Source organism: Mixophyes fleayi, chromosome 1 (assembly GCF_038048845.1).
Source record: "Mixophyes fleayi isolate aMixFle1 chromosome 1, aMixFle1.hap1, whole genome shotgun sequence".
NCBI lineage: Eukaryota > Metazoa > Chordata > Amphibia > Anura > Limnodynastidae > Mixophyes > Mixophyes fleayi.
Window position 1 is genome coordinate 132310017 of NC_134402.1, and position 276714 is coordinate 132586730.

General features: G+C 41.1%; 2 protein-coding genes and 1 pseudogene across 9 annotated transcripts; 1 reads left to right on the forward strand and 2 right to left on the reverse strand.

Moving 5' to 3' along the window:
- Positions 1-28744: 28744 nt before the first annotated feature.
- On the reverse strand, positions 28745-28862 carry LOC142136341 (5S ribosomal RNA; annotated as a pseudogene).
- Positions 28863-107025: 78163 nt separating this feature from the next.
- LARP7 (La ribonucleoprotein 7, transcriptional regulator) lies at positions 107026-135563 on the reverse strand. Of its 2 annotated transcripts, none has more exons than XM_075200471.1 (13): positions 135461-135563; positions 130540-130749; positions 127812-127912; positions 127646-127729; positions 126829-126993; positions 124206-124314; positions 121955-122332; positions 121460-121598; positions 116312-116460; positions 113865-113950; positions 110210-110369; positions 108603-108694; positions 107026-107409 (listed from the first exon to the last, which is right to left on the reverse strand). In XM_075200471.1, exons 2-13 carry the CDS (start codon positions 130739-130741, stop codon positions 107329-107331), a joined length of 1746 nt encoding a protein of 581 aa, XP_075056572.1. In that variant the 5' UTR covers positions 130742-130749; positions 135461-135563; the 3' UTR covers positions 107026-107328. The 2 variants fall into 2 exon arrangements, with proteins under 2 accessions (XP_075056572.1, XP_075056579.1); XM_075200478.1 differs by lacking the exon at positions 135461-135563 and adding an exon at positions 133630-133650.
- Positions 135549-241723, forward strand: ZGRF1 (zinc finger GRF-type containing 1). 7 transcript variants are annotated; one of them, XM_075200441.1, is made up of 28 exons: positions 135549-135812; positions 139235-139295; positions 139374-139454; positions 147418-147477; positions 149764-149940; positions 151364-153113; positions 153562-153710; positions 158599-158692; positions 164030-164130; positions 164500-164629; positions 169696-170309; positions 172954-173092; positions 184691-184875; positions 186676-186872; positions 187614-187753; positions 189448-189594; positions 190407-190521; positions 190839-191086; positions 192222-192381; positions 205456-205533; positions 206940-207087; positions 207265-207392; positions 208096-208219; positions 209417-209593; positions 210125-210259; positions 215617-215881; positions 217084-217217; positions 241657-241723. In XM_075200441.1, exons 2-28 carry the CDS (start codon positions 139275-139277, stop codon positions 241696-241698), a joined length of 5739 nt encoding a protein of 1912 aa, XP_075056542.1. In that variant the 5' UTR covers positions 135549-135812; positions 139235-139274; the 3' UTR covers positions 241699-241723. The 7 variants fall into 7 exon arrangements, with proteins under 7 accessions (XP_075056542.1, XP_075056549.1, XP_075056528.1 ...); XM_075200448.1 differs by lacking the exon at positions 241657-241723 and adding an exon at positions 233055-233156; XM_075200427.1 differs by lacking the exon at positions 241657-241723 and adding an exon at positions 228014-228427.
- Positions 241724-276714: the final 34991 nt, after the last annotated feature.

Here is a 276714-nt window from a genome sequence, read left to right on the forward strand (position 1 = left end):
GAGGATCCTATATGGTTAAGGTCCCTACCTCTACTGACTGTGGCTTTACAAATGCTACAAATGGCTAGACAACTGTTGTCAGGATTTGTGTAAAATTAATTGCACACATGAGAGGTGGATTTTTGGTATTTTGCCCAGGCATGATAATGGCCTTTTTCTTATCACTGGCAAGAACTGCCAGTGACCGTTTGAAAGTGTATGAAAATAATATTGTGACCTGTGAGGTGGTCAAAATTGATTGCAAATGACTTTAAATTAGTGTTAGTGAGGTTAATAATAATGTAGGATCAAAAAAGAGCAAAATTATGTGATTTTAGCATATTTTAGAAATTTTTCTAACAAAATACAGATCCAAAACCAAAACCAAAACACATAAGGGTGGTTTTGCCAAAACCAAAACACAAAGCTAATCCAGATCCAAAACCAAAACCACTTCACGGGGGTCAGTGAGCATCTCTACTTTAAATAACCATTTTGACGTCATTCAGCATGGGCATAAATGTTAGTATTTGTCACAAAACAATTATTTACCATCTATCCTTGAGGGTGTGTGCTGTAAATATTCACTGTTTATTTATTTGATTATGTTTGCTGGCTCTAACATCACAAAGTCTAAAAAAGGTTTTTATTTGTTATAATGCTATTTACTATTGAGTAGGTTAAGTTATACAAAATATGTGAAAGCGATGAAAATTATAATCAGTATTGCTCAATCGTTTATTTCCCATGTACTCCAAAATATAGCTTAGTACTACAATGTGAAAGTACCTACGTGTAATCATTTTTTTATTAAACCCACCTTGACATGCATGACATGCGGGTGTGAATAGCTTAATAAAAAACATCTGGGGGTAAATGTATCAAGCTGAGAGTTTTCCGGCGGGTTTGATAAACCAATCAAATTCTAGCTATCATTTATTTAGCACATCCTACAAAATGACAGCTAGAATCTGATTGGTTGCTATAGGCAACATCTCCACTTTTCAAACCCGCCGGAGAACTCTCAGCTTGATACATTTACCCCCTGGTCTGTGTAAAAATGTCTAAAATCCCACAAAATTATATCTCACACTCACTATTAAACAGCCATTTCTGCCACCACTAAGATTTAGATCAAGAGTTAGCTCCTAGGAAGTCTTCTGTTACTCTGACTAATCCCAGACTGGAATTACAACTTAATTTAATCAGAGTTACTGTAAATCCAACAATTCCCTGCATAAATCTAGCATTATAAAAAAAAACAAGTCTATCAGACAAATTCATTCTTTAAGAACGCAAAGACATAATATTATTAAATGAGATTAATATGACAAAATTCACAATGCTTACCGAATAAAATGATGATAACAAATTGACATTAAAAATATCTAAATGCAAAATAGTTTTATTAAAGGAAAACAGGGCTAAAAACAGAAACGGCCTTAACAATGTATTAGAAAGTATGGACAATTCATCAGTAGAAATATTGAGCCCAAAGAAGTGATATTTTCTAAAATAATTTAATTACTTTTTGTACATCCTTCCTTCCACCATCCCTTTATTTCATTTGTTATGTCACTAATGTTATGAACTGCCTCACTAATCGCTTCAGGTCACTCTAAAACTTTTCTGGTCTCGGTTATTGCCTAGTTTACCTTGTTTCTGAGCCGCTGCGCGGCTTGCGGTAGCTCACACTGATCCTGTCCCGGCTGTTGCCTAACAGTTCTGTGATTGCAGTCACATAACTGCAAACTCTGTGCGGGGGGCTCGGTCCTATGGAGCATTCTTATTGGCCCTTATCAGTTTAAATGGCAGGGAGACCTCTCTGCTGGTTATAGCGTCCTTGCCGCGCAATTTCATGAAGCCTGCTGTATTGCTGCAGTCTTTACCTGCTGATTGTCTACCTGTTGTCTGACCCTGCTTGTTCATGGCAGGGCTGCTGAGAGGGGGGGTGGGTACTAATTACCTGGGTCCGGGCATGTCAGGGGGCCCGGCCCGGGCCTGCACTGGCGACTTTTTTTTTTGTTTGTTTTTTTTTTTAAACCTTTTTTTTTTCGTTGGTGGGGGAGCAGGGTACTGAAAGAAAAAAAAAATACTCACGTGATCACGGCGCCAGAGTCACTCTTCCCTCCTCTCTGCTTCCTTTGCACTGAATGTCTGGTGTGACATCATCACGTCACATTCAGTGAGGAGCGGTGCAGAGAGGAGCAAGCAAGAAGACAGAAGACAAAAGACAGAAGAGAAGAGATGAAAGAAGCCAATACAAAGGTAAGTAAGGAAACGGAGGCAAGGGGAGGAAAACAAAGGCACCGAGTGATGAAGAAGAGGGGGGGTGCAGCATGGCACAGTGATGGAGAGGGGGGGCAGGATGGCACTGTGTGATGAAGGGGGGAGCAGTATAGCACAGAGTGATGAAGGGGGGCAGATTGGAACAGAGTGATGAAGGGGGGAGCAGCATGGCACAGTGTGATGAAGTGCATGGAGGGTGCAGTGTGATCATAAGGGGGCACAGCGTGGTGATAATGGTAATGTGTGTGTGATGGCACAGGGGGCTTGTGGTAATGTGTGTTTGTGATAGCACAGGGGGCTTGTGGTTATGTGTGTGTGTGATGGCACAGGGGAGCTTGTGGTAATGTGTGTGTGTGTGTGTGATGGCACAGGGGGCTTGTGGTAATGTGTGTTTGTGATAGCACAGGGGGCTTGTGGTAATGTGTGTGTGTGTGTGTGTGTGTGTGTGTGTGTGTGTGTGTGTGTGTGTGTGTGTGTGTGATGGCACAGGGGGCTTGTGGTAATGTGTGTGTGTGTGTGTGATGGCCAATTCAATTGGCATTTAATTTCCCATAGGCTCTCTAAATTAATACATACAGTAATATACCTGTGATTTACCGGGTATTACATTCTCACCCGCTGGAACAAAGCGTGTCCTCACGTTGGACGAGAATCACAAAAGTCTATAAAAGTCTTTTCAAAACAATTTTAACCTTATCTGTAAGGAAAGTAACCAAACAGGTTAACAAGACATACAAATTAGCTTTGCACTATTGCCTGTATCAGGCAGGTAGTGCTTCTCTTTGACCTTCTGAGGACCATTGGCTCAAGTACATTGTCAACATCAACATTAAAGTCAGTATTAGTATCAACATTGTCATTATCCTCACATGTTCATCACTCTGTACCTGGACTGTATCTTCCATGTCTGAATCTAGGGGTAAAGCAATTGGTGCCCCTGGGATTACAGGCCTGTACATAGACATGAGTAAGTCCGTGGGATTTGAAAAGGGGATTCCCAACCTCTCTGTCAGGGATGCGCCTTCTTCTTCCTCAAATTCCTTACTGGTGGTAGAACTGGCTATGCACAACTTGAGTTGGTCTCTGTGGACTACACTAGAACTTCTGCCGTCTTCTCTTTCAATTGTGTATACAGCAATACCATCAATTGGAATGTCAGTGACAACATACAGAATCAGTTCCCATCTACTATCTAGTTTACTATTGCAATAGTTCTTTTCTTCCACACACAATCACCAACAGTCAAAGCAACTGCCCTAGCATTTGCATTATAATTCTATTTCTGATGTTCGTGCACAGCTTCCATGCACTGCTGGACAATCTCTTGAGCATCTTGTATTCTGTACTGGTGTTCCTCCACCCAGTCTGTGTAGGGAGCCTCTACTTCTTGTTGAGGAGGGTCTAACAACAGGTCTACAGGCCAATTTACCTTGTCTTCCAAACAGAAGGTAGTAGGGTGTGAATCCTGTAGAGTAATGTTCAGTGTTACTGTATAGGAATGTCAATTCCTACAATACACTGGCCACTCTAGACGCTGTGGCAGAGGGATGGTTCTCAGCCTGCCAATCAAGGTTTGATTCATTTTCTCACAAAGGCCATTACATTGAGGATGATATTCTGTTGTCCTCATCTTCTTGCAACTGTACATATCACACAGTTCTTGGAACAGTTGCGATTCAAATTAGAGATGGGCGGGTCCGGTTCTCCGAGAACCGAACCCACCCGAACTTTGGGTATCCGAGTACCGAGCTGAGCAGCTCGGTACTCTCCCGCCAATTCCGAATCCAAATCGAGGCCGAACGTCATTGTGACGTCGTCGGATCTCGGGACTCGGTTCTCGCGATACTTCAACTTTATAAATACACGCCTCCACAGCAATCCATCGCCATTTGACAGAGGGAGAGAGCAGGGTGTAGTCATAGGCTAATTAGAGCAGGGACAGAGAAAGAATACAATATTGTTCTTGCAATTGCTCTAACCAAAATCGCTAGTGCAGAGAGGAGGATAGAGGTTTATTATTTTTTCTTCATATTTGGCACTCCCCAGCGCTTTTGGGTTGTCCCCCATAATTGTGCATTAATATTTCTGGCTGTCAAAAGTCATATCTGTCAGCAGTATCTACTCAATAAATGTTAGCACTCCTCAGTGTTTTTGGGGTGTCCTCTCTAATTGTGCATTAATATTTCTGGCTGTCAAAAGTCATATCTGTCAGCAGTATCTACTCAATAATTTTAAGCACTCCTCAGTGTTTTTGGGGTGTCCTCTCTAATTGTGCATTAATATTTCTGGCTGTCAAAAGTCATATCTGTCAGCAGTATCTACTCAATAATTTTAAGCACTCCTCAGTGTTTTTGGGGTGTCCTCTCTAATTGTGCATTAATATTTCTGGCTGTCAAAAGTCATATCTGTCAGCAGTATCTACTCAATAATTTGTAGCACTCCTCAGTGTTTTTGGGGTGTCCTCCCTAATTGTGCATTAATATTTCTGGCTGTCAAAAGTCATATCTGTCAGCAGTATCTACTCAATAATTTGTAGCACTCCTCAGTGTTTTTGGGGTGTCCTCCCTAATTGTGCATTAATATTTCTGGCTGTCAAAAGTCATATCTGTCAGCAGTATCTACTCAATAATTTTTAGCACTCCTCAGTGGTTTGCGCTCAGAATGGATTCAAAGCAGTCCACATATGATCTAAATGAGCAACCAGGTTCTGTCACCAGTCCTGATGTTAGTGTTCCCAGTACGTCATCTGGCCAAGGCGATGTCAAACAACAGAGTGTTTTCAAATTAGTGCAAAAAACAAAAACCAAAAAAAAATTTACTGTATTGAAGCGAAAAAGAAGTGTAACTGAGCAAAAGTTAAGTGACGATAAAAAAAAAATTGCAAGCATGCCATTCTACACACGCAGTGGCAAAGAGAGAATGAGGCCTTCACCTTTGGCTATTAGTGGCAGATCCCAAAAAGTTACCCAGGCTACAATTGGTGCACAACTACTGTTACGCGTCAAAGCTGAGCTGCAAGATACCAGTGAGGCATTACAGGAGAATATTTGCTCTGATTCACAAATGACAACAATCCCTGTGGAGAGTCCATCCAACAGTGGGATGTCTAATCGTGAGCATTCTGCTGATGTGTGCCTTAATAGCCCGAGTGTAGCCGGTGATACCCAAATTGAGGATGCCACTTTGGAATTAGAAGAGGATGAGGGGGAGATTTGTGTAGGCGACGAGGGCGCTAATGATGATGTTGATGATTATGATGCAGACAGATACCAAATTGCCTTTCTCAATTTCTATTTATATTCTAGATTATATAACGGCTGAATAGTTTTCTATTTTACTCCTAGTGGAGAGAGGATCTGATGCAGACAGATACCAAACTGCCTTTGTCCATTTCAATTTATATTGTACAGTCTATAATGGCTGAATTTTTTAGTATTTTATACAAGTGGAGGGGGGCCTAGAGAGACAGAAACCAAACTGTCTTTCTCCATGTCAATTAATATTGTACAGTCTATAATGGCTGAATTTTTTGGTATTTTATACAAGTGGAGGGGGGCCTAGAGAGACAGAGTGACCCCAAACTGTCTTTCTCCATGTCAATTAATATTGTACAGTCTATAATGGCTGAATTTTTTAGTATTTTATACAAGTGGAGGGGGGCCTTGAGAGACAGAAACCAAACTGGCTTTTTCCATTTCTTTACATATTTAACTATAAGTGTAGGGTGTAATATACATTCAAAGACGATGGCTGCATTGCCAATATGCATAGATGGAGAGGAAGACAATCTGTTTTGTGTGTAGAATAGGCCTACCAACGAAGAATTAAACTGTTTTTTTGGATGATTTATTACCTCAACAATTAGATTACTTGTCTCTAAAACAGTTGGAGCACTAAATTGGGTTAATTTAGGCCCAAAAACATGGATTTTCCCAAAAAATAGCAAAACAAAACCAAACAAAACCAAAACCAAAACCAAAACACGCAATGGCGGTTTTGCAAAACCAAAACCAAAACCAAAACACGACGGTAATCCAGATCCAAAACCGAATCCAAAACCAAAACACGGGGGTCAGTGACCATCTCTAATTCAAATACAGGTTCCCTGATCTGAGAGGATTTTCTCAGGGAACCATTATGGTTTGACAAACTCTTCCCAGAAGACAGCGCCTGTGGTTCTGGCTGTCGAGTCTTTCACAGGTGCTACCACTGTAAACTTGGTGTAATGGTCAATTATGGTTAATGCATATTTGTACCCTGTTCTACTGTTCTCTAGCTTCACTTCCTGCACCATTCTTCCACAACGTCACAGATCCCTACCCAGTACAATCATTTTCTCAGATTAGACTCCAAAATGCTCTGATTGGTCATGATATGCTTTCAATAGAACTTCAGCATAGCGTTTTGGTACTAATGTTTGAGTGATGCAGGAGTGAGTACCAGGATCAACACTGCACTGAATGATCAGTTCCTGCTTGACATTCAGACGCTCTCTCTCTGCCTCTGCAGTTTCAGCAGTTCTGGATTAGCCTGCTGTCTTTGGTTCAATTCAGCATGGCCTGTGAGATTAGTATTGACTTCAATTTTCGGAGGAGGGGACTTTTGGACTGTACCTGTTTCCAGTCAATCCCAGAGAAACTTTGTCCCGATTCACTGGAATCCACTTCCACGGATGGTGAGGTTCCCAACGTGATTTTATGCTGTCCAACTGGCACAGAATAGAAAGCAGTGGTCTCTACAGCTTCCCAACAATCCTTGTCCTCTTCCTTCTCTTCGGTAGTGGACAGTCGAGATAAGGCACCTGTATTACCATTGGATTTCCACTTCGGTATCTAATGGTGTACTGAAAGTTGGCGAGTCTAGAGGCCCACCTTTGTTCAAGAGCTCCCAATCTGGCTGATTGCAGATGTGCTAGCAGATTGTTGTTGGTGAAAACAATGAACAGGGTAGCTGCCAAGTAGTCTTTGAACTTTTCTGTCTCCCATACCAGGGCCAGGAATTCCAATTTGAAAGCACTATAGTTCTCATTGTTCCTTTCAGTCTTCCGCAAACCCCAGCTGGCGTAGGCAATGAACTGTTCTCTCCCAACCCAACTTTTTTGTAGTCAGGATAGGCCAACAAGGGGGCGTCAATTAATAGAGTATTCAGCTGGTCAAACGTCTCTTGCTGATATTCAGTCCATTCAACAGGAACATTCCTCCATTACCCCTTTCTGGGTTCTCCACGCATTAATTCATGCAAAGTTGCTGCTACCTTGGCAAAGTTTCTCAAAAGTCTCCTATAGTATCCTTTAAATAAGAGCCTTTGTACATCTTTCATGGTTCTGGGCACAGGCCAATCTCTCACTGCCCTTATCTTCTCTGGGTCTGGCATCACTCCTTCTGAGCTGACAATGAATCCTAAGTACTGGAATTTCGGCTTCAACAGGTGGCACGTGGACAGTTTCACCTTCAGACCATACCTAGCAAGCTGTTCGAAGACTTCGCTCAGATGCTTCAGATGTTCCTCATATGTTCTGGAGAAGATGATGATGTCATCCAGATACAGTAGCACCATTTTGAAATTCATGTGACCCATGCATGATTCCATGACTTGTTGGAATGTAGCGGGTGCGTTGCATCTGCCAGTACCCACTGGTCAGATCCAGTGTGGAGAAGTATGCTGCGGATTTCAATGCAGTCAATGATTCTTCAACCCTCGGCAGAGGATATGCGTCTTAATGGGTCGCCTGATTCAACGTCCAATAATCTACGTAGAAACATAGGCTACCATCCTTCTTTTTCACCAGTACCAGCAGTGCAGTCCAGGGACTGTGACTCTCCCTAATTAATCCAGTGGACTTCATTTCATTGATCATTTGCTTGACCGGTTGGTGCATAGCTGGAGCCAAAGGCTGATGCCTCTCTCTGATGGGAGCATGTGATCCTGTAGGTATGCAATGTTGTACACTTTCCACTTTCCAGAAGTCTGCGGGTGTTTGTTAAAGGTTTCTACATGCTCCTTGACCACTTGCAAGACTCCAGATTTCTCCCTTCCAGGGGTGTTATTATCCCTTTTTTGAATTTCTTCCCACTATGTGGGAAGAAATGTCCGATACCCATCTTCCTCAAGACGGGTGTCGGACATTTGATTCTGTTGCGTCACTGTAAACTTCACACCCTGAAATGTCACTTTGATTAACTTTGCCACAAGATGGTCTTGGTACAACCGCACAGGGTGGTCATGCGGGTTCAAAAGCCTTACAAGCAATCTGCCTCTGTTAATGTTCACCAGGGTACGGGCTATAGCAAAGTCACTTCGATCCTCTGCTTCGCAGGGTTCAAATTTTGCCTTGTATTTCCGAACACTAGGCCCAATCCTTGCCTTGCACCAGATCACAGTGTCTGAAGTCGGCTTTAGTACCACTGGCCTTTGGTCAGCAATTCTAGCGTTTCCCACTTCTCCATCTGCCTTTACAAATTTCTGATGCCCTTGTAAAAATCTAATTACTTAGAGAGCTTGCCGGTCTGGGGGTGCAATGGTCTGTAAGTCTGTCTTCAAAGTCATGACCAATTCTTCAGGACAGCTTTGCAGGACGTCCTTTCCAATTATCATTGGAGATATCCTGTCATCCCGGACGTCTGTAATAATACACCCTTGTTTTTGCAAAACAGTCTGTCCTATTTTCAAATCAGCTTCCCAAAAACCCTGGCAGGTGATGCTAAGACCGTTGCCGGCCAGTAAGTTCAGCCAGGCAAGAGGTGGCAGGGTCAGTTCTTCCTCCCTCCAATGTTGCTTGAATTTCTCCAACTGGATTGTCATGACCTGGTGTCACACTCCGCTCCCTGGGGGCCTCTGACTGAGCCTCTAAACACTGACTGACACTTTAATACCTATTCCTAGTGCAAACTATTGATCATGGTCTGCATCTGTGATTACTACACCTGTGTGTTGATCAGTTCTGCCATTGGTCAGCCTCCCTTTATAAGGCCCATGCTTTCATCCTTGCATTTTTAGTTCTTCAAGTCATACCTGTTTACTCTGATGCCTCTGCTGTTCCACTGTTCATGGTAAATGCTATGATCCACACCTGTGACCTACTCAGCCTGCATTGCTGTCTCCTGCTAACCTGTTCCACAATCTATGGTAGACTACTATTCATCGCTGCTGTGTGTTCATTGCTGCTGTATGTTGGACTTCCTTGATCTCTGCATAGTTGTTCCACTGCTCGTGGTAAACGCTATGATCCAAACCTGCTACCTACTTGGCCTGCATTGCTGACTACTGTTACCAGTTCCACAATCCGTGGTAAGCTGCTATTTCATCGCTGCTGTATGTTGGACTTCCTCAATCTCTGCATACCTGTTCTACTGCTCGTGGCAAACGCTATGATCCACACCTGCTACCTACTCGGCCTGCATTGCTGACTACTGTTACCAGTTCCACAATCCGTGGTAAGCTGCTATTTTATCGCTGCTGTGTGTTCATCGCTGCTGTATGTTGGACTTCCTCGATCTCTTCATACCTGTTCCACTGCTCGTAGTAAACGCTATGATCCACACGTGTTACCTACTCGGCCTGCATTGCTGACTACTGTTACCTGTTCCACAATCCGTGATAAGCTGCTATTACCTTTTTTAGGGTATATTGTGTCTGGAACTGGTCTGCGGATGGACCCTGAAAAAGTCTGGGTTATTCTGGAGTGCCCTTGTCCTAATACACTTAAGGCTATTCAACGCTTTTTGGGTTTTTCAAATTATTACAAACGTTTAATTTCTGCATATTCTACTATAGTGGCTCCGTTAGTGGCTCTTACTAAAAGAGGTGCTGATACTCAACAATGGCCTCCAGAAGCACTCAAACAATTTTCTTTTCTTAAAAAGACTTTTTCTGCTGCAACTGTTCTAAAGCAATCTGATCTCTCGTTGCCATTTTTTCTTGAAGTTGATGCATCTACAATGGGAGTTGCAGCTTTCACAGAGGTCTATTCAGGGGAAATTTCATGCTTGTGCTATCTTTTCCCGTAAATTTTTACCAGCAGAGATGAATTATTCCATTGGATATAAAGAATTTTTGGCTATTAAATTAGCGTTACGTGAATGGCGCTATTTGTTGGAAGGGGCTCAACATATTGTTACAGTGTTTACTGATCACAAAAATCTCCTTTATCTTCAATCGGTTCAATGCCTAAATCCTCGTCAGGCTCGGTGGTCGTTTTTTTTTTCACGCTTTAATTTACATGTTACATTTAAGCCTGGACTCAAGAATAAGAAAGCTGATGCATTGTCTCAAGCTTTTGGTCATATTGAACCTGAGAATTTTTGGGATCATCCCATCTTGGACCCAAAGTGTGTTAATGCCGTTAATTTTTCCAAAATCCTACTACCCTCAGGGGAAAATGTTTGTTCCTCTCAATTTACAGAAAAGATTATTGATTTGGTTTCATGCCTCACGTTTTGCTGGACATTTGGGAGCTCGAAAGACTTTTGAATTAATTTCTCGACAATATTGGTGGCCCAAATTCCAGTCTGAAGTTAAAGAGTTTGTAGCTACTTGTGCAGCTTGTGCCTAACATAAGTCTCCTCGTCAATCTCCATTGGGTCTTCTTCAACCTCTTCCTGTGCCTTCTAAACCATGGATTCATATTTCGATGGATTTTATTACTGATGTACATACTAGCAAGAATTGTAATACCATCTGGGTTATTGTTTACCGTTTTTCCAAAATGGCACATTTCGTTCCCTTGTTTGGTTTGCCTTCATCTGCTGTTTTGGCCCAACATTTTTTTAAAAGAGATTTTTCATCTTGATGGTTGCCCCCAGAGATTGTTTCGGATAGAGGGGTTTAATTTGGGTCTAAGTTTTGGAGATCTCAGTGTGATCTTCTGGGCATTCGGTTAAAGTTTTCTTCTTAATGCCATCCTCAGACCAATGGACAAACAGAAAGGGATAATCAAGATTTGGAGACTTTTCTTAGGATTTTTTCATCTACTAACCAAGAAAATTGGATCGATATGTTACCATGGGCTGAATTTGTGCATAATAATGCTTTTCATGAATAAACTTCTGCAACTCTGTTTTCCATCGTTTACGGCATACATCCTCGAATTCCTGAGTTTTCAGCCTTACCATCTACTCAGGTTCCAGCTGTTAATTTATTGAGGCAGGACTTTCTTTCTATATGGGCAAAAGTCCGAAGAGCATTGAAGAAATTGTCCTCTCTGTATAAATTATTTGCAGCTAAGAAACGCAGTGCTGTGCCTGTTTGAAAGTTGGTGATAAGGTCTTGTTGTCGACAAAGAATATTTGTCTTAGGGTTCCTTGTATGAAGTTTGTCCCTCGTTATATTGGTCTTTATAGGATCTCTCGAATTATTTCTCCAGTGTGTTTTAATCTTCAACTTCCTTCAGCCCTTCGGATTACTAATACTTTTCATATGTCTCTTTTAAAGCCTGTGGTCATAAATCGATTTTTTTCTCCTATTTCCACTCATGCTCATCCTGAGATTCAGCAAACCGAAGATTTTGAGATCAAGCAGTTATTGGATTCTAAGTACTCCAGAGGGGTGTTGAAATCTAGTTGACTGGAAAGGTTTTGGACCCGAGGAGAGATCTTGGGTACGAGCATTGGATGTCAATGCACCTCTTCTAGTGAAGAGATTTCATACCAAATTTCCTAGGAAGCCTGTCCCTAAGTGTTCGGTGACCACCTTTAAAGGGGAAGGGGGTACTGTCACATTGCTGTCTCCTGCTAACCTGTTCCACAATCTGTGATAAGCTGCTATTTTATCGCTGCTGTGTGTTCATCGCTGCTGTATGTCGGACTTCCTCGATCTCTGCATACTTGTTCCACTGATCGTGGTAAACACTATGATTCACACCTGCTACCTACTCGGCCTGCATTGCTGACTACTGTTACCAGTTCCACAATCTGTGGTAAGCTGCTATTCATCACTGCTGTGTGTTCATCGCTGCTGTATGTTGGAATTCCTCGATCTCTGCATACCTGTTCCACTGCTCGTGGTAAACACTATGATCCACAACCGTTACCTACTCGGCCTGCATTGCTGACTACTGTTACCGGTTCCACAATCTGTGGTAAGCTGCTATTCATCGCTGCTGTGGGTTCATCGTTGTTGTATAGCTGTACTTTGTTGATTTCTGCCTACCTGTTCCACTGCCGGTGGTAAACGCTATGATCTACTCCTGTATCTATTTTGCCTGCACTACTGACTATTGTCATCTGGTTCCATAATCCGTGACAAGCTGTGTTTCATTGTGGCTGCGCATGTCTGGACTTTGCTGAATCCTGTGCCTCAATTCTATTACTAGTAGAGTCTTTGATTATTACATGTGCAGCCTGTATTAATGAATGTTGCTGACAGTTTCTACTCTTGCATGTCTTTGTGATCAACGGTTGCAAATTACTCAAGTCTTCATTGAACTCTTGTATTAATGTTTTATAATAAATGGCAATCTTCGTTACCACCATTTGATGTCCGAATTGGATCATTCTTCTGCTGTGTAACTTGTTCTCTAGCTGTCACACTGGGAGCTTTCTTGGAGGGCCGCGACCTGCAAGCTGGAAGCTGCAGAAGCCCATATTCCCTTGCGGGAATCCCTGGTGAACACCTTCCATTTTGTTAGACTCCGCACCTCCAGGGAAGTTTAGTCTTTTTCCCTTTGAGAAAGCAGGATCTAACTCAATTATTTGTGAGCTAACCTGACACCTGGGAGCCTGTATCCAAGAGAGCAGGGATGTTGATCCCATTAATTTGAATAGTGATGGTGGGGCAGTAGCCGAAGTCTCTGGGTCACCACTCCCTTTGGGGTGGACCTACTGGTAATGTTCTTCCCAAGGGTCGGTCCTCTGTCTCGGAGTTTCGGAGTTTAAAGGCTTGTTTGATTATCAGTTTCATTCTAAGTGCCCACTCAAATTGCAGCACCGGCAAATGGGTCTTCCTTGTCCATCAAACTGGTCAGGTGACAGTCTTCCAGTATACCTGGGGTGATCCTGCTTATTTTCATAGTGTTGCCGTTTCTCCGGGCGCCACTCACTTTTTTCTTTACGTTGTGCCTGTTGAATCTTGACATGTTGCAGCTCCCTGTCTATTATGCCGACTTCACGAAGGTCAGCCATTTGTCCTGTTAGGGTGCTGACTGGATCAACTGGATATCTTCTCTTCATTACGTTCTACACTGACTTCATCCCACTGTGCAGGAAACAAGAGAGGCAGACAGAAGAGTCTGCCTCTCCAACACAGCGCTGCTGGAAAAAGATAAGTGTTAGTGGGTGAGGCAGAGGTTGTTACAGTAATGCGGATGGAGGCTGGGCTATTTATTTAATAGTGACGGTGGGTGCTAATCATAGTGGGTTGATTTTTAAAAAATTATTTATTAGTAGGGACAATTTATTTGATGGCAGGGCTATTTAATTTAATAGTGGGGTCATGGTAATGCCTATTCATTTAAGGGGGAGTGATGGGATTATTTATTTAAAGCTGGGGTGGTTTGAGCTATTAATTTGATGTGGGGCTGCATTTGGGAAAGAGTTCTATTTATTAAATCTGAATACCAATTATTTAATTCCAGGGCAGTATGTGGGGTTTTAATTATTAAACATGAATGACAATGGCATTCATGTAATATTGGGCTATTTGAAGGGGAGGGTTAATAATTGTAAAAAATAATTATTTAATGTGGGGCTATTTGGGAGGGAAATTTAGTAAATATGGATACTATTAATTTGGCAGTGCATGTTTGGGGGTAATAGGTCTATTTATTAAATGTGAATGCTATTAACTCTGTGTCTGTGCTGTATTGCAGTATAGGAAAAGACCTAACTTCCCACTGCCCATGAGATGTCAGCAGGACTCATAGGAAGACAGATACGTTTATTTTGCTTTGCTATGTTCAAGTTATTTAAGTAAGACTTAAAACTATGTTATTAAAACCTCTGACTGGAACTGTAATGTTGCAATTGAGAGGTGTTATAACACTGGCTAAAGGGAGAGTTTGTTCCAGCCAAAACTGCTGTATTTAAAGTTATCTGCAAGCTGACTGGGACATATAGAGAAATCATTTCCCACAAGATGGGTGTGGCTCACAAGCCATACCTGGGAGGTGAGTGCATCTGATTTTAACTGCATTCTAATGGTGTTTAAAGCATATAGGTCAGTGTAGGACCTGCATATAATGAGGTGCTTATAATTATAATTTACCTATATAATTATAGGTATAATTATTATATAATTCTGTATATCATAAAGTGAACTAGAAAGCATCTAACCTGAACAAGCCTCCTGCCCTTTGAGATTGCAAGATGACTCCCCCCTCCTTCGGGGAGCCATTTTGTCAGTGCCCAGCAGTGATGGCTGTCAATTCTGTCCCCATTCGGCGGTTGCATCCCCAGTGCTGACCGCTTGGCTGCTGTCCCCCCTCCTCCACTAACCCTGTTCTCTAACCTGCTCCAGGTAGCAGGAGCACGAGTCGGCTTGTCTGCTCGCTCAACTCGGCAGTTCACACTGAACCACCGGTGGCCATGCGCTTGCGCAGCATGCGCACCCGAAGTGGGCTAGTACAGAGCCCATCTCAGGCGCAACAGCCAGGCAAATGATTCTGCGAGTCTATTCCCTCACAGATCCAATGCACCCAACAGGGAGCGAATGACGGCAACATGGTGCGTTGTGCAAACATGCTGCTTATGTGGGGGATTAGGAATAGCTCCAGAGATAAAATCAGAAATTTTTTGTTTGTAGACATGTTCATGATAACGAACACGGCAAAAAATAGTTTGGCCACAGCTCGCAAGAGGAACAGAATAGGTGAGGAGATGTATAGATCTTTCCCAAACTGGCTGAGCAGATACTGTGTTTTTGCAGCCACGTACATTGAGATCAGGCCAGCAGAACACACAGACATGTGGCGGTACTTACACCTAATCATTGACATGTTTGTCAATGATGATGCCATGATTTGGCGATCATATGATGACCAATACTGGTGTAAGATGAGTGGGTATGCAAGTCATCCACTAGGTTTCAAAGATGTTGAAATCTGATTGGAATTAATGCAACATAGTTTTCATACAACGATAACAACCAGACACAAACGGTTTCTTAAGTCAGGAAGGGATTCTGCACCCCTCCCTAACAAAATGAGATGATATGCATACAATGTCGGATCTTGTGCATATGGAGAGGTGTGTAAATATCGACTCAATAGCTCCACATGCAGAGGTTCCCATCCTGCTACGGAATGCTCCAGGCCCGCTCCAAGCGCTGGCAGGGGACGAGGTGTTGGAGAATCAGCTACATACCAAAGCCCGTTCGCCAATTGATGTGCAAGCTCTATAGATGGTCTAGTCTTTTTCCCGAACAAGAGGCAGCCACATTCCTGAAATGAGGCTTTCAGGAAGGTTTCAGTATCCCCTTCCAGGGGGCATTAAGTCCTCCCCGAAAAACTTTGTCTGCATACATCTTCTCAGACATTTTGGCTAAGAAAGTGTGGAAAGAACCTGGCCTGGACCACATGTTAAGCCCCTTTTCTTTCCCTCCCCTGCCCAACTTAGTAGTCTGCCCCATGGGGTTTGTACTCAAAAAAACAACGGCCAAATTCCTCCTTATTCAACTCCTCTCATACCTGGTAGTTCGGTCAACGACTCAATTGACCCACATCATGGTACAGTAAACTATTAGTCGTTCTAGTCTACACTGGAACTTGTACAAGAGATCGGTCTTGGCTCTCTACTAGTCAAATTAGACGTTGAATCGGCATTCTGTTTATGGCCACTACATTCGAACTATTTGAGGGTCATGGGCTTTAAAGTACAGGACAACCATTCCCATGGATTGTTCGATATCCTGCTCATACTTAGAAATTTAGTTCATTCATCCACTGGTGCTTTCAAGCGGGGACCGGCCACCATGGGATATCCCATTACTTGGACGACTTTCTGATAATAGATTCAGCAGGCTCATCCCAATGCGCAGATAACTTAGCAGCAACGCAAACATTATTCGAAGTCTTAGACGGAAGGTCCAACATCCCACTTCTCCTTCCTGGGATTCGAGATCAACCCCGGTGCAGGTTGTTGTCATCTCCTCCCAGATAAAACACAAACAATGGTGGACTCCATCATATGCATCCAGGGTGCCCATTCGGTTCCCCTGCGCAAAGTCAAGTCCATGTTAGGCTTAATCAATTTTGCATGCCAGATAATCCTCATGAGTCAAGTTTTCTGTCAAAAACTATAATGGGCCTGTGAAGGAGCGATGATGTCATCCTGAATGCCCCACAAGTTATGATCTCATCGAGATGCAATTCTTATGTTCGTTTAGTCGCAATCAATGAAGATTGTCCGCTGCGATTTGGTGTGATTCCAATGCACAACGTGATATAATAGCAAGATGCAATATATAACAATTCAGTAGAATAAGTACAGCCGATACATACGCAAGAGCCCTGGATCCAGCATACAGTCATTCAATCCTGAAGTCTGTGGTCAAGTAGCCTGTATAGTGGACCCAGAGCCTGGTTTATACACAGTTTGTGATACATATAAAAACAGTAGTGATGTCTTGGCGTGTTTCCATAGGTTCAGGATTCAGGACAGTCCAGTATAATGCAGGTCATAGGTCGGTTCAAACAATGCCCTCCAAGGGTTGGGGTCAACTCTCCAACAGCTGTATACGTGTCTTCCCACCGAAAAGCTAGTTTAAACTGGTCTATTTGCATTACACACTCAATATCATTCTGATCATTATTCCTCTATTGTTCATAACTTGCATACGCAAGATGCAATCGCTTAGCCGATAGTAGCGGATGTCTGATGGGAAAAAGTAGATTAGAATGACACTAAACATGATATGTTTCCTAAATCCCAAACCTTAGATATCAACAAAGTGGTTTTAACATTAGTATAGTAAACTATTAAATCTATTACATTCGATTATAAATGACTGTGCGTTGGAACTTTATTAAGGTGAACCATTTACAAGTGAATGTATGAGTGTATGTATATGCAGATTTGTTCGCAAGTGCTATTGCTAAATACGCCATTCCACACTGTAGTGTGCTATTCGCATATTTTCACATAAAGTAATAATGAAATTGATGGTTATTAATTGAAACGACTCCATCCAATTTTTCGACTTCCACACAATGTGAATTGGAGCGTCTTTAAACGCAGACTGCACATGCGCCAATTGGCGCTTGCACAAAAGCTAATTACATTATGCCCGCTGTGTTTTCAGACACAGACTGTACCTGTTCAGTATTAAAGGCACTGCCATAGCGCACACATAGGTACAAGACATCACAGGTCTCCAGGGGAATAGCAAAGCTGCACATTCCCTCTCTTCAGAAACCTTGTTTTCTGTTGTAGAAATTGGGGGCTGCTTAGGTCAAGCCTCAGGTAATTAACATATCTAAAGGTATCCTATACTGAGTCTTCGCCCACTTTTGAGAGTCATCTGAGAGACAAATATGTTTATTTGACCCTTGCTAGATGGACTCAGAAGCAGACAGACACTCAGGATTTTTCTCCCTATTTGGACACAGGAAAAGCGTAAAGTATATGGGCCCATTCTGGGCTGTTTTAACATGTGATCATGAGAGAATATATACATATTATCTATGTTGAATAAGTACAGTGTTTAGACATATTGTTATGTGGAGTTTGAATGGAATTGTTGTGGTCACACTGTTTGTGAGCTGTTTGAGTTGATGGAAAAGGCTTTTGTAAGATTGCAAAAGTTAGACTGAGTAAGACAATGGCCTGAGGACCTACCTACTGTGTTACATTCTATCAAAACAACACCAAGAGGGCCTTTGAAGATCTTCCATTACAAAATATTATTTTGGAAGCTCCCTAATCTGTGTGTTAAGCCCAGCCGTGATTTAGCTACCGTCCAAGATGTGACAGTGAAATAAAATGACTATTCATTTGAAGGAGTTGCAAGCATGTGTGATAGGCACACAACCAAAGCTGTCTTTCATATGCCACTCCATGAAAGCAGAAGACATGGTAATGATAAGAATTTTCCTATGTTATGGCTCTTTAACAGATCGATGAGACTGATCATGCCATAATCTACTGACATCATCTACTGCCGTGAAATTTAAGAAGAAGCTGACATGGATACACACCTCTCACTGTAAGTAGGTAATGCCTCCTAAAAAAGGGGTTCAAGTGGATGAGATCATGTCACAACTGGTCTATTTCTGCTGTACTTGATTGAGAGAAACCACCTAGGCCCTTTTGGGGACATAATAACAGCCCAACGTTAAGACGGCAACAGGCTACTGGAGCATTGTCTTTTGTCTTCTGATCTTGAGACAAGCAAAAACTAAACAGGAGTATTATGGTGCCTTCTCTGGAGAGAACTCTGTATTACAAATACATGCAAAAATTGCTAAGAATATGAATCAAGGTGTTTGGTCTGTATACACCTGCCTTTAAATGCAAGGGATAGTATTCCTATGGTTGTAATTACGTTATGTTGGGGAGAAAATATAAAAATTGATTGGAGTTGTGTTGCTCATAATAAATGTATGATGTATTGCCAAACTAAAGAAGTATTTAAAGGAGTAAATGAGGAACTTGCTCAAACCAGAAAAATAAACTTACAAAATAGATTGGCCATGTACTGGCCTTATAGGGCAGCCCTGTGCTCTTATAGGACAGGAGTGTTGTACCTATATAGTAATATAAATGTCCATATAGATGAGATAGACAAGTTGCAGAAAGTAATGAGGTAGATAGATAGTGAAGGATGGGATCCCTTTGGATTTCTAGGTAAAGGATTGTCCAACTTATGTTCAGGAATTTTGAAATATATAATGATGGGACTGGTTATTATGCTAATCATTTATGTATGTGTAAAGTTTCTAATTGTGCTTTTAAAATGTTTGTGTTCAAAGGATGTAAAGGTTAAAATTTATCAAGGGTTAACCTATGATCCTCCTAATTATTCCAGGATTGTTAAATGTAATCAGACACCTGTGTCAGTCATAGTATTCGTGGCCCAATAGTAGTCTTAACAGAAACTATGCCTATACACTGGGGGGGGCCTATAGGAACGCCCTTGTCCGGTACATTGAGTACTGGTTATTTCACCATCCTTTCCACACACTCTTCTCCTTGTGTTATTTGTATTCCCTTAGTAGTAGGACCCCTAGTGTGTAAGAGCATGCAATTAAACCCAAATGTCACTTCTACTACGACTGGGTCTTATTTTGTGTGAGGATGGAATCCTCACAGGGAGAATTGTTATAAATTTAATAGAATTTTGATGAATTGGTCTGAGGGGAGATGTGCAGAGGTCTAAGTGGAGATGTTTAGAGGTCTGTGGGGAGATGTGTAGAGGTCTGTGGGGAGATGTGTAGAGGTCTGTGGGGAGATGTGCTGTTGTATGAAGGGAGATGTGAAGATGTCTCAGGGAAGATGTACAGAGGTCTCAGGGGAGATGTGCAGAGGTCTCAAGGGGGATGTGCAGAGGTCTCAGAGGAGATGTGCAGAAGTCTCAGGGGAGATGTGCAGAGGCGTGAGCGGAGATGTGTAGAGGTCTCAGTGGAGATGTGCAGAGACCTGTGAGGGAAGATGTGCGGAGGAATCACTGGAGATGTGCAGAGGTCCGTGAGGGTATTTGCAGAGGTCTCGGTGAAGATGTGCAGAGGTCTGTGGGAAGATGTGCAGAGGTCTGTGAGGGGAGATGTGCAGAGGTCTGCGAGGGGAGATGTGCAGAGGTCTGTGAGGGGAGATGTGCAGAGGTCTGTGAGGGGAGATGTGCAGAGGTCTGTGGGGAGATGTGCAGAGGTCTGTGGGGAGATGTGCAGAGGTCTGTGAGGGGAGATGTGCAGAGGTCTGCGAGGGGAGATGTGCAGAGGTCTGTGAGGGGAGATGTGCAGAGGTCTGTGGGAAGATGTGCAGAGGTCTCAGTGGAGATGTGCAGAGGTCTGTGGGGAGATGTGCAGAGGTCTGTGAGGGGAGATGTGCAGAGGTCTGCGAGGGGAGATGTGCAGAGGTCTTTGAGGGGAGATGTGCAGAGGTCTGTGAGGGGAGATGTGCAGAGGTCTGTGAGGGGAGATGTGCAGAGGTCTGTGGGGAGATGTGCAGAGGTCTGTGGGGAGATGTGCAGAGGTCTGTGAGGGGAGATGTGCAGAGGTCTGCGAGGGGAGATGTGCAGAGGTCTGTGAGGGGAGATGTGCAGAGGTCTGTGAGGGGAGATGTGCTGTGGTCTGTGGGAAGATGTGCAGAGGTCTCAGTGGAGATGTGCAGAGGTCTGTGGGGAGATGTGCAGAGGTCTGTGAGGGGAGATGTGCAGAGGTCTGCGAGGGGAGATGTGCAGAGGTCTTTGAGGGGAGATGTGCAGAGGTCTGTGAGGGGAGATCTGCAGTGGACTGTGGGATGATGTTTAGAGGTCTCAGTGGAGATGTGCAGAGGTCTGTAAGCCGATTTGCAGAGGTCTCAGTGGAGATGTGCAGAGGTGTCAGTGGAGATGTGCAGATGTCTCGGTGGAGATGTGCAGTGGTCTGTGAGGAGATGTGCAGAGGTCTCAATGGAGATGTGTAGAGGTCTCAGTGGAGATATGCAGATGTCTCAGTGGAGATGTGCAGACGTCTGTGAGGAGATGTGCAAAGGTGTGAGGGGAGATTTGAAGTACACCTCCTAAAAGTAAGGATGAGCGGGCTCGGATTACCGAAATCCGAGCCCACCCGAACAGTTCGGATCCGACAGGATCCGAGCACTGTTCGGGTACTTCCGGCCGCCAAATGAATCCAAAACGAGGCTATGACATCCAAGTCTCGCGTCGGATCTCGCGAGACTCGGATGTCATAAATGCCCCGCTCGCGGCCGCCATCTTCATTTTCCCACTGTCAAGGGAGGTTGATATCCTGTGCTCTGTTATACTAATTTACTATAGTCAAGTGGTCCTTTGTCCAGTGCTCTGTCCTGCTGAGTCCAGTAGTACTTTGTCCAGTGCTCTGTCCTGCTGATTCCAGTGGTGCTTTGGCCAGTGTCTGTCCTGCTGAGTCCAGTGTTGCTTTTCTCCTGAGTTTTTTTGGGCTAAGTCCATAGTAATTTTATAATTATAATAAAATCTTCTAAAAATGAAAAAAAAATAATAATAAAAAAATAATTAAAAAAATATATAATTTTTTTTTAAAAAGTATAAAAAATATTCTAGAGCAATATATTCCTGCAGTCCCAAAAAATAGGAACTGCAATCTATATTACTACGTTCACTGTTTCTGCATTTCCAAAAAATAGGAACTGCAATCTATATTACTACATTCACTGTTTCTGCAGTCCCAAAAAATAGGATCTGCAATCTATATTACTACGTTCACTGTTTCTGCAGTCCAAAAAATAGGAACTGCAATCTATATTAGTACATTCACTCTTTCTGCAGTCCCAAAAAATAGGAACTGCAATCAATATTACTACGTTCACTGTTTCTGCAGTCCAAAAAAATAGGAACTGCAATCTATATTACTAAGTTCACTGTTTCAGCAGTCCCAAAGTGTGTATGGTTTAGGGGTACGCTCTCTTGTGCTGCATATAATGGAGAACAAAAATTTGGAGGATAAGGTAGGGAAAGATCAAGACCCACTTCCTCCTAATGCTGAAGCTGCTGCCACTAGTCATGACATAGACGATGAAATGCCATCAACGTCGTCTGCCAAGGGCGATGCCCAATCTTCAACACCTGTGGCTGCGAGGTAAAAGCTCAGTTTTCCTAAAAGACCCGCTGGCGGGGATGCTGAGAGCATCTGGTCCGGACTGAAGGACCTGCCAACCATTGCAGACATGTCTACTGTTGCTGCATTGGATGCTGTCACAATTGAAAAAATGGTGGAGGATTACTTTGCTGACACCATCCAAGTAGACATGTCAGACAGTCCTTATTCTTACTGGCAGGAAAAAAAGCCAGTTTGGAAGCCCCTGTACAAACTGGCTCTATTTTACCTGAGTTGTCCCCCCTCCAGTGTGTACTCGGAAAGAGTTTTTAGTGCAGCGGTCAGTGAGCGGCGAAGGAGGTTGCTTCCGCAAAATGTTGAAAAAATGATGTTCATAAAAATGAATTATCAATTCCTCAATCAAGAACAGCACTGCCCTCCAGAGACTACAGAGGGACCTGTGGTTGTGGAGTCCAACGGGGACGAATTGATAATGTGTGAGGATGAGGAAGTACACACTGAAGGGGGCGAGGAATCAGAGGATGAGGATGAGGACGACATCTTGCCTCATTAGAGCCAGTTTAGTTTGTACAGGGAGAGATGAACAGATTTTTTTGTGTGGGGGCCCAAACAAACCAATCATTTCAGCCACAGTAGTTTGGTAGGCCCTGTCGCTCAAATTATTGGTTTGTTAAAGTGCGCATGTCCTATTTCAACAACATCAGGGTGGGTGGGAGGGCCCAAGGACAATTCCATCTTGCACCTCTTTTTTTTCTTTGCCAGCTCGTTTTGTGGGGGTCCAAACAAACCAATCATTTCAGCCACAGTTTTGTAGGCCCTGTCGCTGAAATGATTGGTTTGTTAAAGTGCGCATGTCCTATTTCAACAACATAAGGGTGGGTGGGAGGGCCCAAGGACAATTCCATCTTGCTACTCTTTTTTTGGCATTATGTGACCGTCCAACAGTCGTTTGCCATGAGCACGAGGTACGACAGTAGTCATCCTATGGCAAAGCGGATAACTGCGGCCTTAACAGCTATGTTGGTGTTAGACGTGCATCCGGTGTCCGCCATCTGTGCAGTGGAATTTAGACAGTTGAAGGAGGTATTGTGGCCCCGGTACCAAATTGGGTACCGGGGCCACTCCACTATGCAGTCCAGAAATCTTAGTTTTAGATTTTAAACTACGTTCACTGTTCCTGCTACATCAAAAAATCATGAACATGCCCTGCCATCAACAAAAACAAGAGGTAGTGACGCGCTTGAACTCCACCCTCTATATGCTGCAGAGGATGGAGGAGCAGAAAAAGGCCATTCAAGCCTACACAGCCACCTACGATGGGCCACGTGTTTGTGCCGCCCACTTGTGTCGCTTTGCTTAGACATCCAGCTACCTCGGTGCAACCTTTTGGACTAAAAACAATATTGTGAGGTGTGAAGTGTTCACAATAGACTGGAAATTAGTGGAAATGAATGTTATTGATGTTAATAATAGTGTAGGAGTGAAAAAAAAAAACGAAATATGGATTTTAGCACTTTTTACGCTTTTTTAAAAAAAAAATCAGAACCCAAAACCCAAAATCAGAACCAAAACCTTTCATGGGGTGTTTTGGCAAAACAAATCAGAACCCAAAACCCAAAACACCAAAAGTGCCCGGTGCACACCCTTACCTAAAAGGCATCTTATTTTAAATGAGCTCCTAAATGTTTTACAGTAAAAACAAGGGTATAATCAGTGCACAGCAAATTGTGATCACTGAGAAATAGACTCTGGTTTGATCCACAGTCGCAATCATAATAGTCAAATAAAAGTAATAACATTAATACCTGTTGCATGTTTGTTAATTATGTCAATAGCAACCAGTCAGTAAAATCCACATAACCATCAGTACTCTGTACTTCCTATAATAGTGTGAAAGCGGCCTCTTGCCTCTTGCTGATATGAGTAAATTACAATGTTACCCAATCTTCAGGAACTGATGAAACATATAAAATTTTCCAATTAGGAAAGTAATGAAATGTCATTGTCACTAATGATGAAATAACATGTTGAATGTAATTTAGGTTAAGGATTAAAAGTATGTTATGCAGTGGTTTGTGTAGTAGAAGAGGATCAGGATAGTTGCGTTTATAAAGGTTGTTGCTCTGTGAGTTAGCATTAGCAAATGTTGTGGAGATAAAGACTGGAAAGTGTGGGATCAACTTTTGCACTTATTCAGAACCGGTTTACATTATTGGAGACTGTAGGTACATAGGCCGCTATTTATTAATGTCCGCGTTTTTAACATGATTCCTTTAAATCCTTATTGCAATGATAAGGATTGAAAGATTGTGTGTATTTATTAAAAAGCTTCAACAGAAACAGCAGTCACAAAAAACTGCTGTTCCTGTGAAGACCCCTCTCCAATCTTTCCTATGGTCACTTTCGCAAAGTGACCACCATTTTTTTTGCTGATGAGGGAAAATAAGGTTGACTTCTGTTATCCTTCATTGATTGTTTGTTTTTGTAAAATAACATGTAACATTTATTTGGATTTTTGTTTTTAAAAAACAAAAACAAAACAACTTTAACCTCATTGTAACACTTTCAATGTTGTCAGTGTTACCTAATTATAATACTAACAGGTGCCCTGTATGCTCTGTCCAGTTAAGAAAAGCAAAATAGAGTACATCTAGCATATCAGTAAATTAGAAATGATTCCTCCATCAAATTGTTCAAATAAATTATTTTTATTCAAGTCTGTGTAGAGAGGGGAGTTAAATTAGTCTATATTATTTGGTACGCTGTGAGAGTTGGTTTTATTGCATTTCAATTCCAGGCCTGTGTTTTGGGACGGCAAGGAAGGCAATTGCCTACGGCCCTCTCATGGAGGTCTAAAAACCCTCTTTTCTTATTTATTTAAACTGCTTATTCTGACTGCTGTTTTTTCTATGGGAAGTACTGTTATTTACAGCTGTAGATATCACAGCACTCTGTAATTAGTATAGTGCTGGTCTGCTTGTACAGTGGAGTCCAGCAGCTAATCAGAGTTTGCTCTATAGCGCTATGGAATTTGCTGACACCATATAAATAAATGTTGATGATGTTGATGTATGAGCAAAGCAATATTAGCAAATTAGATATGTACAAGTATTGCTATGAACAATTAGTATACACACAATGTATTGCGCTCAATTGCCTAAGGATCACTGGATGCTAACCAGATGCTAACCAGTTGCTCAATAAGTGATTATTGAGCCTAATATTTTTAATATATATGTCAGTTATTTGATTACCCATTGTCTTTATTATTTATTAAATCTCTGGTTATTTATTGATTGCTCTTTCATTTCAGATCACATCCCTACTTGCAATTCTTGTCACCTTAGTGGTTATTGAGCCTAATATTTTTAATATACATGTCATTTTATCTGATTACCCATTGTCTTTATTATTTATTATTATTATTATTTTTGCTTTACACTGTTTATGTAACATCCCATTTATATTTATGACCATTTAGCAACTGGTTAGCATCCAGTGATCCTTAGGCAATTGAGCGCAATACATTGTGTGTATATTGATTGTTTTATAGGAAGGGATTCCTGAGTATTGCTGCTCTTGCCGAATCTGGGGTTGAGCGCAGTACCTTTCTTTTTTTTTTATTTATGAACAGTTAGTAAACTGCACCTGATGATATAATTGGATAGCTGTGCCATATAAATGATTGTATAATGAATTCTGACCCTTAGTTGGGATGGCAGTTACCCTCTGTGGGATTCAACTCACTCGGGTAGACCAGAATACATCCAAAATAAGGTTTTATTACGACAGCACAACACCACAAGACGTTCACAAGTTTCAGGGTAAATGGTAGCATGTATTCTCCAGCAGCCTCTTGCAGTCAGCACTGCAAGAGGCTGCTGGAGGAGCCATATCCTCTCGCAATATTACCACTACCGATTAGCAAAACAGTTACTGGCTCACACAGACCCTGTCCTGGTAAGGTTTCCTCCAGCGGCACCACGATGCCTGGTCCAGAGTCCTTTCCGCTGATCTGTTGTACACCAGGATTCTCCAAGCTAGAATAGCTCCCTTGGCATTCTGCTCTCCCTATATTCTTCACTATGTATATAGAGAATGGAGTGCTCCAAGATAATGATCCAAAAGTATATACAAGATGGCGGACTTCGTTATAAAAAGTTTATTGCATTAAATAATCTTAACAATAAAAATAAAGACCTTCTACATGCAGGTAGATTGGTCAGTTTCACTGAGTGTTACCATATCATCTGGAGTCTGCAGATTCAGACCCAGTTGTGCATCTACACAGGATCGTTATCCTTAACAGTTTGTGAACACTACCTCTCAAGAACGCCAGTGCCGAAGTCGGAGACACATAGTGTCATTATCCTATTTTCTTTCCCTTTGGGAAATGACTATCTAAATCAGGGGTAGGCAACCCCCGGCACGCGTGCCAGGCATGGCACTTGGACCACTTCTTTCTGGCACTCTGGAGCTCTGCAGCTGCCTTACTAAAGCAGCCAAAGATAGTCGAAACGCAACAGTTCCATTTTGATAATCTTCAGCTGTATTAATGAAGCAGCTCCATGGTTCCCATGTGGAACGAATGATGTGTGGATGTGCGTGCTGAGTCTCCAGAGAGTAAGTATGAGGCATAATATAAACTTGAGGCACAACTTTGTGGCACAATATAAACTGGGGGCACATCTATGCTGCATAATATGAATGTTTATTTGTTGGTCTCTCTACTATTAGCATTACCATGATATTAGCATGATAAAATAAGAAATATATATATATATATATATATATATATGAAAACAGGGATACTCTGCACTCTCCAAACACATAATTAATGCTATATCAAGTACTGTTCTATATTAAAAGCAGGGAATGTTAGTTCCACATATTGCAATATATGTTTAAGCTGACCAACTGACGCCAAAGTCTTCCCATTCTATATTCTATATATACACATACACACACACCCACCCACACACACACACACACACAAACGTATATATACATACACACACACACACATACAACTGGCACTCCTGGGCTTGAAAATATTTTTTATGGCACACTGATAGAAAAAGGTTGCCAAGCCCTGATCTAGATCATCATAAGATCCATTATACAAATGTATTTTTAATCTGTTTATTTTAATATATTCTTGTGTTTATTTTTATTGTTAAGATTATTTAATGCAATATACCTTTTATAACAAAGTCCACCATCTTGTATATATTTTTGGATCATTATCTTGGCGCACTCCATTGTTTAAAATTTTATAATGCTGGGCGCTCATCAATTGATTATCAAGAAGTGCAGATCTAATATTCTATTGATGTCATAAAGCCAATGATTATTTGCTAACATTTATTAAAATACAATAAAATTACAATAGAAGTATGATCATGTGTTGCCATACATAAATGGATAAAATAACGATATGAGTATTACCAATACTAACAATTGATTAATGACAATATTGATGCGGTCTACACATTAATACACATATAGGTTAACAACCTACTGTATATTAGCAGGTATAACTTTATATAATAAAACAGTCGATGACAATGAATGACAGTGATAATCTCTTTCAAAACCGTCCATAAAGCACAGTCCTAATTTCTTTGGTTAATGACACATGTTGCTGGAGATAAAACCTTGTATGATATCAAGATATAATTAACAGTCCCCATGAAGGTTGGAAACTTCCGAAACAAAAGGAGTATCCGTCACGCTTGGCATCAATACATCAGCTATGAGGAATGGATTAGGCTCTTAAAATGTGTTAGTCCATGCGATATGAAATGATACTTGCGGTTTGTAGTTGGAATGAGTGTAGGTCCAGAATGCGCGGTGAATCCAATAATATGTCCCGATGTCCCGTAGTTAAAATACTAATAACAACTTGTCCCAACCGAAAAAAGAATAATGAAAAAGAGAAAAAGGAGAAAAAAAAGGGGGGGGAGATGGATCAGCAGCGGGTGATCACGCCGCTGCTGTTAGCGGCTGTCGATGCGTTTCACTGTGGAGCGCAAACACACTTCCGGTATTGACGTCACTTCCGGATATTGCTTTGTGCCAATAGAGTGATAGTGGGTGGAGTCCCAACGCGTTTCGTCCTGCTCCGGACTTTCTCAAGGGCTATTGTGAACGTCTATGGTCCTGTGATTTAAATATGCTGGGGTTGAACCTGATAGGTTCCCAGATCTTTAGTGCCCCAGTCTTTGTTTTCGTATAATACAACTCATTATGCACACAATGAATGCGGTATAATTATGCTTTTAATAGTCACTTCTGTCAGCATGATATTATACTGTCTTATATGTATCCTCAAAATACATGCAGCATTAAACAGTGTGCATTGTCATATTGTAATTGTCACAAGTTACCTCATTTCAATGATATTAATACATGAGTTAAATGAAAACATATATAGAAATAAATATATAGACATATAAACATTGAATGTACAACAGAGATTCTTTTGTAAACAGATTCTGTTTGCAATAGCATAAGGAAACCATTTTTTATATATAGATGACAAGATATGGGAATAACCGTGATCCTTAAGGGCTTAATGGTATATATATTTTGCACATGCTAATTATGATAGCTCATAATAAAGATTAGGGGAACAAATATGAAAATTGAGGGAACAAGTATAATAATTGACAGTGATAAGATGACATTTAGGAGGATCCCATGTTCTATAATCTGATTCCTCTTTGGAATCCACTTTTGTTTTTGGTCTGGGTGTAGTGCAGATAGCACTGGAAAGCGTGAGGGATGGGGAGGAACCTACAGCACCGGGTATTCATAGGTAGTCTCCTATCCCATTACTTACCTGGCCCTCTCTGCTTGGCTTCCAAGGTCGACTGGGATTGGGCATAACCAGAGAGGTATGGCTGTAAATTTAAATTCCCATTACCCACTTGTACCATGCTCACTGTACACTTACCCATCTATCCAAGTGGAATATGGCAGGAATCTATAGATTCATCACAGAGAAAGGTCAAATTCAATATTGAGACCTTTAGGTGCCAATGTCTTCAGATAATAAATAGCCTTTGTTTCCTCTTTATTTAGATATTTCGTCAGGTTCCCTCCTCTCCAATTTTTATTAATTTTCTTAATTCCAATAAATGACATCCCTTCATATTCACAGTTGTGTGTGTCTTTGAAATGCTTGGACACATGATGGTTTACAAACCCAATAGTTATGTTCCTCAGATGTTCTCTAATCCTTTCTTTTAAGAGTCTAATGGTTCTACCTACGTATTGTTTGCCACAACTACATTGTAGTAGATAGACAACATGCCTACTATTGCAGGTAATGAATTCCTTAATCTGATATGTTTTACCACTGACCTCAGAGTGATACTCTGTGATTGGCCTAGTGCTCCTGCACCTTAATCTTGTGCAGTTCGAGCATTGTCCGCAGTAGTAAAATCCTTTTTTGGTGTTATGTAGCCAGTTACCAATCTTATTTTGTTCTTCTTTAGGGATATAGCTGGAAGTTAGTTTTTGTTCTCCATTGTTTATATACATATTGTAATCTCCTTTCTTTTGAGGCTGGCATCCTCAATTTGGGATGCGACTGAAAAATTATATATTTAAATTTTGTATTTCTCTCTATGCTTAGGGTTGGAGCACAGAAGGTTTTTGTTTGCTGTTATATTCTTCACTGTATACACAGGAAGTAGGGTCAAATGTCTCAAACCTCTCCCTTACACCAGGGGTTTCTCAGTGGACACTTTAGCTGCTAGACATACAGTCCCTGTTACCTTGATTATACAATTGAATGGCTTGACTCACTTAGCTATTTTGGCTGGATACACTAAACAAGGGGTTACATTATTACAGCAGGGAATGACACTGCATGCTTAAATGAAACAATAAGACTTTTGACACATTGTATCAGCAGTGTTACGCTATCTGAATCTGTGATACATTTTGATATAATAACATTTATATTAATACATATTGATACATTTCCCAATGCTATTTCAGCCAATATATTACTGTGGAGGCACATTGCATATCATTTAGAAGTTCTAACCTCATTACCTCTCAGATTACCTGTTGACCTAGCTAAGCAACATGGGCTGCCAGCTAGTTAACTCAGACATTGTTCTGATTACAAACCAAATATAAGATGCACCCAGAGCCGGATTTAGACCTCATAGGGCCCTAGGCAGGATACTGTTTTTGGGCCCCCTCCCTGAAACAATCCATAGCATTATATTTTTGCAGCCTACCATATACCCCTATAGTTACGTAGAAGTGAAAGCATGTGCCGCCGCATGCCTACCATATACCCCTATAGTTAAGTAGATATGAAAGCATGCGGCGGCATGCCGCCAAAGGAGGTGAGGGCGTGGCTTGCATCTTTGGGGGCGTACCTAACATGTGAAAAGAGCAAGGCCACCCTGCTGCAGAAAAAGGCACCCCTAAATAATTACCAAGCAGTCCCGTTTTTTTAAGTAGTTGGGTCAAAACAACTTAATAAATATTGAAGTCAGGGCAGAAATACTTAAGTTGTTTGCAAAAATAATAGCATAAATCCAAGTATGTGCTCTTGTCACTTTTGTCCCTCTATCATCACACTGTGCCCCTTCATTGTCACTTTTGCCCCTTCACAATATCACATGTGCCCTTTCACCATCACCTCTGTGCCCATCACCACCTCTGTGCCAATCACCATCACCACCTCTGTGCCAATCACCATCACCACCTCTGTGCCCATCACCACCTCTGTGCCCTTCACCATCACCACCTCTGTGCCCTTCACCATCACCACTTCTGTGCCAATCACCATCACCACCTCTGTGCCTCTTCACCATCACCACCTCTGTGCCCTTCACCATCACCACCTCTGTGCCCATCACTACCTCTGTGCCCATTACCACCTCTGTGCCAATCACCATCACCAATTCTGTGCCCCTTCACCATCACCACCTCTGTGCCCTTCACCATCACCACCTATGTGCCAATCACCATCACCAATTCTGTGCCCCTTCACCATCACCACCTCTGTGCCAATCACCATCACCAATTCTGTGCCCCTTCACCATCACCACCTCTGTGCCCTTCACCATCACCACCTCTGTGCCAATCACTATCACCAATTCTGTGCCCCTTCACCATCACCACTTCTGTGCCAATCACCATCACCACTTCTGTGCCAATCACCATCACCACCTCTGTGCCCTTCACCATCACCACCTCTGTGCCCATCACCCCCTCTGTGCCCATCACCATCACCACTTCTGTGCCCCTTCACCATCACCACCTCTGTCCCTCCATTGTTTTACTTACCTTTCTATTGCCTTTCTTCTCCGGCGCGCTGCTCCTCCTCGGTCAGTCCAAACAGATTTTAAAAAAAAAGAGTCACGTGATCGCTCGTCTGGTCCTGGCAGCCTCTCCTCCTCTCTCTCTATCACTGAGACACTGAGAGAAGAGGCTCCCGGGACCCGATTCGCGGCACCCGACCCCCCCTCCCCCCATTTCGGCCCCTCCCCCGACTCGCGGCACCCCCCCCCTGCGACTCGTGCGGGGGGTGGGGGGGTTGCCGCGAGTCGAGGGAGGGGCCGAAATTTTTTTTTTTTTATTTTTTTTAATTGCTCCTGTCCCCCCCAGCTGTGCCCCCCCGAGAGCCGCTAGGCCCTTGGCAGGTGCCTAGGTTGCCTAGCGGTAAATCCGGCCCTGGATGCACCTCATAACAATAGACATTTGAGACAAATGGTAATTACATTAGCTACCACAAGCAAAATGACTGCTGCTGTCCTGTTATTTTCACACAGTATGGCAATATTCTTTATATTTATACTACAAACAATATTGCAGGTAATAGCAAGGGCAAAATGTACCTAATAACAGGAAATAATAATACACATAATATATCGGTGCTCTGGTGTATATACTTAGACTGGGCCAAGGATTAAAAAATACATTAAACCGTGATGAATAAGTTCTCAGTCCAGTAGCACCCCGTTTCCTCACACATCTATTAATTAGGGATGTGCACCGGCGACTTTTGGTGTCTCGTGTTTTGTGTTTTGGATTCGGATTTTCGCGATGTTTTGGGTTCGGATTTGTTTCGCAAAACACCTGCCGAAATGTTTTGGTTCAGATTTAAGGTTTTGGATTCGGATTTTTTTTGAAAAAAAGCATAAAAAGTTCAAAAATCAAGTTTTTGGGCTTATTTTCACTCCTACGCTATTATTAACCTCAATAACATTCATTAACAAGCATTTCCACTAATTTACAATGTATTCTGAACACCTCACAATATAGTTATTAGTCCAAAACGTTGCAACGAGGTATCTTTCTGGACTGCGTAGTGGAGTGGTCCCCACAATATAATAAGAAGACCATCAACTGGTCTTAATCGCACCAAAAAATGTACCTGGACTGCGTAGAGGAGTGGGTTACCACAATATAATTTAAAAACCCTGAACTTGTATGATTCGCACCAATAAATGTATCTGGACTGTGTAGAGGAGTGGTCACCACAATATAATAAGAAAACCATCAACTGGTCTTAATCGCACCAAAAAATGTACCTGGACTGCGTAGAGGAGTGGGTCACCACAATATAATTTAAAAATCCTGAATTTGTATGATTCGCACCAATAAATGTATCTGGACTGCGTAGAGGAGTGGGTCACCACAATATAATAAGAAAACCATCAACTGGTCTTAATCGCACCAAAAAATGTACCTGGACTGCGTAGAGGAGTGGGTCACCACAATATAATTTAAAAACCCTGAACTTGTATGATTCGCACCAATAAATGTATCTGGACTGCGTAGAGGAGTGGTCACTACAATATAATTAATAAAAAACCCTCCACGGCTCTGAATTTCCCAAAAAAAAAATCTGGACTGTGTAGTGGGGTGGCCCCGGTACTAAAAAATTTTTTAATTAGTTTTTTGTATATTTTTTTTATTAACTTTTTTTACATTTTTTAAACACTTGGGAATATTGGGGAAATAACTATGCCCTTAGAAGCACAGAGCACGGGACACAGGACCACTGGACTAAACAGGACACAGCACACAGGACCCAGCAGCACCACTGAACTCAAAATTGACAGAGCACAGCACAGAGCACCACTGGACTGATACTGCAGAATGTGTGAACTTTGTAATATTGCAGCAGTACCACTGGACTTTTACTGCTGAATGTGTGAACTTGGTAATATTGCAGCACCAATGGGCTTATACTGCAGGATTGGTTTTGCACATTTTGTTGTAATTAAAAAATTTTTAAATAATTTTTTTTTTTTTTTTATAACTTTTTTAAAACATTTTAAACACTTGGGAATATTGGGGAAATAACTATGCCCTTAGAAGCACAGAGCACAGGACACAGGACCACTGGACTGAACAGGACACAGCACACAGGACCCAGCAGCACCACTGAACTCAAAATTGACAGAGCACAGCACACAGCACCACTAGACTGATACTGCAGAATGTGTGAACTTTGTAATATTGCAGCAGTACCACTGGACTTTTACTGCTGAATGTGTGAACTTGGTAATATTGCAGTACCAATGGGCTTATACTGCAGGATTGGTTTGGCAAATTTTGTTGTAATTAAAAAAAAAATTAATTTGTTTTTTGTATATTTTTTTTATTAACTTTTTTTTTTATTTTTTAAACACTTGGGAATATTGGGGAAATAACTATGCCCTTAGAAGCACAGAGCACAGGACACAGGACCACTGGACTGAACAGGACACAGCACACAGGACCCAGCAGCACCACTGAACTCAAAATTGACAGAGCACAGCACACAGCACCACTGGACTGATACTGCAGAACACAGCACAGCACAGCACAGCACAGCACAGAACTAAACAGCACAGCACGAGATCTACCAGAACAGAGGACCACCTAACACACCCTCCCTCTACCCTGATCAATGCCCGAGTGAAGATGGCGGCGACTAGCGGGGAATTTATAGGATCCGAGTATCGCGAGATCCGACAGCGGGATTATGACTCGGAGCCTCGCTTTCAAGTTTTCATTTGGCGCCAATACTCGGATCTGTCTCGGATCCGACTCGGATCGGCAACGTTCGGGTGGGCTCGGATTCAGGAAATCCGAGTGCGCTCATCTCTACTTACGATTGTCTTGATGTTAGGTTTTAGGCCTTTCCTTCACTTTTATATTCTGTCACTTTTAATCATAACTTGTTTATCTGCTAGATGCTGCCATTCAATAAAATCTTTACTGTAGAATATCTTATAACATGTGTGTGTGGACCGCACGCCCTAGTGGGTTCTTTGAAATCCCCTATGCAGATTGTTGCAAACAAAACGCAGTTTATTCCATAGATGTTAATACAGGCAGGTGGATATGCAATCACCAGACATAAGCGATTCCTTGTGGGCACAGCATACTCATGTGACACATGCGCAGTTCCTAATCCCTAATCCACAAACACCCAATACAGTCAAAAGACACAAGTTATGGAGCTAATGGTGGGCAGATTAGGGCGGTAACCAGATTGTGATAGGTGGGAGATTGATAATGCTGACCCCTGAGTGTCTTTCCCCATAGTGGCTGTGGACCATTGGTTCCCTGGGTAGAAGGTACCTAGGAGTCTGATCCAGGGTAGTAGTATACAAAGACTTTGTTGGCCAGATGGCAAGGTTGATAGTATAATAGTTGCATACACTAATTAATTAACCCAGACATCTTGTTCTGTCTTATTCCTCATTAAACTCTCCACCGGGTGACATTTAAGAATGACTGGTCTAACTTATATAAAAAGCGGCATTAATAAGTGTAACCCCCTGTCACTGTGTGTAGTGTGGGGTGCAAAGGGTACACAGTGCACCTCCTTCTCAAGCCCTGGCTAGCTGATGGGCATGGGTGTAAATGATCAGGGGGTCCCTGCACATGCAGGTGTTTCTCTGTAGTTAGTGGGACACAGGTAATGTCACTTTGTAATGCAGTGTAAAAGTCACAATAATTTGGGCGCCAGACCATCTCTATAACAAACTGAACTTTTATTTACACTCTTCCTCCAGCACGATAATCATAATGGTTGCAGAATATATACATCTCCTTACTCTCTCCAGCACAGTTCTTAATGAGCAATACGAATATGGTTGCAAATATCTTATCACTCCTCCTGCACAGTTCTTAATGTTATCCAGATGTTAAATAACATAATTTACATGTCTCTTGCACTCCATACTCACTGCAGATCACCCTTTCTGCAGGGGCACATGCATGGATGCTAATAGGCAGGCAGCCTCTCCTCCATGCAGCTCTGACACACTCTGTGTACCTCTCAACTGCAGCTCATCCCTCCTCTGCGGGGATAATGTCTCCTGTGCTCTGACACGTCACTCTGTGTACTCTCAGCCTCAGGATCTGACACTACAGCTACCATGCCTCTTGTAGCAGCCCTCACTCCAGGGCCTCTTCCATGCGAAGTGTCCCCCTCTCTCTTGGGTTCTCTATAGTGGCATGGAGTTCTCCCCCTCATCCAGGGCACACATTCCTTGCCCTGGCTCAGTCACCACGCTCAGACTTCCAGGGAATGCTGGGGGAGCCTGGGAGCTTCCACCCCACTCTCTCCCAGGTCCCCAGCTACAACTCTCCTCTTCTCTGTTTCCCCCTTAATCACAGCCCCTCCTTCCTCTCACTCAGTCTCACAGGCTGGGCTGGGTTATCACCATGGTAACCTGTTTATGTAACTTTTCATAAACTATTAGCTTACCCTCTAGGTGACCCCTCCTGAATTCACTGAGCTGCAGGGTTTCACTAACACGCCACTAGGGGGCGTTACATTCTCCCCCGATTAGCTGGGCACCCTAAACTACACCTAGTGGGGCTGCCTAGCTAATCTCACTCACACCTAACTCACATATGAACACACACATGTAAAACAATTTCTACATCACTATTGCATGCAAAATCACAATGTAAAGTGAACACAGCATAGCAATACAATGGCAGTATGAATATAAAACACATTTCACATTGCATACCCCACAACACCCCCAATGGATGTAAACATGTGAGTCACAGGTGTCCTGGTTTCTTTCAATGTACATTTAAATATGGCTTTATGCCAAAGCAATGTAGCACCTGCCCATGCCTGCCCATGTCTCCCCCCTCCTGGGTCAAAAAGAGACAGGTGGCTCTCGTGGGCCCCTCCCAACAAATACATCTCCCCCAAGTCACATATCAGCAATATATGCAGGGGTGGCATTTGACCAGCGGGGTTGCCTTCCCCCCTTTCTCTCCAACGTGGACGATCTGCCTTTCTTTGCTCCCCCTAATCCTCCGGAAGGGCAATATACAGACGTCACATTGCACAATCTGCCTCTCTTTGCTTCCCCAAATCCTCAGGAAAGGCAATATACAGACTGCATTATAATTACACCTCACACGTTGAACCTTTTCTTCTTTTGCTTCCCACTCAGCTGGGTTAAGTGGCACTACAAGTCTCAGCAACAAGCACACTGCTGCTCCATATACTGTCCCGGACAGAACTACTCAGCAAACAGCTTGCTTCACCTTCCCCTTATTACCCTTGGTCTCCTGGGCACCTAGAGACGGTCAGACATGGTGTCCCAAGGGTGTTACTCCGGCTGGGCACACTGCACTCAGTCCCTGTGTCCTGCAAGCACTTTCTCCATCTGTTGTGCTTGAGCCCCACGTTGGGCGCCATTATGTAACCCCCTGTCACTGTGTGTAGTGTGGGGTGCAAAGGGTACACAGTGCACCTCCTTCTCAAGCCCTGGCTAGCTGATGGGCATGGGTGTAAATGATCAGGGGGTCCCTGCACATGCAGGTGTTTCTCTGTAGTTAGTGGGACACAGGTAATGTCACTTTGTAATGCAGTGTAAAAGTCACAATAATTTGGGCGCCAGACCATCTCTATAACAAACTGAACTTTTATTTACACTCTTCCTCCAGCACGATAATCATAATGGTTGCAGAATATATACATCTCCTTACTCTCTCCAGCACAGTTCTTAATGAGCAATACGAATATGGTTGCAAATATCTTATCACTCCTCCTGCACAGTTCTTAATGTTATCCAGATGTTAAATAACATAATTTACATGTCTCTTGCACTCCATACTCACTGCAGATCACCCTTTCTGCAGGGGCACATGCATGGATGCTAATAGGCAGGCAGCCTCTCCTCCATGCAGCTCTGACACACTCTGTGTACCTCTCAACTGCAGCTCATCCCTCCTCTGCGGGGATAATGTCTCCTGTGCTCTGACACGTCACTCTGTGTACTCTCAGCCTCAGGATCTGACACTACAGCTACCATGCCTCTTGTAGCAGCCCTCACTCCAGGGCCTCTTCCATGCGAAGTGTCCCCCTCTCTCTTGGGTTCTCTATAGTGGCATGGAGTTCTCCCCCTCATCCAGGGCACACATTCCTTGCCCTGGCTCAGTCACCACGCTCAGACTTCCAGGGAATGCTGGGGGAGCCTGGGAGCTTCCACCCCACTCTCTCCCAGGTCCCCAGCTACAACTCTCCTCTTCTCTGTTTCCCCCTTAATCACAGCCCCTCCTTCCTCTCACTCAGTCTCACAGGCTGGGCTGGGTTATCACCATGGTAACCTGTTTATGTAACTTTTCATAAACTATTAGCTTACCCTCTAGGTGACCCCTCCTGAATTCACTGAGCTGCAGGGTTTCACTAACACGCCACTAGGGGGCGTTACATAAGCATGGCATACAATAACATATGAAAGTATTGCAGGATACAAATATTAATATTAAGGATACAATTAAGGATGTAGCTTTGGAGTGAAAAATATAATAAAAAAAACATACATTTAAATGGTTTTGTATAAACAAATTGCTCCTGGAGATATAGACACATTATCATTGTCATTTTGGCCCTGCCCACTGGGGCGGGTCCAAAATCACAGATAAGGACTATAAAATGACAAATAAGTACTATTTATACTCATACTTGCCAACTTCGAGATCATCCCTATGTGGCATGGCAAAGACATCCGTGAAAAGTCCTGCTTTCCCTGGGGTCTGGAAGAACTACCATAAATTTGGAAGTCTCCCGGGTGCTATGGGATAGTTATCTAGTATCTATATACTGCACTTGTTTTATGCTACATTGTTTTAATACATTTAAAATACTTTAACACATTAGTGAATTTGGTGGAAAAATAAGTGATGTTTCATTAGTGTGGTGTTTTGTACCTATTTATGAGATGCATGTTTTAATGGATGCACATACTGATTTGCATGATGCCATCGAATTTTGCTCCAAATGATGGGAGGACAATGGGAGGTCTGTATGAGATGTGGTTTATGTGCACAAACAGTGTTTGAAGTGGGCTGGTATATGGTGGCATGTCATGCCACCACTTCTACTGTTTTGATTATTAAACTATCAAATTCCATTCATTTGTATTTTTTCATATTGCCACGTCTAAATTTCCACTGTGAATAATGCAAAAAATGTATTCTGTTTTGAGGGAATGGCTTGATAATAAACTGCAATGATTGGGTGCACATATTAGTATGTGTGCCTGATTTTATACTAAGAGCTATATTTATTAAACAGAGAAAAGCCCTGTCTCCATCTATCATAGAGTCAGGTGATAGCAGATGTACCCCTGATGACGATGAGATTCGCAGGGTCTCGCAATGCATTGGGAAGCCTATTTAACAAGGATCTTGGTGCCATCCTTTTTCTGCTATCACCAACTCAAGATAGCGATAGCAGAAGATAATGCATTCTTACCATGTGTTTTTCCTCCTCTCTGGGGATTCCAGAGGAGAGGTGAAGTGCAGGTGCTGAGGACGACAGGCGTGCAACAAACTGCTTCATTTTGGCCCTACCCCCACAACACAATGCTGTGGTCGAGTTATTTCACCATGGTGGGCAGGGCCAAAATAACATGATTCATAATGAATTGTGTCATGAAGTACCCCATCCTTCACTAGGAAGTTGGCAGGATGCAGAGAATGGCCCACTCTACCGTGAGTCATGAATTCTGGGTAGTTCTCCCGGATATACCTGGAGAGTAAGCCCTTACCAACACTTCTCCCCCTTACATCTCTGAACCTGTTTCAAGGTACATACCTACCCGCCTACTTCGCTCTGTCTCTGACCTCCGCCTCAATTTGCCTCTCATTGCCTCCTCCCATGCTCGCCTCCAAGACTTCTGCTATGCTGCTTCCAATCTTTAGAACCCCCTACCCTGTCTCCCTCCACCAACCTTCAGCTCACTCGAAGCTCACCTTTTCAAGCTTGCCTATCCTGCCACCTCCTAACCATTCTATCCATCGCCTCCTCTTCCTCACCTGCCATCCCCATTTTCTCCCAGTTGGTCCTACAGTCTCTCACCACCGCTCCCTCTAGAATGTAAGCTCTCACGGGCAGGGTTCTCTCTACCTATTGTCCCATGTCTGTCTACTGTCTGACTCCCTCGTATGTTCTGTCCCATCTTTGGCTGCACTCTGTGTGAGACCCATCACATTGCTCACACTCATCTATGCTACTTATGTGTATTAATTCATTTATTTGTGACTTGCTTCTGTATCCGGCGCGGAATGTGTGACACCTTATAAATAAATAAATAATACTAATAACTAGACTTGACTGACATATGAGTACAATGTGCCATTATTTTGTGTCTTCATGACATGAGAAAAGTCAGAATGTGCAACTATTTTTAGGTCAACTATTTCATTCTTTGAAATATAAATAATTGAGTGAAGTAGCAGACTCCAAAACAGCAGCAGATACATATTTATGAGTGTTTCTACCATAAAAAGATTGCAGTTATGAGTTGTGAGAAATACAAAATGTAATTTTAAGCCTTAAAAGATTCAGTTGACGGGAAGTCTTATATATTTTCTTAATTAACTTGGTTCTGCTTTCCAAAAGCAATTTCTTAGACATAGGTTTAATCTTGGAGAGAAAACAGATATAGAATAAATATATGTGAGGACACCAAGGTTAGAACCAAAGCTCACTAGATACCCAATCCTCTAGGTTGACAGGTCAGAGCAGTAATAATAATACCTTTTATTAAACAAAGTGCACACATTTAGTAAAATACAACAGTGTTCCCCAAGGAGAAACATGTTCCTCCCACCAAAATTAACAAGTGTCAGACAATCACCTGTGCAAGTAAATTCCCCGACAAAGTCCCCAGCAGATTACTTTCCTTGCACAGAGTCCTAGTAGGTACATAGTTCCGGCAATAACAGTCCACAAAAAATAATCCAAGTGGGCTAGGTGTTCTGGTCTGTAGACAGGTTCGTGTATAACAAGGATCTCGGCTGCTCGGCCAACTCTCCACCAGCTTGGTCGGACCATGGGTATTAGTCTCCCTGCCAATGCAGGTTCAGTAATTCCTCAGTATCTACGAGTGTCTCCCGATAGAGTGGTGACAGAATCAGTCCTAGAGGTGCACTACATTTTGTCTGAATGAAGCTCTTGCTATAGCAATACTTTTTGTCCCTTCTCAAATGACACCTGATCCTGGCCCCCTCCCTGGGTCAACTTCCCATTCATTGTCCCCTTGTGATTAGTGGTGTCAAGAGTTTGGGTGGTAACAAGGTTGGAGGTAGAGCAAGACATCAGTGGTCTTCCACCTGCTGTGATTGTGCCATGCAGTCTGAGCTGAAGAGTTGCTGGAACAATAGTTAGCAAACAGGCAGAGTCCACCTCCTGATTTTAGTACTGACCATCCTGTTTTTAACCCGTTCCACTTTCCTTTGATGTCACAGGGTCCACAGTTGTTTCACACTTCCTGTGAGCTGCCTTCTCCCTCCCTCTCTGGACACCACAGCAATAACAGATCTGCCCACCGGCGGCATTTAATAATAGGGTGGGCCGTGGTTGTTTCAATTGGCCCACTTATGACAGACAAGGTTGGCACGATATTCCCAATGTAAGGACTGGGTCTGTCACAATATATATTGTGGCAAAAAGGACAGTTTGCCACAGTCCGTTCAAGGAGAGACTATTAATTTCTATGGCAGTCTGTAGGCTCATGCTGTAGCCAGGGTTACATTATCAGACTTATTCAGACACAGAGCACAGAATCACAGGTGGAGCCAATGGGTGTAATTAATTATAATTTATCTAGTTGGTGTTTGGGAGGAAGCTTAAATAGCTTGGATTGGGTTGTGGTCGGGGTAACCGATGCTAATCAGTGATAAGTGACTAGTAAGAGGAATATGTGTCTGGCTAGCAGCAGGGTCGCATGTTATTGTAAATAATGTGGTTTGAAAAATGAGTTCCTTATTCTGATCATGTGGATATTTCTGCCTGGGTCTAAAAAGTGCCCAGATGTAGGTAGAGCGCTGTGGAGACTTAATGCCAGTCTGTTAGATGATCCTGTTTTACAGGGTCAAGTGAAATTCCTCTTAGAGCGACATAGGAAGGGCTGCATTTTTATGATAGTAGTGCTGATTGGTGGGAGGATGTCAAGAAGGATATTGTTTCTCTATTTAAGAGGCTGTCAGTTAGTAGGAGAAAGAGTAAGTATAGCTGGTATCTAAGACTACGTAAAGAATTGGAGTCACTTTTTTTGGAGGTAAGTGGTGAAATCGTTCTATGCTGACGTATTTCAGAAAACGGTATTGGGCAATGAAAGGATGGCACAATTTTTTAAGGCAACTCTTAAGCCTGATACTGATAAGTTGGATTTCTCCTCCCCGACAGCAGAATTAGCAATGGAAGAGGTTAAGGAGGCTATTGACAACTTGGGACAAAAGAAGGCACCAGCATCAGACGGTATAATAGCCGAGTTCTGATGGATGTGTATAAAAGCTGTTTTGAAAAGTGCTCAGTCCATGAGAGTGTCACTGTTGATTCTTTTGTCCAAGGGTAAAGGACCTGTTGACATCAAGAATTGGAGGCCAATAACCGCTCTTTAATGTCAATAGGAAGATTGTTGCAAACATCTTGTTTTCTAAATTAGTGTGCCTGTTCCTAGCATTATTATCAGGTTGTCAGTTTGGCACAGTAAAAGGGAGGAACATCTCTGAAGCGGTTATCTCAATAAAAGAGATGTTTGAGAGATGCAAAACCCTTGGATGTGGGAAATATGTTGTTGGTCTAAACCAGTTTAAAGCCTTTGAGTAGATCATGATTATCTGTGGGCAAATTTGTCAAAGTATGATATCCCAGGACAATTTGTTGATTAGTTAAAAACTTTGTATAACGAGGCAGAGAGCTTCTCTCTGATTGATGACAGGCAGGTTGACACTTTCAGAGCTGAGGCGCGGGTGAGACAGGGTTGGTCTTTGAGTCCACTCTCTTGTATGTCCTTGAAATTGGCCCATTTTTGAGGCCATTACAATTTTGTGGTTTTCAAGGGGTACCAATACCCCACTGCTTGCCTCTGACTGTAGTTGCATATGTGAATGATGTGATTGTAGTGATTCTCGTGAGGGCCAGAGGTTATCTCTGACTATCAGAAGAAATTCAGAAGCCTCGGGGTCTCTAGTCAATCTTGAAAAGAGTGAAACTTTCTGGACACTACAAAGTGATTCTGATTTTGAGCTGCCTGAATTTGCAATATCCTCCTCCCATATTAAGAACTTAAGGGTGAAATTTGGTAAGAAAGATCATTCTAAGTTAAATTGGGAGGAGAAGTTGGAAACCGGAAATGCAAAGGTTCAGCGGTGGAAACACTGGAGGCTGACCTACAGCGAAAGGATTACAGACTTTCATGGTTCTTCTTTTTTTTTTTGATGCTGCTGTCATTTCTCCTTTGCCAGAATCTTTTTCAGCCAGGGTCTCCAGTCAATTCTTCCAGCTTTAAAATCCACACTGCACAAGAAAACCTAAGTACTCTTAACCCAATTCACTTTTTATTTTCACTAAAACAACTATTTTCTCCAATGACTGCATTATCCTGTCCTAATCAGGCTGCCTCTTTCTATAACAAAACATTCACATTAGCCCTAGACAATGCAGCTCTAGCTACTACATATAGTCTCCGACGATCCAAACGCCAACTATGGCACACCAAACAGATCCGCTACCTGCAAAAATGCTCCCGCACTGCAGGGCACCACTGGAGGAAATTTCGTTCCTATTCTGATTTCCTCCATTATAAATTCATCCTTTAATCTTACAGCACTGCCCTTTCAATTGCCAAACAAACATTCTTCAAATTTCTAATATCCACCCAGTCTTCTAACCACGTCACCTCATTGCCACACCCAACTCTCTTCTCTGCCCACCTGCACCTCCTCCCCTTTCCTCCCTCACAGCCCATGATTTTGACAACTATTTTAAAAACAAAATCAACACCATTCGACAAGATATTTCCGCATGCCAAATTCTACTCACTCCACCCACACTACCCACCTTTACCTACACTCCCCAATCCACCCTTAATTCTTTCTAGTAACTGAATATGAAGTCTCTGCACTCATCTCATCATCTCACCGCACAACCTGTCCCCTCGATCCAATTCCCTTCCAACTTCTCCACTCCCTATCCTCAACTGCATGCCCATCTCTATCTCACCTCTTCAACCTGTCTCTCTTCACTGGCATATTTACATCCTCCTTTAAACATGCCCTCATCTCATCATCTCTATCCTACCTCTCTTTCCAACTACAGCCCTATTTCTCTCCTCCCCTTTGCCTCCAAACTACTTGAGCGATTAGTGTACAAACACCTGTCCCACTTTCTCTCCTCTCATTCCATTCTCAACTCTCTGTAATCAGGCTTCTGCTCCCAACATTTCACTGAAACTGCTCTGACAAAATTGATCAATGATCTACTTACTGCAAAGTCTAAGGGTCATTTCTCCATACTCATTCTTCTGGACCTCTCTGCTGCTTTTGACATTATTGATCACTCTTTTTTCCTACACACTCTTCACTCCATTGTCCTTCATGACAAAGTTCTTTCCTGGTTTACTCCCTAACTATCAAATGGCTCCTAGTGTTTCTACCTCTGGCACATCCTCCCCTCCACTCCCACTATATGTTGGGGTCCCACAATGCTCTGTTCTTGGCCCTTTACTTTTTTCTTTATATACCTCTTCTCTTGGGGCACTAATTTGCTCATTCGATTGCCCATACCACCTGTATGCTTATGACACCCAAATATATATCTCTTCCCCTGACCTATCTCCTTCTGTACTATCTCCTGAATACAACTGTCTTTCTGCTATCTCCACAGGGATGTCCCAACGCTACCTTAAGCTCAACATATCCAATACAGAGCTTATTATCTTCTGTTTTATTCTTCACATCCAGACTCTCTCCCAGTCCTGTTGACTACACCTTAAAAACATTGCCAGAATACGCCCTTTTCTTACTCAACATGCTAACAAAATTCTTATCCATTCTCTCATCATCTTCCATCTTGACTATTGCAATCTCCTGCTATCTGGCACTCCTGACACCAATAAAGCCACACTTCGATCCATCCTAAAATAGCTGCTGCAAGACTGATCTTCCTCTCTCACCAATCCTCATCTGTTGCACCACTTTGCAATACCCTACACTAGCTCGCTGTGTACTCCAGAATCAAATTCAAATTACTCACCCTTATCTACAAAGCTCTCGACAACTCTACTCCTGCATACATCTCAAATCTCATATTCAAAAACTCTCCCTCTCACCCTCTTAGATCTACCTCTGACCTGCGCCTTGTCTCGTCTCTGGTTACCACTTCTCACTCCCACCTACAAGATTTCTCCTGTGCTGCTCCCCATTTATGGAATTCTCTACCACGCTCAATCAGACTTTCCCACAGCCTTCAAATCTTTAGACACTCTTTGAAAACTCATCTCTTTTTTTAAAGGTGGCGTTATACCTGATAACACTATTCACAGTAATGCACCTTCACAACTGTCCCAAACTCCTCTCTGAACCACATTTGCTCCTCTTGTTTCAGCTGTACCCTTTACCACTTAGAATATAAGCTGTCAAATGAGCAGGGTCCCCCATACCCTTTGTTTTCATGCCTGCATTTATTTTGTCTACCTTGTATGTCTGTTTTATGTATGTACAGTTTTCCGTACTGTACGGCGCTGCGGAGCACTGTGGCGCCTTACAAATCTAAGATAACAATTATGATCTTGGAATCCTACTTTCCCTCAAGGATAACAACACAGACTTCATGATCAGTTTTAGTGACAATGGGTGAGAAGGGAACCGAGTACCATATTGGTATAACTATCTCATTTTTTTGCAGATGTGAGAGGTATAGGGCACTTAAGTAGATCTTTGGAAGGTCAGGGAGGGACGGTAGCTCCTCTTAAAATGAGTTTTGATCTTCATCTATCTCAGGTATATGCGCAATGATATAAATGTTATTTTGCCAGTGAGTTTGTATGTGGGGCTTTTTTATAAAGAGATAGATAAAAGATCTAAATATTTAGATTGTTTCCCTAGGAAGTTATAGGGTGGAAGGAGAAGAGGACTGGGGCAAGGGGGCAATAGTCAAAGTCCCTAGACTATCATAGACTGAAAATTTGCTTGAGCCTACAAAAGAATAAATAATACATTATATTTATAATAGAGTTATATATCAGGGCTCAGAGGTGGAAATTTTGTAATTGAAGCAAAAAGATAAGATAGTGTACATGTGTAATTGGTCACTAGTCTCATTAATCTCACTTGAGGGGGTTGAGGTTTGGCCAAGCCTACATGGTGTCTACTCACCCAAAACAAAGTAGAAGTACAATATCAAGATAACAGTAATTTAGCATTTTCAACTATTGACAAATATTTAACTGTAAAAACAAGTATACGAGCTATACCAACCAATCCTTCTTAATACTATTAAATATTATCAACACAGAACGTTAAGTAATAAAAAAGCATTATTATTGCATATATGGAAATAACTGTAGACAAACAAATATAGTGTCGGATGTCGCGGGTTTTGGATTTCATAAGTACCTCCCTCCCCAGGAGATACAGCACCATTGCTCACACAGAAACAGGGGTACCAGTGTTCTTGAAACTCTCCATTCTCCAGTGACATAGCTCAGTGCCATTGCTCACAAAGAAACAGGGGTAGCAGTGTTCTTGTCACTCTCCATGCCCCAGTGTCATTGCTTATACAGAAACAGAAGGGGTAGCAGTGTTCTTGTCACTTGACAAAAACTGTTTGGAAATGATTGGAAATCAATATTATTGAGGTTAATATTAAATAGAGATGGGTGGGCTCGGTTCCCTTGAAACCGAACCCACCCGAACTTCAGGGATCCGAGTACCGAGCCGAGTCGGCTCAGTACTCTCGCACCTATTCGTTGTCCAAAACAAGGCAAAATGTCATTGTGACGTCGTCGGATCTCGGGAGTTTTGGAATCAATAAAAACCCGCCTCCATAGCGATCTAGCACCATTTGAGAGAGGGACAGAGAGGGATAAGGTCACAGTATAGAGCAGGCAAAGTGATAGAGTAGAAACAGGAGGGTGGGTATTTTTCTGAATTTGCACTACAAAGTGTTTGGGGTCTCACATACCCCCTTCTAAAAAAGCTGTATTTTCTGAATGCTGAAATCCTAATATAGCACTGTATTTTTCTGAATTTGCACTACAAAGTGTTTGGGGTCTCATATACCCTTTTCTAAAAAAGCTGTATTTCCTGAGAGCTGAAATCCTAATATAGCACTGTATTTGGAAACCCATGTACAAACTTGCTTTGCAATACCTAAGCTGCCCTCTAGTGTGGACTCAGAAAGAGTTTTCATCAAAATGAACTACATCTCCACACGGAAGGCCTTTACCGGCAAATACATCCAAGTACTGACACTTCTCTAATGGCGGATTCCAGCGGAGATGAATTAATAGTCTGTGATGATGATGTACACACTGATGAGGGTGAGGATGATGCTGAAGATGATGACGACAACATCTTGACAGTGTAGAATTCATTTCACAGCACTGTTGGTCTAACATGCCATTCGGGCATTGATAGCTGGTTTAGTGGGGGCCCAAACAAACCAAGCACTTCAGCCACAAAAGTGGCAGCCCTTGTTGCTGAAGTGCTTGGTTTGTTAAAGTGTGTATTTCCTTTGTAAGATCCAACATATGGGTGGGTGGGAGGGCCCAAGGACAATTCCATCTTGCACCATTAATCTTTTCTGGCACTGATGTGTGTTTCTGCCATTATTCTAACAAGCCCATTGTTAGCTTGTTTAGGGAGGGCCTAGTAGTGATTAAACTGTATTTTTCTTCATTTGCACTAATAAGTGTAGGGTCTAATACATACACCCTTATAGAAGAGCTGCTTTGGTCATTTTTATTAATCTACAAGTCTTTGCAGGCTTTTTTTTCTTCATTTGCACTAATAAGTGTAGGGTCTAATATACATCCAAAGACGAGTGCTCCATTGCTAACAGTCAATGATGAAGAGGAAGTCAAGCAGGCTTGTCTGTAGAATTTGTACGCAAATTCAACAGTGTTACATTGAATAAACAGACACATAGGGGAAGAAGGAGAAGAGGGAGACAGAAAATTAATCATCTTCCTCTTACTCGGGACTGTCAATGGTGGTATAGTCTCTTAGTAGGCTGTGGATCAGCCTGCAACAGTCCTGGATGGTCATCTTCTCCCTTTTCAAAATGAGGCGATTCCTGGCAAGCCAAATAGCGTCCTTAAAGCAGTTCATTAGGCTCCAGGCCTCCTGGATTGCCCCAATGATGTGGGTCCCAGGAAATAATCCATAAAATACCGAATGGTATGAAAGGCAAGTTCTAGGCACACTGTACTTATGTTCATGTTCCAAGGAATCCAATAGTGCCTGTGCAGTGGGGCAGTCCCAAAAAAAAACTGTGCTGTTTCCCTTCTGGTGATGCAGAAGGGGCAGTGGACATATCGGCACAGGTTCCGGGAGCGCATGAATGTCCTGAGAGGCAGACATCCCTGGATAGCCATCCATGTAATGTCTTTGTGTCTAGTAGTCAGCCTCTTAGAGGCCACATTCTCCCACACGTGTTTTGTTGTGTTTGTAATCAGCACTTCACATGAAAGGTACCTAACTAGATTATAATTTTGTGGGAATTGGGGCTGATTCGAAGCTCACTAATGAACTGGCTTTTTGCTATGAATTTTAATGGCTCTTTTTAGTGCATTGTCTGGCACCCTGGATTGGTGTGTGTCTGATAAAAGCAGGCATTCCGGGGGGTCAGCGCTTGTTGCCATGTATTAGCTGTAAAATTACCTCAGTTATCCAAGAAACAGGTGGAGCGATCGTTGCCATGTATTAGCTGTAGAATTACCTCACTTATCCAAGAAACAGGTGGAGCAATCGTTGCCATGTATTAGCTGTAGAATTACCTCACTTATCCAGGAAACAGGTGGAGCAATCGTTGCCATGTATTAGCTGTTGAATTACCTCACTTATCCAGGAAACAGGTGGTGCGATCAAATGAACCATAACTGGTTTCATGATCCAAGGACAATTCCATCTTGACGCACTTTTCTTTTCTGCCACTGCTGTGTGCCAATGTTTCCTAGATGTGGTAGGAACTGCCGTGTGTTTGAGTCATTGCTCTGTCGCTTACCTTCCAGCCAGATTGCTGCAGTATTTGGCTGAAAGTGTATGAAAAGCATATTGTGACCTGTGAGATGGTAAAAATTGAATGGACATCACTGGAATTTACTGTTAGTGAGGTTAATAATAATGTAGGTACAAAAGAATACCTAAATTATGTGATTTTATCCCAAAAAATGGAATTTTGTAAAAAAATGGCTAAACAAAATTAAAACCAAAACACGCAAGGGCGGTTCTGGCAAAACCAAAGCCAAAACCAAAACCCAAAACCCTTTGCGGTGGGTTTTGTGGTAATATGTGTTGTAAAATAGATACAATCATTTTTTGTTGGTACATACAAGCTCTGCCGAAACTGTTTAGGTCTACTGATGCTTGTAGAAATACAAGTACCAGCATATCCAGGGCTGCCAGAGCATGCTGTTAGTTGGTGAACTGGGACCTGTCATGTCCCTGTAAAAAAAGTACTGTAAAATAAATGTGCACCCACTGCGAAAAAATACTTCCTTCAAATAAACACTCCCCGCACACACCCTTGTTCTCCACTTTATTACGCTGATCCTCTTCTTGCTTCCTACTTGTAACCCATTGGGAAAAAAATTAATAACCACGTTTAACCAAAATAGCGTGTAGTGGTCAATATTTTAATTCTATTTCTGCATATTATTTCCATATAAACCATTGTCTTTTTCTACTTTCCCTGAAGTTTGATGGTAATATGGACAGCAAAATTTCTATTAGCTTCTTAAAGCATTACATCATGTATTATTAGTCTGGCAAAATACATACCCTTATCTAAATTACCCACTGCTGTGATAGTTTAATCTGTTAGAAGGAGAGAGAAAAAATAGAAGCTTTTATTACACATTTACAATCATATTAACATGCATCTCCTTACAGTTAGTGGCGCATTCACAATAAGTGTAAGGTGTGCAGTGAACATGGCCCATAAGTCCAGTGTGTAGATATGCAGCAATACTATCTACAGATGACAGGTGGCAGTGCACCATCAACGTTGACACCTGTAATATGCGAGTATATGCTGCAATACCAGCTACAGACAACAGGTGACAGTACACCATCAACACTGACAATTGCACATACTTTTTCACTTGCTGCAATCAGCACTAAAGGTCAAGTGAATTAGGACTAAAATACCTAACAAATATGCAGACTTTATAATGATTTAACTCAGAGTCAGTTTAAAGGGGGAGGGGTGACACTTGCTTTACACAACCATCTCTCAGGGTGGCCCCTGTGTCTACAACCCAAGTAGGCTAGTCTGTCTGCACAGACTCCTCAGAGTGCTGTCTAAACGTTCATGGACCGGTCACATCTAAAGGTAAGAGGGGTCAGTAAATACAGAGAAATAGAAGGTGGCAATGTGAGAGATCTGAGATTTGGCAATATGTGTATTAGACCATAGGTGACCTGTGTCTAAAGTGCTCTGGGCCACCTAAAGCCTTAATCCATCTCTTGTTTTACCATGAATAAAACATAAGATAATATGAATCTGTTGCAAATGTTTGTATCCCTTTAAAAGCACAGCAAAGAAAATGCAGCAAAGGGCTTTTTTGTAAATCATCATTTGTTTTAATGGCCCTAAATTCTCCAGCAAATGCACTTGCTTGTTGTCAGGATGTAATTAGATAGATCTTTTTAAAAGGCATTTAAACATGTTGCACAATGCAATTTGTATCTGAATTCCACTTGTTCATTACAGGACATAATGGTAAAATGTTCCTTGCTGTTGTTGGATTGAAGAGCGGATGTGATAAATAATGCACTCTGTTTATATTTTTGTATTGTATAGTGATGGGGAATAGATGTTCTCTAACAGAGACACACAAAATTATATTAAAGTGTATCTGCCTCTTGCACACAGTGGATATTATTTACTAAGTGCGCTTGATGTGCACCACAAAACAACTTTCTGCTGCATCAGTATGACTTGATAATACATCCAGCACATGTCTACTCTCTGCACTCTGGAACAGCCTGTGCAAAATAAAAGAATATAGTGAAAGGTGTGCCATAGGACTAGAAAATTGACATTAAGGAATACATACTAGCATAAATGGTGCAGAATCTGCATTACTATAAGCTAATTCTATTTATTAAAACAATTGACAAACATGCAGACATTAAGTTACAGATAGAAATATATATTTATTTTTTTATGATCAGTGTTTCCCCAAACTCAGTCCTCGGGTACCTTTAACAGTGCATACTTTCCATATCTCCTTTCTGGAGCAAAGGTGCATTCAATACTGACTGACACATTATAACTATACCACCTGTGGATCTGTTACAATGTGTCAGTCAGTAATGAATGAACCTGTGCGCCAGCAAGGAGATATGGAAAACATGTACTGTTAGGGGTCCTGAGGATTGGGTTTGGGAAAGAATGTCTCAGATGATTATAATTACAACATTGTTCATGTCATGATTATTCTAATGTTGCAGGTCTCCCAAAAAGAGCAGGTGGATTGTGTATTAGATACTATAAAGATTCAGTACTTCAGACAAACAATATCAAATAATCAGGATCAGATCTCTTGTATAGCGCTGTCATAAAATCTGGGAATACTCCAAGGTAAATGGTCAATTCACCATTTGGATACAATCTGTATAGAACATCTTTATGTGCTTCCTATTGTAATGATGACGTTGTGTGGGACTTGATCAGAAGCATAAATTAAAAGTCATTTTTAAACTTTAGGGTGAGTAATCTCACCTGATCAGATGTGGTAGCTGTTAGGGAAGGACTCCCATCAGGGAAGGGCTGACAAATTTTGGCCTGGGGGGCAAGACTCAACTCAGCAGCCTATTTTAAAGTAAAAAAAAAATGCAGGTGACCTAGGTAGCCATTATGGGACCACCCTGGGGGGCAGATGCCTCTCTGCCTCCCAGCCCAGCCTGCCTCTGACTCCCATTCATATTATCCACACAGCCAGAGATAGTTCAGGGTCTCTGCACAGTAATCCACATGCTGACTCTGCACAGCTCTTATTATTATAACACAGTCCCTTTCTCACATATGCAGTAATTTAATGTGCTCAAATAAAGAATAACGAATGCCTGCTTCTTGGACCCGCCCACGGGTACAGGATATACAGTTCCCGGATGCATTTTATCAATAAAAATTACTTTCTCATCTGTTATTTATTGTCTGCATTTTTGTGTATAGATGTTTTAATAAATAGAATTTACTTATAGTAATACGAATACCCTCTATTTATGCTGGCTAGTTTTCCTCAATATCAATTTTCTAGTCATATGGTGCACCTTTCACGATATTCTTGATATTGGTTCATTTTTTAGGAATTGGCACCCCTAAGATAGGATGTGACACAGGACTGCTTTCATGAGAAATCAGATGTTGTAATTTACCCTTGGAGTATGAGCGCATGAGTTACCTCTATGCAAAATAAAATAACCTTATATACGCCTTCAGGGCCTGATTAAGGGTTTTGGTCGCCCTAGGCTAATACTCCCTTAGCCCTCCCCCCTCCCCTCAAATCAATAAAGGAAAAGTCAGGTGTATTTTCCAGCAAACAAATTTAGACAGATTCTCTTACCTGTTCTTGCTGTTCTTTCTTGCTTTGTTGTCATTTAGCTGTCTTCTGGAAAGTTAGGATCCTGTGTTGAAAATGTGCAAACATTACAAACCCTAAATGATTAGGCTCTTTAGAGAGCATCCTCATGAACTCCACACAATACAGAGATTATCACACCGCAACGGACACACACACACACACAGACAGACACGCGCACCCATGCCCTGTCCTGCCCGCACAGGCAGGCGCGCATGCCCTGTCCCGCCTGCACAGGCAGGCGCGTGCAGGACTTGAACTTTGCAGGACTTTTTTAATGGAAATATATTTTTAAGCATTCCAAATGTACAGTTTTGAATCATGTAGTTCTTTAAGGGCTGTTAGATTGAGTTTGGAACGAACATATAGCAATTTATGAGGTTTGTCAGATGAAGTCTTTGTCTCTGTTAAGCTTTTTGTGGGTGTTTTAGAATTTGGGGAGAAACAAAAGCACCAGCTCCAACTTCAGAGGCATCAACCGCCACAATGAAAGGTTGGAGAATTTTAGAGTAACACAACACTGTGATAAACATTTGTCTTTATTGAAATCTGCATCTGAAGGCCAATTTCCTGGATTATTGCCCTTCTTTGCCAAAGAATAATGGGTAAAACTAGAAAATAGAAATTCTTAATGTGTCACCTGCACTAATTGGCAAATCCCAAAATCTCTGAATAAGTGTTAATTTCTTAGATTTAGCCTAGTCTAATATAAGTTTAACGTTTCCTTAATCCATGTGTAGATCTGAGCTGATAATATATCAAAATACGTTTCTCAGGCATAGCCATCTATTTTTAGTTCTCTGACCTTGGCCAAAACTAAAGTAATGTGGTTAGGATGTAGAAATATATGATCAGGATAAATAGCTACAACAATCTGAAATGTCAATGATAAAAGTTTCAAAATATTGGAATGTAAAATGGCAATTTTTGCTGATGACTTGTTACTTTTATATAACTAAACCTCTCGCCTCATCAAATGTAATGACACTTTTTTTACCAAACTAGGAAATTTTAATATTATCCTTAACAATTCCAATGCTTTCAATGTCAGTTTGCAACAACTACTAGTGGAAAATTTGGTGTCTTCTTCCTATTTAAATGGCAGAAATTCACTGTCAATTATAAAAATCCCCAGTGAATCCGATAAGCTCTTTTTTTTCCCTCCTATGGAAAACTTTTGATGCACTTTGCCTGGAAGGACATGGTGAGCTTGATACAAAGTAATATGTTTCCACGCATCCTATACCTACTTCAAACCATTCCATTCTCTATTCCTCCCTCATACTTCCTGTTATGAGCGTTTTGTCGCTATCCAATAATGATTGTCGAATCTCAATTTGTGTTTCCAACGCACAATTATTTATTCTCAAAAAGTAGCAGAATAATTCAAGCGAAATAATAGTAAATACAGCCGTTACTTATCGCAGGCGCTCTGGATCCAGTGAACAGTCATTCACTCCTGAAGTCTGTGGTCAATGTGACTGAACACTACATGAGAGCTACTGCTTATATGCAAACAGAGATACAGTGAAGCAATGCAGGTAATATAGCTTGCTTCTATTGGTCCAGGCATCAGGAGGGTCCAGGGGGTTACACATCATAGGCTGAATCAATCTAAGGAATCCAAAGGTGGGGGGGTCTCCAGGGGATGAGCTCTGTTCTTCCCGCCACCAGAGCCGGATTTAGACCTCATGGGGCCCTAGGCAGGATACTGTTTTTGGGCCCCCTCCCTGAAACAATCCATAGCACTATATTTTTGCAGCCTACCATATACCCCTATAGTTACGTAGAAGTGAAAGCATGTGCCGCCGCATGCCTACCATATACCCCTATAGTTAAGTAGATATGAAATCATGTGCCGCCGCATGCCTACCATGTACCCCTATAGTTAAGTAGATATGAAAGCATGTGCCGCCGCTGAGCGGCGGCACGCCGCCAAAGGAGGTGAGGGTGTGGCTTGCATCTTTCGGGGCGTACCTAACATGTGAAAAGAGCAAGGCCACCCTGCTGCAGAAAAAGGCACCCCTAAATAATTACCAAACAGTCCCGTTTTTTTAAGTAGTTGGGTCAAAACAACATAATAAATATTGAAGTCAGGGCAGAAATACTTACTTAAGTTGTTTGCAAAAATAATACGCATAAATCCAAGTATGTGCTCTTGTCACTTTTGTCCCTCTATCATCACACTGTGCCCCTTCATTGTCACTTTTGCCCCTTCACAATATCACATGTGCCCTTTCCCCATCACCTCTGTGCCCATCACCATCCCCACCAATGTGCCCTTCACCATCACCACCAATGTGCCCTTCACCATCACCACCTCTGTGCCCATCACCACCTCTGTGCCTCTTCACCATCGCCACCTCTGTGCCTCTTCACCATCGCCACCTCTGTGCCTCTTCAACATCACCACCTCTGTGCCTCTTCAACATCACCACCTCTGTGCCCTTCACCATCACCACCTCTGTGCCCATCACCACCTCTGTGCCTCTTCACCATCGCCACCTCTGTGCCTCTTCACCATCGCCACCTCTGTGCCAATCACCATCACCACCTCTGTGCCCCTTCACCATCACCACCTCTGTGCCCCTTCACCATCACCACCTCTGTGCCAATCACCACCTCTGTGCCAATCACCACCTCTGTGCCCATCACCACCTCTGTGCCAATCACCATCACCACCTCTGTGCCTCTTCACCATCACCACCTCTGTGCCCATCACCACCTCTGTGCCCCTTCACCATCACCAATTCTGTGCCCCTTCACCATCACCACCTCTGTGCCCATCACCACCTCTGTGCCCATCACCACCTCTGTGCCCATCACCACCTCTGTGCCTCTTCACCATCATCACCTCTGTGCCCATCACCACCTCTGTGCCCCTTCACCATCACCAATTCTGTGCCCCTTCACCATCACCACCTCTGTGCCCATCACCACTTCTGTGCCAATCACCATCACCACTTCTGTGGCAATCACCATCTCTGTGCCGTTCACCATCACCACCTCTGTGCCCTTCACCACCACCACTTCTGTGCCAATCACCATCTCTGTGCCAATCACCACCTCTGTGCCCCTTCACCATCACCACTTCTGTGCCCCTTCACCATCACCACTTCTGTCCCTTGTTTAACTTACCTTTCTATTGCGCGCTGCTCCTCCTCCATCAGTCCAGATGTAAAAAAAAAAAAGAAAGAGTCACGTGATCGCTCGTCGGGTCCCGGCAGCCTCTCCTCCTCTCTCTATCACTGAGACACTGAGAGGAGAAGAGGCTGCTGGGACCCGATTCGCGGCACCCGACCCCCCCCCCCCCTCCCCCGATTCGCGGCGGGGGGTGCCACGAGTCGGGGGAGGGGCCGAATATTTTTTTTTCATTTTTTAAAAAATTACTCCTGCCCCCCCCCAGCTGTGCCCCCCCGAGAGCCGCTAGGCCCTAGGCAGGTGCCTAGGTTGCCTAGCGGTAAATCCGGCCCTGCCCGCCACACTCCAATTACAATCAGTCTATTAGCAATTGACAGTTAATATCATATTAAAGGTTTATTCCCTGACATCAATAACTAGAGTATGCAATGTGCGATCTCTTCACCGAATGTACCGAACAGCTGCTGATGTAAAGGGGATTACTATGATATTAAACATTACACATTTCTTTTAACCTGAACCATATGTATCACTAATATGCATATAACTTATAATATTACACATAAACACTACTATATTTCGACATAAATAACCATGTGTTGCAACTACGAAATATGTGTACTATTTACAAATGTGTGTGTTGGTGCGAATGTTTACTAAAGTGTAAACTGTTATTGCCACGTGTTGCGGCTGGATACGCCCTTCCACGCCGTAGCGTGCTCTACGCATAATTTCAGACAAGGACGATCGAGTTTGCTCGATATCAATTGAAATTACTTTATCCAATTTGCTGACTTCGACATTCTAGACGCTGTTCTGGGCTAATGAGTACCCAAGGTCTTGGAATTCCTGCTCCCTTATGTCTCCTTACTGAAAGAAGCTCACTCAGATTTGTGCAGTAATTGTGGAAATACAATTATGTGTTGATACTTTTTTGATGCTGTTACTTCTTAACCCAGCCTCAATATTCAATTATAAAAACAGAGTACTTCCCAAACTCCTCAAGGCAACAAAAGCCACAATTCAGAGACGCTGGCACTGTGATGTTATCCCTAGTGTAAATGGGTGGTTTTAACTGTTTAATAAATTAGGTTAATGGAAGGCATAACTCATAAAATTACTGACAGGGAACAGAGATTTAATATGGAATGGTTAAACTGGGACACATATGTAAATTTACCAGGATTCTATCCCATGAGTAAATGATTGGTACAATTGGTAACCAGAAGATTATTATACAACCCTCTGTTGATGTTTTGCTGTACCTAGGTGTTGGCACATTATGTAACTTTCTTGTATCATGTAACCCAGATATGTTATGTAACTTTATGTGATTACTTATTTTGTACTACAACATCCCTGCATTTATGTCTGTGTATACTCTAAAAAGTGATCTCCTAGATTACCAACCTCCTCTCTTCCTTTCTGTTTTTGTCTTAATTCTGATAAACAATCTGTTATCAAAAATATACAGATACTTGTTATAAGAACCCAGACTTTTAGAATGTTACAATGGTCCATCCCTTAATGACTTGGGAAACAGGAGGCTTTAAATCGGTGGGCCTATTATTGGATAAAACCTCTTCGATGATTCCACATTGATCTACATCCTCCCTTAGACTTTTGCGACAATGTTGTTGTTATATTCCTATGCAATGTTCCCTCAAGTTCTTTTTTCAACATACGTCACTTGTTAATATGCTATATTGTGTTTGATTGTTTGACCTTGAATAAAATAAAAACTTAAATACCAAAACAAAAAAAACTTTGATGGCCGAAGTGTTTTTCAGGGCCGAACCCTTTCAAGTCCACCAAATATTTGATGTCTCCCCTGGAACTTATGGAGTAAAGGATCTGGTTGATTTCAAATTCCTCCATGTTGAATCTTGATAGAAGCCGGAGATGGAGCTGAAGAGAAAAATCTGTTGATAACCAAGGGTTTTAATAAGGAAACATTGGAAATGTGGAGAGAAGTCGGAAGTTTCAATTTGAAGCAGACAGGATTAATGGCCTGCAAGATAAAACTTCATGCAAGGGACTTTGAGTTGAATGTTCCTGGTAGAGAATCATACTCCTACTCAATGTACAAACTGCCCAGTGCTTCTTGTATGCGAAAAGCTTACGATGATCAGAAGACTACCTAAGGTGTCTCCACACTTGAGACCAGATAGAAGCAAAGTCTTGTTGTAGTGCCTCAGTAGCAGGGACCTGGGTGGGAGAATATGGGAAGAGAAAGATGAAGACTGTAGACCACTGAGAAGGGAGTAGCATAAGTAGATCAAACCAGTTGTCTTGGTTAGAGGAGGAGAAGACTCTGAGGAAGGTCTCGAGGTCCTGTTTGACCCTCTCGTTTTAGAAACTAGGAGGAACAATGGTCTTGCGCGGAGGTGGAGCAGTGAATGGAAGCTCAGAGGAAGAGAGAAGATACTTGGAATCCAGGATGAGACGATTCTTCAGAATCTTGGGCCTGATTCATTAAGGATCTTAACTTGAGAAAAGTTAAATACTGACTGTTTTTTCATGTAGCACACATATCAACTTTAAATTTCAGTGTACAAATAAGCTATCAAGTATTTGTGTGCTACATGAAAAAACAGTCAGTATTTAACTTATGTGCAAAACAGAATACTAATTTGCACCCCTTGCATTGTAAGATGGTTTTGTCGAGGCGACTGAAAGAAGTTTCTCAAGTTAAGATCCTTAATGAATCGGGCCCCTTGGATGGAATCAAAAGCTTGAGAAAGGGCATAAACTTTTTGTTTTTATGACCGTTTTTTAAGTAATATGGAGATGGAGCCACACAGAACAAAAAATAGCCAACCTAGCGGGGCTTTAGACATTGGACGGTCTGAATGTACAGGATAATTTTGTGATCCGTGAAGCAGGTAACCAGATATAGAATGCCTTCCAGAAAATCTCTCCACTCTGAGAGGACCAACTTCATGGCCAGCAATTCCTTATCCCCAGTGGTGTAATTCTTCTCTGCTGGAAGAAATTTGTGCGAGCAGAAGGTGCAAGTGTGAAATTTGTTCAAATGAGATTTTTGGGAAAGAACTCCCCACCCCTACTGCAGCAGTGTTGCAGAGGTAATGGGTTGTTTAGGAATGGGCTTGAGACCAGATGTGAGTGGTCACTCCAGTATAGCATGGACCTTCTCAAGATCCATTTAAAAATCCGAGCTGAAAACAATGTAGCCGTGGAAGGACATTCGGCAGGCGTCAAAAGAACACTTCTCCTGGTTACAGAAGAGCCGATTCTTACGAAGCCTGGAAAGCACCTCAGACACATGGAGACGGAGGGAGGAGATGTCTCAGAAGAAGCGGCGTATGTCCTCTAGATAAATGATCACACAGTTATAAAGAAGGTCTCTGTATATCTCGTTAACAAAAGTCTGAAAGACTGCAGGGGCGTTGCAAGAATTGCATCATGAGATATCCATAATGACAATCATGCGTATTAAATGCAGTCTTCCACTCGTCGCCGGCACGGATTCTAATTAGGTTATTGGCTCCCAGGAGATCCAGATTTGTGAAGATTTTGGCTCCTTTGATGGGGTCGAACAGATCCGTTTTCAATGGATTGGGATAGCTGTTCTTAATAGTGTTGGAGTTTAGACTGCAATAGACTATGCAGGGGCATAATAACACATCCTTCTTCATAACAAAAAAGAACCCTGCCCCGGCAGGAGAAGTGGATGTTCTAATAAACACACAATGGAGGTTCTCCTTGATATAACTGCAGACCCGAAAGCAAGATGGCGGCCACCAGGAGGGGATCACAGCACTCGGTGCTGTAGAGGACGGGCAGGGGAACTGTGGGTCCAGCATGTACGTTATATCCTACTGGATACCCAAATTCACGATTACAAATTCACTCTGCTAAATATTTATACTCCTAACACGTCAAACTTTTTTTTTAAACAATTCTCACGAGTACTGATGTAAAGAGACTCCAAATCTCAAAATAATAGATTGTATCAGTGTAGATGACCCCAGAGTAGATAAATCACCAGCCCCACCCAAACCTAGACATCAAGAACAATTTCAAAATTAAAAGTGAATAATGGGTTAGTTGACAGTTGCAAACTCTTCAACCCCACAGAAAAGTCATTCACCCTCCACTTAGGAGTCCAGAGATCCTTCTCAGAAATCCTTTTCAAAATCAGACCAAGCTTTGAACTCTGTTACAATACAGATCCCCTTGCCAGAGAAAGAGCCCATATTTGGGATAAGAAAGCAAAAATTATAATTGGTCAGAATTTCAAGACGACGATAAAAAAAACATTGGAAGAACCCGATCTTCTTTTGGAAGGAATTAAAGGTGGTAAAGTGAGGTCATATTATTATGTATGTTTGAACCCATAACAACACAAATTGGGAGAAAAACAAATATCTGTAGCAATCTGTCGGCCTGCTACAAAGCTCATGTTTCTGATCTGAGTGGCAAAGACAAATCTAAGCAATATTATAGTAATTTTATCGCTTACAAATAAAATATTTGTCCAATGTGATTGTAGTGGTTCCAAAGCAGAAAGATATTTAATTGCAAAATATAGCAGGATTTACTGTAAGCCATTATTATGCATTCAATATGTTACAATAAAGCAGGAAAGTATAAAAACACTGAATACACTGCATTTTCCTTAGTGCTTCACCCAGGCCCCGGGATACAGTCATGGTGTAACGCTTCGGTCCCGCAAGTAGTACCTGTCCCATTACCCGCATTTAATTTATCTGGAAACTGCCATGTTCCAGCATCAGACTAACTTGATTCATTCATTGAGCTATATTCAAATCTATGCAGGTGCACGCCTATTGCACTTCAGGACCTCCTCCCTCTTTTTCATTGGCTAAGCACTTCTGGAGCACTATTTAAACCTCCTGGATTCACCTGTCTGATGCCTGTTCTTCAAGCTCACTTCCTGTAACCTGTGGTTCTGGTTCCTGTTCTCCTCGTGGTTTGCCTGTGTTCCAGTCTGCTCTCAGTATCCTGCTGTGTTGAACTATTGCTGCTCCAGTACTGATATTACCATCTCAACTGTAGTTCATCGCGACAGCTCCAGTTCTCTCACCGCCACCACTCAGAGCCGCTACTACTACTACTGTGACTCGTCGGCTGTTACTACGAGTTACCTTGACCACGTCAGTTTACTCTGTCTTCCGCTGTACTGAACTATTGCTACTCTAGTACTTCTATATTATCTCTGATGTACTTCATCGTGACAGCTCCAGTTCTCTAGCCGCTTTCACTGTGAGCCGCAACTGCCTTGGTGACTCATTGGCTGTTCTCCCTCAGCTACCTCTGCTTTCCCGTGTGTGCTCAGCATACTCCAGTGCTGTGCTTAGCATACTCCAGTGCTGTACTCCCTCTGTTCTAGTATCGCTATCATTCACCATTGGATATACCATTGTGACAGCCTCTGCTTTTCCTCGTTGTACCACAGGACATCTATTCTCCTTGTGCCTCATTTGTCTCTACCCGTGTTACCTGGCTTCTCCACACTGTTCTGCTGTTCACCCACTCACAGGACCGCGACCTGCAGGTTTGGTGCCGCTAAATCCATACCTTCTTGCAGGGGTTCCTGGTGAAAACCACCTGCCTGTTAGACTCCGTGCCTGTGGGTGGGCTAAGCCATGTCCAGCAGAGCATGGGGATCAATTTCCCATAAGCTAACCGTGACAGTAAGAACAGGCCAAATGTCTGATCCCCCCGGTGGAGCCTTCTGCTAGAGACCTTTTACAACATCTGGTTTCACACATAGAGCAACAGGATAGTATCCAACACAAACTCTTACAGTGTTTCCAGAATCTGACCAGTTGTCTGGATATCCTACTCACCCAAAGGTGGCTAGTGCTCCTCAGGATCAGCGCTCCGCTCCTCTGACTGTAGCATCTTCATTGAGACTGCCTAAACCGGCAAAATTTGATGGGGATCCCGAACTTTGTCGTGGTTTTATTAACCAATGTTCCATACAGTTCGAAATACAGCTCCAAAATTTTGCTTCTGACAGGTCCAAAATAGCTTACATTATTTCTCTATTGTCTGGCCAAGCCCTGGCTTGGGTCTCTCCCCTATGGGAGCGAGAGGATCCGTTGCTCAATAATGACTTTGTGTTCCTGGCCACCCTCCGGAGGATCTTTGAAGAGCCTGGACGTGTGTCCTCAGCATCTGCCAGCATTCCCAGACTTCGCCAAGGTACCAACACCGTTGCTCAGTACGTTATAGAATTTCGTACCCTCTCCTCAGAACTGTCCTGGAATAATGAATTTTTGGTAGCCGCATTTTGGCAAGGCCTATCGGACAAAATCAAGGATGTACTGGCATCTCAAGAACTTCTTACCACATTGGTTGCTATAATCTCACTTTGTAATAAAGTGGATTTTCGTTTCCGCGAAAGGTCGGCTGAGAAGGAACATCCTAACCGCTCATCTGTCAAAACTGCTCTTCGTCCCCACTCAACCTTCCCTACTCTTGAAGAGCCTATGCAAATTGGGAGAACTCGGTTAACACCTAAATAAAGAGAAAGGAGATGTTTAAACACCTTATGTATTTATTGTGGCGAGTTTGGTCACTTCTTGAATTCCTGTCCTAGGAGGTCCGGAAATGCCAGGCCCTAGTCTGCTCTGGGGAGGTCAGACTGGGGACATTTGAAGCCTCCTCATCATCTGCTTGTCTTCTCACAGTCTCCATACTATGGGATTCCTCTGAAAAATTCTCCCAAGCACTGGTGGACTCAGGTGCTGCAGAACATTTTATTTCCTGGTCTCTTGTATCCCAATGCTGTATTCCAGTTGCTCCCTTGGAGACTCCTGTAACCATCACTGCCATTGACGGCTCTCAACTCCCGGGAAGTATGGTTCGCTATCAAACCAAGCCTCTCACTCTCCGTGTTTGGGTTCTGCATTGTGAAATCATCTCATTCTTCGTTTTACCACACTCGACTACTCCCATTATCCTAGGTCTACCCTGGCTTCGTGTACATTCTTCCAGTCTGGATTGAAATACCTCTGAAGTTTTGGCCTGGGGATCTCAATGTCGGTCCAATTGTCTAACTAAAGTCAAGCCGATTTAAGATTCTTTCTTCTTCCAGGACTTCCTCCTCAATTTCAAGACTTCGCGGATGTGTTTGTCAAGGTTCAAGCTGAACTTTTGCCCCCCCCCCCCACCGCCCTTGGGATTGTCCAATAGAATTGCTCCCGGGGAAAACTCCTCCCACAGGAAGAGTTTTTCCACTTTCCCAGCCGGAAACCTCGGCCATGTCTGTATACGTCAAAGAAAATCTTCAGAGGAGATTCATCAGGCCATCTGTCTCTCCTGCCGGAGCGGGTTCCTTTTTTGTTAAGAAGGACGGATCTCTCCGCCCCTGTATTGATTATCAGGGTCTCAATGCTGTTACGGTAAAAAAAATCGGTATCCTATCCCTCTCATTACCGAATTGTTTGACCGTATCAAAGGGGCCAAAATCTTCTCTAAACTAGACCTGCGAGCGGCCTACAACCTGATCCGCATACGCTCCGGAGACTAATGGAAGCCAGCTTTTAATACTCGTGATGGTCATTACGAATACTTAGTGATGCCCTTTGGACTTTGTAATGCCCCAGCTGTCTTCCAAAGCTTCATTAATGAGATCTTCAGAGACCTGCTCTATTCATATGTAGTTGTTTACCTGGATGATATCCTCATATTTTCCCAGGATATTCATTCTCCTCACCAACATGTCATTGAGGTTTTGTCTAGGCTTCGGAAGAACCAACTATACTGTAAGTTGGAGAAGTGCTCATTTGAAGCTTTAAACATGCCATTCCTAGGGTACATCATCTCCGGATCTGGGCTACAGATGGACCCTGAGAAGGTTCAGGCAATCTTGGAATGGCCACGTCCGGCCACCCTTAAAGCAGTAAAACGCTTCTTTGGGTTCTCGAACTATTACAGACAATTTATCCAGGGGTATTCCACCATTGTTGCCCCCATCACGGCTCTCACGAAGAAAGGGGCTAATACCAAGGACTGGACGGAGGAGGCCTTGGAGGCATTTGCATTCCTGAAACGAGCCTTCTCTTCTACACTCATCCTCAGACAACCCAATCTTTTGCAACCCTTTTTTCTAGAGGTCAATGCTTCTGCCATTGGAGTAGGAGCGGTACTCGCCCAGAAGTATCCTCCTAACAGACCTCTCCCTTGTGCCTTTTTCTCCCGCAAGTTTCTACCCGCAGAACGGAATTATACAATTGGAGACAGGGAGCTGTTGGCCATGAAGTTGGCTCTGTCAGAATGGCATTACCTTTTGGAGGGGGCTCAGCATGTGGTCACTATTTTTACTGACCATAAGAATTTGTTTTATCTACAGTCTGCTCAGTGCCTCAACCTTCGCCAGGCTCGTTGGTCCCTGTTCTTCTCCCATTTCAACCTCCACGTAACCTTCAAACCAGGCCATCTTAATAAAAAAGCAGATGCACTTTCCAGGGCCTTCAGTTCTGATCTGAACTCTGACCTTCCTCTTAGTCGTCCCATCCTGGATCCTAAATATTTAATAGGACTCCCTATGGCCAACTCTCCTCCTCTTGGAAAAACACTTCTTCATGGTCTCTTCGGAAAAAACTGCTCCGCTGGTGTCATGCCTCCAGATTCTCCAGACACATGGGGTTTCTCAAGACCTACAAATTAGTTTCTCGCTCTTACTGGTGGCCCTCTATTCGACCAGATGTCAAAGATTTTGTAGCAGCTTGTAATGTATGTGCCCAACACAAAAGTCCTTGTGCAAGTCCTATGGGTCCATTACAACCATTGTCCATACCCACCAAGCCCTGGACTCACATCAGTATGGACTTCGTTACTGAACTTCCATACAGTAAAGGATGTAGTACTATTTAGGTTATTGTGGATCGCTTCTCCAAGATGGCTCATTTTGTTCCTCTCACTGGTCTGCCGTCTTCATCAGTTCTTGCTCAACACTTCATAAAATAAATTTTTCGTCTGCACGGTTGTCCCATGGAAATTGTATCTGACAGAGGGGTTCAATTTACCTCGAAATTCTGGCGCGCCCTCTGTAAATCCCTTGGTATACAACTCAATTTTTCCTCAGCTTATCACCCACAGTCAAATGGCTAAACTGAAAGGGTAAATCAGGATCTGGAGACATTCATCAGATTATTTTGTTCTGCCTCTATAGACAATTGGGTTGACCTCCTGCCATAGACCGAATTTGCACATAACAACCTCTTCCATGAGTCTACTGCTGCTACTCCATTTTTTATTGTTACTGGACTTCATCCGGTGCTTCCCAGGTTTTCTACTCTCCCATCCACCCATGTCCCGGCTGTTGAAGATGCTGTTCGCAGCTTTTCCTCCATATGGACCAAAGTAGCTGCTAATCTTAAAAGGACCTCCTCACGCTATAAAACCTTTGCGGAAAAGAGGCGCCGAGCAGTTCCAGCACTCAAGGTGGAAGACCAGGTCTGGCTATCGACACAAAATATTCGTCTCAAAGCACCATTCATGAAGTTTGCTCCTCGTTTCATTGGACCCTATAAAATACTTTGGGTCATCAAGCCAGTATCCTATAAACTTCAGCTGCCCGCTTCCCTTCATATCTCTGACTCATTCCATGTTTCTCTTCTCAAATCACTAATCGTCAACAGGTTCTCCATTCCAGTTTCCACTTCTGCTGTTCCCAAATTTTCTCAGCAACAAGAATTTGAGATCACACAGATCCTGGATTCCAAGGTTTCCAGAGATACCACCAAATACTTGGTAGGTTGGAAGGGCTTTGGCCCTGAAAAACGCTCTTGGATCATCTCTTCCGACATCCATGCTCCAGCTCTGCTCCGAAGATTCCATGCTCAGTTTCCACGGAAGACTTCGTCTAAGCATCCAGTGGCCACTTTTAAAGGGGGGGGGGGGGGGTACTGTAACGCTTCGGTCCCGCAAGTAGTACCTGTCCCGTTACCCGCATTTAATTTATCTGGAAACTGCCATGTTCCAGCATCAGACTAACTTCATTCATTCATTGAGCTATATTCAAATCTATGCAGGTGCAAGCCTATTGCACTTCAGGACCTCCTCCCTCTTTTTCATTGGCTAAGCACTTTTGGAGCACTATTTAAACCTCCTGGATTCACCTGTCTGATGCCTGTTCTTCAAGCTCACTTCCTGTAGCCTGTGGTTCTGGTTCCTGTTCTCCTCGTGGTTTGCCTGTGTTCCAGTCTGCTCTCAGTATCCTGCTGTGTTGAACTATTGCTGCTCCAGCACTGCTACTACCATCTCCAGTGTACTTCATTGTGACAGCTTCAGTTCTCTAACCGCTATCACTGTGAGCCGCAACTGCCTTGGTGACTCATTGGCTGTTCTCCCTCAGCTACCTCTGCTTTCCCGTGTGTGCTCAGCATACTCCAGTGCTGTACTCCCACTGTTCTAGTATCTCTATCAATCACCATTGGATACACCATTGTGACAGTCTCTGCTTTTCCTCGTTGTACCACAGGACATCTATTCTCCTTGTGCCTCATTTGTCTCTACCCGTGTTACCTGGCTTCTCCACACCGTTCTGCTGTTCACCCACTCACAGGACCGAGACCTGCAGGTTTGGTGCCACTAAATCCATACCTCCTTGCGGGGGTTCCTGGTGAAAACCACCTGCCTGTTAGACTCCGTGCCTGTGAGTGGGCTAAACCATGTCCAGCAGAGCATAGGGATCAATTTCCCATAAGCCAACTGTGACACATGGTCACATGTAGTCAGGATCAGAGAGACCGAACAATGGCCAGCATGCTTATATGTAGCTTCAGTAAAAAAAAAACAAAAAAAACACTGATGATGTCACCATGTATACAGATAACACTTAGTGAGGTCTTCATTGATCCAGGGTTAATGATATTCCAGTTTCCTGCTGGTCATAGGTCAGTTCATTTGATCCTTTCAAAGGGTGAGGGGCAACTTCCCCCAACTGTTGTCTACATTTTCTCTCTGAATAACCAGTTCAAACTGACCCACACACAAAGTACTTTTGAGTATTAATCTCATATTGCTTATATCTTGCGATCGCTAGATGTGATCACTACTCTGTCTAAACTGGGTTAATGCTGGTGAAATAAGCTTTAATATGAGACCAAACTCTTTACCTTTTAAAACACCTGAACCATAAATACCTTTACTATAGTATTATCTATGCATAAACAATCTAATACATTTTACTAATAAATAAATGTGGATTGGAACCTTAATAAATGTTTATTATAGGTGTGAAACAGGACAGACACAAATTATTTGCTAATATGGCAAAACCAAGAAAAAGTAAAGACTATACTATAACCATCAAAAAAGAACAGATAAACACACTGATTACAAAACCAAAGGAAAAATCGGGAAAATTATCATAAATACTATACCAACTTAAACTGAAGATAAGCCACAAATTGTCAAAGGTTAGTAAAGCTACTAGATGAAGCCAAACTCCCCAAACTGACAGTTGAGCAACAATAATTACTTAAAGCTCCTATAATGTCCCAAGATATAGTAACAGCAATTACAAATATGCACCCACATAAATTCCTGGGACTGGATGGTCTCACTGCAGAATACTATCAAAGCTTATAGTTCGAGATTGAACCCACACTTCTGGAACTATTCCATACTATCCATAAGACTCAGCCATCCAATCCAAACTTTAAAGAAGCTTATACTGCACTAAGACTCAATGTAACCATACCCACCCCTATTACCCTCCAAAGAAGTGGGTGGGGTCCTCGCCGTCTATACTACCTGGGAAAAGCAAATCTAGTAAAATTATATAATTCCCCAAACTGTTATAACCCTTCAAACACACTCCCAGAATTATTAACATACAGAGATATTTCAGCCGTTGATTTAATATTTTGAATATTTTAAAAGTTTATCTGGGGCAATAAGAAATCTAAAGTAGGTCTCATAAGGCTCCAGCAAACTAAATCTTATGATGGAATAAACATGCCTAATTTAGCATTATGCAGCCAGTCAGCACATCTGAGATATCTCAGATATTGGATTCAGAGCACTGATATCCATACGAACACTTCCTGGGAACAGGAGTTTTTCCAAATATAGACTTAATAGCTTTTCTTTATTTACATGACCAGGAAATACCAAAAACAGACTCTTGACAATCCCCTACTGCCACAAGATGGTTGTTGCCTATGTTGAGACATTGATACAACCTTAACTCTTACATCTCTATACATCTCCCTTTGTTAGGGAACCCAAAATTGCAGGGCGGCATGGCGGCCTATCCATTCACCGTGTGAGGTAATGCAGTAATCAAAACAATTGGGCATTTTTTAAACAAGGTCAGAAAAAAGACCCTGACACTTGCTAAAGTATATGAAAAATATGAAGCAATTCTACCATTTAACCTAGCCTTTATACAGGTTCAGCACTACATTAGTGAAGTAGCAAAGAAACTTTGCACCATGATTGAACCTCTTGATGTGTTACTGTCTAGATCTACTATAACTGTATTCCTAAATGCAAGGCAATCTCCAGCTATTATGCCCTCCTAAAGGAACCATAGAACCAGGAACGGTACAGAGGTTGGAACACTTCCCAAAGCTTTCAATTTACACTTTACTCCACTCTTCAGTGGAATCAATATAAATAACTCTATCTGTGATATATACAGGATTGTTACCTTAATATCTACCACAGGGCATATCTATCTCACTATAGCCAATATTAAACAGAACTGACAGCTGACCACTCATGCTCGAAATGTGGCTTTCCTAGAGCAGATCTCACACACCGCCTATAGGATTACCCACCTATTAAACAATTCTGGAGATTAACTATAATCTAGTCAACCATTTTCCTCTCTCCCCAGAACAGGCATTCTGGGACTATTATCACAGGTGAAAGGAAAAAAAAAAAAAAAAAACTCCTTTTGGCAATATTGGCAGCTGCTAAGGCAGCTTCAAAGCAAAATGAAAAAAACCCACACAGAGCTATTTTGAGACTTGAAAGAATCTCAATAAAACTCTCCCAACACCAGTCAAGACACAGAGCAGGAAATATTTCTGACGTACCACTTGGTATGAAACCCATCTATGTATACAAGACTCGTCCATCCATCTTAGAACTATATGGGGAGACTCTTGAGACTTTTGGGAGGTCTACTGAGCATGTCTCACCATAATTGCATAAATATCTGTCTTTTTATTTAAAACGGGAGTTCTCACATATTTTAGTAATTAATTTTGATACTATTTCTCTAATGCAACATATATATATATATATATATATATATATATATATATATATATATATATATATATATTACTGTTAATGATATGTACTGCAAGCACGGACTTATCTAGTCATTATATTTGTATTCTGTATTAAAGGCTGTATTTGTATAACTTATGTGACATACTTCAATAATATAGAAAGTGATTTTAAAAAAAAATAAGAAATGTCAGGCACAAAATGACTATGTTAATGCAGAGGTTATAAATGGTTACTAAACACTTCTGTTGCTTCTGCAATGATAAACTTGACCATTGTTAAACAAAATTATTGATGTTCCTTTCACATGTACAGTAATGTATGTGTGAACAACTTCAACAAAAGAGAAAAATCAAGTACAAAGTATACTTTTATATGTGGTTTAGTCCTTGTATTGCTCGATTTCTGAATTTCAAATCTTTTGATTTTGAACAGCTTCCCCTTTTTTTTTTTTTTTTTTAACTAGACGATCAGGGTTTGCGTATCTACTAGGATGGAAACTTATTATACAGCTCTATCTAGTGGTAGGCTGTGCAAAGGCACACATGGCTTTGTCAATACATATTTAAATGGACACTATCCTCAGAACTGTGGATTATTTAAAGGATAATACCTCAATTACTCTCCACACCTAGGCTAATAGGAATTGAAATTTAAGTTCCAGTTACCGACTACTGACAGACCATCTGCATTCAATCAGAGCTACTGTATTTTGACAGAATGTAGATTGGTGCGCTATCAAAATAGCAGTCATATTGCATTTATCAAGCTGTGATTGTAACCGAGCTTTCTCTGCCTGCCTCTGGTTCCAGTGCTGAGCCCCCAACCTGTTTAGTTTTGTTCTCTGGCACCAGAATGTTAAAACACTGCACTCAATATGAGCATTGTGTTTTTTACATTCCTCCTTGAAGTAATGGTCCAATTAGGCAGAAGAGACTCAATTCATGTATCGCCTGCACAGGGTCGTAATACACCAGTTAATAGGAAATAGTGCTGGCATGCACCGCTAATGCACTAGCATTAGAGCACTATTAGAAGTGCACTCTTGTAACCACAACTACAAGAAATGTTTAAAGTGAAGAGTGAGATAAAAAAAAAAAAATGGTAGCAAATATAAATTTAAATGTTTTCTAGGTTTTCAATTTTACGATCTCCTGCTGTTACAATACTAGTATGCCAACTCTAAGACCTGCAGGACCTGCTTAATAAGGTGTTTGCCCAGGTCTCACACTCTAGTTAGTGCAGGCTTAGATTGACAAATATTGTGGAGATTAGCAAGTGACAGGGGAAGGCCCAAGGGTATCATGCACCAGTGTCCAGCAAGCATATAGAAAGAAAGGTGTACAACAGAAGTCAAATCTAAAATCAAAGTCAGGGCAGGCTGAGTTCTAGCACAGTCCACAATATAGTCCAAAGGTCGAGGTAGGCAGAGTTTTTGAGCAAGTTCTAAATGCAATACAGAGGTCGGGGCAGGCAAAGTAACAAAAACCTATTATACCTGATGATAAATGCTTTCACATTTTTGTAAAAAAAAAATGCCAGATTGTTGACTGGGGTTAACAATGTCAACCCTGTCTCTCGGCTTGCTGTACAGGCCAAGAGAAAATATCCTGCACTATGACTGGAGAATTGTTCCAGCCATTCACCTATCAGTGTGGAGCCCTCCAACCATTCTGATTAAATGGCCAGTGCCATCCATCAATCAGTGTGCACACTCCATGGCTGAGAAGCAGAATATACTATCCAGCCTCTCCAATTTTGTTTAAAACACATTTAGAGCAGCTGGGCAGGATCTTCTGCATGCCTATTGGCCACCAGGCACATCTACCTAAACAGTGTGGGGCCACAGACAGCTAGCCAGCTCAAAAAACATTAAAATTGATCCGGACCCTGGGTCTTGGGCACTATCTCTCCCCTCTGGAACAGCTCATTTTCCCCCTCATGTGCTGTCTAGTGGCTGCTGCAGAGTACAAACATACAGATGATTGTGCACGGGAAAGGCTCAGCATCAGTCAATGCAATTGTCTTCTTAACTATCTATATTTGTCTTTATATCATCTTTCTCTCCTTTTCTGTACCTTAGTCTTCATCCTTCTCCTGTCTTTGTCTTCTCTCTCCCATATATTTCTCCAGCTTTCAGCTCTCCTCTTTTTTTTTCCTTTTTCTGTCTGCTGTCCATACCCCTGTGGGACATGTCAGCAAGGGTTATATATCTATCTAATCCAATTTTCCTATGTGTTGCTCTGCATTTTCATTATCCCTGGCATCTCATTTTCCCCCTACAACAATGGCTGACAAGTTTATGTTTTTTGTTTTCTTTTTGCAGTGGCCTATATAGAAGCCGGGAACCACGGCGCGCTAGGATATGTTTCATTATCTCCATATGAGAAGCGACATTTTTATAAATGAGGAGGAATTAGTATGGCGTCTATATGACGTCTGCTTTCAGGTTAAGCCTCAGTGGCCTTACCGCTGGGTTTTACGGATGTAGAAATCTGGTTGGCCTTGATGGAAACAAACGGAATAACCATCATTGCTAACAGTGGGATGACTTTTCCTATACAGGGGAGGCCTGACACTCCATGTGCAAAATGAGTTTTTGCCTTTAATACATCTATATATAACGAAATGCCTTTATGACATTATCACCAAAGGGGTTGCTTTTGTAGTTAAATAGTTCAAAGACACTTGAGTATTCATTAGTTATTTTCTATTGCCAATTAATTTGTACTTTCCTTTATGTATGTTTTATAGCTAATACTTATAATTATATGGCTATATCCAGAAAACATAGGTACATTTAAACCTCATTCAATTAAAGGAATGCCGATTAGAGGAAAGATTTGATACCAGAGGCAAGTGCCCTTTAGTCAGGGCATGATTACCAAGTTACCTGATTGGTTGATACAAGTTTATTTGTCCGACTCTATTAGATTTTGGTTTGCCTTGACAAAGCATATAGCATGACATGCGAGTCGCTGCTTCTGCTGGGGATCTAGGGTTCTGCATTTATGCGTAAATGTAAGTAGAACACTAATTTATGTGTCACACTTGAATAAATTGTGTGTTACCAATTTGGGTTTACAATACGGATGCGGCCTGCAAGGGTCGGTAAAGATCTACCCTTGTATCACTTGGGCATTCAGTCATCCATAGTACCTATTCGGTATATCTATCACTGTTTGTGGATGCACTGATGGGAGTTTCATAATGTTAAGGTAGTGTTGGTAAGTGGCACAATATGCGAAGGAGAGCTGGTTTATCATACCTACCCGCAGCTCGGTGGCTTGCTAATTACAGAGCATACCTAGTCTATGAGGATGAGACTATTATGGGTGCTATTATAAGTAGACTTCGATTTTGCATCAACTCCAAATGTCAGTGAGTGTAATCTATAGCTTCCTTACTGGGCCCTACAAATCGTGTTCCCTGTTGGCCCAGTCTAACTTCACCTAATTTGTCTAGTTTTAAATTTGTGTCGCCCAATATACTGTAAGTACTCATGGTTCCAATAATTTTGTGATTCCGGAGCATGTCCAACAGCTCTTTATTGAACAAATATTGAGGGTCATATCTCAGTTGTAAGTATCCCACGCTGATTTCTATTTTAAGAGTATAATATGCCATACTATTTAGATGACGCCATAACAATGTGATCATTCTCTTTCACGTTTGTACACCACAATGTATCACTTGTTACCTACACTAATTTCTACTCAGAGGACATATTATAACACACTTTTAGACAGTAATATAACAATGAGATCATCGCAGAGTATAATCTTTTTACCCACTACATTTTACCAAATCTTAACACTTTACTGAAACAGTCTTAAGTGCACCACAATGCAACACTTTTCTTCTCTTCTCTGTTCCAGGTGGTAGTACCTCCCTATGACTATATATAATGATAAAATAAACTGAAAATAATAATAAACCCTAATAGATGAATGACTGATCTCAATAGTCCAAAGATCCCTTGTTGGAAAACCGCTATCCTAAAAGGTTTCATGATATACTTGTTCGTAGATGCTCCGAGGGAACAGACCGATCTGTTGAAGATGAATTGCCGGCTGCTTCTCACAGGATCGTCGGCGTGCGTTCCACAGTGGAACACACTTCACTGTTTCCTGTATCAACTGAAGAGTATCGCAGTGTGTGGACATGCCCGACCGGTTTCATCACAAGGTGGCTTTCTCAAGGGTTAAGAAGCCTATATATAAAAATCCTCTCCAGCTGCTGTTCTGCCTCATTCATCTGCACAAAATCCCTCCCTCCCACCCTTGTGGTCATGCATTGTAGTTTGATTGGTTTCTGGTTTTACGTGTTGGTAATATTCTCTCGCTCTCTCGCTCTCTCGCTCTCTCGCTCTCTCGCTCTCTCGCTCTCTCGCTCTCTCGCTCTCTCGCTCTCTCGCTCTCTCGCAGAGCAGGCACAATTGGCAGGAAAGCACTGCGATCAACAACTGATACAAACAGGTCACTACCCCCTTCAAAGGAAAAGTGGCTCTTGGTCCTTCTATGTGGAGGACCCCTTGACATGCTTTGTGTGGGCACGTCATTGTGAGACTACAGATTTAGAGCTGTCCATTCAGTAAGCTGGGTACACACTACAGAAATGTCGACCAACTTTTTATTTATGCCAAGCGATTTTACATGCGATCGATGGTCCGATCGCTCGGTCCATGGACTGCATACACACTAGCCTTGTTTAGAACGATAAAGGGAAGAGCGGACGTTCCTTTAGCGACTTTTTACAGCCATGTTGTCGTGAGCAATGATTTTAATTTCGCACACACTGCAGCAACATTTGCGGGGAAATGTACGAGATACCGAAGACATTAGCATAAAGAGGCGGACTCTGCACTATAGTGAACTCCCAGAACAGCTTAAAAACAGAAGGCTACACTGTCCCTTCATTCATTCCCATTTGTAAATGTACAATGGCTACAAAACAAGAACAAGCAGCTGCACTTCTCATGCTTACTGTGGCAAGAAGACTGCTGGAACGGAACAGAAGAGAAAGAAGGAAAGATAATAGATCTTGTTGGAGCAAAGAGTGGTTCAAGAGGAGAGACACGTTCTGCCATATGCCCCTGCTACAGGAGATACGGGACAACAACCCCGATGATTTCAAGAATTTTCTTCGTATGAATGATTCAACTTTTCAGGAACTGCTCCAACTTGTAACCCCTCTCATCCAGAGGGAGAACACCCATTTAAGGAGACCCATACCGCCAGAGCAAAGACTGGTGGCAACCCTACGTTTTTTTGGCAACAGGTAGAACACTGGCAGATCTGAAATACAGCATGGCTATTTCACCTCAAGCTCTTTGCATGATAATACCTGACACCTGTGACGCTATCATTGAAGTTCTCAGTGACCAGTATATGAAGATTTGTGAAAAGCAACAGTATTTATTGTAAAAATATTGTTTTACATATTTAACGTTGTAAAAATACATTTAACTTGGAATGTGCAAATCATAAATTGTTAGGACCAGCGCAACAGTTTATAAATGTTGGTAGTGCAAAATTTTGCTTGTGTCCATACCAGGTGTGTCCCCAACGTAATGTGGCATCCTTACTGATGGTAAGGGCGTGGATGTCATACAAGGTTGAGACATGCCGCTTTGTCCACCCTAGGCCTGAAATGTGTATGCTTGTTTGTGTCTATGGTTAGTTGAGGAAAGACATATGTCCGGCCACAAATCTTCAGTGGAAGCCCTACACATGCCGTCGCACAGCAGCTGCTCCATTTCAGTTTGTATGCGCTTGCTATTACTTCTCATTTTGCTAGCTAATGTTGATGTGAGTAACTCAAATGTGTCCTGTTCCTTTCTTGGTGTTGGCAGACTGTTAGCGCAATCAAGCATCCTTTCTGCTAGTGCATCACTTTCTGCTATTTCAAATATTCTGCGTCTCTTTCGCTTCTGATTTATTTTTGCTGGTGTCACCTTGGGTCGCATCTTGCCTGTCTGCAGTTAGCTGGCTTTCACGTGGAGTGGGATAAATTGTTGTAGCATCCGGGTCTTCAACTTCCAGCAGGAGCCCATCAGACAGTAGTGCAGGCTGAAAAAGAGCAAACAAATGAGGGGATGCAATTGCATGCATGTTCAAATGTAAACTATGTACACATCTTTATGTTTCAGTTCCCATCGAGCGAAGCAGACTGGAAAGTGATGGCGGAAGACTTTGAGAGACTATGGAATTTCCCAAATTGCGGTGGTGCTATTGATGGCAAACATGTCTGAATCATGCCACCATCAAACAGTGGATCTTTCTACTACAACTACAAAGGGTTTTTCAGCATTATTTTAATGGCCATTGTGGATGCGAACGATCAATTCCTATTTGTGAACATTGGGAAAAATGGAAGATGGTGGTGCATTGGAGCATACTGCCTTCCATAGCAAACTAAAAACAATGCCCTAAACCTTCCATTGCGGAGCAGCACTAAATATGGATTAAACTTTGTGTTTGTGGCAGATGACGCCTTTGCATTGCATGGGAATGTATTAAAACCGTACCCGCAAAGAAATATGAAAGGCGTATACAGACTGTCACGTGCTCGGCGTGTTGTTGAAAATGCCTTTGAAAAACTCTGAACCTGTTGCTTAGAATCCCAGTCGACCATCAACCTGCGTTTGGACAAAATCGACAAAGTTGTGATGGCCTGTTGTGTTCTGCATAACTTTCTGCGGCGTAAAAGCAATAGTGGCGTTACCACTCAGGTCAATGTGGAAAGTAATGGCGAGGACATGGAGGTAGTGCACTTAACACCATTAGAGTGTGGCCACTCTAAAAACGGTTGTTCAGTGGCAAAATTAAATCGTGAGGCCTACCTTTCGTATTTCAACAGTGATTGTGTCGTGCCATGGCAAAATGATTATATATGACTATTTATAAACATGTTATGCATTGTTATTGTGTTGATTGTTTGAACATTAATAAATCTGTTACATTACAACATCATAATGTACTGTACTTACTGTGCCGCTTGCAGGTATATCATATGCTTGCTCTACCTCTGGAGATGAACTGCTGTCTGTGGGCATGCTGCTAATGGGCGTATGTGGTGTTTCTTGGTCCTTCACAAAGTGTAACATATCAAAGTACCATAGCTTTGGCACATACACGTCTTCAGCTGCAGCTCCTGATTTTTTTGGATGCTTCTACTTTTATTTAATTATTTTTTTATACACAGTCCTAAGGTTCTGGATCTTGCTTTATGCCCATTCAACAGTTGCTCCAGGGTGCTATGGCAGACATTCTTTTACAAGCTCTTGCATCGCAATGTTTCGCATCATTCTGTTAGAATACTCCTTGGATTTGGCTTTCCACAAACATGGGTGAGCCCTGTAGGTCTCAATAAAATCCTTCGTTAGGTCAGCATTTCTTTCATATGTCATTATGATTATCTGTTTGGGTATGATAAAAAGAAACCTAAATCCCATCCGTGCTGTAAATTTCACCAATGCAAGTACACATGTATGTATCAATCAGAACTTACCGTATATGTGAACGAATGTACAGCTCTGAAGAATCGTAAAATCCCTTCGTATGTAATGGTCATGAACGGGTTACAGTTATAGAAAAAAACACTGATACACAAGGTTATTATATACGAATAGTCTTCACCCACAATGCTCCATTCTCTAAAACGCCCATGTCAGAGTGTATAAAAATTATTAGAGATGAGCGGGCTCGGATATCTGAAATCCGAGCCCACCCAAACGTTGCCGATCCGAGACAGATCCGGGTATTCCCGCCAATTGTAAAACTGAAACCGAGGCTCTGAGTCACAATCCCGCTGTCGGATTTCGCGATACTCAGATCCTATACATTCCCCGCTAGTCGCCGCCATCTTCACTCGGGTATTGATCAGGGTAGAGGGAGGTTGTGTTAGGTGGTCCTCTGTCCTGCTATATCTCGTGCTGTGCTGTGCTGTGCTGTTCAGTTCTGTCCTGTGCTGTCCTTCTAAGGGCATTATTATTTCCCCATTATTCCCAAATTATAAAAAATTAATTAAAAAAATTAATTAATTGGAAAAAAATATTACAAAATTTTAAAAAATCTAGCTTGTACTGCTATTTAAAAGTCTAACTACGATCATTCACTGTTGCTGTACCCAAAAATAATAGGTACTGCTATTAACGTACAGTCCAGTGGTACTCTCCTGTGCCGCAGATAATTTGTAAAAGCTTTGCCGAGTGTGTGCAGTTATGTATCACAGGTTTTAAGAAGAGGCATGTGACAAAACGAGTGTGATATGTGATTATAGCAAATACTTTTTATAGCCTTCTTTTGTTTCCCCAGCTCACCAGACTATAACTGCATTGTCCAATAACATGTGGTTAAGGGGACATTGTAATTCAATTTAAATATGTATATTGTGTATTATATATTGATGACTTGAAGTAATGTTATTCATTGTCCTTAAACTGAAGCCAGGAGGGTTATGGGTTAAGATCAGGTGGTGTCTAGGATACAGGTGAGAGGGCTTGAGCTGCATTCATTCTCCCCCCCCCCCCCCCCCCCCCCCTTTTACTACAGGAAGCATGGAACAGCTGGGGACCCTGTGACATCACAAAGTAGTGTAAAGGGTTAATTTTAGGAGGGGCTCACTGCTACCTTATCCTTGGAAGTAGGGGAAGCCAATTAAGCATCAATTGTTCTCCTTAGGACTAGTCCAGACGTTCTGTCTGCATCCCAGCAGGGGGCTTCTGTGAAAGGATATCTCATCTCCACTGCCCTGTCCAAACCCCCTAGTCCTGCACTGGCCAATGGGGAAGTAGAATAGACGCAGGGGTTTGCCCAGGGAGGGGAAAGACTGTGGAAATTAGACCTGTGATATATAAGGAACAACTCCAGGGGGGAGGGGTGTTCATGCTTGGATTTCATTCAGGAAGGTGCAAGATGGAGTTTTGAATTGTCGTTTTCTAACTCGAGTATATATATGCAGCTGAGAGGGATCCATGGGTCATGAAGTCTGGACAGCAGGTGACTATATCTCCTTAAGTTATTGGGGTAAGGGACAGATGATGTGGTAAATCTGACTGGCATTTATTTACTGTGTGTATATAATATTCTAGTGTTGTTTGTATAACAATAAATATACTGTTGTATTTTTATAACTGCATTTTGCCTGAGTGACCATACGAATCCTAGAAGGTACTGGGTAGCACTGGGCCAGATAAACCCGGTATCTTCACAAGGCACAACACTGACAACCTGTTAGAGAAACTGAGGGAAATAATCTCTCTGTGGCTCACCCCACTTAGACTCTCCTGGGTATTCGAATAATTGCCATTTCTAGTACTACCTTCTTTCTTTCTCTATTTAAAACAAAAAAAACCTGTCATTTCTATCACTACGTTAATTGTTTGTGCAGTCACAAAAAAGAGGAACTGCGCCCTTAACTGCTATGTTGGTTTTAGACGTCCATCCGGTGTCCGCCATCTGTTCCCTGGAATTCAGACCAGTTCAGGTTTTTTTTTTATTATATTGTGGGGACCACTCCACTACGCAGTCCAGATACTTGTTTGGTGGAATTGAGACCAGTTGAGGGTGATATATTGTGGCCCCCGATACCAAATTGTGTACCGGGACCACTGCACTATGCAGTCCAGAAAGCTACCTCGGTGAAACGTTTTGGCCTAAAAACAATATTGTGAGGTATTCAGAATAGACTGGGAATTAGTGGAAATGATTGCTAATGAATGTTATTGAGGTTAATAATAGCGTAGGAGTGAAAATAAACAAAAAAAACTTGATTTTAACACTTTTTATGTTTTTTTCAAAATAAATCCAAAGCCTTAAATCCGAACCAAAACCTTTCGTGAGAAGATGGAGAATAAAGAGAAGGTGTTAGTGGGAGTGGAAGCAATGGAGACGGAGACGCAGGCACAAATGGTGCCGGAAGGGCCAACAAATGTAGGAAAAGTTACAGAGGGGGGGTGGAGATGCTCAAGAAGAATATACTGCAGGTAAAAGAGCAAAGTCAATGAGCCCTAGTGAGATGGAGATGATGGTAAAAGTACTGGACCAGTACAACTACGACTGTCAAAAGCGAAGTACAGAAAAGTGAATACTAGAAAGGAATTGATAATGCAAAAACTACTGCGATTACTGAAGGAAAAACTTGGAAAAAAAAGAAATAAATTCCAAGTCCAGAAGAGGTGGTCGGACCTTAAAAATAAAGGAGACTGGAGCGAATCTGTAAAAACGTAAAAAAAAAAGTGAGTAGTCGTGTAATGTACCTGTTTGAAGGACTTTATGTATTTCATTCTACTGTCACATGAACCAATGCAAACATATGATTATTGTTTTGTCAGAAGCAAGAATTAATGGAGACAAGGCCACTGTAGATACCATTGATGTAATTACACCTGTGATAAAACGAGAAAAAATAAATGTGCCCGAGGGACCACAACACAAAGTTATCTCGAGCAGTGTGCAAGGTGAGCACATGTCAGGTGTTGGAATAAAACTTGTATTAACTTTAGTACAGAGAGAAGCGAAATGGTAAAACCTCTCTATTTTCTTGCTTCATAGATACCGTCGTCATATCAGACGAAAGTTCGGAAGAGGGGAAAAAAATGTCGCCGAGCTCTACGATCATTTGAAAAAAAAATGAAAGACAATATTGCGAACATTAAGAGAAAAATCAAAATCCTTCATAATACTTTCAATGATATGTATATGCTGTTTGCAACTCTTGTGCCACAAACCAGTACCATCATTTCACTATAATACTACTTTTTTTTCACTTTTCATATTGTACTAGAGAAGTTGAACATTGCTATTGTTTTTACCAGCAATAAAAGTTTTGCGTTAACACTGTGTGGTTTATTTAGAGTATTTCAGATATATTGGGGAATATTCATTATGTAATAAAGGTTATTATGGCGTTATAACTTTCATAGTTTTGAAACTTTATAAAGGTTAAATGAGAAATGATTGCCAACATACATCCAAAGGGTAATAACCCACGTGCTTTCTACACGTGTAACGGTCTACAGCCAGACAGGTGCAATACACATCGATACAAAACACAGTGATGTGCGGATTACACACCACGTGGGACTCTGATTGACATAAAAATTTACATATACACACCCCCCAGGTCGAGGAAGTATCGGAGGATTGTCATGGATCTGTCAGAAGTCTATACACACTACACAGCGGAAACGAGATTGGAACGAAAATATTAAACGGTACGACCAACTAAATGAGGCGACAATCGTCCATTTGGGCAGACTTTCGACCATCGTGTAACTGTACACACTGACCCGACTTTTGAATGAGCGGTCGTATGTCGGCTGTTTCAGCCGATTATTGGACGAAAACAGTGTAGTGTGTACCCAGCTTAAGGGAGGTGCTCCTTGGTTTAGTGACTTCAGGACTATTTGGCCATCCACTTGTTTGGTTCAGAATTCGTTTGTTTAGCTGTCTTGCATTGTGCTTTCTCAGTCACTAAGTTATATTAAAACTGTGACCTAATTTTGCCAAACTTACAACTGTCAGACTTTATTTGCAATTTCGCAGTACTAAGTTAAGAAATGTGGGAAGCTTATTGTGCAGTGACATCAACAATATGCAGTTTAAAAAGGAGTTGTACAGCCCCCAGGGGACAGTGAAGGGAGGAGTCAGATACAGAGAGAAGAGAGCAGAGTGTGGAGCTAGGAAAGTAATGAGACAGAGGAATATTGAAAAAGAGACAGACAGTGGAGAGTCTAAATATACAGGAGCAGGATAAGAGTTGGTATATCCAGTGATCCCCTGGTGGAATTTGTGGATGTGCAGTGAAGCCCCCTTGAGGCTAGTGTGACAGCCTATCTTTTGGGGACAGAGTTTCAAGCAGTAGATAAGGAAAGCTGGTTATACTTAAAACTCACGCTGATGGACTGAGAAATTGTCAATAGAGTGAATTGAGGGGATTAGGTCTGAAGGACTGCTTAATTGATGCACATTTCCAGAAATATGTCCTCTCTAGTTATCTGATTATTGTTAAATAAGTTTGTGGAACTACAAGTGCCAGACCACTATTAAACAGAGAGACAGTTTTTTGGTGCCTATTTTGTGTCTTACCTGCCACCTATGAGTAGCAGCCACCTTGTGTTTCATAAGTATTCTATATTGTTCAAATGGGGGATTTAAATTAGCTGTGAGGTATCTCCGAAATGTCCGCAAGACATCGCGCTGCGGAGATTTGACAAAAATTTCAGCTCATTTTTCCTCACACTCCATAGAGGTCCGAGGGGAAAATTAGCGGAATCTCTACTGTAATTGCTGTCAATGTGTGTGATACAAAGTCCGTGCAGCCCATCGCCAGCAAATGACTCTCTCCCAAAGTGTACTACTTCTATATTTCATAAAGGGGTGAGTGAAATTTGATAACCAGGGACAAGTAGAAATCTTACTGTCATCTTAGACGTTAAAATCAGTAATGATAAAGTTTGTTTGTGCAGTCTAGATATAAAATAAAAGACCAAGCCAGGTCTACTAATTATTTTGTTTAGGGAGATTGAGTTGTGGAGTGTTATATCTGTAGCAGATAGTTTGTGAGGATACATTAATAAAAGTGATACCGGTTCATAATTTAGTGAATGGTATTGCTGCAGGTAGAAAAAACATATTTCAATTCATTCGAAATGGACCCTGAAAGAGAAGGTCGATACAAAAAAGGGTAGACGACACCCCGGACCTACTGCCATGTGCAAGATGTCTGCATAAAAGACGCGACAGGGACAATCGGGAGCCACCAATATCATCGGAAGGCCTTTCAGCTTGACCTGCCAAAGAACTCGAGCAAGCCCTGGAATGGGAGGAAACAGGTATCCCAGTTGAAACTTCCACTGCATAGTCATGACATCCTCCGCAGTCGCCAAGTGATCCCTGGTCCTGGAACAGAATCTGGGCACCTGGCAATTATGCCGGGTGCCCAGAAGCCATGAGGTCTATGTCTGATAGACCCCACTTCTGGACCAGCATCTAGAAGATCTGGCGAGACAACTCCCCCGGCTGCACTGCATGCCTGCTGAGGTAGTCTGTCCCAACAATTTCTGCAGCTTTCATTCCTGGCATTGACAAATGGGAGGCAAACTTTTCCACCCATGTCAAAATCTGAGCAGCTACCTGAATTGCTCTGGCACTTCTGGTCCCGGCCTGGCAGCTTACATATGCCACGTCTGTGCCATTGTAGGAGTGGAGGCGGACCGGAGACCCCAGAAGTGACTGAGCTCCCTGAAGGGTTGGCAACATACCTTTTTAAATGCCAATACATTTATCAGCAGGATGGACTCTTGAACCCGACCAAAGGCCCTGAAAGTGGTGGTGAAGGATCACTGCCCCCCCCAGCCCTGGATGATGGCATCCGTAGTCACTATGGTCCAGGACCACGGGGCAAAGGACCTGCCCATCATTGTTCCAGCCACCAATGCAGAGAGACAGTTGCTGCAGGCAACAACTGAATCATCTGGGATCCCAAGTAGAGAAGGGAACCTGACTATTTGGTTAAGAGATCCCACTGGAAGGTGCAGGAGCGGAACCTTCTATAAGGGAGTGTCTCAAATGTGGAGATCATTTGTCCTAGAAGTCATATGCAGTGATGCATGGAAGGACGATTGGCGCTCAGAACCCTTCTTATCGTGATTTGCAGAGAGTGCACTTTGATTATCGGAAGAAAAATCTTCTGGACTATGGTATCCAGAATAAGAGCCAGAAAGATTTGTGCCAAAATCCCAGCTCGTTCCTTGTCAGCATTGATAAACCACCCATGTTGTTCCAGTAACCTGATGGTTGGGGTAAGATGCCGCCTTAGAAGTTGATCTGTACTCACCTTGATGAATAAGTCGTCCAGGTAGGGGACTGTCACAGGCACTAGGAGTTTTACCCAGAATTCACCAGGTGTAGCTTTACTCACCAGAGGCGCGGAGTCTAACACAGTGGCCGGTCTTCTCCAGGAACTCCCGCAAGGAAGTATGGTTTTAGCGGCTGCCACTGTGCAGGTGGCGGCCCTCTGGGGAATGTGGTGAATATACGGAACTATACAAACTGGATGGAAGAAGGAATGTCAATGATATATATGCATAGTCTCTGAGCAGTGGAAACAATGGTAGCACGGCAGAAAGATGAGTAGTGATAAAAGGAGAAGAGAGTTCCAAAGTGCTTAGCACGCAGGTAGCATACAGCAGACAAATACTTGACAACTGGAGAAAGTCTATGCAAACAGTCAATCAACAATGTAATAGGAGAGTCAGCGACTCGCAGCTATACTCCCGAGAAACCATAGACTTTAGTCCCAAAAATAGGTAACATGCAAAGTAGTAGAGTAAGCTGCTCCTGACAGGTGTTACCACTGGCATGAAGTAAAGACTTGTCCAGAGATAGGTAGAGTACAAGGTAGCCTGAAGCGGTCTGCGGCTGGCAGGTATTATCACTGATGTGGAGATAAGACTTGTCCAGGTGCAGGTACGATACAATGTAGCATGGAGCGGTCTGCGGCTGGCAGGTATTACCACTGATGTGGAGAGAAGACTTGTCCAGGCGCAGATAAGATACAATATAGCATGGAGCGGTCTGCGGCTGGCAGGTATTACCACTGATGTGGAGAGAAGACTTGTCCAGGCGCAGGTAAGATACAATGTAGCATGGAGCGGTCTGTGGCTGGCAGGTATTACCACTGATGTGGAGAGAAGACTTGTCCAGGTGCAGATACGATACAAGGTAGCATGGAGCGGTCTGCGGCTGGCAGGTATTACCACTGATGTGGAGAGAAGAACTTGTCCAGGTGCAGGTAGCGTCCACAGCAAACAGATAGCACAAGCAGGAACAGGAAACTCCCTGGTGTCTCAATGGAATGAGGACCAAGTACAGGCAAAGGTAATAGGGCAACAGGTGCCTTAAATAGTGAGAGGTGATTAATTAACCAATGAGATTAGGAACAAAGTTTTAACCGTCCGTGGGTCTTGCACATGTGCAATCCTTTGGTCAAGATGGCGGACGGCCACGGCGCAAGACAGGCGCCGGCAAGAGAGAGAGAGACCCATGTCTAAAACTAGAGGCACTCGTAGTCCGGTGAGTGACAGTACCCCCCCTTTTAAAGGTGGGCACAGAACACTTGGAACCGGGTTTGCCCGGATATTTAGTATAAAACTTTTTCAGAAGTGCTGGAGCATTGAGATCATCCGCACGGATCCAAGAACGCTCCTCCGGACCAAAGCCTTTCCAATGCACCAAAAAACGAAGAACTCCTCTAGAAATTTTAGAATCAAGTATATGAGTAATCTCAAACTCCTCCTCTTGTTGAATTTGGACTGGAGGAGGTGCTGAAGAAGGAACAGAAAATCGGTTGATGATGAGAGGCTTGAGTAATGAAGCGTGGAAAGAGTTGGAGATACGAAGGTTCTTAGGCAATAACAGTTTGAAACAAACAGGATTTATCACCTGAGTGATTTTATATGGACCAATAAAACGTGGAGCAAACTTCATAGAAGGAACCTTCAGGCGAATATTCTTGGTAGAGAGCCATACACGATCTCCAACTTTGAGTGCTGGAATTGCTCGCCTCTTTTTATCAGCAAAGAATTTATATCTTGAGGATGCCTTCTTCAGAGAGGATTTAACCTGAGCCCAAATGGAATTAAACTTTTGACATAATACATTAACAGCAGGAACTTGGGTGGGAGGGAGGGCAGGAAATTCTGGGAGTGACGGATGGTGACCGTATACCACAAAGAATGGTGTTTTAGAAGATGACTCATGATACATGTTATTATGGGCAAATTCAGCCCATGGGAGTAAGTCTACCCAATTGTCCTGATTGGCTGAAGAAAAAATTCTTATGAAAGTCTCTAGGTCCTGGTTGACTCTCTCGGTCTGTCCATTCGATTGAGGATGGTATGAGGATGATAATGACAATCGAATACCCAAGGTCTTGCAAAGGGCTCGCCAAAATCTGGAGACAAACTGTACTCCTCTATCCGAAACAATTTCAGACGGACATCCATGAATTCGAAATATTTCTTTGATAAAATGATCAGCCAATGTAGAGGAAGAAGGTAACCCTATTAAAGGGACGAAATGAGCCATCTTAGAGAACCTATCAACAATCGCCCAAATGGTATTACATTTCTTGCTGAGAGGAAGATCAGTAACGGAATCCATACTTATATGGGTCCATGGTTTGGAAGGAATAGGTAGTGGTTGAAGTAACCCCGCTGGTGTTCTACGGGAAGACTTGAATTGGGAACAAACATCACAAGCGGCCACAAATTCCTTGACATCTCTCCTAATAGAGGGCCACCAGGAACTCGGAGAGAGAATCTCTAATGTTTTCTGTACTCCAGAATGCCCGGCAAAATGAGAGGAATGATACCATGACAGAATCTTCTTTCGAAGAAGCGGTGGCACAAAGGTTTTCCCAAACGGTAGAACATTGGTGGAAGAAACAGCTAGACTCTCACATATTTAGGATCAAGTATAGGACGATCAAAACAATCTTCAAAATCAGAGGAAGGGGCAACCGCCCGGGACAATGCATCCGCTTTTTTATTCTTGGAAGCTGGTTTGAAGGTGATAATTAAATCAAAAAGAGAGAAGAAAATTGACCATCTTGCTTGTCGGGGGTTCATATATTGAGCTGACTGAAGATAGAGAAGATTTTTGTGGTCAGTAAATATAGTCAAGGGATGATGAGCACCCTCCAGCAGGTATCTCCATTCTTCCAAAGCTACTTTGATGGCCAATAGCTCCTTGTCTCCGATAGTATAATTTTTTTCTGCAGGTAATAGACTTCGAGAATAAAAAGCACAAGGATGGAATTTCTTTTGTACCGATCACTGGGATAGAATGGCCCCTAGTCCAACATTAGAGGCATCAACTTCGAGGAAGAATGGAAGAGTCACATCAGGTTGTCGAAGAACAGGGGCAGTTGAGAACGCCTTCTTGAGGAACTGAAATGCTTGGAGGGCCTCAGGAGGCCATTGCTTGGTATTAGCACCCTTACGGGTAAGAGCCACTATAGAAGAGACAATGGAAGAAAATCCTTGAATAAAACGTCGATAATAGTTAGCAAACCCTAAAAAGCGTTGAATAGCTCTGAGTGTCGTTAGCAGGGGCCAATGTAAAACTGCATTTACTTTCTCCGGATCCATCTCTAGGCCTACTCCAGACATAATATATCCTAGGAAAGGAATCTGGGATAATTCAAAGGAACATTTCTCCAGCTTACAAAATAGTAAATTTTCCCGGAGTCTAGAAAGAACCTCTGCCACGTGTTGTCGATGAGACGAAAGATTTTGAGAAAATATCAATATGTCGTCTAGATAGACAACGACACAAACATATAACAAGTCCCGGAAAATCTCATTCACAAATCCCTGGAAGACAGCTGGGGCATTACACAACCCAAATGGCATGGCAAGGTATTCATAGTGTCCATCCCTGGTGTTAAAAGCTGTCTTCCATTCATCTCCAGCCTTGATCCGAATTAAATTGTAAGCACCATGAAGGTCCAGCTTGGTGAATACCTGAGCTCCCTTGATGCGGTCAAAAAGATCAGTAATTAGTGGAAAAGGGTAACGATTTTTGATGGTTATGGCGTTAAGACCTCGATAATCTATACAAGGTCTTAATGAACCGTCTTTCTTCTTAACGAAAAAGAAACCCGCTCCAGCGTGGGAAATGGACGGCCGAATAAACCCACGATGGAGATTTTCCTTGATATAGTCAGACATTGCCTGGGTCTCTGGTAACGAGAGAGGGTATACACGACCCCTTGGAGGATTCTTGCCAGGTTGTAAATCTATTGGACAATCCCAAGACCGATGAGGCGGAAGGCGTTCTGACTGGGCTTTATCAAATACATCAGCAAAGGAAACATACTGTGGTGGAAGACCAGGCAAACAAGATGCTATAGAGGATTTATTTATTTTCACGAGAAGAGCTTGAGTCAGACATCTATGATGACAAGCCGGACCCCAGGATACAACTTGCATAACATTCCAATCAATTTGTGGAGAATGTAGTTGAAGCCATGGAAGACCAAGTACGAAAGGACTAGTGGTAACAGGAAGGACCAATAAAGAAGTTTGCTCTTGGTGTAAGGCCCCGATTTGAAGGGTTAAAGGAATGGTACGTTGAGTAATAGTTCCATTAGTAATTCGTGAGCCATCAATGGCTGTGACGGCAATAGCTGTTTTTAAAGGAATCACTGGTAGGGACCACTGACACACTAAGGAACTTGAGATAAAACTTCCAGCTGCTCCAGAGTCCAGAAGTGCTTGAGATGTAAAAGACTTAGTGGAAGTTGAAACAGTAACAGCAAACGAACAAGTTTTAGAATCCATATGACATGGAGAGGATTCCAGGGATCCCAACCTTACCTCTCCAGAACAGGTTAGGGCCTTGCGTTTCCAGACTTTTTAGGGCATGAGTTCAGCATATGATTAGGATCAGCACAATAAATACAAAGTTTATTCTTTAACCGTTGTTCCCTCTCCTCTGGAGTCAATCTAGAACATCCCACCTCCATGGGTTCTATAGGTGGTGAGGGATGACGAAATCGGGATGCCAAGCGGACAGGTATTTTAGACGAAGATTCCCTTTCAGAGTTTCTTTCTCAGTATCTCATGTCCACTCGTTTGCACAAAGATATCAAAGCATCCAAGGAAGAAGGTAACTCTTGTGAGGCCAATACGTCTTTAATTTTATCAGCAAGACCCTGCCAGAAGGCAGCTATCAACGCCTCATTGTTCCATTGGAGTTCAGAGGCAAGTGTGTGAAATTGCATTACATACTGTGCTACTGAACGGGATCCTTGGCATAATTGAAGGATGCTAGAGGCAGCAGAAATAACACGACCAGGTTCATCAAAAATTCTTCGGAAAGTTGAAATAAACATGGCACTATCTTCCAACAGAGGGGAGGCCCATGCCAGAGCCTGTCCAGAAAACAAGGAAATTATATAGGCCACTTTAGAGCGATGAGTAGGGAAATTTTGAGGTTGGAGTTCAAAATGAATGGAGCAGTGATTGAGAAAGCCCCTACAAGCTTTAGGGTCTCCATCAAATTTTGAAGGAGTAGGCAGGTGTAGAGCAGAAGCAGTAGACACCAGAGATGGCACTGGGAGAGAAGAAGACACCGGAGGATTTACAGCAGAAGATACATTCTGCACAGGGTCTCCCCGAGAGACTAGGGACTGAAAACATTGAAGTAATTGTTGCTGGCGAACATCTTGTTGTTCTACCCGAGTAACCAGGTACTGCAGCAACTCCTTAGCTCAGTGGTTCCCAAACTTTTGCAGTTCGCGGCACCCTTAGAGTCTCCAAATTTTTTCAAGGCACCCCTCCAAAATAATTATTGAGCAGTCCTGTTTTAGAAGTAGTTGGGTCAAAAAAATGTAATAAGTATTTAGGTCAGGACAATATTTATACTTATTTAGTTGTATGCAAAAATGCCCCCTCTGCATCCAGAAACTCTGCCCCCTCTGCATCCAGACACACTGCCCTCTCTCACACTGCCCCCTCTGCCACGCTGTGCCCCCTCCTCTGCTCTCTGTCACGCTGTCCCCCCTCCTCTGCCCTCTCTCACGATGTCCCCCCTCCACTGCACTGTCACGCTGTCCCCTCCTCTGCCCTCTGTCATGCTGTCCCCCCCCTCTGCCTTCTGTCACGCTGTCGCCCTCCTCTGCCCCTCTCACGCTGTGTTCCCCTCCACTGCCCCTCTCACGCTGTGTCCCCCTCCACTGCCCCTCTCACGCTGTCCTCCTCCTCTGCCCCTTTCACGCTGTCCTCCTCCTCTTCTGCCCCTGTCACGCTGTGTCCCCCTCCACTGCCCCTCTCACGATGTCCCCCTCCACTGCCCCTCTCACGCTGTGTCCCCCTCCACTGCCCCTCTCACGCTGTGTCCCCCTCCACTGCCCCTCTCACGCTGTGTCCCCCTCCACTGCCCCTTTCACGCTGTCCTCCTCCTCTGCCCCTGTCACGTTGTGTCCCTCTCCACTGCCCCTGTCACGTTGTGTCCCCCTCCACTGCCCCTCTCACGCTGTGTCCCCCTCCACTGCCCCTCTCACGATGTTCCCCCTCCACTGCCCCTCTCACGCTGTGTCCCCCTCCACTGTCCCTCTCACGCTGTGTCCCCCTCCACTGCCCCTCTCACGATGTCCCCCCTCCACTGCCCCTCTCACGATGTCCCCCCTCCACTGCCCCTCTCACGATGTCCCCCTCCTCTGCCCCGCTGTCACCCTCCTCTGCCCCTCTGTCTGCCTCTCTGTCACACTTCTCTGCCCCGCTGTCTGCCTGTCACACTCCTCTGCCCCTCTGCCACACTTTTCTGCCCCTCTGTCTGCCCCTCTGTCACACTTCTCTGCCCCTCTGTATGCTTCTCTGTCACACTTCTCTGCCCCGCTGTCTGCCCCTCTGTCACACTCCTCTGCCCCACTGTCTGCCCCGCTGTCTGCCCCACTGTCACACTTCTCTGCCCGGCTGTCTGCCCCGCTGTCTGCCCCTCTGTCATTCTCCTCTGTCCCTCTGTCTGCCCCGCTGTCACACTTCTCTGCCCCGCTGTCTGCCCCGCTGTCACACTTCTCTGCCCCGCTGTCTGCCCCGCTGTGCCCTTCTGTTTGCCCCGCTGTGCCCTTCTGTCTGCCCGCTGTCTGCCCCGCTGTCACCCTCCTCTGACCCTCTGTCACACTCCTCTGCCCCTCTGTCTTCCCCGCTGTCACACTTCTCTGCCCCGCTGTTTGCCCCGCTGTCACACTTCTCTGCCCCGCTGTCACACTCCCTCTCACTCCTCTGCCGCGAGCCAGCCATAGGAAAAAACAAAGAGCACATAAACATACCAATCCGCGCGGCGCCGGGACCCAGCAGACTCCTCTCTCCCGCAGCTGTCACTGAAAATCGACGTCAGTGACAGCTGCGGGAGAGAGGAGTCTGCTGGGTTCCGGTGCCGCGCGGATTGGTAAGTTTATGTGCTCTTTGTTTTTTCCTATGGCTGTCTCGCGGCACCCCAGTGACAGCGCCGCGGCACCCCTGGGAACCGCCGCCTTAGCTGTTGGTTCCGAACCTGGGTTTGTCATGGCCTGTTCTTACTGTCACGGGCACTAGGAGTTTTACCCAGAATTCACCAGGTGTAGCTTTACTCACCAGAGGCGCGGAGTCTAACACAGTGGCCGGTCTTCTCCAGGAACTCCCGCAAGGAAGTATGGTTTTAGCGGCTGCCACTGTAAAGGTCGCGGCCCTCTGGGGAGTGTGGTGAATATACGGAACTATACAAACTGGATGGAAGAAGGAATGTCAATGATATATATGCATAGTCTCTGAGCAGTGGAAACAATGGTAGCACGGCAGAGAGATGAGTAGTGATAAAAGGAGAATAGAGTTCCAAAGTGCTTAGCATGCAGGTAGCATACAGCAGGCAAATACTTGACAACTGGAGAAAGTCTATGCAAACAGTCAATCAACAATGTAATAGGAGAGTCAGCGACTCGCAGCTATACTCCCGAGAAACCATAGACTTTAGTCCCAAAAATAGGTAACATGCAAAGTAGTAGAGTAAGCTGCTCCTGACAGGTATTACCGCTGGCATGAAGTAAAGACTTGTCCAGAGATAGGTAGAGTACAAGGTAGCCTGAAGCGGTCTGCGGCTGGCAGGTATTACCACTGATGTGGAGAGAAGACTTGTGCAGGTAAGATACAATGTAGCAAGGAGCGGTCTGCGGTTGGCAGGTATTACCACTGATGTGGAGAGAAGACTTGTCCAGGTGCAGGTACGATACAATGTAGCATGGAGCGGTCTGCGGCTGACAGGTATTACCACTGATGTGGAGAGAAGACTTGTCCAGGTGCAGATAAGATACAATGTAGCATGGAACGGTCTGCGGCTGGCAGGTATTACCACTGATGTGGAGAGAAGACTTGTCCAGGTGCAGATACGATACAAGGTAGCATGGAGCGGTCTGCGGCTGGCAGGTACTACCACTGATGTGGAGAGAAGAACATGTCCAGGTGCAGGTAGCGTCCACAGCAAACAGATAGCACAAGCAGGAACAGGAAACTCCTCGGTGTCTCAATGGAATGAGGACCAAGAACAGGCAAATGTAATAGGGCAACAGGTGCCTTAAATAGTGAGAGGCGATTAATTATCCAATGAGACTAGGAACAAGGTTTTAACCGTCCGTGGGTCTTGCACATGCGCAATCCTTTGGTCAAGATGGCGGATGCCGGCAAAAGAGAGAGAGACCCATGTCTAAAACTAGAGGCACTCATAGTCCGGTGAGTGACAGGGACAATGCGCAACACGGGTGGCCATGATCTCACTAAAGACCCTTGACACCGTGGACAAATCAAAAGGAAGAGCACAGAACTGAAAATGTAAAGTCACCACTGTAAACCTGAGTAGGGGCTGATGGCCCTCCTATATGGGAGTCTGGATGTAGGCATCCCAAATATCGATGGAGGTCAGGAACTCTCGTGGCTACAACCAGTTGATCATCAACCAGAGTGATTCCATGCAGAATTTGTCAACTCGAAGTTGTAGGTTGAGAGCCTTGAGATTGTGGAGAGGAAGGAATGAGTTGTCTGGCTTGGGGACCAGAAAGAGGGTGGAGTAGAATGCCTGACCCTTCTGCCCCTCTAGAACTCTGCAGGCGTCAACTGCAGAAAGAAGTAAAGTGACACAATGAAGCATCTCTTGCCATCTTACCTGATTGCAAGTCGTGGCAAAGACCTGACCCAAGGGATCAATTATGTAACTCTTGTCATAATCCCCAAGATCCATCGATTCTGGAAGGTCCCTGAACAACCGCAGGCATCCCCTATCCCCCGCACCAACAAAGTTATCCACACTGTTTCCTCCACCTGGGGTGGACATTGCCGTTTACAGCAAAAGTGATTATCAATATAATAATACTCAATTAAAAAAAGCAGGAAAGGGCCTGCCACACAACAAGGTGTTAGAAAGAAAAAAAATGTATAAAAGATACTGAATTTGTTCACAGGTATCAGTCATAAGCGGTCTCGGCCAATATTGGATATATACATGTCAAAGTGTTCTCTTAAGTTTGCAATAACCCCTGTGTACAAACGTTTTACATCTATATTCAACAAATATGCTTGTGAAATAAATATATTCAATATAAATACAATTGTATAAAACAGGTAATGGTACTTAGCCCTCCTGGACATCTACTAGTACACTGTACAATCTAAGAGGAGCCTGTCACCAGTGATGAGCAGTGTGCATTCTCCAGTAATCTTCACAGGATGTTAACTGCAAGTTTTCTGTATAGTTCCCGCTCTGGAACTGTACCTAAATACTAAAATAAGCAGGGGAGACAGTAGTTATTGGTGAACTCCATATCCTCCTCTGAAAATGTTTGCTGTTTGCTCTGGCTTCTATGCGTTAAGCCCGCAAACACAGTGTAGTGACACCCAATTGGCGATTATCCTCTTGTTTGGCTGGGTAATTCTGGAACCAAGTCCCCCCTTGCCTCAGCAAGTCAGCAGGGACTTAGTATGCTCCTTTTGGTGATTTTTCTGAATACTCTGGAAGCCATGGCGGCCAAATTGGAGCACCATGAACTGATAGTTCTCCAGGTTGCAACCCATTTATAACTGACCAAAGAGACTCCATCCGAAATCTGTCCACCTTTATGTACAGATTTAGAGTCTTTAGGATCAAAATGAGTCAGAAGGAGCCATCCGGTTTAGGAACCAAGAACAGGTTGGAGTAGAACTCCTGGTGTGTCTGGCTTACAGGGACTGAACAGATGACCCCCGCCAAAAGAAAGGAATCGATGCAGTATAGTATTGTCTGTCTTTTTTGGTCGAGGGGCAAGGATGTCGTGAAAACTACAAGGGGCCCGACTGGAGAGGTCTATAATATATCCCTTGAACCAGGGATCCAGAGAGGACTCTATCCACTGTTCTGTGAACAGCCACAAATATCCCCCCTTTCCCCACCCCTGCACAGGAGGATGTGAGTCAATCTCAGGCTGCCATTTTTTCCGGGAGCTTGGTGGGACGCATGTGGGGAAAAAGACCTTCCTCTCAGGGAATGTCCTATGGATCCAAAAGGTCTGCATCTGCTCGCCTGACCTCTGACGGAGGAGCCCCTCCAAAAGGGCAGGAGAAAAGAGCTGAATGTTGGTACCCGAGGTTTAGGCACATTGCAGGAATGTACTTTTACCAACCATAGCCTGAAAAATTATATTATCTAATTCTGGGTCAAAAGGTACAGAATAAGGAGGAGCCTCCAGGGGATCTTTTAGATTAAGTATCGGCTTCCCAGGACTTAAGCCAAAGAGTGTTTCTAGCTGCCACCGCAGAAGTAGACGCCGAAGATGACCTTGAGCTGCCTTCTGAGCAGCCTCATACAGGAAACCTAAAGCTTTTTTTTAGGTGCACAGCAAGGGGAAGAAGGTCTGAGTCCTGTAACTCTGTTGCCAATTTGTCAGCCCAGGATTCCATGGCCCTGATATCCACGCTGATGACAGCAAGGGTCTAAAGGATGCTCCGGCCAACTAGTAGATGGATTTTAAGAATCCTTCCACTTTGCGGTCCGTACCATCCTGAAGGGTGGCTATTCCCACTACTGGAAGTACTGGTGCCACCGGTGTATCCACTCTTTTTGTATTTGTTCCCACCGGGCGAGGTCTTCTGGCTGCAGTGGGTACAGGGTGATGAATCTCCATGTTACCACTACCTTGTGGTCAGGTTGTGTCCAGGCAATCTCCTTCAACTTCGGTGAAGGGGGGAAAAAATAGGATTTTTTTTTATACTCACGATAAATCCTTTTCTCTGATTCCATCTGGGGGACAATGGTACCATGTGGTTGTAGGTGGGGAGCATGGGTGTTGGCACTTAACTAGTTAACTTGTTAATCTAAACATGCTGACAGACCCCTCCCTTCTGCAACCCTTCTGTAGATCCTCAGTGTAATTCTAAAGCCCCAAGGAAGGGGAGAAAAACAACCAGAGACCAAACAGCAAAAGGGAGGGAACGCAGTGTCCCTCAGATGGAATCAGAGAAAAGGATTTAATACAAGTATAAAAAAAATCCTATTTTCTCTTTCAACCTATCTGGGGGACACTGCTACCATGGGGACTTATTTAAGCAGCCCCCTAAAGGGTAGGACCGCTCCGACTGGCCGGCCCAAAAAACACTATGGCGAAAGCTGGCGTCTGAAGACCCAAAAACATTGATCTGGTAGAATTTGGTAAATGTGTGCACCGAGGACCAGGTAGCCGCCCGGCATAGCTGTTCTGCCGAGACTCCATCCTGCATGGCACAAGAAGCTCCCACTGACTGGGTGGAATGGGCGACAACGCAAATGGGCAGTGCAGATGCCGGTTTGCACTGATGTAAGCATACTTAATTGTTGAAATAAGCCATTTAGTAATTCTCTGCTTGGAAGCAGGCCAACCCCGTTTATGGGGATCATACAATACAAAAAGAGAGTCTGAACGCCTAATCCGTGTAAGTCTAATGAACATAAATGCGTGATGCTCTGGAACTACAGTTTCTTGCTTTAAGTGAAACCCCAATACTACTTTAGGATGAAAGGTCGGAACGGTGCAGCCGATGGCCCTATCGCCATGGAAAATAAGGTATGGTTCTCTACATGTAAGAGCCCAAGCTCCGACACTCTGCAAACCGAAGCAATTGCTAACGGAAAAACCACCTTCCACGTCAAAGTTATCATCAGTAGACTGTAAAGGTTCAAACGGTGGATTCTTAAGCATGGTAAGCACCAAATATAGATCCCATGGAGCAGTAGGCGACACATAGGGGGGCTGAATGTGCAACACCCCCTGCAAGAAGGTCCTTATGTCTGGCATCTTCGCCAACCGGAGCCTCATTTTAAGTCCATGTGGGAGTAAAGCCAGAAGACAGGGAAGGATAAATGTTGCAGTGTGCCTAACCCTATTCTCACACCACTTAATGTAGGTACGCCAAACCTGTGGTAAATTCAAGCAGAAACAGGTTTTCTATCCCGCAAAAGAGTGTTCACCACCCTGGAAGAGAACCCTTTTGACCGCCAGAAGCTGGCTTCAACAGCCATGTCGCTAAAGCCATCCAAGGCAAGTCCTGATGTCAAAAGGGGCCTTAAAGGAGGAGCGGTGGATGAAATCCCTGGTCAACTGCCATGGATAGAATGTCTACGTACCAGGCGCAGCCAATCGTTCGCCACCAGTATCGCAGGCAGCCCTCCCTGCTTGATCCTTTGGAGAACACATGGAAGAACTGGGATGGGGGGGAAATGGGTAACTCAACCTGAATCCCAGCGCGTTGTCATGACATCAACATCCACCGCCAGGGGATTCCTGGCCCTTGAGCAGAACCTGGGAACCTGGCGTTGAGGCACAACTGTCATGATATCTAGACCTGGAAGACCCCACCTGCAAACTAGCATCTGGAAGACTTCCAGATGGAGTGACCTGGCATTACAGCGTGGCAAATTAGATGGCTTGCCTCCCAGTTTAGCACACCTGGGATAAATACTGCTGAAAGCAAGGGAACAAATAGTTTCACCCATTCCAGGATCTGAGTTGCCACCTGCATTGCCTTGGCACTCTTTGCCCCCCCTGCTTGTTGAGATATGCCACTTCTGATTGAAGATGGACTGGGAAGCCCTGAAGAAAAGCGTGAGAACCCATCATCATGGCCTTCAGTTCCAGGATGTTTGTTGGAAGGGAAGCCTCCCTTTCTGTACACGGGCCCTGCAGACGAAGATGAAGGGCCACTGCCCCCCAGCCCTGAAGGCTGGCGTGTGTTGTGACAATGATCCTGGACAGTGGCGCAGGATTGGCCTACGACCAAGTGATCCTGAACTATCCATCACTGGAGCTTCCTGAGATAGACTAAAAGGTTAGGAGTCCAATCTGAGGTGAGACCCGTATGGAATAGTTTCGAAAGGGGAGACCATCTTCCCTAGGAGCTTCATGCAGAGGAGCATGGAGGGACTGCAGCCTGCCAGGACCAGGGCTGTCATGTTCCATATGGATCGAGCTTTGGAAGGAAAATTTCTTGTTCTCTGGTGTCCATGATGAGACCCAAGAATGTCATCCTCTGGCAAGGGATTAACTTGGACTTGTTTAGATTTAGGATCCAGCCGTGGGACTCCAACACCCTGATGGAGAGGTCCAGATACTGATGTAACAGTTGTTCACATGCGGCTTTGATAAGAAGGTCCTTCAGGTAAGGCGCTATTTTGACCCCCCCTGGAACAAAGACGCTGACGAAAGACCAAATGGGAGCACCCTAAATTGATAGTGGGAATTTCCCACTGTGAAGCGGAGTAGAGTCTCTCCCACATTGGGATGTGCAAGTAGACATCCCGAATATCTATGGACGTCAAGAATTCTTCCTGTTCCAGTCCATTTATCACTGACCGAAAAGATTCCATGTGAAATCTGTCTACCTGTAGGTGTAATTTTAGGGACTTTTAGATTTAGAATAGGGTGGAAGGAACCATTTGGTTTTGTGACTAAGAACAGGTGCGAGTAAAATTCCTGGTGTCTCTGGACTTCCGGAACTAGAGAGATGACCCCTGCGGAAAGAAGCGAAGCAATGCAGTGTTACATAGCTTGTCTTCTTGTGGGTTTGAACGCTAAGGAGGTGGGAACGAACAGACGAGGGGCTTGACCCGACAGATCGTTCATGTAGCCCCTTGTCATTATCCCATCGATCTGGAGATGATGCAATCCACTGCTCCCTGAATAGCCGCAGGCGCCCCTCCCCCCCCCCCCCCCCCACTCCTGCGGCCGCGAGGAGAGGTGGATGTGAGTCAGGCTGACTATTTTTCCTGCAGCTTGGGAGGGGCACGTCTATGTCTAAGAGGTCCAAGGTCCGTCTAACTACCAGGACCAGATCTTCAATGCTCTGATTTCTGAAATTCATCAAGATCCATGACTAGTGGGGAGTCTGTTTTGTAAGGGAGTTCCCTATAATCTTCAGATAATATCTCTGAATCGGAGACCGAAAGACGAGGATGACCTGCCCTTTGCCTTTTTTTGGTCTCGGAGAATCCAAAAATCTGTTCAGTCTATGTCCCTAACCAAGGATGTGGACCATGCAGGTTCACCTACAGGGGCCCCTTGGAGAGCAAGAGAAGATAAAGGGCCAGCTGGTCCTAAATCTGCATTGTCACTGACTGGTTGTGGAAGTACCGCTGTAAGGGATGCCCCCCTACTGAGGTAGGAGAACCAGCAGACATCACCGGAATCTCTGCCTGACGGCCGAGTAGCTGCACCGGAGTGCCCACCGACTGTGTCAGCGATTATTGCCCACACTGGTTCTTCCGCTAACAGCGGAGTATTACCCTGGCTCTATGCAGCCTGGGGCCCTACCTTGCAGTCTACGCAGAGCGCACCTGGGTCCTGCTGTACACTTGCCAATTTTACCTTGCATTTGGAGCAAGTAAAGTATTTTGTTTTTAGGTGTTTTTCCTTTGTCAGACATTTTGAGAGGAAGGGCAATTACAGAATAGAATAATACAGAGACAGAGCAATTATACAACACAAGAAAAGTCTGTACAAGAAACTATCTAATCTCTATCAGTCAAAAGATGCATCTTTACTATATGTAGTTTGATATATGTATCATGCCCCAGCAGGAATATGTGATGCAGCGACTCCCTTGTATATGCTGCTCACAACTGTAACAACACAATATACCTATGCTGTATGACAGAATGTATATTTGTAAAGAATATATATATGTATATTCCATAGACAAAAAAACCTTACGGTTTAAAATGTCCGATTAAGGTTCCTTACACACCATCTAAAATGTAAGAAAACTATTGAAATTCTGCTACTCAAACTCCAAAGAGCAATGAAATTACGACGATTAAGGCAGAAGCTTTAATGGACGTGTTCTTTGTGCAATACAGACATGGTATGTCATCACATCCTGTGGCTAGCTGCAGATTCAGCACTATCATGGAGTGAGATTGCTGTTACTCGCACAATGGTGGAACTGCTAAATTACAGATTTGAACATACTGAAAAAAATATTTAAAAGGATACAAACAACATTACCAAGGGAAATCTTGAAAAGCTGAGATTAGGCAACAGGCATTGGTTATGGACAACACTGATTCTTTCCATGGCAATAAACCAAGTTAGAATATCTCCATGGCAAAGATACTGTATGTACATAAGCTCAAGCAGAAGGCCATTCATTATGTACTCTGGGGTAATTCTAATAGTCACTATGGCTGAATCCAGGAGAGCACCAGTCAGTATGTACATAAGCTCAAGCAGAAGGCCATTCATTATGTACTCTGGGGTAATTATAATATTCACTATGGCTGAATCCAGGAGAGCACCTGGATTCCAGGCAGATTGTGCAATAATCAGGATATGAGGTACCTGTCAGCCTCCATCTCTCTGGATGAGCCAGGGACAGCAGCCTCTTCATGTTCTGGGAGGCCAGCCTCGGCTTACTGCCACTGGTCACCTTTCCTGGGTCCAGGGTATTCCCTGCCGTGTCCCCAGTCGTGCTTCTGTAACACCTGTAGCTGGCAGCAGCAAGAGATGGGCACTGCAAGGGGGCAGCCAAGGTGTTCAGTCTGTAGGCTCCAGCGGACCCATGGTGTGCAGCTGGCCTTATGGTGATCTCTGTTAGGCAGGAATGTCCTGTAAGAGCAGCTCACAGACACACAGTGTACACAGGCTTCCTGTAGAGCAGCCATAATCTGCCCTGCTGGCTCCAAGCATGTGTGGGAGGCAGGAGCTCAGTACAGGTGGCGGATCTAAAAAACGACTGTACCCGGGGGATTTAGGGGGGGGATTTAGGCCCCGCCCCTTTTTAACAGTTTAGGCTGCCGACGGCTGCACAGTATGTGCAGGTCCATCCAGCCGTGACAGGCAGGGACAGTGTGCTGCCCGGCTGCTCTGAGCAGCCCCCCCCTGGATCCGCCACTGGCTCAGCATAACTGCTGCAGACCAGAGAGACACCGTGACCTATAACTCGGTATCTCAGGTCAGCAGTACACCACTGTGCAGGTCAATACTAGGGCCACCAACAGAGGCTGATGTGAGGCTCCTGCCACTCAGGGTCTCAAGCAGTGTCTGTGCAGAGGTATCTCCTGTGTGTGGGACTGTAATAAGGCTGCACTCCTCCACTCTGGGTCGCTCATAATGTCTGTTACAGTGTCTCAGGTCTGTCAGGTTTTCTCCCCAAGTTCCCTGCATTGCAGCTGCCACTACTTCTCCTAACTTCCAGCCTGTATTACAGGAACATTGCACAAGCCCCTTCCTCCAGACGGGGCAGCATTAAGCTCTTTCTCCCCAGCAAAGGGCTCTATGTAACATGCTTTTTTTATTTTATTTTAACAAACCATCAGATTGTTTAGTCACACCTTTTCTCTCCAGCCGTCTTAAGGTAACCACCTTCTGAGAGCGTTTCCGCACAAATCATCATTTAGGTTTGTTTACTCTTTTTTGATGTGCTCTATTTGTTATTTTATATTTATTTTTTAAAATATCTTTTGATAAGAACAGTTTTGTTTCTTTTCATTTTTGACCAAACACGGTAAACACACAAATGACAAGACAGTAAAAAACATACAGTACAAAAAACTTCCTACTTTCCACCTTAAACTTTAACCATGTTTCCATTTTTTTGTTTTCCAAATGACTTCCGAATCCTCAGCCTCATTTCCCTTCCTATCAAAAATATAATAGGAAAATTATTTATATTTATATATATAAATATATATATTTATATATATTTATTTATTGTTTTCCTAACACCATTCGCACACAGTCATCTGCACTCAAATCATCATTTTTAAACACACATAAGTTCATTGCATCCCACAATACTTCCATGATACATGCCATCATTAACTACAGAAATCTCTTCAAAACTTTTCCACATGCTCCCATTCCAAACATTGCAACTTTCCATGTCTTGACTACTATACCAGTTAATTATTTCACCAAACCACCCAGACCCTTCCAGACCTTCCGCCCAAAACTACAATTCCACATCAGGTGCAAGACTGTTTCTCTTCCTCCCCACCTTTCTCTCGGGCATACACCCTGTCTTACTAGGTCTCTCTTCTTTTGTACGTCATATACTGGTAATATGCCATGCATAACCATCCACACAATATCTGTCTGCCTATTAGTTGTACCACTCATACTAATTTTCTTCCACATGTCAGTCGCTTCATTTGTTCTCAGATACTCTCAAGGGATAATTAACCTGAAACAAAGTTTCATAGGAAGTTGTGAGGAAGATACCCAAGTATCAAAATGCACGAAAATCAAAGTTAAGTTTCAATAGTTTCTTCGTGTGAGGTGGAAGCTATAGAGCGAGCGTCTCCGATTTGGTTATTTACTTTATATCCGGAGAGAGAACCATAATTCTGCAACTCCACAAACAGATTAGGAAGGGAGGTTAGAGGTGAGTATAGAGAGAGGAAGACATTATCCGTGAACAGAGAAATCTTATATTGTCTACCATTAACATGGATTCCCTTCACTGCTGGGTTCAGTCAAATCCGAGCAGCAGGTGGTTCAATACATAGCACATAAATGAAAGGGGAAAGAGGACAAACCTGTCTCGTCCCATTATTAATGCCAAACATGGATGAACTCAAGCCATTTGTCGAGACCGAAGAGGACGGGTTATGGTATAGAGCTTGAATACCTTGACGAAAATTACCAAAGAATCCAAAGGTTTTAAGGGTTTGAAAGATAAATTCCCAAGCGAGCCTATCGAAGGCTTTCTCTGCGTCTAGTGCTAAAATTACCTATGGAAGTTTGGATTGATTTATATAGGAAATCAAGTCTATAGCCTTCCTGGTATTATCCAGGGCTTGCCTGTTAGGAACAAACCCAACTTAATCTGAGTCTATAAGTTGTGACAGATGGTTGTTCAACCTGTTTGCCAGGATCTTAGCAAATAGCTTGATGTCCGTGTTTAGCAAAGAGATCAGCCGATTATTGGTGCAAATTGTGAGATCTTTGTTTGGCTTGGATATAACTATAATAGTGGAGCATGTGGTATCTTTGTGAAACTTCCTACCTTGGAGGACCGAGTTAAAAGTAGAAAGTAGATTCGGGGTCAGAATGTGTGCAAAAGTTTTATAGTAGAAGGTAAATCCTTCAGGACCAGGAGCCTTAGATACTTTTTGGGACTTAAGGGCTACTTTAATCTCATCCCGTGATATCCTCATTCAATTTGGAAGCTAAGGTCCTGTCTAGTTTGGGTAGTTTACAAGACTTTAAAAATTGCTGAATGGTTGGTGAGGAGAGTGAAGGTGGTCCATCGATATTTAGATTGTATACGGGTTTGTAAAATCTGTGAAGAGTCTTTGATTACTGTTGGGTCGTAATTAAGTGTACACATATTGCCATAATGGCCTGTGCTGCTGGTTTGACTTTCAGATTGTTTGCTGACATAGTATGTGACTTGTTGCTTCTCTCACAGAATTTTTGATTAAGCCAGCAAAGGGCCCGTTCAGTCTTTTCCGCCAGAAGTGATTGAATTTCACTTCTAACAGAAAGAATTTGTTTGTAGACTGGTTTTGTTTATGGATATGTTCGAGGTGCTGCAATTGAGCAGGAAGAGAATTTAATTTCATAGTTTGTTGCTTTCTGCCAAAGGATGCATATTTAAATTTGGCCCCTCTAATGACTAATTTGTGTTCTTCCCAAACGGTGGAGAGAGGAGTCAGATTAAGGTCAAAATATTCTTGAAGGTGAGAGCCCATCTGCTCTTTAAACTGGGGAAGTTTAAGCAAGGATTTGTTTAATCTCCAAAACGAACTGCCTTTAGAATTATTCAGAAGATCAAACAAAGCTGTGACCACCGAGTGATTCGACCAAGGTTTGGGGAGTATATCAGTGCGAGTGAGGAGTTGAATAACTTTACTACAGACCATCATCATGTCAATTCTGGAGTAGGATTTATGCGGATGTAAGTAGAAAATATAATCATGAGATGAGGGATTGAGGGCCCTCCAGACCAGCACCTGCCATATATTTGATTAACGTTTTTGTGTGAGTAGTAGGTGGGGAGATATGACACATACCGGACCTGTCCATTTCCTCTGACAAAATTTTGTTAAAGACCCCACCAATCAGTAGAATGCCCCTGTGTATTTTATTTAGTTCTAGAAAAAAATGTTTAAAAAAGCTAGACTGCCCTGAATTGGGAGCAAATTCACCATAGTAAGTTTGGTGACCTACCTGACCCACCAGTATAATGAAGCGGCCCTTCGATCTACCTGACCCACCAGTATAATGAAGCGGCCCTTCGATCTAGATTAAAAGCGGTAAGCTGAAAAGGTATGGAATTCCTGATCATGAGGGCTACTCCACACATCTTGGTTGGCAGAGAAGCATATTCCACGGTGGGGAATCTACGAGAGGACAAGGAGGGGTGGTCGCCGTTTAAAATGCGTTTCCTGTAAAAATACAAAATCTGCTTTCAAGTTCTTTACAGTTCTGTGTAGAAGTGACCTCTTTTGGGGGGTGTTAAGCCGTTTAACATTGATGGATACAAAAGTGAGATACATGGCCCCCTGTGGAAAAACTATGAGTGAAAGAAGGGAGCGGGGGGGGGAAACAAGTAAGGTTTGAGTATCAGGGAAAGAAGGGGGAGAGGAAGGGAAAAGGAAGTGGTTAAGGGGTAGGGGTAAATCGTGGTCAACTAACCCCCCCCTCCAAAAAAGAATGAGGGGAGAAGAGGTTGAGTCCACAAAAAGGTGGGAATTCGATCTATCTTGGTTGGAACAGGTCGAATGGGCTCAGAGATTGGGTTTGCAAATGTTTGGAAGTGAGGTAATGGCATCAAGGAAAGGGTGAGGACAATACTGTCCACACACACCTAAAATCCAGAATGTATGGGGAGCAAGGCCAGGCAGGCAAACCCAGCTCGAACCACCCAGAAACACACAATACAATTAAATATAAACCCTATAAAGTGTAACAATAAAACAGCAAAATGAATGCAACAACATTTTGAACATTAGTAAAGATATGAAATATAAACTATGAACCTGGGAAACCTTAGATTTCCACATAACCTGAGGTGTAGAGAGGCAGTCACGCACTGTAACTAGCCCCCCCGGAGCCCCAGACGTTGGATGGAACCAAAATCTCTGCACAAACCGACCCGCGGCAGACAGCCAGGACAGAGCATCAGGAGGGGCAAGAGGACGTGACCACGGCTCAGGCTGTAGATGGCTACATTAAAGAACAAGTAGGAAACCAAAATGTAACAAAAGCATGGAGACTCTAGACATGTAGAACCAAATCTAGTGAATATATAAGCACAAATTATGCGTATCAATATTAAAGATCGAACTAACTGAACTATAGCGAATAAATTAGTCTTTGCAAATTAACTACGAAAAATTCCTCTTAGCAGAACTGTTAGCTCCAAAAGCACTTGCCACAACATAGGGAGTAGAACCAATGCAAGTGCCAGGAAATCACAGGAACTTGAGTCCCAGCCTGGGGGGCCGACATGCAGAAAGGTATTCCAGAAGAAAAGAAGTGAAGAACTAGCATCACGGTTGGGAGACCGGATCTGGTGCCATATGGCCCAAGATGAGTTTTCGCAGCAGGTCTTTACCTTCGATAGGATCCCGTACAGTGAATTGGCGCCCTCCTGCTTCTACAATTAAGCAGAAAGGTAAGACCCACTTATATTTATATTCATGTTCACGTAGAGTTCTCGTGACTTCCCTCAGTTCTCTGTGCTTCAAGATTGCAGAAGGAGCTAGATCCTGAAAGTTTTGAACCCTAGATTCTTCAAATAGAATATAGGGAAAGTAACTACTTGCAGTAACTATGCTATCCTTGGTTTTAAAAGGCAGAAATTTTAGGACAGCATCTCTGGGAGGTGCGGTGTCCTCATGTCTGGGGCGCAGGGCCCTGTGGGCTTATTCAATAGGTATAACTTGATCAGAGAACTTGGGAACTAGGGCTTGAAATAGACGAACCAGATACGGTTCTAGCTGCTGGTGATCTACTGACTCCGGAATGTTACGGATCCAAAGATTGTTCCAACGTTCTAAAGAACATCAGCTCCCTGTAAAGATAAGCAATATCTTGCGTCGCTTCCTACAACGTTTTGGAGTTTGAGTCCACTTTATGTTCAATAGAAGCAGTACATTTAGTCAATTGCGCAAGTTCGCCTTGGCGATCAGAGGACAATTTTTGAAATTCGACTGTAAAGGAGTTCTAAAGAGAGACCATCATAGTCGGAATAGTAGCCAGAGCGTCTGCGGACTCAGTCAGGCTTACAGATGAGGCTTGAGGAGATTGGGGAGGAGGGGTGGTATGTGCGGGAGAATCCTGTCTTGTCATATGCTGAAGGATCCCCGTCTGTGTCCCCCTCCTGCCCCTCGAGCTGTTTTTATGCATAGTGAGTAATAGAACACAAAGAAGGATTTATTGACGGAGAGAGTGTTTCCAGGTTGGCCGGGCCAGATAGATTTAATTATGCAGACATAAGAAGAAAAGTGCACATTCCAAACTAGTGTGTGTTGTTTAAGACTTGAGTGGATGTAATAGCAATAGCTTATATTGAGTTCACAGCAGCAGGAGTGTTACTGTTTAGCCACTAGATGGGGATGTAGTCACACTTGCACAGTACATGTGCTATGCAGCACCTCTGTACACGGACCACTGGCAGGGGAGATAGCGATGAAAAGACCCACTCACAGTTGGAAGAGAAGCCTGACAATGGCGGTAGTGACTTCCTGGAAGGCTGGAACTCAATAGCAGCCAGGCACTCCTCCGATGGTCCCCTCAGGTAAGAGGCATCCGCTAGTGAGCCACAAATGCCAGCCCACAGCGGTCCACAGCAGCCAGCAACATAGGTCAGAGGGTAGGGGTCCCGCCGCGTCCACCACTCACAGACAGGTGGCAGATGCCTTTAGTCTGCAGAAGGTGGAGAGGGTGCAGCAGAGTTCGGCGACGGAGGAGTGCAGCAAGATGTGCGGTGAGTCTCTGGTCCGCGAGAAAGGAAAAATGGCGGGGTCTTAGCCCAGTATTGGGGAGAGTCTTGCCGTGAGATTTTAAAGGGCAGTTGAGCCTGGAGCTGATCCTAAGGCTCCTGGTAAGGCAGTTAGGCCACGCCCCCCTCCCTTCCAATTCTTAACCCCACTAACCATTGCTTAGCTTTAGAACTGAGCATTACAGAATAGCCTACAAGATAAGTCAGCTGCATATAAACAAAGGCAGCTCTTAGAATAAATAACAGGCACACATAGCATACAGTGCAATACAGATATAATATTCTATACAGAGGCACCTTTACATAACTACTGCCATATGACAGTGAGAACTATATTTTAAATGTCAGATGTAAAAATCTTGAGTTGTGTGAAAAACTGAACCAAACATAATATGTGAGAACACATATTGACTTTTCAGCCCTAAGGTCTCCTATCCACGAACGGACCAAAGACACAGTTGTTTAGCTTCATAACATAGAGGTAAGCTACCAATAACAAGTCAGAACGGCTCTGGTTGATTTGTATCCATATCAAGTTTTATAGGGAGATTAGGGAGAACACAACACACTGACAGATTAGATCGAGGCAGCAGCCACTGCATGCCTCCACTGACGTCCTCTCTGTACAGAAACTTTATTATATCGGCAAGCTTAACCTGTATAGAGGGAAGAAATTAACATTTGCCCGGATAAGCAGTCAGTAATATACATGAAACAAACATGAACAGGGATATTGTAGACACTAAGTCCAGTGTCAAACAGGGTGATTTAAACATGGGTGAATGAGTGTGGCCACAGAAGCATCAAATTTCATCAGATGTAGCTTGGGCAGATAACATTTAAACTGAACTTTCAGAGATGTTTTCGGGCTCTTGTCAGATTTCTGCTACTATAGCAATGGACACTGTAACAGGACATAAAGAGACTGTTTTAGAACATGTTCACTCTATAAGTATATACACCATGACCACTGCAGAGACGCTGGAGTCCAGTAGGATATTCAGCGTGGTGTATGTTGCTGGCTCATTCTCCAGCATGAGGGACAGCTTCTGAGTCTGCGGGAGACATAATAAGGAGAAGACACCAGGTCAGGCAGGCTACAGCTGTAACAGAGCACTTTTAAATCTCCCACCCCCAGCTCAGTGCAGTCAATAAATTAACTGACGTCATTGAGGGGCTGGAAGTTTAAACGGTCTCTGTTACAGCCATTCAGGAACCCCACAGACCCTATTAAACTTTATTATCAGAGTAGTACAAGGACTAAAAAAAAGTTTGTGTATGTGCCCCGCAGCCCCAAAATCCCAGTCATCCTCCCTGTACCCCGCAAATGTGGCTAGTTTCTCCAGCTGACAGAGAAAATATCTTAGCGAGCGAGGTCAGCCATATTTGTGCTCTTAAGTGAAACCAGTGTGAGTACATCCAGCACACACCTCTATCTGACATGCGCAACATTATGAAATTCTGTGAAATCCCCCATTTTTAAAATGGGGCATATTTTATCAAATTGTAAATAAAACTATAACTTTAATAAAGTTGTCACCACTCAAAGGCACTCCTCATCCCTAATAGCTTTCTAACAAAACAGACCCCAAGTCTTAAAACCTCCTGTACACGGAGTTACGCTCTCCCAAAAAAACAGAAAAAAGTAACTTTTTGCGAAACAAGAAGTGAAAAAAAAAAAAAACCAAGATTTTCAATTTCATATTATTCCTAATTTGTCATTTTTTATTCTTTTTTTCTGAAATTTGACATGCAGAACCGATGGACGGTTCTCCGTGTGCATGCCAAATTTCAGCTTAATTTTTTAAACGTAGCCCCTCAAATACCATGCCCCCCCTCACAGATTTAACATTGCGGAATGCCGTTTATTCAATGCAACCTTAATATAAGGGGACACAACTGTGCCCTTATAACATGTACCTTCATTCCTCCCTCCTCTATGAGGGGGGAACTTGGTAGTGGCCATAAGATGGCAGCCGCCATGGCACTGAATCACGGCACTCTATACCCGCTGGTCATCAGGCATCACCTAGTGTGACAACGACTTATGAAGCCGCTTGTCACACTTCTAAAATCCGTGCTGTCGAAGAGCTTTTACCTGGAGACTGCTCCCACCCACACATCCTGCATTTTTTGTATGGTGTGCTGATTCTAATCGCACATGAAGCAGGTTGTGAACCTATTTTTAAATAAAACAAAATAATGAAATAAAAGAAAAAAACCTTACTAATTTTCACTAATCAGTTAAGAAGTAAGCCCAACTCATTGGGCAGTTAATCTACACTGAGGAGCTACATGGGGTAGAAGAGGGGAGGTGTCTGTTAACTAGTTAACTTGTTAATTGCAACATGCTAAGTACCAACTCCAAGCTGCACTCATACAACCCTATCGTAGAAGTGTCCCCCAGATTGGATGAAATAGAAAAAAATGTTACGGCTTTTGTAGTATGACCATCTTCATTAAAAAAAATGCAAAGAATATTACATAAAAGCTATTGGTGACTGTGGAAACCACTGGAAAATATAGTGTTCAGCATTTACATCCAGTACAAATACAGCCTTCAAAATACATACAATTGTTTTATTATTCAAACAAAAAACATTAAAAAAGCATGTCTAAATCAAAAACACACCACTATTTAGAATAACAAACAATAAGTTTTGCAATCATATTCAGGTCAAAGATTTGTCAACAGAATGCTGTGTGTAAACAAAACCATGTATCATTTTGGAGTAATGTCCAATATGGAATATCAAACTCTGAAATACAGGTAGTCCATTTATTACCAGTTTCACCCAACTAATTTTATTAACCTTAATTAGGTGAACCTAGTATTTAAAAGGATTAAAATAGAAAAGAGTAAATTAAAAACAAAAGCTTAAAATTCCTGTGTCTCATGGTGCATCGCAGAATCGAATGTGTTTGCTTGCCTCCTGTGTTTTGGCAAGCCTCATCTTTTCAGCTTTGGCAACCAACTGCAAAAGAAACAAAAAAGAGCAAATAAAATATCATCTAACTAGAGGTTAATCAGTTTTCTAGTGATCTGCAGAACAATGCTCCTCATCTAATACGTATTGGTAGATTCTTTACAGAACATATGCAGTTCTTATTTTCCACATTTATTTTAGACTAATTTATTACTTTTAAATGAAAAGATGTCAAAATACAACCACAGCAGTGTGTAACGCTATAGAATGGTCACATGCTAATATATAACCTAATAGGTACCTTGACCTAAGACGCCTATGGGGAGAGGGAGAGACATTAGAATCTGGCCATTGGTTAGTCCTGTAGGGATGTGTTAGGATAAATCAACAGAGCTTCCAAGCTAATTTCTTATCCCCTCATCACTCAAGGCAGCATTATTCAGGACACATGGCACCCATAAGCGATAGCAAAGGGTGTCATTTTGCCTGTGGCCCGACTAGAAAGTACTCTGTACCAAACACAGGTTATATGGTGCATAAGATTTATCTTACCACAATAGTGATTATATCCTTTTTTATTTTTTAAAGCGCATAACTGACCATAACATCATATTATTTTCTACAGATACTACCAAGCTCCAACACAAGTACAGGAAATTTTTCTAAGCGCATCTAACTTATGCTAGAGATCTTGTGGTCAAGGAGGGCTCTCTGTTCTTCATCTGGTGAAGCTATTTTAAAATAGTCCTAATATGCCAAGATATACATTGTCTGATCACAGCAGTAATATGGGCATCTCATCTAGATTCCTCTTACTCTACCACATCGACCACTGAAGGATGTTCAGAAATGAATCTGACACATCATGAAAGCAGCCAAATTCCCACTGGAAAACAACTTCCTTTTCACCTTACGAAAATATTTTCTTAGGTGGCAGTGTGGCTTTGGGGAACATTTCACATTGCTTGGTTTGAAAGAAAATATGATTTTTAGATATTTTCAAATTGTGTACTCCTGTGTCTGAGAAATTATTTATTGAAACATTTCTGCTTTTCTGATAGCTGCAGTGCAGGTGCATATTTCCTATATCTGAATTGGGAATTCACTAACAAATATCAACAGTGCTAGTGCACAGCATTAAGTATGCACACTTGGTCCGGACATAACAAGAAAAGTAAAACAATGGGTATAGAGACAGGTAAATTGCAAGTCATTTGTGTAAAAACAGTCAAGATTGTTACCTTTTCAGTGCCACGTTTCTTTTCACGTGGTCTGTTTAGCTTTGCCTGCCTGTCCACTAAGATCTTCTGCCAATATCTCTGCTCACTGTCTCCTAAGATAGAAGGAATTATATAGTATTTAAAACATATTAAAACTAGCATGCTTTTGAAAAGACAAGTGTGGGTTTTCTTCTAATGATTGCAATCAGACACAGGGCTGAGGAGTGTTTACTTCTAACAAATATCATGAGCATGGCTCTTGCCTTTGATTTTGAACAGTGTAATGGGCAGTATAATATGGCTGATGGGTGGACTTGTCCTGTCTACTAAACACAACCGGTCACCAAGATCTTTAAAGCAACTTTGGTGACTAGGGAAATTAGTTGGTATATCAAGATGTGGCAAATAACCTTCTCATTATAAGGAAATAGGGCCCAGAAAGAGCCCTATTCATAACACCATGGCAAAGGACTGTACAGCCCCACTAGTATGACCAGCTGTGGCAGGGAGAAAACTGACATCTAAGGAAATGGTTAACATCATGGGAGTCAGGAAAAAAAAATGCAAATGAAAATGAGCACATGAGAGGTAGGTAGGAAATGCAGTTTGGAGGTGAGAACACAAACAGAACCAAAAGTAAGAAGTACAATATTATAGTGAAAGAAAAAACAGTTGTCATACATATGGTTGCAAACCGTTCAGTAGGGAGTGTCAAGGCAGCGCTCAAACCATGTGCATGAGTTGGAGGGTAACAGGAACTCACACAACTTTGCCCTCCTGTAGAAATATTTCCAGGTAGAGTTTTCCCTCCTGTTTATTTCTTACTATGCCACATAAATCTACATACACACTTGTAACAAACTACATAAAAACACTAGGTAGACATTCTAACACTGGCTAAGTAGCATAACTGCAGGGTAACACAGTCATGTAAACGGTGATTGTAGGAGTTAACCCCCACACTACAAATGTAGCAATAAAATCCATAAACAATAAAATGCAAGTTAATCTTTTCGGTCCTACCTCTGGGACCAGTTAATACATATATTATATGCACACACACACATACATTATATAAAAATCCATACAAATACTGTGGATAAAGGTTACAATGAATATATATGGCAGTAGAGGAAATCCATCCATTTTTTTGGGCCTCAAAGGGTGACAATATTTGGAAGAAAGAAATTAAATTGTGTGGAATGTAAATGGGATTATACTAACTAAGTTTTATACTTCTATAAAAAGATGCATTAAAATGTTACAAAACCCCATCTGTTACAATATGCTAACAAATGTAAACCGTATTTATCCCGGAAAGTAATGTAAAATTAATGGGGTTCAGAAGATATTTGAAAATGTATTCAATGTTTCCACAAAAACAAAGTTGTGGTATAGATACAAATATCCAAAATGCCTAGGTCATTAAGAAGTTAAAGGAAGAGAACTGGCTGCATTGAAGTTGTGAATACTTACAAAACAATACACTTGATTTGAATCTAAAACAGAGTCAACAAAATAACAGCAATAGCCTATTGTTTTAGACACACCGGTAAAGAGCAATACTATTATGGTTTCCTGTTATCATGGTTTGTCAAATGGCTGATGCCTCATAGTAAATCACTTACCAGAAAGGATCTGAAGCTTCCAGTTGTGCTTGCTTTGCAAATCTAACCGTGCTTTCAGGACAGTCTGTGCATCTTCAGGAGTCTTAAAACGAGCATGACACTCTGTATCCCCTTCTAACATATCTACATATACAACGTCAGATACTCCAGATAATGCATCCTGCAATGGATAGGAACAATATTTTTTTATTTTATCTTTACATTTCTTATCTGTAGAAACACAATAGAACTATTCCTTGTAGTCTCAATATTGTAACATACAGCATATTAACATTCCTTTTATTAGATAATATAGAATCTGTAATGCCATCACTATAGCTTATAATTTTAAATAGTCCTCATTCCTTCCAAATTAACTCTCTACATCCACATACTATGGGCTACTTTGCCACAGCTACATGCAGGTTCCACTAATTTCTATTCAAAGAGAAAAAAGTAGCTCACGTGGCGTGGCATGTCATGAAATTTTTTTAACATCTACTTTTGTCTACTTGAAAACCAACAATGTTCCTGTTACCCAGGAAAACAACGTTCTCCAATAAGAACAAAGTCAACTCCAACAGTTCAAAGGGGGGTGACTGAAGGTCCCCAAGCACCAATTTTAAACCGCAAGGTGCCTTAGGTAGTACATAAGGAGGCTGTATGTGTAGGAAAGTCTGCCCCTCAGGTATAGCCGCTAGCCTTTTCTCAAAAAATATCGAAAGGGCTGCTACCTGCACCTTCAAGGAACTAAGGCAACGGACGTCCTACAAGCAATCCTGCAAAAAAACATAAGAACTTGGAGAGTGGAAAGGACGCCGTATGACTAGACCTGTGTTCGCACCAATAGACTTAGGTCTGCCACACTATGATAATTTAGGGCAGAGAACAGTTTCTTGGTCTTCAACATAGTAACAAAAGCTCTGGGGATCATGGTGCCTAACCGCCTCTGAAGCAGATTGTCTATGTGGAAGCTGCCACCCTTTACCTACTGCTATGCGCAGTATGTCCGCATTTTAGGCTTGACGTGGCCAATCAGGTGCAATCAAGATCACTGGAATTCCACCATGTCTGATGTCATGTCATGTTCACGACATCCACCGTGCACACCAAGGGGTCTCTATTCCTGGAGTAGAACCTGAGCACCTGGCAGTTGTAGTGAGACGCCATGAGGTCCACGTCCGGAAGTTCCCACTTCTGGACCAACCATCGAACACCTCCAGGTGTAGAGACTACTCCCCTGGCAACACGGTGTGTCTGCTTAGGTAGTCGGACTCCTAATTTTCTACACCCGGGATAAATATCGCAGAATTTTGCCAGGTCATACATTTTCACCCAGAACAATATCTGGCACTTCCCCTTCAACCGACTCCGGCACTCCTGGTGCCACCTTGTTGATTGATATACGCCACAACCGTGACATTGTCTGACAAGAAGCAGATACCCTGACACACCCTGAAGGAATGACTGAGTTCCCCGTACTCGAGCAGCAAGGCTTGGAGCTCCAAAATGTTGATAGTGAGTGACACTTCTTGAGCTGCCCAGAAAGCCTGGACGCAGTGGTGTAGAACAACCACCCACCCAACCTTGAGAGACTGGCATGCATGGTGACTATTGCCCAGGACCATGAGGCAAATGACCTGCCACAATCAAGTGATCCACCACAAACCGAGAGAGGCACATCCTTGGAGACCATTGGAGCGTCTGAGAGGCCAACTGAAGGTGGGATCCCAACCAGTTGGAGAAGAAGTAAGGTGGCCGGCTTTGGACGTCTATCATGTAGCCACATTGCATGATCCTTGTAAGCCACCTATTGGTTCTGGAATAACAAGAGGCATCCACTCACAATAGCCGTGAGGTGGAGAGGAATCTCATCAGGTTGCAGGCTTTTTAGGCCCTGGATGCCTGTTGGAGTAGGACAGCCTACCCCTCTGTGACTGACCCCTTAGCTCTGTAAGACTGCGCACGGTTTGAAGAACCACCCCTGAAAGGGTCGAAGAAAGGAACCAAACCAAGGTCCTCGTGGCTTCTAAGCATTAACAGGGAGGAATTAACTTTTTTTCCTCCTGTAGCCTGAAATATAGTGTTGTCTAGCTCTGGACTAAAAAGAACAGAGCAGGCATAAGGAAGAGATTCCAAGGACTTTTTGAATTTGTTATCTGCGTTCATCAACGCAACAACAAAGTTCTCTGAGCTGCTGATGCAGAGATGGAAGACACTGAGGCTGCATTCTGAGCCGCCTCATTAGGCTATCCTGAGGCTTCTGTCAGATGTAGTGCCAGAGGAAGCAAATTAGAATCCTGTAGACCATCAGCAAGCTGATCTGCCCAGGTCTCCATCTGTCTAACCACCAAAGCGGAAGAAAGCATGGGCCTAAGCATGGTCTTCAAAGAACTTTCCACTTAATGGTCCGTGCCATCTTTGAAAGTAGCCGAGCTAGGTACAGGAAGAGTGGTATGGCATTCCAACCACGCTACAGGTGTATCCACATTGGATACCTGTTCCCACTGGGCCATCTCATCCAGATGAAGTATAAAGAGGCTAGGAAACCTACACGGTACAATGAATTTTCTGCCTGGCTGTTGCCATGGTGACTCAATGAGATGTGTCAGCTCTTCACAAGGAGGAAAACAGATCACACGCCTCTTCCCCACTGGGCTTTTGACATACACACTATATGGACAAAAGTATTTGACAACGCCTGTTAATCATTTAATTGAGGCGTTTCAATCAGACCTGTTGCCAGTGGTGTATAGAATCAAGCATCTAACCATGCAGTCTCCATTTGCAAATATTTGTGATAAAAATGGGTTGTTCTGAAGACCTCAGTTATTTCAAGTGTGGTACTGTGATAGGAGGCCACCTTTGCAATAAGGATGAATGTGGATCTGCATTACAGACACTGGTCAGGCAAAAAAACAGGGAAGAAAATCCCCCAGGAAACGAGTTCCACCACCATCAACCACTACCTCTCTGCAGAGAAAGCAGAAAGGAATTAAGAGGAGCTGATGTTTGCTGATGCGGCCACTAGCTGCTGCTGGCTACTGCTCCTATGTGTCTTTGTGGCGGGCTTGCCAGTGCGAAACACACCAAGGAGGAGATGGCTTTGTAGCGATGGCACATCCCCGAAGGGCCTAACTTAAAGGGAGGCTGGCATCCATAAAGATGGCCCTGTGCCTCCCCCTGCCTAGTGGTACAGGGCTGTCGAGGATAAGAGCCTCCACATGAGCACCCTTGCAACCTGCATTCACTTATCCAAGTTCAAACAGTGCAGTTTTTTGTTTTTTTTTAAAGAAAAAAAATTAAACACACATACTAATAGCTGAGAGCCTGCTATGGAAAAAATATATAGCTAGCTGATCAACCTAACTATGTAAATTAAAGTGGACTATAAATGCCTACTAAGGAGGTCATCAGGTCATTTTCTGGCCACACAGGCCCTGATGATGCCAGAAGTGAAGTGTGTGTCTAAACTGGACATAATTCCAGTTGCATGCGCCAAGAATTGGCCTGTGTGTGGCCAGTTTCATATGGCGTAGATTGATGTGTTCTACACTGTAAATCTACATAGAGCAATGTGTAAGTTACAGGTCATTGCCATTGTGTGAGGCCAGTTAACAGACAACTTATACAAATTTCAAGGAAAAAAAATAAAAAATAAAATAAAAAGTGTTACCTTAACAAGTTTGCGATTTGGAAGAGGATCTGAACTGGTGATCTTCGCAATGACTCCACTTACAAATTGAGGTCCAAGTGTTTCCACTGTAAGAAAAATAAAACATGACATCATAATTAAAAAATCTTTTACATCTTATATATATATATATATATATATATATATATATATATATATATATATATATATATAATACGCACATACATACATACATACACACACACACATATACATCTATACACACACACACACGTTTTCTCTAAAATGTAGAAGTAAGGGCATGTGCCTATGTGTATGTTTCCCGCTGTAGCATTATGTATAACAAGAGAATGGTGGGTATAAAACGGATATAAATTACATGCAATCTTTTCGAATCTTGTCTTGAATTAAGTTATTGCTGTGTAACATTATACAACGGTGTTGTAAGGATTCTGCATAGAACATGTCCATTTAGTCATTAGGGTGGTGAGCATTTAGTCTTGCACATCTGTGAGAGCACACTAAATCAGCAGGAGTGAATGCATTGGCTGTTAAAGATGAAGACAACACTGGTCCATGATAATGTCACATCTGAGTGCTACTACAGCTACTGTGTCACTTAAACGATTGATATATTTACTGATATCACAAGATTTCTGCATAAGCTCAAGGTATTGTCTAATAAGCAAAATAGGGACCCATGAAGAGTGGAAATAACACTAAATCAAATTAGTCACAAGCAATAGCAAGGCAGGCAGTCAGGTAAAAACTCAGAACCCAAAGACATATTACTTGTGAACTGATAATTGCATAGTCTGATGTGGTCATTGGCAGACAGGATTGCTTGCCCTGACTGATTAAATTAGATTTTTATTGTCTAAGACAATTGTTTTAGGGTCCAATCATGTTTCAATTATCTGTCAAATAGGTTAAAAAAGACCAAATCTGTACTTGGGCTGGTAGCTTGACAGCGGTCTATGACGTTCTGCTCAGAACAGAGGAGTTTGAGGAGATTCTAGCATGCAAAGCAGGATATCCTGTTATTTATAGATTCCGGCACTAATGTTTGTAAATAGTGTATGGAGTTGTAATTTTAATGATTTGCACATATTGTAAAAACTGAACAAAACCACAGATTACATTATGTAAGGCTGGAATTTTTAATTAAAATGTTATGTACTAGACCTGCATAGTACAAGGGACATTTAGGACAATTATAAGGCTGACCAAATACCTTATATTAGATTTTGCTCTCAATCAGCTTTTGCCCATGTCCCCATTATCATTATTAATTGATCCCGGTTTTTCAGAAATAGCGATTAAAGATATATAATGTGTATGGGGACGACGACGACATAAGGCAGTATGGAATAAGCGTAGGTCTTTTGTATACATTATTTAGGTTTTGCTACACTGTGTATGTACTCTCTCATACCATGAAGTACTAGGTATTTCTTTTTCCTCTATACCACATTTCATGCTACTCAGAGTTGCATTTTGTTTTATAAACATACATCTGAACAACTACCAGTACATATTATTGGAGGAGCACAAAATATAACTGTATTGAAACTTGCCCAAATATTAGCACTACACTGAAGGCATACTAAACATAAGAGACAAACATATTCTGAGGGGCATATTCAATTAGCTTTCCGGTTCGCGGGATCGCGCCGGAACGGTCCGCGAAGTCAATCCACAGTACCGCAATAACGTGGATTTTCGTTCGCACCCCATAGGGTTGTGTACAAAAATCTGTGTTATTGCGGTACCGTATTACCGGCAATACTGCGCAGGTTTCGCGGTAACGCGCGTTACCGCGAACCGGAAAGCTAATTGAATATGCCCCTGAAAGTGGTAAAAATATATATGTAAAAGTCGGCATACCGTAACTGGAATAAGATATATTATCTTTTATGTAACCTTCTTCTACCTACTTAAAATTAAATATCTGATTCTCCGAAGTGTTACTGCTGTGTCCTGTTAAGCATATTGTCATGTTAAGTAAACAGCACAGGAAAAGTACCTACACCATGATAAAAATCATGTACAGTTTGATCTACTTCTGAAACTTTTACTTATATACTTGTAATTGTTGTCAGTAGCTCTTATGGTTTTACAATTGAATGGCAATTGTTACAGAGTTTCCCTAAAAATGATTTTAAATGTACTTGCCGATTGCTAGATAGCAAGCTATGTACACATGCGTGTCCCCTGCCTGATACGTGCTATGTGAGATATCAAACAAAATTTGGTTTCTACAAATGTGAAGGTGGGTGGCCAACATGAGACAGGGATTTTCATTTAATTGGAGAACCTTCTTTAGCTATATTTATTTCAGTGCTAGTGTTGCATTGAGTTCACTGATCACTGACAAACAAAAACATCACCTAAAATGTTGTGTGCAGTTTTTTGAAAAGACTATATACAAAACAGTGTGGGAACTATTCAGTGTTTCACTACTTTACCATCTTTCATGTTAGGGTTCTGTACAGTTTGTTCTGCTTCCATCTCCCCTGCAGAAGAGGGATTTCCACCACTTAATGACTTTTTGAGGGAGGCCATGCTGGCTCGTTGCAGTGCCAAATATTCAGCCTTGAGATCCACCCATTCTTTTCTGTAGAGAGAGACACAGAAACGTTCATCTAGGGAAGTATGATCAAAGTGTTCATACAAAGAGGGGCGCATACACATTTATACATGTGCACGTGGGCAGAAAACCAACTGAAAAAATGATGCTCTAGAATAAAAGATACAGGGCTTCAACCACACAAGCCATCCTCTGCTGGACAGCCCCCTCTTTGGCAAACAGACCACTGTAACAGGAGAGGAGCTATGTTCCATCACAGTGTTGATTTTTAGCTGTATAGAGTAAACAATTAGCTGCCACTTTTAAAACAACCCCCACCCCTTACTTTTTAGCAATTAAAGATTGATATGGAATTTCTGAAATAGTTCTTCACTGACTGCTTCAGTGTAGTAAAAAACGCAGCTGTAACACTACAGGGTCAACCATTAGTCAATAATACTTTTTCATACATTCCTAGCAGTATTAAGCAAATAAAAGGAAATTGCTTTTGTGTATGAATAAAAAAGGAAAACATTATACTTTTTATTACAGATGTTGCGGACATGTGCAATTTTAAAATTGAAACAACTAAGGTTTCCAATTGATAGTGATTTAAAACTATCTCCTGCGACAAATTTACAGTTATAAATGTTGAATATCGATTAATAGCAGGATTTTTTTTTTATTTTACACTACTACTTAACCAAAATTACAAGTTGACGGTAAATTAGCAGTACATGTTAATTAAACTGGCTACACTGGACAACACCTGACATTTCAGAGGATTCTGTTGAGTGCAAGGTATTTACGCCGCTGATGCATACCCAACAAACTGCCCCTCCCTTAAGTACTTAAGGGGGGTTATTAGGTTATTATTATTATTATTATTATTATTATACGTAAATGATCGAGTAAGGGTAGGATTCAGTGGAAAGTTTTTGTCCTGTGCATATTCCTGTCAACATACCTATTGAATGACACCGCAGTCAGCTTCTTTTAGTCATACAATAGCTGATAACAGAATAACAGCTTGCATTCAGCAACATGTCAAACATTATAAGTTATGTCAAGGTAATAAAACTTTTATATACACATTTGTAAATGCTCTCAGTAGCTTTTTTATGTAAGGTAACTTGTACAAGGTTTATCAGCCTGTTCATAGCTGTAAAGAATTTTTTTTAACCCTCTCTCCAAGTACCCCAAATATGCCATGTTAGAGGGTATCACTGTATCAGAACATGTCAGATAACCAATGGCGTAGTGAGACAAATGAGAACCCCATACATATTCAAGCATATTAAATTGTTGGAAGAAATCTATCTTTTCAACTATTTATAGTGCAGGTTCAATAGAAGATGCAATGAAGTAAGTTTGCCATGTACATTTCAATACAGCAGAGCCATTCAGAGGTAATTGTAGCACTCTCAGCCAAATAAATATGAAAAACTAGCAAACCCAATACATATAACAAACAGTGTTGTATCTGACAAATACAGCTGTACATAAAACAAAGTGATAAGTGAAATAATGTATTATTAATTTGTACTGTACTATAATTTTCCCATATAATGATTGAATTCACAATCTCTAAATAATATAACATCTGCATGCAGGGGTCATTGGAATGCAGACAGCTTGAACAATGCCAAATAAAGACAGAATTGCTCCTAGGGATCACAAAGGTGTATGAAGTTTGCACACATTTAAAGGAATCTCCAATTGTCTATATGATTAGTATGTGGTCACAGCCCAGACTGATTGCAACACAATAGCCTATTCAGGCAATGAGCAGCTCATTCCTATGTACATTTATTTGCCTTCAGAAAACACAATCAATCTAATTGGGAGCCTTAACCCTTTCTAGTACTTAGCACATGAAATGCAGTTGAGAACATGACATTCAATGCTCTTTAGGCATCAGAAGAGTTAAGTGCTAACCATTTCCTCTGCTTAAACAAGACTAAGGGTTAAACAGCCAACCAAAATGTTACATTTAGCACACATGTATATTACAATTACAAAAGAGAGCACCAACTGCTTCTTGGCAATTAGATTTATCCTAGAGATAGCATGAAGGTATAAAGTCAAGGCAGGCCCAGACAATCCAGTCAGCAACCCAGGTGATGAGACACACAGGCTTTGTAGGTGAGTGATCTTTAAACGTGTATTGTAATTTCAAAAATAAGGTTAGTGCTGTTTATATTTAGTACAAAACTTCATCATACCGGCACTAAGCTTTTGCATCCTTACCTTTTATATATCTTATATGTTCAGATGCACAAGTTTTTTGGAGAGTATATGTGGTGTTTTGATCATAAACCGCTAATGAAATTTAAAGAAATTGCCACAGTACAGGACTGGCTTGTTTTTTTAAAATGAGGAAGAAATAGACAAAACATGACATTGTTATCATCCTATTCACAAACATCCATATGCATGGAAATTGTTATATAATATTTTCAAAGTTATCAATGGAAAGTCTTCATATGCATTTTGCAGCATTTTTTTCTATGAAATGAAGGCCAAGCCTGATGTGCTTGGTTGTATTTAGTATTTGTATCTCAAGCAAGTTACATTTTATCAAGGCATAGAACAGGCCTGGCCAACCTGTGGCTCTTCAGGCGTTGTGAAACTATAAGTCCCAGCATGCTTTGCCAGCAGATAGTCAGCCGATAACTGGCAAGGTATACTGGGACTTAGTTTCACGACAAGTTGGCCAGGCCTGGCATAGAAACATTAACATACATTTGTGAATTATCAGATTTTTTTAAACCAATGTAAAGTATATCAAAATATAATCAGCTAATATTTACCTACTAGTACAAACGTTTAAAAACACACAAATTCACAATTGTTGTTAGCTATGTTTATGTAGTAAAAGTATTTTTTTTTTTTTTTTTTTTTTTAAGGAATAGTTCATTAATAAGATATGTTAGATCATAAAGTAACTTTCAAACAGAGCGACATGCTTCATGGATGCTAAATGTTGGATACTAGTTTCATGTCCCTTTATGGCTCTTCATAACCTTGCTTATTCTTACAAATTGTCTCTAAGAAGACATTTACATATGTTGTAGTTTTCAGGTTTGGTTTTTTTCCTTTAAGTGTCTTTGATTGGGAAAAGCTGCATTAAGCTTCCAAGAATAAAGCACAACATTAACAAGGGCACGTTTTATTAATATCCGAATTGACAAAAGTAACGTTAATGTTTTCAGCCACCAATTACCAATTTAAGTTACTTCCAAAAGTTACAATGTAAATACTTCTCAAGCTATAGCTCTTTGGTGTAAATATGTGTACATATTGATTACCTGAAGTTTAGTTATGAAAAATCTCTAGCGATTGGAGTAACATTGCAATATAACCATTATGTTTTAATGTTCTGCTTTGTAATCATTAAGTATTACTGGTATAAATCTAATGTTTCCTTTATATGCAACATTGTCCTTTCTCTATCGCTTTGTAGGCTATAAACTGGAACTGAAAAAAGAAATGATCTCCATGAAGATCCTACTTAAACTTAAAAATGGAAGTGCTTTTCTGAGCTTAGAGTAGTAAGTGCTGCAATGTTTTAGTGAAAGAGGGTTCTGTTATCTCTCAATTAAAACATACCCGGTCAGCCATCAAAACTACAGAAAATATTGCTTTGGTCACAACTACTTAGACATCCTTATATTATTGCACAGATTATTCGAGGACATGGATGCATGTAATACTTAGAATTAAATATCGCTTTCTTTCACATATAGGGTTTGTAAACATTTATAAAGGACTCCCCAATACAATAACATTGGGGTGCTTACTGAGTTTTGAAAAAAGAGTAAGTGTTCCAAGTCACGCCTGCAAAAAACACGGAGCACATTCTGTGATAAGAACAGTAAGTGCCTTCTGTTCATGCTGCTGTGTTCTACTGGTGCATGTTGTTGGGTTATAGGACAATTGCAAAGAATTGCTGTATGCAGTTACCATTGCCAATGTGCACCTCTGTGGTATAAGAGCAAGAATTGCACTTTAGCAATGGTGACTGCTTGCGTCTCAACCATGGGGTCAGTAGATTACGTGTCATGAAGTGTAGAAATAAATTTCTATATAGATATATAATGATTTTTGTTGTAAAAATGACAAAATGTACTAATCATGGTGTTAGATAGATATATATATAGATATCTCTATCTATCTATCACAGTATACATATTGCATACTTTTTTTCCAGTGTAAATATTAACAATGAAACATATCTGTGTAAGAATATAAAAGTAAATGGCACATGAAAATGTTCCGCCTATGGATTTGAACTTACATTGCAGTATATATCATTAATAAAGAGAAATAAATACACTTATGTGGGTCTCTTAAAAAAACATAAAAAAAAAAAGCTACCACCAACCAAGATTTATATTTTTACTATTAAGTGCGCAGGGGCAGCCATCTAAAAATTAGTACTTATGTCTTGTGCAGAACCCTGGCTCTTCTTTACCGAGGCACACCTGTCATGGCTGACAGATGGCAGGGTTACTATCCAGGACACCTGCAGAGCGATTAAAGAGAAGCTGAACTCACCTGCAGTATGTCCTAGCAATCTTTTTGTGGCCGCTTAAGACTGCTATAGCCACTGCCAACTGAATGCTGGGACATGACACAGAAGAATTTGATTTTTATTAGGTAACTACTGAACACTCATATTTGAACACTAAACAGAGTAAAAGTAGTGTTACACTGGTCAGTTGTATACAGCAAGATTGCGATTAAATTAGTGGAGGTGGTTCCATAACTTGCATGCAACACAGTACTCCTCTTTATGAAAGGGAGAGAGATGTATTTCTTCCCAGTATTTCAGGCAGGCAGGAGGTGCAGATGTCAATCACACATGATACACTAATTATACACTTGGGCTGAAGTTTAGCTGCAAACAATAACAGCCTGCTCTGTGGTCCCATGCTGCAACAGCAAATATTGGATTTTTTTGTCTCTTTTCAAGTTATGCCACTGTATAAACCATGATTTGTGCATTATACAGTTGCAAAAAAAAATAATGTAATGGACATACTTGTACAGGACTCTTAAGGGGATGACCTCTTCCCCAACTCGATATCTCTCCTTATGCTTCTTCTTTCGCTTCCTCTTTACTTTCACTGCAGACGTTTCCTTCTTCTCAATTGTGTCCTTTTCTTCTTCTGTGGAAACCTCTGATAAATATACACAAAAGGGATAAATAAACTATATGTAGAATGGCTGTCATAAAGAGTTTGAGATGCTCAGCAGATGATAAACATGTTCCCCCTTGTCTTTACTCTCCAGAAACACCAGCAATACCTGAATGCACATCACAGTAATCAGTTCCCAGGTCCCACTGCTCAAGACCATCAAGATTTACAAACCCCCTATCATCACATAGATATAACCACAATGCAGAGTGTGCAAGGATAGTAGAGTTTTATTTAAGTATCATTAATAAAATTACATTGCCATACATTAATAATATGAGATTAGCAAACATCTAAATTCTTTTGAACAATTGAGAAGAAATTAATAAAAAGGTCACCTTTACATTCTGGGAGGTCTGTAGGCATCATTGCAGACCTTGAATTTACAGCCTCATTTTTAGCGTGTCCTCTCCTGTGTTTAGAAGATGAAGAGTCGTGCTCTTCAGAACTGCTACGTTTCCGCTTGCCAGATCGGCCTTCCTCCGACTGGTCTGAGCTCTCTGCCCTTTCCCGTTTCCTTGTCTCTTTCTTAAAGGTCTGCTCTTTAGCTTCTGATGTCTCTGTCATAGAGCTTTCCGACACACTGCTGCGATGTCTCTTAGGCTTTTCTTCCTTTGTGGACACATCCATATTTTGGTCATGGTTTTCCTCTTCCGCTTTCTCATTGCTCTCCTTTCTGCTTTTAGACTTTTTCTTCTTCTTCTTTTTCTTCTCCTCTAAAAATGAAAAACAAAACATAAACATTATAACAACATTTTAGCACTAAGTCATGATAATGACGAACTACAGACATTAAACAGAAATTATGTAAAAATACTATCAAATTAGAACAAATAATTTTGTAACTAAATGTCCATACACAACTGTTAACAAGTAAAGCACTATAAAAAGTTGACAACTTAACCTTGACATACATTTATGTTATACACACACACACATTATATATTGTAATAAAACTTACATACATATATAATATATAGATATCTAAAAATGTCCACTGCATAATTCATATTTTAAGAGTTTTGCTGGTTATGTCTGAGTTCACAAGTAGGATCATGTCCTTTGTGTGTCCAGGTTTGTAGCTTTTGCTTTATAAATATTGTTATGTACTGACTTGTCTGTTATTATGCATATATATGCTTTAATAAAAAAAAAAAAAAAAAAAAGTACACAGCCATACTTGTAGGCTAGTAGAGGCACTGCAGTGAAATACAGTCAGCTTTATAGGTCTATATGTTTCTTCCTGACTTATTAAGAACCCGAGTATCAGTCTGCATTGTGGACATTTAGAATAAACAGGGCCATCATAGTTGCCATCACTTGGTATTATTATTCACATTATTAATGTTGGCTAATATTGTCATCAGCCCTGATGATGATTTCACACACTAACTATCAATATGAATTGGACTCTGATCATTAAAGAAATGTGCTGTGTGGGAATTTAAAGAAAAGGAAAATATACATATGCATGGCCAGACTAGTCAGAAATGCTAAGATTATAAAGCAATGAACTTTAATATAGATGGGCATTTATTTTTTTTAAACCCATCAGTCAATTCAATCACAGTTTGATACCAAGAAAGACATCTCTTTAAAAATGTAGTTCATGAATTTCTATTGAGATTTAGAGACAATAGTAACAAAGTTTCTCTTTGGAAAAGGTTGCCTTATGCTACTACTGTTATATAGGCAGAGGAGCTGATGCTCTCAATTCTAGCAACATTCATAGTAAGTTTGAATCATTATGAACATATTTTCTGATAGGACCTGATCCTGTTTATTAGAGTACCAACATGACACCCCCTTCTCTTTCTTCATCCTAACTTTCAACGCTGCTTCCGAGCTTGTCCCTCCATTCCGCTTCCGTGCTGCCAGCCTCTCACCTCTGCCCTCTCTCACTTCAAGGACCATTTCCCTGGTACTGCCGATTCCCACTAAGTCTACCAATGTCCTAACTCAGGCTCACTCCCCCCTACTGCAGCTGATAACTGCTTCTCCCTTGGTAGGATCACCCACAAAGGAATAACAAAATTATTATGTTTCCCACTCTGGATCAGTTAAAAACTGAATGAAACAATAACAGAGATCCCTTAATTCAAATCAGTGTCAGACAAGGACACATATGTTAATACCATTGTAGTAAAGTTTAAAGTAAATATATATTTTTTTTATACACATCCCCCCACATGACATTTTTGACTAGACAATGTTTGGGTTGCTCCTATATTTGAATGTACTACGGTCATGTGTTATTGGTTAGCAATGAAATACCAGGGGATAGATGTATCAAGCTGCAACTTTCTGATTAAGTGCTATAGGCAACATCTCCACTTTTCAAACCCAACGGAAACTTGCAGCTTAATACATTTACCCCCAGAGGTGTGATGGTGGGAGAAGCATTTAAATGGCAGTGCAGAAAAATGCTCATTAAAAATGCATCTGATACTGCAAATAAAGATTATATATATATATATATATATATATATATATATATATATATATATATATATATATATATATATATATATATATAAATAATCAAATTATACATGAAATGTGCACAAACCCAGCCATTCGCAGTCATACCAATGTCATGCGTCTCCGATGCTCTCAGCTCTGGAACAAGCTTGCTTTTCACGGTTTTTGGGAACATCCCAGCCTTCCTTGGTGCTTCCTCAGGAGGATTATTTAAAAGCTAAATTTAGGAGGGGATCATAATGGACAAATATAATTATCTTCAGATGGGCTCATGGAATACATAAGTTGGATGAGATTTACTCATAGAAAACATGAAATACAATTTTTCTCCCTATTTTGAAGCTGAACGCAACCAAAAAATGCTGGAGCAAATGGTGCCAATACCCTGACAGATCAGAGCACATTGGAGAGGGATTTATAATGGCGATCACATTCCATTCACATCTAATGGACATTATCTATTGATATCACATGACCACTTTGCAGACATTTCCAAAAAGGCAAAAGAGGTTTTGATGGAAAATCAAATATACCACTATCTCATAATGAATGAATTTGCTCTCTGAAAAGTTTCAACATGACAACATTTGACTCTCAAAGGGATTTACTAAAGGAAAGGAGTTATGCAAGTATTCAAATACAGAAGGGTCACAATACAAATAATCTAAAATACCCTACTGCAGCAACACCCTGAATATGTATGTCTAATTAATCTGACTACTGAGTTTGTTTTCACCACGTACAGGAATGAGGATTTATTTCAGCATCTCATCAGCTACAGATCAAGGACTTGTTACATAGCGATTACATTATTTGTGACTGCTGGCTGAATACAGTAAAAAGTTGAGGGTTGATTACATCTATGATATTAATAGACTGACAGTGGATTGCAATCAATCCCCCATTAGGGCTAATACATGGGCATGAAAAAACAAGCAAATTAAATTGAGTTCAATGGGCATTCATTAATGAATATCAAAGTGTACTATGTAGTTAAAGAGCGTTTCCATAGAACTTCATTGTATTTTCCCGTATGTTAAAAATGTGCTCCCCAGCACCTATTTCTCATTTCTCTTGGAAGTCTGAAGGAGTCCTATTATAATAGAATAAACCGTTGTTTCTTCTATTAGAGCAGACACTATGTAAGCACTACAGCCAGCAGTGTGCATTAGACCAATGACCACCATTCTGACCAGTCCTGACAAGTGTGGGCAATAAACACCAACATTTTTTTAAAATGAATGCAAAGTTTTACACTGTCCCCACCTGGCTGGCTACTTCTTAATGCCACCCGGCTGGCAAAAATTTCTGTGCAGAACACTGGTTGCATTTATGAATAATGCAACACTGAAATTTACGCAAAGTAAAGCAAAACATTTTCAAAAACTGTGTGTGCAGGTCCTTTGGCTTTTTTTTTTTGAACTTTTTGTATCAAAGGTCATTTAATAAGCTCTAAGTTTGCACGTTGAATGTTTAAAAGGAATGCCCTAGATATTATGTTCATACATTACAATATATTATTATATTTTAGAACTAATTTGTCAGTGATCTGAAGTTATGTAAACACTATTGATAATTTAAATGTAATTGCGGTATTATAATTGTTTACTTAAGCAAGCAATTTATTTTTAGAACAATGATGCTATAAAGTAGTCATTTTTTACTAGATCTATAATGTTTTTCACTGAAATTAAATGAAATTAAGTGCAATAATCACATCAAAATAACTGTGACTTATCAGTCCAAACATTTATGTTGTATAACATCTTAAGGGTCCTACGCATTTTATGATTTATTACATTTATGGCTTTGTATTAGGGACTGTATTTGTGCCAGGGCTGCACAAAGGCCTATTTATTATGAGAGCGTAAAGCTGGGTACACACTACAGAAAATTACTACAGATGCGAATTCTGTAAGTATTTCTGCAATGACAAAGGCTCGATGAGCATGCAGATTTGTGTATACACCTACACCATTTACCTTCAGATCTGTGAACTTCATCACGCATAATCACATGCTAAAAACATCGTCACACTGCACACTCTAAAAACATCTGCTTACACTGCTGGTCGCGAGTGCGTACACACTTCTGCATTTGCCCGACATTGTTCCATCATTGATAGTGATTTTTAGTCAGTTTATAAAATCAAATCAAACAATATGATGTGCTTTGGTACAATAAAACATGATGGTAGCGTACACACTAATGAGATATCGGACATAACAGTTGTTTATCATGAGACTGGCCTGATGATTGGTTGAAAAACCTGTGGTGTGTACCCAGCTTAAACCATGTGCTAAAAAAAATTATGTTGGACTTCTTCTTTTAATCTCTCTTTACGTGGAAAGAATTGTCTACTTGGCTTGAATGCAAGAATCTGTGTCCAATCTGGCTATGAATGTTCAGATCCCATGAGACTAAATTAGTGAAGCGAGACCATTATTGCTCATGCAGCCAGCCAATCAACAGACCAATTCCAATCAGATGTTGATGTGGTTTTGTGAGATTTTTAGGCTAACATTTTCCACATTTTGGGATCTATATGATCTTAAAACAACAAAATTAGCTGCAACGTGTATAGACACCCTAACATAACACAGATCAATCTAAACCAATTGCTGGTTGGTTGCTATGGCTCACTGCTTTTATACTTTGCTGTACACGGTGTACAATGCTTTATCTTGAATGCTTGGAGAGACAGCTAACTAAAAATAGAAAAGGTCATTACCTCAACTGCTTTACCAGCTTGTTCTCGAGTCTCAAACTCAATAAATGCAAATCCTTTAGGGTCGCCTGTGGTTTTGTACCGGGGAATGCTTATATATACCACTGTGCCACACTTGGCAAAAACACGTTCAATCCAACTGTGGGTAACATTCTTGGGAAGTAGCTCCTGAGAACACAAGAAACAAAAACACATAAAATGTGAATTGCTATACTGTAAAGGAAGGTAAACAGAAAATGTCTAAGGAGATGAAGACACTGGTAAAAAAGAAAGAAAGAAAAGTGATCCTAAAAAGGTTATACAGACCAGTTGTAATTAATAATTACTGGATTACCATATGATGTTATAACAAAACACCCAAGCTTTTAAATGATTCTACAATAATATGTATAGTACAACCAGCACTATGAAGTACTACAGTGCCAGGTTAAGCATGAAGACGAAAAACAAAAGAGAGTTTAACATTTTCTAAGAATTTTTTACAATACATTCAAATTTAAACTACAAGGGACCTAATTTCCTAATTATGCTTTCCTTAGCAGATTTGTCTTCCATAGTGGTGTCATAAAAAAGAAGTGATGTGAACCAATGAATAAAAACAAAAATACAGTGAAAAAGTCTGCAAATATTAGTGCATTCCACAATCAACTTGTAGATTGATATTAGATACAACGTAGTAGAATATTATTTTTACTAGATTCATTATGTACGTATATAAAATACATGACAGTATAAGCTGACCATATAGCACATACGCTTTGGCAGATCACAGAATATTACTTTGCCTTAGGTTACCAATTGGCGTACAAGAATGACTTACCGCATACACAGTACGGGCATCCACATCCTCTGGTTTCTGCCCTAGCGGAAGCCTTCTCCTGATTTTAGTACTGTCCAAATTCACCTTTGAATGAACAAAATAAAAATTATTAACTCATCCCCTCTGTAGTTGACGCATATAGAAAGGGCCTGTGATAAGCACTTACCTCTACTACAGAGGAATTCTTGACGGCTCTAGCAATTAGCTTGGCATCTGTGGTTAGTTTTTTCATTTTATTAAAGGACGCCAATATGGATAGATCAATGTCTAAAACAAGAGAGCAGAAAGCATAGTAAACATGTTCTGAAATTATTGCGTATGTATCCCCCATATTTAGTACAGAGAGTTCATGAAATTCATATGCATCTGCTTGTGAAACACTCATCCAAGATACACAAAGGCCTTTATCAGACTGTTGCACTCATTTGTATTGCTGTTATTCTGCCTACACACTGATAGATTAAGCCGGTCTGTCAGATTTAGCCTGATCTGTGCCCAATTTGGCAATACATGTGGTTGGCCTAATTTTAACTTCTGGTCCTTTGTTGATCATATTGATGGATTGATAAACATTGTTTAGGTTTTAAAAAGTGGAGATGCTGCCTATTGCAACCAATCAGTTTCTAGCTGTCATTTTGCAGAGTGTACTAAATAAATGATAACTAAATTCTGATTGGTTATTATAGGCAACATCTCCACCTTTTCAAACCTTCAGTTTAGTAAATATACCCCTAAAACCTTTGTGCAATGTGAGATTCTCAGTATTGGTGCTAGATAATTGACATACACAATGACCTCTCCACAAATACTGAGCCTACTTGCTTTTGTGCATTCCAAATTTCCATGAACCTGCACAACATTAGGTTAAACTCGGATTTTCCTCACATAAATGTGGCAACAGAGGTAGCATAAAACCCTTCCATACTCCTGGAATGTCAGATGAAAGAGAACACACCCTTTTGTATTCTATATGTGGATTTCCAATACAGTTCCTAATTTGGAGTAAAGCTGGGTACACACTACAGGGTTTTTGTCCAATAATCGGCTCAACCAGCCGACATACGACCGCTCGTTCGAAAGTCGGGTAAGTGTGTAGTGACACGATGGTCGAAAGTCTGCCCAAATAGACGATTATCGCCTCATTTGGTTGGTCGTACTGATCAATTACCTAACAATCATGTAGTGTGTATGCACTCATGCTGACGATCTCCATAGAGTTTACAGAGTCGGGCTCTTTTCAGCCGATGTTAGCACTGAATGTCAGAGTGAATAAATGTAGAGAGTGCTGTAGAAGGAATAATTCATTTGTTTGTTCTGAGACAGAATATTTTGTTTCAGAGTCACAGATGCTAACGAAATTCGTTATGACATGTGGATAGCTATAACAAGGCGGTTTTAATCAGTGTGACAATATGACAGTAGTGAATGAATGAATATTGTACTGTCATTCTCCCGACTAGAGGACCAGATAAAGGACCAGATGAAGAGCACAGATCTGAAGGTAAATCGTTTCAGTGTGTATGCATGAATCATCAGACTGATTGGACCTTCAGTTGTAGGTATAATCGTTTGAGATAGCACGTCGGTCTGAACAATTCTTCAGTGTCTACCCAGCTTTAGAATGAAAAATGAGCTCCCCAGCAGTATACTCAATGAGTGCTTCAATAAGTCAGGATTTACATAGATATAAGATAAGGGATTGCACCCTCTCCTGTCAATGTAGCAAATAGCAAAGCATGACTTGTATTATTATACTGTAATCCTTCACAAACAAAAAAGTCTTTAAACTGTGAAACTGTCATCTAAAGCATAGTTACTGCTACATTGCATAAAAAGGCTTTAAATATAAAATAAAAATAGTTAATCAATGTAATTCACTTTGTTCGTACACAGAGGGATACTGTGTAAGCAAGAATGTATACTTAAATGTTTAAACTCTAAACATTTAATATATTAGTTTCACAACTTTGGCAATGTCACAGCAAAATCCTGTTACTAATGTTTTAAGGGCTCATTCACACTGAGAAAATGGGTAAAACAAATGAGAACCAAAACTGGGTACACATCCATTCAATTATTGTGCAGATCACACGATTCATGACTGTCTGTTCAGATACTGCAAATGTGTACGCTCCCACGATCATGTTTTATCGTAAAAAAAACAAAACACATTGCATCTGTTTGTTTTCGTTTTTGTTAAACTTTCTAAATATCACAATCAACGGTAGAATGATGTTGGGCAAATGTGGAAGACCAGCAGCGTAGACGGATATCTGTAGGGTGTACAGAGCTACGATCTTTTCAGCATATGGTTATGAGATGAAGATCACAGATCTAAAGGTAAATAGCGTAGGTGTGTACACATTAACCAGCTTGCTCATCGGGACTTTCAAACGTTGGTGAAATTGTTACAGAAATTGCACCCAAAGTAAGATTGCATAGGCGCGTACTCAGCGTGACACATGCTCTATACTAATTTCAGTAATGTATTTCTTAAAGTTATGATGTGCTTTCCATGACCTGTCTTCTACCAATACAATCTATAGTAGTGTTAATGCATGAAACGCGTATGTTGTGTGCTGAAATGTTAAAAGCAAAGTTAAAATTTTAGAACAAAATGGTGGGAACAAGGCCATAATGAACCATTCATCCCACCTTTAATGCAGTATATAGGCACTCTTGAATGAAAACAGCATTAACAGCGGATAGGTATGAACAAGCTCTAAAGGTTTTCTAAACCTAAAGCGAACTAGCAGCACTGCCAAAATACATATGATGTATTTCCCTAGATCCAGAAAGCCTAATCCCAGGCAAGCGAAATATTGAAATTTGAAACTTTCCACTATAAAAGAAAAATAAGCAAATAAGATCTATTATTGTGTGGCAGGACTCACAGCCATCTCTGGACTTCTCAATCTGCTCCCGCAGAAAGCGATCCTTGTGAAGGTTAACGTCGCCAAACCAGAAGTCCACCTGCTTGGCAATGTCAGCGAGTAGCTGCTTCACCCTAGATCGCTTCTTCTTCTCACGATCCTTTCTCGTTTCTGTGCTTTCATCTTCCTTCAGCTTGCTCCTCGGTGTATCCATCTCAGCCATTGGGTCAGCTATATAAACATGAAAATAATCATGATCATTATATGATGAGGTATATATTAGTCACTGGCCTATAGCTATCTAGGTATTCATGTTATATGTTTTTGCTTTTTTTATTTTGTTACCTTAAAGTAACTATGCAAATTCACAGAAAGCCATAACTCCAGTTGGAAAACTTTTAGAAGAGATTTCAAAGCAGGAACATAATAACATTTTTTATTTTTTTTTACAACAATGATTTTATTAAAGTTTTTTTTCTCTTTTAGTTACATAGTACATAAAAAAAACCCAGAAAAACATACATTGTAAAGTACACGGGGAAAGGGGGGGGCAATACACATCAATACGAGGCAAAAACATGAGACCGTACCACTCTGAGCATTTTACAGATTTTACAAGTCATTCAAGAGACAAGATAGATAGTAGCCCCTTGATTTTACTGAGGGGAATTACCTGGGGTTCCCCCAGAGACGGGCAGGGCTGAGGATTTGGCTACATATCGATTCCATTCAAACCAAATGATATGGTGACAGGAGGCAGAGGAAGAGTAAGGAACACCCAGGGTTTCCATGTCACAACTTAACTGAACATTAGAAATTATCTTGCCTATGGAAGCCAACGTGACTGATTTCCAGGCTTGGGCAATCACCGCCCGGGTGGCTATAAAAATGTGGCCTATGACATACCGATCCCCGAATAACACTTGTGAGGGAAAGAGATGTAAGAGAGCGACTTCTGGTGCGTTAGGGATCGGGGTTCGAATAACTTTAGAAATTAAGGCGTACACCTCTGCCCAAAGATCTCTAACCACTGGACAAGTCCAGACATAATAACATATTAATATGCATAAAAGTCTCTATTTGAAGAAAAAGCGAGCCAAATAGTTTATCAATACACGACTTTACGTGTATATAATATTCTAGTAATTGTTTTTATTGCAATAAATATATTGTTTTACTTTCGAACTGCATTTGCCTGAGTGACTATAGGAACCTTAGAAGGTACTGGATAGGCTTCCCTGACATAATAAGGCATCCCTGGGGGGCCAGCCAGCGTGAAGTGGGTAGAACTGGCCCAGAAAAACCTGGTAACTTCACAGATGCTCCAATGTGTCCAGTGCTACATCACTGCTCACCAAAATGACATGCTGCCTCAGCCTACTCCTTGTGCACATGAAATGACACAAGATTTCACTTGCACAGCTGCCTGTATTCACTTACTAAAATCCTTCCCCATAATGTGCAGAGTACACTCTATTGTAAAGCTCATGAAAACTGAAGAAAAGTCCAGCAATAGCTCTAGTGCTGGCTTTCAATATATAAAGAATATTAAGTTATTAAAATACTAGCAATAAAATAAAATTGCTAATTTTCATTTGTGCAAAATAATGCTTTGTACAACAGGAACCACACAATCATGTCTGACCTATTTGGGGTGGGGGCTGGGGGCAAATTGGGCCAAACAAAAATGTACAGAACTCTGAATGTGACTTTGTGCCACATGCACATGAGCTTTCAAGCATGAGAGTGATGGAAGCTTATTTGTCTTGTGTAAGGTAACAGAAGGGATATAGTCAATCAATTAACAGCCGAGTAAAAGAGTGATGCTAATGGGGGGCAAATCAGAATGCTCTACTTTTAGTATCTTGTCACAAATGGGGTATGCAACCAACAACCCTACCGAGCTCTACTTCTAAAAAGATGCATCAGCCGCAGTAGAATGCAGAAACTTCTATACTGGAGAATTGGAAAAGCGTTGCCTGGTCTTACTAACCCTGGTTCCTGCTGTGTCCCATTGGAAGACCAGTATAGGAGTCCATGAATTTACTTTTGGCAGTGTTACGGTGTTGTTCTGTTGTACATAGTGGGTGTACAATGTTTAAATGCAACGGGATACCTGAACATTGTTGCTGATCACCTGCATCCTTTAATGCTAGCAATGTACCCATCTGCAAATGGCCTTTTTCAGCAATATAATACTCAAAAACATGAGGCTACAACATAGCTGTAATGCAATGACCTTCTAAGTCACCACATCTCAATCGAACATCTGTGATATGGGATGGAACAAGCTATTTCAAGTTGAGATCCAATGCCACACCTCCAGTTCCTCACACAGGACTTACAGCAAAAAAAAAAAAGGTTTTATGAAAAGTGGAACAAGAATCACAAATGTTCCAACAAAAGAAAGAAAAAAGACAAAAACTTAGTTGAAACAACCATGCAATCATCCAAGCAAAACCAACGAGTGAGTTTTTATATGGGCTCAAATGAGTACTGCAATGAGTACGAAGATCTTTACAACTGGGGTTCATGGATATTGCTGCAATTTACTGTAGACTAAACATTTCCTTTATTTGTATGAAAAAAAGGAAATGTTTTTACTCCACTTATTTTTCAACAAGTGCCATGTAAAGTACAGGGATAACAGGGTTGCTAATCTAAATGTGGCAATTTGAAAAAGTGGGACAGACTATAGGATAAGCATACAAGATTAAAAGTTGAGGTGGATTTCACAAAAAAAATAAAACACAAATGTGTAATTATTTTCGGTCTGTCATCCCAAAACCTTTGCAACGCGCTACCTAGATCTTCACATCTTTGAATCCCCTGATCTCTGCTTTACTTTCTCTGCACCATGGACATTTGTTCCCTAGGCTGTGAAGCCCATTATCCCATGACCTCTGCTTTTTCCTTGGACCACAATTCCCTTGATTCTGTATCCTGTGACCTATGCCCTAGGAAACCTGTCCCCTGATCCTTGTATCTCCACGATCTCCTACTAGATGTGTCCCCTGATCTATGCATTACCTTATCTGCACCTCTCTCTCTACAAGATAATACAATTTTGAGAATAAACAGAGAACAAGACTGACATGTCACTTGTCTGACCTGTCAATGCATGGACTAAACAAGACCTCTGAAGATGTCCTATGGAAGCTGGCACCAAGACGTTAGCAGCAAATCCTTAAAGTCCTGTAAGTTACGAGGTGGGGCCTCCATGGCTCAGACTTGTTTTTCCAGCACATCCTACAAATGCTCGATCTGACTGTGATCTGGGGAATTTGGAGACCAAGGGGTATCTTTACTAAATGGCGGGTTTGAAAAAGTGGAGATGTTGCCTATAGCAACCAATCAGATTCTAGTTATTTTGTAGAATATACCAATCTGAATTTTCACTTTTTCAAACCCGCAGTTTAGTCAATTTATCCCCACGTCAATATCTTGAACTCTTTGTCATGTTCCTCAAACCATTCCTGAACAATTTATGCAGTGTGGCAGGGCACATTATCCTGCTGACAGAGGCCACTGCCATCAGGGAATACCGTTGCCATGAAGTGGTGTACTTGATCTGCTACAATGTTTAGGAGGGTGGTATGTGTCAAAGTAACATCCACACGAATGCCAGGACCCAAGGTTTCCTAGCAGAATACTGCCTAGAGCATTACACTGCCTTCGCCAGCTTGCCTTCCTCCCTTAGTGCATACTGGTGCAATCTCTTCCCCAGGTAAACGACGCACCGGTCCGTCCAAATGATGTAAAGAAAAATATTATTCATCAGTCCAGGCCAACTTCTTTCATTGCTCCATTCTCGTCACTCATGTGCCCATTGTAGTCACTTTTGGAGATGGACAGGAGTCAGCATGGATACCAGTCTGCAGCTACACAGCAAGCTGCAATGAACTATGTGTTACGACACCTTTCAATCATAGCCAGCATTAACTTTATAAGCAAATTGTGCTACAATAGCGCTTTTATGGGACTGGACAAGATGGGCTAACCTTCGCTTCCCATCCACATTAATGTGCCTTGGGCACCCATGACCTTGGACTACTTTTAGTAGGTAGTAACCACTGCAACCCAGGAACAACCCTAAAGACCTGTCATCTTAGAGATGCTATGACCCAGTCCTCTAGCCATCACAATGATCCTTGTCAAAGTCGCATAGATCCTTACACTTGCCCAATTTTTCCCTCCAACACATCAACTTCAAAAACTGACTGTTCACTTGCTGCCTAATATACCCCACAACTTGACAAGGGCCATTGTAATCATAATCAAAGTTATTCAATTTGCTTGTCAGTAGTTTTAATGTTGTGGCTGAAATATATATATATATATATATATATATATATATATATATATATATATATATATATACACACACACACACACGTCAGACACAAAGAAGTGCAATTACAAGCACTGCATCACAACATTGGTTAAATGTATGTAAAAATGCAAATATGTACAGCCTTATTTAGTACAATGAGTTGAGTTTAAATTTAACATTTACAGATGTTAAAAATGGATGTAAAACAATTTTTTCATGTACTATAAGGTGACGTATTTGTCTACGGATATAAATGAGTAATACAGCTGTATACTGCATGACAACATATATGCAGAATTTAAGATGCTAAACTAAACTTCATGATTACCCCGGCGCTTTAACATAAATCAACCAAATAAACACTATTATGACCCCGACTTGCTATAAGTTACGCAGCTGATGCAGCAAGTACTAGTATTACAGCTACAGTGTGAATGGATGAAAGTAGAGGGTGTGCGTTGCCTGCTGCAACTAACTGATGTGAAGATCATTGAATAACGCGCTACAGTCTGCACAACCATCCCAGCATGATCCCTGCTGCTGACAATAGAACACAATATTATTATTGTTATTGTTATCACTGCCGCACACATACCCAGCTCCGCTTACCTGCGACTCTCACATGTCACTCATTGCTCAGCGAGCAGTCCATTAGCGTAGGGCGGAGCTGGACGTCACTACAAGCGCGACACACAGCTACACAGGACCCAACGCGCTTTCTGAGAGCTGATGGCGTTTGCGCCTGCATTACCATGACAACACTGCTCTGCCAATTACTTACACTAACCACAGTCTGCATGTAGAGCAATTTTAGTGTTCGATGTCACCACAAACAGAAAGCAAAATACACCATTCCTAAACTAAGAAGGTTTATGAATACAAACGAGCATTTTAGTATCTCCCTGGACGGCGCTGGGTTATGACGTCATCACGCGCGAAATCTTAGAAAAAGCTGCTGGCTGTAAGTATAAACATGATAGGTTTCTATGGCACTTACTCTTATGTTACACATCATAGCAAGGACAATAGTTACAGTTTAACTATAAAAATGCAGAGCGTGTGACATGGGTAATTTCGTAATTTGTAATTCCAGTTGTTTTAAAATATATACTTAATTGCATATAATAAGTGCTTACATCCTTCCCCACACAGCTCTTGGTGTTTCTTCTTATTATTAAACTGTTAAGTAATGTTGCTCATAATTATTATAAGAGGAGACTCGTCATGATCATGTTTGTGTACATGACTTTTTCTGCAAGCATCAATTATTTACTTATTATCCAATGTCTGGATATGCATTCCAATATTTAATTTTATATCATCAGTATATAGTGCCAGCACATACCGTAGTGCTTTACAATTGAATACAAACACGGTAATAAAACAATACAGACAGACAGAGAGGTAAGAGGGCCCTGCTTGCAAGCTTAAAATCTATATATGCCTTCATTTAATATAACAGAAAAGTACTTTGAGAATTGTGTAATGGGAAAGAAGAATATTTAGTTGTCTATTCCAGAATGAGAACTGAGTATCCTTCATACATCACAAGAGACGTTCTGTGCAAAGTTAAATAAACATTAGTGGGGGGACTTCCCGTCAGAGCCTGCATGCACCCAGTATTATGACAAGTCACACCTTTTTTGATTTTTTGTTTGCAAAAATCATTGATGTTTTAGTAATGTAACATTTTTTGAGGATTAGACGGGACTTTACACACAATTGAATTCCCAGCCCCCATAGAATGAGAACATTTACTGATAATTATTTACAGTCTGTGTATTAAGATAAATGTTACTGTGCAGTTGTTTAATATTTAAAGCAAAACAGGTCATTGGTAGAGCAAAAGCTTTCAAGAACAAATCTTTGGACTATCCATGGGATTTGGGTATTGATGCCAACTGTGTTATTGATTTTTTTGTTTATTTGCCAGTTGTAACAGAATTCGCAACTCACCCAACTATTGTAATAAACTTTTTTTACACTCTTATTTGAATGTATTTGATTCTATCCTTTTAAAGCTGCACTTCCCCTTACTTAAGTGAGGGAATTATTATTGTTCATTTCATTTCCTTGAGATTCTCTCCGGCAGCCATAACAAATGTGTTAACTACCTAGTCAGCTGAGTAGAAACAGATAAAACAAAACCAGTCCCAGAAGGTATATATTGTAACTTCTCATTCCCCTGGTGTCTGAGAAACTTCCCAAGCTGTTCCTGAAAACTGTAAACAGACATTATGGGTGTTAATATTGGGCTGCCTTGGAGTATCTCATGGAAGTTAAGTTAACAGTAATAGTTCCCTAATTTCCGTTTCAATTCTATGGCAGCCATAACGAATGGGACACACTACAAAAGAAAAGATGAACAGCGCAGGGAAAAGTCTAAAATTATTAGTTAATTAAATAAATCAATATTTTAATATATATTAAAACTATGCCTGGTAATGGTCGAACCAAGTATAACAAGAGAACCAATATAGTCAAAAAGTTAACAATTTATTTATAAATAAACAAAATTCATACACTAATACTAAAATCAGAACTACAGCATATTCAAAACTATAAATGGACCATCAATATGACGGTTGGTGGCATAAAAATATTGATATTATTGCACAGAAAGCAGAATAGACATACTGGGCTTGAGTCATTAAGGAACGTATCTCTGTTTTTTGTGCGTATCGTACGCAATTCCCTTCTGCGCATGTCCAGAATACGGACACTGGGTTGTCAATGAAAGCAAGTCCGCTGCGTATGCTAATGCAAATGACTGTTACGAAGGTCTACGATTTCAGGGAGTGAACGGAGCGGGGAAGGAGCGTGCGCCCATACTCGATGCACAATGTGGGCATGCTAAACTGAAGCGAATGCAGCCATGACGGAATGAAGCTCTGCGAGTGTGAAAGTTTCTTGTTTTTCTGCCGTATCTCTTGCACCTGCTAAGGGGCTAATCTATGTCCTGAGTCAGTATCATATGCATGCTATAACATGTGTCTGCAATCAGGAGCAACTGTAAAAATGTATCTTATGTACAGTAGACATAAGGACAGCCTAGCCCTAATGTTTTTCAACAGAAAAAAAAATTATATAAAAAAAATATTTTTCTACAATTTCCATTTCTAATCATAAATGACTATAATATTGACAGGTAACATTAACTGATTAATAATTTTTTTTTCTGTGCTTTTTTTTGAGATTTCATATTCCACATACGTATTGTATGCATGCTGCAGTGTCTGGTCTAGTACAGCAGAGTGAACCTATACAGATAGTCAACACCACACATATCTTGAGATCCGTTCCTTGCTGACTCCAAGAGTATGCAGAGCCGATTTATATACCGTTGAGAACAACTGCATAATGCGATCAGTATGCTTCCTTAATGACTCAGGCCCATAATGTCTATAAAGTTTCCACTCAGGGACTAAATACCAGAAGACATGAAGTCCACCCGAAATAGTAAAGATTGTCCATCCCGTATATTAAGGTGGGGAAAAGTGGTGACCAATTAGATCAAATGACAAAAATTCTCGGTTCTTTAGAAGTCCTCTTTAGGTGATATTGATCCCCAACAATGTAGATTACAGCAGAGACTTACTCAGTTCCAGTAAAGAAATTCATCACAGTCGTTATAGATTAAACACATGCCTGTTCAGATGCAGTTCTAGTCTCAATTAATAATCCATATATTAAGAGAAAGTTCCTGAGAAGAAACTCACAGGCTTGAGAACACTTTCAATCTCCACAATTGTGTAATAATTATGCCAATTGTGGATCTGTCTCAGTCAGTAATGAATACACCTGTGCTAAAGTAAGGAGATATGGAAAACATGCACTGTTAGGGGCCCATGTCCCTGTGTCGCCCCCACACCAAGTGCTGTCTGCTGTCACTGAAGAGCAGCTGGCAGCTTTTTACCTGTGAAGATGCTGGCTGCTACAACTGCATATATTTCATATGCTGGGTGTGTGGCACAAGGCTGTGATATCACAGTGCAGCATCACATTCCTAGTCTGAGGAAAAGGAGATATCGCCCCTACCTCCCCCCTGTTAAGGTAAGAAGTAGTGGGGGAGAGTGGGTGCCAGTTCCAGTGGGAGAGGGCACCGCCTAGGATGCCTACAGAACTTACACTGGACCTTGGTCAGGGCTGGACAAAATATTGTAGAGCTCAGGAGCCAGTTAGTCACATGATCTTTTAGGGAGCCTGTGAATACATGCATCCATTGAAATCAATAGAATTGACTCCCAACAGTTTGATGTCAGTAGTATTTTTTTAGGTGCATTGGCTACTTGGATTTGTCCAGTCTTGGATATTCTGGCTAGTTTTTAAGGGATCCGCTATATTTTTATATAATTTAAATTCACTGGGTTTTTTTTATTGTAGGTAGTGCACAAGCTTGAATAAATGGTTACTGTGTGAAGCCATGGCTGGTCAGGTATTTACAGTAAGTATGAATATTTATTTGGCCTGTCTATCAAAGGAAAATTAATTTCTGGCGTTATAATTGTTAATCGTTTTTAAGGTTTTGTACACTCATCAGAAGACTAAGAAATCTAAAGTCTGGCAAGATGGTATCTTGAAGCTATTAACAGAAGGAAATCAGGTGAGTTGTTTTGTTCATTGTTAAATTGCTTTCTTTATATGCTCAGTGGCCACTTTATTAGGTACACCTGCTCATTAATGCAAATATCTAATCAGCCAATCATGTGGAAGCAACTCATAAAAGCATTCAGACATGGCCAAGAGGTTCAGTTGTTGTTCAGACCAAACCCCAGAATGGAGAACAAATATGATCTAAGTGATTTTTACCATGGAATGATTGTTGGTCCCAGACGCGGTGGTTTGAGTATCTCTGAAACTGATGCTCTCCTGGGACTTTCACATACAACAGTCTACAGAGTTTACAAGGAATGGTGCGCAAAACAATAAACCTCTAGTGAGCGACAGTTCTGTGGAGGAAAATGCCTAGTTAGTGAGAGGTCAGAGGAGAATAAACAGACTTGTTCAAGGTAACAGAAAGATGAAAGGAGAGGAAATTGAGTCGACAGTGGGCACAGGCTCACCAAAACTGGGCAATAGAATATTGGAAAAACATTGCCTGGTTTACAGAATCTCAATTTCTGCTGTGACGTGCAGATGGTAGGGTCAGAATTTGGTGTAAAGGACATGGATCCATCTTGCGTTTTGTCAAAGGTGCAGACTGGTGGTGGTGGTGTAATGGTGTGGTGAATGTCTGCTTGGCACACATTAGACCCCTTAACACCAATTGAGATTTAAATGACACAGCCTGAGTATTGTTGCTGACCATGTGCATCCCTTTATGGCAGTGCACCGCAACCTTTTCTCACCCTTGACACACCTAAGCTCTTTCAGAATTCTGCGGCACACCAAAAGCAAAAATATAATTAAAAAAAAAAAAGCAGGAATTACAAAGTGCATACACAGAAATTACATTTAATTGTTATTTTTTTATGTAATAAATTTACATTGCAGCTAATAACATTTTTTTTTCTTATAACTAATATTAACTATGTTAGCATATAACTATAATTAATATTAGCTTTTAGCTACAACTAATATTTGATAGAGCAACTAGAAGTTCTTGGTCAAGGCCCTTCTACGTTTTCTGCAGATAGTATAAATACAGTAATATTTGTGCAGTATAAAGTAAAAGACATGGTTCCCAAAAACAATAATATTCTATGTTGATTATTTTAACAGTTCCTAAATGATGATGATGAACTTCGCGGGTTATTTCAGGCTGAGCCCAGTTTACCTGAACTCTGATAAGTACACCAGTTTCATTGCACAATATGAAACGTTCTATAGAAAGCGTGTGCAGACGTCCCTGTTCCGAAGAGCTAGCACTTTAAGCCCGGGGACAGAGAGAGCCGCTGCTTGCCGACGTTTTTGTGCTGTCGGTTTACAGTTAATTTGGTTGAAAAAGGAAGAGTCTGCTGGAGGGAAGAGATGGTAGAAATCAGTGGTTAAAAGAGAGAAAGTTATATGAACATAAACTCACCAAAACTGGATAACCACAGCAAGTAACAGGAATGGGGCAGTGCTAGCTCCATGCCCAGGGAAGGGATAAGTAGGGAGGAGGGCAGGACTTCTGGGTACAATGGGAGTGGAAGTAAGGAAAGGAACATATGTGTCAGAGAGGTGGGGCAGAAATTTAGGAGTGTCTTAGACTCTCAGGCAGTACCTAAAGCAAGGGCGAGAGAGACCTGAGCTCGACACACGTGTAACCCGCTCAATAACCCGCGACCTAATAAAAATGCAATTTCAAAAAAGGAAATGGGCCCAATTCTGCTTGTTATAAGCGCAATTGGCAGCAACAGCAGCGGAGAGATAAGGAACACGCTTGTGGAAACGTCACACATACGTAAGTGTCACCCCCATAACATAATAATAATAATAATAATGAACTCTTTATTTCACTAAAATATTTTTCAAAGAAAACATATGGAACAAATGGTGAAATTATTTCCTTAAGTCAAGTTCCAGTTAACCATAGTATGACACATGTACCGCCATAAATCTGCTTTTTCTCCTGTTGGAGGCATTGCGCTGCAACACTTGGCAACATTTTGTGGTACACTGGTTGAGGAGCACTGCTTTATGGTCACAGTCTACACATCTTCTAATGGCTACTTCCAGCAGGATAATATGCTGTGTCACAAATCACATGTCGTCTCAAGCTGTTTTCCACAAACATGACAATGAACTCATTGTTCTCTAATGGCCTCTACAGTCATCAGATCTCCGTTAAATAGAGCACTTTTAAGATGTGGGGGATATCCGCAGCATGAATGCGCAGCAAACAAATCTGCAGCAACTATGTTATGTTATCCTGTCAACATGGACCAGAATCTCTAAGCAATGTTTCCAGCACCTTGTTGAATCAATACCAAGATTAATTCAGACAAAGAGGGGTCCTAGCCAGTACTAGTACTAATAAATTGGCCACTTAGTGTATATTGTTGTGCTGATATGAAATTGGAATGTTCTTAGTAAAGTAACAATGTTGTTGAAATGGTGCTATACTTGCATATTTTAGTCACTTTGTATATATAAAATTAAAACTCTCTTTTTGTTAAATTTAGTTAAACAGATATGATATAATTTTCAACATTAATAAAATAAACATCTGCATTTGGGTCTGACAATGGTTTTGTTTTGAATATTCCTGCTATCGAAGTGGCTGAGCAAAGTTACACACCAACCAGTCCTCTTGCTATGAGCCTCACAATGTAGGAGTGACAGGTGTCGGCACACTTTTCTTATCCATAGCGTAAGATAACCTCTAGGTAAAGTCTCGCACTAACACAATACTACATTGTTAAACACTGCATCAATACAAGGCTTAAGACAGCCCCTACACACCCAACCTGCATTTCATAAATTGCATCATAAAATTCTGGAGTTTGCTGAACAATAGTGGGGATCACATAAATTGTCATCACATTTGCAACACTGTCTTTCCCAGCATTACCCCATGTTTTCCTCTCAACATCTCCCAATACAAGTTCACCTCTGCTCTTCTCAACTCATTCACCTCTTGGCAAATAGCCTTCTGGTACCTCAGAAGAGTAAGTTCTGGCCTAATGCAGAAACAGCAGTAAATTATGTCTCCTCATGAGGCAACATTAAATCCTGTTCTATTTTGTAAATAAGTGTAATGTGTATGTGTTCATCAGGGATATCAAGTAAAGTTTCTCTCCTTTTACCTGCATAAAATTAAGATTGATTAACAGCCTGAACTGTTGGCAGAAATGTGGCCACAGGGGTACACTTTTCCACATCTGGATGACCTGTCCACATTTCATTTCCTTTAGGGATAAAGTGCACTACCTTCTTACTTCCGTGTCAGAATGATCAAGACCTTTTTGCTCTCCCACCCCCCACACATTGTTAGCAGTGAAACTAAAAATTGGAAACATTTAGAACCTCCTTCAATCCCAACTCTTAAAAAAATGTCTGGTATATTGTGAACAAGGAAAATACTGTATACTACCTACCTATATGATAAACAATTTAAATTTAACGCCATATGGGAAAGACGAAACTGCCTGTTTTCTTCAGGGTGCTGCTGATGAAATGTGAGGTTCTTTATGCCCCCTTCCCATTTTCTTTCTTTATAGCCTGTGTTTGGGGTGGTTTTCTATAAAAGAGTGGGGATAAAAATTTTCCCTTCACTTGATTTTTATGTTCGTCGTATTGCACGACATTATCACTATTTTTTTGTCCGCAACTAACTGGTTTTCTTATGCTAATGAGTAAAAAGTGACTGTTATTTACATTATCAAATAACTTTTATAGAATTTAATGTAAATTTTAGACTTTTTTTTATAAATATATATGTGGCAGGCGATGTCCCAGCATCTCTTCTCTGCAGCAGCGATGGCCGTCTGTCATTTTCGACCAGGGCGTCCTGTTGCTAGGCAACAGGGACGCAGCTTCCTTGATATTCCGGGTGCCATCTGGTGCATGCGCAGCAACTTGTCCCGTTTCTAGGCACCTGTCGGAGGTCAGTGTCGTCACTGACCACTCCCACACCTCCCTCTTATCGGTGTTCAGCTGCATGTATTTAAAAATTTAGGGTGCCAGAGTATCAGGTCTTACCTGCCTTCAGCGTTCCTTGTGTATCCTCCTAGTTTTGACCCGGCTAGTTTTTACCCTCTCTCTGGGTTGTGATTTGGTGCATCTGCCAGCCTGGTTTGACCTCAGCTATTCTGACCTCCCTCTCTGTATCTCCCTTGGTACTGCTTTTCCTGTTTGACTGTTCTCACCTCTGCTACACTGAAGACTATCCTGGAGAGACGCGACTTGCGTTTCTTTTGCAGCCAAGTCCAAATCTCTGTGTGGGAGTTCCTGGTAAAAACCAGGGGTGCGTTAGACTCCGCTACTCCTTGTTTAGTGGTTCCAATACCAGTTAGTAGCTCCATTCTATACGCTATCTTCACAATATGTGATGGAATATTTTCAGATTACTGAACTTTTATAGAATATTCTATAATATATTTGTCATCCAGTACCAGTTACTTAAAAGCTTCCATTAACATACATTACAATAATTCATGTATGTGTACCATAATTGCACAATAATTAATACATACAACATTTTATTTCTACAATTATGCTTCACAATGAGCAGTGGCTGGCTGAATATTACTTATGTTTGTGTTTGCAGGCAGTAGTAGTTATGACTGATTATATTATTTCAAAAATGAATTAAATATCCTTGTGTTGTAGATGAAGGTGCTGTCTATTTAAAACCATACAAGCATTTCACATTGCTCCGCCCAAAGATTTTATACTTGTATCAGTCTATAGTTCTCCAAATATTAATCAGTATATTTTATGCAATATCATTAAACTTTATTTGGAGAGGTCAACGCCTGAGACTTGCTAGAGCACACCTGTTTAGATCCAAAATAAAAGGAGCTTAGCTGGCCCTCAATTAGAAATTTCTAAAATCCGTGGGTAGTGATTGAAAAACATAACTCATCTTTTTCCACTAAAAGATCTTATCTGGGTCAATAGGACACACTGGCCACTGAACAACCTTACCCTAAAGAGTGTACTTGACTGCCTAGAGGCGTGGGATAAAATGTTCAAATATACCCAGGGTTGCATTCTCCCCTCTTCTCAACTCTATCACTGTCCAAACTAATTCCAACCTTAGATTTGACCTACTAGTATAATTGGGGCTTTATCACTGTACAGGATCTCTACGAAATCAAAGTTCTCATGTAATGTATTCAATTGCTTACTATCATATCCTTACACAGGACTTCTAGGAATATTTACAAATCCGTCACTGGATCCAAACACATAGTTCCCCGTTTCTCTTACTTTGAAACCCCCTTCTCTTTTTATAAGTTTACTCCTATCATCATCAAAACATAAAGGTGAAATGTCGTCTTAGTACAAAGTTTTACTCTCGCCTCTAGAAGAAAACAGGCTACTTGTTCAAACTAAATGGTAGGCAGATCTACAAATTTCTCTGACAGAAGATGAATGGGGCAAAATGTGTACTAAGTGTCTCAATCATTAGGGAAAGTAAATCAAAACATTTGTAACTTTGCACCTTGGCAAAACCATGTTGCATTGGAGGGGAATTTAAATTTAAAATGAGATTGCAGATTTATAGTTGGAGTAGGACATGTCCTAGATCAACTTTAAATATTGTAAAAAATAATTCTATCAAGTATTTGTGTGCTACATGAAAAAGAGCCAGTATTTAACTTATGTGCAAAATAATAAACTAATTTGCATCCCTTGCAGTGTAACATGGTTTTGTCCAGCAAAATACTTACTCCCTTTCTTGACTTACTTTTGGTAAAGAATCATGCCCAAAATGTCTTAAGTTCCGAAATGTTAGTGAAACTCCTACACAGACTATACTTCACACCAGATAAGCTCCGCAAGTTCTGGCTTTCTTCCTAAATTTTGTTGGTGGGAATGAGGCAAAGCTGGGTCCTAAAAAATTTGGGCCAGAAGTTTTTAACATAATAAACCAGGTCACTAATACAAGGTTGCAACCTCTCCCTGAAGTTGCCCTATTCCACCTTTACACCCCGTAGCAGCTCCAGACATATAATAGATGGCAACACGGTGTCTAAGTGGTTAGCACTTCTCCCTCACAGCGCTGGTGTCATGAGTTCGATTCCTACCAAGGGCCTTATGTTTGTGGAGTTTGTATGTCTTCCACGTGCTTGCTTGGGTTTCCCCTGGGTGCTCTGGTGTCTCCCACACTGCAAAAACATACATGGGAGTTTAATTGGCTGCTGACAAAAATTTACCTTAGTCTGTGTGTGTGTGTGTGTATGTTAGGGAATTTAGACCAATATTGTCATGCATGGATGTGTATGACAGATATTCTCTGTACAGGAATGTGGAATTGGTGGCGCTAAATAAATAAATGATGATGATATGTAACAGGACATACCCCCATTGCAATAGCCCAGAATTGGAAACTTCCATGTCCTCCACCTCCCTGTCATCATCATCATCATCATTTATTTATATAGCTCCACTAGTTCCACAGCACTGTACAGAGGACTCTCTCACATCAGTCCCTGTCCCATTGGAGCTTACGTCCTAAATATCCTAACACACACACACACACACACACACACACACACACACACACACACACACACACACACACACACACAAAAGGGTCAATTTAATAGCAGCCAATCAACCTACTAATATATATAAAATTATATCTAGAATCCAGAGTTATGGCATGGAATCAATATGGGTTAAAATACTCGACATCTGCATCTTTCCCTCTGACCAAGTGGAATCAATGTCTATTACTCTGAATACCTAGCCTCACCATGTTCCTTCACATGTTTATAACAAATACCACTGTATTGTGTTTCATTAACCTAATGTGTACACTTTATAAACATACATAAATTCCCTGGCGCCACAAATATAGTAGTAAACACAATAGATTATTTTCTTATTGTACTTAAAATTATTAGGCATATATATATATATATATATATATATATATATATATATATATAAAGTATAGACTAATATAATCCTTCTGGCATAGAATAGATATATGTATCTTATGTGCTATGATGGCACTGTAATACAGTTTTAGACAATATAAAATAAAATGTCCATATCAGTTGGTGTGACTCTGATAGTCCAGTGTGCTGTAACACTTAATAGCCTTCACATACACTCTTCAGTGTTATATGAAAAAATATCACCCATAGTTCAATATACAATGTAGAAAAACGATGTGTGAGTACTCACATAAAGTCTGATTGTTTTTCAAAGGATGATCTGTTGGCACAAGTAATGGTGCAATGAAAGTTTAAATCCAATTTTTGCTGTTAGATTGCAGTTGGCTTTCTATTTTGACTTCCTGTCAGATGGAATGCATTGTGCGTTCCAAAATCCGATCTTCAGGTTTCTCGGCTTCGCTTTGGAACGTTGATTTCCGCATTCCACACTTTGAAAATAGTGTTGCAAAGTATGAGTTGAGGATAATTAGTTGTGTGATAGTCCGGTACTGTGTATCTGAGGTGACCTACGCGTTTCACCATTAGGCTTCGTCAGGAAAAAGGGCTACCTCATAATGTCCTCCTTATATAGTCTAATTTAATTGTCCAGCTAATCAGATTGGGGCTTAACTCCGCCCCTGAATCCACGTTCCTCTTAACCATTCGTATAATACCATTCTTAGTAGTTCTCATCCTCGGGATCCATAACGTAGTAAACGGAGTAATCCGCTTTCGTTTAATGTAATCTTGACTGTGTGTACAAATCTACATACATTTCATCCAATCATGTCCTGTGTATCTGAATATGTTATGTAGTGTCCAACTCTTTAACAAATTCAAAATTGGAGACTGTGGAAAGTGTGCCTACCAGTTGAAGGAATGATTAGTGCTGAATGCAGCCATTTTTCTTGTCTGAGCAGGAGGTCCAATCACAAGCCGTAATCTCTTGATATGTTTTGGTAATCTAAATTATTTTACATGAAGATATAATTACGTGCTCTCTTAACGTGTATTCTTCTTTTAATGTAGGCTGTTTTATACAGTGACAAAGGACAGCGTCTGGAAAGTGTTTTCCTTAAAACTAGTGAGGTGAGTTACTATTTAAAGGAGCACTCCCAGTTAAACGTAAGTCTAACTGATCTGCTACTTCACCTTAGTGAAGCCCTTGCATGCTGAAGCAGGTTTTCCCAGAGGCCTTTCCTGTGAACAGGTCTAGTCTTACCTGAATTTGTTCGCCAGACCGGTGTGCAAGCCCGCAGATCAATAGAAAGAGAGTGCTTGTAGCTTCCTGTTGGTCCACATGGTCACTCCACCATAGGCTGTAAATCAGCACTAAGGCAACACTGGAGCCTTAGGAAGAACTGTCTCAGAGTGCATTCTACACAGTGGCTCAGTTAAACTTATATTTACCTGGGAATGCTATTTTAAGGTACTTTTAATTCACCATAACGGATAGATTTTCTGCATTTTTGCATGATGTTTATTAGCACTGTTGGCTTGATGCCTTTACTGACTGCACAGTACCCATTATGAATAGTGATCAATTCAAAAGATGCTTCAAATCTCGGTCAAATCCCATGATCAAACCTTAGGCACTGCTATTATTGGATTAGAACACTGTAACATTAGAAAAATTAGACTTTTTCCTGAAGTTTGATGTTCATATTATTGAGTCTAGTCACTGGAGAGCAGATAAGTAAGCTACTACACTATAAAGTGAAGGTAAATGGGATAACTTGCTCATTTACAGATCTAGGCAAATGAAAGGAATAAATATCAGGGCTGCAGCTGACTTTAAGAGGAAGTCGAAGAATTTACAGAAACTAATTTTACGGAAAAATTGCCCCTGAAACACAAATAGCTTTAAAAGAGCCCTGTAATACGCACAAATGAAATATATTCATATAAGTTTTGTGAACTGTAAGAGATTCATGATAATGATGTCTATTTCATTTTTGGAATTATGTTGCTGTGCACCTCTGTTTTGACGGCAGAGAAAAGTAGCAAACAGAAGCAGACTGCGTTTGTGAGCCGCTAGTGGAGGAAAACAAAAATAATTGCTTTACTCAGTGTACATATACATGTTTGTGAATGTAACATTATTATTTTTCTTATTGTATAAACTTGTATTTTATATTTCGTGGTAGTTTTATTAGATTACATTAACATAAATTCCAGAATTGTATGTACATTAAAGAACAAGTAACCGCTATTTTAAATGAATATTTATCTAAAGCTGTGTATTACTGAGATGTGTAATGTATCCGAAATAAAAGGAGTTTTTATTAAACTGAATATGTTCATCATGCGTTCTATCACTCATCTGCAGCAGGTTGTTTCTCTAAAGAAGGAGGCAGAGTGACAACTTTGTAGATTTGCTTTGCAGTAATGCACTGTGTGGATTCATACACAGGAGCAGGGCCATTAATGTCGCAGTTATCCGGAGGTGGTCTTTGATTTTTATTTTTTTTTAATCTGTAAGAGATCCCATTGGCACATTGTTTTAAATAAAGCTTCAGCTATCTATAATAAAGTTTGTGTTGGGGTGGGGAGCTGATGGTAATTCTTTACCTTTTAACATTACTATAGGGGAATGTCCAGGTAACACTGGATAATGTATTTTACCTTTATGGTTCATATCTGAAATGTAAAATTTTAGGTCAGTAGTGCAGTCAGTAGGACCCAAAGCAAGGTGCCAGAATCTGATTTAGGGTGTCCTGAGTGCCAAATATGCTATGTATTTTTTGTGGACCACTTTGAGTTCCGGAAAAATGGCACTCTGACACATTTAATCCCAGCCTAAAACATGTGACACTACAATCTTTAAAGCTGCAATAACACTTATGGAGAGAACAGAGCGTTACAGCTCCATCCCATCCCCCGAGCCTGTATGGTTCCATGCAGCCAGTTTTACCCAGACTCAATGGTAAGTCTATCTGCCCATGCTGAAAATAAAAACTGTGCAACATTTTGAGGGGGAAGGGGTGACCAGGAGTACCCAGGAGAGGTTATAATTCTGGACTTTACATTTTTTTCATTGGGAAACCCCCCCCCCCCCCCCCTCTTCCAATCTGTCATCATTTTAAAGGGATGTACAAAAATTTTCACCCACTAGTTGGTAGTGCAGCTTTAATTTGTGAATCTCTGCCATCCTTCTGCTAGAGTATGTAATTTCATCACTTTATGGGGATCCTTTATCAAAGAATGCCATTGAGGAAAGAAGTTTAATTTACGTATTTGATTCTGTGACACCTTAGAGATGCACTCTATCAAGTGTTTTACCAGAATCTCATATCCAAATCATTACCCCAAAGCTCTGATTTTGCTTCTGTTTGATAGAGATGGTAATAGCAGACTGTATATTAACCATTGTAGGTGACTCCTGGGGATGATCTAGAAAGTGACCGGTTTCTAATCACTGTGGAAACAGTGGGAGAAAGCAGCAATGGCTCACAGAGCTCTACTGAAGCTAAAGATGTGCCCAAGTTCAACAGAAATGGGCTAAAATCTGTTGGCCTGCGACCTCCAGCTGGGTTAAAGAGGAAATTTACAGTGAGTTCAATTAAAATAATTAAAATTTGTATTATTGTTTACTTGTACACCCATTGAATAAGGCTAGGTGCACACTGAAGAATTTTCAGACCAACGTGTTCTTTCAAACGCTTGAACCTACGACTGAAAGCTCGATCAGTATGACGATTCATGCGTACACACTGACACGATTTACTTTCAGATATGTGCTCTTCATTTTGTCCTTCATCTAGGCCTCTAGTCTTCAGAGAATGACAGAACAATATTCATTCATTCATAATTGTCGCATTGTCACACTGATTAAAACCGCCTTGTTATAGCTATCCACATGTCCTAACAAATTTCATTAGCTTCTGTGACTCTGAAATGAAACATTCTGTCTCAGAATGTACAAATAAATTATTCCTTTTACAGCACTCTCTACATTTATTCACAGGGACATTCGCCGCTAGCATCGGCTGACAAGAACACGACTCTATGGATATCTTGAGCATGAGGGCATACACACTACATGATCGGTTGGTGGTTGGTCGTAAAATATTAAACAGTACGACCAACCAAATGAACCAATGATCGGCGCTTTGGGATGACTTTAGGTCATCGTGTCATTATACACACTCACACTATATCTGACCAAACGGTCTGATGTCGACTGATTGGAGGTTTTTCGTGCAATCATCGGGCCAGTGTGTACCTAGCCTAAGTTTTTTTCCCAGAGTAAGTTGGCTTCTGCCATTAAAGCATGAATGCATGTGTGTTGATGCAGGAACTATATTCTCTTTAAACAATTAACTTTAATGCCCATTTAAACGCATTGCACATACCTCTTGCAAGTTTATGATGTTGGTTTTGCCGGTGATTTTCAAGGAGATATTTGAAAGAGTAACTTCTCTTCGGTGGGCAGCCAGGCACCCTCAACCATTTCAAGCCAGTCGCTGTCTGAAATTAACTGTTGATGCACATTTTTTAGTTCATTACATAAATCTGATAATAAGGTAAATTGTGTTTAATGGCAAATGCTTTTTTTGTGGTTTGTTAAAAATGTTAATGCGGTAACAAGCCCTGAACATTTCCACTTGTCTCATGTCATCCTGCTTTTCTATTTACTTATTAGAAAGTTCTGCTTATATTTCTACCTTTGTTACAGTCTGTCGGTTGTCTGCATAAGTGCTCACACAAACACCTGAAAGATTTAGTGGAAGAATAGATATTGTTTTAGGCAGTAACATTGATTCACTTGTGTTGCTTCATGTGCAGCTGTAACATTACCATTTTAGGTGGAGAGGACAATAAACACAGGGCTCAGAACTGCTCAGAGTCCATCAAGGCAACTTTTTCTATATTTATATTTTTAAATAATTAATTTGCGAAAATATTTTGATGGAAAAAACTTGGGGTTGGTGTTTGTTATATGAATTAAAGCACAGCATGCATATTATTTCAGGGTTTTCAAGGTCCTCGTGAAATCACAAAGAAGCCATCTCTAGGTGTGGAGGAACCTGCGACAACGTCTTCTGCCCAGCTGACACAAGGGCACTCTTCTCTACCTGCACAGCTGTATGCTACTTCTCCTCTGTTTGCTACACCGTACAGAAGGGAGGCAGACTCAACCCAGCCACCTGACTTATGTTCTGATAAAATAGTGACCTGGAGGCATACAGATATTAATGGAGCTAATTTGTCTGGTAACTTGTCAGTCTCTCCAAAGCAAACAAATGAACGGAAACATGTTGACATACCAGTAGAAGGAGGAGAAATTAAACAAAGCATACGAAGCACAGCACAAATTTTGGCTCTGTTAAAGTCCCAGCCAAGTAGAATAGATTCTTTTACGAACCGTGATGAGCAATTGTCTGAAGAACCACTGGTTAAATGCAACAGTGAGGTACTGAGAAGTATGAGCAGTGTCTGTGCATTAGAAAGGGAAAAGCCTTGGCAAAGCCCTCATACTCTTTCTCCTATAAAACCTGTAGCTACTAAGAGTCGCTGGGAAGTATACTTGGATCAACCTCCAGCCTCTACCACTGGTTATAGTGACAATAATGACCCATTCGTACTGTCTAGTAGCCCAAATAAGAGGCTCACTTCTGTTCCTGTTGGCATACAGGACTTTGGGGCAAAACAAGAGGAAATAATAAGTCAAGACATGAGGAATACAACAACTGACAATCTCTCTATTGAAGATGAGAAATCTGGTGTTTTGGCATATGTCTCACAAGCCGACAAACTATCAAACAAACGGCTTTCTAATATGGACCTGCACTCTTATGATGTTTCCTGTAAGTCTGGCCTTAGTCATAGACAATCCCCTACACCAGAAACATTTGCTTCTTCTCATAATACAGTTGAAGTTAATAATGATGATTTGATTATAGATAATGAGAAGGACGATGAACTGTTCTCAGAGGTTACATTTAACCTAATGGACAGTTTTGATTTTACGGAATTAGATGACGATGGTCCAACAGTGGATCAACCGCCTCCAGAAAGTGTGCCAGCCATGACTAAAGAATGCGTAGACTTAGCTGAGGAAAATAATATGTTAGAAAGGAAAGATCAAGAAACAAGTGCTGAGAATGTATTTTTATTTAATACTGATGGCAGGAAATCTACAAATGGTCTGAAGGAGATTAATTGCAATGATTGTATCGCCTCTGCAGTATCTGATGATTCATGTGGTAAAGTGGAAGGTGTACAGACTCTTCCCAATGTCCGCTGCATGGATAAAAGTAGTGACTGCTACAGCAAATCAGAGGGAGGAAGTGAGAGCGCTTGTAAAGAGACAGTAGAAAACTGTTTGCCATTATTTAAGAACAGAACTTTGTTTTTTCCATACAAAGATGAGGAAAGCCATATTTCTTCCTGTCAGTCAGTATTGCAATCAGTTGATCATTCAAAGCAGGAAGCAACACCTAGCAATGATGATGACATATGTAGATACATTAATAGCAAATCTTCACCCAAGTTGCCAGTTACCAACATACAGCATACAGTTAAAGGGATCTGGCATAACGAAATGGATGTTGACTCACCTGAACAGGCTTGTTCGGGAATAAGCATTTCCCTCTTGAGGTCTCTAACTAAACCTAACAGCGCTCTAGAGAGTCTAAACGAATTAAAGGTGAACTCCCCATCCACAGCCAAGAAAAGACACCATGATGGAATGACATATATGGAGAGGGGTGCAGATGAAGGTCAGAATTACAGGTCTTTATTTAAACAGAAATAACATTAAAACTAAAGTGATAAATCTGCCATGGGTTACTGCACATTTGTAACTTAACTAACCGATACAACCAAACCACCACCCCCACCTCCCCTAATTTTGTATGTAGCAAATGTATTTCTTTAAAAATGGGTTAAATAAGTGATTCTATTATCTTTAGTTTCAATTTCAAGAGAACACTTAATATAACATATCACTTATACTCTCACAACAGTAAAAAAAATAATAATAGTGACTTAATTGTAACTTTCATTTCCTCGGGAGCTTTATTTGTGTTATATTGTTATAACTGCCCAAGTACATTTGGTTTTCTAGCTTGTATATTAAACAGATTAAATAAACAGCTGTCTTCATGTTTTGTAGAAAAGAGTTCATGTTCCTCCTAAAGTAAAACAGAATGTATTGCAAACCTTAAGCTCTTCACAGGATAAGTCACAGTGTGATACAGCCGGCAGAAGGTTACCAGGGAGAACCGTCCTTTACTGCAGAGCCTATCTATCCACCAGTGTCTCATACAGATACCATGCAGGCATCATGTAGTCCTCCGACGGGCTCACCACGACTGGTAATTACTATAACGCAATCATTGGAATACTCAAATATATTTACATACCATGTTAATTACATTTGTGATATCCCCTTGTTTGTTAAATACATTATGATAGACCAAGAGCCTAAAGACACTGTTAATTAATGTTTTTTTCAGCAGAACTTTATCTGAGCACTTTTAAACTCCTCACTTGGGAGCCGTATGTTGTGCACTTGGTGGGGATATGGACCGCGCACATTTTAGTAATTACCATTCTAATGTTTGCCACTATAGGACTCTGTGTACAATATATATATATATATATATATATATATATATATATATGTGTGTATATATATATATATATATGTATGTGTATATATATATATATATATATATATATATATATATATATATACACAAGTTAACCCGTGCATGATACTCATGCATTCTAGTCAAATCAACCTACTTAAGGTGTTAAAAAGGTTCTTGTCATGCATTTGGGCCATAGCCCAGGCCTCAACCACCAACCACTGCCCACTGTCACCCCTGGCAACCACCAACCACTCCCAACTGTCACTTCTACTTCAAGAAATATATATATATTTTTTTTAAATCTTTATAAACACTTTTAACAATTAACAAATTAAAAACATCTTAGTATACCAAATTTCAGCCCTTTCTGAATTTTTTTCCCCACACACACTAACAATTTAGTAGGTCAGTGTATAACTCCGCCCAGCAGGTGGCGCTGCAGCTTGGTTTTATTTTTTCCACACACAGACAGACTAACACGCCACTAGACATTTATATTATAGATAATATTTACACCTTTAAAACCACAAATAGAACATATTTTTGCTGTTTCTCATTTTGTTTTTTTAATGTTTTACAAGCATGACACATATATGACATAAACAAGAAAATTGGAACACTTATCTTATCAGAATGTAGGCTATTTTCTAGACTGTAACCAAGATGTTGGCATCTTTCAATTCTTCAATTTATTTTGTCATTTAATGAAAGAGTGCGTATGTACGTCTTAATCCACTTTTGTACAGTGAGTATGACTGGTGATAAACGATGGTGACTTTATAAAGAGAGTGCAGCATATAATGTATGTGTGTGTTCGTCTTGTTGTGTTTATACTTCTAATTAAACATTATGAGCTTAAGAATGTTATTACTATACACCTTTTTATTTATTGTATGATAACTGCCATCATTCTTACCCTGTTAAAGTAAATTACCGTATTTCCCCATGTATAAGGCGCTCCCATGTATAAGACGCACCTTACTTTTGGCCCCGAAATTTGGAAAAAAAATATTACGGTAGCTGTCAAAAAAGGCAGGGAGAGTGTAATGGCCGGCTGCTCTGATAGTGATCAGAGCAGCCAGGCAGCACACTCTCCCTGCAATCGCTGCCACTGTGCCTCTGTCCCCCTCCTCCTGGATCCCCGCTGACACTCTCTGCCTGTCCTTGCCTGCTGGATCCCCGCTGACACTCTGCCTTCTGCATCCCCGCTGCCTGTCCCCGCCTGCTGGATCGCGCTGACACTCTGCCTTCTGCATCCCCGGTGCCTGTCCCCCGCCTGCTGGATCGCGCTGACACTCTGCCTTCTGCATCCCCGCTGCCTGTCCCCGCCTGCTGGATTGCGCTGACACTCTGCCTTCTGCATCCCCGCTGCCTGTCCCCCGCCTGCTGGATCGCGCTGACACTCTGCCTTCTGCATCCCCGCTGCCTGTCCCCGCCTGCTGGATAGCGCTGACACTCTGCCTTCTGCATCCCCGCTGCCTGTCCCCGCCTGCTGGATCACGCTGACACTCTGCCTTCTGCATCCCCGCTGCCTGTCCCCGCCTGCTGGATCGCGCTGACACTCTGCCTTCTGCATCCCCGCTGCCTGTCCCCGCCTGCTGGATCGCGCTGACACGCTGCCTGTCCCCCTCCTACTGGATCACCCCCCCCCCCCTCCACTGCCCCTGTAACGCTACCCCTGTATCGCTAGCCCTGTATAAGACGCACCCAGGTTTTGGACCCAAAATTTTGGGGAAAAAGGTGCGTCGTATACATGGGGAAATACGGTAACTATTTACGAGCATCGAAAGAACATTACCACCTAGTGGCTTTATTATGAAACTGTTTTAACAAAACATGTCTAAAGATGGAAACATTTTATATTTTTAACATATTTTGGTTTGGATTTCACTACAGTCACATCAATATACAATGAAGGCACACTCATTTCAATGTGATCATTTTAAATCTGATTATTAAAAAAAAAGAATGATAACTGCAGGAAAGTTGCAGGGTTATTAGTCTTTAATCATTCATTACAATACACCCTTTTCAATCAGCTATAGACCGATAGTTTTGCTGTAAATTTTACACTGAACCATTTACCTTTGATCAGATTTATCAATAAAAGAATACTTTGATCGAGGTTTACACTATTGACACATATGCATCACACAATTAGAGATTTTCCATGTGCCCAGGAACCATACATCTGTTTCCTTTTATCAGAATATCATTCTACCAACTTTTGACCATATTGCATTTATTGTTATACACACACATATAGATTCTTTAACAATTTGATTTAAAAAAAATAAAGTTGGATGATTGAAATTAAATAATTTTTTCAATATATTGTCCCTCTATTAGACACTCCAGCTTGTTAAGTTTCAGCGCTTATTCTCACCTATCCACTGTTAATGTACTTTACAGCCTAAAAATGCATTAAATACAGTATGGAAGATTTCTTATGGGCTTGTTCCCACCAGTGTGATATAAAATGTTAACGTTGCAATACACTTGCTTGGTCTGTGATTATTATGCAGGTAATCTGTATTTATTTATTACTATGCCTGTTATTTTCAATTTTTAGAAGGTATTCTGTTTAATTCTTTGTTTCTCAAGAGACTGGATTCCTTTCATGTTGTAGTCCAGCACTACAAATTTATCATATGTATGTGGATATAACTTTTGCCGAAATATGGAATTGTGCAGTGAGCAATTTTCTTATTACATATGTTTATTATCTAATGTATTATTATGGAAATTGCCTTAAATCTTACTCTGTTGATGTGAAATGGATTGTTCACAAATACCTGCTGTGCCATAGAGGTAGCATGGAAGTACTCGTTTCTACCGCAAGAGATGTCATGCAAGAATGTTTATAAAACTGGGCAACCAGGATAAGTTTTCGTTAACCCATGACAAGCATTTGCTTTAAGAATTTGATTTTATAAGCTGTTAATAATGTGCTTAAATTTTTTAGCATATGCTACAAAAATCACAATATCAGATTAGTTGCTGTGTTATAGCACTTTTGTACTTGCATATGGTTTTCATGCTAAATTATTATTCTGTATAATGTACCTTTATTATTTCAGTCTCCGGACAACACTGTTTACACTCTCCTAAAACACATTACAATATTGTTTTTAAATATTTGCTTTTAGCATGTTTCCAAATACTCTAAATCAGCAGAGGTAGGGTCCTTCTGTTTTCTTGGCAACCAAATTTAACTATTGGTGTAGACCAGTACCAGCAACTGACCTTTTATTTTTTTTAATGCCCAGGCACCTGGAAATGTTATGGAAAAGGTTATTCATATACTTTCATTTTAAACTAGCAAAAGTGACCCATTGCCCATTTGGTAAATGTACAAAGTAAATAAGACTCTATGTCAGAAGTTGACAAAAGAACATGGAATTTAGAATTCAGACCATGGTCTTTTTAGGAGCCAGGTTAGAGGAACGTTTATTGACAGCAACTTCGGTGACTCTCAAATGTGTTGCTTCCTGACTCCTGGGATTTTCCCAGCTCTGACCTATATGCAGTGAACACAAAGATTTGTATGGAGCTAAAAAAAACATTGTCTTGTATTTTTTAATGTATATTGTATTTGGTCCAATATGTATAAAAAACCACTGAAAATGAGTTGGTAAAGCATAAAAAAGAGTAATGAAGCAAATATCGCAATATTAATATTTTTTGCTGTGTTTGTTTAATTTCAAACATTTATTTGATATTGTCTATTCAGTACAGATATTCCTTTCTTTGTTTTATTTTTTATTTTATTTTGTTGCTACTCCTTGTGTTAACATATTTGAGTTTGTGTAATTGACATATATATACATGGTATAGCATGAATAAATTCAAAGATTAGCAAAGAACACTGCAAAAAAACAACAACTTCTTGTTGGACATCAAACCGGAGATATCTTAAGTTACTATTGGAACATCTTGCACACTTCTCTGGCATAATGTTCTGTAGGATTATATATGTGCTACTGTGAAACAAAAGGATAGTAGAGATCACAGAGGAGTTTCACGACTATATGACATAATGAGATTATAAGCCAAGTGCTTTCATACGGGTCATGAAACTCCGAGGGGACTTCTAAAGTCCTTATATTTCTTATGGCCATCTTAAAATATAGCTATTTTTTTGCAACTGTTTTTACAAATATACCATTCATGTACTATAGGGATTTATTACTCACTTGTCACCTTGCAAAGGATCAGATAGATTACGTAGAGCTACAGTAAGTGTAAAGGTAATGATTTACAATAATAAGCAAACTGAATGGTGGTTTGAATGTGGTCTGAGAAATGGAGGAGAGATGCAGTGCCAGGGTTTTGTTACTGCTACTAACATCTTAGCTCATGTAGTTTCAATTTGTAAACCTAGAAAATGGATTTTACTGATTTCGGGATGCAGTGGTATTCTTTATTTTGTTTGGTGGGCGGGATAATTTGGCAGCACATGAAAAGAGTGGCAGTGATGGATGTTGGTTTGTGTAAGAAATCTATTCAGCTGATTCTCTTGAGGGAGAGCAAATCAAACCTTATGCTTTTTATTAATAAAGAATTTTATTGTAAAAGCCTAAAATGTATAAAACCAATATTTTTCCAGGCTTGTGCCATCACTGCTCAGGAGAAAACCTACTTTAATGACTACTCCCAGATTGTGTCTGAGCACAGTCCGTCACTTCATAACAGTAACTCATGTAAGTAAGTGTAGAACCATTAAGTACATAAATCTGTTTTATAACATATATTGGAAGTGAAGTTATAATTAGCTATGGTTTCCTGTAATTATCTTAATGAAAATATATTAGCCTAATTTATAGAGCAGGTGGTCTAATTTTCCACAGCAGGTGTTGGTAAACAAAACATGGGGATAGAAGTTCCTACTGTTGATTTTTATGAATTGTAAGTGTATGCCTCTATTTGCATATTACTACCTGCTTCTGTGCTGGTCTGATAGGGGAATGTGACCCTTTTGCGAACCCTACGTGTGCACATCACATTTTACTGAATACATTTCTATCTGAACACCCTCTCTAACACCACCATAACTACTACCATTAAATTAACTTTCCACTTTAAAGTTATTTAACTGTATATTTTACTTTCATATTGTGATTAAAAAAAATCAGGTAAGTAAAGTAGCTATATTTCACCTAGATGTCTTGTTTGTCAGTTTTCATATTTGATTTACATTGCTCTACAATGCATTTATCCTAAGTAAGGAAACAATAAGGAACAAAAATAACCATGCCAAGCAGCAGAGCGTTATCAAACTACTGTTTCCCCTTATATAGTTATTGTCTGTAGTGTCCTTTTAGCATTCTTGTATTTCAACAGAAAACACGCAATCAATTTACAATTTTTTACTGACAGTACTTTGTTGGGGGGTTTCAGCTCGGCAATAAATAGACACTTTATATAATAAAGCCTAGCCATTTTCTTAAATTAAAACAAAATAATAGTATATACATCTGCTAAATAACTAATTTGGATACCCATGGTACCCTACCAATGCAGAAATCAACCATGAATATATAAAGGATTAAATAGGATTGATGTGAATCCTAGTTAAAGGATAACTCAATTAAAAAAATGATTTTGTCTAGTTAAGGCCATTGTCCCAGGTACTACAATTTACTAGAATAACTCCTGATACTTGAAATAGTACTTCTGCATGAAATTGCTTTCTGAAAACTTGGAAAAACACTGTTGCTGCAATGTGATAGATATGTTTTTAAGGAGTTTGCCCTTAGCAACTATGAAAACTCCAACTATGGAAACATACTACACAGCACTCATTGTTTTCATGGTGGCAGAGCATGCCAAGAAAGGCCAATCTCCAGTTGCTGCAACAGTGTTTATCTAAGTTTTCAGCAAGCAATTTCAATACAGAAAATGGAAGTTGCTCAATCAATTTAAAAGCTTACAGCAATTGCTAGAAAGGGTTAGTTATCTAGAAACACACTGAGAAAAATCTGCAAGCACACTGATGTGAACCAGTAAAATGGTTGCAATTCTACTTGTACATAAATGCAGGAATCTCAGGTACACACATTGGCAAATATCTGATAAGCCACCTGCCACTTCATGGTGCTTCTGCTATTAAGTAGTCCTAACACTAAAAAATGCTACAAAATAATGTATAAAAGAAATACTAATGCAATGGTTCCAGATAACATTGTATGCAAATTACAGCCAATGGTTCAGTTTCTCATTAATAACATACCTTATCTAAATTGCTTTTCAGTTATCTTCAAATTAAGTATATAATTGTAAAATAAAAAGTCTATGAATATGGAGTACAAGATAATATAAAAAACGTAATTAACAATGATATTGTTGCATGATGAGGCTCATTTATTAAAGTGCAGTGCAGTGCAAATGCTGTTTGCTAAGAGCTTGATTTGCAGGCCAAGATGGTCACATCTATGTTTAGCAAAAGTTTGCACTGCCTGCTGGGAGGAGTTGGGAAGATTATGAGTGTTCCTTGAGGAGTCTGGGTTATTTTCACAAAAACTGATTTCTCTTTCATCCAACCTGGGGGACACTGCTACCATGGGTTGTATGTTGGGAGCTGGGAATTGCCACTTAACAAGTTTATTAATTTGTTTATTACTTGCTGACTGGGAGCAGTATAGGACCGGGACATGGAGATTGTAGAAGAGCTTGCTCTAACTTTTTCAGACGCTGACCAGGTAGGGCAATACTCTCAGGATTTATACTCCACTTATTAGCAGGGGTTGCTTCTGTGTGAGGTCTCTACTGGTAGATAAGAACGGGCTGGAACAACAGGAGTCCCTACCTCCCAGCATTATGAGAGATGACTTACAACTCCATCTGGTTGGCCTTCGGCCTCTTTTCAGTTTATAGCAGGGTTCTTGCTTTCAAGTGGCCCTTTCCTGTGAGCAAGGTGTCTTGCATAGGTTGATTAGACCCACCTAGCTGTGCCCCAGGAGGACTGGAATTCCACTGCAACATTCTATGGCAGGTTCATCCTGCATACTATAACAGCAGTGACCATTCTATCTCTACTCAATTCTCATAGGTTCCCTTACAGGGAATGATCTTTTGGAACTCTTTCTGGATACCAAGGCCACAGACTTCGACCGGAGGCCTGGGTGTGTTCGGGTAGGGCAGGCTGAATTTTGTCAGCCATTGTCTTCTAATGCTTCCATACATGAGGTTTCTTCGGAAATGGTCTCAGACTTTGTGATACTACCTTAAGGGAGGTTACAATCCTACTGTCTAAAGGAGATCTCCTAAAGAAAGGTTTCTACTCTCTGCTGGGTGGCCCAGATGCTACATTTTCCACACTCATGTCAAGCAGAGTCTTCTCTGGTATTTGGTTCCTGAGATGGGACCATCTCACGACACGCAGGGCTGGAGAACAGTGGTCCTTTGACAGACGGAAAGGGTTCTTGGTTTGGTATCCATATTTAGGTACCTGATTTGTTCAGAGGGTCTACAGATATAAGTGGACCTCGGTCATGTTACCTCCCCAACAGGTGGCTTGGTCATTTTTCAATTGTTCCAGTCCTCCTTCAGTTTGACAATACCAGAGCTGTGGCATATGTCAACATTCAGGGCAGGATCAGGAATTCCAGAGGGCATTTAATTACAGCCTTAGTCCATTGGGTAGACCTCTGTTGCAGCAGTCCACCGGGAAAGGGTTCTTCCACACAGATCTTCAGAAGGCTGTGCTGACAGTTGATTTACCTGATATACTGTATATCTTAGGGCGTCTCAACACGGTCACCAGGACCCGGTTCCTACTGTAGAGGTGGTCGTCGGGCCGGGCAGTAGAAGTCCCACATGGGACACCCATTCCTTCCACTGTGGAAATTTCCCTAATCTCCGGAGGGTCTAGAGGGGGCGCCCTTCTTAGAATGCTGATGACTTCAAATTGGGGCCATTGGGTCTGGATGATGTATTCTGCCTGCAGGGTCTGGGGAGGAGAAGATAATCTGCTTTACACAGACCTTCTCCATCGGGGCCCCTCCCAGCCGGGAACATCATCGGCAACCTTGATCAGGATTGTATGGTCGACTTCTGGTGGTTGATTAGATGTCCCTCCAAAATAAGTGGCCACCTTTTGATAGGTCAGAAAGCCTTTGACTACCACAGGGCATGCAGTGCCTTCGTGGGCGGGTGTGAGCGTTAGTTCATCCCACAAAATTTTTTTTCCCTGTTCCTCGCTTCCACAGATTACTACAGATGTGTCTCCCGCTCAGTTACTAGGGTAAGCGTGTCCTCTTGGACTTGCTCTGTTCAGCACAGGATTGTAAATGTGCAGGAGGTACGGACCTCTCTCTAAGGGTTCTGCACACACCTCCACGTTTCCTTCCACGGCACATGGGGAAGGTCTAAGGCTCTAGGTGTGCAATTACCAAGTGACAGTGCAGTTCCATACCAGCCCTGTAGTGTGCAGGACATCAGGCCAGGGGCCCTCGGTGGTTTCCATTATTCCTTATGCGTTGTCAGGACTGTGGCGCACAACACAGTCCCCTTATTTAGCCTACAAGACTGTATAGGGTTCACTTGCACCTGGAGGTTCTGTCCAAGTCCTTCGATAGGTGGCTGCCTCTTTGGACCTTATCTCAGAATTTTTTTCTTAAACTATGGATCGTGCCCTCCATCTTATGTTGTGTAACCGGACTACTTTCGGAAATCTGGCTTCTACTCGAATGGTTTCATGCTGATCCTCGGGAAAGGCTAGCTGCTAAGTAGACCATCGCCAGGAGCTTCTGTTCTCCGTCCAACAAGCCTTATAGGTTAAGTCAGACTAAGGTTAGGTGCAGGAGTCATATAGTCTTCTGGCTGCAATTTGCTACGACCCCTGGGTTTTGGACGCAGTGTGTCGTGTCGAATTATCAGAGCATTCTCTCCCTTCAAGGGAATGCTTTAGAACGTCCCCATTGTAGCAATGTCCCCCAGATTGGATGAAAAAGAAAATAGGATTTTATACTTGCGTTAAATCCATTTCTCTGGTTCTATCTGGGGGACACTGTGTTCCTTCCCTTCTGCTTATTGGTCTTCGGTGGTGGTCTCCCCCTTCCTTGGGGCTTTTGTATTATGCTGAGGCTACAGGGGGTTGCAGGGGGGAGGAGTTCAGTCAGCAAGTATTAAACAAATTAATTAATTCAAGTGCAAACCCTCAGCTCTCCAGATACAACCCATGGTAGCAGTGTCCTCCAGATGGAATCAGAGAAATGGAGTATAAAATCCTCCTTTTTTATTTTTTTTTTGTGATCTGGAAATACATAAAGGGGGGGGGGGGGAGGTGGCGAAGGTGTTTTTAGGAAGGAGTGCCCTGCTCTGCTGGAAGAGAGTACAACGTGTTTCACCCGCTGACGGCCTTCTCTCTGAGATAGCAGATATCAGGTCTTGTAATAAACTTTCTATGGGCTGCATTATATACCTTACAATCTCGCTGTGCATTTCTATGGACACTTAAATCCATTTAATAAAAACAGTCCAATACACAAAAGTGACACATGTAATAAAGACAGTCCCAATGTCACCTTACTCTTCTGATTAATTTAACACGTGTTAAACTATACCAAGCATGATGTTAGGAGAAAAATTGGGAAGTTTAAAGCAATAAAGGACTAGTCCGAAAGAGGTATTAAATTGGACTTTAAATTGATTCTTAATTTGATTCTTCCTACCATGTGTAATTTCGCACGCCCGTGAAGTTAGCAGATTGATTTTCCATAGGCAGTGCCAAGGAAGTGGGTGTACCCACTGAAATGCAATTGTTAATCAATTAGGAGCACATGGGGAAACAAAGATTTTTTTTTTTGTGCTTCATAAATGAGCCTTAATAACTTTACAAATAAGAAAGTCATAACAGCCAACGTTAAATTTTGGATCCTCAGTTGTATACAAGTCAATAACTCTTGTACGAATATATATAATTTATCTGTTAGTATTTATGGCTTTTTAGAAGATGTATAAAAAAAAAAGCAAACTGTCTGCCAAGCATTTTTGGGGGGGGCTGGTTTGTTTTTAAATATTTTTTTTTTATTGAACAGTAACCCCTATAGAATGCCAATTGCCTCGTTGCATCGTGGGAACTCCAGGATCAGACAGTGATTGGGAGTTGCCTGAGTGGTCACCCAGAGACAATAATAAGGTCAGTGTTCTTTGTGATGCAGCAGTTTTGTTTTGTGTAGTTTTATTGCTAATAGTAAAATCTCATATTTGTACTTGGCAAAAGAAATCTTTAAGGTGTGCAAATACTGCACTTTTCTTCTAACTTGTCAATTTTGAGTTCATTCATTTAAAATGATTGAAATGGAGTTTTCCATAATTTTTATAATATTGAACTCCTTATCAGGCTACCAGCAAAAACCATGATCTCTTTCTTGTAAAACGTTTTGCCTTGTTTAGTAGGTATAGGCATTTCAAAACATGACAGAAATATACCTTCATTGCTGTCAGTCTAAACGAGCCATGGTGCTCTTGCAAGTTACAAATATTTAACTTCGTTTGCTTTTATTAGTTGAAAACACCAATACAGCAAGAGTTACCCTCTCTGGATCGTCCATTCTTTCTGAGACCAAGATATGACAACGTTCTGGAGAACTCTGGAGCACTGTTAAATGACTTTACATCTTTTCCAGAGCAGCCCAGTAAGAACATTGAACAGTGAAAGTACTTTAATTTTATTAATTTACTATTTCTATCCACAAATAACATGTTCACATTGCAGTCACTTTACATGTCATATCTAAAGGGGTCTCCTACTTCATCAGGGGCAGACTGTTCTGACAGTAGGGCTCTCTTGATGGTTGGTTTGTACATAATCGGCAAAATGGAGCTGCTGCGCATGCGCGGTCGCAGCAACGCCTCCCTTGCATATCTCCCGGCATTACTTCACTGGCTGGCCTCCCTGGGGCACGGTAGGGCTTATAATGGATATTTGTAATATTTAATCGTGAAATAGCCTCAGATACTGGCCACCAGCAATCTTATGTAGTGTTTCTATTAATAGACCAAATACTCCATTTCTGGTAAACCTGCAGGTTATGCAGAGCTGTGTGATTATATATAAATATTGTATTATAGTAGAGGATTCCTCTACTTTTTTAATCCTATAATACAATATTTATATATAATCACACAGCTCTACATACTCTGCAGGCTCACCAGCAATGGAGTCTTTGGTCTATTAATAAAAACACTACATAAGATTGCTCGTGGCCAGTATCTGGTTTCACCCTGTAACCCAATACCAAATATATATATATATATATATATATATATATATATTTATTTATTGAAATGACACGCGACCCAAGGAAGTCTACACTTTTTTCCGATTTTTGACACTCCAAGCTGAAAAGGTTAAGCCATCACTGGAATAGGCGATGGGCACTTTAAGAACTTTGTTAACTAGCCCTAGCTCCTCCCTCTCTATACCCCACTTCCTGTATAGGCAGCAGTTTAACTTTAGTGCCCAGTGAATTGGGCTATTTTATGATTACTTTTCTTCAATTTTGTTTTGTTTGTTTTTTTAATCGGAGTATAACATAACAGCCGCATCGGTGGCTCCTGTCTGGATCGGGCACAGCACGGACGGCTATGCACTGCCTTGAGTGGGGGATTTGAAGTGCCGTGGAGTCACCTCCGCTATCTTCCCACATCACTGGACGCCTCCGGGGAGCCACCAGCCGCAGTCGCTGCAGGCTGTGCCCAGCATCCCTAGCAGTGGCTGCAAAGGAGCAACTGCTGCTTCACTGTGCAGACGGAAGGAGGCAGCAGGTAAGTGAAATCCTCTCCCAGCATAGTGTAGGGAGAGGGGGGATAGAAGGCACAGTGGGCTCCCTGGCTGTCTCTTTTACTAAAGGTAGCCATTAGTATACTTAGGGGGTTGGGTCAAGTAGGCGTTACAGTGATGCTGTAATCCTCTGCTAGGCACTGGTTTGATGGAAGGGGCTGTCCTTCTGGACGGTTGCCAATCCAGTGCTGGGCCCTGGGGGGAGGTGCTTCTTTCCTCTCCCTGCACATCCTTCCTGGTGGTCTCTCACTCCTAGTGGGCAGATACCAGAATAGGCAGCCATTTTGGAGCTCCAGCATCTCCCTTCTCTGTCCCTACTCTTGTAAGGTAACGGGTTGTGGGGTGGTTTTTTCTCATTGGTTTGTCCCCTAGACTGTAGGGGGTCTTTTGTCCCATCTGAGTGAAACATGTCAGATAGGGGGAGGGTTACGGCTGAGGTGCCTTCTTTATTGAAGTTCACCTGTGCCGTCTGTAACTCTTAAATTGTCGTCCAGAGGATCAGTCGCGGGCGCTTTGTGTGCAGCCTGCCAGCCTAGGGATCACATGCTTAGTGTGCAAGGGGGTTCTGGTTTCGACTCGGCAGAGCCCATCTGGGCTCGGTCACTGACCAATACTGTCAGGGTGTAGAGCATTTGATACGGACTGTGCATCAGGTACTGGAGATTCCTGAGGCAGTAGTCCCTGAGACTGTGGAGCCCTCTCTCTTTACACGGCAGACAAAGACTTATTTGACTTTTCCATCTTCCCAATTGGAATATTTGTTGGGTGAGCCTTGGCCTTCACCGGATCGTAAGTTTCAGGTGGTCCCGTAGGCTGCAGTTTTGTTATCCCTTTTCCCCGGAGGTTCTCGCAAAATGGGAGGCACCTCCACGGGTGGACGCTCCATTTGAAAGGCTGGCTAAGGTTACTACTATCCCTCTTCCCAACGCAGCCACTCTTTAGAACGGCACAAACCGTAAGGTTGAGGGCGCCCTTCAGTCCATGTTCGTGGTGGCAGGAGCTTAGTGTTGGCCTGCTTTGCATAACTGTGGGTGTGCAAAGCTGTAGAATGCTGGTCAGAACAGCTGTCTGAGGGTTTGTTGGCTGGGAGACCGTCTTCGGAACTGCTTCCTTTGGTGGAACATATTCAGAGAGCTACAGATTTCTTGGGACCTGGAACTGATTGGGGTGCGGATCTTTACATCTGCGGTCTCAGCTTGTTGGACTCTTTGGCTTAAGTCTTGGGAGGCTGATGTTGAGTCTAAAAAGGCTATTGAAACACTTCCCTTTTCTGGGGGTGTTTTGTTTGAGCCTCAGCTTGAAACCAATATCAGTCAAACAACAGGAGGTAAAAGTATTTTTCTTCCTGTCAATGCTCCACAACCAAAAATGTCCAGGTTCCGGTCCTTTTAATATTCAGACAGGTCTCTGGGTCAGTACTCCACAGGTCAGTCCTTCAGAGGTTAGTTGTCTGCCCCCAGTGGGTGGTCTGCACTATGGACATCAGACCTGGTCTGCTGGCTGTCCGGCTGCTAAATCAGCAGACTAGCAGTCGGCGTGACAGGCATTCTGTCCCTCTAGTGTATGCTGTGGTGAGAGCCTGTCTTCTTCTATTCAGGGATCAGTGGTTTCAGTCTACCACGGATGTCTGGGTACAGGGAATTATGGACTTGAGGTACATGATCGATCTCCTTGGGTATCCTCCGAGGCGGTTCTTTTCTACGGGACTTTCCGCATGTCTGACAAACTGACTGGCTCTGCGACAGGCCATCCACTCCCTGATTTCTTCAGAAGTTGTTATTTCAGTTCAGGAATCGCATAAAGGTTTGGGGTTTTATTCCAACCTGTTTCTTGTTCCAAAACCCAACCTTTTGTTCAGGCCAATTCTGAATCTAAAATCTTTAAACACTTAGGCCAGGATGCCCAGATTCAAAATGGCTTCTTTCAAGTCAGTAATTTAGAGTATGGAACAAGGGGAGTTTATGATGGCTCTATATATCAAGTATGCCTATCTGCATGTTCCCATCTGGGAGGCTATCAGTCCCTCGGTTGCGGTTCAGTTGGATCACTACCAATTCTAGGCACTTTCTTTTGGTCTGGCCATGGCTCCGTGGGTCTTCACAAAGATCATAGCGGTCATGACTGTGCTGTTGCTGTCCAATGGGATTACTATTATCCCTTACCTGGATGATCTTCTAAATGCGTAGTCCCCGGAGGTACTCCTCTCCCAAATCCTGGTATCAACCCAGATTCTGGAGTCCCACGGTTGGATCCTCAAGTTCAAATTGACTCCAACCTAACGGATGATCTTTTGGGGACTTGTATTCAACACCCAACTACAGCTGTGTTCTTGCCCCTAGAAAAAATTCAGCCTTTACAGAAGATGGTAAGATCTCTGTTGGGTGTCAAACAGACCTCTGCACACCTCTGCATGAGGCTTTTGAACAAGATGGTATCAACTTTCGAGGTAGTCTGGTTTGTTCAGTTTCATGCATGGGATTTCCAGCTGGAATTCTTGTTGAAGTGGAACAGATCCCACCTGAATCTGTCCAGTCAGGTATTCTGTCTTTCACCATGTGACTTTCTCAAGGGGTAGTCACCTGGTGATGAAACGCATTGGAAACGCCCGTGTACATCCCCAGTCACAACAGGAAGTGGCCGGGTGCGTTTCACTGTGGAATGCACAGAGACCTCGCTAAGAGCAGGCTCCTCGCTTCAGCTGTCTTTACCCATACTATAAGCAGCAGACTAATGAAGGACTTTTGCTGCAAGCCACCACAAGTATTCGGGCAATAGCCCACTTCTTATCTTGTAATTACCCTCAATCTTGTATTATTTGGACTTTGAACGGACAAAATTTGAATTGCATTATTTGGGATAAAAACAGACATTAATGCATACTTGAACTATATCACTACCAATATTCCAGTTTTGATTTTTGACATTGTAATTTGATCTATTGTCTCATCTATATTTCGTCTTTTGGGGAACAATTTAACTGTTCCTGGGATAAAAGCAATTTTATAAATAAGAATTTTTGGCTTGTTTAATCATTGGTTCTGCTATATTGACGTTTTTATTTGCCAATTAAAATATTTTATATAGTTAATAATGTGTTTAATAGTATATAAAAGTGCAACTTGCCTCCCTAGGGTCGTTACCTGTCAGGTTAGCCAAACATTTTTATGTTTAATAGCATATAAAGGTGTAACTTACCTCCCTAGGGTAAATAGTTATCAAAACATAATACATCAGTCAAGCGTTTACCACTGATATTGCTTTTTTAGCGCTGGACTGCCAAACTAACTTTTCTTCTTTCTTTTCTTTTTTCTTCTTTTGTATGACATGTTGTCCTTTTTGTTCAAGAGAAGTTGTTCTTTCTCTTTTTCTGTTGTTTTTTTGTCTCTATTGCCTCTTTTTCTGTAGGGCTTGGGTAAACATGAACTGCTGCCTATACAGTAAGTAGTGTATAGAGAGGGAGGAGCTAGGTCTAGTTAATGAAGTTCTTGAAGTGACCATCCCTATTCCCACTACTCTATACCCCAATGTATCCAGAGTCCTCCAGTGGACCAAGAGAAATGGATTTTACATAAGTATAAATAATACTAATATTTAATAGAAACCAGAAAATGGTGCAAAAGTGCAAAATTAATTAATAAAGATTTTTGAAAACATATTTAACACATTTTCTCTAGTAGTCTAAATTAGTCTAAATTACTTGGCCACAGTGGCACTTAGAGCATTTTACTGCAAGCACTTTCAAGCACCAATGATGTGTATGTTTGCCTAAAATGTTATATAAGGCAACAATTAACTGATTTTTTTAAAACTATGTGTTGATTCTCAAAAGCCACATTTTAAATACACTACTGTTTTACATATGTACTACTATTTTTTATTTTTATTTTTTTAATTATTTCTATGGTTTTCGTGCCTTAGATTTTCTGAACACCAATAAGATATTTAAAGTACGATCCAGGCTTCAGAAGCAAGTGCCACTAGTCACCGCACCAAAGATTGATGTGTGTTCCAACTCAAAACCTGTGGATGATGTACACTCTGAAACTCTGAAACACAGCAACCTCTTATTAGGGAATGCTTCCTGTAGTACCGTCACAACATATTCTTCCATGATATCTGATATAAATGAAAGCAAGGATGACCTTTTTCTGCAGGCCAGAGGGAGAGGTCCTATAATACTGAAACCTCAGGAAAACGTTGTTACGTCAGTGAATATGCAACCAAGTAGATGGTCAAAGTATCAAAATGTCTCTCCCAGAGGCTCACAAAATAGAGATAGGAACACGGATAATGACTTTTGTGCACAAAGTGTTTTTAGAAACTTAGATGGACTAAAGGAAATTCAGAATAATGATATGGAACCAGCTGTGTCATCTCACGTTGGCCATTTAAAGGACAGACTTGGCTACCAGAATGGTAAAGATGCTGGATCGCGGCTGCAGCTTGTCACCAAACTCCTTGCTCCAGCTGAAGGTTGTCTGCCTGTCTTGGAAAGAAAGAGAATACACTCTAGTGACACAGAAAATGAGCAGGTTTGTAAACAACCATATAAATACTTCATGTTGACAATATGAATATTAATGAAAAGATCTGCTGGGTTACTGATTTGTTATCCATAGCCGGATTCCCATGTTTTAAAGAATTATTTCTTTATAATATTGACACTTTCTAGAGAAGAATATAGTTGTGCTTGTTTTGGTTTTTTTTGTCTACACTGAACAGTTGGGTTAAATGGACTTTTCACTATCTGGGAATATCCATCTTTAGATTCTGTATTATCAGCACTCAAATCCAGTAGAGATTTCCAAATTGGGTGTGTACCATATCATGGTATGCAGCATCCCAGCTGATACATTTTTATTTAAACAGCACCACCCAGTGCTAAATAAGGTGCCCCTACTTTCCATACTGATATCCGAAGCACAGCTTGGCCCAGTAACACTCCATTGTGCTCACATGGTTTGATTTCTGTAGTCTAGAAGGAGTGGTATTGCGTCCTCTTCTGATGGAGAACTGCAGTGGTAGAACGAATACACAGAAAAAATCTCCAAGGCGCTATAATGTAAATCAGTTATGTTTATAATAAAGTATAGTAAAAATAATAAACAATATAGAGCAATATAGAAATAATTGCAATGCTCCTGGCCAGAAGCAAACATAAAACAATAATAGAAGCCGGCATGTAAACCATACTCCAATATTTTGGTGGTAGTTAAAACATGCAAACCTTTAGGATTTAAAAAGGTAAAAGTTCTGTGTTCTAAGTGTAAACGATAGATGAATAAATGAATATCTATTCCTTTATCTTATTCCAGATAAATAGAAATTGTCCAATCCATTTTAAATCCACTTACTGAACGGACAGCCAATATATGTTATGATAGTACCTTAGTTCAGAACATGTCTCCTCTGTGGATCTCAGGAACACAGTACTGTCATAGGAAATAAATACCTTCTCAACGAGAGGAACGTTTGCCTCCTTTGCCCCAACTGAATTCTCAATCCAAATAATAGCAGAGTGTAGGGAAAATCCATCCTGTGCTGCTCTCACTCCTTCCACGATTTTTGAGGCAGCCGGCTGTATGTAGAACCTTCTGATGAAAGTGCTAGCACAGCACAGAAACGCGTCAAGGCACCTTGTTTTATTTCATATTGTTTGCATCCTATTTTCCTCCTGGACTGTTAAAAGAGAACTGCTTCATTTATCATTTTCGGATTAACTACATCTTTCTTCTCTAGCAATTACAGGAGACTTCTTGAAGGTTTGCATGTTTTAACTACCACCAAAATATTGGAGTATGGTTTACATGCCGGCTTCTATTATTGTTTTATGTTTTCTTCTGGCCAGGAGCATTGAAATTATTTCTATATTGCTCTATATTGTTTATTATCTTTACTATACTTTACTATAAACATTACTGATTTACATTATAGTACCTTGGAGATTTTTAGTATCCCTTTTGGTAGGTTTTAAGGTTTCCCTACTTTTCTCTTTTTGGGCTGCTTTATACATATCCATCTGAAGATAGCACAGATAAGATCCTGCATCTTCATTGCAGTGGTAGAACATTGAAAACCTAAATAAAAACCTTTATTTGTGTTGTTTCTCTGACTTAATTATATTACTTATATATCAAATTATTATTTTTAAGGGGTGTGTGACTGGGATATAAGCACCTTTAAGTTTTAATACTTGCTCTCCTACTCATTGGTGTGTACTGGTTTGAATCAAGAGAGAATATAACAAACTGTGGCCATTCATCAGAATGTTTACAGCAGCATTTGCACTCATATGATGGTGTACTTGAGAACAGTAATCTCTGTGACTGTGTCAGTGTTATAATGCAGGGAGGTGATCACAGTGCTGCCTGCTTTGGCCACACTCCCAGAAACACAAGTGGTGAAATGATGTCTGCATCATTTGCTTATGTATAAGCTTGATTTCATGAATAAAAAGGCTGTTATCAATATAGCAAACAGTTGCTCTATATGTATTATATAGGCAGGTCTTTGCTGCTAAGCTATAAACCGTGAACAGGATTCTACAAGTGAGTGGATCAAGGATTTTTAAAAAAAGATTCTCAAAAGGGGGCTATGCACGTTTTTTTATTTATCTCCAAGTCATAATAAAATCATTGGCAAATTAGTGTCATTTACTTTTCTACTTGTTGTCTAAAGTTGCTCACACATGGGGCCTCCAAATCTGTGTGAAATTTTGCCTTTGCAGACAAACTATACTGACCAGCAGAGATTAGACCATTAGACTCTTGGCCACATTAAATAGGCTTATGGGTAAATTGCTGCTATTGGCCGACCACATTTTGCACAAGTCCTGATTAGCATCTGATCGATCTCAATCAATAAGGTCATGCCTGGGATTGCCATTAATTTTGGGTCCACAGTTGTCTGGGACAAAATTGTCTATGCATATAGACCGGTTTACTTGATTAGACTGAGAAAAACTAGTACTTTATCGCAGGGGTCACAGCACAGTTGTCCTGTTTGCACCATATTATTACAGTTTACATTTTAATCTTAACTAACAGCTGAGTTCTGAAATATAAATCGGGTAGCATACAGTTTGTTTGTTGTTTTTTATGCGGCATTGTTATTTGTAGCTGTGTCTTTTTCTATATTCTGCCTATTCTGAACATATATTTCATATTATTATTTCAGATCTTGCTGTCTTGTGAGCTGCTATTTCCATGTAGACAGGTTGTACTGTCTCTATCAATTCCAAAAAGAAAAGTGAATATTCCAGCTGTATTCAAGTCACCAGCACATTATAAACAGATCTTCAGTGCATCCCTCACTGGTAGGAGAATTTTTATTTTTTTCGTCAATAGATTTTACATTACATGATTAACATAGCTTAAACTGTGAACGTCTCTCAGAGTGGAACTTCCACCATTAATAAAGCTTCCATCCCCCACAAGTAAAAGTCCAACGGGGTCCCTCTCCTGGGATCTCTTCTTCACATTCGCTGCTGACAACTTTTGCAAGGTAAAGATAAGGCACCCCAGGTGTGGAGGCTTCCTAATAGGGAAAACTTCACTTTCAGTCGAATTTAATAGAATTTGCATTATATGTATACAGCCTATCCCTTGAAAAGCTGTTAGTTATTTTTTTTTTATAGGAAGGTCATTATACATATTGTTAAAACGTGCTGACTAAAACAAGATTATTCTCAACTATTACAAGCTTTTTGTTTTATAAAAAATATTTGATTATGTTCCAATGCAATTTGGCTACTCGAGTATTATCTCTGAATTAAATTTAGTGCAAAAATATATATTATGTAAATTGCAATGTAGTTCATGAATGCTTACATGGCTGCATTTGTATTCTAATTAACAAAACTACCTTGTGAAAATCATTTGTCACATATAGTTCTGCCTTTACCTCATCCTTCCAAGTGCTGTTTAAACTACAAGGTCTATAGAATGGCTTTGCCAGTTAATCCTAAAGTGAGTAAAAGGATTTGCCATGGCTCTGTATATAGGATTAGCTAGCGTCTCTGACAATTACAGAAAATACCTACTGCAAAGCAGAATTGATTCTGACTTTCATGAGTCATCCTCTTCCAAAAAGAGACATATGATTGTTATAGCTGGTTAAACAGTACTATAAATACTGCAATATTTTGGCTTTACTATCTATTCACTTGTGTAGTACTGTTAGTGTAGTAGTTTAAACCCAGTCTTTGGTTGGTTTTTTAAAGTAAATACATTTGTATGAGAGCAGTTATTAATAAGGTGAGGCTCAAAAACATTGTCCTGAATGTACTCCGATAACAAGTTCACCTTCTAATGCTTGTCATACACATATTGGTCATTTAGACTGAACAGCTAGATCGGTGACCAATTTGTGCAAGCACATGATAGTGAAGGCCGCCTGCCAATCGGATTTACCAGTATTTCAGACTAAAATCTGTTCGACCCACATTGGATTTTTATTGGGTTAAGTCAGGTTTGGACAGAATTTTGAAAAGCTCAGGAGTCAATCAATGAACACTAGGGGGCATATTCAATTGGCCGCGTTACTGTCAAAAGTAACGTGGCTTGCGCACTATTACCATTATTAATAGTGCGCATAATTACCGTTATTACGGTACCTTTAACACTGGCTTTCTGCTCGCAGCTCAGGGAACTGCGAGCTGCAATCCGGGTTAGAATTACCGTAATAATCGTAATACTTTTAACGCCACGTTACTTTTGCGAGTAACGTGGCTAATTGAATATGCCCGTAGGAGCTTGCATGAGTTTTCAGGATCCTATGAAGTTGTCCATCCATCAATATACGTGACAGCAGCACATTGGCTCCCTGGCATGTGGGATGTGTCCAGGCCTGGGTTACGTGATAATCCTGGCCCCACACATGGAGTGATGTTATTGGATTTTGGAACATGTTCAAAATATTATACATAATGATAGCATCCCAAAGGGCATATTCAATTGTCCGTGTTTCCCGCGGCATTAAAAGTATTACCGGTATTATGGTAATGCTAAGCCGGACTCCCTGAGCTGCGAGCAGAAAGCCGGCGTTAAAGGTACCGTAATAACGGTAATTATACTCACTATTACCGTAATAACGGTAATAGTGCACAAGTCGCGTTACTTTTGCGAGTAACGCTGACAATTGAATATGCCCCAAGACACTTGTTAAAATGTCCTAATTCAAAACCAGAAAGTCTTAGATTTAAGGCAATCAAACATGTTTATTGAAATTTAGTGACACACTTCTTAAATTAATCCAAAAGAGAAACATCGTCTGGTAAGTAATATGAATATCAATTACATTAATCACTTTTTCCAATATCAAAATGTCTTAACAATTTTTTATCTTGTATTTATCTTATATTTTTTACATGTCTTAAAAAAATGTACTTACAATATTTATATATTTGGGCTCACAATGCTTTAACATGGGTGTCTGATAATGTTTCTGCCTTACAGTAGCCACACACGCTTTCACTACCAACAGCTTTAGTTGATATGTCATTATCTTATGTATCAAGTGTTCCCCAAAACATCTTAGACCAGTGACGGCCAACCTGATACATTATGGGGGCCTCATGGTGCGGGCTTCTAACCCTAATTATCAGTAATAAGTTAAAACAATACATTTAATCATAGATATAGACACCTATCTGTAATATATCAGCAAGTATTTTAAATAAGTGTTACAAGCAATAACAAATCTGACAGTAAATTGGGAAGGAGCTGTGGGATCAGAGAGCCGCATGCAGTCCTAGGACTGCCTGTTGCCCATCACTGTAGTTGATTGTTAACTCATTTGGGCAGGTCCATCTTTACCTTCTGTTTCATGTTATTATTATGTATCATGATCTCCTCGGTGTAAAGCGCTGCTTGATATGCTGGCACTATATAAATAAAGGATAAAAATAATCAAATGTATTTATATGAGAAGATTTATCTTTAATTAGAAGAGATTTTAATTTAAAAAATATTTCCTATTTTATATATTGAAAGAGTGGGAGTATATATATATATATATGTATTTAGAATGCATAAAATTCTGGTTATGCTGTCCTGATTTATGCAGAACATTTTAATTATTGAACAATATTTGAAACTGCTAGTGGAATGAAAACTATTTCACTAGCGTGTATAATACACTGTTCATGAGAACTTTGAATATTTTAGTTTACAGTTTGTTCCTCTTGTTTTCACTTCCCCTATATAAACAGAAAAACACAGTGTAATGATCAGGTTTTCAAGAACTTGATTATCGTAAAGATCCACGCTTACTTTAGGATGATTATCTATGCATTTGATTGGTTAAGGCCAGTGAATTTCTTCCTTGATATCGCATTGCATTATGCCTTAATTTAAATTTTTTTGTTTAATTTTATTCTGATATTGCATTCATGCAATAATGGGAACATGTATTGCAAATCATTGGACTGTAAGAGATGTATTTTCTTAATTTATTATGAACCTCTTCAATCTGCAATAGCAGCCATTACAGTGGGTAGAATCCCTTTCTAGTTTAGGTAGAGACGGATTAGAAAACGCCCATCGGTTGGCATATAAGGCAGCTCTTCCTCTTCCCCTATGTCTTTTCCTGTCACTAGTATTTGGTAAGGTCAGGCAGTGTTTTATTGTTTTTCTCTAGTGCAGGGAGTTACTAATTTTGTCCCAGGGACGCACCATCCGATGGTGTAAGCCAAGGACTGGACTGGCAACCCGAGGAACACCATTCTACTACCTCTGGGAGCAGATTTGGTGTAGGAAAGTCAAATTTGATGCAGATTTTTCGGACTTCGGCTTTTAAAGCTTACACCGCATCACATGGCTAGAGACCAGGCTATGGAAGGCTCAGAGATGCTCTAAGTGTTCCCTTTTTGTGAAAAGTTTTCCCACAGTCATTTGGTGTGAGCTAACAGCGAAATGGAGCATGACGCAAGGATTCCTCTTTGACATTATGGCGACAAGCAGAAATACCATAGTACTCAGGTTCTACTCTCAAAGCTCCAGAGGCAGAGGGAATAGATGCCCTGACAGTTCCATGAACATTTCACTCATCATTCACATTCTAAAAAAAGTTATATGAACAGAGAAGGTAGAAGTGTTTTCCATTTTTTGGCCTGGCCATCTGTGGTTCCCGGAAACTTGGGAGATGTTTCGGGAGTGATAATAAAAGTGGTGGTCTCAGTAACAATTAATTTTGCTCACAGAGTTGAAAAATTACAAGCACTGCGGTGCGAGCATCCATTTCTGAATGTCTATGCAGATAAGGTGGTACTTAGAGCCAATACAGTGTTTCTGTCTAAAGTAGTATCTACCTCTCACTTTAATCAGGAGGTTGTACTGTCATCCCTTTTGTCCATAACCTAACAATGAAAAAGGAAGAGAAAGCTGCACTGTTTGAACTTGATAAGAGTAATTTTCATATGTTTATACAGGACAGAAGGAATCAGAAACACAGAAAAACTCTTTGGGCTAGATTTACTAAGCTGCAGGTTTGAAAAAGTGGGGATGTTGCCTATAGCAACCAATCAGATTCTAGCAATCATTTTGCAGAATGTACTAAAAAAAATGATAGCTAGAATCTGATTGGTTGCTATAGGCAACATCCCCACTTTTTCAAACCCGCAGCTTAGTAAATCCTAGCCCTTTGTGGTTTGTGCTGGGCTTTTGAAAGGTGTGTCCCTTCTAAACAAGCCATATCCAGATGAATTAAATAATTACTTGTACAGGCATTCTAGATGAATGGGTGTAAGGTTCTAAGGGCCCAATCAAGATGGACAGTAGCAACTTCTTGGATAAGAAAGATTCAGCCTTCAGCAACAGCTTTGTAAAGCAGCTGGTTTGATGTTTTTCCATACATTTATATTATCATCTGGATGTCTTATCCTCCACTGATTCTCAGTTTAGAAGATGTTTTCTGCTCAGCCACTAAATAAATTCATGATTTTGCAGCATGTGTGGCATGTTGGGTTTTTTGTGGCTCTCCCTACTGCATTTCTAGATTAAATCCCATTGTCATTGCTACCATGGATGACTCGAGGAAAAATGAATATTATGCTGTTAATTCTTATTCCTCAAAATACTCGATGGCAGCCCAATTTCCCACACATACATTTATTATGTTTATATTATTCAGAAAAAGCTTACGTGGCAGCTCCCAGGAAAGAACCACTTGGCTGGGGTAGCTATCAGAGACACACCACATCCGGCCATGCTGCTTAGTCCTCAGGACTGGTAGCGAGGTCCAATCTGAAGTCAAAGAATTGTAGAAGGTAGAATAGTGATGAACGAAGCCTAGGTTGGAGAAGGTGGAATCAAGATGTACAGTCCAATAAAACAAGTATTTTCAAAGCACAAGCAAAAACAAAACTTTGTTCCTGCAAAGTTTTGGTAGAACTGAGGGACCAATAGTGTCTACAGAGAGGTGAGATAAATGTTATGATTTTCTTGACCTTTTCACTGAAGGGCTGATTGCAGAGTAGGGAAAGCTGTACAGTAGTCCAGGTGAGGTAACTATAAAGAAAGAAAAGGTGTTTGTAGCTGTCATTGTTATCTGACATCTGTCACCTGGAGCTAGTGTTGTGAAGTCACTCAAATATAAGGCAGGAGAAGCTGCCTTATAGACCATCTGTGGGGGGGTTTTCTAACCTGTCTGTGCCTAAACTGGAAAGAGATTCTACCCATTGTAATTGGAGCCATGGAGTATTTTGAGGAAAAGGAATTAAATGTAAGCATCATTGGCAAATTTTTTTAACTTCCCGTTTGATTGCTGTGAGAAGACACCCCTACTTTAGTCTGGTGAAAGGAGGGGTTCCTCCTATTTAAACTTGCTGCTTATTGTGTCAAGCCACCCCTCCTGAAAAAGTCCTTTGATAGTCTAACCTAGTGCTTAAAAGCCAATAAAAATGTCCCAAGAAGAAGTTAATTGCATGATGGAAGCCCTTTCTTTAATGTCTGTTATATGTTCTTAAGACCCAGCTTATATTCCTGGTTTTAATGAATTGAAAGACTACATTGTTATGAGTATTAGTTAAACCCACAAAATTGATGAAACTGTGTCGACAATAAAAAAATAAAAAGTGTTCGGGGCTGTAATTCTGCCTCAGGTGGACAAGGAGAGGTATAAACAGCTGCCTGTTCCCATCTTCACACCCCCTGCATTGGAGCTATGGCAGTCCACACTATCCGTCTATTTTTTCCTCTCCATCTTCGTGTTGCTGTCCTTCATCTCCCCCAGGTCCAGTTTCCCAATTCCTTGACAACTTTGCAGCTTGACTCACTTATCCTTTGACCTGCCTACACTTATACTAGGTGATTTAAACATTTCCATTGATAATCTTACGGTCTCTTCTGCCAACTTCTTTCATTTTCACTTTCTCCTTTGGTCTCTCCGAATGCCTCCCCACCTGCACCCAAATCCACATGTACACAAGGAAACCGAAGTAATCTTAAACCAGTCCACTTCTGATTTTCACTAAAAGTTATTTTTTCCAATGACTGCATTGTTCTGTCCTAATCAGGCTGCCTCATTCTATAACAAAACACTCACTTCAGCCCTTAAAAATGCAGCTCCAGCTACTTCATATAGTCTCCAACGATCCAAATCTCAAACATGTCATACCAAACAGACTTGCTACTTTCAAAAGTGCTCCTGCACTGCAGAGCGCCGCTGGAGGAAATCTCGTTCCTATCCTGATTTCCTCCACTATAAATTCATCCTTTCCTCTTATAGCACTTGCCTTTCAATTGCCAAACAAGCATTCTTTAAATCTCTAATATCCACCCAGTCTAACCCAAGTCACTTCTTTGCCACCTTCAACTCACTTCTCTGCCCACCTGTACCTCCTCCCCCTTCCTCCATCACAGCCCATGATTTTGCCACCTATTTCAAAGACAAATTCGACACCATTCTACTAGATATTTCCTCATGCCAAATTCCACTCACCCCACCCACTCTACCCACCTTTACTTACACTCCCCAATCCAGCCTTAATTCATTCTCTCCAGTAACTGAAGATGAAGTCTCTGCACTCCTCTCATCATCTCACCCTACAACCTGTCCCCTCGACCCTATTCCCTCCCAACTTCTCCACTCCCTCTCCTCCACTGCGTTTCCACCTCTATCTCACCTCTTCAACTTGTCTCTCTGCACTGGCACATTTCTATCCTCCTTTAAACATGCGCTCATCTCGCCAATTCTAAAGAAAACCATCTCTCGATCCAGCCTCTCTCTCCAACTACCACCCTATTTTTCTCCTCCTCCTTGCCTCCAAAGTACTTGAGCGATTAGCGTACAAACGCCTGTCTCACTTTCTCTCCTCTCATTCCATTCTCGACTCTGCAATTAGGCTTCTGCCCCCAACCTTTCACTGAAACTGCTCTCACAAAAATAATCAATGATCTACTTACTTGAAAGTCTAAGGGTAATTTCTCCATACACATTCTCCGGGACCTCTCTGCTGCTTTTGACACTGTTGATCACCCTCTTCTCCTACACACCCTTCACTCCATTGGCCTTCGTGACACAGTTTTTTCCTAGTTCACTTCTTACACATCTAACTGCTCCTTTAGTGTTTCTACCTCTGGAACATCCTTCTTTCTACTCCCACTATCTGTTGGCATCCCACTAGCTCTGTTCTTGGCCTTTACTTTTCTCTTTCACACTAGTTGGGGGACACTGTTCACCTTGGGCTATAGAGGGCGCTGGGGGAGTAATGGCACTAAAAATCTTGTCTAGCCTGCTTACCTCCCCTTTGTGCCCTCTCCACAGGAAGAGCTCAGTTTTTTTTCTTAGTGTCTACGGAGCAGGGCACTTTTTGTCTAGTCTTAGAGGGTTTTTGTTGTGTTATTTATAGATGGCTAGGATTTCTCAGCGGCGATCACCGGGTTACTGCCGCGGCTACTTCAAGGAGAGTGCTTGAGGCACTTTAGTGCCGCCCCCCCAGATCTATAAATGGCTCCCGGAAAAAGGGTCACCTGGCACGCTGGTAGTGTCCAGGACCCAACCGCTTCCAGGGAGGAGATGCGGGCCGCGCTGGGAGCCGCGGCAGCATGCTACGGTTGCCCGTGACTGCTGTGGAGGCGGAGCTGCTTGCGGTCCAGTTGCCCAGCCTGTCAGCCGGCATTTGGTGGAGACGTTGAGGTGCAAACAGGTAGTGAGGCATACTATGCTGGTGGGGAGCTGTCGCTGGAGCACAGTCCCCACAAGGGTCTGATGTGTGAGGTTTTTCTGCAATTAGAAATGTATGTTTTTTGCTGATTTTCTGCAGGTCAGCAGAGAGTTAAGTGGGAGTGGTTAAGTAATAGCTCACCTGTTTTTTTCCAGCCATTTACCACCTGACCTGCAGGACACTCAGATGCAGACACATCCCTGGGGATTGAGAACCAGTAGATAAAGAGTGGCTTTGCTGTTTCTTATATTTTTTTCAGTGTTTGTGTGTTTTCTATTTGCTGTACATCCTGGGGGTACATTACAAAACACTTCTGGTTCTAGTCTTAGCTGAAGCACTGTATTATTGTGTTTATAGTTTGCCCTATACTGTACAGTTCTTCTTTGTTATAAGATAGTTCTACAGTGCGTGTGCGTTTAACGTTCTGTTTTGCAATATGTCAGAAAGAGGGACCGGGGCCAAATCCAAGGCTGTCTCTGTAATGTACTACACCTGTACTAGGTGGGAGTCTAAATTGCCTGGTGGAGCGTCAGACCAGGGGGGCCTATGCACGGTATGCAAGGCCGAGGACCTGGGCGGGCGCTCGTCTACGGGTGCGTTGGACATCATAGAACCAGCCTGGGCCAAGGAGCTGGCATGGTCTATTGCCGAATTAAAGAGAGACGACCAACGCCTGGGGACGGTATGTGCTGATTCCTCTTCTCCGGATATCACCTGCCATAGGATCTTCCGCACTTTGTCTGAAGGGAGAAAAACCCCCTGACAATTTGTGTCAAACAACCATCTTGGGTTGGTATCCAAGAAGAGCGTGGTTTTCAGATCTTCTAGACATGACGGTGGATCGTCCTTGGCTTCTGCTTCTCAGGAAGGATCTTCACAGTCAAGGTCCTTTCTTTCATTAGGACCTAGATCGATTGGCTTGGAGGTTAAATGCATGATTCTCAGAAAGAAAGAGTTTTCGGAGAGAGTGGTTAAAACCATGATCCAGTCGAATAAACCGTCATCATCCACCATTTATCAACACATTTGGAAAGGATATAAATGTTGGTGTGAGAAGGTCAAAGTGCCTACTAATTCTTCTCGTTTGGTCAGGGTTGGCTTTTCTGCAAGATGGTTTAGACAAGAGATTGAGGTTGTCGTCCCTTAAGGTCCAGGTAGCGGCGTTTGTCAGTGTATTTTCAGAAACATATCGCTCTGTTACCAGAGGTGCAGACGTTTCTACAGGGTGTACTTCATGTACAACCGCCTTTTTTTCCGCCTGTGGCTCCGTGGGACCTAAACTTGGTCCTTTTGGCACTTCAAACGTCGCCCTTTGAACCTTTTGGAGTCTGTTTCTTTAAAACGTTTCTTGTGGAAAGTGACCTTTTTGCTGGCAATTGCTTCGGCCAGATGGGTTTCGGATTTGGCAGCCCTGTCACGTCAGGCTTCTTTTCTGATTTTTCCATGACGATCGTGTGGTTCTTAGAACTAAGCTTTCGTTTCAACCAAAGGTGGTCTCCAGGCTTCACATAAATCAGGATATTGTTCTGCTGGTTCTTCCTCAGGATTTGCTGGTGCCTGGTCAGGACTCAGTCTCTTTAGATGTGATAAGAGCTTTGAGGATTTATGTGGCCCGTACAGCTTTGGTTTGGAAGACTGATAGCCTTCTAGTCCCGTATGACGATCTCAAGCGTTGCTGGCTGGCCACAAAGCAGATGGTGGCTAGATGGATCACTGCTACTTTCCGGCAGAGACATTTCAGAGGACTCTCCAGTTCCTGAAGTTCTGACAGCTCATTTCACTAGGTCTGTTAGCGCCTCTTTGGTGGCGCGGCATGGGGCCTCAGCTGAGCAGTTGTGTAGGGCAGCTACTTGGTCTTCTGTTCATACATTCAACAGGTTTTATCATTTCCACGTCTTTGCTTTAAAAGGCACAAGTTTTGGCCGTAAAGTTTTATGTGCCGCTCATTCTGAGCATTCCCACCCATAGGGGCAGCTTTAGAATGTTCCCAAGGTGAGCAGTATCCCTCAACTAGTGTGAAAGAGAAAATAGGATTCTTTTACTTATCGTAAAATCTCTTTCTCTGAACACAAGTTGGGGGACACTGCTCTCCCACCATTTGTTCTGACAGTTCTGCAGTGTGTTCTGTTGGTTGTGTTTTTTCCCTCTCTTGTGGCTTGGTTAATAAATAAGCTGAGCTCTTCCTGTGGAGGGGGCATAGAGGGGAGGGGAGCAGACTAAAAAAGTTTTTTAGTGCCATTACTCCCACAGCGCCCTATATACCCCAAGGTGAGCAGTGTCCCCCAACTCGTGTTCAGAGAAAGAGATTTAACGGCAAGTACAAAAATCCTATTTTTTCATTATACACCTCTTCTCTTTGGACACTAATTCGCTCATTCGGCCTCCAATACTACCTCTACGCTGATGACACCGAAATCTATATCTTTTCCCCTGACCTCTCTCCTTCTGTATCTCGTGTAACCAACTGTCTTTCTGCTATCTCTACATGGATGTCCCAACGCTACCTAAAACTCAACATGTCTAAAACAGAGCTTATTATCTTCCCTCCTGCCCTCAAATCTCCCTCACTGTCGTAACACCACAATTTCCTCAGTCTCCCAAACCCGCTGCCTTAGTGTCACACTTGAATCCACCCTCTGCTTTATTCCTTACATCCAGACTCTCTCCCATTCCTGTCGACTGCACCTTAAAAAAATTGCCAGAATGCGCCCTTTTCTTACTCAACATGCTACCAAAATTCTTACCCATTATCTCATCATCTCCCGTCTTGACTATTGCGACCTCCTGCTAGCTGGCATTCCTGACACTCATATATCCACATTTCAATACATCCAATGCTGCTGCACGGCTGATCTTCCTCTCTCACCGCTCCACATCTGCTGCACCATGTTGCAAATTCTACACTAGCGCCCTGTGTCTTCCAGAATCAAATTCAAATTAGTCACCTTTACCTACAAAGCCCTCAACAACTACCCCTGCATACATCTCAAATCACATATCAAAATACACTCCTTTGCGCCCTCTTAGATCTACCTTTGACCTGTGTCTTGTCTCCTCTCTGGTAAACACCTCTTACTCCTCCTTACAAAACTTCTCCTGTGCTGCTCCCCACTTATGGAATGCCCTACCACACTCAATCAGACTGCCTTTGTGTCACTCAATCAGACTTTGCCACAGCCTTCAAATCTTTAGTCGCTCTTTGAAAACCCATCTTTTTTTTAAGAGATGACCTTATCCCCGATAACACTATTCATACTACTCACAACTGTCCCAATCTCCACTCTGAACAATATTTGCTCCTTGTTTCAGCTGTGCCCTCTTCCACTTAGAATGTAAGCTCTCTAATGAGCAGGGTCCTTCATACCCTTTGTTTTCATGCCTCTGTTTAATTTAGTCTACCTTGTATGTCTCTGTTTTATTTATGTACTGTTTTTCCTACTGTACGGTGCTGTGGAGCACCTTACAAATCTACAATAATAATATCACATTTAAAACCCTGTTTAACATCATTTGCAGAAGTTTTTTGTGAATGTAGCTATATTAATATTATGTAGCAGTACCTCTTATATATGTGTTCATGGATTAATAAAACAAATATATTAAAACATATATAGCTTCTGGATTTGAAAATATAATTTGAACAGTCCGTCTTCAGTACTTTGATGGACAAGCCGCACAACTGATGCATTTTTCAAGTACATAGTAATTGCCTTTCAACTAAAACTCTTCTTTTCTTCTATTTCTGTACAGAACATTTAAATATAATAATGTTGGAACTGTCACAGCGGCTGCACAAAGCTTTCTCCAAAGTTGACATGTCCTTCTATACTTCATCAAGTAGTGACGAGACGCCTAGGAACAATAAAACTGCCCCCCTCTGTCTGCACCAGCAGCCTGCAAAGCTTGTTATGGTCAGAAAAGAAGGTTCCAATAAGGTATTCTATATATTTCAATGTAAGAATTGGGTTTATGAAAATGGATAAAAGTTCAAATCTCAAGATATAATCTCATATGAGTGTACTGTTATTATTTTTCCCCTTCTTAAAATAGAAGCAGTATGAGCAGCTGGAATGAAATATGCTTTATGATAAAGCAGCAACATAATGTTTTTTTACTATCATGGAACAAATTGCACATATGTACTGTAGCGAACTGTACTTCATCTTAGCAATCTATAGCGGTGTAGATGCTGGATCTTGGTGGTTGTGGTAGTGTTGCACAGGAGCCGGGTCTGTAGATGAGGGAGAAAAGTATAAGTAAGGCGGTTAATGGTGTGGACTTCTAAGGGGTGGAAGAAATCATAACACAAGTGGAGAATCAAATAGTTTGAAATTACTAATGCTGATGTGTCGAATATTGAATAAGAATGGATTAAGGAATATTGTATAAGTGATTGCCTAGATGAAATATGAATAAGGGATAATGTACAATAGTTTAACAAGTGTGTGTTCCTGGAGGCAGTGAGAGGTACTGTGGTTGGTAGAAGAAGTAAATGAGTGGGCAATAAGGGTTCTTTAGCAATTTATCATCACCTGAGCTTTAATTGCTGATTTCTTTGTTCCATGTTCCTTTATATTTGATACCGCCATATATATTTGCCTCCTCTATGTTTATCCACCTGCTCCTACATCTTGTTTACCTGCATCACTATTTAAAACACTGCAAATATCTGTAGCCAAATTTTTCTTTCCTGTATTCTACACTTGATAGTTAATATATTCTCCATGCAGCTTACAGTCTCACACACAGATACCCATTTCCATATCCTACTCAACCTTTATTCTTACTCCTCCCAATACCATTAAACAAATCAACGTACAAGACAAATCATCAGAAAAAGGCCAAAAAAATTACAAATGCACTCTCTCAAGTCTGGAATTAAGGGGGCATGTCTAAGCAGTCTCCAGACTCATCCAGTCTCCTCCAGCCTATATAAGGGGTGTGTCCTAGCTTCGGAGCAAGAACAAGTGTGTAGTTTCTGCTCCACACCACATCTTATTAAAAGTTTAATTTTCCAAAATTCAGGGTATTCAACCCCTGAAAACGTAGACCTACTGAGTTAGTAAAGAGGCCTCCACAAAGCTTTGCAACTTCAGCTGGAGGCAGTCTGAAAGTTAAGTGATCCTAGGATGCAACGTAATGCCTCTACAGGTCCCGTCTTACAATTATATTATAGGCAGACTGCATGTGTCCCCAATATCTAGATCATCAGTGACTGACCATTTATTAATTTTATGTCCTGGGCTGTACCCTGCATGGTGCACAAAACACAGGAGATGGTAGAGGGTACCACATGTGGCTGGCACCTAAAGAGGGGGAGGATTTAACAGTGCCACTGCTTGTACACCTGCTTCAGAACACAACAGTGCGTGTATAATCTAACTGGGTCTTATGTTCAAAATTCACCGTTTAAGCAGGTGAGCTGTTATACTTATAACAATGACTACTGCTCTCCAACATAGACCAAGCGCATTAGTTGAATTTAATGTAATAACTTTTTGTCTATATTAATTCCTATTTGTACACATGACTTTTCTGTATTTACGGTAGACCCCATTTATGTTTTTAATTGCCTTTGTGAACTATATGGTATTTCCTCCTCTTCTATTTAATAAAGGTTGACTTTTTTGTATATATTTTATTATATCTAGTGTTTATGTTCTTATTTTATGGAATATTTTATACCATATGTATATGGATGAAATCCTTGTTTTAGCGTTTGATATCTCTGTCAGGGCCGTTTCTTTTATACTTGTGATGCTCCTAAAGCCGATCAATGTAAGTTCTTCAAATGGCTGGATGACGTAAAGGGGACACATCCAGAGAGAGTGAAAGCTGAATCCAGAGTTGTAATGGGGGATATGAAGAGCCTGTCCAGCTATGTCAGATGTCAGAAAATAAACCTATATGAGGAGTGCCAGCTAATTATTAGGTATGTGCTATATTGGTAAGCTATGTTATTAACAAATTAGCATTTTGTTCATATGGAAGTAGTTGCTTTCTTTCATAACCTAACATTTATTTATTTCAACATATTATGCAAGCTGAAATATTATTTTGGGAAATGTTTAGTAACGAAGTGTAAACGTGCAGTGTCCCCCAGCAACGAATCAGACAATGGTTTTTATTGTCTTAACTTGCACTAGATTGATCATAACTGATCGGTTCCTACATATGTACCATTTGTATTTTTGAAAGAAAATATCATCCATTAAATTGCTGTATTTGTTCAAGAAGTATGCCCAATGGCCTTAGTGATTTAAATATGTGTAGATAAAAGGATGAAGCATTTTGCCCAGTTTCTTGAAATTCTAGAACTGTCCATAACTGTTCTGGAAACGTATTATAAAGGTAAAACCTAAACGGACTAAATGAAGCTATTATAACCTAGTAGTACCACATGTAGGAGGTAGGGGGTGCTCACGTGGAGATATGGAGTCCATCTATCACTCTACCATAGAGTCTGTAGAGCTCTGTATAGGAGAAGCCTTCAGTGGCTTCTAGCTCCATGTCATGGGTTGAGTATTTTAGTTATAAAAGATTGTCTATCCAAGAATAAAATACTAAGAGTAATGCTGCTTATCGATCAGTAGAATCAGCCCTGTAGCCCATATGTTTATGTGAGGATGTTTGGGAATCTACTTAACTGTTGTTTTCACATTGTTTCTTACAGAAAAATGTCTGCATTACCAAAAAGACAGTTTGGCAAATTTACAAAAGTTGTGAATGCGGATTCAGAATTTTGTGGTGTATCCAAAACAAAACTTTATCTTAAGCTGAGTAGAAAAGATAACTCATCTGCTTATAGCAAAGGTATGACTGTCCTTTGATGGCTATACAGTGTGTATGGAATTTATCTTCATAATAGCTACATGTGCTTTAGTCGGTACTAGTATGAAAACTTATGCAGGATTTCATATAAGACCTTCTTATTATCTGTAAATTGATTCTGATCTTGAATTTGCAAGTGCAGCATGGTGCAAACCCTTAACTCCTCCAGCAGGGAGGTTCTACCAAGATATAGACTTGCTAACGTTTAATTCTCAAAGTACCAACATTGTTTTGATCAGCTTTTAATGTTCAATTGCTGAGTCAGTGATGGGCAACAGGCAGTCCTCCAAGCCTTCTTATGCTGACCCCAGCTCTTTCCTGCTTTATTGTCAGGTGTTAGTTTGTTATAGATTAATGGAAATTTGAGGCCCTTTTGAAGGTTAGAGGGCTGCACCATGTGGCTTCTGAGGTATGCCAGGTTGCCTATCACTGTGCGGAGTACTAAAAATGCTTACTAAAAACTGTACTTGAAAACAACTATAAAGGGCAGAATATTGCTTCTAAATGTAACATAATTGAAAGAGTCAGGTGTACATGAGTAAATGTTACATGCACAGTCTACACAATATAATGGTACACAAAAGGAACTATCTAAGAATACACTGTCGGGGTTAAAAATAAACAAAAAGCGATTACACATACAAGGTAGTTTCCCATGCAAAAAGATGTGACCCTCATATAAACTGGAACCAATGGCTAGCAGAGAGGCAAAAATCTGAATTTACTGGGAGAGAGCTGGATTAATCTATGGTAGGGTGGGTTAGAAGCCGTCTGGGAATAGTAGAGGGATTCCAACAGTTTTTTCACACACTAATATGGCTCCGTTGATGTTGATAAGGCCCTTTGTTATATGGGAGATATGCGTTTACCAAGGCTATACATTCACCAGTGTCAAAGTCATAGGGCTCAGGTGTGTCATTGCAATCAATTTAAGATTGGTGGCATAGATGAAGGCACAATAGTATACTTGAATGTTAGAGAGTACCACACTTCATGTGGCACACTGAGATTCAATTTATCAGTTTTTTCTATGGACACTGTCACTCTAGCATATTTGATTGTTGGCATAAACATATTTTAATATGATTTTGCATGTTGTCATTGTATTTTTTTGTTTGTTTTTTAAATTAACCACTGTGCATCAATATTTTATATAATATGGCACATATCCCAACCTATACTTTGGGATTTTTGTAGTCCCTCTTGATCCTGTAAAATTAGATTGCTACTAAGTATACAGTCCTTTATATGTTGTTGTGATATAGGTCTAATTTCGGGGCATAGGGGCGATATTGTATGTATTTAGAGCATGTGTCACCCAAAATTGTATATCTTCTTTTTGGCTATTTCTTTGTGAGAAATAGAAAAAAGTTATCTGAAAATGTGTTGTGAAGTGATAGACTAGCGGATACTGTTTAAAAATTATATTTACAAAATGTAAATCTGGACCTTTTGGGAATTCTATTTGTTTGCTCCATGTGGTACATTCTTAATTGTGTATATGAGTATTCCATATTGCATTTTTTAGATATTGCAGTCCATTTATCACACCCCTGAAAGTAGCCTGGTAATCTGACTAGTACAGGACTACCTCTCGTTCATTTTTTTTTCTGATATTGAGATTGAGATGTAATACATAACTATACCATTTATGACCTACTTTATGACTTCTTTAGATGATCTCTGGGTCGTTTCAAAGACCTTAAACTTCGATTCACTGGATACGTTCATTGCATGCAGTGTTTTCTTTGGACCCTCCTCTAATAATGACATAGAGATTTCTCCTTTGAATGGATACTTCCCTTCCAACTGGCCATCAAATAGTAGGTGACTGCCAAAACTATTCTGATAAATAAGCAAAGATGTTTGAGATTTGTCATTTGATTCTGAACATTGTTAAATATTAGTGCAGTTTTGTTCTTGGCTAAGGTGGAAATATTTTTAGACAACAGTAAACACATGCACAAATAGTGCACCAGTCTGTCCTAGAGTGATGGCAGCCAGACCCAGGGGTAGCAGTCCCCATACTGCCGCTTCTAACCCTCAGGGCTCCAGTATGTTGTTTTGCCTCCTGGGACTCTTTGGAGACGGTGGTCTCCTGAATAATTATTAATGCAGGAGGTGCCATTAGAAGGCCCTCGGGTGCCACTGCTCTACGACTATCAGCCAGGGCTGAAGTGTGGCATCTAGCCGCCACAGCAATGCTTAGGGACTGCTGCTACTGCACTCCACTGTTCCACCAGTTGTGGGGGAACCTCCAATTCTGTGTGCAATAGAATGGCACCAGCCAGTTTACATTTTTTCATTAATTTTTATTTGCATCTTGTGAGGGATAAAGCACAAATAGCTGCAATCTATATAATTTCAGTACAATAACACTCCATTGGCTGATGCTCATTGGCATCAATAACAAGTACATTAAATGAACAATAAATACAAAATAAGAATAATATTGACCCCCCCCCCCCTGCCCTAAATTACTTTCCATACCCCCCACCTTCCCCACTAGTGGACCGCAATGTAAATAGATGGTCACAGGCTTGCTGCCAGCAATATTTTAATATGCTTGGTCAATAATTTAGTATATCATAGAAAGAGAAAATCTAACTATGTATGTAATATTTATTGTATGCAGTGATTGTCCATGCATTGTTGGTGTGTAATGCAAGCACAGAGCTGACATGTTTGAGGAATATACAGGAGCACTTTAACCCATCCACACTACCTCTAACACCGCATCTCCTGACAATGTAAGTAATCTGCTGATGATGGCTGTACACTGCATGATAATTTGTGAGAATACATGCTCAACTAGTTGGAAACACTGTGTACAATGGGAACATACAGCCCCTCTGTCATGATTGAAGTTGAAAGAGGAACTTGTGAACGAGAGAATCTGGGCCACTGCTTCTGCCTTGTTACTGCAACCTATACTTCAACATATATTATAATGATGAGATATGTTACTTGGAATTAATTTTATTTCAATACCTGGTATGTATTAATGTGCCATAAGTTTATTTCTAAAATAAGACCGTGTTTTCATTTGAGTTTTTCTTCATCCCAGGTCGTCTGAAACTGAGAAACCTAATAAGATTTCTAGAGGGAAGTTCATACCACCTGCCATTACTGCCAAAGTCTCTTACAAATGTGAGATCCCAGACTATAAATTTGTGCTGAGTTTAGCAATGGAGATGATCAAACAGTTCTGTTTGAATGAAGACCAAGAAAAATCCTTACTGAAAATAGCATATATGATGGCTGGCTGTGATGGACTCCAGAGGCAACAGCCTGCCCCCATCACAGTCATCCACGGTAAGAGAACATACTCGATTCCTGTAGAACGATATATAATCCTGTCTGTGGCTTCTCTTATATCTGTTACCTCTTACTGTCTGTCTGTATTACCCAGTATTATTTTATTACTGTCTTTGTTCCCAATTGAAGAGCTCTATGGAATATGCTGGCTATATATATAAAAAAAAGGATGAGGTCTCTAATCTGTCAAATATTTTTACTAGATAAACATATTGAGTATTGAGCTTGCTCACACTTCATGGAGTGAATTATTTTACTGTTATTAACATTTATTTGTATAGCACCAGCATACTCCATAGCGCTGTATAATAGGAAACAAACTGTAATAAAACAAGACTGGGTATTAACAGATAAAACGATTAGTGAATATTTTTAACCACAATGCAGATGCATGTATTCCTTTTAGGCTGAACACTTGCAGGCTGTGTTGGAAATTTCAGAGGATTGTTGAATCCTAAGGACATTACCTGAAAAGAGTGTTGTTCTTTTTACACTTGATTTATATTCTATTGGGGCACATTCAATTGTTGCGGGTAGGGTATTTGTGATGAAAGTAATCCCTTGTGTAAATTATTTCTAAAGGAATGCACACTTTTGCAATACATTTATAGAACATATGTAACTTTTGATATAAATACTTTGAAAATCTATATTTCCTCTGTCTAAACAGTTTATATTTTTCGGTAATATATATTTACTTAAGTGCACAATTGTTGGATTTGGTCAGTTGTAGAATGGCGGCGCTGCGGAACACTGTGGCGCCTTACAAATCTACGATACTTTGTAGAAGAATTTATGTACTTAAGTGTATTGTATTCATGAGAAAGATACTCAAAATGGAATTTAGAAATTCACATTTCACATGGCGTCCGGTTTTGCAAAACGTCAGGAAACACATGAATTTCCTATTTCAAGTGTGCACCACTTAATTACTAGTCTTCACTTAATTGCTTGGTATCATTATTGTGGTAATGTTTTCTACAATAATGTTCTTAGGGGAAAATGCAAAAGAGGATTCTTACTAAACTAGCATAATATATCACTTGCTAGTCTGCAAAAGTACCAGGCGTTCTGCACTTGAATGTTCTGCCATAGAGCCTCCAAATGTGAATGGAAAACTTGTGTATTTCAGGAGTTTTTGGTTCTGGAAAAAGTTACCTGCTGGCAGTGGTTGTTTTGTTCTTAGTTCAGCTATTTGAAAGCCATGATCCCGACAAAGACACTGGTTCATCTCACTGGAAACTTCTCATCTCATCATCCACCAATGTTGCAGTTGATCGAGTTCTTCTGGGGTATGTTTAGTTTAATTCAATTCAATTAAATGCTATATGACCACATATATAATACAAGTTAACCCATGCATGATACTCGTGCATTCTAGTCAAATCAAGCTACTTAAGGTCTTAAAAAGGTTCTTGTCATGCATTTGGGCCTAGCCCAGGCCTTCTCAGGGGAGGAGCGTTACTTCCCGACGCAAGCGCCCTTTTTAATGTGTGTTGATGAGGTAAAATTACCTCACGAAAATGAGTTTGACCCCTTAAACTCGTAAATTTAGCCTTTACTACCCCTCCCACTGGGGGAAGGGGGGATGGTGGAAGTTAACTGACTTCACTATTCTAATTTATTTGTCAAATAATGTCAGTATACCAAATTTCAGGTCAATTGGATGAGCCCTTTCTGAGAAAATAGTTTTTTCCACACACACTAACACACGCCGCTAGGCATTTACTTTTATATATTAGACAAGTTAACCCGTGCATGATACTCATGCGTTCTAGTCAAATCAAGCTACTAAAGGTGTTAAAAAGGTTCTTGTCATGCATTTGGGCCATAGCCCAGGCCTCAACCACCAACCACTCCCCACTGTCACCCCCGGCAACCACCAACCACTCCCAACTGTCACTTCTCCTTCAAGAAATATATATATATATTTTTTTTAAATCTTTATAAACACTTTTAACAATTAACAAATTAAATTAACAAATTAAAAACATCTTAGTATACCAAATTTCAGCCCTTTCTGAATTTTTTTTTCCACACACACTAAGAATTTAGTAGGTCAGTGTATAACTCCGCCCAGCAGGTGGCGCTGCAGCTTGTTTTGGTTTTTTTTCACACACAGACTAACACACGCCGCTAGGCTTATATTTATTAGATAACCTAATCAACAGGTTTACACAACAGCCACTTCAATATTGTGGAAAAAAAAAATGGACTTTCTCTTTCCTGCTATTGGAGGAAATGTGACCATGAGATATAGTAGGTAGACCTGGAGCTAGGGCACTTCAAGTAGTTAAAACTATTCAGTTTTTAGCACTGCCCCTATAGCCCCTTACATCTGGAGCAAATTTTCTGTTTTTGTTAGTGTCCTTTGGAGTACAGTATCTTTTGTCTAGTGCTCCTGCCCTATGTTTTATTTATTTTTATATATATATATATATATATATATATATATATATATATATATATGCATATGTGTGTGTATGTATATATATGTATGCATATGTGTGTATATGTGTAAATATATATATATATTATATTGTTTATTAATTTTCAACTTTACTTTAAAAATAAAATAAAAAAATACCTGGAGAACATTTCTCAGGGAGTGGATAGCCTATGTACTTCCTACTCTCTGAGTCTTGGGTTGAGGTGTGCAGCCTTCTGGCTTCCCTAACCTCTGCAAGGTCTTGTAGCCCTCTCTCCTCTGAGGGCATGGAAAGTGGTGTGCTGCACCCGTCGCTAGCCTCCCCTTTTCAAAATGAGCGGTTCTTCTTAGGAAGAGAATGACTGGTCTGGGGATGGCAGGCTCAACAGGCAGATCTCCATCATGGAGAGAACAGCCTAGTAGTGCAATGGAGAGACGGCGAGTAACATAGCGCTGTCGGGGAACATAGTAACATAGTTGATGAGATTGACTGCATTCCATCAAGTTCAACCTATTTATCCCTCACTTATATTTGAAATGGATCCAGATTAAGCAAACGCCAATCTGTTTCAATCTGGAAAATCACGATTGGCCCAATATTGCAGTCCTATTTTTTCCCTATATCCACTACTATCCTTCATTTTAATTAACGGTCGTATCCTGTATACACTTTTCCGCTAAAAATTTGTCTAACCTTTTCTTAAACATGTCTATTGAATCTGCCATCACATCCTTCCCTGGCAGTGAATTCCATATCTTGAGAACCCCTTCCTTTGCTGGTTGTGAAACTTCCTCTCCTCTAACCTTAGGGGGTGACTGCGTGTCCTGTGTATAGTCCTTGGGGTAAAAAGTTTCCATGAAAGTTCTCTGTATTGACCCTCAATGTATTTGTACATAGTAATCATATCTCCTCTTAGACACCTCTTTTCTAAAGTAAACATGCCTAAACTGGCTAACCTTACCTCACAACTTAATGGCTTCATACCCTTTATCAATTTTGTCGCTCTTCTCTGAACCCTTTCTAGCTTTTTTTATAGAGTGATTCCTAGAACTGTACTCCATATTGAAGATGAGGTCTTACCAACGATTTATATAGTGGCAAAATTACTGTCTTGCCTTGTATCTATGCCCCTTTTTATGCATGACAATACTTTATTTACCCTTGCAGCTGCTGCTTGACATTGAGCACTTTTGCTTAGTCTACTGTCAACGAGCACTCCTAAATGCTTTTCCATTATAGAGTCCCCTAAATTAATCCCATTTAATTTATAGATTGCGTGCTTGTTTTTGATCCCTAAATGCATAACCTTACATTTATCTATGTTAAACCTCATATTCCATTTGGCCGCCTAATTCTCCAGTTTATTTAAGTCCATCTCTAGAGAAGCTACATCTTGTTCTGATTTTATTACCTTACAGAGTTTAGTGTCATCTGCAAAAATGGAAACGTTACTTTCTAAACCATCACCAAGGTCATTAATAAATATAATAAAAAGAAGTGGCCCCAGCATGGAACCTTGAGGTACTTCACTTAAAACTTTTGATTAGAAAATGTTCCATTTATCACAAATCTCTGTTTCCTATTCTCTAACCAGTTTTCGATCCAAGTACAAATATTGTTTTCCTAGACAAAGTTCCCTTATTTTGTAAACCAACCTCTTGTGTGGCACTGTATCAAAGGCCTTTGCATAATCTAAGTAGAACACATCTACTGTGCTGCCCTTTTTCTAAGCTCCCATTAACTTCCTCGTAGAAACTATTTAGATTAGTTTGACATGACTTATCCCTCACAAATCCATGCTGATTCCCACTAATAATATTACTGCGCACCAAGTAATCCTGAATACTATCCTTTAATATACTTCCCAGTAGTTTCCCCACTATTGATGTCAGGCTTACAGGTCTATAATTCCCTGGTTGTGATCTCGTCCCCTTTTTAACAACGGCACCACGTCTGCTATTTGGCAATCCCTTGGTACTGAGCCTGATGAGATTGAATCTATGAAAATTAAGAATAGCTCTCTAGCTATTTCTGAGTGTAGCTCCATAAGAACCCTTGGGTGTATGCCATCTGGACCTGGAGCTTTATTTATCTTAATATTCTTCAGTCGCCTTTGGACTTCTTCCTCTGTCAACCAAGTATTAATTAATGGTACAATTTAATTTCCATTTTTATGTACTATTCCTACCATTTGTTCCTCTCTAGTAAATACTGAAGAAAAGAAAGTGTTTGATACTAAGGAAAAAAAACAAATTAGATTGGCTAAATTAGAAAATGAAAAACAAGTTGCAAAAGAAAGTAAGACAAATCCCAAAAAGTTTTTTTAAGTATATAAATGGCAAAAGGATTACAAAAAAATAATATAGGACCCCTAAAAAGTGAGATGGGTGAATTGATAAATGATACTAAGGAAAAAGCAGAGTATTAATTAATGGTACAATTTAATTTCCATTTTTATGTACTATTCCTACCATTTGTTCCTCTCTAGTAAATACTGAAGAAAAGAAAGTGTTTGATACTAAGGAAAAAAAACAAATTAGATTGGCTAAATTAGAAAATGAAAAACAAGTTGCAAAAGAAAGTAAGACAAATCCCAAAAAGTTTTTTTAAGTATATAAATGGCAAAAGGATTACAAAAAAATAATATAGGACCCCTAAAAAGTGAGATGGGTGAATTGATAAATGATACTAAGATAGTACTTTTTAGGGGTCCTATATTATTTTTTTGTAATCCTTTTGCCATTTATATACTTAAAAAAAACTTTTTGGGATTTGTCTTACTTTCTTTTGCAACTTGTTTTTCATTTTCTAATTTAGCCAATCTAATTTGTTTTTTACATGGTTTATTACATTCATTGTACCTACAGAAGGACTCCCCTTCAGACTTAAACAATTTAAATGCACTCTTCTTTCTTTGCATTTTTTTCTCATACCTTTTTATTTAGGCCACATTGGTTTAGACTTAATTCTTTTACATTTATTTCCCATAGGAATGAACTTATACGTGTGTGTTTCCAACAACATTTTAAAGACAGCCCACTTTTCTTCTGTATTTTTTCCTTCCTTTATCCCAGTCTATGCACTTTAGAAAGGCAATTTTTTATATGCTAAAAGAGTCTATGAAGTTTAAAGTCCTAGTTGATTCCTTATACTGTTGCTTCTGGAAACTAATTTCAAATGAAACCATATTATGATCACTGTTTCCCAAGTGTTCCCTTACTTGAATATTTGATATTGCGTCTACATTATTTGTTATTACTAGGTCCAGTATAGTCCGGTTCCTAGTTGATTCCTCTACTAATTGGGACATGTAATGGTTTTTTAGCAAGCTCAGAAACCTATTTCCCCTAACTGTACCGCAGGTCTCAGTACTCCAATCAATGTCCAGATAATTAATATCCCCCATAATTAAAACTTGACCTAGTTGTAGCCTTTTCAATTTGCTGCAGAAGTTGGGCTTCTTAAATCATACTTATATCCTGCGGTTTATAGCATATACCTATCAGCAACTTCTCTGAACTTTTTCATCCACTGGATATTCCATCCACGATGCCTCTATATTATCACCAATATTCTCATATATAACTTCCTGAATACTTAGTTTTAACTCTGGCTTAATATAAAAACATACTCCTCCCCTTGTATTTACCCTATCCCTCCTGAAGAGAGTATAGCCTTCCAAGTTGACTGCCCAGTCATGTGTATCATCCCACCAGATCTCCGTAAAAGTTATAATATCATACTGCTCATTCATTGCTACTAGTTCTAACTCCCCCATTTTATCTGTCAGGTTTCTTGCATTTTCAAGCATACACTTAAGTCTGTTGCCCAGGGGCAGATCTAGACATTTGTCCTACCCGGGGCGATTTTAGGAGGGGGGGGGGGGATTTAGGCCCCGCCCCCTTTCTGATGTCTAAGGCTGCCGGCGGCTGCACAGTATGTGCAGGTCCGTGTGGCAGTGTGCTGTCCTGCTGCTCTGATTGTGTTTAAAACACAATCAGAGCAGCCGGGCAGCACACTGTCACTGCTGAACGGACCTGCACAGTGTGCAGCTGTCGGCAGCAAGCCCCTGGTAGATCGCCCCCCCCCCTGGATCCGCCACTGCTGTTGCCTCCCTTAGGTATTTATTTTTGCTTTAAAAAGGGCCTCTCCTTATCAGCTATGCTTCCCTTTCCCCTCTCTCCACCCACTTGACTCTAGTTAAATTCCTCCTTACTACTGTGTCTATCCCATAAATACTTGCTTGCCCCTCCCCCCCTGAAGCCTTCAACCTTCTAACCATCCTCTCCCCTAGCACAGCAGACAGCAGTCCCCTCCTCATTCAGGTGCAATCCATCTTGACAATAAAGATGGCAACTGAGCGAGAAATCAGCCCAGTGCTCTAAGAGTCCAAAACCTTCCTTCCTACACCAATCTTTTAGCCATACATTAACCTCCCTAATCTCCCACTGCCTCCCTGGACTAGCGCGTGGCACTGGTAGTATTTCCGAAATACTACCATGGATGTCCTTACCATAAGTTTGCAACCTATGTCCCTGAAATCAGTCTTTAGGACACCCCATCTTTCTTTAAATCGGTCATTGGTACCAACATGCACCAAAACCGCTGGGTCATTCCCAGCCCCTCCCAACAAACTGTCCACTCAATTCGCAATATGTTGAGCCCCAGCACCCGAGAGACAACACACTGTTTGGCATGCACGGTCCCGGTAACAGATTGCCCTTTCTTCCTAATAGATGAATCCCCTACCATCACAATCTGCCTGGGTCCCTGAGTAACTTTGGTCACATCTGTGCTGGAGAGACCATTCCCCTGGTTGCTAGAGGAAGCAGTCTTACCCAACTCTACCAATTCTAAACTGCCTTCCACAGTATCTTCATCCAATCTGGCAAATTTGCTGGGATTGCTTTGCTCAGAACTGGCCTGCCTCTTCCTCCCTCTGCTACCCCTAGTAACCGTTACCCAGCTGCCTACTTGTGCATTCTTCTCTGTCTCTGCTCCACCCTGCTCAGCTAACGCATCAACGGTGAGCTGTAAACTCTGCTCCAGGATGGCAATCTCTCTCAATGTTGCAATGGTCTGCTTTAGATCAGTTACCTGGGCTTCCACAGAAAAAAATTGCTCACAGAGGTATAAACCTTGGAACAATTGCTCCAACTATGCATACATATAACAAGATATGCATTGACTGAGATCATCAAGCCTACTACCACTCTTCTTATTTTGACTAACTTAACTTCTTATAGCCTACAGTGAACTCAAAAGTAGTAACCTTTGCTAGCCACTTACCAGATTAAACCCCCTCCTGGATTCAGCTCCTTACTGGAACTTACTGCACACTTTAAACAAAAAGCACTTGAAATCACAATGCAGTGGGACAATTGGAAAGTCTGTGCAACATTATACTTGTGCCAAAAAGGCTTTTTTACCTATTCTCTCTGACTTCCATCTTTGTTTGAAAGAAGAAGTGATGTTGTTCCTAGAGTTTGAGGGGGAAAGCTACACTTATAGTGTAGAGGATATTTCTAAGACACAGAATGTGGATGATTTAGTCCTGGGGGTTCAATGGTTTTGCGGATCCCAAGTTGACAGACCTTTCTGACTTTTCGCTTTTTACATGTCAGCAAAAGGTTGTTTTCCACCATCTCCTCAGCTTTCTGAAATGATTTCTGAGGTTTGGCAAAAACCTGATTAAAAAAAAATCCAGATGCCAGGGAACTTAAAATCCCTTTACCCTTTACCATCTAAAAAGTCTATTAGATGGGAGAATTCTCCAAGAGTAGGTTTTCCAATTGTCCACTTGTCTAAGGCCTGCTTTACCGACGCAGGGAGAAGCTGTGCTCCGGGACATTACGGACACCAAAATTGATTTTCTCCTTAGATTCGTATATATTGCAGCAGGAAGCTTATTCAAACCAATCTTGTCTACAGCCTGGTTAAACAACACTATTCAAAAATGGGCAGAACAGTTGGCTCCCGGTCTTCATGAGAATAGGCCTCAAGTAGATCTGTTATTGTCTGAACATTTTCAGGAAGCCTCTAATTTTTTATGTCAGGCTACTTTGAATGCAGTTTCTATGGATTTCAAAAATTAAAAAAAATTACAGTCAGGCGTTCTTTGTGGTTACCATCCTTGGCAGACACAGAATCCAAACGCACTCTTGAGTCTTTACTATTTGACAGTATTCTTCTCTTTGATTTGACTGGAGCATATTTTTCAGGTTGCTACGTTTAGAAAAAGCTATTTTTTTTACCTGTTAGCAATAGTATACCGAAGCAACCTAGTTTTCGGTTCTATTATTACTTTGGACGAACGAGAACAGAGTCTGCATGATCAGACAGTCCACCTTGTCTCTGTGGTGGGGGCTCATCTTCGGCAGTTTCAGGACCAATGGTTGTCCTCATCCTCAGATACTTGGATACATGGGGTGATGTCAAGAGTCTATGACATAGACCTCATCAGAGTCTCTCTTAGGCCATTTTTTAAGACAGGCGTTCTTTCCTACAGTCTCAAAAGTCAGGTGCTCTGACAGGCTATCCAGAAGCTTCTGGCCTCTGGGGTGGTAGATCCAGTTCCAACTCAAGAAAGTGGTTTGAGGTTTTACTCCAACCTGTTTCTGGTCCCAAAACTGGACCTATTGTTTTGTCCAATCTTGATTCACCGCCTCACGGTGCTTCATAGATGTGCCAGTTAGCTATGGGGTCGTCTGGCCACACCTTTTTCTAAATTTTACAGATTGCAAGGCTTTGCATCTCAGGATGCTAGCTTTGGGGGAAAGGACTTACATGCAGCTGTTTAAGAGCATTCCCACCCTTAGGAGCAGCTTTGGGATGTCCCCACAGTGGTCACAGCGTCCCCACAATGGCAGAAAATTTGATTTTTTTGCTCACTGTAAAATCCGTTTCTCTGTTTTCCATTGGAGGACACTGTGCTCCCTCCCTTTGCTCTATCTTTTTGATTGCATGTATTAAATTCAGTTTTTCTGATGTTATGCCTAGTTAGTGCTTCTTTCTCTCTTGGGCTTTGATATAAAACTGAATTTAGCTCCAGATGGAAGGGGCAATATAGGGGAGGTGCTACAGACTGAATAGTTTTAACTATTGGAGTGCCCTAGCTCCAGATCCACCTACTATACCCCATGGTCACAGTGTCCCCCAATGCACTCAGAGACACAGATTTTAGGGTGAGTAAAAAAATCCTATTTTAGCGTGTTATAATCATGAGTCATGATGTCAATACTTATTATACTGTTATAGCCCATGTATTATAAGGAATTGATTGTAATAAAGATATTGAAGCGAAGTGACCAGAATAACTGGTGGTCATGTGTCTTTTCTTATTTTCATGAAATATATAAGTGATATGGTACAATCCTTTCAGGGGGGAAGACACAGTACCTAGCCCCTTAAAATGTTCTAGTCCAGACCAGTACAAGGCCATGCTCTCATTATTTAGCACCCGTCTGACACATTCATTTTGTTTTTTCCCCATTGTGTTTTTTGCACTATACTTTCCCCTGCCTGTGTGAACCCCTAAAACATTTTGGTCAATACCACTCCTACATTTCCTCCAATCACTTGTATTCCCTTTCAATCTAAAAGCAAAAACATATATTTAAAGTTTAACATCACAGAGTATTTAACCATTTTCCCATATTAGATCAATACTCAATACCTTCTGTATTAAAAATATTTTAAAATAATAGAACCATTTACATATACGCAAAAGTTGTAAGTACTTTTCCATCGAGGTAGAGTTAATATTTTATCTGTGGCTTTCTTTTGAGTGCCATGTCCATCATACCTTTGGGTTAGTACTACAAGCTGTGTGTTTGACTTGCTGTTGTAATTGGTGAGGCTTGGATTATTTGGGTGCACATAAAAGATATTTTATTTACATTTAAAATAAGTTTTGGAAACTGTAGCTAAGTGAATCACATAACCTAATTACCTTTTTGTCTCTAAGCCCATATAACTATATCGAGGTATTGATACCAAAGACATTAAGCTTTAAATGCCAGAGGGTATGTCAGAGTGTTAAGGGTTAAGGAGTGACACAATGGAAGCATAGTACATCCAAGCTACTGAAACTATAAAACAAATCCTAGTGAAAGAAGCATATGCTGCTATGTTTTTGTAATAACTGTGATTTATAACCTTGTTAGAGAAGTTGTTGTCTGCCACATGTCGCTGCTAATCACCTTTGTCTGTATTTTATATGTGTACATTGCCTGCAGGCTTCACTAAGGATGCCTCCCACACATCTGTTATCTCATTCCATCACCTACCTGTGGTGATGGTTTTTTAGGAACCATAAATACTGGCTAATTTGGGTAAATTACAGCAATAATACAATAACACCTCTAAAGTAATATTCAGAAGATGTCTCCAGGCAGAAGTGTGCCTTTTATTTTAAACATAAACACCACTTCAGGGAGGGCATTAGAATGTGTCACAGTAGGAGTATGTCAAGCATTCACATTATATAGAGCAGTGCTTGGCAACGTTGTCCTACCAGTGTGCCAGCTAAAATGTAGTCAAGCCTGGGTGGGTGGGTGGGTGTGTGTGTGTGGTGTGTGTATGTATGTATATGTGTATGTATGTGTGTATGTATATATATGTATGTGTGTGTATATATATGTATGTGTGTGTATATATATATATATGTATATGTATATATATATATGTATATGTGTGTATATATATATATATATATATATATATATATATATATATATATATATATATGTCATTTTATCGTTTCAAATAAGCATTGCCCAAGCGATTGTATTGTGTTTCCGAAGCACAAGCAATTTATTTAGCAAAAGCAATTTGTTTAGCAGTTCAATAAATAAGTACAATACAGTACAATATAGCCGATACATGATACCTATTAAAGATGTTACATTAAAACAGGAAAGTATGAAAAGACCGAATACATTACATCTTCCTTATAGGTTTCATTCAGGTTCAATGACTGCAGCCATGCGGTCACATTTCCAGTTTCCAAAAGAAAGAGAGAGGGCAAAAGCCAGCATGCTTGTATATACTTGTCCAGCTAACACTTAGTAAGTTCTTCATTGGTCCGGGGGTTAATGGCATTCCAGTTCCTTGCAAGTTATAGGTCAGTTCATTTGATCCTTACAGAGGGTGAGGGAAACATCCCCCACCCTATTGTTCCCATGATTTGACTCTGAATGACCAGTTCAAACTGACCCACATAAAAGTATTTAAGAGCATTAATCTCATATTGCTTGTATCTTGCGATCGCTATTCCGTCCACACCGAGTTAATGCTGGTGAAATAAACTTTTAATATGAGACCAAACTCTTTATCTTTTAAAACACCTGAACCATAAAAACCTTTACTACAGTATTATATATAAATAAATATACAATCTAATACATTTTACTAATAAATGAATGTGGATTGGAACCTTTAATAAATATGAAATATATAAATAACCAAATGTTGTAGTGCGAGTGTGTGCGTATTCTACCGCGTGATAGTGCCATGCCCCGTGTAGCGTGGCATGCTGAGTGCAATCACACGATAAAACAATATTAACCAATATACTTTTCGTTCATCCAATTATACGACTTCGACAATATATATCTATAATATAAATGTCTAGTGGCGTGTGTTTGTCTGTGTGTGTGTGGAAAAAATAAAACCAAGCTGCAGCGCCACCTGCTGGGCGGAGTTATACACTGAACTACTAAATTCTTAGTGTGTGTGGAAAAAAAATTTCAGAAAGGGCTGAAATTTGGTATACTAAGATGTTTTTAATTTGTTAATTTAATTTGTTAATTGTTAAAAGTGTTTATAAAGATTTAAAAAAATATATATATATATTTCTTGAAGGAGAAGTGACAGTTGGGAGTGGTTGGTGGTTGCCGGGGGTGACAGTGGGGAGTGGTTGGTGGTTGAGGCCTGGGCTATGGCCCAAATGCATGACAAGAACCTTTTTAACACCTTAAGTAGCTTGATTTGACTAGAATGCATGAGTATCATGCACGGGTTAACTTGTCTAATATATATGATACTAATATCAAGATGATATTAATAGTAATAGGACCAGCACATAACGTTCACATTATGCCACGGTGTAGTGCCCCCCGTTCATATTATGCCACAGAGTAGTGCCCCCAGTTCATATTATGCCACAGAGTAGTGCTCCCAGTTCATATTATGCCACAGAGTAGTGCTCCCAGTTCATATTATGCCTCAGAGTAGTGCTCCCAGTTCATATTATGCCACAGAGTAGTGCCCCCCGTTCATATTATGCCACAGAGTAGTGCCCCCCGTTCATATTATGCCACAGAGTAGTGCCCCCAGTTCATATTATGCCACAGAGTAGTGCTCCCAGTTCATATTATGCCGCAGAGTAGTGCCCCCCGTTCATATTATGCCACAGAGTAGTGCCCCCCGTTCATATTATGCCACAGAGTAGTGCCCCCAGTTCATATTATGCCACAGAGTAGTACTCCCAGTTCATATTATGCCGCAGAGTAGTGCCCCCAGTTCATATTATGCCACAGAGTAGTGCCCCCAGTTCATATTATGCCGCAGAGGAGTGCCCCCAGTTCATATTATGCCGCAGAGTAGTGCCCCCAGTTCATATTGTGCCAAATAGTTGTGCCCATAATTTGTAATATACTACATAGTAGAGACCGCAGCAGTCGGCAGGCACGTCTGGAAGCTGCTTCACTAAAAAATCCGAAAATGGGTAAAACGTTTTTCTACAAATTAATTTTCTAAAATGTAGTATTCTTTCGAATCCAACTTTTCATTTTACAAATCTTAATTTAAATAATCAGTCTCTGAAGTAGAAATCTCTATAATTCCACTGCATATTACATTTCTGTACAATGCTAAAGGAGTCTAAAATACCACTAAACACTGTAAGCATATTTTTTTAAATTAAAGTTAACCAACCAATGCTTGCCTTATTTTCTGACACCTGTCACATATAGTCTACATTTTTTAAGGTAACTAAACCCAGGTTACCTTTAATAGATGCTTTTAGCACACATGGTATGCAGTGGTGCTTTTAGTAAAGTGGGTATGTGGAGAGAAAAATGCTTCATCTTTAAACTTAGGACAATTAAATGAAAATTGCCGAAATGGATCTTCTGTGCATGCGCAGCAGCCCAGTTTCAGTCATATTTGGCTGCTTTAGTGAAGCAGCAGCGGAGCTCTGTCGTGCCACACAGAAGTGCCTGGGGTTGCTGACCCCTGATATAGAGCATTTCTGTTACTGTGAATCATAACTGTATGGTATAGCTATACATAACAATAATTTGTAAATATACTCGTTGTTTTATATCTATGGAATTTATTTATTCTGTAAATTACTGTCATACCGTATCATGATGGTGGCAAATATGGGGGTGTAAAATTGTGCTCCTTTTAATGGAATGGGAGGAGATGGATGGATATGGGCGTGCTGACTGCTGACCAACAGCAAGGCACAGAGCTGGAGGTCACATGTGAAGGCTTGCCAGGCCATTGAAGGCCCAAGGACGTCTGTTGCCCACAACTGACTGGTCTAGTATATATAGTAAAAACAAAAAAAAGCCTTCTCTACAGCAAGACCCTTATTTTAAATTTTAAATTCTGTTGGTTCTGTTAAGATGACTCCTTTTAAATAAGTATTTTTTATGCTATTAGTAATTACTTTACATTATACATTTTGCAAAGTAGATTAATGTACAGGTCCTCTAAAATGTGGTCCACCTTCTGAAATAATTGACTACTTTTTGGACTATTGCTTTATATTATTGTTTTGACTATTCACCGCCAATCTGATATCCAGTGTTTATGCATGCATGACGACAGAAGTCATTATGGCAAAAGACGTAAAAATGAAATGCATTTTTATATGTTTAACAACTATGTGTTTGACATAGGCATTTTGTATTATCTTTGGGACAGATTACTTGATCTAGGATTTGATCAGTTTATTAGAGTTGGAAGTATTCGGAAAATTGCGAAGCCCATCCTACCTCACAGGTAAGCAGGTCTCTGCGTTGTGTTGTATTCAGTGTTGCCATTGGCAGTAGATACTTATGTTTAACTATAATCTGGATTAAATCCAACAAAAGAGGATTCTGTATGTCGGCATTTGTGATGTTCATACATTAACTAAAAATAAGCTTAGATTGAATAGAGTACTTTAATTAGAATATATATAGGTTAATAGAAAATCAAAAAAGGGGAAAAATGACTGTTGTGTACAAATGTAAGATTTTATTTTGGGTGACATTTAATGACGTAAATGTTCAAATAATCCATAAAAAAATAAGGAACTTCACCAAGGCAACCTGTTGAGTCAGTGCTCCACTGACTGGGTAAATAGATCTGTTTCAGCCTGCTTTAAACTCATCAGCGCAGGGTAGGTTGTTATGAGCAGCAGTGTGACTAGCCATAGATGCAAATTCATTTAAACAGCTATAGGGAGACTTCCATTCATTGCTCCATGGGAAAATATTAAAGTAAACTAAACAAAAGAGTGGAATATTTAAGCAGAAATGGTGTAAGCTAATTTTTATTTATTGCTTGGGTCATTAAAATATGGTTGTAAATTAAATTAAGAAACCAGCACAATTCAAGCATTTTTCCTAAGATGAACCTTTCTCACAAAAAGTACAAGTCAGGGGATATTTTTAAATTAAATAGTCTCAGTACCAATTTTATAAATGTGGATAATTTCTGAATTCTAATGGAATAGGTGTGCCTTTTTGTAGCCTCATGCAAAACCATTGGAGGGATATAATACACAACATGTGGTTGTTGTACAGAGCCCTGCATTTTTAGATTGTTTATTATACATTCTATCACATATGTGCTTCATGATCGGGCCAATAAAGCTTTTATATACTGTGCTTTCCAAAGACATAATATAATTTTCAATTGTAAAATCAAATTTTAGCTATAAGAAAAAAAAAATTCAAATAATGCCAATGCAAAAATAAGAAACCAACAGATTTATTAAGATAAGTATAATTTCATTAACACTATAAATTTCTTTACGTGTTTCTCGAATGTTATAATATTCACTGAGATAATAATGATTTTGCAATAAGATGTATCCTAAACTGTAAATTGATACAGAATAAGCTGGTGCTATATAAATAACTGTTGATAAAATACTACCACTAACTACTTGTGTGGAAGACCTAGAGGTTTACGCACAGTGATCAATAAAAACGATCAATTATTTTTTATTTGTATTTTCCTATGGTGAAGGCTTATCAGACAGTAGATGTACGATTATTATTTACTTGCACTAGTATCCTCCATAAACACGTTAAACCTATGCACATCCATACAATATATGAAATTATAACCACAACTTCTCTGTCACTGTGGACATGCATTATCTTTAATGACCTCTAGCATTCTGTTTTGTTGTAAAGCCTTCATGCTGGGTCAGATAATGAAAGTGAACAACTGAAGGAGCTTCTTGCACTTTTAAAGGGAGACCTAACCCCTGCCGAAAAGGCTTATGTTCGAAAAAGTATTGAACTGCATAAACTGGGCACCAATAAGACGCTGCTGGGACAGGTATTATGCATGACTTTATCTTTCAGTTTTGTCTTCTGTTTTCTTATAATCAGTATGTAAAATCAAGTATTTTAATGAACAAAAACAAATGTTTAGTATTCACCACAAACTACAAATAACTTTTTGAATGGTCAATATAGAAGCAATATTTCTCTGAATAATTTTGCTTAATCCAAGGTGCGTGTGGTTGGTGCAACGTGTGCAGCTTGTCCCTTTGCTTGTTTAAGCAACCTGAAATTCCCAATTGTGGTTCTTGATGAATGCAGCCAGATGACAGAGCCAGCCTCTTTACTTCCAATTGCCAGGTAATGTCCCCATAACAACATTGTTTTATTGTCAAAAAACATTTCTTTTGTTTATCTCATGCCTTGCACATGGCTTCTAGTCTTAATCAAAATACTGTAGAATAGTGAAGGGACATTTTTTATAACTGCTACTGTTACTAATGTTGCCATTCAATTCCAGCCATTATAGAACTGCTTATATTCCCTTTTTACAAGGATCTCAATTCTCAAATGTAATGAAACGGTTTTGTTTCATGTACAGGATGCATCCCATGGTACCTGGGATGACCAAACAGGATCTTTGTTCAGGGTACAAATCGTATTCTGTGATCTGTTCTGTCTGTGAAATTTTACAAAATATTTGCCGCTTGTTCAGCATTGCACAGTCTAATTATAACTGAGGAGGCAACTCATCACAAAACAATTGCTACAATGGGAAGAGTCCATGGTTTACACAGCATCTTATCGTACATTGCCCTTACCTATAATTACCTATTGTGACCACTAAAGGAGGCATAAAAAAGTTGTAATCTATTTAGTATATGCTTGTGTATTCTCTTTCATTAATGGTAGATAGACAGGCTTTGAAATGTCATAATAGAAATAATTGGTGAGTCTTTCCGTAGATAAATTAATTTCAAATTCACTTCAAGTTTCAGAGACATGAATTAAATAATCTGATGAAAATGTTGTGTTCTATATAATCCCTATCTGACAATTGCAGATTTCAGTGTGAAAAGCTGATCTTGGTTGGGGATCCAAAGCAACTGTCTCCCACTATCCAGGGCTCTGAGTACGCACATGAATATGGATTGGAACAAACTCTCTTTAATCGGCTTTGCTTAATGGTATAATTATTAACGTTTAATGCATAAGAAATATATTAATATATTTTTTTTGCTTCACTTTTTATTTTCTGCTTTAACTATCTGATAATTGTAGCCTTTCTTTTCCATTTTACTTTCTGTCTTTCTTCCATAACTCTTTATAGTGTGTTTAATTGTTTGTTTGATTTTATTTTTTTATTTGTTTTAAAGCTGTACTAGTTGTCTAGTAAAGTGTCAGTGCTGATCCCCAAACCCTAGGACCCAGAGCCAGCAAATAAATTTTGTTAACTTTTTTACTAAGTGGTAGTGCAGCTTTGAGGCGGTACCCAATGAGCCATTGTTTTGGTTCCCAAAAAAGAGGTGGTTAAGTGAATGTACTGCATGCCTGACAAACAGGACCAAAAATAAATCCTAGGAACACCCCATGTGCCAACCCACAGGTAACATACCTGCTCTATACCAGGGCTCACCATTTGGCAGACCACTGGCCAGATGCATCTGGCCACAGGTTTCCTGCAAGCCCCATAGAATCTGTTATATTACATCATTTTTTTGTCTAGTATTTGGTCTGCATACACAAAGTTATAATAGAAATTTTATCCTTCTCATAGAAATATTTGGTCCACAGTGCTCGACAATATCAAATTGGTTTGGTAGGCTCCACAGTCGTCCTTTCTTTGTTTGGGTGGGAACCACTTAGGACACTGCCACCCTGCCCTTTGGACTACTGCATGAGTCAGCCTGTATTAGTCGAAGGGACAAAAGGCTGGATTACATCCTACTACGTTGTGTGTACAAATTGTATAAAAAAAGCTATATTGTCCATGTAAGAGTGCATTACTTCTCTTCTCTTACTACTGGATGATCACCAGTACCTGGCAGTTACTGATGGAAGGAAACCCAGATAAACTAGTGAGATAAAAGACATGGTGGCAGAGTAAACCCATCCTGTCACTGTCTAAAACTGGTTGCACTGGTGAGGATAAAAGACAGGGTGACAGAGTAAGCCCATCCTGTCACACCCTGTATTATTATGAATTTTTGTAAATTTAATGAATGGAAATTTTCTTCAAGATCAAAACACCTATATTTTCAGCTTTGTTTTGCATATTTCTTGTAAAGTATATAAAAGCATCAACATGTAAATGATCTTCTAAGAAATTATTTAAGCATTAAAGTTCTATTTTATTCCTAATAATGACTTTATATGATCTCCAGGGCCATCAAGTGGTTATGCTAAGAACTCAGTATCGCTGTCATCCTACTATTAGTGCTGTAGCTAATGAACTATTTTATGAAGGGTATCTTTTAAATGGAGTGTCAGATGAAGACCGGAAACCCGTTCTGGACTGGTTACCCACTTTATGCTTTTATAATGCCAGTGGCACAGAGCAGGTATGTGGACAGGAAAATGTGAGTTTATTACTTTATGATATAGTTTTGTTTTGTGATTGATTTTTGTCTCTAAACCTTGTGTCTGTTTGTCTTTTTTTGCCCCAAATACATAAGTTATAAGTACTAGAGCTCAATTTATTGTCACATTATATCTCTACATTGTACAAATACCAGGAACATACATTTTTATTAAATGACCCCTATATATCGAAATATCTAACTCAGTATTTCTAGTTGCAGTATACATTGTTTCAGTGATACCGTGTCATTTTTATATGGTAGGTTAGAAGACAGACTAAAACTGGCATTGTAGCCAGGTTGGTAATACATATTCTTCTTATTAATGCCATATATATATATTAAGCTTTGTACATTTTAATACACGTTTGTAAGATGCAGTTAGCAAAAGCACCATTATAAAGAGGTGGAAATGTATTTATGGGGATGTACATTGTGAGAAAAATAAATGTTGAAATATTTTCAGATTTATTCGATTTCAAAAATACATTTTCCCCCATGCCTTGTATTTAGGTGCAGGGAAACAACAGTTTCCATAATGTGGAGGAAGCCAGCTTTACCGTGAAGCTTATCCAGTCTCTGATAGTGAGCGGAATACAGGGATCCATGATTGGAGTAATTACCCTCTACAAAGCACAGATGAATAAGGTTTGTTTCTAGAGCTATGGCAAAAAGTCTAAAAGGCCGATATTGTTTATTTTTTTACTGCAGCTTTTGGTCTGTATCTGTATCTATATAGCAAATCTGTTGTCATATCTCAAGGCAAGAAAAATAAACAAATCTGGTAGGAAAGTAGTGTTGTCTAAAGGTGAAGATCCCTTTTAAAGAAGATCTTCAAATATATATATATATATATATATAATTTTCTTTTTGCATGTTACCTTACCCAACACCATTTCTAGACTACCTTAATTTAAAAATCAGAAGATCCCATATGTTACCTTATAACCATGGTTCATCACTAGAGCTACTTCGGCTATGCACTGCTTTGAATCCTGGCTGTAAGATATTATACTTACATTATCATCAACATCATCAACATTTATTTATATAGCGCCAGCAAATTCCGTAGCGCTTTACAATTGGATTGGACAATGTTCCCAGATTCCAGCTTACCACACACTGTACTGACATCTATGCTGATTATTACTAGAATGTTCTATACTACGACCATATAGCACATTGTTATAGGTGACAAGAGAATAGAGGGGAAACTGTAACCTAGGAACTTCTTCACCTTTGCAACCATTTTCTCGACCTCTGCTGCATTTAACACTGTTGATCACCCTCTTCTCCTACACACCATTGTACACACTCCATTGACCTTTGTGACACAATTCTTTCTTGGTTCACTTCCTTACCTATAAAACCACTCCTTTAGTGTCTCTCTACCTCTGACATAGGCTCCCCTCTAATCCAAATATCTTTTATTTCTCTTTCATCCATCTGGGGGACACTGCTTAACCATGGGGTTGAGTAGGGAGGGGAGGAGTCTGGCACCTAAACAGTTAACTTTTTTCCTGCTGACAGCATATCCCCCCCACCAATTCTCCACATACCTCAGTTTGAAGTAGGTGCCCTAGGAAAAGGGCTGCACATCAGAAGAGCTCCACAGTGAACACTGTTCACTGTTAAATAGGCTTTTTATTTTCTTTTCAGAGTTTTCTTTTGTTGATAGCGGTGAGAGGCTCTGTTTGTAACATAACATATTGTCTGTTCAAAATGTAATGTTAAATTAACAAGTGAATGGCTGAATCAGGGGGGGCTCTGTGCTACTTGCACTGTGGCTCCTGTAAAACTACAGCCTAAAGACCGCTCCATTCTGACGGTAGAACCTCCCGAATGGGCGGCTACCTTGTGACATCTTTCGAGACTCTACCCTACGGAAGGATCCACTCCAGATGTCTTTAGTGGGACATTCGGAGGAAGCGGTCAGGGGCCTTCCTTTGTTTGAAGTACCAGTGGAGGAGGTTGTCTTTGGAGACGAGAAAGTAAGTCCTCAGCTGGTGGTTGTTGGAGGACAACCGAACAAAAGGCAGATCCTTCGCACCGTGGGCCTGGGTCCTGGTATCCACAGACGCCAGTCCGAGTGGTTGGGGGATAGTGGTCCTTCACCTAAGCATACAGGGCCTGTGGTCAGAAAGACAGTGGGGTCTTTCCATAAAGGTGCTGGAGCTCATGGCCATCTTGTAGGTGCTACAGAGAGCGTCAAGAGCCAACAGGAAAGTCCCAGAGTTCTGCGCAAGAACAAGGGATCCACTGGCAGTTGCAGTGGACGTCCTAACAATGCCTTGGGACTTCAGGTTAGCTTACCTGTCCCCCCCCAGGGTCCTTTGGAGGGTCAGACAAGGGGATTGACCAGTCTTTCTGGTAGCTCCAGTAAGGCTACGAAGCGATCTGCTGACCCTGGGACCGTTCTTGCATCAAAATCGGAACAGGCTGAATTTAATGGCAGGGCTTTTGAATCCAGTCTGTGGAGAGCGAGAGGGTTCTCGAGGGGTGTAGTAGGCACTCTCCTGAATGCCAGGAAGCCAGTTTCGGCCAGGATATACCACCGCATCTGGCATGTGTATATATAAAGTGGTGTAAGAAGAAGTCTTACAATTCTAAAACCTTTGGTCTGGCTAGATTTTTCGCCTTCTTACAGTGTGGTTTAGAGGCGGGGCTTAAACTAGGAACCTTAAAGGTTCAGGTATCAGCTTTGTCAGTGTATTTCCACAGACTGCTGGCGGAGCTTCCGGATGTTAAGACTTTCCTACAGGGAGTGCTTCACATCCAGCCGCCCTACGTACATCCTGCGGAACCTTGGGATCTTAATCTGGTCCTTAGCAGATGGTTCTTGACCTGGAAGACAGTCTTCCTGCTTGCTATTGCCTCGGCGAGAAGGATCTCCGAGCTGGGAGCTTTATCCTGCAAAGAACCTTATCTGTTTTTTCATGAGGACAGAGCAGTTTTAAGGACTATTCCGTCGTTTCTCCCTAAGGTGGTCTCAGGTTTCCATATTAATCAGGAAATAGTTGTTCCAGTGTTCAGAGAGGAGCCTCAGACTCCTGGAACGAAAACAAATAAATGTTTGGACGTAGTGAGGGCATTACGTATATATGTTAAGAGATCTGCAAAGATACGTAAGACAGATTCTCTATTTGTATTATTTGACTTTTCTAAGCGGGGATGGCCAGCGTCTAAGTAAACTATTGCCAGATGGCTTACCCCGACTATCAGGGAGGCTTATATCCGTATTAATCTCCCTGTGCCGAAGCGTATTGTTGCCCATTCTACCCGTTCGGTTGGTGCGTCTTGGGCGCCACGGAATGGAGCCACGGTGGACCAGCTGTGCAGGGCAGCCACCTGGTCCTCAGTCCATACCTTTACGAAATTCTACCAATTTAATATATTTGCGTCTGGGGACGCCTCCTTTGGCCGTAGTGTTCTGCGTGCAAGGAGATCAGAGCGGTCCCACCCTTTAGAGGGATTGCTTTAGTAAGTCCCCATGGTTAAGCAGTGTCCCCCAGATGGATGAAAGAGAAAACAGGATTTACACTTACGATAAATCTCTTTCTCTGATTCCATCTGGGGGACACTGCGGTCCCTCCCTTTTTCGTTGTTTTTGTTTTCTCTCCGCTCCCCCGTCTGTTGAGTGGTATATCTTGGTTGATTGGCCTCTCGTAATCAAACTGAGGTATGTGGGGAATTGGTGGGGGGGATATGCTGTCAGCAGGAAAAAAGTTAACTGTTTAGGTGCCAGACTCCTCCCTTCCCTACTCAACCCCATGGTCCCCCAGATGGAATCAGAGAAAGAGATTTATCGTAAGTATAAATCCTGTTTTTCCCAAAAGGATCTGTTTTCACTCCTCTGCATTGTACACTTCTTCTATTTGAACGAATTCATAATTTGACCTCTACTACCATCTCTACCAAATGTATCCCCCCTTCCCTATACTATCTTATATTACCAACTGCCTCTCTGCCATCTCCATGTGGATGTCTCAAACCTACCCAAAGCTTAACAAATCCAAAACAGAATTTATCATCATACCTCCTTCCATAGTGACCACCTCACCTCAAATCTCCCTCACAGTCAGTAACATTACAATTTCCTAAGTCTCACATCTCTCCACGTTGGTGTCACACTTGACTCCACCCTCTGCTTTATTCCTCACATTCAGTCTCTCTATCAGTTCCGTCACCTCCACCTTCGACATATTGCTTAGAATACACCCTTTTTTTTACCCAAGATGTAACTAAAACTGTTATCCATTCTTTCATCATCTCCTTTACTACTGCAAACCCTTCGTATCTGGCATTTCCCTCAATAATCTACCCCACTTCAATCCATCCTCCATGCCACAGCAAGACTTTATCTCTCGTTGCACCACTCTGCAATTGCCTACATTGGTCCCCTATGTCCTCCAGAATCCCATTCAAATTATTCACTCTAATCAACAAAGCCCTCAACAACACCAACCCTTCATAAATCTCAAAATACTTTCCCTCACGCTTTTTTAGGTCTGCCTCGTAACTGTGTCTTGCCTCTCCTCTGGTAACCACCTCTCACTCCCACCTACAAGACTTCCCCCATGCCTCTACTCAATAATGGAGGTTCCCTACAATGCCAGATCAGATTCTCTCACAGCCTTCAAATGTGTAAACACTTGTGAAACCCATCTCTTTATTAGAGCATACCCTACTCCCGCCTATACATCTCACACTTTGTAGCGCTTTACAATTAATCATAAACATAAAGGGTGTAAGCATAGCAGCTTACATTACATCCGGTGCTCAGAACAATGCAGAGCAGTGCTGCAGCCAGGGTTACAAGATAGATAAGGGCATTGTACAGTTAGAAAGTGGGGGCACAAAGGAAAAACTAATTAAAAAATGATGTACAGATCCACTTTATCCCGAAAGCTACTCATGTAGTTGTATGTCTCTTTGGAAATCACAATTATGACAGCGTAGATAATATGTACTTTGGCCATCTTACGATAAGATTTTTTTGTTTAGTAGTATTGTAGTGCCCTGTTACAAAAAAATGAGAAGTTTGTAATCAATTTTTGTTATTTCCGTTTTACATATGTAATGATAACATTATCATCATCATCCTCACCATTTTATGTAGCAACAGCAATTCTGCAGCGCTGTACAGAGAATATTTCTCAATCAGTCCCGGCCCAATTGAAGATTACAGTATAAATTGACCAACACACACACACAGACTAGTGTTAATTTCTTCAGCAGCTTATTAACCTACCAGTATGTTTTTGGAGTGTGGGAGGAAACCGGAGCACCCGGAGGAAACCCATGCAAACATGGGGAGATCATACAAACTCTATACAGATAAGACCGTGGTCGGAGTCAAACTCATAACCCCAGCTCTGAGACAAATGTGCTAGCCACTGAGACACCCTGCTGTCAACGGGTGGGGTACGTTATTCCAATGCTTTGAAGATTGACAACGAGGATATAAACCAAAAAATTACAATAACATAGACATGGTTTAAAAGCAGACTTACATTAACATAGACAGAGGACATTTCTGAAGACACAGTAATGCTGGCTGGTATAAATTGCGAACATACTGAAAGGCAGCACTTAAATTTGACGTCACTAAAGAGAGTGACATTGAAATTTCGGAATTTAAAGCGGCAATGGTAGGATCCGGTGCCTAACCCTAACCCTTAGATTAAATTGTCCAGTTGTCGGTCCTCACATTGCCGCTTTAAATTCTGAAATCTCAATCTCACTCTCATTGGTGACGTCAGTTTAGTGCCGCCTTTCAATATATTCGCAAATATATACCAGTCAGCATTACAGTGTCTTCGGAAATGTCCTCTGTCTATGTTAATGTAGGTCTGCTTTTAAACCATGTCCATGTTATTGTAATCGGAATTGTTTTGTTTGTATCCTCGTTGTTGGTCTTACAAGCATCGCAATAGCGAGTACCACCACTGCCAACATTATTTCTTATTTTATTTTAACAAAATAATCATCTCCTCTGTATGCAGATTTCCTGTATGCTTAGCTGTGCTGCTCAGTGTGACTCAGTGGAGGTGAGAGCAGTCCAGGTTTCCACTGTGGATGCTTTCCAGGGAGCTGAAAAGGAAATCATTATCCTATCCTGTGTCAGAACAAGGCAGGTCGGATTCATAGACTCAGAAAAGAGGATGAATGTTGCACTGACCAGGGGGAAGAGACATTTATTGATTGTCGGCAGTCTCTCCTGCTTGAGAAAGAACAAGCTATGGGAGCAGGTGATTCATCACTGTGAAAGTACGTTGAGAAACATAGTCAAACAAATACATTTGTAAATATAGTTCTAAGTTTTAATATAAAGAAGAACGTGTTGCTATCCATTTGATGAACATAGAGTTTACACCATCCAACAGGTGATCTACAGGTATTGTCAGGTTACTGTTCATAACAAACAAACATATTCATTTGGCTGTAAAGCATACTGGAAAAATGAAGTACTAAGGTTAATAATACACCAAGTGATATGCTTAAAACAATACATATGACTGCCTTAATATACAGTACTTCCCCCAAACTCCTCCCTCATTGTGAAGGGTCCAGTCCTGCTGGTGTAACATGGTCAGCTAATAGCAGCACAGGCCCAGAGAAGCTCATCTGTTTCTGGGCAGCCCACTGCTGATGATTTCTTATTTATTTGGGAGCAAGCAGATTATATCACACTCTGCTTTCAAAACTAATTGCTGAACAATACAGAATAATAGTAAATGTACACTGTAAAATTAGTTAATCAGTCTTCTCTATTAGCAATTGTGCCATGAGGGCCATTTAATGGCACTCTGTCTATGGACAACCCCTATTCTTTAGGTACCACTTCACTCCCTCAATATTACCTGAATGCAGCAAGCACTTAGGGGCATATTCAATTAGCCACGTTATTCGCAAAAGTAACGCAGTGTTAAATGTATTACCGTTATTACAGTAACTCTAACCCGGATTTTCCTGAGCTGCGAGCAGAAAGCCGGCGTAAAAAGGTACCGTAATAACGGTAATTATGCGCACTATTACCGTAATAACGGTAATTATGCGCACTATTACCGTAATAACGGTAAGAGTGCGCAAGCTGCGTTACTATTGACAGTAACGTGGCCAATTGAATATGCCCCACACAGTGCTAGCAATTCAAGTGATTGGAGACCAGTTGACCCATGCCTAAATATTTGACCCCAGTAAGTGTACCCAAGTGTTCAGAGAGCCAACTATTTCAGTAACCATAATGGTATCTGTATTTGCTAAGCTAAATAAATCAGGTTGAATCAGGTTGAGGTTTCTACACATAAAGTATTAACTTTCTAAAAGGTGGTTATCCTTTAAGCACTATCTATGCTCCCTTTGCTGTGGCTTATCTACAATTAGCTTTTGATAAACAGTATTCATGTTTTTTATTACATTTATATTTGCTGCAAATAAATATGACAAAATTTTATCTTTTTGGTTTCCAGGGCAAAAGAATGGATTAAAACATGTAAGTCAGTGTGATGAAAAGCTAAACTCTATACTTAAGCTGTACCAAGAAAAGAAAGAAGAGGAAGCCTCAAGTATACAAAAGAACCTCCTTAAAGCCAAAGTTGGAAAGGTAAATGTAATAATGTTTTTGCAATGTTGAGAAAATAAGCGAAGTTGTTTACTTTATTTATGAAAAATGAAGGTCACTTTATCAAGTAACCGTTAATTATAGCAGTTGGATATAATGGAATATCTGCATACAGAGGAGATGGTTATTTTGTTAAACAACAATTTAAAAAAAAAAACATGCTATGAAAGCTATGAGCATTGCATGAAATAATGTAGGCAGCACGGTGGCTCAGTAGTCAGTACTTCTGTCTCACAGCGCTGGGGACATGAGATTGACTCCAACAATGGCCTTGTCTGTATGGCGTTTGTATGTTCTCCCCGTGTTTGCGTGGGTTTCCTCCGTGTGCTCTGGTTTTCTCTCACACTCCAAAACAAAACATACTGGTAGGTTAAGTGGCTGCTATTAAATTGACCGTAGTCTCATGCTGTCTGGGTGTGTATGTTAGGGAATTTAGACTGTAAGCTCCTATGGGGCAGGGACTGATGTGAGTGAGTTCTCTGTACAGTGCTGCGGAATTAGTTGCGCTTGATAAATAGCTGATGATGATATAATATAGGTGTAATGGTGGTGGCTTTGCTAAATATCACTGTGTTTCTAAGCCCTGGTCCGCAGGGGGCTACTAATAGTACACATTTTCAATGTATCTTTTATTTGAATATAAGTGGGTTTGTGTGACATTTTATATGTTACTTGTGCATTACAACTTTCTCCTTCAGCAGCCGTCGGTAGATTTTTTTTTCACAATAGGAGGCACAGGGTACGGTAAAACAAACCTATGAGTCCTCCATATAACCCTTCTGTTCTCCTGCTCCTTCCTCAGTTATGTTTCCTGTGAGAGCACAGCTCTGCCCTTATTTTTATTATTTTTTACAAGTGTAAAAGTCAGCCGCAGCTGTCACTTGGAGCACATGGCAGATCTTCACCTTCTTTGTCTTCCACCACTGGATTCCCTCATGCCCACCTCTGTCACCGGACTCTTTTAAACTATAAAATGGGGCAGGGACTGTTGTGAATTGGTAAATATTCTCCCTACATCACTGCGTAATATGGTGGCTTTATGTACAGAACAAAGTTTTCCACCCAAGACTTTTAGTATTTCTTGTTTATTACTTTTCCTCTAGAGGGCCCCTGGAATAATGATGCTGTATATACAATGAAGAGTCCATAGATGTGATTCTGCCGGACAATTTGGTTGTTTTGTGCAAAATCACAGCATATATGATCCCAAAAGAGACCACCGATCCTGATCAACATCCGTTATAGCCATTATCTCCTCTGCCCGTGTATAGGCAACTTTGTTGTCTTGTTTATTTTATTTCCACCCAAATGATGATATTACTGTTAATTGTTCAGTTACAAAATAATCTAATGCTTCAGCTTGGCTTAACTCTATATTCACACAGATGACATTTTTCCATTAAACCTCTCTTACAGACCTAAATGAAACACAGAAGAAGAATTATCTTCGATTTCATTTATACAATCCAAGACTAATGTGAGAGTGAGAATACTCCCAACATTGTTCCTTTCTATTGTCAGAACATCTTTATACAAAATGACACTTGAATACCAGCAAACTTGCCAGGTGTTTAAGCTCTAAAATCTTAAATGAACATCTTATTTCTATAATTGTTTAGAGTGCTGTTTCCATGTGTTTTGCTTGTAGACAAGTTACCTGTAATGTAATATTTACATTCTCCCATGTCACCTTTGTAAACAGGAAATCCACCGATCTTTTGTAAATCCAGTGATTGTAATACGCTTTCCTGCAAAGTAATTACATAGATCTATTTAAATGTTATTCTCCTAATTGTAAGTATTTTTATATGTATATATATGCAACATCAAAAAAAATGTTCTAATAAATTAATTGTATAATTTACACTAGGTGGCGCTATAGTATTTATTATGTTAATTAAAGTCTGCAGAGTTTTGTTTTTTTTATGTTGTACTCAGTGAAAGTGATGGCCTGTGTAACTACATGGAGCCGGTTATTGGGCTCATAATTACAGTTTTACAACATTCTAGACAACCAGTGTTAATAAATGTGAAATGAATACCTAGAATGGCCAGAGTAATTTAATTGAATACCAATGAATTTAGTTTTTTTAGTAGATGAAAAAGTAATAATATATAGATCAATCACATGTCTGTGTTTTATTTCTAGCTAATTTATATATGCAAATTTCTATGAATTTATTAACATTGTTCAATTATATTAAAGCAAGGAGCTTAAAAATTAATAAAAGCCAAATCTTGGGGGCATTGAATTTATCTCATTTAAATTACTGCTGACATCTCAAGATAGTTCCTTAAAATCTCAATCAACAATCCATTAGAGCTCAACAGGAGTAAAACTAAATCCTCGTTTAAGTGTATTTATCCAATCCCTTTACTCTCTTTCAAATGCTAAATCCATTTTAGCATATGCCCCTTCTTTCTCTCGCCTCTTTCTAAAGCCTAGCAGCTTCTATTACCCTTGTAAATATGAAAGATGCTAATCATATGACATATCACGTCTCAGTCGGAGTCTGGGATAAAGCCTTGAGATGTGGGATCATTGCATCCAGACAACAGCTTCATCAGCCGGAAAGTTGTTTTTTTTTCTCCTTCCCTTCAACTCTCAATCCCCTCTTTGTCTGCGGGAAAATGTAGGCAGTACGAGCTTCCATGGCCATATGGTTCACTCTGTATTCTGCTAGTTTGATTCAGTATGCTTTCTGCGGGAGCGTGTAGAGATACAGAGTATCTTCGTCTTGTTTTGCCATTGCAAAGTCTGTTTCCAAATGCTATTTTATAATTTTTTATGTTTTTTTTAAGGGCTGCCTCCAAATACATAATCTACATTGATAGTCTGTATCAAGATCTATATGAACTAGTTTTAAAGGCCACCTGTCATATTTAATTGAGGTAAAATTATATATAGTGTTTATTTATGGTTCTTCAGTTCTCTTCTATACCAGAGTTTCTAAAGCTGTGATACTGTATGTATAATACTATGAGTACTGCAAACAATCTCAAGGCCTGTTACATGTAACGTAACATAAAAAAAAATTCTGGCAAGTAAACAGGCAAAATTTATTGAAGTGTACATATATAAAAGCATTGTATGGTACACTTTTACAGACACAAAGTGATCCTTGGTTTAAAGACAAATGGTTAAATCCTTTAGACATGACGGAGCACTCATTAGAAAAAGTAAAACCCTCTTCTATGCAGCAACACGGTGTAATGTAATAAATCCTGGTATTTATTTTAAGGGAATAAGTTGCTTAGTGTCGGGTAGCAAAATGGCATCCAAAAACATGGTAATTCCCATCCATTTTTTTTCTGCATAGCAAGACATGAACTCAGAGCCTTTACTTGTAAACAGCAGTGTAAGAAAACTGCAAATGCTATTAATCTGTGACTGCCATGTTTATCAGCTGCCTGACTGGTTTTGAGCTTTGCCCTCACAAGAGCTGTTACATAAAACCTAATAGTGGAATGTACAGTGCTTTGCAGATATGTATTTAAATGATGTGTTTTTATTTGTAAGACGGAGCAGCCTAGGTTGGATAGCTGCTTATAAAACCACCTCCCTCCCTTTATATCCCTAGCTCAAACCCCAAAAGGCTTTCAGCCAAATCATTAAATTCAACAGAGGTGGCCAAGCTAGCACAGCTTTTCACTGACGCTGTGAAAAGAATGGCATCCTTGAAGTTTAGAAGATGCCCAAGGAAAACTCCCTGAAAGACATGAAAAGATTGCGTTTCCATAGCTGTTGGAGCACGAGAGCAGTGTAACAGCACAAAGGGGGATTGGAGCACTGCCACTGGCTCATTGCTCCATCTCAGCACAATTGGGTCACTGAAATGGGGAATTAATTACCATTGGTGAGTGGGCAGTCCATTCACCACTGCCTGAGTTTTATTAAACGCCAATATAAATAACAAAACAACTCTTGTGGCTGCACTATTCCTACACGCCAAAGGAAGGATTATACTGAGGATTAACATCTTAAAGTCTATGAGACTTTCTGACTCAGGGCTCCGAGCTCGTAATCGTATTTGTCTGCTGTATCAGCGATTAGTGCTCTTATTCTTCCACTTTTGCCTGGATGGCCAATGTCCCTTTTTGCAGGCAAGAGCTTCAACACAATAGGCTGTTCTTTTCTATGTATCTTTGTAGTATGAGAGGAATATAATAAAGCACAGTCCGACTGGTCTTAATCTTAACAACTTGCACTTGGAGTGGTATTCTTGATTGTTGCGCTAGAAGGTGCTTATGTGGTAAGCAGGAGGTAGGCAGAAAATGTAGTGGAGTTTTATCATTCTGTTGCGCTATGGACATGGTAATTAAATATATATATATATATATATATATATATATATATATATATATATATATATATATATATATAAACACACATACATATACATATAGTGCTGGCCTGTTCATATACACTGAACATCCATAGATATAATTTTATGGACTGTGCACGGTTTAAATTAAGTGATTGGAGTGCGTCCTCTCTTGGAATGTTAGATAGATATAATATATATAGTGTGTGTATGTATATATATATATATATATATATATATATATATATATATATATATATATATATATATATATATATATATATATATATATTTATATATATATATATTTGTCTAAAGATTAGAATTTACTGTAACAGACTGGTAGACCAGTCAATGTCACATTGTCAGTGATATGCTATAATGTCCATTAGAGAAATAAAACCCTCCGGGACATTATGCCATCCACTGGTATTGTTTGTGTGGGAGACCAAGCATGTGTTTCACAGCCAAAGAGGGGACTGTCCACAATGCACAGCTTGCTATAACCACAACATACTCTAGTATGTAGCATACTATTACTCTACATTTGTCCTAGACCGGGTCCTGCAGGATAAAGGGGTACAATTGGTTTGCTTTTTTTAAGTTTAAGCCAACGTTAGATGCACATAGCATCTCGCTTTGTAAAGTAAAATAAGTATAGAGGCAGAAGCAGTGTCTTAATGAAAGACTTGTATATAAAAGTGTCATATGTATTAGTATTTCAGAACCACACAGGAAGGTGACAGAGTTAACTTTCTTTTATTGGGAAGACGAAAATATATGTTGATGGTATTTCTATTTAAAGTGGATGTTCTACTTTTTTTTAAAGGTTGTTTTATTATACTAGACACTGCTGTGATAGAGCATAAATTCTTTTCTATCTTGTGCGTGTGTGTATTGGTTGTAATTGTTTTTTTTTTTTCCTGTCTTTTATACAATGCCCCCACCCCTATATTTCTTTCCAGTTGACCTATAAAATTAAAAAGAAAGACTTGTTACTATCCAGGCATGCTACTTGTGGGGTCTATCTCTTTCAGTGTAACCAATGACTATAAATACACCTAAACTTCTGTGGTTATCTTCGGACCCTTCAGACAAACAAAGAGCTTTCTTTAAAACTTAGAAAGTTCCCTTTCTTGCAGAATTGCTGGTGGGACAAGCTGAAAGCATTGTTTGTGCATTCTTGATCCTTGCCTGGTTTTGTGCCTTTGTTGATGTAAAGTAGCATTTTCCTACAAAGGGTTGGAGTTGAACAGTTTGACCCTCAGGATCAGTCCATGCACTGGACAGTGCAGACTTTTCTTTATCATGTTAGGCAAGGCTTCTATTTTGCCTATATCTTAAGGCCAATTATTATTGTATCATGGTGAGCAATTACAATTACATTTCACCAAGTTCATCAACAAGAAACTCTAATGCTTTTATATCATTGAGAGCATGGTTTGTTGTTGTTAGCGCACATTACATTGATTACCTGTGGTTTAAAAATGTGTACACTGTGTGTGTGGGGAAGGGGGGACTTGATGAAAATTTATAAGTAATAAGAAGTTGGTGTTGTCCATAGCCACCAATCAGATTCTGACATATTTCTTATGCTGTGCAAAAATAAAAGCAAACATTTAATTGGTGGCAAATGTTAACACTACCTTTATACTTATTTTCATATTTTCATAAATGTCCCTGATTGATTCTGACTACACCACTAGCTTAGTGGAATGCATATTTTGTACATGTACACAGGCAAGGTTAATACATAACCTGAACATACTACTTCATAATTTACAGTAAGTTGCAGAATAGACTTTACACCATTTTTTTTTTCTAAGGTACCTTTCATCCTCCTAGTTTCTATGGGAATGTAAAAAGTCGAAGGTGGCACAGTAATGGTGTCATACGAGGCAATATTTTACTTAAGCCCAAAGGGCCCATATATGCAATGGAAATATTGGCTTGTTTTTGAATATGAAAGGTATGGGTGTGGTTTTTTTTTATGCGTTTAGCACCCTTACCCACTGGTGTTGTGTTAATCAGTCACACTGCATGTCAAATGTGATCACTTTTGACATATGGTGGTTTCACTAAAGGATACTCCATTGATCCCAATGCATTGCCTTGTGGTGAATAAAAGTAAATATGGCATGCAGCATCGAAAAAAAAACATGACAATGCAAACACATTCAATTGTGGCTATGGGGTCATTGCCAGTGGGTATTGGGCTTTATACATACAAGAATGTCAATAACCAAAATCCACTTACCCCTAGCCAAAAACTGCATAGATCCATTTCTATTAGAATTTTAGGCTTTGATGCTGGGGAAGTATGGTATCCGAGCCATTGGTTGGGTGTATGGTAGGTTTAGACATGGAATTCCAGAAGTTTTATTACTTGAGACAGAGTGGCTGGGGTTGGCGATTATAGGAGAGGCCAATCTCTGCTGCAAGCGGTGTGTTCCTCTCTCATGTAGTACCCAGAACGGGAAGTGAGGATTGCGTGCAACTGTGTTCCAAGAATGGTTGCCAGCAGTTCCAAACTCATTTCATATACTGTACATGCTTCCTTAAGAGACTGGCCACTTCTATGATCACTCATTTAGATAAGGCAACACTTCAGACATTATATCTTAAGTGGATACTGTCTTTTATATGATTATTAAAGATTTTATAATAACCTCCAGTCCTCTCGTTCATCTCTTCCCTTTTTCCAGTAATAGTTTTTTAAATCATTTTTAATAAATACTATATCAGATGGTCCTTTGTACCATAAATCATAAGAATATGATTCAAATATTTTTAGGGTGAACTGGGGGTGTATTTTGGTATTCAAAATCCTTCCACAAGACCAGGAAAACATTTTGAACTCGTATAATGAAGAGTTGAGCTGCTGCTTTACCAATTCTGGCCAGTAGATGTCCTTAAAATAGATCTCCTCAGTGCAGCGTTCTTTGCAGGTTTTTTTCCAGGTTAGCATGGATATAAGTGGCTGTCAGTTCCAAATTGGCACATTTTTAAAGTTTGATTTTGATTTGCTATTTGATTACTTAATCAACTGTACAAAAAAACACATCTACAGAGTTACATCACATACACATTTCATATCGGCACTTACTCAAATCACAGGTGGCTATGTTGTATGTTTCCTAAGAGCCAGTACCAGCAGGAGATTGTGCAGTATTGAACATCCCACTGAGATATACAGAAGTATCCACCACAACGACTTACAATTTCAGTACATTTTCACGGCAGTGAAATGCTAATGGCAGATACTGGGCTTGTCAACAAGAGACATTTCAATCAAAGCAAGTAGGCTCTTCTAAAAGCATGCAGTCCCCACACTCCAGAGGAACCATTACAGAGCATGAATAGGACAGTCTGGGGGGGAGGGGGGGATATGTGAGGAATGTGCTTCATTTCTATGGATGCTGTTAACTGATCGGTCGTTGTGTATAGAAAGATGTGAAAAATTTATCAATTTATGTTGCCTCTTCATTAAGGAATCTAGCATAGCCTATAATCTTAATATATGACAAAATCCAGAATAGAAGAAAAATTACTTTCAACTAATTAGCAATATTCTCAGAAGTGTCATAAACAATTCTTAACACATGAAGTTTGCTGCTGTTTGTTGTATTATTTGTCACACTTTTTTTTTTCAATTTTTAGAAAAGTAGAAATATTTGGTAAAAGACAAATTTTTCTGCACCGTGTACTCTGTTCTGTTCTGGAGAATTATTAAATAAATTAATAATTAGTTGTTTTTTTTATCCGATCTCCAAAACAAATCTCTGTGATGGCATAATTACTAATTCAATATAGGACCCAGTATCCGAGACGATCTGAGAACTAGAAGTTAGAGGTGAGGACAGGAGGTAACAAGAGACCTCCAACGTGTGCTGATAATCTGGAGGTTACGGAATGTCCTGCATTGTGTACAGCTGTATTAAATGTACACTGAAGACACATCGAGCAGCATACTCTAGGTCTCTTTCAATAAATACTATAAAGATCTCCCAAGGTCATTGTACTATTGACTTATCCCAAATTTATGTTATCAAGGTTGTGTTTGCAAAACTGAGTTTCAATGGTAAAAACCATAGGATTCGGGATACTTCTTAAAATGCAATCTAACCTGCTACTGTGACCACATGTCCCATCCACATTCTGCTATGTTATCAAGTTTCTGTGCATTTCTTCATAGAGGTTTTATACTCCATACAATCCTGTGTCAGTCCTGCTGTCAGTATACAGAAGTCACAACCTTATAGGTGAAACAAAACTTCCTGTGCGCACACACACACATAGATGCAGGTGTTTGTGATATCAGGATATTTGTGCACCTGAACTTGTTCACACATCTGCACTCTTCTTTCAGACAATGCTTTTTAAAACCTGAAAACTGGTTATAAGAATAAATGTAAATGTGCAGCTCTATTTTGTCTACAATGTGTATTGCACTTTTACCAAAGCAGCATATTTAAAATTATTCAGACATCATTTTTCACATTCCTATATGAGGCCAAAATCCTTGAGAAAAATGTTGTTGGATGCAACCTAGCAGTACATCCCTGTGGGAGGTCAAAGATCCACCCATTCTATGTTTCCATGATCTGTGTGAACACAACAATATTAAATATCAGAATACTGATATATTTGTCACTATAAAGACCGCACCATTGGTAATTAAGGTCAATGGGTTCAAACCCTGAGCAGACTAAATATGGAGCCTGCTACGTCCAGAGTCCGGCCCGGTTAGAAGTCAGGACCAGAGTAGTGACAATGTGGGGCAGAGAGATGTACCAAGGTTGGCTGTACAGCCAATCATCATTTATTTATATAGCGCCACTAACTCCGCAGCGCTGTACAGATAACTCATTCACATCAGTCCCTGCCCCATTGAGGCTTACAGTCTAAATTCCCTAACATACCCACACAGAGAGAGAGAGAGAGACTAAGGTCAATTTTAATAGCAGCCAATTAACCTAATAGTATGTTTTTGGAGTGTGGGAGGAAACCGGAGCACCCTCATAAGAATGAATAAAACAAAGTAGTAGTATATACCATTGTGTAATATATCTGCACACCCCTTGTGCTGATGAAGCTGCTCATTGATAGATTTGTGGTGATTAGAATTAGGGATAACCAACATTTTCAAAACTGCTATGCATAATATTCCACATTTGATTGCAAAATTTGGCCTTAAGTATACTCAGTGCTGCCCCAAACATACCACACAGAAGAATGGGCTATAAATTCTGCAAGTGGGAATTTACAAATACAGTGTAGAATGACAAAGCAGAAGCAAAGCTGGAAGATTGTATCACTGGAACATTGCATGTTGCTCTGCCATAGAACTCGATTTGAGTGACATTTTTTTCATCCTTTATTACATTGTTCCTGCATTTGTACTGACATAGTAGCCAGATTTACCAGTAACCGGTCCTTCATATTCTGGGGTAAACAGTTCTTTTTCTGTCTGCCTTTTATTAAATTGGAGAATCCATTTGGCAGCAGTACATTCACCGCTGATTGTAGCTAGTAATTGTTTTGTGTATGTGTGTATATATGTATATTTATGTATATGTATGTATATGTGTGTGTGTATATATATATATATATATATATATATATATATATGTGTGTGTGTGTGTATATATATATATATATATATATATATATATATATATATATAAAAAAATGAAAAGACAAACAGGCGCTTAGTGAACAATCAGAGATACCACGTGACAACGTGATTAATAATTAATATATCACATACAGTAGGCTGCTCCGCTCAGGGGCGGATCTAGACTATGTTTAGGGGGGGGGGGGGGGGATTTTGCATAATCACGCCCCTCTTTTGCTCTGATTGGCTGGCCTGCGTTAACCCCGCCTTCCGCCCGCAATTGGCCCCGCCCCCTCCCGGTGTGGTCGCCGCCGGGGACCACTCTGATTGGCTGGCCCACATTTAGCCCCGCCCCCCGCTCTCGCTTAGCCCCGCCCCTCCCGTTTTAATCGGCGGCTGGGACCTAGCTTTTTGCTGCTAGGGGGGGCGAATGCCCCGATCGCCCCCCCCCTGGATCCGCCACTGGCTCCGCTACAACATCAAATTGCAGATGTAACACCTAGATAGAAACAACACAAAAAAGAGAAGCGCCAAACATAGTGTGATAAAACAAAAAAGGCTAAAAAACTACCGGAGCTATACATTATATCCTGCTTCCCGATATTAAGAACCTCCCATGCCTTTTTTGGGCATTATTATATATACATAGTATTTTTTGGCTTATTGGCTTTGATTAGGTCTTTTGATATTCAGTCTCTGTGGAGATGATTATCTTTTAATACTGTTTTTTTAGTTTTGCTCTGTATTTTTACAGTTTTTTTCCTCATGTTGCTATAAGCGGAGATGTGCAAATATACTGCTGACCATATGTAAATGTATTTTTATTATCATTGTAGTGCGTTTGTGTTGATGTTCTGTGCAATAACTTACTCATGCTGGGTTTTTTGCATGATTCCTGTCCCGGAGCACTGAGCGGAAGTGATGTCATCTTTTGTAACAGGAAGTGATGCGGACAGGGTTTGGGCGGAAGTATAGGAATGGAGTTCTAGCCCATACCTCCAAACATGTGATTTCCTGTTAAGATGGCAACAGGTTGTATACATGTGGACTATAAAAGGATGAACAGTCCACTTTGGAACATATACCCTTTTGATAAAGTCTCTTGTGAGACGAAACGCGTCAAGTAGGTTCTGAAGGAGGCTCTCTATTTTGGTGGAAGCTGATGCGAGGAGGTTCCCATGTGCGAGTTCCAGAGAGTTTTCTGAGGGGACCGCTGCAAGCGCTTTCTATACAGATAAGCCTGTTTTACTTTACCCGATGTACGGGCATTTTATTGCTTTTTATGGATTTAGGCTGTAATTAAATTGGATTATTAACCTCTGACAAACTAATCACCCTATTTTCTCAACTTTAGTGTGTCTGGATGCGACTCTTATTTTGATGGTATCACACTATGTTTGGCGCTTCTCTTTTTTGTGTTGTGTGTGTATATATATATATATATATATATATATATTAGTGTGTGTGTGTGTGTGTGTGTGTGTGTATGTATGTGTATTCTCTCTCTCCCCTCCAATAAAGTCTGCAGTCGCATATCCATCACATCTTTTTGAGGTGCTTCCTCATGAATATGTTTTTCAGGCTACTCCAACACACATTTATTTTATACTAGCAGAATACCCGGCGTTGCCCGGGATTTAAAGAATTTTAAGACGCAACTGTGTTACAAAGTGTTTCTCTGAGTTTGAAGAGACCAGTTACTGGATGAAGCGGCATTAAACCATTCCCAATATTTAAGAAATGATCAGCAAACTGACCGTCCATTGTGTTGCCATGCAGAGAAACTCTCATATTTGTGGTTAGTCGCAAAGTGCGAACATGCCTGCAAAGATGTGATGATTTAAGGCATGCATTAATTTCATCCGCCATTGTTCCTTTTGGAGTGACCGGCAATGTTTGTCGAAAATCTCCAGCTAATACAACAGTGACTCCACCCATTAGTAAATCATTGCCTCTTAAAAATTGAAGTGTTTGATTGAGGGCCTGTAAAGCATTTTTGTGTGACATGGTGCATTCATCCCATACAATGACCTGACATTGCTGCAGAATCTGAGTTTTTTCTGTTCGTTTAGTGATATTGCAGACGGGAGTTTCACTTCGGGCCAGATTAAGCGGTAACTTGAAAGCTGAATGTGCTGTTCTTCCACCAGGGAGCAAAGTTCCAGCAATTCCAGAAGAGGCCACGGCAATAGCTATCTTGGAATGTACTCGAATTTTAGCAAGTAACAACTTGATGAGAAACGTCTTACCTGTTCCTCCGGGTGCATCCAGAAAAAATATATTTCCCCTTTTTTTTGGAACTTCTTCCAAGACATTGTTCCAGACATTCCAGAGTTATGGTCGTTTTCGATGATTTTTAGGTGTTACCCCCCTCGCCACCCCCACCCTTAGGAGTGCTAGGGATGTCTTGCCCCCACAATATTTGTTGTCAGACTGTAAGTCATATGTGTACCAGGTTTGGTGTAAATTGTTCCAGACATTCCAGAGTTATGGTCGTTTTCGATGATTTTTAGGTGTTACCCCCCTCGCCACCCCCACCCCGTAATGAATTTCAATTTTAAATTTTTTTAGTTGCCTCCGTCATGTTTTAATACACTCGTATGCAAAATTTCATGATCTTCGCTTGAAAAATGTGGATTTGTATAGAAAGACAGACAGAAGGACAAATTTTCTCTTTTATATATTAGATTTCACCAAACAGTAAAATTCCATAATCCTTTTTATACAATGCAGCATGTTGATGTTTTAGTCATTTCAGGAACTGTGGCCACAACTTCCAATATAGTTAATAAATAGTAAGTCTATGTATATATTACACACACATTTTTCTGTATGCTATGCTACTTGTTCTGTCGTTTGCATCTGTGCTTTTGTTATTCTGCTTAATTGTACCTTTGTTCCTGCTATTATGTATTCTGTTTCATGTGTGTCATATCTGTATGGTTCTGTCAGGCACTACGGAATCTGTGGTACTATATAAATAAGCGATACTAATGATATGTAAACAAATAAAACACATCCATACACACACTATTATAGCCACATTGTTTCCCATGCATTATATAGCCGCTGAAAGGATCATTTTTCTCTGTAATAAAAGAAACTTTAGAGGACTCCTAAAGTACAAGATTCGCATTTGGGAAAAGACGCAAGGGTGAGAGTTTTCAGTCGTGATCAGGGCCGCCGAGAGCGGGGGGGGAGCGGGTACATTTTACCCGGGCCCGAGCTTGCCAGGGGGCCCGGGCCGGGCACACTCGCTTCTAATTTTTTTAACATTTTTTTTATTTATTTTTTTCCCCCGCCGGGGGGGGGAGTCGGTTCAATGGTGGGGGGAGCTGGAACAATAAAAAAAAAAATACTCACGTGACCGCGGTGCCGCGTCCCTCCTCTTCTCCATTCACACTGACTGTCGGGCGTGACGTCATCAAGTCACGCCCATCAGTCAGTGAGGAGCGCCGGACAAGACAAAGCTAGAAGAAGAGAAAAAGAAAGAAGCTGACAGGAGGTAAGTAAAGAAACGGAAAGGCAAGGGGAGGAAAGGGACAGTGCTATAAAGAAGGGGGAGTAAAAAAAAAAAGGGAGAGAAACAGAATAAATAAAAAAGGAGAGAAGCACAGAGTTAAAAAAAAAAAAAAAAAGAGAGGGACAATAAATAAAAAAGGGGAGAGAAGCACAGATTTAAAAAAAGGGGAAAGGCACATTTAATAGTGGGGACTATTAATTTAAGATGGGGTGGTTTGGGGGCTATTGAATATGGGGGTGAATTTAGGGAGAATGAGGTCTATTTATTAAATGTGACTATGAATTAATTGCAGTGATGGTTGCGGGAAATAGGTATTGCTGTTTGCAGGAAGGGAAATAATTTCTTAAATGTGAATACTATTATTTTAATGTTGGGGCTGGAGGAAGGCCTAATTATTAATCTAGGGTGCTATTGATTTAACGCCGGGGCTGGCTGTAATTTTCGAAATGTAACCATTTTTTTTCCCAAATAGGTCCTCCAACATTTCAGGATTCGGAGAAGCCGCAACAAAAGAAAGCAGCAGTCACAGGTGGTGAAAGTGAGAAGAACAGGTAGGAGATAGCAGCACAGTGTGTGAAATGTTGTGATTCTAGTAGGGACAATGTCAATTTTTGGTGAGTGTTGTGCCCAATGTAAGGTGCAGGCCAAGACTGAACACTTTGTGTACACACTGCATTCTTTCCATACTACACTGTGGTGCTAGATGTCTTAAAAGTCAGGATTGCTGGGACATATGTGACGCTCTGGTGAATTCAGGAGCTAGTGATTTTGATGTGCTAGCCACGCCCCAACGGCGCATTGCCACGTCCCAAATGCGCATTGCCACTCCCCAAATGTATGACCACACCCCCGATTTTTTTTTTTTTTTTGCACCGCTGTTAGGCTAGCCACACCCCAACGGCGCATTGCCACGCCCCTTAATGTATGACCAAACCCCGAAAATTTTTGCACCGCCGTTTGGTTAGTCACGCCCAAATTTTTGGGGGGGCTTACTCGACTATGAGGGGGAGCCCCATGAATTTGTTGTACCCGGGCCCTGAATTTCTCTTGGCAGCCCTGTTCGTGATGATGACTATAACAAACACTTTGTTTACTAAGCTATAGAAGGTGACACAATGAAAACTTTACTCCTACAAGTGCAGTAGTTGCAATTCGGTTTGTATTGTCCCACGGGAATAAGTTTACCAGAGCGACATGAGTTTAACCAAACCAGTGCCATAATAATGTATTCCCATGATCTTCTTTCTGCAACAGCTTGTTTTTTTAGTAACTTCTGTATGATATCATGTTATATTTGAATATTCATTAGTTGCATGCTTTATTGTAACCTGTATTGATATATATTAATTATAACTATAATATATTAGATAACTGAAAATGGAAATAGAACTGCTCGAAATATTGAACAGTTAACACTTTAAACAGAGCACTAGCATTCCATGGCGCACCGAAAAGGAACCTTTTTATTTCCACTTTTTTTACTGTATTATTTTGCGTTTAACCATCTGTAGAGAAAATGGCTCAGAGTGTATCTTTGGTCGTTATACATCAGCCAGCCTACTCATCCATCTGCCTCCTCCCTCTCTACCCGTCTCATCAGCTGCTCAAAGGGCAGCAGACCCAGGCGCGCGTGGCTAGGTGGCCCCCCGTCCCGGGACCCGGCTCCTGTCATTGGCTGACAGTGACCCCCCTTATTAATTAATGAAATTAGCGGCACGCTTCAGCCGAGCGGGAGCCACCAATCACCATGCAGAAAGCAGAGGACCAGAGTAGATACCAACTGCAAGGAATAGGTTAGGAGGAGGAGCAGTAAGAACAACAGAGATCTGCACAAGGGGGGAAGTGAGGAAAATGAGTGATGATAATGAAAAGAATAAACCTGAGAGGGGGTACAGTGCCCCAGGGTAGCTTTGATTGTTTTGGTGGGTGTATATAAGGGGTTTTAGGAGGGTCGTGTGCCAGACGCACAGCCGCTGAGCCACAAGCAGCTTCACTTGACTTGCGCCTTGAGTGCAGGACGCGTGCCAAAGCGCACACGGAGCTTATATCTGGAGAGACACTTCACAGCAAGAGACCAGTCCCAGACTATCAGTAACATTACTTTAGCAAGTAAGTTTCTTGTTTTCAACAATGCTGAGCTTTAACAATAAATGTTGCTTGTGCATATATATCTTTGTTAGAATAAACCCTGTACTCAGGTTACACATATGCCAAAGAAGTATTGGGGCTATAATGTTAACTATATGACAGTGTCAATCATGTATGACATATTTAATGTTTTAATAGTGATAGCATATCTATGGATTATATCCACCTTTGGCAGTGTTATAACATGTGTCTTTCTCTTGTCACAGGATGGTGTTGGTGAAGCGTGAGTACAGAGAGGAGGAGGAGGAGCTGTCCTCTGATTCTCCTTGCTCCGTGTCCTCCTCCAGCCTGTCACCCCAGCCCAGCAGTTCTGAGGATGAGCAGCTCCTCATCCCCACCGCCTCCCTTCATCTGCACCTACAGCCAGAGGACGGCGATGCGGGCGCCGATGGCACCAAAAAGGCGAGACGTAACCGTGCCTGGAAGAGCGGGGAGGTTGTAACGAAGATCAAAAAGACTCGACGTCTCAAAGCCAACAACCGGGAAAGGAATCGCATGCACAACTTAAACTCTGCGTTGGATGAACTTAGGGAAGTGCTACCCAGCCTCCCAGAGGATGCCAAGATGACCAAGATAGAAACTCTGCGCTTCGCCCACAACTACATATGGGCGCTCTCCGAGACACTGCGGCTGGCCGACCAGTTGCACGGGTCCACTGCTTCATCCATCCTTATTAAGGACTCCCCACCATCTCCGAGCTCTTCTACGTCCTCCTGGAGCTGTACGTCTCCCTCTTCTTCCTGCAGTTCACTTTCCCCGGCCAGCCCTGCAAGCTCAACCTCGGACGTCATAGATTACTGGCATCCTGCTGCCCATCATCTACATGGAGCGGTCAGCCAGCAGCACCTCTGTGTTCCGGGCAGCCTGGCCTTCATCTGAGCAGCTATTTATTCTGAAATGCACTGTGCAGGGCAATATAGTGGGGATGCTTCCCATAAGCAGAGACAAAATATACAAGGGTTAGATGGGAAGATTCATGTAAGAAAATACCATGCACAAAATTCTTGTCAATCAGAGCACATTGTTAGTAAAATACTTGTTAAGAGTAGCAAGTTGCAACTTTTCAACTTGTGAGTTCAATGAAGAAAGAAGTTAGATTGTTTAATTATTGCTCAGTGATTGTAATCAAGGCTAGTGATTTTCTTTGTCAGAGGGAATGTAGTTTAGTGAAATTTTACCAGAAACAAATAGACCCCCATGTGGGTTTATTATTTATCTGAGCAGGCTAAGCAATCACCAGGAATAATGATTTGTTTAAGTGTCAGTTATGTTAGAATATGATCATGATAAGGGGGAAATGATCCATAACATCTGCTTTTTTTCCCTCTGGTTGTTGATTGGTGTGGGAATTTCAACTGTCAAACCAAACTTTCTCTCTGATTTGCACTTGTCCACTTTGCCAGATTTTATCACAATACCTTTTTGTCTTATCTTTCTCCATACCCATTTCCATCTGTCCTATATGATTTATTTGGGGGAAAAAAACAAAAAAGTTGTTCTCCAGAAGGCCAGGTTAGAAGTCATTGTATAATTTGTAGGCTTTTGTTCCCCCTGAATGGAAGCGTGAAAATGTAGGCTGAACTCACCATGGAAAGGGGAAAATGTGGAAAAATAAAAGGGAGGTTACCTTCATACATTATTTATCTTAGCCTTAGAGAAGATGAGAAACCCCTATTCTTTCAGGAGATTAAAAGAAAGCAACAGAGCAGGAGGATCACTGTGATCAGATACATGTGTTGACTTTTATTTATTACAGATGACGATTTCACGGAGTATATGTATTTTTTTTGTATATTTGAAAGAGTTTATTCTAGAATGTATTTACGGCAAGATAAACAGATCTTGTGCTAATAATTATTAAATAAAATATATTATTTTCATAATATTTGCCTAGTTCACTTTTGTTCTGTATTGTATATTGCATGAGAATTTTTTTTTTTAATTTCCAGCGGACTAAAAATTTCTTACATTTTAAACTTGAGTAATTGCCTTAGTAAGATCTAATTAGGAATTTTTTAAATAAATGAAATCCATATAATCTTAAATCAATTGAAAAGTCTCAAAATAAGGATGGGGCATTTTAGCCAATATAATTAATATATGGAACTTCCTTTATAAACAATCTTCACCATGCTTTCTATAGTATTTTTTACTTTTAAAGACACAAATAGAGCAGACATTGTAATTCCTAAAAACTGCATCAATTAAAGAGAACCCAATACTACACCACATGAGTGTTCACATTAAAAAGTGACTGTTTAACCTATCACAACATTATACCATGTTGGACTCTGTGTTTCTTACATTGCAACATTGAATAGATTGTATTTCTAATTCATAGGAAATAGATACATTTGTACTTACACTTTACAGCCTAAAACACCGTTGTCACTCTTATCCTATGAATTCTATTGTGCCCCTTGTAAATATTAATAAAATAAAAACATATATGTATTTGTAGCAAAGCGTAATTAAAATGGAAGTAGCATTACTAAATTAAGATGGAATAATGAGTCCCAAGGATGATCGCAGACTAGGGTCTCGGAAAGCTGAAGGACCCTTGGTCTAAAGAGTAAACTGTACAACCAAATTGCAATATACATTGCTGTACAGGGTTTGTTTTGCAAATGTCTTGGATCAACATTTTAATACACTATATATTTACATATTACTTTATTGCACTCTTTAGTGCAACCTATTTTCACTACCTACAAGAATTTAGTTGTCATGTTTGCATACTTGGCGTATAATATCCATTATAACTTCTGGGCAAGCTCACAAAGCACTATTTCCGAAATTAGTGGTTTGTGTGCGTGCTCAGATGTAAAAATAAAAACTTTACATAAGCCCTTGAATACAGAACTTTTGACAATATGCAAATCAGACAAAACGTCCAATATTTTCTGCTTCCTCAGGCTTTTTTGTAACATTGTTGACTATGTCATTAATGGAGAAAAATATTTAATCAATAAAAGAATACTGGGGTGATAATTTGGGGGGAGAGTTAAAAAAAATATTATACAGTAACATAATATGGTATAAGGAAAGAAGGCACAAAAATAATGGGGAAAACATGTTGACTTTGGAGAAAGCCAGTTAAAAAGAAAACCAGACCGAGCAGTATGAACTTAAAAATAATTGTTGCTATAAGGATGAAGATGGAAAGTCTCCAATTGAAACAAAAATAATTCAGTTCAAAGGAAATGTAAAGTGTAAAGACAGATGATGAACACCTATATTTTAATAAGCTACTGGCATTAGCTCAAGTTTGTCCTTTGGGGTGTCTTTTATTACATATAAATCTCAGCTTCTATGTATAATTCATACATCGTGGAATAAAAAAAAAAATCCATAGTTTAAACATAATTTATTCATGTAAAATCGCAGTGATTTGTCCCTGTAGTCATGTAACAGGCCCACTATGTGGAGAATTAGTATGCTAAATAAAGATGCAAATATACTTAAAGCTTAAATATGGCTAATTAGCCGTAGGCATTCCTGTATGGGAAAGCACATGTGTTATGAGCTACCTGCCTCCTACTGAGTTTTCTTTAAACACTTGTCAGTCCTCAGGCTAGGCATTGCCCTGCCTGACAGGCTCAATACTCCTGGCAGAACCCAAGCACAAAGCCATTAAATCCTCTATGAATAAACATCCCTCCCACAGCAATTAAAGGCTGCAGAAAGCAGTGATATCATATACTGAACTTCATTACCAGTAATTGGGGTAATGCTGGAAAGGGCAAAAAAGTTGTGCTTCTATTCAGTATAATCACAATTATAAATGTTCAATAAAGGGTGAGCGGATCTGACCATTAATAAGTGTTTTCTCTCGTTTACTCCGCTACGTTGCCAAAGCCAAAAATGTCACTATTCACATTATCCATTCTGTTCGAGCCACTAGAACTCAACTTCCTTTAATCACTTTTTATATTATATAACATTAATATAAGTAAAAACTCCTGTAATATAATAACTTTTATCTATATACTCATGTTTAATGCATATTTGTGGTTCCCAAGTCCTCGGACACGGTCAACAGGACATGTTTACCAGAGCTCCAATCAGGAGCAAGCATGTATTAATTAGCTACTGATTTATTGTATTAGATGCATGTGGTACTAATGATTTCACCTCTGAATCTTAAAGAAGATTTAGGTTCCGGAAAACATAAACTCAAGGGGGTGCCCCAGGACAGGGATTAGAACACTGGTGCCCAACAAGCGATATGCAGCCATGTCAAAGCCAACCTGTTCCTAGTGTGATGACATGGTAATGATCAGCATTTATTGGTGCTGTAACATACCTGTAATACCTCTAAATACCTGCAAATGATGCTTGACAGTTCCATAGGTACAGATTGAACACATTTCCTTTGCTTGTGCTTCTCCTAGTGAAACCAAGGGGCCTATTTAAGTAGGGCCGGATAATATGAAAGATACTTTTCAATCCTCATCATATAGATAAGGATTGAAAGATCTTTCATATTTATCAAAAAATCTCCACAGGAACAGCCATTCGGAAAAATGGCTGTTCCTGTGAAGTGTAACACTTACTTTTCACAGTCTCTTCAGTACTTCTTCAGACGGAAGAAAATTATGATGATTGAATCTTCCTGCAAATACTGGTGCGTATGCACCGACCGAAAGTATCGGGCATGCGCACAGAGAGCACTGAACAAGGAACAATTAGCATGTGACAGGGAGGGATCACATGATCCCTCCACACATGAGCTGTCCAGCTCTGCTCTTCGGAGCAGAGCTGACAACACTGAAACTTTTCAATTATGATAATGTTCATTAAGCTGGCGTACATTAGCATGAAAAAAAGAGATCATTTTTTTCTCTTCGGCTATTGGTAAATAACGATACTGGTCGGTCCCAATACACTGTTATGGGGACTGCTCAGTAAAACAAACACAGATGCAAAGCAGCAGACATATATGATATTTGCTGCGATGCAATAATTATAAATGACATTTTTGCAGTTAATTTGCAGGATTTAACAGGGGAATGTTGCTTGATTAATAGGCCCCCAAGTGCGACACATTTCAATTATTATTATTGTTGATTTGTATGATGACTCAGTACTCTGCAGCACAAAACTGTGGGAAACATAAAACAGAGACATATAAATTAGACAAACTAAATTTAATTTTCAGTGCAGAGTCCACTGTAGTACAGGAAACAGCTTTTCCAGCTGGCGATAAAGCAGCTAATAGAAGCTGGAGACTTGGTGCACTTAATGGTTTTTGTTTTTGTCAGAGGCAGGGGAAGCGGGTTGAGTAAATTATAAATTATATAGTCATCAAAACGAGGTCTGCAATTTACTGGGGTCGACAGAAGGCTATCTTCAAAGGGGTGCGCCAGAATCTGGTGGTGTTTGTACAAAGCTCAACAGAATATGATCTTAATTGTAAGTGGGTCATGCAAATGGGGTCTGCATTGTATAGGGCTAGATAGAATGGGGTCTGCATTGTATAGGGCTAGATAGAATGGGGTCTGCATTGTACAGGGATAGGTAGAATGGGGTCTGCATTGTACAGGGCTAGGTAGAATGGGATCTGCATTGTATAGGGCTAGATAGAATGGGGTCTGCATTGTATAGGGCTAGATAGAATGGGGTCTGCATTGTATAGGGCTAGATAGAATGGGGTCTGCACTGTACAGGGCTAGGTAGAATGGGGTCTGCACTGTACAGGGCTAGGTAGAATGGGGTCTGCATTGTACAGGTCTATGTAAAATGGGGTCTGCATTGTACAGGGATAGGTAGAATGTGGTCTGCATTGTACAGGGCTAGGTAGAATGGGATCTGCATTGTACAGGGCTAGCCAGAGTGGTGTTATTAAAATTATTCTAAATTGGTTAGTGCGTCTCTTTAGAGTAGTGCTGCACATGAGGCCCCCGAAATTCAACAGGTTGTTCACTATAGGATCAGAACCATGCTATAGACAGTACGTAATGTAAAAGTATTCTAAATAGCGACCATCTACAGTAGATGATAAGTTAGCAAGGGTATCGGTTACCATATAACCATACAAAGGAACCTAGCTAACTGTTTGGAATTCCCATATATAATGTCATGTGTAAATATTTTAGTGGACTGTAAAATACAAACAAATACAATGACACACTTTACAAGTAATATAAACACACTAAATGTTTATGTGTTCGTGTGATCCATTTTGTCTCTATAAAATCCTTATTTCTGTCCTGACATTATGAAAGCACAGTTTCTAGTGATAAAGTGAGCTAAGACTCATATATTTTAAAAGGGCAATATCATATCCAAACTAAGTACATTTTCTAATTAGCTGATGGCTAAAGTTTTACTTAAACTGATTACTGCAATTAGAAAGGTGCAAAATATTATCTGCTAACAGTGCATTCAATATATTTTGTGAGGAGTTGGCCTCTCGCTCCATTTCCTTCCTAACCACACACCATTACGCCCCTCTGACTTGTAAGCAGGTTCAGTGTTGCATTAGGAAATGAGATGGCGCTCAGTCACGAGAGCTCTTGTCTTGGCACACGAGTGCTCTGTGTGTAGCCTATAGTCTAGTTCTCAGCCTGATGCAGACTCCCCAGAGACCAGCTCTCAGACCTTTTAATTATTCAACACCAAGTCTGCCTGTCTCCAGAAAACAGTATACTCTGATTGGCGTGTGTTTCCTTGACAGTAACACATATATTAGATTTTCAAGCAATGTCCTATTTGAAACAGATTAATAATGAAACTGTCTCATGGCGAAAATGCACAAATGTATACTAGACCAAGATAATGACACGTTCTCCTTGTTGGTGAGGCTAAAAGTCACAAGGCATTCTGTACATATATATAATACAAAATAGGTATAATGCAACAACTACGGTACATTTTAATGCTATGATAAGTCACTGTTCCACAGACAATGCTCTCTTATATAAGGCACTCAACTTCTTATTCTCAAGTCTTTATGCCACAACTCTCCAATTATCTAAATTGTTAATATATGCATAATGATATATTCATAAAATATATTGTGAATTACTTCCCTTGTTGCTGTTAAAATAATATTATATCCACATAATGGCGATATTAATAGAGTTTAGTGCACAAGTTAAGGCAATATACATCAGTATTCCCACAAGTTATCAGACCTGCATATGTGCTCTAATGTACTGTATATTGCTTCTCAATGGAACTCATTTATGAATGTTAAAACGGTGGAGGCACAGTGCAAAATCCTCTTTAGTACTGCCTTGTGCTTCAGTTTGGGAACGTCTACTTAAATGTCCACCAAAGTAGGTTTACAGAACAAGATGGCAGCTTTTGTGGAGGAACAGAAGTTTGCACTAGCTGATGGACGGAGTAGGCACACCGGTGCCCCTAGTTTTACAGTGCAGAGATAAAAATAGTTTGTTGCACCAGCTCTGAACTTCCAGAGATTGTTTTTGGCACCTTTTCTTGCAGCAGTTCAATGCAAAAGCTCATTTTTAGACGTCCTTTGTCCAGTGTATCACTCTCATGATTAATTTAAGCCATAAATGAGGTTATACAGAGCAGTACTTCTCCAAGCAAAACTGAAACGTTTTATTTAATGATAGTGGTGGCTCTAAAGTGCTAGGATGATGGACTTTTGGGCCCTGATTCATGTTCGGATACAACCTCCACGCAAGTTGCGTTTTAAAAAAGAGTACGGAACTTGTGCATAGTTACGACTGTATTCAAAACAGGTGGATCTCAAAAGATGTTTTCATTTGAATCTGGGTGGAAGTCGCTCTGATTAAACTTCACTTGCCGGTTGGAGACAGATAGAATAGACTGCAGTATACGCACAAGTGTCTGCTAACTAAAGGTGACATCATAACACATACAAAAAATTAATTAGAAAATAAATGAACAACTCCTAACAGTATAATCAATAATAAATATCTGGATTTTTTTTTTACTTTTACATTAAATGCATAAATCATGATGCTTTTAATGCATAGTGTACATGTAATGTGTTTATGCGGTCAATCTTGTAATCTAGAGGCGCAGATAAGGGTAGTTTTTAATACGAAGGCTATGCCGTGACAGTCATGGCTATCAGTCAGCACTGCCCTGTAGCTGGTGCAATTGATACAGCTAAAAAACACATACATTAGAGAAACACAAGACTTGAACCAGCCGCATCTGCCTCGACACATACTTATAGCACATTGCCTACGTTCATCCGCCTCTTCCCTCCTGCGTTCTGGCCTTTAAGTTGTAGGTAGTTGTCATTTGCGTTCAGACTGCAATTGCGTTAATTGGCATAAGGTCAGTTTCTGTGCATGAACAGAGCTATTTCACCCAAGATACAGTACACAAAGGGACTTACATCTGAAGATGAATCGGGCCCTTGATGTACACTTTTGCACAGTGCACCTTCAGACTTTTCCACCACATACCTAGGTGCACTTCTAGCATGCAGTGTTGTAGTCCAGGAGTGGAAAATACTTGGGCATCTTTATATGGGCAGGGTGTACCATATAGGCACAGCGGGCAGGCATTTTGTGCTGCACATCAGGTAAGTGTAACAACTGTGGTCCAATTTTCTTTCCATTACAATATATGTGCATGTTTAAACTGTATAACAAAATGTAACATTTCCATGACCATAAAAAAATGATTGTAAAGGCTATAACAGGGCTGGGGGCCTAGATAGAAACCTTAAAACAAACACGTCGTAACAAAAGCTTTTTTTATATGGTGAGGATAAAATTGCTGTGTCCACAGGCTTTGTTCCACTATTCAAATAAAACTAGAGCTTGGTCCTTTTATTCACTTTCTCTTTTTCTCTAGATCTTTAAGCCACCAGCACCAGACACCTGGAGATCATTCTGAGGTGCAAAATCCACTTTGCTCAAGAGAATGCATTAATTAAATAAAATCTCCGACCATGAATCTTCTAAACCTGGTGGGATCTTCTAAGCGTGAAGCTCTGCTAGCAAAACACTGACTAATAAAATAAAATGTGTGAAAATAGAATTAGTAAAATTAGGTTAGGCTAATAAATTGTGAGGAGCTCTTCTTTTTTTTCTACCAGCCCTGGGCTAGAAGTGCTTGCTTTGCCTGATCTATTGTTTCCTATCCAAGCAGGGGGTTTATTGTGTGATCAGTAATTCCTTTAAAAAAGTGAATATTTGCATAATCAGTTCTTTGAAGTGTCTAACATTCTGAAGATTGGTCCCCAGATCTGCAATGGGCCTTGAGAAACAAAAAGACTCCAATCTTTCACTGCAATGACAGTGTGCAGCAGCTTGTCATAAACAGCTTCACCCTTCCTCTCTTTTCCAATCCCCCTTAATGACTAAACTTTAGGAATGCCACAAAATAGAGGTTGTGTTTTTTCTTTAAGTCAGGCGTGATGGATCTGATTGTCCTTCTTCTCAACCTCTTTCCATAGTCTACTTTGAAGACTACCCTGCGTGTATAGCAATAGCTTAAACAGCAACTTCCAACATAATATCTACCCACTGGCTAAGAATATTCAATTGACTTGATCCTCTTATAGAAAAGACTGCAGCAATCAGTAGGTCAAACTAGATGCAGTTAATGTTCCTTATCATTACACAATAATACAATGTTATGTTTGCTATACGTCTTAAGTTAAAAATAAAATATTGTCTGAGCAGTTAAAATAATTTATGGACATTCCTATGACTTCTTTTAAGGAACCAATATGGCACACTTAACATCATTTTGTCTGCGCCTGTTATATCAAAAGCAATAATCATAATTTCTGCTTCCCTAGTTGGGTCATTGTTTGTCCTCAATAAGCAGGCCTTATCCACTTGTATCACATTATTCATTTAGAAAGTGTTCCATGATGCTGATGTTTTCTTTTAAAAAAAGAAGCAAGGGAAGGTTGTGATGGCAGATTCAATTGATATGTTTAAGAAAGGGTTAGACAAATTTTTAGCGGAAAAGGTATCCAAGGTTACAACCGTTAATTATAGAAGTATATTAGAGGATCCAGGGAAAAATAGGACTGCAATATTGGGTCAGGAGGGATTTTACCCAATGAAAAGATTGGCAGTTACTTCATGTGGATCAATTTCAAATATAGGAGAGGGTTTGCAGGACATCCAACATAGGTTGAACTTGAAGGGCTGGTGTCTTTTTTTCAACTTCATCAACTAAACACGATGGGCTTTGCCTTTAATAAAATTGCCATTTTAAAAAATTCACTTTAGAGGACAAACAAGCTGCCGAGGTGGGAATTTCATATTGGCAGAAATTTTGGTGTCTGTATGGTGTCAGTAGTGTTGGATTAGGATGTTAGTCCACACACGTTGAAACTAGGGGTGAGCGGGTTCGGATTTTTGAAATCTGAACACCCCCGAACAGTGCCAATCCGAGCCCGGATCCGAGCACTGTTTGGGGATTCCCGCCCGACGCAAAACTCAGAACGAAGCAAAACGTCATCATCCCGCCGTCGGATCTCGCGAGATCCGGATTCATATTATTCCCCGCTTCCCGCCGCCATCTTCACTCGGGCATTGGAGAGGGAAGAGGGAGGGTGTGTGGTGGCAGTTTTTATGCTTTTTAAAAAAAATTTAGAACCCAAAACACAAAACCTTGAGGGGAGTGTTTTGGCAAAGCCCATTAGAACCCAAAACCTGAAGGTAATCGGAACCCAAAACCCAAAACGCGAAAAGTGGCCAGTGCAAATTCCTAGTTGAAACTTATTAAAAGAGCAGCATGTTTTATACATATGCAGGTTGTATTGATTAAACTCTGTGCAGTAATTTCAATAGAAAAGGCTCCCTTTACTAATGGCTCCTTTCACCTACACACACAGCTAATAATGTTGCTTCAGATACCCACATATCTGGGAATGAACGACACTTCCAGTTCGCAAATGCGCAGTAGCGCCATATGAACGGTCACATCATTGCCCCACTTCCTCTCCCACTAGACCACTGGCGATACAAGAGACGGAGTGCAGTACTCGATACTAACAGGGGATTTATGAAAATGGAGTTCCCATCGTTCCCAAATCTTGTTGAAGGAATCGTCACTGTACTGTTCTATTTCCCTTTCCCTTGTTTCCACCATGTGTTTTTTTTATACCAATTTATCCCTTACTTCTCACATAGCTCTGTGACATTTTGCCCAATGATTTCCCCATATGTCTATATCACTATGCCCTTTGTCTATGGGTTTATGTCATTGTGCCCCTTGTTTCTCCCATGTGTCTGTGTCACTGTGTCCATTGTTTCTGTATGTGTCTCTGTTAATTACCCATTTGTTTATTCATGTCTCTCGGTGCCCGTTGTTTCTCTATGTGTCTGTGTCACTGTGCCCTTTGTTTCTCCATTTGTCTGTGTCACTGTTCCCATTCTTTTTGCATGTGTCTGTTTCACTGTGCCCCTTGTATCTCCATTTATATATGTGACACTGTGTCCCTTTTTTTCTATATGTGCCCCTTCTGTCCCGTCTTCCCTCTCCGCTTCTGACTTTGCCACCTTTTTCTCTTCCAAAATTGAGGCCATCAGACTGAACATCTCCTCCTCCCCTTCTCCCGCCTCCCTCTTCGCTTCACCTCCCGCCGACACCCAACTCTGGTGCTCCTTCTGCCCTACAACAGGTGAAGAAGTTCGCTCTCTCATTCTTTCCTCTCCACCCTCTACCTGCCCTCTCGATCCCATCCCCTCTCACCTCCTTCGCTCTCTTTCTCCCACTGCCTGCTCTTACCTCGCACACCTTTTCAACCTATCACTTTCCTCTGGTGTAGTACCCTTCTCATTTAAACATGCTCTCATCTCTCCTATCCTCAAGAAACCCAATCTCAACCCCACATCTCTTGCCAACTATCGCCCTATCTCTCTTCTCCCCTATGCCTCTAAATTACTTGAGCGGAATGTCTGCAGCCGCCTAACCAGGCACCTCTTGGACAATTCCCTCTCTGACCCTCTCCAATCCGGCTACCGCCTCCTCCACTCTACTGAAACTGCCCTGGCCAAGGTTACTAATGATCTCCTATCGGCCAAATCCAAGGGTCATTTCTCCCTACTCATCCTCCTTGACCTCTCCACAGCCTTTGACACCGTGGACCACCCCCTCCTGCTGCAAACTCTTCTCTCTCTCGGCCTCTCTGGTTCTGTCCATGCCTGGTTCACCTCATACCTCGCTAACCGCTCCTTCTCTGTATCCACGTCTGGTTCTTCCTCCTCCCCCTACCCTCTCGCTGTAGGAGTCCCACAGGGCTCCGTTCTCGGCCCTCTTCTCTTTTCGCTCTATACTTCCTCCCTTGGTGCTCTCATCTCCTCCTTTGGCCTTCAGTATCACCTTTATGCTGACGACATTCAACTTTACATCTCTTCACCTGATCTTTCCTCCACCCTCCTCGCTCAGGTATCTGACTGCCACGCCGCCATCTCCTCCTGGATGTCGGAGCGCTTTCTCAAAATCAACATTTCCAAAACTGAATTCATTGTCTTTGTTCCTCCCAGCCTCCCATCCCACCATGACCTCTCCATTGTTGTTAACAACACTACCATCTCCTCTGTCACCCAACTCCGCTGCTTGGGTGTCACCCTTGACTCCTCTCTCTCTTTTGCCCCCCACATTCATTCTCTTGCCCAAGCCTGTCGCTTCCAACTACGCATCATCGCCCGCATCCGTCCCTTTCTCTCTCAGGAGGCCACCAAAACCATCATACACACACTCATCATCTCCCGCATTGATTACTGCAACCTCCTCCTCACCGGCCTCCCCCACTCCCGTCTTTCCCCCCTCCGCTCTATACTCAATGCGGCCGCAAAACTCATCTTCCTCTCACGCTGCTCCTCCTCTGCCTCCTCTCTCTGCCTCGCCCTACACTGGCTCCCCTTCCCCTACAGAATTCTTTTAAAACTCCTCACCACCACTTACAAGGCTCTCTCCCACTCTACTGCCCCTTATATCTCTAACCTCCTCTCCATTCACACTCCCGCCCGCTCCCTGCGCTCGGCCAATGACCGCCGCCTCTCCTCCACTTTGATCACCTCTACCCATTACAGAATCCAGGACTTTTCCCGTGCAGCCCCCCTTCACTGGAATGACCTCCCTCGCTCCATCCGCCTCTCTCCTACTCTGTGCTCCTTCAAACGTGCACTCAAAACTCACCTCTTTCTCAAAGCCTACCAAACATCCACTTAACCCCCATCTCCTCCGCTCATTCTCCCCTCTCTCTCATTCCCTCAACTGGCTCCTCTTGTGCCTGGTCTGTTTTAGCCTCCCTTAGGATGTAAGCTCATATGAGCAGGGCCCTCTTCCTTACCCGTTCTTCTGCTCCGTGTCTATTGCATCTGCCTGCCTGGAGTTTCTGAAGTATTGGTACTTTTTGTTTATTGTTCTGTACTGTTATACCCTGTATAGTCTACTGTTTGTACTATGTGCGGCGCTGCAGAAACCTTGTGGAGCCTAACAAATAAAAGATAATAATAATAATAATATATCATTGTGCCCATTGTTTCTCCATGTGTCTGTGTCACTGTTCCCCTTTTTTCTCTATGTGTCTCTGTCCCTTTGTTTCTCTTTGTGTTTCTATATCACTGTACCCCTTGTTTCTCCATGTATGTCTGTGACAGTGTGCCCCTGGTTTCTCTACATGTCTCTATATGTGTTTCGCCTTGTGTATGTGTCATTGTGCCCCTTGCTCCTAACATGTACCTCTGTGTCACCCATTGTTTCTGCATGCGCCTTTGTTAATGAGCCCTTTGTTTCTCCATGTGTCTCTGTGCCATTGTGTTCCTTGTTTCTCTAGGTGTCTCTATATTACTGTGCCCATTTTTTCTCCATGTGTCTGTGTCACTGTGCCCCTTGTATCTCTATGTGTCTCTATATCACTGTGCTCATTGTTTCTCCATGTCTCTGTGTCACTGTGCCTCTTTTTCTCCATGTGTCTCTGGGTCTTTGTTTTTCTATGTGTTTCTATATCACTGTGCCCATTGTTTCTCCATGTAGCCCTGTGTCACTGTGCACATTGTTTCATTATGTGTCTCTATTTTTCTGTGCCCTCGATAGGCGCTCCTATCATTAGATTATTATGTTGTAAAGGATAGTTTTCTTGTAGTTTTAAGGTACGTAAACAATTCAATTTCTAATTGATGGGGGTTTTTTTTAAATCACTGGACAAGATTAATTCTTTTCTCAAATCTAGTTTACATCCAAAAGCTATGAAAATGTGATGTAATGGTATTTATACAAATAAGGTACTGTCACGGCGAATTATTGTTTCAAGCTAGTGCTGTCCTTCGAAAAAATAAGTTTAGCTTATTAAAGAGTTATGGATCGGATATCTTTTGTAACAGTTTATAATATTTACTATATTAAAAAAATTATATAAAATTAAATCAGACAGTTGGTAAATTATTTGGCAATCCTCCCTCATTTCATATAGCAGATCCTAGTCACACTTGGTAAATACTTACATCTATAAAATGATTTGTAAGGCCTCATAATTGTGGCACATTTGCAAGCTTGTAGCATCAATGTTGCAATGCATTTAAAAAGGATGACCAATGCATATGTACATTTATAATTTTCAAAGTTTTATAATGGAATATAAAATGTGAATATACTTACAACATTTTGTGAGTTGGATGGATGCATTAGATTTTGAGCCATATTTGACTTAGTTTCTTATTGTATCTATTGATCATTTGTTTTTTGTTTTTTTTTATTCTATCTTTCTTTATTGAAAGTAACTAGAGATGCTCGGGCTCGGTTTTCTGAAACCCGAGGATACCGGAACTTAGGGGATCCGAGTAGGCTTGGATTCCATAAGTACCTCTCTCCACAGGAGATTCAGTGCCATTGCTCACACGGACACAAGGGTAGCAGTGTTCTTGTCACTCTTCATTCTCCAGTGACATTGCTCAGTGCCATTACTCACACAGAAACAGGGGTAGCAGTGTTCTTGTCATTTGAGAAAAATTGACTGGAAATGACTGAAAATTAATGTTATTGAGGATAATAATAATGTAGGAGCCAAAAAAAAGCCAAATTATGTGATTTTAGAAAAAAAAATAGGGATCCAAAACCAAAACATACAAGGGCGGTTTTACCAAAACACGATGTTAATCCAGATCCAAAACTAAAACCAAAACATGGAGGTCAGTGAACATCTCTAAAAGTAACTAATATGAACAGTTCACCAACATACAGTTGTGCAATACAATGGACAATTTCAATCTAGAATCTTTGATTTTATTGTTATATAAGTATAGAGTATTGTTATATAAGTATAGAGCGGAGCCTCCCTCCGCTCTATACTCAATGCGGCTGCAAGACTCATCTTCCTTTCTCGCCGCTCCTCGTCTGCCTTCCCTCTCTGCCTTGCCCTACACTGGCTCCCCATTCCCTACAGAATCCTTTTCAAACGCCTGACCGTCACTTACAAGGCTCTCTCTCAGTCTACTGCTCCCTATATCTCTAACCTCCTCTCCATTCACACCCCTGCCCGCTCCCTGCGCTCGGCCAATGACCGTCGCCTCTCCTCCACTCTGATCACCTCTTCCCACTCCAGAATCCAAGACTTCTCCCGTGCTGCCCCCCTTCACTGGAACGACCTCCCTCGCTCCATCCGTCTTTCTCCCAATCTGTCCTCCTTCAAGAGGGCACTCAAAACTTACCTGTTCCTAAAGGCTTACTAACCTTCCACCTAACCTCTCCTCCACCTGTTCTTCCCCTCTCTCCTCCCGCCCCCCCTGTTCTCTCCCCACTTACTTCAACTTGCTCCCTGTGTGCCTGAGATCTGTCTACCCTCCCTTAGGATGTAAGCTCATTTGAGCAGGGCCCTCTTCCCTCTGTTCTCCATACCTGCTCTTCTGCTCCGTCTTTACTGCATTAGCCTGCCTGTAGTCTCTGAAGTTTTGGTATTTTTTTGTTAACCGTTTGTAATGTGTCACCTTGTTTAGTCTACTGTTTGTGCTGTGTACGGCGCTGCGGAACTCTTGTGGCGCCTAATAAATAAAGGATAATAATAATAATAATAATTTTATCCTGAGAGTACTACTGAAGAAAATACAGTGATTATTGTGATACATTAGGTGGGGGGTATAGGGCTCTGCGCCAACTCTATTAGATGTTTGGATGTCTAAATTGCTACCCTGTTAAGTCCACCCATTGTCGGGCGAACCCTCATGGAAGTGGCCCGGTCATATCATCTATATCGCATAGCAAGTTATGTGTGTCTGACTCTTTGATTTCCAACTTGAACTACATAGCACAAAAATTTGCATGTCTGTCGCCCGATGCTGACATCATATAATCCATGTTCATGCAAGAGTCAATGTATTATGCAGTAGTCTATTTATCAATTGGACTTTTATTTAATCTGATTGGCTGAGAGGCTGAGAAGATATAGAACAGGATACTTTTGCATACTTTATATCTTTGGCCTTCCACAAAGATTGGTCCATTTGTTTTGTACTACTATCACTGGCTCACTGGGTTCACAGCTTGATAAAGGCTCATTAAAGCTAATTGTTATCTGAGATCAGGTTCAGTTCAGGTAAGATACATCCCTAAAAGCATATTTACAAAGATCAAGTGATCCAATCACGGTTCAGTGTGATGCATGAACTCTCATCACACTTACAGTGGGACATGCTAGCTCCTAATGTGGCATCTCTGGTGGATTTTGACATTATACCAAACATTAGTCTACCGGCATGGAACAGGTTTTATCACACACACCTATGGGATGAGGATCAACGTTATTAGGGGGGTATTCAATTGACGGTGGAATCGCCAAAAATCCCGCGCTCGAAAAATATTACCGTTAATACGGTAATCCTGCACGTAAAAACCGTTAATACGGTAATTTACTCGCTGGATTTCAGCTCGCGCTCAGGGAGCTGCGAGCTGAAATCCAGCGAGATATTACCGTATTAACGGTAATAATTTTCGAGCGCGGGATTTTCGGCGATCCCGCCGTCAATTGAATATGCCCCATAGAGTTATTTCTGATGTTTTGAATTAACCATGTTTTTATTTATTATAATTTATTATTATAAATATAAAACCCTGTACTGCATTATTAATTAGTACTAGAACAGATGTAGTCTATCAGCCTAATAATTTTATACAGTAATTTTTATGTTTTAATGAATATATATATTTTATTATCCAGCCAGAATAGTCTAATGTATTATAGGTTAATAATATAACCCACTGCATTGTTGATCTATCACGATTAATAGAATACAATTCAGCACTGATAACCGCATTTGTTGTCTTTTTTTTTACAGATATAAGGTATCAGAACCCTTATAGCAGCATTATGTATTCCTTGTTTTAATAAAATGCTTAACGGTTGATGACAAAACGTCAAACCCTTCTGTCTTAACCTTAAACCTTAAGTGCTATAATAAAAGACCCCACACAGACTTTTTGTTGGCAGATTATACTCTTTTATTTAAATAACTTCTATTATGGTGGCGGGAGAACACTGTACCGCCTTCCCTATCTGTAAGCGCCTTTAGCATTTGTATGTTAATGGGACAACCATCCCCCAGGCAACCAGGAAACCCACACCCCACTGTGCTAATCGTAATGCTCCATAAGCCAGCCCAGATGAGCTGTGCTTGCACCGAACCTAAGCCGAATCTTCGAAGGAAACTGGTTCCAAAAGCCTGCTACTATGAATGTGCGCTTCACCCACCGTGTTCATCTTGTACAGTGTTCCTCTGCCACCTCAAAGCCGCACCAACTCGTGAAACCAAGGCCTGCGCTCTTGGGTTACCCACATACCTCCGGGGCTTAACCAACACCTGTACAAAATACCACGGCCCGTGCCCCAGGTCGGCCCAACCTACCTCAGGGGCTTAACCAGCACCCGTACAAATACCATGGCCAGCGCTCAAAATCGTCCCAACCCACTCTCAGGGCTTACACAGCACCCGCACCAATAACCATGGCCAGAGCTCCAGGTTGGCCCAACCTACCTCCGGGGCTTATCCAGCACCTGTACAAATACCACGGCCAGTGCTTCAAGTCAGCCCAACCTACCTCCGGGGCTTAACCAGCACCCATACAAATACCATGGCCAGTACTCCAGATCGGCCCAAACTACCTCTGGGGCTTACCCAGCACTCGTACCAGTAACCAAGGCCAGCACTTCACATCGGCCCAACTTACGTCCGAGGCTACACCAGCACACCTGTACCATACCACGGCCCGTGCTCCAGCTTGGCCTGACCTACCTCCGGGGCTGAACATGCACCCGTACCAATACCACGGCCCTCACTCCAAATTAGCCCAACCATTGTCTTAGCTGTTTCAGCACCTCCCTGTGAGATAACCAGGCTTTGCATCTTTAAAACAGAAGGTAACGAGACATCTCAACCAGAGAGCGAACCGGATGCAGGAATCAGGAATGAGAGGGAGAGTTGCCTGTCCTGGAGCCAACAGAGCTATTCCCACTCCTCCCAGTTCTTTTAACTTATTCCTCTGTTCCTATCCCTGGTTATCACCACACTTTCTTGTTTTGTTAACCCTCAGTGAATCACACCATTATGTACAACCTCAGCTTTTATTTTCACCTCGGGCTTAATTCATCCCTCAGTTCTATTAAAATACTTAACAGTTGATGACATAACTACAAACCCTTCTGTCTTAACCTTAAACCTTACGTGCTATAATAAAAGACACCACACCGACTTTTTGTTGGCAAAGTAAACTCTTTTATTTAAATAATTGCTATTTTGGTGGCGGAAGAACACTGTACCGCCTTCCCTATCTCTAAGCTCCTTTATGTTAATGAGACAACCATCCCCCAGGCACCCCGGAACCTGCACCCCTCTGGGCTAAACGTAATGCTCCGCAAGCCAGCCCGGCTGAGCTGTGCTTGCACAGAACCTAAGCTGAATCTTCGAAGGAAATGGGTTCCAAAAGTCTGCTACTATAAATGTGCACTTCACCCACCGTGTTTATCTTGTACAGTGCTCCCCTGCCACGCTAGGTTCCCTCCAGGACCTAGGCCCGCCACCATCCTAACTCCTCACTAACTCGCTCAAAACCGAATATATGTCTGCTATGAAAACCTTGAGGGCACTGTCTGTCAAATGCACCCCATCCGGTCTATAAAGGGCTGGGTCCTGAAAGCGAATACCCGGGTGTTTGATTCTGCTACCTCCAATGGACTGAATATAGTGTGCTGCAACAGCATTAACTTTTTTACAGACCCTGTCTGCTTTCCTCCCATCTGAAAAGGATCTCAACTGTAACCGAGGAACTATGTCGGACCAGCACAGAAAAAGTTCATGCAAGGAGGCATGCACTCATTCCAGGTTGGACAATATAGCCAATCCTAGCTCAATAGATTTACCTTGCCCAACATCATTCCCCCCCAAATAAATCACTAAAATAAGGGGAACCCTATGCTTTGCTGTCTCTTGCAACATAAGCCCTCTGAAACTCGGGCCACCTCATTCCCCTCCTGCCTATACAAGAAACCAATACTGGGCAGGAAAAAGCAGTTGTATCAGTAGCTGCCCGATGCAAAGCAGCCCAATGGACAAACGAGTGACAGAGGACCCAGATCGTCAGCGGACTCACATGAACTGTAAGGCAGTAAAAAACAAAAACAGTTAAAGCACCACACCACAAAACAGAAATCACATAGGCCCTCCTGCCCTGAAGCCCAGTGCATGCCAGGGCCCACTATACCCACTCATGTAGAGAGAGAAAAAAGGTAAGACAAAGGGGGAAAAAGAAAAAAGAGGAGAATACGAAAGGAGTGGGCAACACAGGCAAAGGTAAAACTGTCAAACACTTGTGGTGCCAACAGCCAATCAGGCCCACTTTTAGAGGGAAAATCCAGTGAAATCCCTTTGCACTCCTGCCCCCAAAAGCAGCAAGTAACTAGGTCCTGTGTCCACCGTGGAAATTGAGAGGAAGAAGAGATCAAGAGAGAAGAGAGGGTCTCACGTACCGCTGATATGCAGTGGACTTCCACCTGCCCAACTCCTGAATATATGGGTAGCGGACGTAGACGCACCTATACGGAATGAATGAGTGCCAAATTCCACTATATTCAGGCCCAGGTCGTGAAGTGCACGTTTAAACACCACCGTGATCTGGTACCTTGTGAGGGGAGACCCGTCCCTATGCACTAGCCAAGGTAACGCATTACTCAGCCTAAGCACTGCAAAATTGGTGAATACCTGCACAGGGCAAACCTTGCAAGCGCGCCAGGGCGATAGTGTAACTCATCGCCACCTACCTAGCTGATCAGTTTTGGACCGCTGTATCTTGCAGGAGATCGTGTGAGGGGACATGACCACATTCACAGCTAACATCCCAGAGAGAGGAGCAGACCGGCCGGAGGCTACCAACTCACTCACCAGGAATGTGCCGAAGTACAACATAACAAAGGCCGAGCTGAACAGGCTACACTCGTAGGGGTCACGCGCCACTTGTGGGAGAGAACCCAGCAAATCCCTTAAAAGCTTGTGACTCACAGGTCTCCTGAGGTCAGGGAGGACAAGGCGCTTCTGCGTCAAACAACGTGGTGCCCCAGTAATCAAGAATCCTTTCATCACATCAGCCAAACCGTACAATTGGGAGAAAAAGGAAATACCAGCGAGGGAGGAGGACATCACTGACTTTGACTTACCGACATTATAGCCAGCCCATATAAATTCCTGAATCTGGGCCTGTCTATCTCCACTGCCACTAGAATCTCCATTCCGAAAAGACAGCCACTCTCACCAGGCAGACCGACACCTCTTCAGAGTAGACGGCGCTAAAGAGGACTCTCCAATAGTCCTCAATCCAGCTTAGCAATCTGCCAGACATAAGCGGGACATGGGTAAGCGGTGAGGGATGCCTGAGGCGCCAGGGCTTGGAAATTGTCCCAGTTACCTCTAGACAAGGCATCCGCCAGGCTATTCTCCACCCTGAGCACATGTTGCGCACTAAAGGAGATATCGTGGCAATGGCAGCGCAGTACAAGCCGGAGCAGGAGGCAGATAATCGGGGGAAAGGAAGCGCTCTGCTTATTAATGGCTCGCACTACTCCCAAAATGTTGCACCAGAACGCCACCTGTTTCAGGTCAGACATGGACCCCGTTAAAGTCCCAGAGGAAAGTGTACCATACTCTAAGATCATCCCTGATCTCCTGAGACAAGGGTATGTGACAATGGGGACGGGTGAAACCTGCGGTCGCCCACTCTAACTTGCGGAAAAAGATTCTGCGAATCGGTATTACCCTGCAAGCGAAGTTGAACATGCCTAGCGGTAATTACACCCTCTTCAATCGCATCCTCGGGGATTCCATCGCCTCGTTAATCAGTTACAGTATCTTCGCGATTTTATCGGTCGGTAACTTACCCAGGCCCAACTCGGTGTCAATTTCGATCCCCAGATAAGATAACTGGGTCGTGGGACCCTCTGTCTTATCATGAGCCACTGGGACACCCATAGAGTAGAAAAGGGCTACCAGGGAGAATAACACCAATCCACAGGTTACGGCCTGACCTGAGCCCATCACCAGGAAGTCGTACAAATAGTGGGCGACCCCATGGTGCCTAGTACCCACGGTCACACACCAGTGTAGGAAGGTACTGAAGCACTCGAAGAAGGAGCAAGAGACTGCGCATCCAATGGGGAGTTATTTGTCCACATAGAACCCGTCCTCCATTTTAAATCCCATAAAAGGAAAGGAGTCTAGGTCCAAGGGGAGTAGCCGGAATGCAGACTCAATATCCACCTTCACCAATAGGGCCCCTTTACCAAAACTACGAACCACGTCTAGTGCATTTTCGACGGACTGATAGGCTACGCTGCAGTAATGCTTGGGGATAGCGTCAACGCACCAGGTGGAAAGGATAAGTGCTGAATAAGGCAAAATTTTGCTAGCACCTTTTTAGGCACCACGCCAATCGGGGAGATCACCATGTCTTTTATCGGGGGGTCTGTGAAAGGGCCACACATACGGCCCAGGGCTACCTCCTTACCTTCTTTTTGCGTTAAAATCTCAGGAAACAAGAAAGCTGACTTTAAATTCTTAACCTGAGAGATCTCCACGGATCCCTCTATCGGCAAAAGAAACCCAGAAAGAAAACCTGAACTAAGAAAGTTGGCATCAGCCCACCAGGGTTACCTGTCCAGCCAACGGGCCAGGCAAGGCAAAATAATGGGAGAGAATGCCTTACATAGCGAAAGGGCAACGCCCCCACCCCCCCTTCACGCTCTGTCACAACATCCAGTCTTGTGTGCGCCACCACAGAGTGAGCAGGTATGGCTGAATCTGCACGCTGGCCCATACAGGCACTGTCCCTTATTGAAGACATAACACTGCCCTTTGAGCGGAAATGGCGTGCCAAGCCTCCCTCACCACGAAGGGCGCTACTTAACCGTGGAAAAGGAACCGACCCGCCCCTCCTCCGTAACCTTACGCCAAGTTTCGAGATCTCGAAAACCCAACAAAAGGGTCCCGTGACCATCGTACTTGGATCTAAACTCATGATCATACGCTAACCAGACATCCGGACGAGATGCCATGTACATCTCGTGAATAATTTGGAGGTATTTTGAGTACCTCCATGTACTCCCCGGGGCGTGACTCCAGATAGCAGGCCGTAAACAAATATACCCTGCTTAACCACTTGCGGTAGGTTTTGAAGCTAGCTTCCCCTCCACCGCCTTTCGCCATAGCCACACTGGCAGCTTTCTTAGCCTTGTCCATGACTGTGAACATATTCATGTACCGGCCATTGAAAATTTTGTCCCTAACTGATGCGCGCACCCTGCAATATATAGTCGTGTTCTCACAGCGCAGCATCTCGGAACCCGTGAGGAGGCTTGTCTTACCTGACCCGCGAGATGGGCCGCGCCAGTGCTACCTGTTGTGGTACAAAATATTTTTCGTACAGTTCTAACTAGCTTAGGAGGGAGGGCGCCAGAGCTATCAGAGTCCTGACTCCTGTTTAAGCCATCAGAAAAACATGCAAGTCATTATGTAAATAACCATCATCACACTCACGCATCCTCCTTGTACCGCCCGAGGAACCTGATAGGGAAGCCAGGCCCTCTCTGTACCCACTCAAACCGGTAACTGCCGCCCTGAGTACCGTCGTCATCGGCTTCCATGGCCTGCCCAGCTGTGTGATCTGCTGGGAGAGATATATTATTATCACTGTCATCAAACAAACACAGCAACCCCTGCGACCCAGAAGGCTCCCTACCGAGCCGCTGTCCATCCACTACTGACACTGCATGAGAGCTGCTACTGCTGGCGTTGCAGGATAACCGGATACTAGACGCCCTGCTGCGTGCACCATGCGACAATTTTTCCGCCCACGCCACTACCTTAGCCACCCCTGTCTCCACAACCGTGGAAGCGTCACGGGGCCTAGGAATTCCACTGGATTGTGGTCTGAACTCGGGGGCAAGTGCTGTCTGTGTCCCCATCTGCATATGCTGGGAAACACTATTCCCCACGAACCCCGAAATGGAGGAGGAGCTCTGGGGCAGTATCTCTGAAGCTTTCTGAACCCTAGTGCTCCTTGAGGGCTGAGGCCTGGTGCTCCTTTAGGGCTCACTGGTTGCATAATTACTAGGGCGGTTGCCATGGGACCTGTAATGACTCCCAGACTGTCGCTGGGCATGGACCCCCTGGGAGCAGGGATATGAGACTGGTGGCGTCTAGGGGATGGGGTCAATCCCCCCGGAAACATTGTACCCCTCATGCCTGGGTGGCTCATAATACACATTAATGATATAGTGCGGCTGGGGGAGGGAGGAAACCCCCCCAGCTGAATAACTTAATGGCCCCCTAGAGGGAGCGGGGGGGTTTATCCCTCCTCTGCTGCACGACTAACTGGCCTGGACACCCTGGCACTGGCTCTCCTGGTGGGAGCACAGCGATCAAGGGGGTCAATGGGGAACATGGCTGCTGCTGTGTGGTCGCGTCGAGAGGATGCAGGCAAGGGGGAATAGGCATTGCACAAGGCAGAATGGAGGGAGAAAGACATACTGAAAAGTGAAGAGGAGGGAGAAGAAAGAGAGAGAGAGAGAAAGGGGGGAGAGGAGAAGGTTGAAAGAAGGAGCTGAATAAAGAAAAAAACAACTAGAGAAAAGCGATACTGCAAACAGGAAATAAAGGAATGAAAGGGGGATAAGATTATAGGGTGAATTAAAGAATGCAGGGGAACAACACACGACAAAAATCAAGCAGAAAGAGCAGGGAGCTGTGATACTTATCCTTGCCTGTTCTGGAGCCAAGAGAGCTATTCCCACTCTTCCCAGTTCTTTCAACTAATTCCTCTGTTCCTCCCCTTATGACACTATCCCTGGTTATCACCGCACCTTCTTGTTTTGTTAACCCTCAGTGAAACACACCATTATGTACAAACTTTTATTTTCACCTCGGGCTTAATTCAACCCTCAGTTCTATTTCTTTTTAATAACTTTTAATATCCATATTTAATTTATCGGTCTATAACCATTAGCATATATTGTCTTTTTTCTACTGTTTTACTATGTTTCTGTTGTGCCCACTATATCACAATTTACCTCCAATATCATCATCATCATCACCATTTATTTATATAGCGCTACTGATTCCGCAGCGCTGTACAGAGAACTCATTCACATGAGTCCCTGCCCCATTGGAGTTTACATCATGCAATCCCTTTTGCTCTCCATTTGATTCGGACCCAGATCCGCCAGTAGCTCCAGGAAGATGGCTGCAGAATATTTTAAGCCCCCCTGATGAAACAGTGGAAGCTAACAGAGGATAATAAGTGACTGAGAACTTGGTGGTTGATGGAGGGCTTTGGAGAACTGGGCAACTTTCTCTCTTGGCTACACGTTCTTGTAAGTTGTTGTGGGGAAAGCCTGCACCTCAATTGGAGATTTCAAGTTAGGAATTGGGTCAGAGCTTGGCTATAGAAACAGCAGGCGACATAATGTAACTTGAAACAGGGCTTAGTTGATAGAATTGGCGTAGGAGCAAGGTGGAGGACATTATGCAGGCAAAAAGAACATAACAGAATTATTCATATTGTTCAGCACAGTGGCTAAGTGGTTAGCACTTCTGCCTCATAGCACTAGGGTCATGAGTTCAATTCCCAACCATAATCTTATCTGTGTGGAGTTTGTATGTTCTCCCTGTGTTTGTTTGGGTTTCCCTCCGGATTCTCTGGTTTCCTCCCAAACTCCAAAAACATATTGGTAGGCTAATTGGCTGCTATTAAAATTCCCTTAGTCTTTCTCTGTCTGTGTGTGTATGTTAGGGAATTTAGACTGTAAGCTCCAATGGGGAAAGTACTTGTGCGAGCAAGTTCTCTGTACAGTTCTGCGGAATTAGTGGCGCTATATATATATATATAAATAAATAGATGATTATGATGATGACAGTGATTGAGGCCAAAAACATTAGAGTGCCTACACTTTTCCCCCTTCTCTGGCTCCAAGACACCAGCACCCCACATCTCTGAAAAAACATCCCATTATTGCTTTCTTTCTTCAATCTGGGACAGGGCCTCCAAGCATTATTCTCTAACACCCCTTCAGCAGAATGGTCACCGTTTTGTTCCTTGGATGGTTTTATGTCGAATTTCTCCCTAATCTAGAGCACTCTCACACCATTTCTCCATTCTCTAAACTGCACGAGTAGTTCCCAATTCCCTCTAGAAATTTTTACCAAATATTTACCAAAATATTTAAAATGGTTTTGCGCAACTGGCCTTGAGAAAGGTTTGAATCCCTCTGTCTTTGCTGCGCCTCTTCTAAAGGCCTGATCACCACAATCTATTCTGAACTAGCAACCCCCAGCCCCACAATAAAATACCCTCATGAAACTAGGAGATGAATCTCACCGAGTCACTAGAGGAGGAGTGGGCCGAAATTAGAGAAATCCCTATGCACATTTTTACCTATTCATGACACTCATCTCATTACACCTGGAGAGGCGGAACGGGGGTTCATGTAATTGCGTCATAATTAGATGCGGATACCACTTTTAGGAGGCATTTCTTTTGCAGGTGCAGCAATACTCAAATACGATGAAGATTATCAGCAGCACTATCTAGTCACTTCTGGCTAGCTGACTGCATATTGACCTCTACCGCTGATATACTTAAATCATTAATGGCTATATTATATGAAGTTGCAGCCATCTATTCTCATTACTTAATTGACAGTTTGGGTTACTGCTGGAGAGAAGATTCCCATTGGATTTTTAAAGGGGAATAACCACATATGTTTGCATTTAATTTAATTTGTATTTAAGTACATTTTATATTGAAAATTCAACTTTTGAATTTATTAATAACATTCTCCTTGTGTATATGACACTTTATATTATTATATTGTGTAAAAATAGGATAATGCGACCCTAACTGTCAATCGCTATGTCTACGTAGGGCATATCTATACACACTTGATACACCTGGCAGAAATACTGCTGTTCTTTGAGCTGAACGCATTTTGAGATGGTCCTGACTCAACATACGCATCTAAAAACGCCTTCTTACATGCATACCTTTTGAATTTCTTGAGCGGCCATGCTATGGCAATGCGCACTTTCTTATTAATGGCATTTGCAATCTTCTAGTCCACTAGTTTCCAGGGAAGGTAAGCTACATGGTGCTTCTGACCATGTCCACAACCTGATGCATCGGTCTGCACAATGAACTGCCATCGGAAGTCAGGGAGGCCAGTACGGGAGCCTGCGCTAAGGATGCCTTAAGTTGGGTGAAGGCTTTCTCACAAGCTTTGGACCTAATTATCTGCCTAGCATACTTCTTGGAATTCAGATCAGTCAGCAATTTGCAATGGAGATATACTGAGGCACAGACCCTTATGTCTAAGGTATGCACATTCTTGTCTATGTTTGGAGGGTCCAGGCCAATTCAAGATGGCTTCATCTTTGGCCAAATTTTTCCTTCTCCAACCTGGTGCCCCTGGTATAGCTCTTCTGTCATTCCCAACTAACACTTGTCAAGACTATATGGCTATATCATAGAAGTAAGCTTGGACAAATTCTTGCCGCTCTAATCTCTTCTAGAAAGTGATCCACCACTCTCTGGACGGTGGCTGAAGCATTTTTCAATCTGAAGACCATGACAGTAAACTTGAATAGCCTGGGCAGACTGCTCTTGTGCCTCTGTGGTAAGAGGCATCTCATCTGCCAGTACCTGTCACAAACTTACTTGCTCCTGTGCTTCTGATTTCCCTGCCTCTGTGTACAGCTCAGCACTTCCTGGTTGGGCGGTCACATGATCGTGGCTGGGAAGCGGCATATACAATCTGCATACTATATAAAGCTCACCTGGACACAGCAGCCTTGTCAGATCAACAAGTTATCACTTTGTGTCTGACTCTCCCTGTGTATCCTGTACTGTTTCTGGTGTTTCCCTGTATATGACCTTTGGCCTGTTTAACCTCTTTTTCCGGATCCGCTGCTGCCTGTGTACCTGTGTATCCGACCCGGCTATACTTATTGACTATGCTGCTGTGTATCCGACTCAGAGCTCCACTGTAAACAGCTTGGATTCTTCTGTATGTGCTGTGTTTCTTCAGCTACTAATCCTGCTCCTCTGTACTGTACTACACTACCTCTACAGAGTATATTCTTCTTACCAACCGTCTGTCACCTATCACGTCAGTGGGCTAACCTAAGGGCCGCAACCTGCGGACCTCTGGCAGCAAAATCCATTCCACCTTGCGGTGGTTCTTGGTGAAGACCGGGGGTTCATTAGACTCCACGCCTTAGGAAGGCTAGTGCTAACACTGACTAATAGAAAACTCCTGAGAACCGTAACAGTACCCCTTACTAAGATCCACGGAGGACACTTACTGAGCCCCCCAGCCTATCCAGCTGCTCATCTATGTGGGGCATGGGGTACACTGCAGTCACTGCACCTTGTTGAGCTGGCAGTAGTGTATGCAAAACCAGGTGGTCCAGTGCTTTTTGGTCACCAACTGAACATTTGTATCTCAGGGCTCACCTGATACACTGGTTGCCTAATGGGCTGAGCCTTTCCAATATTGGCATGGTGGCTCACTACATGAGCTCTGCTGGTAAATTGGGGTCGCTGAACAACAGCTCCCACATCTGCCTATTCTGGCTCTTGGAAAGCTATGCCCCAATCTATATGGCTTCTACCTGTATGAATTATTTGGCTGTGGCTAACAGATTGGGCAAGGGTTCAAATTCAAGCTCATCCATATGTGGCCAGCAAACTGCCATTTTCCCTACCTGGTTGTGGCTGGATCACTTATAAATAACTTATTGTATAAATATATTTAAATTATTAGCGCAGTGCTGCAATTTACATCATTGCAAATGTTCTGATTTTGATACTGTGTTATGTTACTGTGTACTGTGTTATATCACTTTCGTTGCTTGTCAGTCTTTCAAGGAGTCTGTATTTTAAGTATTTTGCTAATGGCAGCAGTCGCGATTAGCATGTCGGGGTAAGTGTTGTCGGAATTAAGTAGTTCGCTGTTAAGACTACCACCGAGATGGGCAGTGTCTGAACAAATTTAGAAGCCTCGGCAAGACATTAACTTTAGCCCTTACCAACACTTCTCCTCATTACATGGCCTTGTCTCGAGGTACATACCTACCCGGACACTACACTCTGCCTCAGGCCTCCATCTCAATTAAACTCTCATTACCTCCTTCCATGCTCTCCTCCAGGACTTCTGTCGTGCTGCGCCAATTTTTTGGAACTCCCTACGCAGTCTCACTCGATTCTCCCCAACCTTCAGTCCTTCAAACGCTCACTCAAAACTCACCTTTTCAAGCTTGCCTATCCTACCACCTCCTAACCATTCTATCACCTCTTCTTCCTTGCCCAATTGTCCCATGTCGAGCTACTGTCTGACTCACTCGTACATCCTGTCATGTCTATTGCTGAACTCTTTGTGAGTCTCCATAACATTACTCGCACTCATCTGATCTTCCTATGTGTATTACCTCATCTATTTTAGAGCAGACAGCACCGTGAGATGCCTCAGAGCAGACATCACCGTGAGATGCCTCAGAGCAGACAGCACCAAGTGGTAATTCGGGGCTGAACCGCATAGAGTGGCAACTCGGACTGAACCGCATAGAGTGGCAACTCGGGCTGAACCGCATAGAGTGGCAACTCGGGCTGAACAGCATGACCTGATGATCTGGCAAAGGCTGTTGGGAGCAGGCAAGTTTATATAGGCCAGAAGCAGATGAAACAACTCCCAGTGATAATGAGTCCAAGTAGCACAGTGACCCCTTTGGTGGGCAGTGGTACTACAGTTAGGAAATAATATACACAACAGATCCAACAAAGTCACTGCAGACAGGAGCTGCAGAATGCAAGTCGTGACAATAAACATGATGGGCCTGATTCATTAAGGAAAGTAAAGCAACAAAAGGAGTACATTTTCTCCTGGACAAACCATGTTACAATGCAAGGGGTGCAAATTAGTTTATGATTTTGCATATAAGTTAAATACTGGCTGTTTTCTAGCACACAAATACTTGATAGCTTTATTTTTACACTGAAATTTAAAGTTGATTTAGGACATGTCCTACCTTAACTATAAATCTGTACCCACATTTTAAATTTAACTCCCCCTCCAATGAAACATGTTTTTGCCAAGGTGCAAAGTTACTCCTTTTTTTGCCTTACCATCCTTAATGAATCAGGGCCGATATGTCTTGTAATATATATCCCCAGATATTTAAGTTTATGAGTCTGCCATTTACAGAAAAAGTCATGCTGTAAATCAAGTTTTATAGCATTAGGTATGTAAAAGTCTAGCACTTTCTTTTTTTTCTGGGTTAGCTTTATAGCCCGAAATTGAGCTCTATTTGTCCAACTGTTTCCAGAGATTTGGGACAGAAGACTGTGTGTAAGGGTAATTAAGATATTGTGCTCTTTATGTGACCATGTACTTGTAATGCCATGTATAATACAAGCTAATTGTTTTTGCTTGGCTAATGTAACCATTCAGTTGTATGCTGTGCTGAACAAATCATATTTGTGCATTTATAATATTAACTTATATGGTCATGAGTTTAGGAAGCCACTGTCCGTGCAACTTTTAAATAAGAATGTTATAAGCAAGAATAAAGCAGCCTCACCCTGGGACCAGAGGAATTGACAGTGTCCAAACCACTTATCCCTAAGGACTTCAAGGGGTATAATTACTAAACTGCGGGTTTGAAAAAGTGGAGACATTGCCTATAGCAACCAATCAGATTCTAGATGTTATTTTGTAGAATGTACTAAATAACTGATAACTAGAATGTGATTGGTTGCTATTGGCAACTTTTTCAAACCCGCAGTTTAGTAAATATACCCCCAGTTGTTGAATGACAGCGGGGGTCCCTGGACTTTGATTGATCACTGCTTGTACTTCTGAAGCTAAGTATAACAATATTAGTCACCTAGTCAAGTTGCTTGTTTTTATTGTTAGTCGTTTCTTATATTTACTAAATAAATAACTGATATTAAAAGAACATAGGTTCCACTGGGAACAACATTGGCATAGTCTGGCAGGATTTCTTTATTGTGATTGTAAACTGATACTAGACAAAAAAAGATGAGAAATTTTGAGCTCAAGAACAGTCCACATCTAGATGAACTGAGGAGAGTAGATCATATACAGCAACAAAAATGTCAGAAATGTGAAATAAATACAGGAAGAGACAAAATGAAGTTTTGTTAACATAATTGTTAAGTTGGTTATTCGACTGTGGGAGGCTGGAGCAGATGGGGTGATGATAATAAATACTGGAAGTGTGGGTTTGGGTTCTCTGAGTGTAGATCCTCGTGTTAGATTATACATGCAGAGAGCAAGAGCAACTGAGGCTTCTTTTTCATTGTTACATTTAGTGGGTAGGGTACATAATTCTGAGGACGCCGCAATTAACCTGCTGTCATGAAAAAGTCGTCAGGCTAAATGCTGACACTTACAATATGCTGGCAGATTTACAATGTCATCAGTGTGATTGGCGACATTGACAATTGTCACCTATCCTCTTGAAAAAGTCAGAGATAACAAAACGCGTTGAGAGATAACAGCGGATTACACTGTATGAGACTATCTTACTGTGTGTACCTTGGTGAACACCTCGATGTAAGTGGATATTGTTTTTATCGAATAAATGTTATATATTTTTTACAAACACGTTTTCTTATTTCTACTTGCTGACATTCCATGTGCATGAGCTATGACTACTTGAGCTACAACACACATCGGAAGATAATAAGATCCTATATGGAGTGATACTTCTATGGATACATCAACTATCCGCTACATCTTACCTAATTGTAAGTGCCTACTATTTATCCTCCTTAAACCCCTCACGGTCTACTTCTAACCCATTCAACATCTGTTTATTTACATATAATACTGGGATCACACCACAAAACCCAAGACAAGAAGATCTTGCATTCCTGGACTCCAGATGAACAATTGAGATACTGAGAATGCATACAAAAACGGGGTGGACTTATCTGGTGATATATTTGTTAATAACAAATGATATACAGCACATAGTTGATTATTGATTACTTTACAATAACAACATATCATATTTCTGTCATATCAGAGATTGAGCACTGTGAATCCTTCCCCTTTTCTCCAATGATTTATTAGAGACTGATCATCTTTGGATCAGCTGCTCTCTCTGATTTACTACTATGCATGAGCGCTCCCTATACCTATAAATAGACATTGACAATGTTCCCAATCACAATGTTGACATTAAAAGAACAATGCCGCCGGGTCCTGGGTATAGGCCGGCATTCTCTCAATCGGAATTTTGACTGCCATCGCATTTAGTGAGGGATTCAATTGCACAAGTGTACGATCACCCTTATGATCTGGTACCTAAAACACCTTGGTCTGATATCAAGGCATTTATCCAAACTTTGCGTGAATTGACATGTTAGACTGGCATAGAAAGACATGCTGGAACTACAGTCATGGCCAAAAGTTTTGAGAATGACACAAATAGTCTGCTTCCTCAGTTTTTATGATGACAGTTTGCATATACTTCAGAATGTCATGAATAGTAATCAGATGAATTGCAACTAATTTCAAAGTCCCTCTTTTGCAATGACAATATCCCAAAAACAACATTTCCACTGCATTTCAGTCCTGCCACAGAAGGAGCAACTGACATCAGTGATTCTCTCGTTAACACAGGTGAGAGTGTTGATGAGGACAAGGCTGGAGATCACTCTGTCACTCTGAGTTATAATCACAGACTGGAAAAAGGGTGGTGCTTAGAATCATTGTTCTTCCTTTGTTAACATTGGTTATCTGCAAAGAAACACATGCAGTCATCACCGATTTGCACAAAATGGACTTCACAGGCAAGGACATTGCTGCTAGTAATGAATTCAAACTTTCCCACTATTTAGTCTTCACTCTGACACTCTCCTGTGTCAGAGCAACAAGTGTACTTAGTGTCTGGCTGCTCTTGATCCCTGTGCTTTCCCCTTGCACTTCTTCCTGTGAATACTGGCTGACTTTCTGATGAATCCCTGGTAACACGCACTGGCTGACTTTCTGTGTACCGACCCGGCTTGTCTGTTTAACCCTGCATCTGCTGAATCCCTGGCAACACGCACTGGCTGACTTTCTGTGTACCGACCCGGCTTGTCTGATTAACCCTGCATCTTCTGAATCCCTGGCAACACGCACTGGCTGACTTTCTGTGTACCAACCCAGCTTGTCTGGTTAAACCTGCATCTGCTGAATCCCTGGCAACACGCACTGGCTGACTTTCTGTGTACCGAACCGGCTACAATTCCTGACTCCTCTCGTGTTTGTCTCCTCGTGCCTCTCTACTAGACAGCAAGGTACGTCTGGCTTCCTACTTCTTACAGTTAAGCTGTTTAATATCCAGCTAGACAAGGCCTTTTCCTGTATTCCCAGAACCGTTCACCCTACTACTATCTCTCTACCACGCTGGTGGGCTAACTTAGGGGCCGCGACCTGCGGGCCTCCAGCAGCTAAAACCATCCCGCCTTGCGGCGATTCTTGGAGAAGACCGGGGGGTCCGTTAGACTCCGGGCCCTGGGAAGGCCAGTGCCAATACCGGTTGGTAGTTGTCTCCAGTGAGACGTAACATCAGCCAGTGGGCTCACTCACAAATTTGCCTAAGAACACAGCCATGAATAAAGAATGGTACCAAAACATCCTCCAAGAGCATCTTCTCCCAACCATCCAAGAACAGTTTGGTGACGAACAATGCCTTTTCCAGCATGATAGAGCACCTTGTCATAAGGCAAAAGTGATAACTAAGTGGGTCGGGGATCAAAACATCAAAATTTTTGGTCCATGACAGGAAATTCCCCAGACCGTAATCCCATTGTGAACTTGTGGTCAATCCTCAACAGGTGGGTGGACAAACAAAAACCCACAAATCAAGACAAACTCCAAGCATTGATTAGGCAAGAATGGGCGGCCATCAGTCAGTATGAGGCCCAGAAGCTGACTGACAGCATGTCAGGGCGAATTGCTGAGATCTTCAAAGAGAAGGGTCAACACTGCAAATATTGTCTCCTTGCATAAACTTAATGTATTTGTCAATAAGACACTTATGAAATTCTTGTAATATTACTTTAGTATACAATAGCAACATCTGACAAAAAAGTCTAAAAACACAGACGCAGCAAACTTTGTGAAAACAACTACTTGTGTCATTCTCAAAAATTTTGGCTATGACTGTACAGCAATAACTTGTTTCTTTGTAGCTATCATTTGGACAGGACCTGATATGGAAAAAGTAAACCCACACATGGCAACACATTTGCTGCTGACAGCTCCTGTTCATTTGAAATCCACTTTCTTTGCAATGTTGTCTCTTAAACAAACTGCTGAGACAGCTGCTTTTGATATATGTACAATTTATGTACAATACAGTTGGCAGAATTACACACTGTTAAAAAGCAGAGGCAACACTCTGTAACAAGAAGGATAGGGGATAACAAACAGTTTAAGCCCCCCACCACAGGTACTCAAATCAAAGTGACTACAAAACAAATGTTTATTGACTTTTTAAATGCAGGAGTACCTAAGGTAAAAAAAGATGGTATGCTCATTGCAGATTTCTTTAAACAGTGGAAAGCACTTCCAGAGAAAAACAAGGGCACTGTCCCCAAGCATATTACAGAGTGACATGGAAGAGGAAGCACACCCTCCTTCCGCAGTGACAACCACAGCACCGCCCCTTTCTAACCCATATGCAGAAGTACAAAAAACACTTGAGCAGTACAAGGCAAAGTGGGGTGGGGGAGGTGGGTGGAGAGCGGCATGAAGGGAAGATGGGTCCGAGGAGCCACAAGTACATTTCAATATCTGTGTTACGCAACCTAGAGACCGATGCTCCTATGTAATAGTGGAAATATACTGGCAACCAAATGTGAGCCCTATAAGATGTACAGCGTTGCTGGACACAGGAACAGATGTTTTACTATTTCATGTTTCACATTTTCTCACTTCACAACACACATTGTTAGCTGTAGAAGGCTTAGGAGGTGCACAGACATGGGCAGCCCATATTCAATGCAGACTACAAATATGGAAAGGACCAATTTCCCCCACTGAAGTGTTGGTGTCTGAACTACCAGAAAACATAATTGGAATGGATATTTTGAGACAGCAGTCCATAGACATTTAGGTCTTCAGCTGCTCTGTAAGATCCTTTACAAAGTCTGCATTAAAACTGGTAATTAGAGTGAATATAAAATTTTGCATTCAAGGAGGTTTAAAGGAAATTGGAGAAACTGTGCAAGCAGTGCTACAGACAGGAGTGTTTTGAGAAACTATCAGTCCTTATAACTCTTTAGTGAAGAAACTTCATTGTTCATATAGTCTCACAATAGTTTACAAGGGTCTCAACAAGGTAGCCAGGGGCGCACGGAGGATTGTCAGACCCAGCCGACCCAGCTCAGTTTCGCCAGCGCTGTCCTAAACAGCAGCCACGGCGCTGTCTAAGAAGTGTCTGCGGCGGTGCTGTATACAATACAGCACTGCCGCGGACGCTTCTTTGACAACGCCGCGGCTGCTGTATAGGACAGTGGCCACTTAGTTAGCGCAGTGGGGGTTTCTAGAGACTCAGAAACACCCCCTGCGTGCGCCACTGGTAGCTCCTCCTCTTGCGGCTACAGTACCTGATATGATCACCATAGTAGAAAAGATTACAGAGACAGTTGGAGAATAGCATGTAATATTGGATCTGACAAACACTTTCTTCTCAATTATAATTGAGGCTGAGTCTCAAGATCAATTTGCTTTTACTTGGGATCACCGACAATATACACCCACTATTTTTCCACAGGGCTATGTCCACAGCACTACCATTTTTCATGGACTAGTTGCATGTGTCCTCGCTATCATTACACTGCATAGAACACAATACGTACATCAGGCGCTCATATATAGACACAGAGAGATGATACTTTTCATATAGAAAGATGTGTGCCCAAAGGAAAGATTTGTCTGTTCTAATGAAAAGTTCACACAGCATTATTTAGTAAACAGACTCACAACACAAATGCCAATACATAGTGTAGTACATTAGTGTAAAAATACAAAGTATAATAATATGTTTCTATATGGGTCTCGTCCAGGTCACTGTGAGGAGTCTAAGGGGGGAATTCAATTGGCCGTGCTACTGTTAAAAGTAATGCGACCTGCGCATTTTTACTATTATTACGGTAATAGTTAGCGTAATTACCATTATTACGGTAGTTTTAATGCCAACTTTCTGATCACAGCTCAGGGAGCAACGCGTTTCGACTTCCAAGTGCAAGTCTTTATCAAGGTTAAAGTTAAAATTATACTATTTCGTTTATATACTTCCATCCAGTCCTAAAATCTGCCCATCTCCCTCCCCTGAATGGAACTGAGGTTTGGATCCATATCCACGTTCCAATGGAGTCACGTGTCTCCTCTCCTACATTTCGTTGGTTGAACTCCCCAAAACGAGGGTTGACTCCTTTTGGAACACAGCGCTTCTGTTTAATCATGATGTTCAAAATATCACAAGCATTGCATATATATGGATGTATTGATAGCGGATCTGAGATGTAACGTCCCCTTATTGTACATGACAATCTAATACTGGCATACAAAACACCTAAAAAAAAAACACAAATGCGCGTCATATATACATTGAATAATAAAATACATACAATTGACGATAAAACTGTTCCATAACATATTCCTATCTATACTGAAATCATTTACACATTTCATGGTGATATATTACAGTGACCTCCTCTTAATTAAGTCTGTGCATCCGACACCCTATCTAAAATGAGTGAGAGATCACTACAATGTTGAAATGGTCCAGCCAATACCTTCCTTTTTCAGTTGTAAAAAACATTTTAACACAAAATCCACATTAAGTCCCTGTGGTGAAGTATTTAGTGTAAAAATCCACCCTATCTCTGCTCTTGAAAGAGAACCAACCATATCACTATTTTTCCAATTGTCTTGTATTTTTTGTATCCCTCAAAAATGTAAAATGTATTCAGCTTTACAAGAATGTGAGTTTTAAAAAGGTTGGATAGTGAATGCGTTTCAAGATCCCTTCAAATATTATACACATGTTCACGGAGTCTGATTTTCAAAGTGTGTGTCGTTTTACCCACATAAAATTTATGGCAGCTAAATTCTATCACATACACAACATTGTTCATATTGCACATTATGAATTGGTTAATTTTCTATATCTGACCATTGACGGGCAGTTCAATGGTTTTACTCTTATTGGATTTAACAGTCTTGCAGGCCATACATCTCCCACACCTATGAAATCCGACTGTTCTGACAGATTTCCTTACCTCCTCAGGTAAGTGGCTCTTTACCAGTCTCTTTATCTCTAAGATTGGGAGCCCTTCTGTATATGAAAATGGGTTTCTCTGGGTTCAAGTTACCTATCAGATTATCTTTCCTCAGAATATCCCAATACTTATTAAAAATGCATTCAACTTGTCTAAAATTCTTGATATGTTGGTGTCACGAGCCGCGGGGGTACGCCGCATCCTGGCGTGATGTAGCAGCCGAGCGCGTGCACTAGTTACACTATTACACTATTATCTTTGTGGCATAGGGTGTAAGGACATCCTCCAACTCCAGGGAGAGCTCTTGCATGATTCTAATCTGTCATTTATATTTTCATACATGTTCCTGGTTTGTGATATGACCTATGCTAGTTCTAAGCTAGTAATTAATTAACTAATGCACGTGCTCAGCTGCTACCTCACGCCAGGATGCGGCGTACCGCCACGGCTCGTGACAATTGGGAAATAAAGGCCCAATCAGATCTGGTGGACCTGTCGGGGGTAAAGCTTGCCTTTGGGACCAGAAGGTGTTCTCTATTAATTGCATTTACTTCGTTTTCTGCTCTCTCTATGAGATCAGATTTATAACTCCTAACAGAAAAGGCTTTTTTTATATTTGTTTTGCAAAGTGAAAATGTGATCCTCTGTACAGTTCCATCTAACTCTTAATTTGTCCCAATCGAATATTGTTGAGCCAAACATGATGGTGGTTACTATCATAAGTGATATAACTGATGGTGTCTGTAGGTTTTTTTATAAGTTTTAGTCTGTGAACCCATTTCATTGACATAAACTGATATATCCAGAAAATTCACACTGAATTTTCTCCATTCAAAGGTAAGTTTTATATGGGAAGTATTTGTATTTAAATAATCACATAACTTTAATAGTTCTTCTTCAGGTCCTCTCCAAATAAAAAAGATATTGCCTATGTATCGGTACCAGGCTCGCCCTGAACTCATACCTTACCCACACTCACAAACATTCCCAGTGGGCCATGAAAAGATAAGCATAGCTCGGGGTGAACCTGGTGCCCATAGCCGTACTGATACACTGTAGGTAAAAATAACCCTGAAATCTAAAGTAATTATGGGAGAGAATGTACTCAACCCCTTTTATAATAAAGTTTTTCAACCCTTCTGAGTAAGTGGTGGTATTGAGACTGGAATGGATAGCTTCTAAACCCAAATCATGTCTGATTATACTATACAGGGACTTGACGCCGTTACTAATATAGAAGTCCCACTCTACAGTAGACAAATTCTTCAAAAAGTTAATGGTATCCTGTAGATAAGGTCTTGTATTTTCTGCTACAGGTTGTAAATGATAGTCAATACCTTCAGACAAATTGATAGCGATAGAGCCCATGCCTGAAATGATGGGTCTCCCAGGCGGGCTGGTCCTATTTTTGTGTATTTTTGGTAATGTGTATATCAGCGGAATTCTTGGATGAGGGACTTTAAAATACTCAGCTGTATATCTATCTAGAACACGCAAACTCTCATATTTGTCAATGAGTATCTTTAAATATCTAACAATACTTTCTGTGGGAGTCTTTTTAAGCTTTTTATATGTCCCCTCTGCATTTGGTTGGCCCAAAATAATTTTTATATGTACTATATGTTTTAGAGGTATAGTGGTATCTGTTTACGTATTCAGCTGCACAGAAAGTGGAGCACCATACTGAATGGTTTAATTTTTGTTTATTTTCCATCATTACACTGCAGGTCATTTGTACCATTATATTGATGACATCATATTGTCAGGTGAATCAAAGGAGCATGTGACACAGGATTTAAAGACTGTTACTGACATTATGTTGAGTCGAGGCTGGATGAATAATCCTGACAAAGTACAAGGCCCAATTGAGACTGTTAAATTTCTGGACATGATGTGGTCGGGCGCACAGCATACTATACCTTAACCAGTATTGGAAACTCTTCAGCAGTTGAAATCTCCAACTACTATGAAAGAAACTTAACAGATTCTTGGAATAATGGAAATTTAGAGAGCATTTGTCCCATCTTGAACTTATCCACAGACCCAATTACAATGTTACTCGAAAAAAGACTGAATTTGTGTGGACCACTGACCAGGAGAAATGGAAGTAGTACCTATCAGAAAGAGTATGGTCACAAGAATCCTCTACACAACTGGCTGGCATGATTACATTTGAAGCTGCAGAGCAGAGGAACCCTTTATAGATTGAAGGTGGACCTGTAACAGTAGCCAAGCGCTACTCTTTTTTGATTGAAGAACAGAGAGGAATTTGGTATGGTTTACTGATGGTTCAGTGACCTTAACACAAAATTGTCGAAGTTGGACAGCTACAGCATATCAACCTATGCAACAAATGATCTTACATGAGAGTGGAGAAGGTGCATCCAGCCAATATGTAGAATTAAAAGCTGTTAACAGGTGTCTTGAAGAAACATATGATCCTATTGTCATCTATATAGACAGTTGGGCAGTATTCAAGGGTTTAACTACCTGGATGCCTACCTGAAAACAAGCTAACCGGAGAGTCAACAGAAAGCCAATTTGTGGAGTGCCTGATTTATAGACTAATATATGAAATCACTGTGACAAATGATCAGTCAGCATAAGCCATGTAAATGCCCATAGAGGCTTTGAGCACAATTATATTGCAGGTGACATGGAACTATCCCCAATCTTGGCACGTGGGGCCAATGCCCAATTGGGGTATCTGGGAGTGGAAGAAACCTATGACTGGGCCAAAGCCAAAGGAATCCCATTAACTCAGTTCATGGCTAGAGACATTGTATAAAAATGTGAAACCTGTTAACAACTGAATCACAGAAAAGCGTTGACTGGAGATTTGGGGTCTATTACCAGAGGAAAAGAAGCTGGTCAAGTATGGCAGATGGACTTTATAGTGCCGTTACCTACAGGAAGGTTGTGTACTAATTAACGGTGCTGATAACACTGACAAGTTCACAGATAAAATATGCCTGAACGTGACTTCAGCGACATTAAAAAAATCCAGACTTACCTCTTTAAGGACAAGAGAACTATCCGACTGTCTTCTCAAAGATCCCAATCAAAAGTAATAATGGCACTGCGTTTTTATGTCATTGAAAATGGCGACCGCCATATGAGAAGTTTTTAAATCGCCAATTCCGGCTGTCCAGCCAACTACATATACAGACACTTAATATTAATATTATTAAAGCGATGGGATTGTCCAAATCCCATCGCTTTAATAATATTATGCTATGTTAAACCAGCATAGTTTGGCATTGAACTACTTGACAACAGCACAAGGGGGTTTATGTCAAACAGTTGGCCCTGCCTGATGAAGCTATATTTAATTGCAGGACATGTACTTAAAGTTAAATAATTAAAAGAAGTATTTAAAGAGAAATGTAATCAGCCTGAACACGCTCTAGATGGTAGTTGGTTCAGCTGGTTATTCCTTCCAATTGGTTCATTGGATGGAAGGGGTGGCTGGGAGGATTATTACATAGTGTTCTATACATCATAGACATAGTGGTAGTAATTTGGGTTATCATCAAGTTCATTTCCTTCATTTTTTACAAATGCTGTACCAACACAGAAGAGATGCTACCAGGAAAAACTAAATGACTATCATAATGGTATTTAGAGCAACAAAAACCAAAAGTGGATTATAAGGGTGATTAAGGTATTGTGCTTTTTATGTGATCATGTACTTGTAGTGCCATGTATATTATATATAAGCTATTGTTTGGATGATGTAACCATTCACTTATATGCTGTGCTGAACGAATCATATATGTGCATTTATATTATCACCCTAGATGGTCATGAGTCCAGGGAGCCACTGTTGAAGACAACTTCCATGTAAGAATGTTATAAGCAAGAATAAAGCAGCCTCCCTCTGGGACCAGAGAAATTGATGGTGTTTAGACCACTTCTCATTAAAGACTTTAGAGGGTAAATGTATCATACTCCGGTTTCTTCAAGTCGCCAGAAATGGGCCCTTTACAAGGCAGCGCCGCTTTAAATTTTAGCTGTCATCTCGGCGATTTCCGGTGACTTGAAGAAACCGGAGTATGATACATTTACCCCCAGGTGTCAAATGACAGTGGGGGTCCCTGGACTGTGGACACTGCTTGTGCTTCTGAAGCGAAGTATAAGAATATTAATCACATAATTGTTGTTTGCTTTTATCGCTAGTAGTTTCGTATATATTCACTCAATAAATCACTGATATCAAAAGAACATAAATTCCACTGGGTTAGACATTGAGAGCAGGATGATGTCAGCATGAAAATAAATTTTATGTTTAGAGAGTGACCGGAGCTAATTCCAGTGATACCAGGGTTCAAGAAAAATTTTCATGGCTAGGGCTGCAATGATCAGCATAAATTCCAACAGTGAGAGGGGTCGTTTAATATCAAGAAAGCTGAGGACTTGAAACCATTTGCTTAGACTGTGGTGGAGGAATTGGTATATAGTGTGGTTACAGCATTAGACATTTACAGAAACACCTACTGAGGATAATGTATGGAACATGAATGGCCAGGAGGTGAGGCTGAATGCCTTTTTGGCATCGAGAGATAGTAGGAGAGGAAATGTACCCATTTATATTGGGAAGGACGAGATTACGGCATCTGCTCCGATTTCTGCACACACATGCAAAAATGATATTGAGACTATTTAAATGATATTCAAGATCCCCTGTTCTCCAAGAAGGTACACAGCATTTTTCTCCTCGCAAAATTACTTGATTTTTCCACATACTTATAGGTGGCAGAGATTGAACCTCAACCTATACTTTCAGTGGGATAACCTTTGCAATATCCATGCACACTTTATATGGAAATGCACATTTTCAAACTCACTAAAAACATTTAAATGTACAAAATGACTCAAACAATAAAGTCAGTCCCCAATATTCCCTTACTGTTGTGATCTAAATAAAGTTAGACTGATTTGTTAACATTAAGTTACTAAAACCTGAGACTTATTCAATATGTCCATGAGGAAGTTCTTTAGGATGAAATGCATCAGTACTGGTTGCTGAAAACCATGTTATAATGAGGAAGTGCTAATGTGACTCTTAACAACACATACTTGTGCAATGTGAATTTATTGAGTCACTGCAATATGACTGAATCTGAGAATATTTGACTGTAAACTGCCTAGACTTGAATAGACATTGGCTGCATACTGTTCTTTAAGGATCAGCCAATAGGGGTCTTTTGCTAACCTGATATACCATTTAGCTGGATTAAATTCAATAGAATCCATTTATTGTCTTTGATGAGGCCGCCTACTGTACAATGGTTGGTCAAATGAACCAAATTAATTAACCAAAAGCTTACTGTGTGGGGGTAGTTCCATCCGGGAATAGGGATCTTACTATCCATTTGTGTAAAATCTTCTGGTGTGTTTTAAGGGCCAACCATTATCTATTTTTTATAGACTGGTGGGCTAATGCATATTGAATGTTTTTTCCCACTTAAGTATATACATACACAATGGGTTGATTAATTTCTGGATGTAAGTCCCTTTGCGTTTCATATCTTGCGTGAAATATCTCTGTGCATACCAGGGCCGGATTTACCGCTAGGCAACCTAGGCACCTGCCTAGGGCCTAGCGGCTCTGGGGGGGCACAGCTGGGGGGGACAGGAGTAATTTTAAAAAAAATGAAAAAAAAAAAATTCGGCCCCTCCCCCGACTCGCGGGGGGGGGGGGGGGGATGTGCCGCGAATCGGAGGAGGGGGGGGGGGGTCGGGTGCCGCGAATCGGGTCCTGGCAGCCTCTTCTCCTCTCAGTGATAGAGAGAGGAGGAGAGGCTGCCGGGACCCGACGAGCGATCACGTGACTTTCTCTTTTTTTTTTCATCTGGACTGACGGAGGAGGAGCAGCGCGCAATAGAAAGGTAAGTAAAACAAGGGACAGAAGTGGTGATGGTGAAGGGGCACAGAAGTGGTGATGGTGAAGGGGCACAGAAGTGGTGATGGTGAAGGGGCACAGAAGTGGTGATGGTGATGGGCACAGAGGTGGTGAAGGGGCACAGAAGTGATGGTGAAAGGGCACAGAAGTGGTGATGGTGAAGGGGCACAGAAGTGGTGATGGTGATGGGCACAGAGGTGGTGAAGGGCACAGAGATGGTGATTGGCACAGAAGTGGTGATGGTGAAGGGCACAGAGGTGGTGATGGTGAAGGGCACAGAGATGGTGATTGGCACAGAAGTGGTGATGGTGAAGGGCACAGAGGTGGTAATGGGCACAGAGGTGGTGATGGTGATTGGCACAGTGGTGGTGATGGTGATTGGCACAGAGGTGATGGTGAAAGGGCACATGTGATATTGTGAAGGGGCAAAAGTGACAATGAAGGGGCACAGTGTGATGATAGAGGGACAAAAGTGACAAGAGCACATACTTGGATTTATGCATATTATTTTTGCAAACAACTTAAGTAAGTATTTCTGCCCTGACTTCAATATTTATTATGTTGTTTTGACCCAACTACTTAAAAAAACGGGACTGCTTGGTAATTATTTAGGGGTGCCTTTTTCTGCAGCAGGGTGGCCTTGCTCTTTTCACATGTTAGGTACGCCCCCAAAGATGCAAGCCACGCCCTCACCTCCTTTGGCGGCACATGCTTTCATACTTTCATATCTACGTAACTATAGGGGTATATGGTAGGCATGCGGCGGCACATGCTTTCACTTCTACGTAACTATAGGGGTATATGGTAGGCTGCAAAAATATAGTGCTATGGATTGTTGCAGGGAGGGGCCCCAAAAACAGTATCCTGCCTAGGGCCCTATGAGGTCTAAATCCGGCTCTGGTACATACTGAGAAACAGATTTGCATGCAATTCATGTCCGAACACGAATGACACTTGCCTAAGACTTAAAGGGCAGAACGGCGAAGGGAAGGGCTGATGGACGTACGCAATGTACAGTAAGGGTGTGCCAATGAAGATGAGGCCGATTCAAGTTCTGGGTTTTTCTTAAGTACATTTTTTCTAGCCATATCATTTGCACCAGTTACAGGGCAGGTGTAAGTGCCAACTCATAGTGATGACTATCAAGGCATAGC

Coding starts and splice junctions, on each gene's coding strand:
- LARP7 (XM_075200471.1), bottom strand. CDS start 130,741: ATGGCTGAGATGGATACACCGAGGAGCAAGCTGAAGGAAGATGAAAGC. Junction 108,695..110,209: donor GAAGCTTCAGATCCTTTCTG/GTAAGTGATTTA, acceptor CTTCTATCTTAG/GAGACAGTGAGCAGAGATAT. Junction 107,410..108,602: donor AGAAACGTGGCACTGAAAAG/GTAACAATCTTG, acceptor TTTCTTTTGCAG/TTGGTTGCCAAAGCTGAAAA.
- ZGRF1 (XM_075200427.1), top strand. CDS start 139,275: ATGGCTGGTCAGGTATTTACA. Junction 149,941..151,363: donor GGTTAAAGAGGAAATTTACA/GTGAGTTCAATT, acceptor ATATTATTTCAG/GGTTTTCAAGGTCCTCGTGA. Junction 192,382..205,455: donor GTTGATCGAGTTCTTCTGGG/GTATGTTTAGTT, acceptor TCTTTGGGACAG/ATTACTTGATCTAGGATTTG.